At 39.9% G+C, this 243,793-nt stretch overlaps 7 protein-coding genes and 1 long non-coding RNA gene across 12 annotated transcripts; 5 read left to right on the top strand and 3 right to left on the bottom strand.

The window, feature by feature from the left end:
• Nucleotides 1-206: 206 nt before the first annotated feature.
• On the top strand, nucleotides 207-18,112 carry LOC124152360. Its single transcript, XM_046525282.2, has 3 exons — nucleotides 207-586; nucleotides 13,039-13,420; nucleotides 15,643-18,112. The coding sequence occupies exons 1-3, from the start codon at nucleotides 428-430 to the stop codon at nucleotides 16,602-16,604; spliced, it is 1,503 nt and encodes a 500-aa protein (XP_046381238.1). The 5' UTR covers nucleotides 207-427; the 3' UTR covers nucleotides 16,605-18,112.
• Nucleotides 18,113-23,903: 5,791 nt separating this feature from the next.
• LOC124152359 (ceramide-1-phosphate transfer protein-like) lies at nucleotides 23,904-26,600 on the top strand. Its single transcript, XM_046525281.2, has 2 exons — nucleotides 23,904-24,060; nucleotides 25,491-26,600. The coding sequence occupies exons 1-2, from the start codon at nucleotides 23,942-23,944 to the stop codon at nucleotides 25,999-26,001; spliced, it is 630 nt and encodes a 209-aa protein (XP_046381237.2). The 5' UTR covers nucleotides 23,904-23,941; the 3' UTR covers nucleotides 26,002-26,600.
• Nucleotides 26,601-35,335: 8,735 nt separating this feature from the next.
• LOC124152356 (neprilysin-1-like) lies at nucleotides 35,336-122,903 on the top strand. Of its 5 annotated transcripts, none has more exons than XM_046525278.2 (22): nucleotides 35,336-35,397; nucleotides 58,425-59,678; nucleotides 81,611-83,075; nucleotides 89,541-89,582; nucleotides 92,815-92,976; nucleotides 95,923-96,006; nucleotides 96,773-96,978; nucleotides 100,626-100,805; nucleotides 102,465-102,551; nucleotides 103,243-103,367; nucleotides 103,529-103,631; nucleotides 106,566-106,685; nucleotides 107,674-107,772; nucleotides 108,384-108,461; nucleotides 109,476-109,579; nucleotides 109,942-110,000; nucleotides 110,601-110,652; nucleotides 111,540-111,607; nucleotides 113,395-113,525; nucleotides 117,167-117,232; nucleotides 117,697-117,792; nucleotides 118,241-122,903. In XM_046525278.2, the coding sequence occupies exons 3-22, from the start codon at nucleotides 82,811-82,813 to the stop codon at nucleotides 118,415-118,417; spliced, it is 2,304 nt and encodes a 767-aa protein (XP_046381234.1). In that variant the 5' UTR covers nucleotides 35,336-35,397; nucleotides 58,425-59,678; nucleotides 81,611-82,810; the 3' UTR covers nucleotides 118,418-122,903. The 5 variants fall into 5 exon arrangements, with proteins under 5 accessions (XP_046381234.1, XP_046381233.1, XP_046381235.1 ...); XM_046525277.2 differs by lacking the exon at nucleotides 35,336-35,397 and adding an exon at nucleotides 51,395-51,810; XM_046525279.2 differs by lacking the exons at nucleotides 35,336-35,397; nucleotides 58,425-59,678 and adding an exon at nucleotides 51,395-51,810.
• Nucleotides 122,904-124,051: 1,148 nt separating this feature from the next.
• On the bottom strand, nucleotides 124,052-130,613 carry LOC124152358. The gene is made up of 3 exons (XR_007220323.1): nucleotides 130,524-130,613; nucleotides 130,200-130,295; nucleotides 124,052-125,146 (listed from the first exon to the last, which is right to left on the bottom strand). It is a non-coding gene; the product is annotated as an uncharacterized LOC124152358 (long non-coding RNA).
• Nucleotides 130,614-131,003: 390 nt separating this feature from the next.
• Nucleotides 131,004-136,080, bottom strand: LOC125378837. Its single transcript, XM_048394802.1, has 4 exons — nucleotides 135,580-136,080; nucleotides 133,224-133,257; nucleotides 131,954-132,154; nucleotides 131,004-131,029 (listed from the first exon to the last, which is right to left on the bottom strand). The coding sequence occupies exons 1-4, from the start codon at nucleotides 135,904-135,906 to the stop codon at nucleotides 131,004-131,006; spliced, it is 588 nt and encodes a 195-aa protein (XP_048250759.1). The 5' UTR covers nucleotides 135,907-136,080.
• A 12,560-nt stretch (nucleotides 136,081-148,640) lies between these two features.
• LOC124152318 (putative defense protein 3) lies at nucleotides 148,641-156,559 on the top strand. Its single transcript, XM_046525215.2, has 4 exons — nucleotides 148,641-148,886; nucleotides 152,687-152,900; nucleotides 154,797-154,873; nucleotides 155,562-156,559. The coding sequence occupies exons 1-4, from the start codon at nucleotides 148,688-148,690 to the stop codon at nucleotides 155,684-155,686; spliced, it is 615 nt and encodes a 204-aa protein (XP_046381171.1). The 5' UTR covers nucleotides 148,641-148,687; the 3' UTR covers nucleotides 155,687-156,559.
• An 11,732-nt stretch (nucleotides 156,560-168,291) lies between these two features.
• Nucleotides 168,292-169,873, bottom strand: LOC124152317 (neuronal acetylcholine receptor subunit alpha-2-like). The gene has a single exon (XM_046525213.2). It carries the CDS (start codon nucleotides 169,770-169,772, stop codon nucleotides 168,567-168,569), a length of 1,206 nt encoding a protein of 401 aa, XP_046381169.1. The 5' UTR covers nucleotides 169,773-169,873; the 3' UTR covers nucleotides 168,292-168,566.
• Nucleotides 169,874-219,117: 49,244 nt separating this feature from the next.
• Nucleotides 219,118-219,531, top strand: LOC124152368 (acetylcholine receptor subunit delta-like). Its single transcript, XM_046525292.2, has one exon. It carries the CDS (start codon nucleotides 219,118-219,120, stop codon nucleotides 219,529-219,531), a length of 414 nt encoding a protein of 137 aa, XP_046381248.2.
• Nucleotides 219,532-243,793: the final 24,262 nt, after the last annotated feature.

Below are 243,793 nucleotides of genomic sequence, written 5' to 3'. Positions count from 1 at the left end.
TCCCATCCGCCTTCTGTTCTTGCCACCCAGGACAGGCAAGATGATAAGCATACCAGATCAACGACTGCCCACTCCCAACCCGCCTCAACACCCGTCCCGTTCTCCCTAATGCACAACGACGATCAGATCCCGTATCAAATTACTGCCTTAGTCACCAAGCCTCAGCGAATATCACGCAGTACAGAGGCCGTCATAACCACTCACGTATGTCACACATATAAGGGAGTCAACTGCATGGCGGACGCTTATCTCCTCTATCAGTTATTGGGCATGACGTCATACGTCATACAATCGACATTGTCCAATATATATGTGCCCAAGAGTTAGTGTAGGGGCCAGTACTGTTGTAGAAGTCTTGTGTAGTCTGTAAGCGTCATACAAGGAAGGAAATCGCCGGGCGGTGACTGTTCGCTTTATCAGCTCTACCATGGTGCTGAAGACTTGCCTTCTGCTGTGCGGCCTACTGGGGAGCGTCACCCCCCATGGATATCTCTCCGTCCCCCTTCAACGTTCAAGTATGTGGCGTGGAGGGTTCGCCGTCCCTGCGAATTACGACGACAATGGTTTGCGGTGTGGCGGTCCCACGGTATGTACGGAGTCGCTCTTAGATTGTATACAGTGAACACCCCGTTAATCCGGAAAGCCTGTATTCCGGGAGATCTTCATTATATACCCACGAGTCGATAATCGAGTTCGCTATGTGGTTTCAACACTGCCGATGCGACGTTACCTTGTAACACCCGATCATCTGGATATATGTGAATCCGGACGATTCCAATGGGCGTCCTCCAGATAAACGAGGTTCCGTTGTTGATTCCTTGCGATAATGTTATCAAAATTGATTTTAAGACTTTGTATATCAATATTATTACATACAAGTACCTATTCATGAACTGCCAATACCTTAGTTTACAGTATGCGATATGCTACTGGTAGACAAGCTTTCATAAAACATAACAATATTTTCTAAGCTTTTACTTATTATACAAACATTTGAAAAAAAAAAAATTCCCACTGTTCTATCATGTGTCGCCGTAACAGAGAATCACTGTTATTTAAATTCAATTCTACATTTACCTCAAGCTTTACAGCATATCAGAAAATGAATATACATTTCAAAATACAATATTGCCCCCCCCCCCCCCCCCCCCATACACACACGGTTTTTGTGTAGGATATACAGTAAACTACGGTTAAAACGAACTCAAAGGGACCACTAATTTTAGTCCGTTGTAACCGTTGTTCGTTATAAACATATATGCACCATATATACAGCAAATGGCTTGGACCAAAAAAACAGTTCGTTATATCCGAAGTTCGTCATAAGCGTGTTCGTTATAAACGTAGTTTACTGTATAGTAATAAACTGGCATATGCTACAAGTTTCAAATGGAGAATACACATACATGTATGTACTTCACTCACATCTGAACTTTCCTCCCACATTAAGCTTACACGCCGTGATATAACTGGAATACTGTCAAAAGCGGCGTTAAACCCAACTCACTCACTCACACTCACATCTGAACTTATTTGCATGATGCAGACACTTCCAAAAGTTATATAACTGTTTTACATTCTGTGACATTTGTTTTAGGACAGTTTGAATCGGAATGTTTCAACAATTTGGCATCATACATTTCTTTCTAATTTCCAAATATAATATTACACGTGCCGCAAATCATACAATATAGGTACGAACCCTCTTGCGGCACGTTTTCCAACAAATTTGATATCATTCACTTCGGTGTGGGTTCAAGATAATGTTGGCATGACACCAAATTGTCCATTCGTGAACAAATATTGGATAGTTTAAACAATAGAATGTAATGACGTAACAGATGTGGTTTTAACATAGTGAGTGAGTTGGGTTTAACGTTGCTTTTAACAAACAGTTATTCCAGTTACATCACGGCGTGTCAGCTTAATGTGGGAGGAAAGCACGAAATGATGCAGGTCTCGAACGTTTACCACTTCGGTGAAACCCACAAGCACGGGTATGGTGCTGACAAACCTAGAAACATAATCGGGGCGAACCGGGATTCGAACCCACAATCATAGGTGTCTGGCGTGCCCAAGGGACGCAACTCTGCACAGCGAATCGCGGCGCCTTAGACGACTGGGCCACCCGTGCCCCCAGTTTGACATAGAGAAAATGGCCTGAGCAGCATGTGGCTAGAAACTGATCATAAATAACGGGCAAACAGGGAATCTATACATTATACAAATAATTAATCATAGCAAGGTCTTTTTTCAATAACAGGGCCCCGAGGACCCAACCCCTGAGGTTGTCTTTGTTTTCGTATAATGACCTCGCCAAGAATAATCGATTTTTTTTGTTTTATCGAAATTTTATTTTATAAAGTGCATATTTTCATTTTTATGAAAGAAATATCGGCGAAACGTGTTTTGTCACTTACAGACGCCATATTGCTTTTAATCAGACGAGTAAAAAAATACAGAGATATAATATTCAACGTTATGAAAAAAGAATGAATGTTAAAAATAAAGGTCATTATTTACATATTTCACTGCCAATGAAAAACTCGCAAACAAAAGACGTCATATGTAAAGAAAGAGCAATGTGTACTAAAGAACGCCAGTGCACAAAAAAGACACTACAAACTGCTACAGGTCAACGTTGACAATAAAGAACGCCAGATGGCGCTGCAAGTTGTGAGCTCCAACTATCAGATCACGTGATTACCTATTCAGACAATCAGCATGAAAGAAACAGTGTAAACTTTAAGGAATGAAATTATATAACAAAGACAACTGTCTAAACTGCGGGTACGAAGATCTCTGCTGATCATTTTCTGTGCGTGTTTTTTTTTATTCTTGAATGCAATGTAAGATTTTCGTCGATAACATCTTGGGTCTCATGACCCGAAAACCACAAACAGTTCACTCAGGCGTACTGTTACATCAGGTTGACGTGCGTACCGAGTTAATCGGTTTAAATCTGTAATCTCGCGAGAGTTGATTGTTGTCCTTGTTGCCCTCACACGGTCACGGTGACCTGGAATATGTGCGCATTAGTGAGAAGCGTATTGATGAATAGGTTACACTCATTATCTTGGAGGAGTGGGGGCGGTCGGGTAGCCTAGTGGTTTAAGCGTTAGCTCGTCACGCCGAAGACCCGGGTTCGATTCCCGACATGGGTACAATGTGTGAAGCCCATTTCTGGTGTCCCCCCGCCGTGATATTGCTGGAATATTGCTAAAAGTGGCGTAAAACCATACTCACTCACTCACTCACTTGGAGGAGTGGTTGCTTTGAGTGACTGAATAGACCGGTGAATGATTGAGTGTGTTTGTGGCCGGGTGAGTGAGGTGAAACGGAGTTCTTCTTTTACTGGATTGAGTGAGTGATAACCACAGGAGACACAAGCAATAAGATGCACACATTCTAATCATATGTGTAAACAACCCGGACTTCCGAGGCATCACTTTACCATCTAGGATCCAGGCTACTCCGTGTGATTGTTGCCGAGTAGATTTTCTAAGAGATAAATTTCTTACACCCCGCCACGAAAAGGTCAGGCTGCACGTGGATTTCTGAGAGGCTGAATAAATCCCTTATACCCCACATCATGGCAAAAAGCCGCACGCTTTTTTCCGAGTCAATGGAAGTTACGTGACATAGCGCCAGCTAACCCCAGCTCATTCGAACAGCTGTTTTCTATCTATTTTTAATTGTCGAAGTACGAATGTTCAGTGTTGTATCAACCCACCCACCCACGCACGCACGCACGCGCACACACACAGTGAGAGTTGTATATATTTGACGAAAGGTGAGAGCATAGAGCGACGGAATCCACATGAACACGAACCACCATATAAACTGCCGGGCAAATAATCGTGTACACCTATGTTTGGTGGTGATTTATAATGAAAGGAAGAAAAACTGTTCATTCGACGGTGATGTATTTCATGCGGGTTTTAAAGTATTTTAGACCTTATGTTTGTAGAATTTCGGTGACTGTTTTCAGCTTTAGAAAGTTTTCATAATGAATTTGTTGGTCAAATCCAATTTTCAAGCGTATACTTTCTTTTGCCAAAAACACATTTAAAGGTCTCGGGGGAATATATATACCAATGTTTGGTGGTGATTTATAATGAAACGAACAAAAACTGTTAATTCAACGGTGATGTATTTAATGCGGGTTTTAAAGCATGTAGACCTTATGTTTGTATGATTTCGGTGACTGTGTACAGCCTTGGAAAGTTTTCATAATGTTTGCAACTTGTCGGTCAAATCCAAAGTTGCGTCCCTTGGGCATGCCAGAAACCTGTGATTGTGGGTTCGAATCCCGGTTCGCCCCAATTATGTTTCTAGGTTTGTCAGCACCATACCCGTGCTTGTGTGTTTCACCGAAGTGGTAAACGTCTGAGACCTGCACTTCTGACAATAGGTTGTAAAAAATATCATCATTACTTAAATCTTTTTGGGCTTATCGTGGGTTATCATGTTGTTTCGTAAACCAACACGAGTGGTTGTGAGATTCCGCTGACGCTAATAGACCGCCTCCGTGGTCAAATGGTAGAGCGTCTGCCCGGAGAGCGGAAGGTCCGGGGTTCGATCCCCGGCCACATCATACCAAAAGATAGTACTAGGACCCCATAAATAAACCCCATTTCACTTCACCTCACCTCACCTGTCGCTATTACTGGTAGCTTAGGTTGTTTTGCTATTTCTGGTGCAGGTAAAAGACATGCGCGAAGGTTCAGATTTTGTAATTTATGTCGGATGTCATTCAAGCCATGTGTCAAACCTTTAATACCACAACTAATTTTACTGAATAAATAGGAAAAGCAGTCCTAATCCATCTATGCATTCCTATTCAAGTTTTTCCTTTTAATAGTCAAAAGAATCACAAGTGAAATTGAGATTTGTGACATGTCAGTAATTACTGAATCGAGAATGTTTGTTGTCATTCTTGTCGGTATTAAAAGTTCTATTTCTGCAAATAAGATTTGTCATGATCTTGAAGTTCGAGTTTCAGCAAACACAGTGACAACCACCTGTTAGGAAGCTGCGATAACCCACTGTATTGTCCAATGGTTGTGTATCTAAACACTTCGAAGAGATGACTTTTTATTATCCGGATTCTCCACCAACTGACGTAGCTTGTGATTGGGAACCGTTTTGCCTAGCTCTGGGCGTGGTGCCGTTTCCTACGACACAATGACCAATATAGTGGGGGAATTAACTTGGAGGAGCTGATTACTCGGCTATCACCTTTAAACAGAGAGAAGGCTGTTGAGTCCCTTTAAGTCTTTATTCGTGGCAGAGTGAAAGTTCGTACATAAAGAGATATTCAAACAATATTACAATACAAGATAGATGCAGTCAATGACTTGTTACTTTAAATATAATTGACAACCATATATGAATAGATAGTGATTGGTTTGAAAGTTTCTTAACAGGATTGTTCTAATAAATTTGATTTCAACATATTTTATTGCGGAAAACCAAATGGATTAGGCACAAGTGACACACTTACGAGGCCTTCTCCTATATACATTTCGTTACATTGTGGTATGTGAATTCTGTGGTGCAGAATAAATGTACAGCGCATAGGAATTACAAGTCATGAGAAAATATAATAACACACACATATTCATATGCATACAGTATTACACACAAACACATGTACCTACATACACTCACACATACATAATTATACATATATACATATGATGAATTTACATTTTTGGTATACAATGGTACATGATATATTTATAAAATAACACAGTAGTTAATAAACTACATGTAATAGACATTTTAACTACAGGTAATAGAAAGTTTAAATTTATGTGAAGGGCGGGAAATCTAGAATGTAACTAAGCGTTGATAATTACAGGGAATGCTATTGTTTTACATCAAAATCAGAGTGTTGAAACAACCATGTATTATATGTGCATGTTCTAATAAATAAGGTACAAAAAGCGAATTGTGAATAATGATGGACTGGGGAGTATTTTATGCTGAGACATTTCAACTGTTAACATTTACATTTACGGCATTCTTGCGTTACTGATGTATTTTACATACAAATATATTGAACATATATAATTTCAATGCCGTAACTGCTTAACCAACTGATAGACGTAGCATGGCCAATATTTGCATGAGACGGTATTTACGTGAGATTACCCGCGGGTATTTACCACAATGTACTCTTTCTCATGCTATTTAATGTACGACTTTATCTATCACTTGGCACATTATTGGCTGCAGTGTTTTTGTGAGATAAAACATACATAAATTGACATGTAAAACATCTTCTTTCTTTCACATCTCTTTCAATCTTTTTTTTCTGGCAGCTCCAAATTTCCAAATGCGCCCAAAATAACCTTTTTGGTCACTATGTTCCCCCGAGGACATCATTTATTTTGCATACCCTTTCATCTTTTGCCAAAAAAAAGAAAGAAAAGATAATTGCATTTTCTACATAATTGAAAGGACAGACAATCTTTAAATAAAACGCACAGGGCTAAATAGGGCATTCGTGTTCCAAGGTCAAGGCACCAGCTGCCAATATAGAGTTGTCGACATGCAGACGCCATCTTCCCGAGTCAAGGGCGTTAAGTGACTATAAAAGTCCAGTTTACACTCAGTTAATCCCCTTGCTTCGGGAAGCAAGGGTAGACGGAGACATCGTGCAGTCGACTGCTGTAGATCACACTGATGAAGTTCTGCATCAGTGCTCATGCACTCATGTGTGTCTGGCAGAGATTACGTTTTCGTAAAAGCTTCTCAGTTCCGCCCCCTTTTATCCAGTGAATTATTTTGTTTTCATGCCTTACCACTCAAAAGTATAGACAAGAACACCAATTATTTCATATTACTATAATATATATGTCGTGCAATGAACACCCGATTCTTCCATATTACTATAGTCAATCTGTCATGCAATGAACATCCGATTCTTTCATATTACTATAGTCAATCCGTCATGCAATGAACACCCGATTCGTTCATATTACTATAGTCAATCCGTCATGCAATGAACACCCGATTCGTTCATATTACTATAGTCAATCCGTCATGCAATGAACCCCCGATTCGTTCATATTACTATAGTCAATCCGTCATGCAATGAACACCCGATTCGTTCATATTACTTTAGTCAATCTGTCGTGCAATGAACACCCGATTCGTTCATATTACTATAGTCAATCTGTCATGCGTAATACCCGATTCTTTCATATTGCTATAGTCAATCTGTCATGCAATGAACACCCGATTCTCTCATTTACTTAAGTCAATCTGTCATGCAATGAACATCCGATTCTTTCATATTGCTATAGTCAATCCGTCATGCAATGAACACCCTATTCTCTCATTTACTTTAGTCAACCTGTCATGCAATGAACATCCGATTCTTTCGTATTACTAAAGTCAATCTGTCGTGCAATGAACACCCTATTTTTTCATATTACCATAGTCAATCCGTCATGCAATGAACACCCGATTCGTTCATATTACTATCGTCAATCTGTCGTGCAATGAACACCCGATTCGTTCATATTACTATAGTCAATCTGTCATGCAATGAACACCCTATTTTTTCATATTACCATAGTCAATCCGTCATGCAATGAACACCCGATTCGTTCATATTACTATCGTCAATCTGTCGTGCAATGAACACCCGATTCGTTCATATTACTATAGTCAATCTGTCATGCAATGAACACCCTATTTTTTCATATTACCATAGTCAATCCGTCATGCAATGAACACCCGATTCGTTCATATTACTATCGTCAATCTGTCATGCAATGAACACCCGATTCAACCATTTTACTATTATCAATCTGTCATGCAATGAACACCCGATTCCTTCATATTACTAAAATCAATCTGTCATGCCATGAACACCCTATTCAACCATTTTACTATAGTTAATCTCACTGACAGAAATAGTTAGTAAAGCTTACTCACTCACTCTCACTCTCTCACTCATATTAAAAGACACAAAGCCTGACGCTCTGCATTAAGGGGCTAAAACAAGGACTGGTAAGCTCGGAGTCAGTATAGTGGGGTATCCTTGTTAAAACTACAAAATGGCATCTAAGTGGGCTAGCACGAGAAAATAGGCATAAGCAGACACACACGCACGCACACGCACGCACACGCACGCACATGCATACACGTTGTTACATAAGTTCAGGCATCACCTCACCTCACCATATCTGTCAAAATACACTTTCAACAAGTTTATTAAAAAAATAAAATACAGCCGCGTTGTGTCTTTTCTGATAAACTCCTCGTTGTGCCATTGAGGCAGACTGAAAGTAGTTCCGGCATAAAGTATATTTGCATTTCACATAATTTCAGATATATACAGTATTTAATCACAAAATATATAACGCGTATAAGCACGATGAACTGCATATGATAAAGATGATGTTGTTTGACACCGTTGATTTAGAAACAGAAAATACAAAATGATTAAGAGATGTGTTTGGGCGGAGATTTAATTTTCTGGTCGAAAGAGGAGAAACTTTCAAATAAGGTAAGGAAGTGCACGAGCATCTTCTGTTATACAACGAAAGGAATTCTGGGTAATGCAGATGGGATTGGGTTTGGGATTAACGGACGTTCTGGTCTTTTTATTTCTGGAAATATTTCTCAATGCAAGTTTATATCTTACACTCTGGTCACTCTCTCGATGACCTCTGTACGTGACTTTTGAGGAGTTTGGGGGATTATCAGGGTGTATGGAAAAAGGCAGCACACTAATCTTCACCCATCGCTGACCCCATTCCGATTGTCTCCCTTGAGCAAACACTCTCCGCCAGGGACCACGACATATATGTCTTTATACCTCACTATATTTGATATAAGCGACTTATAGCACTACTGCCATAGTAGTTCCAATCGTTTGTATTGTCACGTGTTTATCTCGCGGTAAGGGTGTAACTTGAATTGGGTGATGCTTTGAACCGATGCAGGTCAGATTACCGGGCCATTCAGACAACAAATACTTCCATTCTACTCTTAAGTTTTTAAACGTAAATATCACAAGATTTCTTCGTGGTCTGCCCGGGGAACACAAGTTTGGTGATGATCCCTGGCCGCGTCATACCAAAAGACGTGAAAAGATGATACTTGTTGTTATCTACCCGTGAATATTCGGGTTAGGATAGGTTTTCAGCAACTTATTCTTACCGTAAAACGCCACTATGCTTGTCGTAAGAGGCGTCTAACGGGATTGGGTGGTAAAACTCACTAACTTGGTTGATGTATGTCATCGTGTCCAAAATGTGTAGATAGATGCTCATGATATCAATCACAGGATTGTCTGGTCCAGGATGGTTGGTTGGTTGGTTTGTTGTTTAACGTCGCACTCAGCAATATTCCAGCTATATGACGGCGGTCTGTAAATAATCGAGTCTGGACCAGACAATCCAGTGATTGACATCATGAGCATCGATCCACGTAATTGGGATCGATGACATGCATCAACCAAGTCAGCGAGCCTGACCACCCGATCCCGTCAGTCGCCTCTTACGGCAAGTATGGGTTGCTGAAGACCTATTCTACCCCGGAATCTTCACGGGTCGGTCCAGGATGGAATATTTACAGACCGCGGTCATATAGCTGGAATATTGCTGAGTGCGGCGTTAGACAACAAACAGACAAACAAAACTTGTTGTTACCGTGCCTGGTGCTCGGCACTAAGGGCATAAATCAAGGACTGGTCGGCTTAGAGAGGGTATACTGTGTCTGAGTGGACTATCCATGTTTAACAACTGTGGGCTAGCACCATAAAACCGGCATGTTTTTTTACTTGTACAAGCAGACAAAATAGCATGCACGCACGCACGCACGCACGCACGCACTCACAAAGTTCTGCATGCCTTCAAATTCCCAGGAAGAACATTCGAATTTATCATTTCATTACTTTTTCCATATATTGCTGTAAAAGCACAGTTCTAACTTACGATTGCTCATTTTGAACTTCAGGACGGGGATAGCATTATTTCCATATGACTAACCTTCAACAACTGTATTGTTTGACGTTATTTGTGATCACTGGGATTCATGACAGTATTTAACATTTAACAATGGAAGACAGCGTGTGGAGGAAGACGTGCGTAATCGATCATGAACTCTAAATTGCATAACACGTGCCCTTGGAAGCGACAATAAATGGACATTGGTTATATTTGTTCATATATCTGGAATTCCTAGACACTTAAATCATATTCACTGGTTAATCATTGTTTAGGTTTATTCTCAGGCTCCTGGTTGTGCCATGTTGTGCTCTGATTCACTTCCTGTAGCCGCTCAAATGCGCCCCGCCTGAGACAAATTTTCGCGGAAGTTAGCATGACACAAAGACCCCATCTGTATACGGTTTCAACATAAGGCAAATCTCGATTATTGGTTCACGAAGCACGCAGTAGTTCAACATATCCATTGTTGGGAATAGGAAGATTCATCAATCTCACCTTTGTGGCTTGGTCACGTGGATTAAATAAAATGTATTCTCACAAAGAAACGTTTTTTATTACCCTTGTTACACTCCGATGTTTTACTGTTTTGACAAGTGTGGAGGTAAATCATATAATCATTATACTCATTTCCTATTGGTATACAGGATTAGTAGGGGAGAGTCGCAGTTCAAGTGTGGGTCGGGTTCGACTCCCCACGTGGTTACATTGTGTAAAGCCCATTCCTGGTGACATAGGTCATGAGATGATTTGTTTCCCGATTGTCACTCACTCATTTAAGTGTATTAATATCCGAGTTGTATAGAAATTATTATTTTGTTCAGAATACTCGCACATAAGACGCCACGAAGGCGTTAGGTCATGTTTCGCGTATTTTCTATCTTACCACACAGGTGCAGAAGACGTGAATACATGTTTGATAGAATGAGTTAACGTGAAATCAGCATTCTTTCAATGAATGGGATGGGGTGAGGTGAGGTGAGATGAAATATGTTTAAACGTCGCCTTCAAGATTATTGCACTTATATAGCGACGTGTTGTGTGTGCGTGTGGCTGCTTCCACTTGTCCGGTTATGTAGTGCTAGCTCACTGAGACACCATGCCGCAGTTTAACATGAATACCCCACGCAGACACAGTATACTGACTCCGAGCCGACCAGTCCTTGTTTCAGCCTCTTAATGCCGAGAACAGGACAGGGTAACAACAAGTACCATCCTTTTAACGTAGTTTGGAATAAAGCAGCCGACCTTCCGCTCTCCGGGCAGAGGCTTTATCGACAACACCACGGAAGCGTTTTTTAGTGAAGATTGTGACACACGTTCAAAATAAACCCATCCTCGAAGAAGTTCTCGCTTCCCCCACTGTCTGGTTGCTGTTTCTAGTGTATACACGGGTCACTGCCATTTGTCCCATCTGTAAGTGAGCGCGTGAAAGTAAGACATTGTGTGTGTTTAATTTAAATATCATCAACATCATAAGTTATCAGACAAACAAAATGGCTTTTTCGTAGCATCTTCCCCAGGCAAGGGAGTTAACTGACTATAAAAGGCCAGTGTCCTCCCTTGTCGAACGAGGCTGTAATTATGGAGCTATATTTTGGCTATAGTCCAATCAAAATCGCGTAACGGACAGGTGATTAGATCGCAAATGGTAGTTGTCAGGTGGTGATACCAGCAAGCAACATTTGCCATGCTTATAAGAGTGATCATTAACTGAATGCGAAGTTAAATTCTTACAGCAAAGTAAGTAGTTGAAATTGTTGAATCACTGATTTTGAATGACTTGAAACAAACGAGCCAGGGCCGCAATTAGATCCGACTCAATTACCCCATGAAGACCAGACACGAATGAGCAACACTGGTAACATGAAACGACTGGTATCAAATCACCAATTCTTAACTTTCATTACTCGAGTCGGTTTAGAACCATGGCACATCAATTTGGTAAAAAATACACAAATGACTTGATTATTCTTAATGCTAATTCGGAAACAGCAGCTTCTCCCCCAATTACAAGCGTACATGGGTCTGATGATGTCGGACAAAAAGAAAAGCCTCGGGGTATACTCAGCAAATTTGATTCAGATCTCCTAAACACGACTTTATTTGTTTGCCAGTTCAAATTGTATGTCAATCTAGCCCTATACACACAGAAGCTGCCTGAGTATTGTCATGTGATATAAATATCTCAAAAGTGTGAGTTGGTTTCAACATCCCTTTACACAGTATTCCAGTTATATCACGGGGTGTCAGCTTAATGTGGAAGGAAAGCACGAGGTGATGCAGGTCTCAGACGTTTACCACTTTGGTGGAACCCATGAGTACGGGAAAGGTTCTGACAAACCAAGAAACAACCGGAGAGAACCGGGAGTCGCACCCACTATCACAGGTCTTTGAGGCGCAACTCTGCACAACGCCTTGCTACGCTTGGGCGACTGGGCTACCCTTGTCGCATAAAATGCACAGGAGAAGACAGAGGACGTGGATCATGAAGTCAACCGGGTTTGAAGAGGTCGTCAGAGACCCATGCTTACCGTAAAAGGCCACTATGCTTGTCATAAGAGGCGACTAACGGGATCGGGTGGTCAGGCTCGCTGATTTGGTTGATGCATGTCATCGTATCCCAATTGCGTGGATCGATGCTCATGATGTCAATCACTGGATTCTCTGATCCATGGCCTGAGATTCAGAACAAGATGCTTTGAGTTCTTACTGAAAATGAATCAAAAGAAGTGCACATGATGGCAACAACAACAACAACAACAGCAACAACGTGTAGAGTTCATTAAAGGAACGTGAGATGTGACTGACGGGATCGGATGGTCAGACTCGCTGACTTTGATGATGCATGTCATCGTATCCCAATTGCGTGGATCGGTGCTAATGATATCAATCACTGGGTTGTCTGCTCCAGGCTCGATTAATTACAGAACGCCGTCATATAGCTGGAAATTGCTTAGTGCGGCGTTAAACAACAAACAATCAAACAATCATTAAAGGAATGTGTTGTTGTTTTTGTTTTCCATCATACGAACATTTAACAACCTAATTAACCTTTTACTTCCAGAGACAGTTTAACAAGAACAGTGGCAGGTGTGGCATATGCGGAGACCCCTGGGACGCCACCGACAAGGAGAACGAGGCTGGGGGAAAGTACGCCAGTGGCATTATAAGTAAAACCTACAATGAGGGGGATCGGATGGCTGTGGAGGTGGTCATCACCTCCAACCACAAGGGTTACTTTGAGTTCCGACTGTGTCCACACAACAATGTCCACACACCGGCGACCCAGGCCTGTCTGGATCAACACCTGCTACAAGTAGAGGTTAACAGGGTGATGGCAACCAAGTACCAGCTTGGGACGGGTACCGGCACCTTCCGTATGAACGTTCTACTACCTCAGGGCGTCACATGCTCCCAGTGCATCTTTCAGTGGAAGTATCGGACAGGTTGGTCTATTTCACAGACAAATAAATAGTTTAGGAATAGCCGGGCGATCTGTATCAAGTACGTTCATCTCGGACAGGCAGGGTGAGGTAAAACGTCGCATTCGAGATTACCGCACTTATATAGACACGTGCATGTGTGTGTAAGTGTGCGTGTAAGTGTGCGTGCGTGCGTGCGTGCGTGCGTGCGTGCGTGCGTGGATGTCTCTTGCATGCGTGCGTGTGGCTGCTTGTACTTGCCCGTACTAATGCCGGTTTTTTGTTTGCCCGACCACTGAGAAACATGCCGCTGTTTAAATGGATACCCCACTCAGAAACAGGGTACTGACTCCGAGCAGACCAGTCCTTGTTTTATCCCCTTAATGAGGAGCGTCAGGCAGGGTAATAAAAAATATCATCTTGTCAGTATGACGCGGCCAGGGGATCGAACCACAGACTATCCACAAGACCACGGAGACGGTCTCATATAATAATGACAAGAAATGCAAAGAAATGTTAAATCAAAACGTGATTGTCATAGTGTCGTTAGGTATCGAGTATTTTAGGTTTTACATCTTCTTTTAAGAGTGAGTGAGTGAGTGAGTATTGTTTTACGCCACTTTTAGCAATATTCCAGCACTATCACGGCGGGGGACACCAGAAATGGGCTTCACACATTATACCCATGTCGGGAATCGAACCCGGGTCTTCGGCGTGACGAGCGAACGTTTTAACCACTAGGCTACCCGACCGACCCTCTTCTTTTAAGAACGATGGGGAGTACTTCTGTTTTCGGGCGTGGCCACCAGGAGAAACTCACTAAATCGGCGCTGGGCAGCATGTAACCATATAAAAATTGCATCAGTGAATGATTTCAACTCATATTGATGCAGTTTCAGCAGCTCGTATGCGGCGCGCTGACATTGGTCTAATTTTTTTCGATCGCTCAAACAATTTCTTTTTTGTAAATGTTGCCAAATCACACCGGGAAGACTATCATGGACACATGAGCATGTTCAATCATTTTTACAATTATAAATTAAAAAGCTTCGTTACGCTACAGATCGTGAACTGGAAATTGCTGCATGGATCTTCGGGGAATTCTGCGTACACAATACAATGAGCATTATTGAATGGGGTTTTGTGGGGTTTAAATTAAACAAAATTAATGTCGTAAAAAGGTTTCAAGACTGAAAACGCTACAGATCGGGAACTAGAAATTGCTGCACGGATCTTTGGGGAATTCTGCGTACACAATACAATGACGTCATAATTGAATGAGGAAAGCATAATTGAATGAGGTTTTGTAGGGATTATATTAAACAAAATAAATGTCGTAAACAGGCTTCAAGACTGAAAATGCAGACGAACCAATTATCTACATAATTTGCCAAAACAGGACTTTGTATTACTAACAGATGTTCAACTTCAAACTGAGTCGTGATAAACTGCTTGAAGGTTGATGGTTTATCAGCTGCTCTAATTACTGGTATTTGACTTCACCGTCTTCCTCATTCCTGAACAAATAATAGTTGCCTTCTCACTGGGATCCAGTACATGTGACGCAAACATTCCCCTTTCAACATTCCGACCCGTTGCACAGCCTGATCGCAACCCACCCATGTGTATCGACTACTGGGTGATCAGGGAGGATTTATTGCGAGGACTGTGAAAGTCGTGACGTTTGACTTCCTCTCTCTCTCTCAAAGACACAAGTAAATGAGCATATTGTAGATATATCACCAGGACATTTATTGTCATAGGAAACAGATTCTTGAGACCATTGTTCGTGTTCGTCTACCCTTACAAAGTGACATGACCTAAAGGTTGGTATTTATCGCTAAGGAAGTTTCTCTCATATCGAGAATATTCCGCAGCGCAGATAGTGCAGGAAAACAGTCGATATTTAAGGCATATACTGCACTGCGTGATACATTCGTGCACTGGTGTGACGGTATTGGTGTTGGATCCAGTGTAATAAACATACTATGTGGTTGAAAACAAATTAATCTATTTGGGAGAAATACGTCTGTTTCAAAACGGAAAGTCCGCTTTGAAATATGACAGCTTTACCTTCCTAAAACCGAGTTATACTTAGAAATATTGATATGACTGTTTAGTGGTTGATATTAACAGACAAAGCTAAAATATACGTGGTTCTTACTTTCCCTCATGACTGTACTGAGTGCTCTCAAGATAAATGCCATTTCGTGTTTCTATTTAATACTTTTGTTTTTCGTTGCTAGGCAACAACTGGGGGTGTGAAGGTTCAGACTGTGGTTTAGGCAAGGGTCCTCAAGAACACTTCGTCAACTGTGCCGACATTGAAATAACACAAAGCGGGCAACCTCAGACGCAGACTCCGGACCCTTTCCAAACTTCGACCCCCAACCCGACCCCACGTACTACTCCCGTTCCGACGCCAGCTGCCACACTTCAACCATCGACTGCAGCACCAGCAACATTGGCTCCAACAACTTCTCCCAGCAACGTCAACTACGACAACTGCCGAGCAATAGGAGAGTGGACAGGACAGATTGGAATGACAAACTGGTGTAAGACAAACTGCGCCCTCGGGAACTGCCCGGCTTCTCATTGCCTCTGTGGAGCATCAACCTTGGCTCCAACTTCTCTTTGCCTCTGTGATGCATCAACGTTGGCTCCAACTTCCAACTACGACAACTGCCGAGCGATAGGAGCCTGGACAGGACAGATTGGAATGACAAACTGGTGTAAGACAAACTGCGCCCTCGGGAACTGCCCGGCTTCTCGTTGCCTCTGTGGAGCATCAACGTTGGCTCCAACTTCCAACTACGACAACTGCCGAGCAATAGGAGAGTGGACAGGACAGATTGGAATGACAAACTGGTGTAAGACAAACTGCGCCCTCGGGAACTGCCCGGCTTCTCATTGCCTCTGTGGAGCATCAACCTTGGCTCCAACTTCCAACTACGACAACTGCCGAGCGATAGGAGCCTGGACAGGACAGATTGGAATGACAAACTGGTGTAAGACAAACTGCGCCCTCGGGAACTGCCCGGCTTCTCATTGCCTCTGTGGAGCATCAACGTTGGCTCCAACTTCCAACTACGACAACTGCCGAGCAATAGGAGAGTGGACAGGACAGATTGGAATGACAAACTGGTGTAAGACGAACTGCGCTCACAATCCCCCATTTTGTCCATCCAGCCGCTGTGACTGCAGTTAGAGATGCTCTCACACCGAAGCATGCCATTATTATGTATTCAATGCTTAATGCACTTTCCACCATAGTCGCACACAGTACATTCAAGCCGTTATAATCCACGCCTACGACCTCCGCCATTTTGAAAATTCCGACAAAAATCTGACGCGGCTTGTCAAAACTTAAATATTGTGAAAAATTATGTACTCATCCATTGAATTCAGGCGAACGTTTTGCAATCGATAAACATCGTGTTACATTTGCCCAACGATGCATTGACAAGAACCAGGGACATGCTTCAACATTTCTTAATAAACAATTAGTAGGAAAACAATACGCGCCCAGCAGGTCGTTTTACATATTACCCACTGTGGTCGAATGACACACCGACAAGAAATGTGTTTTCACTGTCATCTTGTAGTGTTGTGGTGACGTCGCGTTAACAATGCGTGATGTAATGAACAATGGCTGGCGTAATATTATTTTGTACTCAACAAAGCAGCAAGGGCAAGTCATGGTGCTTGAAAGATTTACCAACATTGAATATCACTTCTGAGAAGTTATTACAACCCTCAATACCTGACGACGGAACTAAAGGGACACATCTTGATACTTTGATAAGAAAATCGATATTTTGTGCTGTGTGTTTTAGATAACATTGAAGCTTGGCACATCATAAAAGAAAGACAAAAAAGGAACATGTTCCCAATACTTTAGAAACAGTGATTTTTGTAGACGTCTCAGATAACTTTTGGCCATTTCTCACACAATGTTCCCTGTTGGCCAAGGCTGAAAATATTATCTTGTCCCCATTAACCAGAGGTTGCAGCATGTCATATTCTGAAATCTGATATACAGTCGGTATGTGGTCCGTCTGATGACATTACATTTTGTCGTGTAGTTTGCCGCTAGACACAACTTGGACTTTTGACCTCCGTGTACCACTGTGACTGCCATGGCAACCGTGTTAAGCTGATCTCTCCAGCTCATGCTTCATCTCTCCACGTGCAATGTGTTCACGGAGACAGGGTGTCGGTATAGAAATTTAAGTTACTTTTGATATATTCTTGTGCGCATTTCCTTAATTAGCACCTTTCAAAGCACTTTTACATTTGTTTGATAAAGAAGGGGTATATTTGTGATCACTTAGTACTGGATGAATGTCATCTTCCCAAGGCAAGTTGTCCAAGGTACAGAAAATCGCCGTGAAGAGTTGCACCCATTAGCCCTGCCAGGATACTGTGATTCTCCACGATTACGATCCTTGGCTTGTCAGAACGGGTTTCAACAACGTGGTAAATGGCTACCAGGCGTTCCAGTCCTTTAATGCAGTAACAATAAATAACAATAAATAAATAACAATCAATAAACAGTGAAGACAGGTTAAATAAAGCCTTCAGGGTCTGAGCTAAACATGGTGCACTGTGACCAAGTTTTCTGTGGGACAAATATGCACCTCGTACGCATTCTAATACACACAAGTGCTTTTTTTTTGTTGCGATGCTTGAATTATTAAATATATTTTTCAACTATCCCGACTTGGTGAACTTTGTTTAATTGCGATGTAGTCCCGATTAAGTTTTACCTCGGAATATTTGTTATTGGATAGATTATGTCCCTTGGTAGTATAATTGCATTTACGACGGCGAGTCAAAGTGACCACAGCTTCGTCACACTACAATGCATCGTTCGGGATTACTCCGGTCCTTCCGGGACAAGCTGAATGCGGGTTGTGAGAAAGCATTCATGACCAACTCGTCCCATTCCGGGACAAGCCGAATGTTGTAGGATTCAGAAACGTGCGAGTGGTGACGAACAGCAAGAAAGGTGCAACCGTCTCCGCTTTAAAGCTCAGAAAAAGATGAAAAATTACAGAGATACGTTGTGTGTTTCACAACCAGATCGACAATAAATAGATAAGTAAAAATTATCTGTATAAATTACCACCAAAGACAATAAATAGATCTTAATTGCGCATGATCTAAAAATGTCCATAAAAACTGCTTTGCGTAAATTCAACTGTTTATCATAACCATGCTAAAATCACGAAACAGTCGCATATAACTTGATCTGACGACACAACAAAACCAGTCAGTGTTTGGTATTTGCAAAACAAGAATTACCGCAATGAAACAAGGAACTAGTCAGTGGTCGATGTTCAACGGGTGAACAAAAAGGATCTATTTTTATTTTTATTTTTATTTCTGGAACCAGTCGATCAACATAAATAGATGAATAAGTTACAGTGAATAATCTGCAAAAACCACATCCATATCAATATGATCAATATGGGAAGTAAATAAATAAATAAATTTGATAATGATGATGATGATTTTAGATTAACAATTCTCTTTCGGTAAAACACATGCCCCGCGTGTTATATACTACTCAAAAGAACACCCGATTCTTCACATTACTATTGTTAATATGTCACGGCATGACAAATTAACTATTGTAATGTGTAACTATTGTAAAGATGACATGATATGGTAGCTTCTAAAATGACGACATGACATGGTAGCTTCTAAAATGACGACATGACATGGTAGCTTCTAAAATGATGACATGACATGGTAGCTTCTAAAAAGATGACATGATATGGTAGCTTCTAAAATGACGACATGGCATGGTAGCTTCTAAAATGACGACATGACATGGTAGCTTCTAAAATGACGACATGACATGGTAGCTTCTAAAAAGACGACATGACATGGTAGGTTCTAAAAAGATGACATGATATGGTAGTTTCTAAAAAGATGACATGATATATTAGCTTGAAAATGACGACATGACATGGTAGGTTCTAAAATGACGACATGACATGGTAGCTTCTAAAAAGATAACATGATAAGGTAGCTTCAAGAATGACGACATGACATGGTAGCTTCTAAAATGACGACATTACATGGTAGCTTCTAAAAAGACGACATGACATGGTAGCTTCTAAAATGACGACATGACATGGTAGCTTTAAAATGACGACATGACATGGTAGCTTCTAAAATGACGACATGACATGGTAGCTTCTAAAATGACGACATGACATGGTAGCTTCTAAAAAGTTGACATGACATGGTAGCTTCTAAAATGACGACATAACATGGTAGGTTCTAAAAACATGACATGGTAGCTTCTAAAATGATGAAATCACATGGTAGGTTCTAAAATGATGACAGATATGGTAGCTTCTAAAATGACGACATGACATCGTAGGTTCTAAAAAGATTACATGATATGGTAGCTTCTAAAAAGATGACATGACATGGTAGCTTCTAAAATGACGACATGAAATGGTAGGTTCTAAAAAGATGATATAACATGGTAGCTTCTAAAAAGATGATATGACATGGTAGCTTCTAAAATGATGACATGACATGGTAGCTTCTAAAATGACGACATAACATGGTAGCTTCTAAAATGACGACATGACATGGCAGCTTCTAAAAAGATGATATGACATGGTAGCTTCTAAAATGATGACATGACATGGTAGCTTCTAAAATGATGATATGACATGGTAGCTTCTAAAATGATGACATGACATGGTAGCTTCTAAAATGGTGACATGGCATGGTAGCTTCTAAAATGACGACATGACATGGTAGCTTCTAAAATGACGACATGACATGGCAGCTTCTAAAATGACGACATGACATGGTAGGCTCTAAACTGATGAAATGACATGGTCGGTTCTAAAATGACGACATGACATGGTACCTTCTAAAATGACGTCATGACATCGTAGGTTCTAAAATGACGTCATGACATCGTAGCTTCTAAAATGACGACATGAAATGGTTGCTTCTAAAATGACGACATGACATGGTAGCTTCTAAAATGACGACATAACATGGTAGCTTCTAAAATGACGACATGACATGGTAGCTTCTAAAATGACAACATGATATGGTAGCTTCTTAAAAAGATGACATGACATGGTAGCTTCTAAAAGGATGACATGACATGGTAGCTTCTAAAATGACGACATGGTAGCTTCTAAAATGATGACATGACATGGTAGCTTCTAAAATGACAACATGATATGATAGCTTCTAAAAAGATGACATGACATGGTAGCTTCTAAAATGATGACATGACATGGTAGCTTCTCAAATGACGACATGACATGGTAGGTTCTAAAAACATGACATGACATGGTAGTTTCTAAATTGATGACATGGCATGGCAGCTTCTAAAATGACGACATGACATGGCAGCTTATAAAATGACGACATGACATGGTAGCTTCTAAAATGATGAAATCACATGGTAGCTTCTAAAATGACGACATGACATGGTAGCTTCTAAAATGACGACATGACATGGTAGGTTCTAAAAACATGACATGACATGGTAGCTTCTAAAATGATGACATGACATGGTAGCTTCTAAAATGACGACATCACATGGTAGGCTCTTAAATGACGACATGGCATGGCAGCTTCTAAAATGACGACATGACATGGTAGGTTCTAAAATGACGACATGACATGGTAGCCTCTTAAAAGATGACATGACATGGTAGCTTCTAAAATGATGAAAACACATGGTAGCTTCTAAAATGATGACATGACATGGTAGCTTCTAAAATGACGACATGGCATGGTAGCTTCTAAAATGACAACATGACATGGTAGCTTCTAAAAAGATGACATGACATTGTAGCTTCTAAAATGATGACATCACATGGCAGCTTCTAAAATGACGACATGACATGGTAGGTTCTAAAATGACGACATGACATGGTAGCCTCTAAAAAGATGACGTGACATGGTAGGTTCTAAAATGATGACATGACATGGTAGCTTCTAAAATGATGACATGACATGGTAGCTTCTAAAATGACGGCATGGCATGGTAGCTTCTAAAATGACAACATGACATGGTAGCTTCTAAAATGACGACATGACATGGTAGCTTCTAAAATGATGACATGACATGGTAGCTTCTAAAAAGATGACATGATATGGTAGCTTCTAAAATGACGACATGGCATGGTAGCTTCTAAAAAGACGACATGACATGGTAGCTTCTAAAATGACGACATGACATGGTAGCTTCTAAAAAGACGACATGACATGGTAGGTTCTAAAAAGATGACATGATATGGTAGTTTCTAAAAAGATGACATGATATATTAGCTTGAAAATGACGACATGACATGGTAGGTTCTAAAATGACGACATGACATGGTAGCTTCTAAAAAGATAACATGATAAGGTAGCTTCAAAAATGACGACATGACATGGTAGCTTCTAAAATGACGACATGAAATGGTAGCCTCTAAAAAGATGACATGACATGGTAGCTTCTAAAATGATGACATGACATGGTAGCTTCTAAAATGATGACATGACATGGTAGCTTCTAAAATGACGACATGGCATGGTAGCTTCTAAAATGACAACATGACATGGTAGCTTCTAAAATGACATGACATGGTAGGTTCTAAAATGATGACATGACATGGTAGCCTCTAAAAAGATGACATGACATGGTAACTTCTAAAATGATGACATCACATGGTAGCTTCTAAAATGACGACATGACATGGTAGCTTCTAAAATGACCACATCACATGGTAGCTTCTAAAATGACGACATGACATGGTAGCTTCTAAAATGACGACATGACATGGTAGGTTTTAAAATGACGACATGACATGGTAGCTTCTAAAATGACGACATGACACAGTAGGTTCTAAAATGACGACATGGCATGGCAGCTTCTAAAAAGATGACATGAAATGGTAGGTTCTAAAAAGATGACATTATATGGTAGCTTATAAAATGACGACAAGACATAGTAGCTTCTAAAATGACGACATGATATGGTAGCTTCTAAAAAGATGACATGAAATGGTAGGTTCTTAAAAGATGACATGACATGGTAGGTTCTAAAATGACAACATGACATGGTAGGTTCTAAAAAGATGACATGACATGGTAGGTTCTAAAATGACGACATGGTATAGTGGGTTCTAAAATGACGACATGACATGGTAGCTTCTAAAATGACGACATGACATGGTAGGTTCTAAAAAGATGACTTGACATGGTAGGTTCTAAAATGACGACATGATATGGAAGGTTCTAAAATGACGACATGAAATGGTAGGTTCTTAAATGACGACGTGACATGGTAGGTTCTAAAAAGATGACATGGTAGCTTCTAAAATGATGACATGGCACGGCAGCTTCTAAAATGACAACATGACATGGTAGCTTCTAAAATGACGACATGGCATGGCAGCTTCTAAAATGACGACATAACATGGTAGCTTCTAAAATGATGACATCACATGGTAGCTTCTAAAATGACATGGCATGGCAGCTTCAAAAATGACGACATGACATGGTAGCTTCTAAAATGATGACATCACATGGTAGCTTCTAAAATGACATGACATGGTAGCTTCTAAAATGACGACATGACATGGCAGGCTCTAAAATGACGACATGACATGGTAGCTTCTAAAATGACATGACATGGTAGCTTCTAAAATGACGACATGATATGGTAGGTTGTAAAAAGATGACATGACATGGTAGCTTCTAAAAAGATGACATGACATGGTAGCTTCTAAAATGACGACATGATATGGTAGGTTCTAAAAAGATGACATGACATGGTAGCTTCTAAAAAGATGACATGACATGGTAGCTTCTAAAATGACGACATGATATGGTAGGTTCTAAAAAGATGACATGACATGGTAGCTTCTAAAAAGATGATGTAACCGGGACTGTGTAGGTATACATGAAGACCAGACACAGGCTACGGGTGTGAGAAAAAAAAGTGACACAGCGCGAAAGAGGAAGTCAGCAAAATTTAGAACAATTATTCCAGGGGAGTCACCATGCAGTCACCTTAAAGAAGTGGCTGAAGCGTCGCCCAAGCTCACAATAGATATGTGTACCCTACCTACACACGAGTCCCAAAGAGGAACAGGTCAGCCGAAATTGCTGTCAGAAGGCGACCTAACATCAGAAGTGGCCGAAGTGCCGCCCACGCTGACCACAGAAACTAGCTTACCTCTGAGTTATTATAGACACGTAAGTACAGACACGTTTTTTGAGGATTTAGGGGAATATCTACAAACACATTGCAACTTGTACACAAATAAATATTTATTATTTCGGTGGTCCATCTATCCATATTTTATTTGTGTACAGCAGAGACCATATAATATATTTTCTCTGTTTTACAGCGACGAATAACTGTGCAAGAGAGATTCGAAGCACCCTTGCATGATGTTTGACGATCGTCACCCTTCAAGTCGAGACTTGCATCAAGTCTAGCTTACTATTCCTTGCAGGGTCGATGCATTGATCATCGCTGTGCGGAGTTTACATCTAAATATGGCCGCTGCGGAAGCATTCAACGTTGAGAAACTTTTGTCACTTTTGAGAACATGCCGAGGAGAGAAGAACGAAATACTAATAGACATGTATGTTGACGCATACGAGGAACTGGGAAAGTAAGAATATTTGTAATTCGACCCCTGTCTGTTTTTGATGGACACACCAGACGGTAGCATATGAAGGTCCGATTTTCGATCACCCTTACCTCTGTGTTGAGGAGGTGATCGAGAAGTTGACGAGTACAGGGTGATATTCGTTTGTTGATTTGGCAACAATGCTTTCTAACGGGCGCAGCTTACCATAACGCTAATTGGCCCAGGGTGCCTACTGTGGCTCTCGCTTCACAGATCTCACATGCCTCTTCAATACTTAGTGTTAGTTGTGTTAGGCTCAGGGTAGGTAGCCCTTTCGTTCCGATCAAGCACCCCTTTGCGATCTTTATGGTTAGGTACTCCTTTCCGATCAAACACCCCATCACGATCCTTAGGGTTGGGCACCACTTCCCGATCAAACACCCCATCACGATCCTTAGGGTTGGGCACCACTTCCCGATCAAACACCCCATCACGATCCTTAGGGTTGGGCACCACTTCCCGATCAAACACCCCATCACGATCCTTAGGGTCAGTTGTGAAGTAGCAAATTGTTTAGCTGTCTCTTTTAACTACTTACTCCAATGTAATTTGAGGAAACTCCATACAATTTTTATCTAGTTTCCAGTTTTGCGAAGAAAATGGCTTCTGCACATAACGATAAACAATCGGGTGCTGATGATTTGGTAAATGAGCACCAATTATTTGTGATAGCACCCGTGGACCAGTGGTAGGGTGTACACTGTAGCTTAATTAGATTAACTTATTACTGCTTAGCTTCAAGCTGGCAACATGAGTTTGATCCTCCAGTAATTGAAATATGAAAAAGTGCGCCCGGTAAAGTGCACTACTCCTGTTGATTAGTGGCCCACAATTGTAGTCATCCACTGCCGTTGCAGTGTGCAATTTTGCCAACCAAGGAAATTAGCTAAACTATGGAATAGAATTATTTGCAACCGAGGTCGAAGCAGGCCTAAAAGCAGTGACAAGACTGCAATTTACTGGGTGCAGCATATGGTGCTAATATTGGCTCTCACCTCACTGATCTTGTGATCATTTCCCATCATTTGGATTAGTACCTCTTTCCTGTATCTTGGGTATAGTTTTGTGGGTTAGCATATAATTTAGCTCTCTTGCCTCTTTTAACGAATTAGTCCAATGTAATCTGAGGAAAATAGACAATTTTTATGAACAGACATTAAACTGTCAACCTGATGTGTTTCAGTTGGGTTTAAAAAATATTTTTAACAGTGCTTTCAGTTATATCTTATCAGCTGAAACTCCTTAATAATATGGTGCATTTGAATGTCATTTCTGTAGTTCTAGACACAACATATACGCTCAACATGTAGGCCCACTGTTAATGTTGATCATTTCTTTCTTAAAATTTAGCATCAGTTGATTTGTCCTGCCGATAGTGGTACTTGTATTCACACATTGTCATAATGTTTCAGACTTCTGGTTCTCTTCGGGAGTGTTTTTGGTTTTGTCAACTCTGATGTAACCAGCAAGGTTGAGATTCTCCGAGCCTATCGGAGCTCAGGACAATCAGAGAACTTTGACTCCATCAAGTCCATGCTGGACTACGAGGTCAAGAACAATCTCACCGCCAGGAAAGACAAGCCATCAGGATCTCGCACCCTACTGCGCTTACATCGAGCCCTGGAATTCATCGTGCAGATCCTGGAAGAGATATGCAAGGGGGATAAAGACACCAAGATGGCCACTGTCTCCTTGCAAGCTTACAATCGAACACTTGCTAAATACCATCCATGGCTCATCCGTAAGGGCGTCCACATCTCCTTCTACACACTGCCGGGGAGGACTCAACTGCTGCAGCGGATGCAGTTGCTGGAGGAGGAAAGAGCTCAGGCCGTCCTGAAAGAGATCATTTCGTTGGCCGATAATTTATACACTGAAACACAGGTGCTGTATGCGGATAGAAACCTGCTTGATCTACCATAACTCCTCCTAGGTATTTGTCCACATCCTACAGTGTATTCCTATCTATGATTCCATCTTCTATGTGATAGGGCATGTGCCAATATTGGGTTATACAACTTCTGCAGCTAACACTTGTAGTCTTATTATTAGTCACTTGTGGTAAGCAGTGTTTGAAATATGCATGAAAGTCAAGGGTTCCATATTGTTAAGTCAAAAGTTCCAGGCTTAATGTTTTTTAGTTCATCCAGTGTATCATATGATGGTGAATGGGTCCCAGGTTGCTATCATAATAGAATGGATAACTGAGGAAGTACACTGAAGGACCTTGGTCTTCTTTGATTTCCAGCACTGTTAAGTCCATGTCTCTCCAGAAGTCCCATGATTTTATTTCTGCAACAAGGTAAATAGAGATTATAACCCTTGTGTGCACCAGTATCACAAATGTCATATGTTTGGAAAAAAAATGTATTATTCGAGCCTTGGCCTCATATACTTCTAACATATGATATTTATGATACAGAAACGGGGTCACAGGTGGCCCAGTCATCTGAGGCACAGCGATTCTCTGTGCAGAGTTGCCTCCCTTGGGCACGCCAGAAACCTATGATTGTGGATTTGAATCCCGGTTCACCCCGATTATGTTTCTAGGTTTGTCAGCACCATACCTGTGCTCGTGAGTTTCACCGAAGTGGTAAACGTCTGAAACCTGCATCACTTCGGGCTTTCCTCCCACATTAAGCTGACACGCCGTGATTTTACAAGAGTTCTGTTAAAGCGGCGTTAAACCCATCTCAGTCACTCACTCACTATGATACAGAACACATGATGATAATAATCTCTTCATCATATGTCGGTCTAAACATAATCAATGTTTAAGACATATTTTTATTCGAAGAAGTAACTTCAGAAACTGCATTTGAAACCAATGTTTGAGAAAACCGTCCCATTTACCATATAGTGCCAAATTAGTTGCAGCCGTTGCTTGTCTACAGAATACCCCTACATAAACTTATTTGAAACGATAGTCAATAATTTATTCAGTATGCTGTCATTGTATTGATGTATGGGGCTTGAAAGTAGTTCCTGCTAGGGGACCTCATTTGCATATTCATAGGATCGTGAATCCAAGTTTATGTGATTGGTTTTTCACATCGATAACACTATCCATTTCATGATAACTATTTTTATTACACCTAACAGCACATCTTTACACACTGCACAACAAATGAGACCACATGTATTTACATTATTATGTTTTGAAAAGTTATTGTTTTATTTTAACACTTTAATCAGAAAATATGATAAACAAAATCTCAGTGGGCTAACAGTGAAAGAACAGAGAGTTTTAGTTTTAGTTGAGTTTTAGCTTTTTATGCGGTCCTGAGAAGAAAACGTATCTACCAAATGTAAACATGGATCTATGTATTTGTTTTTACATGGCTACAGCTGGGATATATTAAAACCAACATCATGTATACAGCGTTTGTTCTGACCCTAATGGTAAAACCTGAGATTTCTGGGGACCAAGATACACCTACAGTAAAACCCAAGGATCCCAGGACCACTTTAATTTTGAATCCTTGTGAAGATCCGGATTAGTATTGGTCTCATCAACCCATGCTTGTCGTAAGCTTGATCTCGGCGTCCAACATTCCCACAGTTGTACAGTCAATCACCACTGTGTTGATTTTGGTAATCGCCAAGTTGATGTCAACACTTTACAGGTTTGTACAGGGAGAGAAATTAACCAAGAAATTCTGCTAGCCTGAATTGTGATATCATACAGCAATAACCTCCAAAATGTAAAAATTTCTCTGAGCCCTTTGGATACCTTTAACTTAAACAAAACTGAACGGGCAAGCAGGCTAGTGCTTATTTCTGTCTCTGTGTTTCTATCATCCTGAATACATTGGGTCAAGATCTTGTGTAGTGAGACTGTGGTCATGTTTGTATAATGTCAGCTAATGAAATGAGGCCATGAAGCAGTCTGGTGTTCACTGCAGTGATATTGCTTGAATATTGCTTAAAGCGACATAAAAACCTACTTACTCACTATAGTAGAGGTTGCATAGTTGTGAAGATATTGCACACAATGTCAAGAGGTGTGAATGGAATGCTCATTGGCCAGAGCCGTCACTGGTTTCCTTCGCGCTGGCCCAGTGGGGATTCCGGGTTAGAATTGGTCCCCAGAAACCTATGAGGGCTGGGACGAGTCCAAATTTACTTCCCGGGTACCCAACCCCCTATGACCCGACCCTACCCGGGTACCCACTGCAAGTCTTAAGAGTAGGGAACAAAATGTCCGATTGGTAATTGTTTTACCGCAGCCCTAGCTAAAACTATTTAGATATATGTTTCAAACAATCAGATCATGTGTTCACTGAAGTTGACTGAAGATTTATCTTTACTTAAACATATACAAGTCAAAAGGAATGAGTGCATCGTCAGAAAGAAATGCGAAACATTAGCAACTTGTAGTGTAACCACTGATCTATAGTACGTTTTTGTCATTATATCACGGGACTAACCACGTGGGTACTCGGGTCCTACTCAGGACCCACCCTACCTGAGTACCCGAGTTACCCGTCCCAGCCCTAAAACCTATGCCAGTCATGGGCATTGAAGGTTTTGAATAGGTCACCAGCAGCCAATGCCAGTCGCGGGGATTCCAGGTCAGAATAAGTCTCCAGCAGCTTATGCGAGTCATGGGGATTCCAGGTCAGAAAAGGTCCCCAGCAACCTATGCTAGACATGAGGATTCCAGGTCAGAAAAGGTCCCCATCAGCCAATGCCAGCCGTGGGGATTCCAGGTCAGAAAAGGTCCCCAGCAACCCATGCTAGACGTGAGGATTCCAGGTTAGAATAGGTCCCCAGATCCCCATGCTAGTCATTGTGATTTCAGTTTAGAATAGGTCCACAGCAGCCAGTAAAAGGCGACCAAACAGATTGTTGACGTGGCTGATGGCATGTCCTCATACATAGTATGATATGTTATACGTACTAACTGCACTGTTAAAGGAGACGTACCGCATTCGACGTAATAAGCGCCCAGGGCGCTCTCAAAATTAGAAATAGGGGGCTCTTATTAGAAATTTATTTTGGTGAAAAAAACATAGTTAAAGGATAAATTTTGTGGTTTATGCTGACAGCCTGAAATGTTTATATACGACATATATTTTTCCAGAACTTAATTGCCCATAATTAAGGGTGCATATAACCCACGAGTGCGTATTATACGCGAATAAATAAGTCTTGTGTATATTGATCAATCGGAAGAGGTGCTAATTGGGATTGTTCACTAGCCAATACATTAGCAAATATCACCGTTGGCGCTTATTAGAGCGGGGCGCTTATTACGTCGAATACGGTATGTGTTCAAGGTGAAGGAGGAACATAGAACATACAAACCTGAAGTATTGACCTTGACTTTTATCAAGTCGGGTTTACAGCTAAATGAATAAGCAAGCATTCCAACTTTTTCTGTCAACATGTTCAACACAATGATGTTTGACTGTACTGACAATTTACACTGAACCCTGATATGTAGGGGTGATCTGTTGAGTGTATTGTGTAAGATATATCTAACTTATTTTGGATTATATATTAACCATATCAATGACAAGAATGATATACATCAAATATGTTATAACATGGTCATATATCATATGATTCAGGACCAGAACTGATATATCAAATGTAACATCAAGTTTATCATGTAGGAGTTATGTATCAAATATATATATATATATATTGCCAGGTATAAGTATTGGTAGAAGAGTTTATACAGTGTAGTTAGTGATTTGTTGGTTCTGGCAAAAGCACATTAGATGTATGTTTTATTGGTTGTAGTTTTAATTGACTGTTTTATGAGTAGATGTAGAAACTGTGAACCATTAGATCATGCCTCATTAGCTTAGGTTACTCACCATGTCAGGGACCAGTTTGAACCAGTTTGAACTAGTGCACAGCCTCTGTTCTGTCTTAATGTCACATGACCCCCAGAAATTGAATTTGTTTTCAAGGACGTCTCTTGAGACCTGGTTTCTGGTTATGTACTAATTATCCCCTGCCTTTACATCCACCTCTGTATGTCATCCCCCTACTGCCCCTTTATAACCTCTCCTTACTACTCAAGCCATCATACCTGCTCCTTTCATCCTTCCCTTTTGTACCCACTTTCATTCCCCCACTTTATATCCTTCTCTTTATATCCTCCCCTTTTCCCCACTCATTCATCCCTTCCTCTTTATATCGACCCCTTTATATCCTCCTCTTTATATCAACCCCTTTATATCCTCCTCTTTGTACCGACCTCTTTATATCTTCCTCATTATCAGTCCCAGGCTAATTCTGTGATAAACTGATCAAACATCTGGAGTAAAATTTACGAAATTCTGCAACTGAGATTACCTACTTCTGCGGTAAATTTCTCCCTAAAATACAAACTCATATGCATAGTGTCACTGATATTGGATGTTATGGTTGGATGTAAACCCACTAGTGATAATAACGTTTATAAGTGAAAATTATTTATTTCAAATTTTGTTTATTTTAGGATTCATATTTTGTATGTTTGAATCCCATGTTAATGTTTGGGCATCATAGAGTGCAAAATTTTATAGAAAAGGTTGAAAATAATGAAAGATAGTGTATTGATTGATTAAAAAGATTTGTCTGCAAGTCTGTGGTCATTTACATTTTCTGCCAATTTTTCTGTGATCGTGGAAACGCAGAATGTGCTGGGACTGCATTGTACCTTCCTCTCTGTCTTGTTTATACCTTGTCTTGTCTTGTCCTGTGTGAACCTGGAGGTGAGGATGGCACATTCCTCCATCACAAGCCAAGGTGGGGAATCAGGGTATTGATCCAAATGGAAAGGGGATACAATACCCTGGATAATAGAGGATGGTGCTGGAGGTGTGTTGTGGTGATGTGTGATCATTGTGATGATAGTAGTGATTTGTGTTCCTATGTATAGTGTTGTGGTGTGTTGCTTCATAGACAAATAGCAGGTGTGATGAAATGTTATGCAGCTTGTGTTTATTCAGACAGTTTCCACACAACAGGTTTTGATCCCACCTACCTCTCCTCTTTCATCACCGTTTATTTGTGATCTAGAACAGAGTCAGGTTTTTGTTATTGTTTTCAAGATTTTTTTCTTGGAACAGGTCTTGGTGGATTGTAGTATGATGTAGGCAATGGTGTTATATGGGTGTGTTTTCATGTCAACAAAAGTTGTATTTCTCAGTTGTTTCAATGTACTGTATTCGCCGTAATAAGTGCCCTGCTCCTGTCAGTGCCTCGTAATCAACTTCTGGACCAATCTGTGAGTAATGTTTATAAGCATCCATTAGCCATCACAAACCATAGTTTCTTGTGTATTTTACAGATTCTTTTTACAGAAAACAACAGTGTAGAAGGGAATACAAAAAAATATTATATAAATTTAACTTTCATTTACAACAAATTTGACTTGTGTGTGGTTTTATTAAACATCCAGGGTGCTTATTACGATGAATATGGTAATAGAAAAGAATTTTGAAACTTAGATATGTACTTGTATCTTTGTAAGTTTATCAGTTGTGTAACACAGATTATTTATTTAGTCCTGCTTTTAACATGTTTTATTAATTTATGACACAGAATTAATGATGTTGTTAATGGTTCTAATCACTGAGTGTTTGTGTTAAAATTTCAATCTCCAAACAAGTACTTTGTCCAAAGTAACAGATGCTATTTTCCCTTGTGGGGATTGTGGGTTTGAATTGGTCCCCAGCGTGATGGACAGTCCTGGGTCAAGGAAACTGGTATTCCTGCGCCAGTCCCCACATACGTCACACCACCCAGACTTCAGCGCTAGTGATCGATTACAACTGATTATTGATATATTTCACTATCAGACATTTGTGGCTGTAATGATTGTGCAAGAAATTATTCAGATATGCATCAATTATCACCGATACAATAAATGTGTGACTGTTCAACATGAACATGTGTCACCATGGTTACAGATTAGGCATCTAAAAGTTACAAAAATAATCATGATTTAGAATATAACTCTTTGTTTGTTTGTTGTTTAACGCTGCACTCACCAATATTCCAGCTATATTACGGCGGTCTGTGAATAATCGAGTCTGAACCAGTGAATCCACTGGTTGACATTACAAGCAACGATCCTGACCATCCTAGCCATAAAGTTGCCTCTTATGACAGGAATAGATGCTGGGGACCAATTCTATCATGGGATCCTCATGGAGCTTCACATATGTATAGAACTTATTCAGTTTCTTTGAGCGTTGATGACATGGATTCTGAACTGAGTCTATAAAGGGATTCCAGGTGGTTATCTCATGCTTTGACACTCTCATTGGCAGCACTTGATTGGCTCTATGTTCTACAATGTCAACTGTCAAACTACCAACAGCTTATTGTTAATTATACATTATAGATTGTTAATTATACATTATAGATTGTTAATTACACATTATAATTTATAGAAAACTCAATAAATGATCACAGATTTGATGCTGAATATATTTGTCAAACTTGTCTGATTAAATTATAACTGCCATAATTTACACATTACAAAGTCTTTTGAATATGAGATGACAATATATCTTTGACTTTAACATTTTTGTAGACTTGATGACTATTTTGTGATTTGCACATGAATATGTTAGCTTATGAAGTGCAAAAAGTGGTGAGAAACGTGAAGATTTTGAAGAGTATATAAACTCATGAATAATAATAATAATAATTTGTAATGGCCTGAATTTTTATTTCATATCAGATCTGTGATTGAAGCTAAGTCTTCATACCATTTTCTGAACATAACAAGCCTTGCACTAGTTTTTTTTAAAGTGATTTCGTAAAAATTATTACACCTAATATATATTGTGTGTAGATGATTGTTTATTGAATTATGCCAAGAAATTATTTCATTTGTCCTAGATAGAGGACAAGTCAGAGGGTATTATCTGGATATACAAGTAGTGCCATGAGCACAACGGAAGCTTTCACATATATTTCACGTGTCAATCCTTTTTGTCTCAAAAATGTACTATCACAAATTCTCCATCTTCCAGTAGAGCTACATATCAAATGTTGCATGAATTGCATGTGCAGCACACGGCCCCACGTCTGCAGTAAGTTGACCCAGATAGTAGTGGTCATCATGTGATAATGCAATGTTTCATTGGTCAAGGGCATATCTCATTTAAATCAGATCTTTTACTCTGATTTGATACCTCTCTGCATGAGAGGTATCAAACTGGAGCAAACCATCCAATTTTCTGATTTGATACCTCTCCATGAAAAGTATAAGAAATGGAGCAAAAGATATGATTTTAATATTTTAAAGATTGAATAATAAGTCTTATCCTCAGATTGGTCCTTCTTACTAGTAACTAATTATGACACTGTGTCTTTAGACAAATTGTTTCCTTGCCATTAAGGGTGTGGCTGCTAGGGCCATCTTGTAAATTGGTGTCAACTTTAGTCAAGCAAGACAACTTGTCATGCCATATTTGTCCTGCTTTATGGGTTTAATGTGTGTTTTATTGTTTTATTCGTGGCCTTGATGACCAGTTTCACTGAACAACTATGTATTGTGCTTGTTTGTTTAATAACAAAGCTGCTATTATATGACACATATTTTTGTTGACAGAATAAATTTTGAAATAAATTAAACTCACTTTGTTATGATTGTGAATTGTTTGTTTGCTTGTTTATTGTATACTGCAGTTTTACAATTTATTGCTCTGGAAATAAGACAATGGACAAGACAATCTGGTGATTGACATCATGAGCATCCATCCACGCAACTGCAATGACATGCATTCAACCAAGTCATCAGGTCAAGTCCCCTCATTCAACAAGCACAGGTTGCTGGAGGCCTATACTCTTACTCGGATTGAGTTGGGTTTAAAACCACTTTGAACAGTATTTGAGTTACATACAGGCGTGTCAACATAATGTGGATGGAAAACCTGCAGTGATGCATGTCTCACACGTTTGCTGACAACCCAAGAAACATAATCAGAGCAAACCTAAAATCATAGTATTGTCATAGCAACTGATTTATGACACCCATTGTCTGAAGAACATTTGATTAAAAAGGCTCATTACCCTGGAGCCATGACATCTATATGCCTTGAAACACTTAATTGCTGTTGTTTATATGATGCTAATCCTAATTGTTAATCCCCATTTTTGTGTACATCGACCGTCTGCCATCCTGCTGATGAATAACTGTTTACATTTATATTTATTACTTACTAAATGTCAGGTGACCTTGGCTATATAAGCCTTGATCAAGAGAGATTAGGAGGAGAAAGAAAGGTCGTACCCTTAGCCTAGCTAGGGTTAGGCTGGGTGCTCCGGGGCACCTAGACAACAACCACTACCACTATGTGCTGACCTGGCACATAGTGTCTTTTGTATGTATATATCTACATGTATAAAGTAAAACTGTATATACCACAAGCCATCATCTCCAAGTTGTCACTTCCTACAGGAACCATACGGCGGCCCCTTGCATATACGAGTATGCAAATTATTTATTAATCAACATCAGACCACATGCGTTGTTAATTTTCTTGTGTGCCCAAGGGAAGCAACTCTACACAGCGAATTGTGGTGCCTAAGACGACTGGGCCATCTGTGCCTCACCCTTTCCGAGAATCCCAATGGGTCAGTGAGTGAGTGAGTGAGTGTACGAGTGAGTGAGTGTGTGAGTGAGCGACCTGTTAACAATCAAATCTGGGCCACTGAGTGAGTGAGGCAATGCGTATTATACTCAAAGTTGAGTGAGTGAGTGGACAACCCATGAATAACAAAATCCGGGCCAGGCAAACCATCGGCTGAATGCACAAGAAACAATCAGCAAGGTGACACACTGACAAGTCTGTTGCCCCCATGGCTGTAGTGCATGGCTCTGGCTTCGAACTCACTGAACATCCTAACTATTCATCAGATTTCCACCTCTTCCCTAATCATGAGGTCATTTCTGATGTGGCGGACATTTTATAACACCAGGACGAAGCTTTCTACTCGGGGGTCATCATAGTATCCAGTGTTTTTATTCAAATGCAACAAGGCAAAGAAGCGTTGGTTTGAACGTAGGTTCAAAGGTCATGATGTCATTTGCTGCTCACGTGTCTGGACGATTCAAGCGGCCGGGTCACGTGTCTTACGGCTCCATCGTCCCCTTCTCTCAGATGAGTCGCTGACATCGCCGAGACACTACATACCGCTGATGTGGTGTTCTCGATTATCCGCGACACACTGGAGATGCAGATTGGATGAATCTCACCAGTCTCAGAAAAGAAAAATGACCTGGCGTGAAAATCACACAGTCGCTGGTGTGAAGGGGTACACGATCTCAGAGTTTGGCGTTGAATCTTTGGTATAATATCGGTAAGTTCGACTAAGGACCCAGGCGTCATTCTAGTTTATTTCACGAGATATGCATCGTCAAATGTGACTAAACTTCATAAACCATGGCAAAACAGTTGCTCTGTATTGAAGTAAAGCAAGAAATTCCGCAATCAAATTTCCGGGTCTTTCTATAGGTAAAGCAGACATTTTTTTCTTATCGTAACCTAAGATTGGTATCCTCACGAGTTTCATGAAACGGGACCCCGTGAGTCTTCAGACACGCCGACAGCAAATGATTGCTGGACATACACATACCAGGTATACAATTGACATGTTTCAACTTTAAAAGTTATGCAATAGATATTTGATAACATACCCCAAAGAAAATAAAATGACAGTTAGCCTCAAGTACGAACAGTAATGGATATCGCCCCTGAGCTAAGTTATTATACGTGAAATGTTATAAGATAAGAAATATAACCAAATTGTACATTTGTTTTCATAGTAACGTTTGCTGGTAAATATTTAATCTGCCACGTTGTCGCAGAGATTGTCAGGCAATTTTGAAAATCTGAAAAGTGATTGAAGCGTTCGTAAAATATTAATTGTTCTACAGTTGACGTGAATGTGCAATATGACGAGTCAGCAGCAACAACAACAATAACGATAATAATAAAAAAAATTGTTTAAAATAATACCATTTTTTGTAAATTTTTACGCCCAGTGAATCTTGGTTTCTCTTAAGATAGTAAAGGTCAAATTTGACTAAAGCAAGTTTGGTGCTTCGATCTATGTACCTCAACATAGTAGTCCCAGGAAACTATTCATGACAACAGGTGTGCATTCTAATTGTTATAACTCATCTCAGTTGTATTGTATATTTACTGTCAGCCATGCCAAACGAGCTGTACAGCAGTTACTGCTCATTCTACCCTGAATTTGGAATTTACTTGATTCTGATTGGTCAATCAGAGGCTATTAAATCATAATAAACCCGAAACAGCTGGTTAGACGGCCGCATCACCGCGGGAGCTAATATTCATTGAATAGCACTTTTTTCAGTCATTGTCAGTAGGCATATTTGAATAATTATATCTACAATTACAGGTTACAAAATGCACAGATGCGGTTACTACAATATTAAAAAAACACGACAGAAATCTACAAAGGGAATGTATTTATGTTTTTGAGACAACAGAGAGCTTGGAATTTTGGCGCTTTTCTATATACAACTATGACATCATATCTTTTGTGTCACAATGAGCGATATGACGTCATAATGGTGACGTGCGATGTAGAGCGAAAGCCTTGCAAAGCTTGCTTTGTTTTCTTTAGGGATGCCCACCTCATGTTAGCTTACCAAGTTGCCGTGCTTCTCTGCTTTCAATGCCTGTCATATGTTCGAGTAAAGTATGACGGTGTATATACAGAGCCATATTTTGTTCAGTGATTCCGTAATTCAGATCGATAACCCACTCAAAACACTGGACTCAACCCATGCCGCTTCCCTCAGAATATTTGCTAACACCAAAGAGTTCGCGTTTTATTTAGTCATGGTAGAATGGAGATAAACATACTGTGTTTTCAATGTAGAGCTAGGTTACCTGGTGATTTAACAGCGCTAAAATGGAACATTTGGAATTAATTTAGTGCGGTTAAATCTACAGGTAACCTAGCTCTACATTGAAAACACAGTATGTTTATCTCCTAATTAACACTCTTGTTTATATGTATGACCCAACTCAGGTCAGGTGACCTTGACAAAACAGGCCTTGGTCCAAAGACAAAAGGGAGGAAGTCTCACTATCAGCTAGGTTAGTTCTCTGTGGCACCACAACTAATACTGTTTCTTGTAACTATCTACCAATATACTGTAAACATTGTATATGATGCAAGCTATAGAGTGGATATCACTTCTGACCGAGAACTGTATACGTTGCACATATATGAAAATGCAAATAATCACAATTTGTGCAAGCGTGTGTAACTGTCCACCTTGTGTAGTGCTTAATAATAGTTCTGTGCCAAATAAAATTAAATGCACATACACAGTATATAAATTTAATTTTTGGACAACCCCAGCTTATTTGTCAAAGGAATCAATTTACCATGAAATAACAGGGAATTATCTATGATTCAATGCAAGCATGCATAACTGTCCCCATCATGCAGTGCTTAATTATAGTTCAGTGCCAAATAAAATGAAATAGACGTATACCGTGTACACAGTATATATATTTAATTTTTGGACAACCCTAGCTTATTTGTCAAAGGAATCAATTTACCATGAAATAACAGGGAATTATCTAGGATTCCAAACTAAGTGCCCTTGTCAGGCAATTTGGATGTATACAGTTTTTATTTTCTTGAGTACAGTGATATTTTAACATTGCATTCAATGCAACAATGCAAAACTAAACATTAAAGTTTCTTCACCATTTTGGTCAGTGAAATACAAGACACTTACACAAAGCCGTAACTTTAGATATAATTATGTAACTTGAATCTAGTAATTTTAGTTCCAATTTTTGGCATTTTTTCTGACATTTGCTGCTGCCTCTGAGCAGGCCTGATGACAGACTAGAAGCAGGGAGTCAGGACCAGGTCGAGTCTTGCAACATTGACTCGCATGTGACATTGGTATTTAAGATCTGAACCACAGTTTCGCAGACAAGGCATTGAAACATTGACACATTTATAAACGTGTAGCCAAAACAAATTATTTGTTTGTTTGATTTTGTGTTTGTATAAGAATGACAAAAATTCATTTAAGTAATTTCTTATTGGTTGTTTCTCCCAGTTGATTGAATGTTATGATTAGTCTGTCTTTAAACCCTGATACAAATATATATCAAATACAGCCCATGCAAGTCTATAATGTTTGGCAAGTCTAGATTACTGCAGTATCTGAAATGAAGAGAGTTTCTGGGCTCCCTTTTATGATATTTTTATTAAGATATCTGAACAGCTGTTTTTTCATGTTCGATATTGTCATAGCGACTGATTTACGACACCCATTGTCTGAAGAGCATTTAATTGCAAAGCCTCATTACCCTGGAGCCATGACATCTATATACCTTGAAACACTTAATTGCTGTTATTAATAAGATGCTAATCCTATTTGTTAATCCCCATTTTTGTGTACATCGACCGTCTGCCTTCCTGAACGAGATGTGCAAGTATGTCACTGATGATTTACTGTTTACATTTATATTTCTTACTTACTTAATGTCAGGTGACCTTGGCTATATAAGCCTTGGTGCAGAGAGATTGAGAAAAAGAAAGGTCTTACCCTTAGCCTAGACAACTAGACACCTAGACAACAACCACTACCACTATGTGCTGACCTGGCACATAGTGTCTTTTGTATGTATATATCTACATGTATAAAGTAAAACTGTATATACCGCAAGCCATCGTTTCAAAGTTGTCACTTTCTACTAAGAAGCATACGTCAGCCTCTTGCATATACGAGTATGCAAATTATTCCTTAATCAACGTCAGACCAAGGCGTTGTTAATATGTTCATTTCAGAGACAAGATGTTACTCCATGTTATGATGGATAACCCTAGAAAAAGCTTTTGGGTTTAATTAATGTTGGTTTTCTGTGCTTTCTTTGGAACTTTGAGGTCTTTTAGTAACGAAATATGTCCATTTGAGTCCTGGCTTGATGACCCAGGGAGCTGGCAAAAGCTTTATTTCAAATAAAAAAAAGCACCATAAACTGGGCTGTAATGTTTTTGAGCCATTGATATTTCCTCACAATTTATCATCCAAGTTGGGTATTGGTATTTTTGGGGGGTATTCAACAGATTCATTCTCGATGGGGTCCAGTCTATTGGATTTCATAAACTGATGAGCAGACATTTTAAAAATAATTCTACTCCTTTGCTGTGTCAGTAACTTCTAATCAGCTTGTTCATGTTCTGCCCCAAGCTAGTCACATGTCACATACCCTAATACCGTATTCCACGTAATTAGCGCCCCGCTCTAATAAGCGCCCATGGCGATATTTGCTAATATATTGGCTAGTGAACAATCCTAATAAGCACCCCTTCCATTTGATCAATGTACACAAGACTTATTTATTCGTGTATAATACGCACTCATGTGTTACATGCACCAGAGCTCCAGATAAGCTTTTGGTGTTGTGGGTTTTTACCCATGCATTTTAAAATCATTGGGTATCAGTAATTCTATGTGCGTATTCAAATTTCTGTTACCCACTAGTTTTTACACATGTGGGTATTTAAGTTAAATATTTAAAAACACTATTCATCTAGTCCCTACAAACTGGTGTCGTGTGGGTTCGAGAGCTTTATAGGACCAAAAATACCACGATACTTCCACAAGAAAGTGTGATGGCAAATGATCATGATGTAACTGTCATCGTGGAGTTTGGCAAGGTTGACGGAATGCCCGTTATAATTTCAAAATAAGTTGCTGATTTGCTAATCGAATACGCAGGGTTACTTCACAATATTTTGATGATACGCACAAGTTTCATTTTTGTAGCGTATCTGTAATGTTCATTGCGTATTTGATACGCTTAGATTATATTTTACTGTGTATTTCTGCATTTCTGATGCGTATTTCACGCAGATACGCGTCTTATCTGGAGCACTGCATGCACCCTTATTTATGGGCAATTGAATATATGAATCGTGTATAAACATTTCAGGCTGTCAGCATAAACCACGAAACTTACGTTCTTTCAACTCTCTTTTTTTCACCAAAATAATATTCCAATAAGAGCCCCCTATTTCCAAATTTGAGAGCGCCCTGGGCACTTATTACGTCGAATACGGTAACTGTGATACATGTCTATGTTATAATGAGCAAGATGTTGCAAACCTGTGTGTTATTCACTGCAGATGAGTCCATGTATATGTGATGCCTGTATTCTGTCAGTAAGAAAAGATCTGTAAAGACAAACGTGTAGGCATGCTGAAAAAGCTTCATTGGGTAATGGCGCGTAGTGTTGTTACAATTCTAAATGATCAAATATTTTCATGTGCATTTGTAGGCAAGCAACAAATTAATTGGATTGTGATTTTGTTTGGATACATTACGCAAATACACATCTTATCTGGAGCTCTGCGACAATGATGTTGTGATTTGATAACAATGAGTAATATTCATTATACCCATTAGGGTAGTGGGGTAGCCTTGTGGTTAAAGCGTTCGCTTGTCATGCCGAAGACCCGGATTTGATTCCCCACATGGGTGTGATGTGTGCCCATTTTTGGTGTCCCGTCGTGATATTGCTGGAATATTGCTAAAAGCGGCGTAAAACCAAACTCACTCACTCACTCACTCATTATTCCTATCAGATTTGTTTGTTGTTTAACGCAACACTCAGCAATATTCCAACTATATGGCGTCGGTCTGTAAATAAATGGGTTGCTGAAGACCTATTCTACCCTGAGAAGCTTAGCTCAACTGCATGAGAAAAGTGAAAAAATGTAACCATCTTCTCATGACTTGAGTTTTATTATTTCAAAACACCAGTTAAAATAATTGTTCACTGGACAGGCTAGATGTCCTGAAAAAATAAAGAGTTGTGGATATAAACTGATTGTGTGGCTCCTTTTCTAGAACAAAATGTGGTTCTTGAAGATCTCCTGCCAAAATATTCTGTCTGAAACAAAACTCTCTGAAGTAAACATATTTTACAGAAAATAACAGTTGTAAAATTATGGTCATAACATATTATAAAAAGGAGCCAAGAGACTTTCTTCATTTTCAGATACTGCAGTTATCTAGACTTACCAAATATTATAGACTTGCTTGGGCTGTATTGTTTCAGTGTGTGTATGACAGACTAGGTAAAACCTCATGACAGGCTATTTGTTTCCAGTCGGACTGGGACAGATAACGCGGGTGCTCGGGTACAGAGTTGGAACGGGGATCCACAGGACTACCTGGATCCGTGGTTTGTCATGTGATATATTGTTTAATGAAACATTTATCACTATAACTCTATGGTTATACTGCAAGTCACTAATGTTCACATTTTTTCTGACCCATGCACGCATTCCTTCTGACTTCTACATGTCTGAATAGAGATAAGGCTTCAGCCAACTTCAGATCATTTTTATCTTGTATCTAAATAGTTTTTGCCAGGGCACTGATAAAACAATTCAACATTTTGTTCCCACCTCTTGACACTTACAGCAGGTGCCCGGGTCGGGTCGGGTACCTGGGTGCTAAACCCAATTCACCACCCCTTAACCCCAAAGCAGCCCCACTCCTGACTCCCCTGAGCATCAAATTTTATGTTCCTTATACAAAACCGAATATCTTTCACTGCTTGACAAGCCCAAGTCAAGAAAGCTGTTTTGAATTCCAAAATGTGATGAAGTTGATGTTTTCTTCGATACTGATTACATTGTGCATATTGATGCACAAAATGACAAAACTGGTTCCCCAAGGGTGAGTCATCAATCAACATGCACTCACTCACTCAAGGCTTGAAATATAATATTGGCGTTCAGGACGAAACTGAAACTGTGGTGATTGATTAACTTGGCTTTTGGCCTTGACGATGGAGGTAATTGTGACTGATTTAGATGAGATTGTGTCCCAAATGAATTCATCAATGATCGTGAGTGCTTGGCAGGATTGCAAGCAGGCTGATACAGGAATGTGTTAGACCGAATCCAGTGTTTTAGTTGAAAGTTGTACTTTTGTTGAAAATGCATGTACTTTTACTGGCATCAGGTGTACTTTTTCTGATACAGTTGCACTTTCACTGACACAAGGTGTACTTTTACTGACACTAGGTGTACTTTGTACTGACACCAGGTGTACTTTCACTGACACAAGGTGTACTTTCACTCACACACGGTGCACTTTTACTGACACAAGGTGTACTTTCACCAACACAAGGTGTACTTTTACTGACACAAGGTGTACTTTTACTAACACAAGGTGTACTTTTACTGACACTGGGTGTACTTTTACTGACACCAGGTGTACTTTTACTGACACAAGGTGTACTTTTACTCACACAAGGTGCACTTTTACTGACACTGGGTGTACTTTTACTGACACCAGGTGTATTTTTACTGACATAAGGTGTACTTTTACTGACACCAGGTGTACTTTTACAAACACAAGGTGTACTTTTACTGACACAAGGTGTACTTTTACTGACACAAGGTGTACTTTTACCGACACAAGGTGTACTCTTACAAACACAAGGTGTACATTTACTGACACAAGGTGTACTTTTACCGACACAATGTGTACTTTCACTGACACAAGGTGTACTTTCCCTGACACAAGGTGTACTTTCAATGACAAGGTGTACTTTCACTGACAAGGTGTACTTTCACTGACACAAGGTTTACTTTCACTGACACAAGGTGTACTTTCACTGACACAAGGTGTACTTTCACTGGCAAGGTGTACTTTCATGGAAACAAGATGTATTTTCACTGACACAAGGTGTATCTTTACTGACACAAGGTGTACTTTCACTGGCAAGGTGTACTTTCATGGAAACAAGATGTACTTTCACTGGCAAGGTGTACTTTCACTGACACCAGGTGTACTTTTACTAACACAAGGGGTACTTTCACTGACACCAGGTGTACTTTTACAAACACAAGGTGTACTTTTACTGACACAAGGTGTACTCTTACAAACACAAGGTGTACTTTTACTGACACAAGGTGTACATTTACTGACACAAGGTGTACTTTTACTGACACAAGGTGTACTTTCACTGGCAAGGTGTACTTTCATGGAAACAAGGTGTACTTTTACTGACACCAGGTGTACTTTTACTGACACAAGGTGTACTTTTACTGACACAAGGTGTACTTTTACTGACACTGGGTGTACTTTTACTGACACTGGGTGTACTTTTACAAACACAAGGTGTACTTTTACTGACACAAGGTGTACTCTTACAAACACAAGGTGTACATTTACTGACACAAGGTGTACTTTTACTGACACAAGGTGTACTTTCACTGGCAAGGTGTACTTTCATGGAAACAAGATGTAATTTTACTGACACCAGGTGTACTTTTACTGACACAAGGTGTACTTTTACTGACACCAGGTGTACTTTTACTGACACAAGGTGTACTTTTACTGACACCAGGTGTACTTTTACTGACACAAGGTGAATTTTTACTGACACAAGATGTACTTTTACTGACACCAGGTGTACTTTTACTGACACCAGGTGTACTTTTACTGACACAAGATGTACTTTTACTGACACCAGGTGTACTTTTACTGACACAAGGTGTACTTTTACTGACACCAGGTGTACTTTCACTGGCAAGGTGTACTTTCATGGAAACAAGATGTAATTTTACTGACACCAGGTGTACTTTTACTGACACAAGGTGTACTTTTACTGACACCAGGTGTACTTTTACTGACACAAGGTGTACTTTTACTGACACCAGGTGTACTTTTACTGACACAAGGTGATTTTTTACTGACACAAGATGTACTTTTACCGACACAAGGTGTACTCTTACAAACACAAGGTGTACATTTACTGACACAAGGTGTACTTTTACCGACACAATGTGTACTTTCACTGACACAAGGTGTACTTTCCCTGACACAAGGTGTACTTTCAATGACAAGGTGTACTTTCACTGACAAGGTGTACTTTCACTGACACAAGGTTTACTTTCACTGACACAAGGTGTACTTTCACTGACACAAGGTGTACTTTCACTGGCAAGGTGTACTTTCATGGAAACAAGATGTATTTTCACTGACACAAGGTGTATCTTTACTGACACAAGGTGTACTTTCACTGGCAAGGTGTACTTTCATGGAAACAAGATGTACTTTCACTGGCAAGGTGTACTTTCACTGACACCAGGTGTACTTTTACTAACACAAGGGGTACTTTCACTGACACCAGGTGTACTTTTACAAACACAAGGTGTACTTTTACTGACACAAGGTGTACTCTTACAAACACAAGGTGTACTTTTACTGACACAAGGTGTACATTTACTGACACAAGGTGTACTTTTACTGACACAAGGTGTACTTTCACTGGCAAGGTGTACTTTCATGGAAACAAGGTGTACTTTTACTGACACCAGGTGTACTTTTACTGACACAAGGTGTACTTTTACTGACACAAGGTGTACTTTTACTGACACTGGGTGTACTTTTACTGACACTGGGTGTACTTTTACAAACACAAGGTGTACTTTTACTGACACAAGGTGTACTCTTACAAACACAAGGTGTACATTTACTGACACAAGGTGTACTTTTACTGACACAAGGTGTACTTTCACTGGCAAGGTGTACTTTCATGGAAACAAGATGTAATTTTACTGACACCAGGTGTACTTTTACTGACACAAGGTGTACTTTTACTGACACCAGGTGTACTTTTACTGACACAAGGTGTACTTTTACTGACACCAGGTGTACTTTTACTGACACAAGGTGAATTTTTACTGACACAAGATGTACTTTTACTGACACCAGGTGTACTTTTACTGACACCAGGTGTACTTTTACTGACACAAGATGTACTTTTACTGACACCAGGTGTACTTTTACTGACACAAGGTGTACTTTTACTGACACCAGGTGTACTTTTACTGACACAAGGTGTACTTTTACTGACACAAGGTGTACTTTTACCGACACGAGGTGTACCTTTCAGGACACAAGATGTATTTATACTATTACTATGTGTATTTATACTGACACAAAGTGTTCTTCTGACATATTGTAGAAATTTAATTTGCTTTTGGTCAGGAGGAAGAGAATCATTTTGCTACAGGACATTTCAAGATGTATTTGAGATGGTACACAATTGGTTTGCGGTTGGTTGGTGAATGGATGGATGGGGGTGGATGAGCAGGGATGGGTGGGCAGGTGAGTTACACAAACATGAGCATACCTTCTTGTGTTGAGTTCACCTTGTCATTATGAGCGTATGTTCTGGGTCTTCAACTGCTCTCAGTCCTTCCATCCCTTACAACTGAAAATCTCTTCATCTCCAAATCTACAGAACCCATCATGAATACAATTTTCACATAGTATTTGTCGACATGACCCCAGTGACAATGAAGTAAAATTTTCAGCACTGTTAAATATCATATATCAAGTGTGAATTGTGAAATATGTTTCTGTCAATTTAAGACGGAAACATGTTCCCTGGCTATGAACTTCTCGCAAATTCGGACTCATCTTGGTAGTTAAATTGTTCAACAGTATCTGACTGAACCTGTCGTGTAATTCAGGCAAGGCATGCAGCAGTTAATTAACAGGACATGTGTTGTGAGTAGTGGGATTCAACATGTATGTTTCCGATTTTTATAATCTTTAATTCGATTTTATCTTTGCACTTCATCCATGGTAAAAATGTAAAATTCTTTTGACCATTACACAGCCATTTTCATTCAAAATGTAATAAAAATTGGTTTTATATGTGAAGTTAATATTGGGGCTCAACATATATCTTCTGTTTTTTGCTATATTTCAAATTGTCATTTTCATTTGACCTCTCAACTTTTACCATACTGCTAAATTCTTTCAAAATGCCTTTCCCAGCACAATTGCCTTAATCATGTACATGTCACTATGACACTTATAGACTGTTAACAGTTGCCTCTGTCGGCAACGGTCATGCTGGTGTATGGACAGTAAATCTTTTCACCTAAGCAATGATCTATCGTTTGTCATGTCCGGAAATATATGTTTCATGATTCAGTGATACATCAGAGAGGACCACGACTGCTTATATTGTATAGTTTACCAATCGGTAGTCATACGAAGCAAGGCGGTGAGATCAGCTGATTGTTCATTCCAGGTCAATCACATTTTGCAATCGGTTCTGAAGGTGAAGCACTTGATGTTGGAATATCACACTTATGAAAATGAAGAAGATTTTTATTGTATGCGTACCCATATCTATGCTGTAGTATATCGCCGATCAGGCTATATCATATGGATGCGATGTTAGCCCAGACCAACAGAATGTCTAGCTGTTTTCTGACATAGAAAATACTGTTGCAATATATGGTTTTCCCCGCTATCTTTCATCGTGACAATTTGTATTTTAGTTGGAAGACTCAACAAATATTGATTTTCTAAACTAATAATCACTACAAAATAAGTGCTAGTTTAAAATATTCAGTTGTAAACGACAGATATTGAATGAAGGTGCAACAGGGTGACGCTTTTGCTTGGCTCCGTCTCTACATGTCACTAGATGTCACCAGACCGGATGCAACTGGGGTTGGACCGTTGCTTCTACCATTTTAAAATGAGAGTTGTTACCCTTTGGAACAAAAAGATCGCCCATTGTTTCTCCTTATGATGACGTCATGTTTTGTTAATTTTGTTAAATATTGGTGTTCATTTTAAAACAGTTGAAATGGAATATTTCAATGCTGACAACATCTTTAGTTCAGTGTTCAGTTGACATTTTAGAGTGTTGATTACTTATCCAGGTGAGCTACAGTGCTGTGACACATTTTTTTATTTACATGAGGTAAAAAATTATATTTTGCTCATAAAGTGATATTGCAAACCCTACTTTTGACTACTTGTCCGCCATTTTGCAGATTATTGGAAATTAAGCATTTATGTGTAATTTCCAGATATTGCTTTTCTTACTTTTACTCACACAAGGTGCACTTTTACTGACACTGGGTGTACTTTTACTGACACCAGGTGTATTTTTACTGACATAAGGTGTACTTTTACAAACACAAGGTGTACTTTTACTGACACAAGGTGTACTTTTACTGACACAAGGTGTACTTTTACCGACACAAGGTGTACTCTTACAAACACAAGGTGTACATTTACTGACACAAGGTGTACTTTTACCGACACAATGTGTACTTTCACTGACACAAGGTGTACTTTCCCTGACACAAGGTGTACTTTCAATGACAAGGTGTACTTTCACTGACAAGGTGTACTTTCACTGACACAAGGTTTACTTTCACTGACACAAGGTGTACTTTCACTGACACAAGGTGTACTTTCACTGGCAAGGTGTACTTTCATGGAAACAAGATGTATTTTCACTGACACAAGGTGTATCTTTACTGACACAAGGTGTACTTTCACTGGCAAGGTGTACTTTCATGGAAACAAGATGTACTTTCACTGGCAAGGTGTACTTTCACTGACACCAGGTGTACTTTTACTAACACAAGGGGTACTTTCACTGACACCAGGTGTACTTTTACAAACACAAGGTGTACTTTTACTGACACAAGGTGTACTCTTACAAACACAAGGTGTACTTTTACTGACACAAGGTGTACATTTACTGACACAAGGTGTACTTTTACTGACACAAGGTGTACTTTCACTGGCAAGGTGTACTTTCATGGAAACAAGGTGTACTTTTACTGACACCAGGTGTACTTTTACTGACACAAGGTGTACTTTTACTGACACAAGGTGTACTTTTACTGACACTGGGTGTACTTTTACAAACACAAGGTGTACTTTTACTGACACAAGGTGTACTCTTACAAACACAAGGTGTACATTTACTGACACAAGGTGTACTTTTACTGACACAAGGTGTACTTTCACTGGCAAGGTGTACTTTCATGGAAACAAGATGTAATTTTACTGACACCAGGTGTACTTTTACTGACACAAGGTGTACTTTTACTGACACCAGGTGTACTTTTACTGACACAAGGTGTACTTTTACTGACACCAGGTGTACTTTTACTGACACAAGGTGAATTTTTACTGACACAAGATGTACTTTTACTGACACCAGGTGTACTTTTACTGACACCAGGTGTACTTTTACTGACACAAGATGTACTTTTACTGACACCAGGTGTACTTTTACTGACACAAGGTGTACTTTTACTGACACCAGGTGTACTTTTACTGACACAAGGTGTACTTTTACTGACACAAGGTGTACTTTTACCGACACGAGGTGTACCTTTCAGGACACAAGATGTATTTATACTATTACTATGTGTATTTATACTGACACAAAGTGTTCTTCTGACATATTGTAGAAATTTAATTTGCTTTTGGTCAGGAGGAAGAGAATCATTTTGCTACAGGACATTTCAAGATGTATTTGAGATGGTACACAATTGGTTTGCGGTTGGTTGGTGAATGGATGGATGGGGGTGGATGAGCAGGGATGGGTGGGCAGGTGAGTTACACAAACATGAGCATACCTTCTTGTGTTGAGTTCACCTTGTCATTATGAGCGTATGTTCTGGGTCTTCAACTGCTCTCAGTCCTTCCATCCCTTACAACTGAAAATCTCTTCATCTCCAAATCTACAGAACCCATCATGAATACAATTTTCACATAGTATTTGTCGACATGACCCCAGTGACAATGAAGTAAAATTTTCAGCACTGTTAAATATCATATATCAAGTGTGAATTGTGAAATATGTTTCTGTCAATTTAAGACGGAAACATGTTCCCTGGCTATGAACTTCTCGCAAATTCGGACTCATCTTGGTAGTTAAATTGTTCAACAGTATCTGACTGAACCTGTCGTGTAATTCAGGCAAGGCATGCAGCAGTTAATTAACAGGACATGTGTTGTGAGTAGTGGGATTCAACATGTATGTTTCCGATTTTTATAATCTTTAATTCGATTTTATCTTTGCACTTCATCCATGGTAAAAATGTAAAATTCTTTTGACCATTACACAGCCATTTTCATTCAAAATGTAATAAAAATTGGTTTTATATGTGAAGTTAATATTGGGGCTCAACATATATCTTCTGTTTTTTGCTATATTTCAAATTGTCATTTTCATTTGACCTCTCAACTTTTACCATACTGCTAAATTCTTTCAAAATGCCTTTCCCAGCACAATTGCCTTAATCATGTACATGTCACTATGACACTTATAGACTGTTAACAGTTGCCTCTGTCGGCAACGGTCATGCTGGTGTATGGACAGTAAATCTTTTCACCTAAGCAATGATCTATCGTTTGTCATGTCCGGAAATATATGTTTCATGATTCAGTGATACATCAGAGAGGACCACGACTGCTTATATTGTATAGTTTACCAATCGGTAGTCATACGAAGCAAGGCGGTGAGATCAGCTGATTGTTCATTCCAGGTCAATCACATTTTGCAATCGGTTCTGAAGGTGAAGCACTTGATGTTGGAATATCACACTTATGAAAATGAAGAAGATTTTTATTGTATGCGTACCCATATCTATGCTGTAGTATATCGCCGATCAGGCTATATCATATGGATGCGATGTTAGCCCAGACCAACAGAATGTCTAGCTGTTTTCTGACATAGAAAATACTGTTGCAATATATGGTTTTCCCCGCTATCTTTCATCGTGACAATTTGTATTTTAGTTGGAAGACTCAACAAATATTGATTTTCTAAACTAATAATCACTACAAAATAAGTGCTAGTTTAAAATATTCAGTTGTAAACGACAGATATTGAATGAAGGTGCAACAGGGTGACGCTTTTGCTTGGCTCCGTCTCTACATGTCACTAGATGTCACCAGACCGGATGCAACTGGGGTTGGACCGTTGCTTCTACCATTTTAAAATGAGAGTTGTTACCCTTTGGAACAAAAAGATCGCCCATTGTTTCTCCTTATGATGACGTCATGTTTTGTTAATTTTGTTAAATATTGGTGTTCATTTTAAAACAGTTGAAATGGAATATTTCAATGCTGACAACATCTTTAGTTCAGTGTTCAGTTGACATTTTAGAGTGTTGATTACTTATCCAGGTGAGCTACAGTGCTGTGACACATTTTTTTATTTACATGAGGTAAAAAATTATATTTTGCTCATAAAGTGATATTGCAAACCCTACTTTTGACTACTTGTCCGCCATTTTGCAGATTATTGGAAATTAAGCATTTATGTGTAATTTCCAGATATTGCTTTTCTTACATGCATGTTTCTATGGTTACTCTTTTTCTTAGAACTCAGGTCTTCAACCAATGTTTGTCTTAAGGCAACGATATGGATCAGGTGGTCAGGCGAAGGGAATTGCGTGATAGTGTGTCATCATAACCCAACAGCATAGGACGATGCTCATAATATCAATCACTGGATTGTCTGGTCAAGACTTGATTATTTACAAACCGCCATCATAAAGCTGGAATATTGCAGAGTGTGGCGTTAAACAGCTAAAACAGAGTCTACACATTGTTCAATGAATAATTCAAAAACATTAAATGGAACTAATATATTTCTAAATGACACCAGAAATGGGTTTCACACAGACACAGATCTGATTACCAAAATGCTCCTCTCTTTACATTACAATGTGTCTGAATATTTATGCATCGGGTGAGCTACAGTGCTGTTTTGTCATTGTCAAGGTTTCATTTATTACTTCAATATAAAAAAAAGTGTGCATCAGAAACATTTGTAGACTCATAGTTGCATGTCAGATTGGTAGGAGCATGACTGGTAAGTTTTGGTTTTAACAACAAATATTTGACACTGAGTGAGTGAACTGGGTTTAAAGCCCTGATGCAATTTGTCCACAGTGTTTTAGTTTAATTGGGATGAAACTCTGCATATTAAACACTTTGGTGAAACCCACGAGCACAAATATGGAGCTGAATGTTAGGCAGGGTGAATCTGGGAGTTGAATCCACAACCATATGACACCAGCATGGCAAAGGAACGCAACTCTGCCCAGTGAATTCAGCATCTGGGATGACAGGGCCATCCATCCCTGCCCCCCCAAGCAAATTAAAGTATTTCAGTACTGTAGAAGCCCATCAGCTGACTGCTTGCTACAAGAATGTGTGCTGTAGAGGTGAACATATCGCCTGAATGTTAATACCACATTCCAGGTGGGCTTCTGTGACGCTAATTTTTACCAATTTTGTGAATAAATTCTGACAAGAATGATACCCTTACAAAAGAACATGGTCATACTTGGAAGTTAAAATGAGTAGATTTCCGATTTCATTTCCTTCTGAAATCACCCAGAACTGAAGCTAAAGGAATTTTTTGGTATCTAAACACCAGTAATTGTCCGGATTTGCCTCCACCACTTTGTCCCAGGGAAGGTTTGTTTTGACTGAAGTCTCTGGCTGTTAAAGTCAGCTGACAAACAGTGTCAGCATCCTGTCAGGGGACGTCTTTCATGTTCTGATCCCTGCCGATGTGGCGGTTTAATCAATGTCTTTGCCCGGCGCCGTATAACTGCCACAGTGTTCTTGCTGGCTAGTCCCCAGTGTCGTGATGACGTCGCAATTAGAAAGGCCCAGTTGAGTCTTTCCAACCTCATTGCAGTCTACGAAATACACCACAAAATGAAATTAAGTTTAAAAGCTCATTCGTGCCTCGGCCAACTAATCACTGTTCAAAGAATATTATTAGATTTGTGATCACAACGGCGCACTGCTGCACGGCTGACAGTCGTGTTGCTCTGTACTGCGTATTGGGCAGCCTACCAGCATGGCAACAGCTCTCTAAGGTAGGCAGTGTTTATAGCCTGGTTGTTACTAGCCATTATGAACATTTATGGCCTGGTGATTAAATGATCAGTGCGTTATAATTGAAATAGGTCATGTGTGAAAACAAGCTGTAGCTTTTTATCAAAGACAGACATGTTGTATAACAAAAGCTACACAAACATGTCAGGCAGTTGAAGTGTAGTCTGGTGCTGAAAGCTAATGCCAACATACATATGTCCTGACATAGTTTCTTGTGTCAGACAAGTCTGCTGTTGATGTAGAGATAGATATATATGTATATATAAAATGTCCATAATTCCTTGGTGTGTATGTTATAAATAGGAAAAACAAAGTAACTACGATATCAAAATACTCTTCTTTGTATGAGAAGTACTGTCTCTCCTTTCAGAAATTCATGAGCGTATGTAGACGCAAGCACATGCACGCACGCACGCACCAAACACATGCAACCATCAGCTCTGTAGGCTATTTATAGTTTGCCATTTTGAAATTTCTTTGAAAAGAGAGATTTTGAAAGTGGTTATGTGTTTGTATTTTCAGGCTGTTGATGGTTAATTGCATGAATAGGCTGATGAAACGGCTTCGTTCCTCCACACACACACACACACACCTTGAAGTTTGAATTTATAGATTCTATCAACGAATTGTGCTCCCAACTTATTAAGTTTGTGTTGGAGGTAAAGGGAAAGAGAAATCAGAAATATTCCAGTTGTATCCGGACGGCCGGTAAATAATTAAATATGGACCAGACAAATCAGTTGTTGATATTATGAGCCTAATCACGTGCGGATGGTTCTCAATCAGTCACCAGGCCTGACAACCCAACTTGATTTGTTAAGTCCCTTCTTTGGAAAAGGAGTAGAATGCACAGAAGTTCTTCTAACCCAGGTCCTAATGACAACAAGCAATAGAGTGATGATCTGTTCTAACCCAGATCTTCATGGGGACAAGCAATAGAGTGATGATCTGTTCTAACCCATATCCCAATGGGGGCAGGCAATAGAGTGATGATCTATTCTAACCCAGGACTAATGAGGACAAGCAATAGAGTGATGATCTATTCTAACCCAGGTCCTAATGACAACAAGCAATAGAGTGATGATCTGTTCTAACCCAGATCTTCATGGGGACAAGCAATAGAGTGATGATCTGTTCTAACCCATATCCCAATGGGGGCAGGCAATAGAGTGATGATCTATTCTAACCCAGGACTAATGAGGACAAGCAATAGAGTGATGATCTGTTCTAACCCAGGTCTTAATGAAGACAAGCAAAAGAGTGATGATCTATTCTAACCCATGTCCCAATGGGGGCAGGCAATAGAGTGATGATCTATTCTAACCCAGGACTAATGAGGACAAGCAATAGAGTGATGATCTGTTCTAACCCAGGTCTTAATGAAGACAAGCAATAGAGTGATGATCTATTCTAACCCATGTCCCAATGGGGGCAGGCAATAGAGTGATGATCTATTCTAACCCAGGACCAATGAGGACAAGCAATAGAGTGATGATCTGTTCTAACCCAGATCTTAATGAAGACAAGCAATAGAGTGATGATCTATTCTAACCCATGTCCCAATGGGGGCAGGCAATAGAGTGATGATCTATTCTAACCCAGATCTTAATGAAGACAAGGAATAGAGTGATGATCTATTCTAACCCATGTCCCGATGGGGGCAGGCAATAGAGTGATGATCTATTCTAACCCAGATCTTAATGAAGACAGGCAATAGAGTGATGATCTATTCTAACCCAGATCTTAATGAAGACAAGGAATAGAGTGATGATCTATTCTAACCCAGATCTTAATGAAGACAGGCAATAGAGTGATGATCTATTCTAACCCATGTCCCAATGGGGGCAGGCAATAGAGTGATGATCTATTCTAACCCAGATCTTAATGAAGACAAGGAATAGAGTGATGATCTATTCTAACCCATGTCCCAATGGGGGCAGGCAATAGAGTGATGATCTATTCTAACCCAGATCTTAATGAAGACAGGCAATAGAGTGATGATCTATTCTAACCCAGATCTTAATGAAGACAAGGAATAGAGTGCTGGTAAACTGTTCTAACCCAGGTCCCAATGGGGGAAGGCAATAGAGTGCTGGTGAATAAAATTGGCACTCAATTAAAGCAATCTGTTCCATGTTTAATGGTATTCCTTCAGATGAATAGTTTCTAATTTGTAAAATTGTCCTTAATTTTATTATTCAGATAAGTCCTGAGAAATACGAGCAGTTTTCTGTTTTCTCTATTATTTCAATGTCTGAAAATTTGCCTTGTACCCTTGTTTCTGAAATTCTTTTACTGGAGTTTTTATTTCTGGAGTAGTGAAATGATGTTGTGCACCATTTGATGGGGGTTATCATTTATATGATGGGGACCTCAGCCCAGATGTCCAGTGTTGGCTGGTAGGTAGATAGTGTGAAAGTTATCAGTTAATGTCTACACCAGTCTCTCTCTCTTCATTATTAACAGTTGTGAGACAGGTGAGGTGAAGTGAAATGGGGTTTAATGTTGAGTTCAAGATTATTGCACTTACAAAGCATGTGATGTGTGTGTGTGTGTGTGTGTGTGTGTGTGTGATGTGTGTATGTGTGTACATGTGTGCATTCGTGCTTATACTAGTCAAGACTAATATTGGTTTTAATGTGCTGACCCACTGAGATACCATGCCACCGTTTAACATGAAGGCCCCACTCAGACACAGTATACTGACTCTGAGGTGACTGGTCCTTGTTTTAGCCCCATAATGCCACGTGCCAGGCAGGGAAACAACAAGTACCATCTCCAGTTATGAGTCAGAAAAGATGTCACTTTGGAATGCTATGATGTCATGATACAGTTTAAAGAATGTGCAAGCTGATGATAGTCAGATTATTATGTGGCTTGTATACAGGAAATCCTTCAGACCTTTCACCGTATATGTCCTTTTCTTGATAAGGTAGACCTGTGAAGATCTGGGATAGAATAGGTCTTCAGCAACCCATGCTTGCCGTAAAAGGCGACTTTGCTTGTCGTAAGAGGCGACTAACGGGATTGGGTGGTCAGGCTCGCTGACTTGGTTGATTCATGTCATCAATCCCAATTGCGTGGATGGATGCTCATGATGTCAATCACTGGATTGTCTGGTCCAGACTCGATCATTTACAGACCGCCGTCATATAGCTGGAATTTTCCTGAGTGCGGTGTTAAACCACAAACTCACTCACTCACTCTTGATAAGGTACATTTTTTTCTCAATTCCTAATTTGAAAAATGGCCTTTAGGCTTGATGAAATGGATACCACGTTAATTAAATACTAAGTTTGATCAATATTTACCAGAACAACTTCAATTCAGTTGATTTTTTTCCACATTATGCTAACCAGGCAAGTGCAGTTTTGATGGAAGCATGTGGTGTCATCTATTGTATCATGACGTCTTTGTATTTCAACGTGATGTCACAACTTCTAGTAAGCTCTGGTGACTAATTGCAGTGAGTGGTCGGGCTTTGAAACTTGGATGATTGCAGCTCATCATATCCCGAAAGCAAGGTTTGATGCTCATGATGTCAATCACTGAATTGTCTGGTCCAGATTACTCACAGACAGCCGTTATGTCGCTGGAATATTGCTAAGCATTGCTATTAAAACAACAAACAAACAAGAAACCATTTGAAAACAACCAAATATGAGTTACTTAACGTGTTGTTTTACTTGAAACTTAGTGTGTACCTGGCACCATGACACATGCTATTAATATTGAGTAGGCTTCAAATGGGGGCTTGCACACCCCAGCAACCCCTCATAGTAGAAGTGTTTTGACATCATGTTGATTAAACTAGGAAGCTAGGTAGACACAATTTTATGGATAACAACTTCTTTAATACTGTAAAAAGCAACGTTTCGGTATAGATCCTTATACCGTTGTCAAGCATTAAAGTATTAAAGAAGTTGTTATCCATAAAATTGTGTCTACCTTGTCATCTGTCAACTTCTAAGTAATGCCTATCAAACAATTTAAACTAGAAAGCTGGCATTGCAACATTGAAATTGTCTCATTTTCACATACTGCACGAATTACAGTCTAGACCTCGACTGAAAATAGGTCCAAGACTATAAGGCACAGTTTCTTTTTAAGGATGTCCATTGGCCTGATTTTGTGTTCCCTACACAACTCAAACTGACGTGTATCGTGAGTCTATCGCGAGACCTTTAACAGCATGCTTAACAACATATTAATGTCGCTCTGGCCAAAATGAAACATTGAAGCTGAGGTGAGTAGACTAAGTGAGTGAGTGAGTATGGTTTTACGCCGCTTTTAGCAATATTCCAGCAATATCACGGCGGGGGACACCAGAAATGGGCTTCACACATTGTACCCATGTCAGGAATCGAACCCGGGTCTTCGGCGTGACGAGCGAACGCTTTAACCACTAGGCTACCCGACCGCCCCGAGTAGACTAAGAGTCAAATAGTCAGACATATTGCAATACAAATATAATTGGAATTAATTCCCATTTTACAAAAGGTCACTCAGTGTGTATGGCAAAAGTTAATGAGAGTAGCACAGTAATGTTCTTTAGAAATGACATCACTGCATTGTAATCTCATGCCATGGCCTCATCGGGGCGGTCGGGTAGCCTTCTGGTTAAAGCGTTTGCTCGTCACGCCGAAGACCTGGGTTCGTATCCCGACATGGGTACAATGTGTGAAGCCCATTTCTGGTGTTCCCAGCCTTGATATTGCTGGAATATTGCTAAAAGCGGCGTAAAACCTAACTCACTCACTCACTCATAACCTCATCAGAGGAATATCACAACATGTTGGAAATTCAGGGAGTAATGTAAATGTATGTTTAATCCATGTGTTAAATATTTAGCCCTCCCACCTACAGAAATTATAATCTTTCCTTGCACGATTATGTTTGAAAAAATTAATTGTATTAACCATACTTTTATGCAAAACTGTTAACATGATGAATAATCTCCATGCCTCTGTAAAGACTGGACTTGGCACAGTCGTCAAACTGCCCGATGCAGCATAATCCACATTAATCTTTTTCAGCTGGAAACTTAGATTTAATCATCTCGATTTTAGAAATACCTATCTTAGAAAAGGTAGTTGTGTAGCTACAAGTTGAAAATATAACTTGGGCCCAAACACTAAAAAGATTTAATGTGAAAAGAAACTAATGGCACTGCAAACAATGTCAGTGAGTTGAGAAATCACCTGAGACTTCTTCGTCAATCAGGGATGGCAGGACAGACCAGTGGGGAGGGTCTTTTCAATAACATCATCACTACTTGATAGATATCATATAGTTGGAGAGCGGTCAGGTAGCCTTGTGGTTAATGCGTTCGCTCGTCATGTCGAAGACCAGGGTTCGAATCCCGACATGGGTACAGTGTGTGAAGCTCATTTCCGGTGTCCCCACCATGATATTGCTGGAATATTGCTAAAAGCGGCGCAAAACCATACTCACTCATGTGGTCAGAAAAGTGAAATGGACTACTTTTAGTTGAGATTACTTACGATTATGTAAAATAATTTTGTTGCGAGTTTATTTCTTGAAAGTGTTGGGTACAATGACAGAGAGTTAACAGTTAAAATATGGTTAATATTTGGTCAATTTATTAATATTTGGTTTTCAGATTTCACAAATGTGGATTAAATTTCAAAAGTATGTCTTCTTGATCTTTCTGACAACTTATTTCAGTAAGGAAAAAACTTCAAAGTAAAGACATATAAGATAACAACCCTTTGATTTGTTTTTTAAAACAAGGTAAATCCAATTGATCTTTCTTGGAAAAAAGCATCCATAAACCATGTCGTTAAAAAAGATACCTTATTATATTTATCCACTATCAATGTTTTTTTTTTATTTGGTATCATGTGGAGGAGGATTATAAGCATCTTGGAGTCACAGTGTTTTTAGTTGACAGAGGTAATGTGATAGGAGGAGTACTGTGGAGTTTCATGATTATGATGGTAATTGGGAAAATTGATGTTGTCCCATAGTGTTCAGTATTTGATTGTCATCAACCCATGTATTTTCAGCATAACTTCTGGATCCAGATCTATTTAGCTGAAGTCATGTATGTTTTATCCCCGCATTTTGAATTATGGCAGAAGCTTTTAAATTTAAACTGTAAACTATGTGTCCTCAATTACCTGTGAGACCTTTTTGATATATCATCAGAACTGCATAGACAGCAGAATGCGGAGAAACATCTTTTAATACAATGTTTTGAAAACAATTCAATATGGATGTTGCCATGCCAAAAAGTATGATGTCAAAAACTTTTCTCAAGAAATTAAAAGTCCAGAAGATATCCGGGCTTTCAATCCCATTAAAAACTAAAAAAACCATATTCGACCAATCAGATTATAGCACTCACACTCCTATTCATCTTACAATCTCCCGAAAATCTCTTGAGATAGCAGAACAGAATATGTGTGAAAAATGTAATTACAAATTTAATTGATAAAAAAGATGCTCTCAGTCAGTGCCATAACCAGATGTGTTTTCATCACCTCTGAAATGGGGAACGGAATCTCTTCATAAGAATTGACAGTTTTGATAAATTATTCAAGAATTCACTTTTAATGTTCATTGATTTCAGCTCTGCTTGTCTCACTGAGTGTGTGAGTTCACTGGGGACAAGACACACTCTGTCACAGAGTTCATGGATATTAACCTCATCATCAGCATCATGGGCCAAAGTGGTTTATCTCTCCACAACGTGACTGCTTCCATTGTGAAACAACATGCCTTCATGCAGGATGGGATGATAACACTGGAGTAAGTGGATTAGATGCTGCAGCAGGAGCTGTAACAGTATGGGACATATACACACCAGATAGTGGTCGCTGCAGGATAAATGATGCCAACATCTTGTTGAGGAATTGCCAGCTCGTTGTGGGAGTTTGTAATTGAATAACTGGATATTGTTATCGGTATTCTTCATTACCATACTGTACAGCATTGATGACCTCGGAGGACATTGTGTCAGTGACCTAGAAGACTGCTGGGTCAGTGACCTCACGGGATGGTGCTGTGGATGTGAAGAATAAAACTCTGACTTGAGGGGTTCTTTGGGTTATTATTGCATCTAGAATGGATTATAGACAGGATTGTGCATGAGCAGTTTCCAGGACAACAGTCATGATTTCAGAATTATATACTTTGTACCTTACTCCCAGCCATCCCAAGAGTACAGTGGTTTCATCCTGACGTGGATACATTGACAGTGACACAACTGAGGCTTTGAAATTTGTTGAAACAAGAGTGAGACCTGAATGGTCCAAGAGTTAAAGATTGTGATGATCCACCAGTACAAGAGTTAAAGATTGTTATGGTCCACCAGTACAAGAGTTAAAGATCATGATGGTCCACCAGTACAAGAGTTAAAGATTGTTATGGTCCACCAGTAACATGAGTTAAAAGTCCTGACAGTCCACCAGGATCCATGGACTCATCAGATTAAATGCTTTATAAAGTCTTGATTGTACATGAACACAAAGTTGTGTCTATCTTCATTGTTCATGAACACCGCATTTTGTAAGCAATACCACACCATTTTACCACCAAGGAGGTACCTGATCTATAGCATTATTCTTTTTGGTAGGAGACATTGAAAAGTGTGAGCCATCAAACCAGTGCATCACTGTCAAAATAAGACACCAGTGTGTCACAGTGAAGCTAGGACACGATCATCCTTTAAGTGTTTTAACTGGCAGAACACAATCATGACAGCAACTGAGCAGTGGAATTACCCCATCACTCAACATTCCATCACATGACGTTCATCACATGAGTTACATGTCACAGCATGATCACAGAATTGTCCTAGCTTTGATGTCCCCCTGTCATATAGGTAAAGTAGCTACTTTTGCAGTTTTGCTTGCAGCCTTGTGTTTGTAGTTATTTCAAGTAGAATTGAGCCAGCTGGGGCCAGCTTTAATGTCCAGCTGTCAAAGTTGCGTCTGTAATTACTTCTAAAACACACACCTCCTGTAGTGATTACTGTTCTAGTTTTTAGGAAATCTCATTATAATTTTTTAGGAAAGATATTTTTTTAAACTTTTCATGATATATATAGGTCGGAATAAAAAACTTTCTGAAAAACAAGTTTTTTATGTGACAACGTTTCAAGATGCCATCGCTATACATGTGCATCGTGCTGCAAGGATCAAGAGAGGATTTCCACATACATGGTTAAATGCCAGCTTGTGATGCCATCCAAGCGCCAAGATCCTTGTTCTCCTGTGAGGAGTACTCCAGTGTGACAGAGTTGTGTGCCCACTCGGCTGTCTGATCACTGCTTTACTCTATGTCATCCAGCCAGGTCTTCTATGCCAGTGAGTAATCTTATGAATAATTGCCTATTGAATCTTTCTGTGATTGTCTTTATTGAATCTGCTTTGTTGACAGAAAAGCTGTGATCTCAGATATTTATTTGAAACAAGGATTATTATTTTGGTGGATATGATTATCTCAATGGTTCCACAATCTGTCATCAGGTATGAGTATTCTATGTGACTCTATGTAAACGCTGGTGTATTGATTTCCATCAGTATTTATGCTCATCCACTGTTGGTTATATACTTAGGATTAGGAACAGAATTCATCCCAGGTGGGAAACATCATGAATATTTATTCATTATTTGCCTACAAAATCATCACATTGGAAATAGTGTATGCAATAATAGTCTTGGTGAGGATTATGCACAAAATTAATCCCAAGTGTTAAATATCATATGCATTTATATATATTCTGGGGCAAAAGTAACTGCTATTCTTGATATTTGTCATATTGTGATGTACTTGAAGAACTCAAAACACACAAAATAATGTTATTATATGAAGATGGTAAGATATGAATTGTATCACACAGCTGATACTGATGAGAGAGAGATGTGATATATGCAGCTGGTATGATACGAACTGTGTGATATAGCTGATACTGATATCAAATGTGAAACATGCAGCTGGTATGATATGAACTGTGTCATGCAGCTGATACTGATATCAAGTGTGATACAGGCAGCTGGTGTGATATGAACTGTGTCATGCAGTTGATAGTGATATCAAGTATGATACATGCAGCTGGTTTGATATGAACTGTGTCATGCAGCTGATATTGATATCAAGTATGATACATGCAGCTGGTATGATATGAACTGTGTCATGCAGCTGATACTGATATCAAGTATGATACATGCAGCTGGTATGATATGAACTGTGTCATGCAGTTGATAGTGATATCAAGTATGATACATGCAGCTGGTATGATATGAACTGTGTCATGCAGCTGATACTGATATCAAGTATGATACATGCAGCTGGTATAATATGAACTGTGTAATGCAGCTGATACTGATATCAAGTATGATATATGCAGCTGGTATAATATGAACTGTGTAATGCAGCTGATACTGATATCAAATGTGATACACGCAGCTGGTATGATATGAACTGTGTCATGCAGCTGATACTGATATCAAGTGTGATACATGCAGCTGGTGTGATATGAACTGTGTCATGCAGTTGATAGTGATATCAAGTATGATATATGCAGCTGGTATGATACGAACTGTCTGATATAGCTGATACTGATATCAAATGTGATACACGCAGCTGGTATGATATGAACTGTGTCATGCAGCTGATACTGATATCAAGTGTGATACATGCAGCTGGTGTGATATGAACTGTGTCATGCAGTTGATAGTGATATCAAGTATGATACATGCAGCTGGTTTGATCTGAACTGAGTCATGCAGCTGATATTGATATCAAGTATGATACATGCAGCTAGTATTATATGAACTGTGTCATACAGCTGGTATGATATGAACTGTGTCATGCAGCTGGTATGATATGAACTATGTCATGCAGCTGGTATGATATGAACTGTGTCAAGCAGCTTGTATGATATGAACTGTGTCATGCAGCTGGTATGATATGAACTGTGTCATGCAGCTTGTATGATATGAACTGTGTCACACAGCTGGTATGATATGAACTGTGTCATGCAGCTGGAATGATATGAACTGTGTCATGCAGCTGGTATGATATGAATTGTGTCATGCAGTTGATACTTATATCAAGTATGATACATGCAGCTTGTATTATATAAACTGTGTCATACAGCTGGTATGATATGAACTGTGTCATGCAGTTGATACTGATATCAAGTATGATACATGCAGCTTGTATTATATAAACTGTGTCATACAGCTGGTATGATATGAACTGTGTCATGCAGTTGATACTGATATCAAGTATGATACATGCAGCTGGTATGATATGAATTGTGTCATGCAGTTGATACTGATATCAAGTATGATACATGCAGCTGGTATGATATGAACTGTGTCATGCAGTTGATACTGATATCAAGTATGATACATGCAGCTGGTATGATACGAACTGTGTCATGCAGCTGGTATGATATGAACTGTGTCATGTAGCTGGTATGATATGAACTGTGTCATGCAGCCGGTGTGATATGAACTGTGTCATGCAGCTGGTATGATATGAACTGTGTCATGCAGCTGGTATGATATGAACTGTGTCATGCAGCTGGTATGATATGAACTGTGTCATGTTGTGAGTACTGATGGTCATCTTGAGGGAACAGTGGTCATGTTAAGGAATCATGAACAGAGTCATGTTGGGTCAAAGGGGAGTCAAGTGGAGGGAAATTGGGTCATGTTGAGGAAACTAGGGCCATGTTGAGGGGAACAGTAATGTCAGGGGAACGGAGTCATGTTGGGGGATTGTGGTCTTGTTAGGGGAATTGAGTCATGTTGGGGGAACTGAGTCATGTTGGGGGATTAGGGTCATGTTGGGGGAAAGGAGTCTTGTTGGGGGAACGGAATCACGTTGGGGGAACAGAGTCATGATGAGGGGAACGGAGTCATGTTGGGGGGAATGGAGTCATGTTTGGGGAACAGAGTCATGTTGGGGGATTGGGGTCACGTTGGGCGGAACGGAGTCATGTTGAGGGAACGGAGTCATGTTGGGGGAACGGAATCACATTGAAGGGAACGGAGTCATGTTGGGGGGAATGGAGTCATGTGGGGGATTGGGGTCATGTTGGGGGGAAAGGAATCACGTTTGGGGAACGGAGTCATGTTGGGGGAACGGAGTCATGTTGGTGGGAACGGAGTCATGTTGGGGGAACGGAGTCATGTTGGGGGAACGGAATCACGTTGGGGGAACGGAGTCATGTTGAGGGGAACGGAGTCATGTTGGGGGTATGGAGTCATGTTGGGGGGAACGGACTCATGTTGGGGGGAACGGAGTCATGTTGGGGGAAATGAACAGGTGCAAGAGGATATTTCCTCGGACATAAGCGTGTTACTTGTTACTGGTGTTTATTGAGATCAATAAGCAGCTACTGGCTAGTGGGCTTTAATTGGTTGGAAGACTGCAGAGTCACAGCGGGGCACTCTGCTCTATTGGACAGCATGCTGACAAAGTGATTGGCAAAAACGCTTCTCTAGCTTATTGCTTCCCAAATCTCAAGTGACCAGAAGCAACTAGATTAACAGCCTCATTATCAGTCCTGCTAACGGGCACGTTTTCATACAGCGTGTAGAAAGCCCAGATACGTTAAGAGATAAAAGCTGTGTTGATGCTTGGGATTGGCCAGTGATTAGTTTGGCACCGTAGGTCAATACCTCTAATTGTTGGTTACTGAATGGTGTAATACGGCCCAATAGCAAGGGCTAAGTAGGGCATCCAGCAGCGATCAGGTCCGAACATCACAACATCATAAGTGTGACACAGCTACATTTGATGACACTGTTTCCCTTTCATCTATGAGCCATTGATTGATTTCACACCAGATCCCCCTTATTCTCAGCAATCAGTGTATTGTGCTGCAGCAGTCTTAGAATGTTGTGATGGGTGTAAAGTTAAAATCACTGTTATTCAGAGCAGGGAGCTGATCCAGTAAGGGACCAACCATTGTTGTTGGAGGTCATGTTGGGGGAACGGAGTCATGTTGGGGGAACGGAGTCATGTTGGGGGGAACGAGGTCATGTTGGGGGAACGGGGTCATGTTGGGGGGAACTAGGTCATGTTGGGGGAACGGGATCATGTTGGGGGGAACGGGGTCATGTTGGGGGAACGGAGTCATGTTTGGGGGAACGGAGTCATGTTTTGGAGGAACAGGGTCATGTTGGGGGAACGGAATCATGTTGGGGGTGTTCACGAATATTTGAGCATATCCTGCCGTACCAGTGGCACCCATCACAAACACATGCGAAGGCAAGTCAGTTAAAATGTGTTTTGAAGTTTTTTAAATTGTTTGACTTCTCTTTTCATACTAAAAAATTGCATATTTTGAGGGAGTTGGGTCTGGAAATGACTATTGTGATAACTATTGATATTGAAAGAAACTATTGCGATAGCTATTGATATTGCAAGCAACTATTGCGATAAATATCAATAATTTTCAGTGTATCATTTGAGGAAGATTTTAGAGTTGAATTCAACCTTGGAACTGAAGTTTCCTTTGAATGTGATAGCAATAACAACAATTAAAAAGTAAAGTTTGAGATAATACTGATTTGTATTTTCTTTACCCTAATAATTTAAGAAAAAGAAACTTACACATTACCATGTGTAAATTACTACCACTCATGATCAAAAGAAAAACAAATTTGAACAGCATCTCATGTATTATATTGAAACTGTAAAACTATGGTAAATACAATCGAAACTATCAATATTCCTAACTGAAATCGATACTATTGACCGGAAACTGATTTAACAATCAATTTATTGACTTTTAGTGCTTACCAATGGCAATATATCGACATTTCAATTTATCGTGACACCCCTATTTAACGATACTTTTAACAGTATTCCAGTTATAGCACGTCATGTCAGCTGGAAAGTCTGAAGTGATGCAGGTCTCAGACGTTTACCACTTTGGTGAAACCCATGAGCACGGTATGGTGCTGACAAATCTAGAAACATAACTGGGGCGAACTGTGATTCGAACTCACGATCAAGGGATTCGGACATGCCCAACTCTGCACAGCGAATTATTGTGTCTTTGACGACTGGGCCACCTGTGTCCCCTGTTGTGCTTTTAGCATACACATGTGTGTGGAATCAAGCGCATGATAAATATACACATGATTATACATGATTATGATTATGAGTGAGTGAGTTGGGTTTTACGCCGCTTTTAACAGTATTCTAGTTACATCATGGCGTGTCAGCTTAATATAGGAGGAAAGCCCAAAGTGATGCAGGTCTCAGACGTTTACCACTTCGGTGAAACCCACGAGCACGGGTATGGTGCTGACAAACCTAGAAACATAATCGGGGTGAACCGGGATTTGAACCCACAATCATAGGTTTCTGGCGTGCCCAAGGGACGCAACTCTGCACAGCAAATCGCGGCACCTGGGCCACCCGTGCACCCTTATGATTATGATGCATGAATGCTTACAAGGTCAGGAGGGAGGAAGGGAGTCTATTGTTTCATTATACTTTTTCTGTGCAGTGATATCTTGGACACCAAGCATGAGTTTGATCACTGTAACGATGGTAACCTATTAAAACCCTTTCAAACTCACAATTGTCTAAAGCATTGCATTTTGTCTGGCGAGAATAAATACCTCTTTAAAAGGTGAATACTTCATTGTATCCTGTACCATGCCTTTTATCTTAATTTTTTTCCATCTTAACTTTTCGATCTACTGACCTAATTTTTCACCATCAAAACCTGAAAACCAAAAATATAAAAAGTCTGTCCTTATTGCTGGAATATTGCTGAAAGTGTAAATCCATTTAATCCTTTTCTATCATAAATGTGTGGTGATATGGAGTTTAATGTCGCATTTACTGTTGCAAGTGTTGTTGTCAAGCATTATTCCACATGATTTATTGGACTTCACCTCAACAATATATCTATTAATTTTCGCAGCATGAATTTAGCTTTTTGTCTCTGGTTGGATTTCTTTCCCCATATTTTTGGGATGAGCCCACCATAAATCTTGAAAAAAATCAATGAAAAATCAATTAACAGTAAGTTTTATTTCTTCGGCTTACATCTGTCCGTCTGCTACGTGTTGTGTTCAGGTCATAATCATTTACGATATCCTCATGAATCTTGGAAAGATTTCTGCCTGTAACCCTTGCTTTTATTTTTACCTTGGTTTGGGCAAGGTAACCCTAACCCTAGCCCTAACCCTCAAAAATGTTTTTTAATGCTTCTAGTCATGGGTTATGATCCTGCCCCACATTGAAACACATAGTGGATGTGGTGTCTTTTAGGCGAGTGATTTGGCTTGAGTGAGTGAGTGAGTATGGTTTTATGCCGCTTTTAGTAATATTCCAGCAATATCACGGCGGGGGACACCAGAAATGGGTTTCACACATTGTACTCATGTCGGGAATCGAACCGGCCCCGGGGTCTTCGGCGTGATGAGCGAACGCTTTAATCACGAGGCTACCCGACCGCCCCGATTTGGCTTGAAATATGACCAGGGTTGCATACTTCACAGGGACCTCAAAATGACCTTTGACATAATTGGGGTGTAGCGCGTGAGCACACACTGTAAATATACTGATGGACATGAACAAGGGAACACTTGGTTTCAAACACAGTGAAATGACACGCTATCGTGGGTTCCCAGCCTGGTCTACCAAATACGCCTTGGAAACAATGCACACCAACACATCGCAACATTTGATTCTGACGTGTTGAATTTGTCTGCGCACTATTTCAAATGTACAGTAAAGCTTATTTGCTCATATTTTTCATTGTTCACTTATTAGTTTCCGTCAGTATATAATCGTTATTATTATTGTTGTTATTTGTGATGTATAAATGCTTACAATAACTTGCACAGCCCAAACGGTAACAGACCAACTGTAGACCAGTGAGGACCATCAAGTGACACAAGTTGAAAATATATAAGCTCACTTACCAAACTGTCCTCATGCTCTGATGCCCATTTCTGTTGTCCCCCGCTGTGATATTGCTAGAATACTGCTAAAAGTGGCGTGAAACCATACACACTCACTCACTCACTCACTCATGCTCTGATACTATATCATATTCCCACAAGACCAATCAAATATGGTACGACTTGGAACTTGGAAAAGATCTATACTTATCTTCATGAAACTTTTCACACACATCGATTACCGAAGCTGGTGGCATCATTGCCATTTCAAATAAGGGAGCAACCATTTGATTTCCAAGGGAGTGAGCGAGTGAGTGAATTTTGCTTGATGCCTCAACAGCAGTTTTGCAGCCATTTTCCAGGGTGAGGGGCGGGATTTTTTCAAAAATATTAATCAAGCCCCCAGTTTTTCTTGAATTTCTTTTACATGTGCTTTGTCATTGCCATTACCGAGCAACTGTTTCATTTTCAGCAGGGAGGAGTAAAATAATAATGAAGCCCCCCTTTTACCTTTTACTGAATACAATGTACATATGCTTCACATTGTTGTACAAAAATAATCTACCATTTTCTTGCAGAAAAGTGTCCAAAGAATACAGTTCGTTCTGTTTATTTATTTGCCAAATAAAAATAAGTGAGCACATGTTAATTTTAGAGGAAAAAAAATAGAGCTCCTGAACATAAAAAAGAACAATCCTCATCTCAAACCCAAATCCTGGACCCTTGAAATGGTTGTCCTTTAAGATGTCTGTAATTATGGCATTGAAATGGAGACAGCCATAAATATTGCAGATAAGGTATTGTTAAGAGTACAAACTCATGTCAATGTTGGTCATGTTCTTACGGACTTGGTAAAACATTGACGCCAAGTTGATTGGACGTAACTATGAGGTGGCTGGTAAAAAGCTGTCATTGTGAGCTTGTATGGCGACCCCCTCTTCTGTAATAAGCAGTCTAAGCTGGCATTGTTGCAGGGATATAAGTCTGTGACATTAACACCCTCAGACTGAAGTGCTTCTTCATGAAGGTTGATTCTGGGTGAGAAATTACTTTGTTTTCTGTCTATGTGTTTTTATTTGGTTTGACATCGTTGTATGGTTGTTTTGTTTTTAGACTTCCTCTGGTCATAGGGGGGCCCGGGTCGCCCAGTCTTCTCAGGCGCAAAAATTTGATGTGCAAAGTTGCGTCCCTTGGCATGCCAGGAACCAATGATTGGGCGTTCGAATCCCAGTTCTGTGTTTCTAGGTTTGTCAGCACCATACCCATGCTCGTGGGTTTCACCGAAGTGGTAAACGTCTGAGACCTGCATCACTTCGGCTTTCCTCCCACATTAAGCTGACATGCCGTGATATAACTGGAATACTGTTAAAAGCTGCGTTAAACCCAACTCACTCACTCACCCCTTTGGTCAGAGTAATCTATAAGCTCTTTTTAAGTGTCATTACACTGCAAATACAATGCCAAATTATGTTTATTTTGAATGCTAATTTGACATTTAACCTCCCCCTCCACACACACACGCACGCACACACGCACGCACGCACACACGCACGCACGCACACACACACCTTGATTTCATCGATGGACTGATTCAGACATTTTGATTGGATCACAATTACATGATTTAAAAATTTAGTCAGTTCTTCTTTATTTAGTAGAAATTGAATGACATTAGTATTTTATTTTAAACATCCATTTTTATGAAATCCATTATATGAGATGAATTTATGATTTATGCTACTTGTCTTAAATTATGACTGTAATGCTTGAACAAATTCTGAGTCAAAGCAAGCATGATTAACTCATTTAGCCGTAATGTTGGTTGTCCACTAAATCAAATATTAACAATTTCCGTAATTACACACAGACTATGTCTCAGTTTCACACCAGGGAAAGGTGACTATGCTTGTCATAAGAGGCGACTAACGGGATCTGGTGGTTAGGCTCGTTGACTTGGTTGATACATGTCATCATATCCCAAAGGTGTAGATCGATGCTCGTGATGGCAGTCACTGGATTGTCTGGTCTAGACTTGATAATTTACTGACTGGAATATAGCTGGAATATTGCTGATTGCAGCATTGAACAACAACAACAAAAATCATACTGGACACTAATTAAAATTTGAAATTGATGTCAGATCCTGGACCTTAACACTCTTTAATATTTCATCATATTTCAGATGTTATCCCACTCATAGTGATTGCTGGGTCTGAAAAACTTGTAATTTTTGTTCAGACATTTTTTGTTAGATCTTTGCAAATCACACAGAAAATGTCTTTATGAAAAGTTGATTGTTTGTAAATTAAAGCAATAAACCTTTTTCTACAATATCAAGAAATCTCTTTAAAAAGCAGAGTCCATTTTATGATTCCGACTAAATCATAAGCAGGTGTTTATGAATTACTATCAAAAAGTGATGTTACCATGTGTTGTGTTCATGCTGTGTTAGTGTTGTGTTCATGCTGTGTTAGTGCTGTGTTCATGCTGTAAGTGTTGTGTTCATGCTGTGTTAGTGTTGTGTTAGTGCTCTGTTCATGCTGTGTTAGTGTTGTGTTCATGCTGTGTTAGTGCTGTGTTCATGCTGTGTTAGTGCTGTGTTCATGCTGTGTTAGTGTTGTGTTAGTGCTGTGTTCATGCTGTGTTAGTGTTGTGTTAGTGCTGTGTTCATGCTGTGTTAGTGTTGTGTTAGTGCTGTGTTCATGCTGTGTTAGTGTTGTGTTCATGCTGTGTTCATGCTGTGTTAGTGCTGTGTTCATGCTGTGTTAGTGTTGTGTTCATGCTGTGTTAGTGTTGTGTTCATGCTGTGTTCATGCTGTGTTAGTGTTGTGTTAGTGCTCTGTTCATGCTGTGTTAGTGTTGTGTTCATGCTGTGTTAGTGCTGTGTTCATGCTGTGTTAGTGTTGTGTTCATGCTGTGTTAGTGCTGTGTTCATGCTGTGTTAGTGCTGTGTTCATGCTGTGTTAGTGTTGTGTTCATGCTGTGTTAGTGCTGTGTTCATGCTGTGTTAGTGCTGTGTTCATGCTGTGTTAGTGCTGTGTTCATGCTCTGTTCATGCTGTGTTAGTGTTGTGTTCATGCTGTTAGTGCTGTGTTCATGCTGTGTTAGTGTTGTGTTCATGCTGTGTTAGTGCTGTGTTCATGCTGTGTTAGTGCTCTGTTCATGCTGTGTTCATGCTGTAAGTGTTGTGTTCATGCTGTGTTAGTGCTCTGTTCATGCTGTGTTCATGCTGTAAGTGTTGTGTTCATGCTGTGTTAGTGCTCTGTTCATGCTGTGTTAGTGCTCTGTTCATGCTGTGTTAGTGTTGTGTTCATGCTGTGTTAGTGCTGTGATGGGTCTGGCGGTTGTTGCATTCAGATTGCAGTGTGCAGTTTCTGGAACCTTGGTGTCATGAGGTGAGGTGAGGTGAAATGGGGTTAAACGTTGTGTTCAAGATTATTTCACTCACACGATGACTTGCATGCAGGTGTGTGTCTGTGACTGCTTGTACTAATTTTGACTACAGCAGATTATTTTTAGAACCAGCCCACTGAAAAACCGTGCCACAGTTTGACATGGATAACCCGCTCAGACACAGTATGCTAACACCAACCTGACCAGACCTTGTTTCATCCCTTTTTATGCCGAGCGTGTTGTTGCTGATGATGAGATCTGTGGAGCCATTAATAATCTTCCAAAATCATGAAGTTGTCGAAACTAAAAGCCCAGATATAAGTGACTCATTTATTAATAAATGAGGAGATTGAGGAGCTTTTAATAGCCTGTAACATTTTGCCAGAATGAATAATTAAAGATTTCTCTGGATTTGAAATATGGCTTTCTCAAATCAATCGATTTCAAGTGACCCTGTGTCATGAAAGCTTTTCTTCATGGGTTTTGATGAAACAAGCATCAGTATTCAGTGATGGCAAGGACAGAAGATTCCCCCTGTTTTAAGGCATCTGCCCAGAGAGCAGATTGTTGGTGGTTCAGACCTCTGGCCAGTCACACCAAAAGATTTGTAGTTACCCTGCCGGGCATCAGGGCAGGGCGGGGCAGGGTGGGTCGGGTCGGGTCGGGGCAGGGTGGGGTGGGGCGTGTCAGGGCAGGGTGGGGGGCTGGGCGGGGCAGGGCATGGCAGGGGGGGGTGTGTATGTTGGGGGGGGGGGGGGGGGGGGGGCATGGTTATTATGCACTGACATCTTTTGTAAAAGAACTGTGGCACCAAAGTGAGAGTTGTATGAAAGCGAAACTGAGATTCAATGAATATACCATAAACTACGGTTATAACAAACACAAAGGCACCACTAATTTGAGTTCGTTATACCCGTCGTTCGTTACAAGCATTTATACAGCATATGTACAGCAAATGGTTGGGACAAAAAACATATGTTCTTGATATCCATTAGTCCGTTATAAGCCTGTTTGTTATAAACATAGTTCACTGAATTGGCACTGTCAAGACAGTAGTGAGTCAGAGAGAAGAGAGATTTCCTCAGTTCAGAGGACTGAGTGAATAGGGCTTAATGCTGCTTTTGACAATATTCCAGTAGTATCACGACCAGTGAGCAACTTAAGCAATGATGGTACTACAATGAAAGTTTGATGAGAACTGTGTGGCTGTTCCGCAGGATTATTTGTTGCAGACCCTGAAGAGAATGACAATGAAAACATAAATGAGGGTCTCAGAACCAAGGAATCTATGCCTCCACACTGTCCTGGGTGTTATATGAGCAAGATGAGAGCAGGAAGATTGAGCGCCTAAGTTCAGATGAATATTTTATGGTTCTCAAGCCACTGTGTGACCAGTTGGGTGAAAGATACTGCCACCATCAGTTGTTGTGTGAGGGCAACATGTGTGGTGTGGACTTACAGGATGTGTACCCAAGGCTTGCCATGGAGGATGGTTTAGCAGAGACGGAGTGAATAGCTTGCAGTGTCCTCTGATCATCGACTAAAATTGGATTGATTTCTTCATTTAAAAGCAATTGTAAGTTCACTAGAGTCAATGAGACAGGGCTGCTTTGGGTGTCGTATTGATTCTGTGGGAAAAGGGAGTGATTTGCTATGTCTGTTGAGTGATGTGGTTGTGTCTGTTGACAGAGGGTTGAGTGAGTGCTGTGTCTGTTGACAGAGGGTTGAGTGATGACTGTGTCTGTTTAGGGAGGGTTGAGTGAGTGCTGTGACTGTTGAGGGAGGGTTGAGTGATGACTGTGTCTGTTGAGGGAGGGTTGAGTGAGTGCTGTGTCTGTTGAGGGAGGGTTGAGTGAGTGCTGTGTCTGTTGAGGGAGGGTTGAGTGATGTGTCTGTGTCTGTTGAGGGAGGGTTGAGTGATGTGGCTGTGTCTGTTGAGGGAGGGTTCAGTGATGTGGCTGTGTCTGTTGACAGAGGGTTGAGTGATGGCTGTGTCTGTTGAGGGAGGGTTGAGTGAGTGCTGTGTCTGTTGAGGGAGGGTTCAGTGATGTGGCTGTGTCTGTTGAGGGAAGGTTCAGCGATGTGTCTGTGTCTGTTGAGGGAGGGTTCAGTGATGTGGCTGTGTCTGTTGAGGGAAGGTTCAGTGATGTGGCTGTGTCTGTTGAGGGAGGGTTCAGTGATGTGGCTGTGTCTGTTGAGGGAGGGTTCAGTGATGTGGCTGTGTCTGTTGAGGGAGGGTTCAGCGATGTTGCTGTGGCTGTTGAGGGAAGGTTCAGTGATGCTCAGCCGTTTCATGATACATGTGGGGTCAGTTGTGCACTTTGTGATAAAAACGTGAATCTTGGCACAGTTGTAGGTGATGACATTCAAAATATTTTCGGATATCAGGCCACTCAAAAAAATCCAATGTTGGCACCAAATCCAAAATGGCCACCACGGAGGAATGTAATGTGAACATTACAACCTAAATATATAAACAAAAAAGAACTTTTTGGAATATATTTTCCCAACACTGCAACTGTAAAGTTAATAATTTTATCACTATAGACTATTCATGTTGATTTAGTTAATCTAAAATGTTTAAAAAAGTGCATTTTTTCCAGCATATCTTTAAGACATACTCCATGAGGGCCAATTAACTATATATTGTCTACCCATATGGTGAATACAATGACAACGACAGAATATTTAAAGAACAGAATTTGCATTTATTAAAAAATGCTGCAAATGGAATCAGGCAAGGACATGAACAGCCTGATATCAGAATCTGACTACACTACCACAAGCGTCTAAGTCATGCCAAGAGCTTCTGAGATGTAGCTGTAAGTCTGAGAGCGGATGCAGAGCAAGGTGTGACTGTGTTGTGCTACGTTTGATGAGTACACCACTTTGCAAATGTGATCACATTTAATTGTCACTAGCCAACCAAAACATTAGCCATGTTCAAACATATTTCAAGAGACACAGATTTGGTTCTTTAAAAGTTCTGTTATTTACCATATGAATATTCAATATTTGCACAGTTAGTTGGCTTTAATGATGTGTCTTAAAGATTTACCTAAAAAGGAAAGAAATGCATATTCTTTTAATTTGTTCACAATTTTGATTACCTAAATCAATACAAATAGTCTGCTTTAGTATAGTTATTTAATTTAAAGATGTAGTGTTTGGTAAATTTATATTCCTAAATGTTCATTTTTCATAATATATTTAGGTTGTGGGTCATTCTCCATGAATCCCAACATACACGTACACCAACTCATTGTTAAATACAGTGTTGTGGCTAGGCAGTAGCAGGAACAATGTACAACTCTATCACTGAATCCCAACATACACGTACACCAACTCATTGTTAAATACAGTGTTGGTGGGTAGGCAGTAGCAGGAACAATGTACAACTCTATCACTGAATCCCAACATACACATACAACAACTCATTGTTAAATACAGTGTTGTGGCTAGGCAGTAGCAGGAACAATGTACAACTCTATCACTGAATCCCAACATACACGTACACCAACTCATTGTTAAATACAGTGTAGGGGGGAGGCAGTAGCAGGAACAATGTACAACTCTTTCACTGAATCCCAACATACACGTACACCAACTCATTGTTAAATACAGTGTTGGTGGGTAGGCAGTAGCAGGAACAATGTACAACTCTATCACTGAATCCCAACATACACATACAACAACTCATTGTTAAATACAGTGTTGGTGGGTAGGCAGTAGCAGGAACAATGTACAACTCTATCACTGAATCCCAACATACACGTACACCAACTCATTGTTAAATACAGTGTTGGTGGGTAGGCAGTAGCAGGAACAATGTACAACTCTATCACTGAATCCCAACATCCACATACAACAAATCATTGTTAAATACAGTGTAGGTGGGTAAGCTGTAGCAGGAACAATGTACAACTCTATCACTGAATCCCAACATACACGTACAACTCATTGTTAAATACAGTGTTGTGGCTAGGCAGTAGCAGGAACAATGTACAACTCTATCACTGAATCCCAACATACACGTACAACAACTCATTGTTAAATACAGTGTAGGTGGGTAAGCTGTAGCAGGAACATTGTACAACTCTATCATTGAATCCCAACATACACGTACAACTCATTGTTAAATACAGTGTTGTGGCTAGGCAGTAGCAGGAACAATGTACAACTCTATCACTGAATCCCAACATACAAGTACACCAACTCATTGTTAAATACAGTGTTGGTGGGTACGCTGTAGCAGGAACAATGTACAACTCTATCATTGAATCCCAACATACACGTACAACAACTCATTGTTAAATACAGTGTAGGTGGGTAAGCTGTAGCAGGAACATTGTACAACTCTATCACTGAATCCCAACATACACGTACAACTCATTGTTAAATACAGTGTTGTGGCTAGGCAGTAGCAGGAACAATGTACAACTCTATCACTGAATCCCACAACATGGTTCAATGAAATATTCACACAAAGTAAAGGTCAGCAGCCTTTTTAGCAATAAGCTGGATGATAGCAGCTGGGTAAAAGAAGCTATTTTCAGTCTTGGGTATTTTTATCATTGGCAGATTACTGTATTTTCATGAGTATAATGCACACTTTCTTTTCCCAAAAGACAGCTGTGTAGAAAGGGTGTGCATTATACACGCCAGCGTTTTGATGTTTTTTCCCCAAATGCAAAGACATTTCAGTGAGCACATAACACCGGAAATACCATGTCAACAAATCTGTTCTGGAGTTCACAATGTAATTATACTGTCTGGTTATAAAAGTGTTCATTGTATATCTGGACTTACGTTTGTAACTTTTTTCATTAATTTTATTCAAAATTTCTTTCAATATTGTTAAAATAAAAATTTGGTGAAATCGTGTGTGAAGTAATCAGTAGATCGCACAACTCACAGTTATATACAGCAACCACAGTCAGATTACCGATATTGACGCCTTGAAACAAACTTAAGTTGGCAGAGAATGGATACATATATCTTAAATGCCATACTTTGTCTTGTTAAAAGTCATATTTGTTTTAGTTTGACGATTCTATGTCAATATATAGCTCTCACGATCACGAGCATGGGAGCCTCAACAGTGACTAGTCAAATTGTTCCATGCAGAAAAAAAATATCCGGCAATAGCAGTCAGCTACAACGAAGTGCTATGCTTATGGTTATTATTATTTTAAATATATATGGTAAAAGCTGCAACTAAAATAACATCATATTGGAATATATTATTCATGATACAATAATAGCATCAGAGGTATTGACATCCTTGAGATGTCCAAGGGTATAATGGAGACAGCTTTTATTGATCAATAGCGAGGACCTTTAACTGTCATAGAAGTACGTTGTAGGGCCATTTACTTAGAAATGGAGTAAGCCTTTAATTGTCACAGAGCTGTTGATGGTCTTTTACTGAGAAATGGACAGGGCCTTTAACTTTTACAGAAATGGGAAGGGCCTTCCAATGAGAATGGAGCAAACTTTTAACTGTTATCAAACTTGGAACTGTCACGGATGTTGGAGGGACTTTCACTGTGAAATGGAGTAGACATTAACTGTCACAGAAATGGTGAGGATCTTTTATTGAGAATGGTGTAGGCCTTTAATGTTGCATAATAAGGAAGGATGCAAAACTGTGACAGAAATGGGAGGGCCTTTTGCTGAGAAATGGGAGGGACTTTTGCTGAGAAATGGGAGGGCCTTATGCTGAGAAATGGGAGGGACTTTTGCTGAGAAATGGGAGGGCCTTATGCTGAGAAATGGGAGGGCCTTATGCTGAGAAATGGGAGGGACTTTTGCTGAGAAATGGGAGGGCCTTATGCTGAGAAATGGGAAGGCCTTTTGCTGAGAAATGGGAAGGCCTTTTGCTGAGAAATGGACAAGGCGTTTACCTGTCTTAGAAATGGAGAGGATCTTTTATTGAGAATGGTGTAGGCCTTTAATGTTGCATAATAAGGAAGGGTGCAAAACAGTGACAGAAATGGGAGGGCCTTTTGCTGAGAAATGGGAGGGCCTTTTACTGAGAATAGACAAGGTTTTTACCTGTCTTAGAAATGGAGAGGATCTTTTATTGAGAATGGTGTAGGCCTTTAATGTTACACAATAAGGAAGGATGCAAAACAGTGACAGAAATGGAGAGGGCCTTTTGCTGAGAAATGGGAGGGCCTTTTACTGAGAATAGACAAGGTTTTTACCTGTCTTTGAAATGGAGAGGGCCTTTTGCTGAGAAATGGACCAGGCTTTTACCTGTCTTAGCAATGGAGAGGGCCTTTCCTTATTGCAGAAATGGGAAGCATCATGAGAACTGTCATTAAATTTGAAGGGCCTTCAATATTCACTTTTAAGGAGAGGGCATTTGATTGTCACAGAAGTAGGTGTTGCTGAGTTGGTTGGTTGTCATTATACGAATTTGATAATTACCCTTTATATTTTCGTTACCATAACTACGTTTGCATAGTTTGTTTGTTTGTTGTTTAACGCCGCACTCAGCAATATTCCAGCTATATGACGGCGGTCTGTAAATAATCGAGTCTGGAACAGACAATCCAGTGATTAATATCATGAGCATTGATCCACGCAATTGGGATTGATGACATGCATCAACCAAGTCAGCAAGTCTGACCATCCGATCCCGTTAGTCGCCTTTTATGACAAGCATAGTCACCTTTTACGGGAAGCATGGGTTGCTGAAGAGCTACTCTACCCCGGAATCTTCACGGGTCAACTTTTGCTGAGAAATGGGAAGGCCTTTAAATGGAGAGTGTTGTAACTGTGACAGAAACATGGTGAGTCTCTTACTGTGACAGACAAGGGAATGTCTTTAACTGTGAAAAAAGGAATGGGCCTTTAACTGTGACAGAAAAGGAGAGGGCCTTTAATGGGAGAATGCCTTTAACAGAAAAGGGCAGGGTACAAAGCGCTGCTGATTGATACTCAAGGCAGAAATGTGGAAAGGATTTGGAATATTTTTGATTGTTTTCATCAAACAGATGTTTCAGCACAAATCACCCACAGACAATGTGCCGTGAAAGCAAACAGAGTGATCTGAGGCGTCTTCATCTACTTAGGAGGGATAAATCTGGAGCTACTATGCCTGTGACTCATCCCGCGGGTCTACTAGCTTTAGATAACTCATTTTGTGTCGTCATCTTCTGTCCTATCATGAGCAGATTCTCCAACTAGGCTCAATGGTTAATCCGCGATGAAAGTTAGATAAGATCCCCTCTTGGATGTAACGAAGGCAAGCCTGTGGTTCTATAGCCTCCACAAGTTGGCTCAGAAATGCAAAAACAGGATATTCTCTTGGAAGGAGATACAATTTGATTAAGGTAAAGAATTTAGGGCATGTATGTAGGGCCCCAGGGACCCCTAGTTATTCATTTATTATCCAATTTAGTTGAGCTGTTCGCAGTAATATCACAGATATGGGAGAATTATATTTGTTTTTATCTATGCGCAAATGGAAATCGTATTTCAATAAGTATTTTTTATTTTATGGAAAGTGCTTTGATTGGAGCGGAATTTTCAAGATTATTAAATTTTATACCAGTTGGTTCTCTAAAGGCTTAGCTCTGGGTGAGAGATGCTCTCTGGTTAAGGAAGACGATTTGTCAGTCGAGATCGAGATGCTGTTGAATTCTGTAAGTATTGTGGAAGCAGTGTTGTATTAGTAATGTAGCACTTTAAATTCATTGATTATTTAAGCTGATTGTGATCTTTATGGTGGCTGGGTTGTGAAGCAGGTTTGGTTTTGTGGATGTGCTCTGATCTGGAAATATTTTGCAAACAAGCAAACCAGCTGTGAACAGTAGCAGTATGCCCATTGATTGTGATGATGATCATGATGATGATGATGATGAAGACGATAATATTTCTACCATACTGTGTATTTATTATGATACCTGAGTTTGATGACGAGCACCTCCGAACAGCGAGGCTGTAATTTAATCACCAAGTCTCTCCTTGATTGTTTCATCACGATCCAGAAATCTAACAAATTGTCTGAGTTGGTTGTTTCATTCGCTGTTTTAACGCTATACCGACCAATGATGCAGGTAACATTCATGTGTTGTCATGCATGTGTGAAACAGCCTGTTACCTGAGGTAATTACCTGTGTATGCTCATGCATTCTCACAGGTGCAAATATCACCTGAGTTTGGGGGGGGGGGCTCAAAATATTGCTGTTTATTCGACTTTATTGAGATATGTGTTGACGGGTTAATTATTTAATATATGTACAGCATTATTTTTGCTTGGAATAGTTCAAAGCTATGAAACGGGATGAGTATTGGAAGGTTGCGATTTTTTAATTAGAAGTATTTGTTGTTCAACAGATGATTTCTTTAGATAGCATCTGATGCCCCTGATGACGTATGTGAATCTGTACTGATCTGATAACTGGTTGAACAAGGCTGATATCTAGCAAAGACTGCGTTGATCCTCCCTTTGACATGTGTACCATATTCGACGTAATAAGCGCCCCGCTCTAATAAGCGCCCAGGGGGATATTTGTTAATATATTGGCAAGTGAACAGTAATAAGCACCTTTTCCGATTGATCAATGTACACAAGATGTATTTATTCGTGTATAATATGCACTCGTGTGTTATATTGGCAATTAAATTCTCGAAAATAAGTCTAACGTGTACAATACGCACAGATTCATCTTTTATATCATTTCAGGCTGTCAGCATAAACAACAAAATTTACATCTTTCAACTCTGTTTTTTTTTCTCACCAAATTTATATTCTAATAAGAGCCCCCAATTTCTAATTTTGAGAGCGCCCTGGGCACTTATTACGTCAAATACGGTAAGTTGGAATGTCATGTTATGTCTTGCCAGGAACCCTTTATTGTTAGCTAAGATAGGCTCAATTGGTTTCAGCTCACAATGTCTGACTGGCATAAGAGAATATGTTGTGATGCCAACACATATGTCTTGTACTTTACTGGTTTCTTATTCAAGCAAAGTTTCTCCTTGAGTTGAACTTTTGTTTCAGATGGTCTGAAGTCGACATTGCAAGATGTCAGATATTCCTGCATGGTCACCTTCAGACTACTCATGGTTGGTGCCTCAGTATCTGGTTCCTGACATTATATTACAATGGGACTGGGGTTGTTCAGATTGGGCAGTAGCTGATGTTCCAACAAGTCTATGAACACATCACCTTTCATTTCCTTTTGAGAATCACCAGTTTTCTTTTTCGCCTCGAAAACTCGCTCACATCCATCAATATGCCCTGAATCACTGGTTCTGGCGTGCAAAACAATGACACAATCACCTTTACCTGATGGGACAATGGGTGCTTTTTGTCCATCTGACAGTAGCCACATGTAGTCAGTGGAATGATTCTTATACACCCAGGTTTCATCAAGCTAAATGACCTGGAAGCCCTGACTGCGATAGTTGTGAAGGGTGTAGAGATAATGTGATGTCATAGACAGGATAGAAGAGTTTCCCCTGAAAACTGCTCGGTCATCGCAATGCGGCAGCGTATCCCATCTTGTGGAGGGCATATTATTATTGTAGTCTCGTAAACTTTAGTTGGAGGTACCTTCTACTCATAAAGGTCATAAAGCTATGAACTTGCTGATTTTGTTCAATTTTTTATCCTGTAAAATAGTTGATAGGACTCCCTGTGACTGAAATACTTAACATCGGGGTTAAATGGGCCCCCCCCCACCCCGGGGGGTGACCATTATAATGGTCACTAATCCGTGAGCCTCCCAGACAGATCGGAGGTATCACATGTGTGCTTTAGCATTTTCTCAGCCAGCAGTGACCCAGATCTCAATCCCAGCAGTGACACAGTGAACTATATCTGTGAGACATCCCAGAAAATGCAGCAATAGATACCCATATATATCTTGTCTCGTATTCCCAAAGGACCCATATTCTGCCAGCAGCCAGCTTGTCTGACCCTGAATGTGATGAAAGACTGTTGATATGGGAATAATTACCTCTATAATATTACTTCAGGAAGAATAAATAACCTTTGAAGTACAATGATTTGTGATTCTGTAGAATATGAGTACCTTGTTTATGTCCGTGTTGGAAAATGAGTCCTTGCAGGCTCTCAGCTCGTAGTGTTCCCTTGGTGTACTGACCACCTTCAATCTGGATGTGTATAACTGACCAGTGTTCAAACTGCCATCACATATCTAACACATTGTATACCTAGCTCTCAATGTGTACTCACCAGTGTTAACACAATGTAGAACCAGTTCTCTTTGTGTTCTGATCAATGTTATTACGATGTTGAACAAGTTCTCTTTATGTTTTGATCAGTGTTAACACAATGTAGAACCAGTTCTCTTTATGTTCTGATCAGTGTTAATACAATGTAGAACTAGTTCTCATTATGTTTTGATTAGTGTTAACACAATGTATAACCAGTTCTCTTTTACTCTTTATGTTTTGATCAGTGTTAACACAATGTAGAACCAGTTCTCTTTTACTCTTTATGTTTTGATCAGTGTTAACACAATGTAGAACCAGTTCTATTTGTGTTCTGATTAGTGTTAACACAATGTAGAACCAGTTCTCTTTGTGTTCTGATCAATGTTATTATGATGTTGAACAAGTTCTCTTTATGTTTTGATCAGTGTTAACACAATGTAGAACCAGTTCTCTTTTACTCCTTATGTTTTGATCCGTGTTAACACAATGTAGAACCAGTTCTCTATGTGTTCTGATCAGTGTTAACATAATGTAGAACCAGTTCTCTTTGTGTTCTGATAACTGTTAACACAATGTAGAACCAGTTCTCTTTGTGTTCTGATCAGTGTTAACACAATGTAGAACCAGTTCTCTTTGTGTTCTGATCAGTGTTATTACAATGAAGAACAAGTTCTCTTTATGTTTTGATCAGTGTTAACACAATGTAGAACTAGCTGCCAGTGTGTACTGATCAGTGTTAACACAATGTAGAACTAGCTGCCAGTGTGTACTGACTAGTGTTTTCTCTCCATCACATATCTAACACAATGTAGAACTAGCTCCCAGTGTGTACTGATCAGTGTTAACACAATGTAGAACTAGCTGCCAGTGTGTACTGACTAGTGTTTTCTCTCCATCACATATCTAACACAATGTAGAACCAGCTTCCAGTGTGTACTGATCAGTGTTTTCCCTCCATCACATGTCTAACACAATGTAGAACTAGCTCCCAGTGTGTACTGACTATCTAACACAATGCTGTGTTGTGTGCAGGCCCTGCCCCACGCCTAGTTGCTTGTTATGAGCAGAGACAAAGGTAAGACTTAATTGATTGCAGCCCAGTCTGCGGTGCGTTGTCGACGTTGCTGTCAACGATGTTGCAGGACAGCAGGAGTGATAGATGTGGGGTCGTTGAAGTGTAGGTTCATTTGCATGCAGAATTAAGTACAATATTAACAAGCCTTGCTATAGCCTTATTTACTGTAGTTATGCCCTAAAGCTAGACATTATTTTTCTTCAGATATGGAGCTGGAGCTGTCTGATGCCACAAATTGATAACGGTTGGCTCACCCAAATGCCATTCATTCAAGATTTAATATGGAAGGATCGGAGAACATCAGGGCTTGTTATACCATATTCTCAGCAGGAACTGAAATGATATTTCATGGTGGGAATTGACGACCAGTGAGGGTTTGGTTTGGGATTGTTTGATGGGAAAATGCCAAACACATTCAAGGCTTGACAGAGGCACACTCTTTGTTAAAGAGTATTGAATGATTACATGTGTGAAGAGGCAGAGGCTTTGTAAAGGTGGCTGACAGAGAAGATCCCTACTCCACTGCACTGACTGAAGTGATTGTATACAGTAGGGTGTATTACATTGGATTACTGCTCTGCCGGAGAAGATCCCTACTCCATTGCACTGACTGAAGTGATTGTGTATTACAGTAGGGTGTATTACATTGGATGACGGCTCTGGCAACGCTCTTCAGAAATAGAACATTGATATCAACAACTGTGCATTTGGATTAATGAGGAATCAAGTTGACTGTCAGTTGCCTTCGATACTAGTTATACACATGTTCTAGAAGGTAAGAAATTGGATATTTCTGAGAAGAGAGAAGACAATTGTAATATTAGTGTGCTTTGGATATCTTGTGTTGTGTAACAAGCAGTTCAAGGATACCGTGTTTATGTTTCTTGGGCTTCCTTTCATTGAAATTCATTGTGTTACCAGGGAATAAGAGTCACCTTGAACAAGCTTGTTTTACAATGACTTTTGGACCTGGATAACCTTGCCAAGACGTTTTGTGCCAGTGTCGTATAGGTCCTGGTTGAAACTCTATTTCATGCTGCAACTTGTAACAATTGAACAAGACATGCATTTTTTTGTGAAACTTTGAAACAAGTGATATTTTTTTTTACCCAGAAACCTACGAGTCTAAAGTTTCCTTTCTGAGACCTTCGAAATCAAATCTGTGATTACTGGTAATCAGATGTTTCTTCGTGGACAGGACCCTTCTGTTCCCTCTTCCAACAAGCTGGAGCCATCAGTAGAACACCACAGCAGTGAGATGAGATATTTTGATAATGGCTTCCTTGTTCAAGAGTGATTTGGTTTGGGGAAAGTGATACTACACACCTCCACGTATACAATACAGGTCCATAGATGACCTTGATGACCGTGACGAAGGTGTGACTTTCTAGGAGGCCTTCAACCATGCCATCAGGGTGTAACCTCAGACCCCAGGACAAGTGCAATGGTGGCACAGGATGTGTCATGACCTCGAATCACACGGAAGGCATGGTAGGGAAAGATGTGGAGAAGGGGGACGACCCGACTTTGCTCGGGTTCCTTCCACGAATGTCTGTACAGGAAGTTCCGGCATCGTGGTGGACGAGCAGAGAGAAGTATCTCATGGCTGTGTGTACACTGCTCTTCCTGGCATGCATCGCTTTTATTGCTGTAGCATTTACAAGGTCTGGTAAGGAGGTGTATTTTTGCTAGTTTCCATATTTGGTTTGAAGATTAGAGTGAGTGAGGTGGGTTTAACACCACTTTTGACAGTAAGCCAGTTATATCACAGGGTGTCAGTTTAATATTGGAGGAAAGCCTAAAGTATTGCAGGTCTTTGACATTTACCACTTTAGCATAATCTATGAGCTTAGGTATGGTGCTGACAAACCTAGAAACATAAATCAGGGTGAACCAGGATTCGAACTCACAATCATAAGTTTCTGAATGCCCAAGGGACGCAACGCTGCACAGCGAAGTGTGGGGCCTTGGTCAGCTGGGCCACCTGGGCCCACCTTGAAGGAAAGTCCATTGTGTTCATGCAGATAAACTGGGTTTAAGTGTCCACAGTGTGATGAGTGTTGGTTGGGTGATGGCAAGGGTAGATGGTTTATACATCAGGTTATATATCAGCTAGATAAATGACATAACAGTTAGGTTACATTACAGCAATAAATGTTACACAGGTTATGTATCAGATAGACAGGTTATGCACCAGGTAGATTGGCTACATAACAGTTAGATAGGTTTCATAACAGCAATATATGTTACATATCAGCTGGATAGGTAACATAACAGCTAGATAGCAAAATATTAAGCTACATAGGGTATATGAATCTTGTTAGCTAGATAGGTTACATATCAGCTTGATACATATTCAACAAATAGATAGGTTACGTAACAGCTAGATAGCTTAATATATATTGTTACATCGGTCATATGAATCTTGTTAGCTAGATAGGTTACATAACAGCTAGATAGCCATACATTATGCTACATAGGTTATATGAATCTTGTTAGCTAGATAGGTTAAATAACAGCTAGATAGCTATATATATAAAGCTACCTCGGTCATATGAATCTTGTTAGCTAGATAGGTTACATAACAGCTAGATAGCCATACATTATGCTACATAGGTCATATGAATCTTGTTAGCTACATAGGTTGCATAACAGCTAGATAGCTATATATATATAAAGCTACCTCGGTCATATGAATCTTGTTAGCTAGATAGGTTACATAACAGCTAGATAGCCATACATTATGCTACATAGCAGGGGTCCGGAAAATTTAAAATCCCAATCGGACATTTGCATTTAGGCCACGCCCCCTTCAAATAGCGTATTTTTAGTACGACTTTTCACACACATTACAAGTTTACGTATTCATAATATGATGAATTATGAATTGTTTCAATGTTTAATTCACCGGACGATTAATAACAAATAATATCATTTTAGATTTACATGGAAAACATACGTTTGTTTCTTTTATAATAACGATCTGTTAACGTAGTGAACGGTCTAATTAATATTCATGAGTTATATTCATGAGTCTGCTCAAGTGTACGCGTTGTAACATTTGGATCGAGACTATTATTCCATATTTGGTTATCACGTGACCTCACGGGAAATTTTTTTTTTAACTAAAGATTTTTTTAAAAACAAGACAGATAATTTAATCACAAATACAAAAATATCGTTGATAGCAATAGTTATTTGAATACTTTTTTCATCTGTACTTATTTATTGACCATAAAAAAATTGGATATCGATCGTCCGAGAAAGCAAAATGGAGGTCAATCAAGATTCAATATATGACTAGCTACTGAAAACAATAAAATCTGCAAATCCTCATTGTATGTCAACCAAGTGAAAGTCGTTAGCCACGACTTACAAAATGATCGTCCAGACTTTGAGGGTTTGGCAGATCCGCTCGACTGATCTGCATCGGTCGACTGGCTGTCGTCACGCTTTCGCTTCTTGTTTGAGGTTACGTATCGTAGCATTGTGAGGATAATGAGGTACATCGATGATGCAAGGTATTAATGTACAGTTGTAAACACCTTTCACTCAAATTAACAAGATGTTCTCAGTAATTAATCCTCGATTAATCAGTGTCAACTCAGTTTATTGCCTATTACAGTGATTGACCGATTGGACTATCATGTAGGTACGATGTATTTACAGCAATCAAAACAAACAAAGCTTGTCAGTGTAGTTAATCTTCATTGTGTTGCAACTGCAGACAGAAACTGCTCAGTCCTAACTGTTGATCATGTCCGGTCAAAATTTAAGAATGTCCGGACAATACTTTTTAAAATGTCCGGTAAGCAATATTTTAAAACGGACATTTGAGATTCCCAATCGGACATGTCCGGCGCATATGCGGTTTCCGGACCCCTGCTACATAGGTTATATGAATCTAGCTAGATAGGTTACATAACAGCTAGATAGCCATACATTATGCTACATAGGTCATATGAAAATTGTTAGCTAGATAGGTTACATAACAGCTAGATAGCCATACATTATGCTACATAGGTTATATGAATCTTGTTAGCTAGATAGGTTACATAACAGCTAGATAGCCATACATTATGCTACATAGGTTATATGAATCTTGTTAGCTAGATAGGTTACATAACAGCTAGATAGCCATACATTATGCTACATAGGTTATATGAATCTTGTTAGCTAGATAGGCTACATAACAGCTAGATAGCTATATATATAAAGCTACATAGGTTATATGAAGCTTGATAGCTAGATGGGTTACATAACAGCTAGATAGCCATACATTATGCTACATAGGTCATATGAATCTTGTTAGCTAGATAGGTGACATAACAGCTAGATAGCTATATATATAAAGCTACCTCGGTCATATGAATCTTGTTAGCTAGATAGGTTACATAACAGCTAGATAGCCATACATTATGCTACATAGGTTATATGAATCTTGTTAGCTAGATAGGTTACATAACAGCTAGATAGCCATACATTATGCTACATAGGTTATATGAATCTTGTTAGCTAGATAGGCTACATAACAGCTAGATAGCTATATATATAAAGCTACATAGGTTATATGAATCTTGTTAGCTAGATAGGTTACATAACAGCTAGATAGCCATACATTATGCTACATAGGTTATATGAATCTTGTTAGCTAGATAGGTTACATAACAGCTAGATAGCCATACATTATGCTACATAGGTTATATGAATCTTGTTAGCTAGATAGGCTACATAACAGCTAGATAGCTATATATATAAAGCTACATAGGTTATATGAAGCTTGATAGCTAGATGGGTTACATAACAGCTAGATAGCCATACATTATGCTACATAGGTCATATGAATCTTGTTAGCTAGATAGGTGACATAACAGCTAGATAGCTATATATATTAAGCTACATCGAACATATGAATCTTGTTAGCTGGATAGGTTACATAACAGGTATATAACAGATAGATAGGTTACATAACAAATAGATAGGTTATATAAATCATATCAGCTAGATAGGTTTAACAACTAGATAGGTCACATATTAGCTTGTTGTAAGAGGTGACTAACGGATCAGATGTTCAGACTCGCTGACTTGGTTGATGCATGTCATCACTCCCAACTCTGTGGATCATGCACATTCATGATATCAATCACTGGACTGTCTGGTCCAGACTCAATTATTTACAGACTGCCATCGTATTGCTGGAATATTGCTGAGTGTGGCGTTAAACAACAAACAACCAAATCAGCTAGACAGGTGATGTAAATTTTATCAGCAAGACAGCTGACATATAACCTAACAGACAGATAGGTTATAAAAAATGTTCAGCTCGAAAGGTTATATAACAGATAGGTTATAACAAAAAATTCAGCTCGATAGGTTATATAACAGATAGTTATAACAAAAAATTCAGTTCGATAGGTTATATAACAGATAGGTTATAACAAAAAATTCAGCTCAATAGGTTACATAACAGATAGATAGGTTATATATAAGCTAAACTGGTTATATAACAGCAAAGTAGGTTTGTGTCAGGTGACACAGTGACTGAGGAACACAGAGCCTGTGTGGCTGCACTGTTTGCCATGGAACAAATAAGAACTACAAAGAATGTTTCAGTTTCTGTCAATTGCAAACCCCTTTCTCTGCAGAGAGCATCTCAACATGTGAGTTTGGAGAGCGAGTTTACACAACACTTCATTAGTCTCCAGTACCTTCCGCTCCACTGCGGGTGGTTCTGTTACAACCACATGCTGGCTTGATTCCTCTCAACAAGACAATGATGCCGTGATTGATTTGACGAACAGTCGCCAGGAGTTATATTTCATCTAATGGTGGTGGGGACTGTGTTGGATGAGAGCATGGTAACTGCGATGGCTAATCAAATAGATGGATATCCTGCTGGTGGATGTCTTCAGATAATAGAAAGTTGTGACAGTATGACAGTAGACAGATGCTTACATTTCCTGAATTTAAAAATGATGGCTACTGATATATTTTTCTATTTTTTGCAAATGTGTCTTTTTAAAAACTTTTTGTCCAAATTTCTCTTTTGTAAAAATCTGAAACATGTGAAAGTTAGTATTTGTGTTACACAGACATGACTGACAGGATTTATTTTCAATAAAAGTTTATGTGAAATGCATTCCTGGGTATGTTTTCCAAAGGGTTTGGGTGAGTAACGTATGTTATCATACTGGCAAAACTTACATGATATATCTTAACATAAATCCCAATTTTTATGGTCAGTCAGTGAGGTAGCCAAGTGGTTAAAGGATTCACTTCTAACTTTGAAGGAGCCTTGAAGATCCTGATAGAAAAAAAGGTCATGAGTAACACATGCTTGCCGAAAGAGGTGATGGATGGCATGGGTGCATCTATGAATTGATGGATGGGTGAATGGATGTATTGATCTTTGTATTGATGGATGGAGTGATGGATGAGGTGATGAATAGATTGATGAATTGACGGATGGGAGAATGGTTTGATGATGTATTGATGAGGTGATGGATGGATGGATCAATGAATTGATGGGTGCATGGATTGCTAAAGTCATCAGTAATGCAGATATATCACGACAGCATGCAGTTTAGTTTTGCCTGGACCAGACAAACCAGTGGTTGATAGCACGACCATAGATAGGTTCACTCATGGTACAGTGACACACACAGTCATATTGGCCACTTAGTCCCTGTTTCGTGGGCCTTGTAAAAAATCACTATTTCAAAAGTAAGAGTATATTGGGAATTATTCATTTGTGGATATGTGAAAACACAGTGTACAATCATGCCTGATTCACAAATACCTACTTTTGTATAGATCTCTTTCTGATTCTCAACTGTACCACGTCATCTTTATGACAGGTAGATGTAGACTATGTCACAATTCCCTCATGATTAATGACATCTGGGGTTGCGCAGTGAACACAAACCAATTCCAGCAGACATCCTCAGTACCTTGGACAAAGCTGCTTAATGCTGGAGAAAGCCCAAAATTATGCAGGTCCAAGACAATAATTACGGCAGGGATTTATCAAGACATGCTCTGAGGCCAATATTCAACCCCTAGTCTGAAGCAAATATTAAGAACAAATGGAATTAAAAGTCTCCCAATTTATGTTAATATACAACCAATAACTACTTTTATGGCTTTGTAGAGATAACCTGTATTTCACTGGTAACAGGACGAACAAAAAGGAAGGGGTTGTAATGTTTAGTTATATATTATTGCATTGAATGCTATCTCAAAATACAATGTTATGATAGGCCTACCTCTGAATTTAAGAAAATAAGAACTTTAAAAATCCCAGTTTTGAACAATTAATAGCTATTTTCTCCCAAATTGCCTGCTGGGGGTACTTAGTTTAGAATCCTGGAGAAATCCCTGGTGCCACTGACTACGGGCCATTATCATGGCACAACTGTGATTCTGGCCCATGACCAGCACATCTCTCAACTGTGAGTTGAGGCACTCACATCCAGAATCCCAGAGAACTAAGAATCCAATTTGCATCTTATGTTCAATATATCTGAAATCCAGAGTGAGTGAGTTCGGTTGAACGCTGCTTTTACCAGTATTCCAGTTATATCGCGGCGTGTCAGCTTAATGTGGGAGAAAAGCCCAAAGTGATGCAGGTCTCAGACGTTTACCACTTTGGTGAAACCCACGAGCACGGGTATGGTGCTGACAAACCTAGAAACATAATTGGGGAGAACCGAGATTCGAACCCACAATCATAGGTTTCCGGTGTGACCAAGGGACGCAACTCTTAAACAACTGGGCCACCTGTGCCCCCCTGTAATCCAGAGGAGAAGGATCTAGCCAAAGCTAAACCTCAGGGAATCTTGGTTTTGCCTTGTCTGTTTTGTCCCTGGGCAAGAACTGGCCTGGTAAAGGTTTAGCCTGCTACATGGGGCCTGCTGTACCACATGTACCAGTGTGTACAGGACAGAGTTAGCCTATTTCTGAGAAGACTAAGATTTGATTCTTTTCTGGGTACAAGTTGTGAAGCTCAGGTAATGGTGCTCCGACACAATGTTGCTTGCATATATTGTGAAAAGCAGCTTAATAACTGACTCCAACACTCATTTGAATGTCAAGCTATGAATTGTTGATAGTGCCATGTATGTTTGTGTTTCAGAAGAATCCAAACACTGTTTAACAGCTGACTGCATTAAAACAGGTAATATGAGACTTCACATTTATTATCTTCAGCCATGAATTATGTGGCAGAATTACTTATAATCATAAATGTACTATGGGACATGATTCAATTTAATTAAAATCTGATTTTTACAATATCGCTCTTCAAAACCTGAGCTGATCAGTGTTGAGGCTTTTGAATTCTCGGCACTAACATATCTGATTTCTGTGTCTCGTTTATAAATTCAAATGTTTGGTTCCGAATGTAGATGATTACAGCCAACAGTTATATTGTTGTCAATATTTTGTACTCCCTGCAACTTCTGAGAACCAAAATACCCCCTTAAAGAAGTACCAAATTTGTGTTCAACATGTTTTTTCTTTGGCATAAAACAAAATTTCTGAATTGAGGTAGTAAAGGTATGAAGCCGGATCATTATAGAAAGCTCTCTCTCTTCTTAAAGTACTTGCACATGAAGCATTCGCTTGTCACGCCGAAGACTCGGGTACAATTCCCCACATGGGTACAGTGTGTGAAGCTCATTTCCGTTGTCTTCTGCTTTGATATTGCTGTAATATTGCTAAAAGCAACATATAATAATATTCACTAACACACTCACTTACACCTAACAACATCCACTGACATCTTGCCTAGTGGAATATGCAAACAAATCATGAACAGTGTGTAACGCAGGTGCACGTCTTGTTACCAGTAAAAAAATATCTTGCTTCCCTATCAAAAGTTGAGTAGTATTGTATAGTTCACTTTTGAGCAGGACAGCAGAATTTCTGCTACCCCAGATCTGTGTGTGAAATCGTTGCAAAACATTGCTGGCCAACAGGGTGAGCTAGCCGTAAAAGTTACTCGCCAGTTTTAAATAACACTAGTTTAAAGATACAGCAGTTTATGTTTCGTCCTCTGCAATGTTTGGTAGTCAAAATATTAGCTTAAAAACACGAAACAATGTTACAGTAACAGCTTTCACTCAAACAAGGTGAAGGGGGATAACTCTGATCACGCCACCTCAATTCGTTATTATTTTTATTATATTTTTTGGATATTTTTTTTATTTTTGGTGATCAGACTTTTTAAAAATTTAATCAACAAAGAGGATAGCAAAATATATCACTGTTAAAATTTCAGTAGCTGGTTGGGCCAGGGTATTTCAGAATCTTTAGTCTGAACAAAATTTTGCTTGCCATGAGCCTGTGAGGCATCAGGTTTACCTTAGAGGAAATGTGGATACATGTTGAAACTTTTACAATCTCACTACAATTGGGTCTTGTACTCTGAAACTAAGAATAGAGGGCACCACCTTAGAACACAGTGAACTGTGAGTGATCTTTGACCATCCAATCTAACTAAATGATGTATTGTTATTGGGTCAATCAGAAGTCAGCTTCTATAATGATTCAGCTTTATGACTTTACCACCTGCGTTCAGAAATTCTGGTCTCAACTAAAGAAAACAACATAAATATTCCATCGATAGTTCATCCTTTTGGTGAGGAAGCAACAAGATGTATGGATAAAACTCACAATAACATTACAGTGTGTCTTCATGACGTTGCATCTGGAACTCCCAGAATACAGTAAACTACGGTTAGAACAAACTGAAAGGACCACGTATTTTAGCTGTAGTTTGTTATAAGCATATACATACAGCTATCATACCACAAATGTCCGGTACCAAAAATACAGGTCATAATATCCATCAGTTTGTTTTAAGCATGTTGGACTGGAATGTAGTTCACTGTGTATTCTATTTTGAGATACAGAAATCATTAATGCTTGTTCCGAGAATTTAAATCCAGGTTGCTGGTTGACTCATTAGGTACATTGAAAACACAGCCTGTTTATCTCCCAAGTTGATAGTAATTAGATAGAATTAATTTGGGTAAACTACAAATTTCTTGCACTCATGAAAGCTATAGTGACTGGTTGGTTTCAGTTTTCACGTTGAGTGCGATTGCTTTTTGAGTTGGAAATTCAAGTACAAGAATATGTCATTAACACATCTCAACTTGCAGACTTCCAGGAACAGAACAGTAAAGGTCATGTGTGAAAATAATGGATGATTGGATGAAAATCTAAAATCAATTACTTTTTCATCACAAGCCACCAATCAATCATAAAAGTTAATCAGTTTTAAAGGTGCAAGATCAAATTTCTGAATCTTTGAAAGTGAAAATGTTTTTAATTTGACTTGAGAATATATTTGAAAATATGATATTTATTACCCAGGAAAATGATATGGGATGGCTATAAAATTGAAATCCCAGTGCGGTTACCCTGGTAATTGTTGGCTAAAAATATTTATCAATAACGTCAATCAAGACTCCATCTTTACAGATTATGATGGTGTCAAAAGCATCAATAATAGGGCAAAATTTGCAAGAAAGATTGTATCCATGGAGATAGCCAAACTAGGATGATGCGCTGCCTGCCTGGCGAACAAACCGTGATGACCGGGTTCAGTTCCTTGATTTGTGCCCATTATCTTGTTCTTTGTTTCTGGTGTCACTTGACATGACTCAAGCCCTTGTAACTTACAGCTGTAATTCTTCTCCCAGATAAATATATGAAAAGAAAAGTAGGAATTAGAAGAGAAGTGAAATATGGAAAAATTATATCCATTTCTGGTTTGGTGGTACCATGATCGATATGACTGTTCCCCCTTGGGGAACTTCAAACAAAGATATACAGAAAACCAAGAAATGACCCAAACTTGCTAACTGTGTAAGGCTAGAATACAAATGAAATGTTTTTCTGGCATTGGTACTACACTTTTAGTCAGGCTAACCTGTCATATGTCTTGCAACTAAAAACATATATCCCAGCTTTCCAGTGTTATATGAAACAGATTCTTTTAACCATGAAAGGAACAGAAATGATTTGTGTCCACATTTTCATTCTTTGTGTTCGGCGCTGTTTGTCATAATTAAAATGAAAAAACTATTTCCATAATTGTAAGAATTCTCTGCTATGATTCTTTTACTACTTCTATGATTCTGACTACTTCATGAGCATCACTATCAGTGATGACACCAGGTGTTCCCGCAAAGGTGAGTATATCCTACCCCACCGGTGGCACCCATCACAGACACATGCAAAGGCAAGTCAATTGTTCACCTGAAAAAAAAACAGGTACAAGTCAAATTAGATAATTACATCGAACATCATTTTTGCGTATGTATGTAAAAGTGTTTCCTCTACTCTTTTGTTATTTAAGTGTGCTATTGATGTCACTGTGGTATTTTTTCATGTGCTAGCGTCCCAGCTGATGGACATGATGGATGTGACGGTCAACCCGTGTGAGGACTTCTACCAGTTCGCCTGTGGTCAGTGGGACAAGACCTATGTTATCCCCGAGGAGAAGTCCAGCTTCAACACCTTTGAGAAACTGCATGATGAACTACAGATCATTTTAAAAGGTGAGCAATGCATGTTTGTGTCAATGCAAATTCCTCAGGATCTGTAAACGTCTTTATATGTGAATGTGAAGTCATAATGTCTGGATCAGAAACATAAAAACATTTGGAAAGTTTACATGCTTTGCAAATCCTGCAGTCGACTGAAATCTGCATGTTAAAATCCATGTTGTTTATGAACTGGATGTATAGTTTGTTACACGATTTTGATTGGACTATGCATAGACTCATTAGTCCAGCCAAAATGTAACTACGGAATTCCAGCCTAGTTCGGCAAGGGTGGAAACTGGACATAGTCAATTATTACGAGCCCATGCAGAGAGGTATCAAAGATAAAGAAGATGATACCACATTGAAGAGAAACCCTGGTCAGCTTTGCCCATAATTGAGATTAATATTTGACAGGGGATATCCAAATTGGCAGGTGAAAATTATAAGAAATAAAGCCATTAATATATTTGTAGCCTCAATATACTTAGTGCAGCAACATAAAACAATTAGTTTGAATAAAAACTTCTTTCTCAGTGTTTACATTCAGAGGTTTCAAATCACAATAACAATCTAGATTAAAACAGATACCTTCATGTATTCATCTCTGTGAAAGAAAATATTCGAAGGAAAGTACCAATCCATCTCAGTCATAGTCAGTAGGCACAAATGATAATTTTAACATGTAGGTTTTTGAAAGCAGGGATCTTCACTGAAATCACGGAATGTTTATCTCCCAATTTACTCACACATTATTTTTGCAATAACTTGTCTGTCTGTGAATCGGGGGCATGGGTGGCCCAGTCATCTAAGGCACCGTGATTCACTTTGCAGAGTTGCGTCCCTTTGGCACGCCAGAAACCTGATTGTGGGTTCAAATCCCAATTCACACCGATTATGTTTCTAGGTTTGTCAGCACCATACCCGTGCTTGTGGGTTTCACCAAAGTGGTAAACGTCTGAGACCTACATCACATTGGGCTTTCCCCCCACATTAAGCTGACATGCTGCGATATAACTGGAATACTGTTAAAAGCGGCATTAAAACCAACTCACTCACTCACACTGTCTATGAGTCAGACATTTACTTCTGCAACAAGGACAAAGTACTTCCTGGGGTTATTTAGGTCATTGTTAAACAATGGCATCATTTACATTTTAAAAAATGAAAAATTTGATTTAATTTTGATATTTTTTGTAGCTTTTTGTGTTGTGGGAATTTGTGTTTTCTCAGTGGAGCCCAGTGTTCAGTTTCATGTGCATCTTTGACTTCATAATACAATTAGTGATGCATTACAATCAATCAACGGAAAACAAAGAGGTGTATTTTTTACAAAACCGTAGATTTGCTGGTAAAAAGAAATATAAAACAAAAAATATTCTGTCTCTATCATCAGTTATGTAAAAGAAAAAGTCACGTCAAAAGGTAATTCTTCACTTTTTCTTCACTTGATATTTTGCCAAAACTTGAAAAAAGATTCAGAAATGCCTCCATATGTTATTACTGTTGCATGAACTATTACTCTTATATAAGGAAAACTTAGGTTAATTTGCCCCTAACAGTAGATCAAGATATTTTATGTTTTTTAACGTGATGGAAAATGTGCAATGTTGTTTTTTCTGCAAGTATTGAAAGTGTGTATGCATTAACAATACACTGAAAGTAATCACCTCACAAGAAGGCCTTTTCTTTTGAACACTTATAGGTTATAGTTCATTTTGATAATTAAAATAAATATAGGATTTCATAAATATTTCTTTTTAAGTCATTTCTTGTCCATCATTTATAAAAAGGAAAACTAAAGGTTTCAGATTTTACTTGACTAAAAATCAAATTAGTTGATGTCATGGTGCATTGTCTATCCGTCATAAACGTTCACATGTTCCACATCTCCTCTGAAACTACAAGTTGTATGGAACTGAAACTTTGGGTAAATGATCCCAGCTATGTTGTCTGTATAATGCTCACGGAATTCTGATCCGATTTTAAACACAGCTGCCATTATTTCTTCTATATTCACGTGAGCTATAATCTCATTACAATCAGATCTGAGTTCTCGCTGCCAATAAACAAAGATCTGAGGACATCCCATTACGGGTCACGTCAGAACGACCTTTTCGCGAACTTTGACCGACCACTGAAATGACCAACAAGAAGTCGACATCAGCCAATTAGAAAGCACCTTTCTCGAGCTTTACGGCACTCGTTTCAACCTGGCGACTTCCATTTCAGATTACGCTTGAAAAATATGTTGACACAGTTCTCGATTAAAATTTTGAAAACTGAACAAATGAACATTCCGGAATGTCTAATATATGGTTGCGATTGTATGGCAATGCTTCCCACATACAGTTCAACGCCTCCTTCGTTCAAATGTTTATCCCACTAAAGCGAGAGATAGACAATAATTTTGACGAAGCAATTGTACAGGTCGTAACTGTCTGCGTTGACATTTTCGATGTTGCATGATTCGAAAACACATTCCGACTGTCACTTTTATGATTTGGTAAGCGACGCTCTGATTGGTTGGATGAAAGGTCGTTCTGACGTGACCCGTAATGGGATGTCCTCAGATCTTTGTTTAGCGGCAGCGAGAACGAAGATCTTATTTTAATGAGATTGCGTGAGCGACAAAGCCTTGTAGTTATATTTTTTGTTTTGTCTCATGCATTTTTTGTGAAGCACATATATAAATTAGATAATGAAATTGTCCTGTCCTATAAAAAAAGAAACTTTACCCATTCCCTGAGGTCTAAAACAGTGAAAGATATAATTCATAAATTTGTTTTTTAGACTGATCTCTGAGTACATGTATAACGTTGTTTGAAAAAATACATTTAAAATAAATGAAAATGTACGTATTTCTTATTTGGCTTTCAGAAATATCATTAAATCAGAAGGATAATATTTGCCTGTTCACATAAAAAAGAATAACTCTTAAATAATGTTATTATACTACAGGTCTCCTGGAGGAATACCCCACCCCCCATGACTGCGAGGCCACTCTCAAGGCCAAGGTCTTGTACCGATCCTGCATCAATGTCTGTAAGTATATGTTTTGTGGCATAAATAATCTGTGCTTAATGAAGACATGATGCTGACGTCTTATCGTTCTACTGAATTCATCTTTTTTGTGGGGGCAGTCGGGTAGCCTGGTGGTTAAAGCGTTCGCTCATCACGCCAAAGACCTGGGTTCGATTCCTGACATGGGTACAATGTGTGAAGCCCATTTCTGGTGTCCCCCGCCGTGATATTGCTGGAATATTGCTAAAAGCAGCGCTAAAAGCAGCGTAAAACCATACTCACTCACTCACTTTTTGTGACTTTTGTTGTGTTTGTTTGTTGTTTAATGACACACACAGCAATGTTCCAGATGACGGTGGTTTGTAAATTATCACGTCTGGACCAGACAATCCAGTGATGGACAGCATAAGAATCGATCTACGCAATTTGGATATGATGACATGCAAAGAACCAGTCAGCCAGCTTGACCATCCGATGCTGTTAGTCGCCTCTTACGACAAGCATAGTTGCCTTTTACGGCAAGAATTGGTTGCTGAAGACCTATTCTAACCCTGATCTTCACGGGTGACGTTTGTGTGAAAAGTTTTGAAAGAATAATGCAAAATGTAGGAGTCGGTGACTTGGTTCATTGCGTGTCATCGTACCCCAACGGTGTGGAACAGTTGCTCATGATATCAATCACTGGATTGTCTGGCCCATACTTGATTGTTTACATACAGCTGGAACATTGCGAGTGCAACATGAAACACACACACATTGGTTGCCGTACTGTGTAACATCGTTGCAGCCCAAGTGGAGCGAGTCGGAGATACCCCGCTCCGGGAGGTGCTGGAGAGCCTGGGAGGATGGCCACTCATTGACGCCAGCTGGGATCCATCCACCTTTGACCTTGAAGTGTTGCTGGGGAAACTGCGAGGGAAGTACAACGCTCCAGTTCTTATGGACATCTTGGTCAGCGCTGATGACAAAAACTCTTCCGTCAACATCCTACAGGTAGAAACAGGGCACCTATTAGCTCTTTCAACATCGAGTCCCCAGACACTGCAGCCTGTAGCCGTGTCAAAATATTATATAATTTTATGAACCTAACTGTCACATCATTCATGATTAAATCTATCATTTTTCACAATGTTTGAAAATATGTATTTCATTTCAACTTATCATATTTTATCGATTGATTAAAAATATTTTAAAACTATTTCCCACAATGTTATTGAAAACAAAGATTTCTAGGACACATGCTTCAGGACAACGGGTCCACATCACACATATCAAAGAGCAACATAAGGATGTTTCAAGCAAATCTTTAAATAAATTATATTTATAAAAGCAACAAAAATTTATCTAAAAGTTGTCAAACTTACCATCTTTTCATGCCATTACATTTTATGTAAGTCAAATGACATCCAGCTTTCGCCACCAGCATTATTAGGCTCGGACAGGCCAAAATATATGCAGGAGCATTCTGTATTAAAGGTCATAACCTAGCATAATACTTCCACGGAGTTCCATATTTTTAATATTGGTTGTGATTTCTTACTTAAACATTCAGAATAACACAATTTAACCAAAAGCTTTTGCCTAAATATGACATTTATCATGCACATGGACGGTATCTATGGCTGTAATTGATTGGCTGCCTAAGGCCAGGTGCTTGCATTTGATCAATCACGATCCTTGTAGCAGATTACAGCAAGATAGTGTCATTAGAAACTAATTTCTATCCAAATAAGATAGCATGTTACAGCTACGAAAATACTCCAGGGGTGATTACTGTCATATATTTCTAACACTGGACTGATAAAGCTGAAACTGAGAGTAATCCATCTTCCCAAAATGACACCAAATCTGCTGAAGAGGTTTTGATCAAACTTTTCAAATGGCCAACCATGGTTGCTTATTTTGCAGTCAGTTGCATGCTGACAGATATTAAAGGACTCAATTTTGGGAAAGGGATAATCCAAAATGTCAATCTTTTTAAATATACATTTAAACATGGGCTGTATGTAAACCAAACATAACAAAGCAGCACTGTGCTGAAGCTCACCTGGTACCTGCTGTACGGACCTTTGTTGCAATACGTCCATGCTAATTTTGCCTGAATATGCATATGCGCTAAACTTATCAGAAATGTACTTCTCCACCTTTGATAGGGATATTTTTGTCTCTCCATGATACTCAAAACGGATACTCATGTCAAGTGTATGTTTAAATAGAATGGCATATCTGATTATTAGGGCTGGGACGAGTCCAAATTTACTACCCGGGTACCATTCCCCCCTATTACCTAGCTGGGTACCCACTGTAGGCCTCAAGAGATAGGTACAAAATGTCCAATTGGGAATTTTTTTACCATAGCCCTGGCAAAACGTATTTGGATTCACGTATATAACAATCTGGTCATGCATACACTGATGTTGACTTTAGTTATATCTTTATTCAGCCATATAAAGTCAGAAGGAATGGGTGCATAATTTTTGTCATTAAACAATATATCATGTGACTAACCACAGGTCCGGGTAGTCCTGTGTGTACCTGGGTCCTACTCAGTACCCACCCGACCTGGGTAAAATGCATATACAAAATATTAGTAGTTTCAGTCATAGCTTTTTAGATAGATGCTAGTCTAAGGTAACGAGAACACATCTCCTAGACATACTATTCAATAAGACAAAAGTTATGTCTACATAGTTGAATAGATTTAAAGCTTTCAGATAAATACTAGCCCAAGGTATCAAGATCCCAACTCCCAGACATAATATCCAATAAGACAAAAGATATGTCTACATAGTCTTACAGATTGCCTTCAACTTATTTAAGTAAATCTGTCATCACCTATATTAGAAGAACATTCAGCAATTACTTCAATTTAGAGTCATTAAGGATTAGCCCCCATACAAGCTCGTCTATAGTGATACCATAATCTCTTTACAAGCATCCAGTAAATATGTCAACAAGATGAGTGCCAGTCCAACAGGATAAACAGGATTAAGTATTCCCCTCTGTCTCGCCATTCATTAACCACAGGGCACACCCCATCGTGTGTCAACCAATCATATTCCTTTTTTATTGTTCTAAGTTTTATTAAATACATACAGAAGCAAAATGTTAAGCAGAAGGGGTTTGACGCTCATACCAAGCAGACCTCTCTCTCACAGCCCAGAGGGTTGTACCGACTCTCTGTGGCACCCTCAGCTATATTTTAAAATATTGTAGATTGTTCATTGTTAATTGTTCTTGTAAATAAAACTGTGATTAGTCTCCTGTGACTCCGGCTCTTTGCTGGCTAATTCCCCCAAGAAAACCAGCACGCCATTTGGAAGGCTTTGTTCATCTGAACAGAACCATAATAAAATGATAAATAAGACACTACAGACATCCTGATGCTGTTTTGATTATAAAGGTCAGATGAGATATAAATACCTGTGTCTCCATGGCCATGAGACTTTATTCAACATGGCCTCTGTTCCCTCAGCTGTGAAATGATCTGTGATAGGATGAGATTGTGACGTCAATGGAAACCTTCCTGCAGCTTGTGATGTATGATCCCCAGGGAGCTGAGAATCCAATTGAATGCACAATGTCCCGTGAACGAGAGTAATGAGGTGTATCTACTCCCTCTGTGATGTTGCATCTTAGGCTATAAAGTGTATTATCATCACATGAAGGACTGCTTTGTGATGTGTAATTACATATTTTATCCAATCATGGAAGTTGAGGACTTGTATATATCCATCAAGAGAGATAGATCTGATCAGAGACTCTTTTTTCTATACCAGTACATAATCGTTCGTCACCACTCGCCCCTTTCCGTAACCTGCAAGAAGACTCATCCCCCTATCGATGAATGTTATGTGCGAAAATACGACAAACCAAACAGAATGCGCATATGACTTCAAGTACTTCGGTCAAAGAATCCCCCAGGAATAATTTTTGACTTAACATATGTCTTACATCTAAAAATATACCCAACATACAGTTTAATGTGTTCAAACATGCATTACGATACCGTAAGTCCCGATGTGTTTTAAGTAGCATCTGAAAAATATATATATATATGGGGAAATATATACGTGTTCATTACGCAACGAGTTGACAATTCTTTTAGTTATGCCCATTTGATGGAACCCACTCAACCACCCATAATCCTCCACCCACCCATCCACTCTCTCAACCACTCTCTCAACCACTCACTCAACCACTCACTCACCCAACCACTCACTCAACCACTCACTCAACCACGCACTCAATCACTCTCTCAACCACTCACTCAACCACTCACTCACTCAACCACTCACTCAATCACTCTCTCAACCACTCTCTCAACCACTCACTCAACCACCCATAATCCTCCACCCACCCATCCACTCTCTCAACCGCTCTCTCAACCACTCACTCACTCACTCAACCACTCACTCACTCAACCACTCACTCAACCACTCACTCAACCACGCACTCAATCACTCTCTCAACCACTCACTCAACCACTCACTCACTCAACCACTCACTCAATCACTCTCTCAACCACTCTCTCAACCACTCACTCAGCCACTCGCTCAACCACTCGCTCAACCACTCAACCACTCAACCACTCACTCACTCACTCACTCACTCACTCACTCACTCACTCACTCTTACAGATAGATCAGCCAAAGTTGGGGATGCCCAGTCGGGAGTACTACCTGCAGGCGGAGGACAAGGTGTATTTCCACGCATACTACAAGTACATGCTGGACGTGGCGCACCTGCTTGGGGCAGACATGCATAAGGCGCAGGACGAGCTGCACGAAGTCCTCGAGTTCGAGATCAAGCTGGCAAATGTGAGTTCCTGTGTTCATTATAATACTAAGAGAATAACCTATTCCAGAACCTTTTAATTTTCTTCCATTCTTGTCTTGTCACTTCAGTTACATTTTACTCCTGACCCATGGGCTGTGGTATAAGGAGCTTCCTAATCTGAAACAATCAGACTTTCTTTTGGCTTTGGTCAAGTGTCTTAAGTTGCACATTTTGTCACATCATCAGTGTTTGTTTGTTTGTTGTTTAACGTCACACTCATCAATATTCCAGCTTTATAATGGTGGTCTGTAAATAATTGAGTCTGTGCCAGACAGTCCAGTCATTAAAATCCATGCAATTAGGATACTATGACATGCCTCTAACGACAAGCATAGTCGCATGTTATGACAAGCATAGGTTGCGGAAGACCTCTTCTAACCCTGATCTTTACAAGGAACAAGCATAGGTTGCTGAAGACCAATTCTAACCCGGATCTTCATGGGCATATGATCAGTGTTTCAGTTTGCCAGGGGTCCGAGTCATTGACCATGTAAAAAGTAATTACTCACTTCTGATCTGAACCATCATTGTCACAATCTGAATGTCTGCTAATTCCCATGAGGACACTCAGTAAAACCCATGTTTTGGTAGAAAAATGCAGGAGAAATATGTTGATAGTATACAACATGATGAACATTGATAGACGATGAATTTTATTTAGCTGGAGTAGAAGTGGTTGATTTGAATTGGGATGTAACTCGGATTAACCAGGATCCTATTCAGCCCACTGGAAATGTCAAGTTGTATTTTGACAGAAAACTTTGGTTGGGTTGTTTGTTGTTTAATGCTGCACTCAGCAATATTCCAGCTATATGACAGCGGTCTGTAAATAATCGAGTCTGGACCAGACAATCCAGTGATTAATATCATGAGCATCGATCCACGCAATTGGTATAGATAACATGCATCAACCAAGTCAGCGAGCCTGACCACCCGATCCTGTTAGTCGTCTCTTACGACAAGCATAGTCACCTTTTACAGCAAGCATAGGTTGCTGAAGATCCATTCTTACACGGATCTTCACGTGTGACAGAAAACTTTGAAATATTGGTATGAAGGTTATCAGATGTGTCCAAATAATGGCTGATAGCTAGCCCTTTAACTTTGTTAGGCTTACAAGTTGTGGACTTCTGACATGAACAGTTAAAAAAGGTTTGACTGTAATTAGTGATTTTTTAAACTTCAAGAGAAAATCTAACATTGAGCAAGTTCTTCACAAAGGTGAATTTTTTACCATTCCAGTCTTAGATAACTTTTTCGAGAAAAACAACTTGGGTCAAGGACTTGGTCATGTTCAAATATTGAAAAAATGCTTCCTGAATAACCTTTAAAATAACATTAAAGCCTTGCCTAAACATTAGGAGTTGTCATTATACATCAAAACTGATTCCATATGACATGAAAGGAAAAATACTGGTAAATAACTGAAAATGAGTGACCCAGGTGTTCATGAAAAGGGTAATTATGTCCTGCCCTACCAGTTGCATCCAAAACATGCAACTTCTGAAATGAACAAAGTATAATTCTCATTCATATGAACTGATAATATGAACTAAACATCTTACTGATTCCTTAAGTCATGCAGATCCTGTGGGGTCAAGGTTACTCATCCTACCTTGACCATTTCCTCATGTTTGCAGGTGACAAAACCCCAGTCTGAGCGCCACGATACAGGCGCCATCTATGACAAGATGACCATTAAGGAGCTACAGCAAGTGACGCCAACCGTAAGTTCTTCACAGATGATGTTTCTAACTCCCATCCTTTTCTTTTCCTACCAACTTAACTTTTTGGGAAAACCAAAATAAATATTTGAAAATGGAATTTTATATATATTTTTATGGTTCGACCTACTGAACTTTTGGGCCAAAACAAGCCATAAAACAAAAGAAAAAAGGTTTGACCTAACAATGTGATGAAAGTTACTGCCAATCTCTGTGAAGCATGTTCACAGCTTTGGAACATATATTTTATGAGTGATTCGCACAAGTTTGCACTCATCTTCACCTTAAATTAGGCAAGCACAACATTTGAAATTCTGGAATTGCCTGCAAAATCATTTTTCAAAAATAATTTGTTCAAGTAAATATTGAAAAAAACTTGGCCTTCAGGTATAACAAAATGTGTTTGACTGTTCGGTCTGAAAATAAATTGTGGGTCAATTTTTTCAACTTAACTTTTCAGAGAAAATAAATTATATGTCTTAAAGAAGAGACCGATATAATATTCTTCCTCTTACTGAATATTAATGGTCAGTCCATTTACATTTCCACTGAGTTGACAACTAAAGTCATACTCTCATAATCTCTGTTCCCACTCGTATGTAAAAAACAAACACTGCATATTTACATTATACAATGATGTCTACTTGTCAAATGTTTATTCATATGTGCTGATACTTGTGTTTGTATGCTGCAGTTTGACTGGGTGCGATACTTCAACCTGTTCATGCCGTACCCAATCACAGAGCAGGAGCCGGTGGTCGTGTTTGCTGCGGAGTACCTTCACGACATGTTTAACACTGTCATGGAAACAGACAGACAGTAAGTCCATGCTCTCCCAGTTGCAATGAATCATGTCATATTTCTTTACTCTGTGATGCTTTTTGACATATATCCCTCACAACAAAAGGCAGATTGTGTACCAAATTAAAACAAACTAAGCAAAAGTTTTGAAAATGAGTTTTGTTGATTTCACCTCTCAGGACAGTCGTCAACTACATCATGTGGAGGGTCATTCTAAACTTTGCTGCTGAGTTGACAGAATCCTATCAACATGTGGGGCGCCAGTACAGACGAGTCCTACAGGTAGGCAGTGTTAAGATCAGCCCCACAGGTAGGCAGTGTTTAGATCAGCCTTACAGGTAGGCAGTGTTTAGATCAGCCCCACAGGTAGGCAGTGTTTGGATCAGCCCCACAGGTAGGCAGTGTTTGGATGACTCAGACAGGTAGGCAGTGTTTAGATCAGCCACACAGGTAGGCAGTGTTTAGATCAGCCCCACAGGTAGGCAGTGTTTAGATCAGCCCCACAGATAGGCAGTGTTTAGATCAGCCCCACAGATAGGCAGTGTTTAGATCAGCCCCACAGGTAGGCAGTGTTTGGAAGACTCCAACAGGTAGGCAGTGTTTGGATCAGCCACATAGGTAGACAGTGTTTGGATCAGCCCCACAGGTAGTCAGTGTTTAGATCAGTCCTACAGGTAGGCAGTGTTTGGATGAGCCCCACAGGTAGTCAGTGTTTGGATCAGCCCCACAGGTAGTCAGTGTTTAGATCAGTCCTACAGGTAGGCAGTGTTTGGATCAGCCACATAGGTAGACAGTGTTTAGATCAGTCCCACAGGTAGACAGTGTTTAGATCAGTCCCACAGGTAGTCAGTGTTTAGATCAGTCCCACAGGTAGACAGTGTTTGGATCAGCCCCACAGGTAGTCAGTGTTTAGATCAGTCCTACAGGTAGGCAGTGTTTGGATCAGCCACATAGGTAGACAGTGTTTAGATCAGTCCCACAGGTAGGCAGTGTTTAGATCAGCCCCACAGGTAGGCAGTGTTTAGATCAGCCCCACAGATAGGCAGTGTCTAGATCAGCCCCACAGGTAGGCAGTGTTTTATAAAACCCTACAGTTAGGCAGTGTTTAGATAAGCCCCACAGGTAGGCAGTGTTTAGATCAGCCCCACAGGTAGGCAGTGTTTGGAAGACTCCAACAGGTAGTCAGTGTTTAGATCAGTCCTACAGGTAGGCAGTGTTTAGATCAGCCCCACAGGAAGGCAGTGTTTGGATGACTACAACAGGTAGGCAGTGTTTAGATCAGTCCTACAGGTAGGCAGTGTTTAGATCAGCACCACAGGTAGGCAGTGTTTGGATGACTCCAACAGGTAGACAGTGTTTAGATCAGCCCCACAGGAAGGCAGTGTTTAGATCAGCCCCACAGGTAGGCAGTGTTTGGATGACTCCAACAGGTAGACAGTGTTTAGATCAGCCCCACACATAGGTAGTATGTGGATGACTCCCAACAGGTAGTCAGTGTTTAGATCAGCCCCACAGGAAGGCAGTGTTTAGATCAGCCCCACAGGTAGGCAGTGTTTATATCAGCCCCACAGGTAGGCAGTGTTTGGATGACTCCAACAGGTAGACAGTGTTTAGATCAGCCCCACAGGTAGGCAGTGTTTATATCAGCCCCACAGGTAGGCAGTGTTTAGATCAGCCCCACAGATAGGCAGTGTTTAGATCAGCCCCACAGGTGGGCAGTGTTTAGATCAGCCCCACAGATAGGCAGTGTTTAGATCAGCCCCACAGATGGGCAGTGTTTAGATCAGCCCCACAGATAGGCAGTGTTTAGATCAGCCCCACAGATAGGCAGTGTTTAGATCAGCCCCACAGATAGGCAGTGTTTAGATCAGCCCCACAGGTGGGCAGTGTTTAGATCAGCCCCACAGATAGGCAGTGTTTAGATCAGCCCCACAGATAGGCAGTGTTTAGATCAGCCCCACAGATGGGCAGTGTTTAGATCAGCCCCACAGGTGGACAGTGTTTAGATCAGCCCCACAGATAGGCAGTGTTTAGATCAGCCCCACAGGTGGGCAGTGTTGAGATCAGCCCCACAGATAGGCAGTGTTTAGATCAGCCCCACAGATAGGCAGTGTTTAGATCAGCCCCACAGATAGGCAGTGTTTAGATCAGCCCCACAGGTGGGTAGTGTTTAGATCAGCCCCACAGATAGGCAGTGTTTAGATCAGCCCCACAGGTGGGCAGTGTTTAGATCAGCCCCACAGGTAGGCAGTGTTTGGATGACTCCAACAGGTAGGCAGTGTTTAGATCAGCCCCACAGATAGGCAGTGTTTAGATCAGCCCCACAGGTGGGCAGTGTTTAGATCAGCCCCACAGGTAGGCAGTGTTTGGATGACTCCAACAGGTAGGCAGTGTTTATTTCAGCCCCACAGGTAGGCAGTGTTTAGATCAGCCCCACAGGTAGGCAGTGTTTAGATCAGCCCCACAGGTAGGCAGTGTTTGGATGACTCCAACAGGTAGGCAGTGTTTAGATCAGCCCCACAGATAGGCAGTGTTTAGATCAGCCCCACAGGTGGGCAGTGTTTAGATCAGCCCCACAGGTGGGCAGTGTTTAGATCAGCCCCACAGGTAGGCAGTGTTTGGATGACTCCAACAGGTAGGCAGTGTTTAGATCAGCCCCACAGATAGGCAGTGTTTAGATCAGCCCCACAGGTAGGCAGTGTTTAGATCAGCCCCACAGGTGGGCAGTGTTTAGATCAGCCCCACAGGTAGGCAGTGTTTGGATGACTCCAACAGGTAGGCAGTGTTTAGATCAGCCCCACAGGTAGGCAGTGTTTATATCAGCCCCACAGGTAGGCAGTGTTTAGATCAGCCCCACAGATAGGCAGTGTTTAGATCAGCCCCACAGGTAGGCAGTGTTTGGATGACTCCAACAGGTAGGCAGTGTTTAGATCAGCCCCACAGGTAGGCAGTGTTTGGATGACTCCAACAGGTAGGCAGTGTTTAGATCAGTCCTACAGGTGGACAGCATTCAGAATCAAAAGTATGAGCACAAAGGGTAATTTATTAGAGGGGAGTGGGGCCTGGTGAGATTAAGGCAGGATTTCAAATAATTTTCTTTTCAATAAAATGAACATATTTAGGGACTGGTAATGAATTATAGGGAGGGGGGTCATGAAAAAGTGATTGAAAAGCAATAATTGCTTTGATGAAAGCTGTTTTTACCCCACAACACAGGGCGTGAAACGTGACAAGATACGCTGGCAGAAGTGCGTGGAGTACGTCAACAAGCGGATGGGCATGGCCGTGGGCAGCATGTTCATCAGAGACAACTTCAAGAAGGAGAGCAAGGACACGGTATGATGGACGAAATGTTGCTGGACTGAGCATGTCAGTTTTAATGCCACTTTGTAATATTTCAGCTATATCATGGCATGTCAGGTTAATGTTGAAGGAAAACCGACAGTGGTACAGTGAGTGAGTGAAAACGGTTTTACGCCGCTTTTAGCAATATTCCAGCAATATCACGGCAGGGGACACCAGAAATGGGCTTCACACATTGTACCCATGTCGGGAATCGAACCCGGGTCTTCGGCGTGAGACACTGGTACAGGTCGATAAACTCTGTTCTGACAATGAAATTAATAATCATTACCAGATTGAATCTGGTCTCAAACTTACAATCAGCAGATCCTTGCATGGCTAAGGGACGTGACTCTTCTTAGTAAGTTACAGTTAGAGCACCTTAGACCATTGAGTTACCTATAGCTGTTCCTCCTCGGTGATCACCTACACAAGCTACCAGTTTTGATTCCAAACATAGAATGATAATTATCATAGTAGCTTCTGAGAGTTTCTTCTGCTTCGGTCCTAGGTTACATAAGGTGTCACCTTAGGCAAGACACTTTGTACACAATATGCCTCTGTTCACCCAGCAGTGAATGGGTACCCTGTCGGATGAGATGGCAACACATGTGCCTCACATGGCAACTTGATTTGTATACTCCCCAGGAGGCTGAGAATGAAACTTAATCAAATAATTTTGCGGCATCAGCATTCAGTTGGAGAATGGACTCTGGCACATTATATATTGACCCTAATTTTCTGACATATTACATAATTTTATTTTTTGTGTATTTGCATCGTTCTTTATTTCAGTAATGACAAAAAATTCAAAGAAGGTCAATGTCAGTTTTATTTCTTCATTTATATTTTACTCAACACCATTTCTTTTTAGATCTCATGTATTTTATGATTTATAGTTTTATTTTATTATCGAACATGGGACCTAAATCAATGAGTTGAAATTTTGAAAGCTGACTGGATCCCAAATGTATTTGTGCAGGCTTTGGAGATGATCCACGATATCCGAGAAGCCTTCAACGAACTCCTGGAAGAGAACCATTGGATGGATGAAATCACAAAGTCATTTGCCAAGGAGAAGGTACTGGGTTATGTACACTCCCCAGGGAGTTGAAAATGCAGTTTGAATGCACAATTCATTATCATTATCATCATCTATTATTATTATTGTTATTATTGTTATTATTATTATTATTATTATTATTATTATTATTATTATTATTACCTGCCACGAAGTGGAAGGGGGATATAGAAATGGGTGCTGTCTGTCAGTCTGTCACGTTTCGTTTCCAGAGCAGAACTAAAAAAACATGAGAGAAATCTCAACTAAACTTGGCACATACATAGGTCTAGTGGTGAACTGGTGCCTTTTGATAGTTTGGGAGTTTTAAAAAATTATTTTTGAGTTTCCATGGCAGTATAGCCCCTTTCTGGAGCAGATCTTGAAAATTTCTTCACCAAACTTGGCCCATAGATAGGTTTATTATTAGTTTTAAAAATTTATTTTTCGAGTTTCTATTGTAATGACTTTGACTTTGACTGACAATGGCAGTTGTGCTCGTTTCTGGAGGCCTAATGCCTTGCAAACAACTGGACATGTCATATTGGCGGGGCATATGAGTATATCATGCTTGTTGTTGTTGTTGTTGTTATTGTTGTTGTTGTTATAAATGGTGAATATTTTATCTGCAGGCCAATGCTATGAATGAACGAATCGGCTACCCAGATTTCATCAAGGACAGCAAGAAACTGGATGAAAAATATAGCCTGGTTAGTGTCCAGTAGGGAAGTCAATAATAAGGCTGGAATTTTGTTTACAGCATGCAATGGTGGCTAAGGTAACCCAAGACGGTGTTCAGTCTTGGATCCCTTAGTTTTGTGTGTTTTGAATCTAAGGTTATTGCGGATTCTGAGGATGTGACCTTTCACCACCACACCCCTGGCGTGGCTGATTTCAATGGTAGACATTTGCATCTCTGAAGCTGTACAATGTACAGAACATGTGTGTTGGGATTTTAGTCAGTGGTTGCAATGTCAAAACCTTTTCGAAAGTGAATGCGAATCTTGGGAAATAATCTGACTTGTTTTATTTTTCCTGGTTAAGGAAAGTTCGGTGTCTCCTAATTATGAGTGTCTGTCTCTACCCCTCTTCTTATCAATTTGTGTCCAGACATTGGACCGCTTTCTTCCAGTCTGCAACAAGCATGTACGTAAACTGGAGATGTAAATAAACTATTGCACGTCTGTCTCATTTCTCCTGATTGGCTACTTCAGTTTTTGGCAAAGGACTCCAGTCCATTATATCCCAACCCGTGCTTGAGGTGAGGTGATACCATGCCACAGTTTAACATGGATATCCTACTCAGACATTCTATACTGACTCCTAGCCTACCAGTCTTTATTTTATACACTTTATGCCGAGTGCCGGGCAGGGTAAAAACAAGTACCATCTTTTAACGTCTTACATATGACTAACCGGGGATCGAACCACCAACCTTTCACTCTCTGGGCAGATGCTCATAAATGTAAACATCATCGCAGTTTTAGACTCTCACTGATTCACCTTACTGAACCATCGTCAGTCATCACTCAAAGAGTGAATGAAAGAGAAAAGGAGTACATATAGTTACCTAAGCTCTCTAACACCTGTAGCAGTTATTTAGGTTGTGAATATATGGGGGTAGAAATACTTAATTACTACAAATCTAAACGATTAAAGGATATATATATTATTTCTAAATTAAGACGATATTTACTTATGTGAGTTCCGATTGTTGTGTTCAGCTGCAGTTTGACGCACAGCAGTACTTCAGGAACATCCTACGAGTGGAGGAATACAGCGCCATCAACATGATGAGGAAACTGCGTGAACCGGTCCGGAAGGACACGTAAGTCCCACTGATGTCGTATTGAAAGAAGCACCCCATAAATGCCCAGGAACAATGAGGCAGTTGATTTCTTGTCTCGAGGTGGTTTTATACTACTCAAAAGAAGTTAAGGTCACTCTGATTCTTTTATGTTACTATAGTTAATCTGTCATGCCAAATGATGTGTAACACGACACTTTGGGAAACCCCTACGTAAGCCTATTCAGAACGTTGGTAAGCAGTTTATTGAGAAAGAAGGCATAACATCAATGTATGGAGCTTGAAAGTAGTTCCTGGAGCTGGGTGACATCATTTGCATATTTATCGGATTTATCACACCGATAACACCAGCTATTAAATGATAAAACCTGTTCTAATTTCAGTTGGGAGCAGGACCCTGCCGTTGTGAATGCTTTCTACAATCCCAACAGGAATGATATCGGTATGTTGTGAATGCTTATTGGTATGTTGTGAATGCTTATCGGTATGTCGTGAATGCTTTCTACAATCCCAACAGGAATGATATCAATATGTTGTGATTGCTTATCAGTATGTTGTGAATGCTTTATACAATCCCTACAGGAATGACATTGGTATGTTGTGAATGCTTATCAGTATGTTGTGAATGCTTTATACAATCCCTACAGGAATGATATCAGTATGTTGTGAATGCTTATCGGTATGTTGTGAATGCTTTCTACAATCCCTACAGGAATGATATCAGTATGTTGTGAATGCTTATCGGTATGTCGTAAATGCTTTCTACAATCTCTACAGGAGTGATATGGGTATGTTGTGAATGCTTTCTACAATCCCTAGGGAATGATATTGGTATGAGGGATGGAGGTAGGGAGTGAGAGAGAGATTCAGAAAACTACTGATAACCTTTATGTTTTTTAGGAAATGTAACATTTGATACCTCTGACCAAGGCTGTCAATTCCAAATGAAAGTTCATCTCCTAAATGAGCACAAGAAGTTGTGTTACTGTTGTTCTTCTATTAAACAAATGGATATCTCTGACATGTCATGTTGATGTTGCAGTGTTTCCAGCCGGCATCCTCCAGCCGCTCTTCTACAGCAGACATTTTCCCAAGTAAGGAACTGTCACTTTGCTTTAAGTTTGTTGTACGTCTCTTCATAACAAGTCTTACAGAATTTCAGCTTTCTCTCTTTCTCGTTTTTGAGATCCTTACAAGCTTTTCTTACAAAAACCCGAACACTTTTTCACATTTTTAGAATATTTATATACCGGGTACATGTATATCCTTTTTCGGCAAACATGTAATTATAATTTTGTCAACAAACACAAGTCTTTTTATTGTGAGTGTGTGTGTGAGAGAGAGAGAGAGAGAGACAGACACACACACACTTCCTCACACACACACACACACACACACACACACTCCCTCACACACACACACAAACACACACACACACACACACACACACACACACACACACACAGCCAACCAAATGACCCGCCACCTATCCACCCCAACCCCATTATATCATAAAGATCATCACTAAGTGCAACTGAAAGGCTTCCAGACCTAAGGTATCACATGATCTCAACATGGCATGATTGGATTGATTTGTGTGCAATGTACATTGGTTTATGAACCTGACTATGAACTTTTAAAATGTTATATAAAATCATCACTGAGGAGATGATGTAGTGGGAATGCTGAAGCACAGGTTCAAACAGTCAAAGTGCAAAATCTAATCTGGAATAGGCTGAAATATTTCCAACATGCAAATGAAAAATAATCAATATTCAAATAAAGACTTGTCATTCACAAACACCTAGCTTTCATAATTGGACTAAATAATTTAATAGTGTTTACAGTTTTTTAATTTCTTCGTCGGTCATGTTATCAATTTTTTCAGTGGTGTAAATATTGTTTGAAGCAGCATTCACTTGAGGGATCATTCATTATCTGAAATCGTCTGACTTGTATACTAATGGTTTTTATGTTGCAGGTCACTCAACTATGGAGGTATTGGTGTGGTGATTGGACATGAAATAACACATGGATTTGATGACAAAGGTATTTGATGTTATTTCAGCATTCAAGTCAAGAGTGATTGTTTTCTGTATTGATGACGACGAGAAGGAGACTACTCCCAATCTGGTGCCGTTTTTGTGTCAAGATTTAAATATTGAAATTAGTTCCATGTGTGAAACTTTGACACTGTCACTGTGTAATTAGACGAAGCATGAATGAGTACATTGCCATACATAACAGATATGCACAGACAGACAAACAAACATAACAGACATGCACAGACAGACAAACAGACATGCAGACAGACAAACATAACAGACATGCACAGACAGACAAACAAACATAACAGACAGACAAACAGACATGCACAGACAGACAAACAAACATAACAGACATTCACAGACAAACAGACATGCACAGACAGACATGAACAGACAGACAAACAAACATAACAGACATGCACAGACAGACAAAGAAACATAACAGATATGCACAAACAGACATGCACAGACAGACAAACATAACAGACATGCACAGACAGACAAAGAAACATAACAGATATGCACAAACAGACATGCACAGACAGACAGACAAAGAAACATAACAGACATGCACAAACAGACAAACAAGATGGAGACTGAGGGACATGAATCAAATTGCTGGGTGCCCCATTGATGGAGCATTGTGTACGAAGCAATGTTTTGAATGTTCCTGGGCTGGGACAAGCTGACCTTTACTTCCTGGTCACCCAACGCCCTATTACCTGTCCCTATCGGAGCTCCGGCACAAACTATTTTCATACACATGTAAAATGATCTGGTCATGCATATAAAGAAGCCAGAAGTAATGCATGCAGAGTCAGAAAGAAATGTGAACATTAGCAACTTGTAGTGTAACCATGCAGTTGAAACAATGTCACTGTCATTAAACAATGTACGATGTGACAAGCCTCGGGTCTGGGCAGTCCTGTGAGTCGTACACAAGTAACCAGTCCCAGCCCTAGATACACGATTTGAAACACAATGAATACACAGTGGCCGTACTATCGTCATGCAGTGAAACTTCGTTAATCTGGATGGTGTTGATGCAAGCAAAATTGTGTTGATTACCGGTAACACGTTTTTGGATTTACGTAGTTATGTCCAAATATAGATTGATGCTTCTCCCAGGAATTATCCTGGAGGCGAAATTTCACTGTAATTTTAACTCTGCTGAAGTGGTTTTCTGGAAGTGCTGATTCTGTTTCAAAACAAGACAAACAAACTTTTCTCAAGAGGAAACAAGTAATCCTTGATTTAACTTATTAAAATTATAGGGAACTGGTATTTAACGCCACATTAATGGAAATCTTACACTAAAAGTGACATCAGTTCATGATAGATTAGTGACATATTTAACTCATTTTAAAGCTGCAATTAACTAAGTTTACACATGAAAAATTGGATTCGACCCAAAATTACAAATGACATTAAAACATTACTAGGCTGAGAAACGGTTGCCCAAACACTGCAAACCTTAGGTACATAACACAGCTAGGATTGATACCCGTATCAAATACATCACCAACAAGTTACCATTTCTTACTCGTTTCATTTCTTAGCCACCATCAAACAAGGGTTCACTTTCATTTGCCAGTCAGTTTATTTACTGGGAGTTGGGATAAATAAGGTTGAATATTGCAACGTTAGACAACATTCATCCACTCGAGACAGATTGTAATGCTTTTTCAGTATCAGATGTAATTGTTTGTATCTGTGGGTATTGGTGTTCTGGTTTGATTGGGTATTTTCAAAGAAACACAATACCATGTGACATGTTATCTCCTCTAGGACGTCAGTACGACAAAGATGGGAATCTAAAGCAATGGTGGGATGAGGACACCATCCAAGCATTCCGAAACCAGGCCCAGTGCATGATCAACCAGTATTCTGGCTACAAGCTGGAGCAGATAGGGATGTATGTGAGTATATTCACCAGCCCAGTGCATGATCAACCAGTATTCTGGCTACAAGCTGGAGCAGATAGGGATGTATGTGAGTATATTCACCAGCCCTATGCATGATCAACCAGTATTCTGGCTACAAGCTGGAGCAGATAGGGATGTATGTGAGTATATTCACCAGCCCAGTGCATGATCAACCAGTATTCTGGCTACAAGCTGGAGCAGATAGGGATGTATGTGAGTATATTCACCAGCCCAGTGCATGATCAACCAGTATTCTGGCTACAAGCTGGAGCAGATAGGGATGTATGTGAGTATATTCACCAGCCCAGTGCATGATCAACCAGTATTCTGGCTACAAGCTGGAGCAGATAGGGATGTATGTGAGTATATACACCAGCTCAGTGCATGATCAACAAGTATTCTGGCTACAAGCTGGAGCAGATAGGGATGTATGTGAGTATATACACCAGCTCAGTGCATGATCAACAAGTATTCTGGCTACAAGCTGGAGCAGATAGGGATGTATGTGAGTATATACACCAGCTCAGTGCATGATCAACCAGTATTCTGGCTACAAGCTGGAGCAGATAGGGATGTATGTGAGTATATTCACCAGCCCAGTGCATGATCAACCAGTATTCTGGCTACAAGCTGGAGCAGGTAGTAATGTATGTGAGTATATTCACCAGCCCTATGCATGATCAACCAGTATTCGGGCTACAAGCTGAAGCAGGTAGGGATGTATGTGAGTATATACACCAGCCCAGTGCATGATCAACCAGTATTCTGGCTACAAGCTGGAGCAGATAGTAATGTATGTGAGTATATACACCAGCCGAGTGCATGATCAACAAGTATTCCAGCTACAAGCTGGAGCAGATAGTAATGTATGTGAGTATATACACCAGCTCAGTGCATGATCAACCAGTATTCTGGCTACAAGCTGGAGCAGATAGGGATGTATGTGAGTATATACACCAGCTCAGTGCATGATCAACCAGTATTCTGGCTACAAGCTGGAGCAGATAGGGATGTATGTGAGTATATTCACCAGCCCAGTGCATGATCAACCAGTATTCTGGCTACAAGCTGGAGCAGGTAGTAATGTATGTGAGTATATTCACCAGCCCTATGCATGATCAACCAGTATTCGGGCTACAAGCTGAAGCAGATAGGGATGTATGTGAGTATATACACCAGCCCAGTGCATGATCAACCAGTATTCTGGCTACAAGCTGGAGCAGATAGGGATGTATGTGAGTATATACACCAGCCCAGTGCATGATCAACAAGTATCCCGGGTACAAGTTGGAGCAGATAGTAATGTATGTGAGTATATTCACCAGTCCAGTGCATGATCAACCAGTATTCTGGCTACAAGCTGGAGCAGATAGGGATGTTTGCGAGTATATACACCAGCCCAGTGCATGATCAACCAGTATTCCGGGTACAAGTTGGAGCAGATAGGGATGTATGTGAGTATATACACCAGCCCAGTGGTGTGTTCAACAAGTATTCCAGCTACAAGCTGGAGCAGATAGTAATGTATGTGGGTATATACACCAGCCCAGTGCATGATCAACCAGTACTTTCGGCTACAAGCTGGAGCAGATAGGGATGTATGCGAGTATTTACAATGATAACTGGAATGCAAAGAAACAAACATGATCTGAAACATCATTCATCTTGTTTGTACTTTTGTCTGACTGGAAAGAAGTCGGCCAAAGTATGCCTACATTTGTCAAATGCACCTATCTATCATTCTATCTAATTGATGAAGTAGTTGAGATTTATGTCATTTAGGTCAAACTGCAACAAAGACCACCAGATCGTTCCCTAAACAACATGCTGTATGATGTGATGACGTATGATACGACATGATGTGAGATGATTAACTTAATACATGTTGACCACAATTTTTGTGCATTGGGAATCTACTGCTAAACAAAAAAGAAAAACTGGTGTGAACACCAAGTTTTGGGACAGAAGGCATTCCATGCGCAAAGGAAGAACCCATTTCCATTGAACAGGGGACGGCAATGGAGTGTGACGTCATACATGTTCAAGCTCTACATGTGTTCATCCAAGCATGTCAACAACACGTGAACTGTAGCTGTTCACATTCGTGAAGTGATTGTAGAAGATAACTGTCTTGGACTGCTAAGATATTAATCATAGATTTGTAGCTTTAATGTTTGGACTCTGATACAGTTGGTCATCAGCCAGCGAACACACAACCAACTTGCCCACAAATAAACTTTCCACCCCTCCTTTGCATGGATTATCCAGAGCCATGGGTTCGATTTCCAGGATTTGATATTTCTTAAGCTTGGTCAGCAGGAAAGCACAGGTCATGTATGGAGTGGATTAGATATGTTCTGTGTGATTCTATACCTAACCAGACTTCGGCTGCTTGACTCTGTACCTGACTGGACTAATGTCCCCCTTTCACTACGACCACGAATTACCCAGAATCACCCTGAATCGGAAACTTTCAAAATTCGTGGTGATTCTGCCAATAATGCAAACTTTCGTGGCTAATCGGGTTGAAAAATATGAAGAATGCCAGGAATTGGTTAAGACACATGTACGAATTACAAGATTCCTGCACGAATTGTAAGAATCACCTACGACTAAGTTACGAATATGCCGAATGTTGTTCTTACTTAATTCTTACATGATTCTTAGTTGACTCAGGACATTCATGGTTGTTTTGGGAAGTTTTTGGTTTGAGGACAAGAAATTTTTGGAGCCAAGAATCGCTAAGAATAGCCAAGAATGCAAAAGAATAGCCAAGAATGCAAAAGAATAATGGTTGATAAACACATTTTGCAAGCCCACTATCTTATATCTCGGGGCCTTCAGAATTTTGTTACAGACAGGACATCTTTTGCAGTCACAACTTTAAAACACAGGAGTAGCGGAACAGTTTACATTTTTTCACAACACAATCTATTTTCAGGACATCAAGCATGTCCAGCCAACAATTTGTCTTTTGTGAAACATGAGGACAAACTGGTTTTGTTCAGTAACTGTATGCAATACATAGCAGCATTTATTACTCCCGTAGTCTAGTCTATAAGGTGTTTGTAAACCAGTGAGTAGACTTTAATTACAAGAACCCATTCTGCTGGAAATGTGGTATCAGAAGACTTCCAATTTGCATCTGTTCATGTGCTGTCCCAGTTGTGTCACAAGCTCACAACAACGATAGTGCCTTAGGGAGATGAAGCATTTTTGTGTATTATTGATTACAATAAAGATCATGTACACGTGCATTCAATCAGTGAAAAAGTGAAAGTTGAAAAGGCTATTTTGGGTACTTATGCACAGTATTGTTGGGGCTTTGAAATTTTTCAGGTATCTTTTTACACAAGCAGCTTAAAATAAAGTGGTTTATGGTGTGCTGTTTTGTGTATTTTATTCACAGTATGTCACAAAGGGAACAAAGCTGTGATTGTTTGACGCGTAAGATGTCCCAACCCCTCAAGAACCAAAGGGACACTTTCTGCAAGTATATGGGTACCAAGTAGGAAGGTACATTATCAGGATGGTTTCCATGGGTACTGTCTGCAGTATCTGGTACGACCAACCACAGGGAAGATGAGGGAACATTAGAAGAAAATTCAAATATGGTAATTCTATTTCTATTCCAGCTTGATGGTAAGAACACCCAGGGAGAGAACATCGCAGATAACGGAGGACTGAAACAGGCATACAGAGTGAGTTGCTACTCTTTTCTATACATATGTTCTATTCCTAATATATGATAACTATAACGCAGAAACACACCAGGCTCTTTATGATTTAACGCCTTTCTTGACTGCCTTCATGGTCTTGTATAGCATCCACCTGGAGAGCGAAAGGTCCAGGGTTCAATCCCCAGCCGCATCATACCAAAAGATGTTGAAAGATAGAACTTGTTACCCTGCCTGACACTCAGGGTCTAAAACAAGGACTAGTCGGCTCGGAGTCGGTATACTGTGTCTGAGTATACAAGTGCAATAATCTTGGACGCAATGTTTAACCCCATTTCACCTCACCTAATGTCTTTCTAAAAGTATGATGGATGTTACAGACGTATTTGCCCTCGCTAAAGTGACTTTAGAAACCATTAATGAATACAAAGTTAGAGTGAGGCACCCCACACATCATATAGTACCAAATGATTTGTATTTCCCTGCAGGCCTACAGGAAGTGGGTGCAGGAACATGGAGAGGAGCAGCTTCTACCAGGCATCGGACTGAGTCACAACCAGCTCTTCTTCCTCAATTATGCCCAGGTAGGTGACTCAAGTGTCTTCAAGTAGATTTCAGAGCAATATGCTGCGATTTTAAGATGTGATAGATGTAATCATTACATTCTAGAGGGCTTCAGAAGTCATCAGGAACCACAGAGGTACATTCAAATGTCACACAGACGCAGTTTGCAAAAAGCTTTTCAATAAAGGTTTCACCATCAAAGACCTGTTTTAGTTATTCCAGTAGTTTGGTAGACATTCAGAGGTATAATGACTCAGTATGATCTGTGGCCTGTCAACATTACGTGTGATAATACTGCATACTGATTTTCTTTCTCTTTCTTGGGCCCTTAAGATCTGTTTGTTTAGGACGTTCCATTCGCTGTTTTCATGACAATGTAAACAATCTCATTTTCTGGTTTCTTTAATTGAGTGCTTATTGATCAGTTCAAAGTTGTGTATGTGTTGTGCCCTCATGTTGTCTTTCCAGATCTGGTGTGGGAAGATGCGAGATGAAGAAGCTCTTCACAAGATACGCACAGCAGTCCACAGTCCCGGACCTCTCCGGATCCTGGGGCCGCTCTCCAACTCACTTGACTTTGCCGAAGCATACAATTGTCCCATTGGAAGTCGCATGAATCCGACAAAAAAGTGCTCTGTGTGGTGATTCCAGTGTGAGATTCATCCATGATGATGACCTTCATTCAAGGTCACACCGAACTCGAGCCAAGCAAAGATTAAAGTTCAAGAGAATCAGCTGTGTTTTCTCTGTGACTCATTGGTTGTGACAGCAGCAGATGTATCTCTACTCTGGAACTCAAGATTCCTGAACAACTCAGTACACTTTCATGCTGAACTGAAACTTCATTCAATATGTATTCAAACTGCAATATACTGGAGCCAAATCTTGATGACATTTTTTTTACATGGGTAATATTTTGATCTATGTTAAATTTGGTGTGGTGGTGAAATGGGTAAATATGGACGTGATGCTTGCCTGTCTGTCCGTCCATACAGGGAGATGTTGGAAACCTGGACATTGTCAATACCATATATGGAAGTGAACACATTTAATGGAGCAAACATATATGGAGGTGAACGCTTGTTAGGGAATTGACATATATGGCTCTTAATGTCTGTGTAAAAGACGTGTGGTGGTGAGAAATGAATAATGTGGCGTGGGTGGAGTACAGTAATTCAATGGAGAAGGGACGAGTGGAAAAGCCAAACTTAAAATGGGAGGAGAGCCAAAGCCATATGTGGAACGGAGAAGATGGAAAAGCCGTATACTGAAAGATGAGGAGTGGAAAAGCTAAATATTGAATGAGAGGAGTGGAACAGCCATATATATTGAAAGAGGAGGATTGGAACAGCCATATATGTTAAAAGGGGAGGAGTGGAAAAGCCATATATATTGAAAGGGGAGGAGTGGAAAAGCCATATATATTGAATGGGAGGTGCGGAAAGGCCACATATATTGAATGGGGGGAGTGGAAAGGCCATATATATTGGATGGGAGGAGTGGAAAGGCCATATATATTGAATGGGAGGAGTGGAAAGGCCATATATATTGGATGGGAGGAGTGGAAAGGCCATATATATTGAATGGGAGGAGTGGAAAGGCCACATATATTGAATGGGGGGAGTGGAAAGGCCATATATATTGAATGGGAGGAGTGGAAAGGCCATATATATTGAATGGGAGGAGTGGAAAAGTCATATATGGAGGGGGAAAGTTGGACAATGAAAGTTTTTTCCTGAAGGAAATTGTTCAGATGAAAAGATTCTTTGGTTCCAATAGGAGTTGATGATTCCACAAGAAATATGGTGTTATCCTCAAAGACTTAAAATGCTTATGTATTGCTAGAAACATCATTTGAAGTTTAAATTTAATAAACAGAAATAAAATAGAAAATATGAAAGCTATTCATGAAACAATGTGATCATGTTAGCCTTGACCCCAGATGATAATAACAGAAATATTCTGAATTTTTGTGTTTCATCCCATTGAGGTAGCTATTGAAATTCCTATCTTCCTAATCTGCAGATTTTTGTGTCGCTTGATTAATATTTTTGTCAGTTGGAGTAAAATATTTATGCGTTATTAGTTTTGTTGGTCCATTTTGGTAGGAAGATTAGGGGAAAAGGAACATCAATGATAGTATGTATATTACTTCAAGCTGTTGCGTTCAATTAGGATATATACTACTCAAAAGAAGTAAAGGATCACCTGATTCTTTCATATTACAATAGTTAATCTCTCATGCCATGACAGATTAACTTTACCAATATGAAAGAATCGGGTGATCCTTAACTTCTTTTGAGTAGTATATATGATGTGGCACTGTGACAGCAGGTAGCATCTGAAATAGGTTTTTGAAACCAACAGACTGCAGCATTTGCTGGTGGTTGGTTAGACAATGATGAAGATGTGTGTGTGCAATATATCATGACTTCTTTCATGTACATGTTCTTGTTCACTGTCCGTGGACTGTATACTGTATATTACATGTATCAATTATCATTACATATTCAGGGACCAGTCATTAACTATAGCAGGGGATGTTTTGCCATGGTGCATGACATACAGTTATCTCATTTGAAAATGATTTGGCTACCCTCCCAAATGGTGCATTTGTTCTTCACAACCATCCACTATCCATAGCCCTGACCACCTCACAGATCTAACCCAGCCCCATTCTTGGTAAAGACAGAGTCATCTCATCATAAATGACTGGTCCCTGCTGTGACAGACTCTTGCCCTAATTTGATATGTTTGTATAAGACAGGACTATATATGTGTTGTGTTTTGTGGTGCCAGTGTGTATCATGTGTTCCACAACCAGTTGTTGAAACTGTGACTATTTAGTTAAAGCTGTATCGTTCTTATTCCTAAGTTAATGGATATGCTGATACTCAAATTGGGAAAGTAATCAACCAAACTTCAAGTGGAGTCTATTAAAATATACTATTCAAGAGCTGATCCCAATTCTTTCATATTACTGTAGTTAATCAGTCATGGCATTAACTTCAGTAATATGACAAAAAAGCAGGCGTATTTTTCAACTTCTTTTAGTTGTATATGTCAAGTATCATTAAGCGTGGGGCAAACAGAAAACCCATATTAAGCACAGTGATTCACTGAGAGTCAGTTTGACAGTATTTTAGATAATGGGGAAAAACTAATGATCCGAAGCTATAACCAGTGGTCCTGGCATGTCTTAAGTCCCGCAACACCTACAGCGTTTCAGTTTTATCATCTCAAAAGATATATCGAGTTATTGTGATTATTTTATGATCGTATCATACATTAACTGGGTTGTAGGGGTTGTGATTTCATCAGTCCATCTATTTTAATCAATCCATCGTAAATCACTAAGCATCGTTGTTCTTAGTGGAAAGGTCTGTTGACAATGGCATCTTTATTTGTACCGTACCTTTTCACCAGAGGATACAATCAAGCCAGGTAATTAAGTAACTGACGAGGATTCGACAACATCCCTCTTTCCCCTCCACATCACCGAGCTAATGACACATAGCAAGTGTCTTTAACGTTTAATACTGGAACGGCAAAGAAACGATTTTCTTGTCTAAAAATGAACTTTATGATCCGACTGTCAGAGAAACTACACTTACTTTTTATAGATTTTCTTCCGAAGTTATGTTTGCAATGTGGATTGGATTACTAGACAGCCTTGGCCTGCCCTTCTATATCTTTTTGTCAACCTGAGCCATCTGAGGCTTGACATTCCTATCAATACTGGAAGTTGAATTCACATCGTATTACGACTGGAGGAATTCTGGTAAGGTATTCATATTAACGAAATGACAATTCGACATTTGTGTGGGCAACTTCTTGTATGTTTAAACATACTGGAGTAGATATTGTCTTACATGAAGTACACGTATTATATCTATCTATCATACGCAGACAGCTTTGTTATTTTTAACTTCAGAAAATACTTACGACATCGTGTTGAATCGGCAATAGCAAGTAATGAACAAACGAAAATAATGGTAAAGTTGTCTTTGCTAGCTGCAACCACAAAGCATACTTCACAGTCAGAAAATAATTTAACACCTGCAGGTAGACATGAAACCAGAATAAACATCCTGGCTCCAAGTTGGGAAAGTATGACTTCTTGGCCTTGGATACACACATGCTAACATATTTCAATAATAGGTCAAATAATAAATCGTCAATAATTCACTCTGTCACTTGCCATTTCAAAAAGTGATAAAGCATTAAAAACACCACAACTACTAGACAAAATATGAAAGAGAAAACTGGTATGTCTTTATTAGCAGTCAAACAAATAAATCAAGATGACAACAAGGTACGCACAAAAATAACATGACAGCATGATAAACGAACATAGTTAACGAACTCAGGTAAAAACTGGGAATTCACCGAAAAGAATTAATACCGTGGTTCAAAAATCTTCAAAACTAACATCATGACACATTGCTAAATGTTAATAGATACATTATACCATATCTTCAAACACAAGTTCAGAGAGGACACACGCCTGTTCGTTACCATGGTACGGCTATATGGTGGTACAATGTTTGTTGTTAGGAGTGCATGAATAAGAAATTTAATCACTTTACAGAAAGACAAAACATGATAAAACTATAGACGCTGTGTGACAAGTGACGTAATTGTATTGCATCTTATCTTATCCACATGTGTAAGAATACGATAATCTAAGATTAATATTTGAAGGTATCGCCAACATGACTGTTTACATTGTTAGATCGTGATGCAGATATCGACAGGTTGTTATCTATACATCTGGAAAAAAGATCAGCACCATCCATTTTCCATGTATCTGTTGGAAATATCTACATAAATCATTGACGACGCTTTCATTAATATTTAGTATCCCATCGATACTTGCTGAAAAGCTGATACAAGGACGTTGTATTTCAGTATAAACATATCACTTTGTACACAAAAACCAAATGTGTTTCACCAGAAAATGAATACAGAACGCACCTTTTTAAAAAAATGATAGATTGAAATTCACAGTTGTGTTTGCTGTACCTTTGTCCAGGTGTATATGTTGGCGGTTGTTCCTGTTAGACCACACATTCCTGTTTCCGTTCCCTTGTTTCTGTAAGTTAACTTTAATAAAGTATATTCATGTTCAGGGTCTGTCATCATTCGTTCTCCATGAACTCTGGAATATTGCTAGGTGTTGACGTTAAACAACAAACAAACAAATCCGGAGCTCCGACACTGAAGAGGTAATAGATTCTGGCTGTTATAGCATCATTGGTGTATCCCAAGAGCTGCGACACCGAAGAGGTAATAGATTCTGGCTGTTATAGCATCATTGGTGTATCCCAAGAGCTCCGACACTGAAGAGGTAATAGATTCTGGCTGTTATAGCATCATTGGTGTATCCCAAGAGCTCCGACACTGAAGAGGTAATAGATTCTGGCTGTTATAGCATCATTGGTGTATCCCAAGAGCTCCGACACTGAAGAGGTAATAGATTCTGGCTGTTATAGCATCATTGGTGTATCCCAAGAGCTGCGACACCGAAGATGTGATTGATTCTTGCTGTCTGGCTCCCGGGACCTCCGACATGGAAGAGGTACTCGATTCTGGCCGTCATTTTCAGCATCATTTGTGTACCCCCGGGAGCTGAGACAGTGAAGAGGTACTCGATTCTGACTTTCATATACGGCATCATTGGGGAACTCCAAGGAGCTCCGACACTGAAGAGGTACTTGGTCATCAGCCATCATAGCTAGTTGCTCGGGGGAATGCCGTGTTAGAATTGGTCATCACCAACTACGCCTGTAAGAAACGCGATGCGTATGTGTCATCGTATCCCGACGGCGGAGGGTTTGCTCATAGTATCAATCACTAGATTGTTTGATCCAATTTTTAAGATTTACAGGATACCGCCATATAGCTGGAAATTTGCTGAGTGAGTCGTTAAACAACAAACATACAAAGGACATATAGCTAGTTGGATTTGACATAATCCAAACAACACTAGAACCTTTTGATAGTAACTGTGTAACGCCACATCACGCGGCATATAGTTTGTATTCCACGAGGGACGTTTTTTAAATCATTCTTGATATTTTAATATTAAACTTTCATTTGAAAACGAAACCCAACAGAAACAATTTGAGCAGTTATATAAGGTTAGAGACTGCCGTCATATGTTGTGCCGTGTGATTGTTGCGTGCACTTAACTCTTTCTAATATAGATTCCTGACAGTGCTGGTGGTGTTCCGAATGGACTGAGTCGTATTGACGAATAGAGAATTCCAAATAGTATTAATATCAAATATTTTACTCCCAACAGATACATCTCTGAGTGAGGATCCGACGATCACTCCAGAATTTCTCATCAACTTCGAGGCTTCTAACTTCTGGGAAGAAGTTTACGAAGCTTTCAGATCAGCTTATCTGATTTGTACATCTCGAAAAAGAACATAGATTGTACCGTTATGTTGTTTGGGATATTTATACATCCTTTCGTTTCTGAGCGCCATGCCATCGAAGGTATATTTGTTTTCTCTGTGGGTTTACCTTTGTAACAATAGAAATTTACCAACACAGACGGTAAAGACATCTGATTGTCATCAATAACCACCCTTTATTTAAATCAGGCGGTCAGAGTTCACCGAGGGTTTTAAATGACATGAATTTTGGAAGGTGCGTGAGTGAATTAATTTTAACACATTTGAACAATATTCCAGTTATATCACGGCGTGCCAGCTGAATGTGGGAGGAAAGCCCGAAGTGATGCAAGTCTCAGACATTTACCACTTTGGTGAAACCCACGAGCACGGGTTTTGTGCTGACAAACCTAGAAACATAATCAGGGCGAACCGGCATTCGAACCCACGATCATAGGTTTCTGGCGTGCCCATGGGACGTAACTCTGCACAGCGAATTGCGGCACCTTAGACGACTACGCAGTGCCCCCGACTTTTTGAAGGGTTAAGTCTTCACACAGATTGGAGATTGGAAAATTACAAAAAGGTTTTCGTACTGACAAAGTCAAAACACATTATGTCTTTTCAATATCATGTGCTATTGAGTAGGTTTCAAATGTTGCAGCAATCGCAAACCCAATGAAACTTTGAAATCTGAAAACACCCAATGCCCTCTACTAAATAACCATTTAACATGCAGACAATGTCACAATTCCACACAAGCTAAAACATTTAGACAGAGACGAGAAATGGACTTTAGCAGAGAATCCTCTCCGTTCCCGTTGTTCCTTCTCCAGATGCTTCTGATGTAATTCTAAGGTACTCTATGGGAGTTAAGACAGTCGTAGCGCTCAGATATCTTTGTGGAACTGGGGCCAGGACACAGGCGTTGGTCTCTTGTCACGTCACCACAAAGTGTACACGTATTGGTCTGCAAAAGAAGTCGTACATAATGACATAAGTATGCAAATTAGATAACCGGATACGGCACTTTTTTCACTGGTGTTTAGATACAAATAACGAAACAAGATGGGTTCCCTTGATCATGTTGATGCTGGAAACGTTATAGATAGAATGGGGGGATACCGTGTTGACAGTTTGCCGAATTGCCAATAACGGTTATGAGATGGGTACAGATTGATGGTAACGAAGTTGAAGTTGCCTGTCACAGATAGAGTGTGTAGTCAAGTGCTTACTTGTAGACACACATGAATAACGGAAGATTTGGAACAACATCAGGTGATTTTACTTTCATTCAACTCATAAGGATGCAATGGTTAAGACAATGCCTCAGCAGGATCAATTCACGATAATAAAGACACAGAAAGCCCAAGTGGCAAATAGTTAAAACAAAAGTATATCTGAGACTGAAAACCTTAGTGAACCTTTGTCACAAACATCTCATCACTGATACGACAGAAAACGCAGCAATGTGTTTTGTCCACAACATATCTCCTGGTGTGAGTTTATAAAACTGACGCTAGTCTGCTGCCCGTGTGTTTGAAACACAAATTCGCCGTAAGACACGCAGAGACTCCACGTTCAATGACGATTAATGTCTCACTAAAAAAACTGAACGTTCGCCATGCACTGAATGCTTTCAGCACACCGAATACAAGAGAGCTTCTCACAGGTACCATCAAAAGCGTGCAACCAAAGGCCCTGTGACGGGAGAAGACAGTTCAGACAACACAAGTGATTGGACATAGTTAACTCCGTGGCGGACTTGAAGCGTTTCTGGAATGTTGTAAGGCACGTGTCAGGTTGACCAGGCCCACCCAACCATATCGCTCTGGATGTTTGGGCTGACGTCAGCTGATGACTCTTTTGAAGATTTGATAGACCCTGATTTAATAAACACAAGTGACACTCAAGTTTTATCAGGTGGCATTTTAGACTAACCAATAACCAGAGATAAAAGACATAATCAACGCTCTCAAAAACAAGAAATGGTTGGTGTAAATAATATTTCTGGTGAACACTTGAAGCAGCCACCTGACATTATTTCTCATTATCGAGAGAGGCTATTTAATGGAATGTTGGAAAAATGTGTTTTCCGGAGAAATGGTCATTTGGGATTATCATTCCACAACACAAGAAAGATGACTAATCTAACGCCGCCATTCGTCTTTTGGGTATTCTTAGTAAGGTGTTTTCTTCTATCTCATGTCCCCGCCGTGATATTGTTGGAATATTGCTAACAGCGGGGTAAAAGCAAAGTAAACTCATTCACTCATGTAAGAGGCTGTTGTCTTTGGCAAGTCCTTGTGGTAAAATCTCTGAGTGTCAGTATTCCGGAAGGGAAATTCAACAATAGGCAACTGCTTCTTAAAAAATACATTGTCCAACGTTTTCTAGCTGTCGCGTAAAGAGGGAACGTTTTGTATGTTGTTTGTATAGATTTTTCCGAGGCATTCGAATTTAATTTGGTTTTACAAACATTGAATTAATTTAAAAATGGGTAAAATGTTACAGTCAACTCACAAATCTGGATTTATGTTTTAACAAAAGGCTAAACTACTGTAAAACGACTGACAATAAATCATTCGCGATCGACTCAGCCCTCCGTAACAGCTATATCCCTCTTGAAAGCAACCATAACCCCAACATCAACTGGCCATGATCGTCACATGATTACATCACGATCTCATAGAATCTTTATACATACACCACATAGAATGTAAAGAATCCAATAGGGCTGGGACGAGTCAAAATTTACGACCCGGGTACCCAACCCCCTATTACCCGACCCTACCCGGGTAACGAACCCCCTATTACCCGACCCTCTTACCCGGGTTCCAAACTCCCCATTACCCGACCCTACCCGGGTACCCAACCCCCCTATTACCCGACCCTAGCTACCCGGGTACCCAACCCCCTATTTCCCGACCCTACCCGGGTACCCAACCCCCTATTACCGGACCCTACCCGGGTACCTACCACCCTGTTACCCGACCCTACCCGGGTACCCAACCCCATATTACCCGACCCCACCCGGGTACCCGCTGTAGGTCTCAAGAGTTGGGAACACAATGTCTAATTGGGAATAGTTTAACTGCAGCGCTGGCTTAAACTGTTTTGATACATGTATGAAACCCGAAACCATATAATAGATATATGGTCGCTTATGAAACAATCAGATCATGCGTTCACTGAAGTTGACTGAAGCTTTATCTTTACTCAAACATATACAAGTCAAAAGGAATGTGTGAATTAGGGCTGTGACGAGTTCAAATGTACTACCCGGGTACCCACCCCGTATTACCCGACCCTACCCGGGTACCCACCCCCCTATTACCCGACCCTACCCGGTGACCCGCTGTAGGTCTCAAGAGGTAGGTACAAACTGTCCGATTGGGAAAAGTTTGACCGAAGCTCTGGTAAAATGTGTTTAGATACATGTATGAAACGATCTTGTGTATAGACTGAAGTTGACTGAAGTTGACTGAAGTTTCATTTAATTTAAAAGTCAGAAAGAATGGGCGTAGTAGTTAGGAAGGACTGCGAACATAAGTGACTTGTAGTTTAAACAAAGTGTTTTAGATACTTTTTGTCATTAAAGAATACATCACGTGACTAACCACGGGTCCGGGTTGTCCTGAGGGTACCCGGGTCCTACTCAGTACCCACCCGACCCGAGTACCCGAGTTACCCGTCCAAGCCCTGTGTGCATCATCATGAAGAAATGGGAACATTAGCGACTTGTAGTGTAACCACTGAGCTCTAGTGAGTTTTTGTCATTCAACAATATATCTCGTGACTAACCACGGGTCCGGGTAGTACTGTGGGTACCCGGGTCCAACTCAAATATTTGATATTGACAAACCTCCAGCGCCAAAAGAAACCGGAAATAATAGCGTGTAGAATGCGAAGGGACATCACTCCGTAATTAAATAACGTGTAGGCCACTAGAAAATATGGCCAAATAATATCAATTTACATTTACAAATAAATCTTATATCTTGCTGACAAATATACTAGCACTAGCATATATAACACCTACTATACTGACATGTATTACACCCGCCCCTAAAACATGTATAACACCTTGCTTGCCGTAAGAGGCGACTAACGGCATCGGGTGGTCAGGCTCGCTGACTCGGTTGATGCATGTCATCGTATCCCAATTGCGTGGATCGATGTCCATGATGTCAATCACTGGATATTCTGGCCCAGACTCGATTATTTACAGACTGACGTCATATAGCTGGAATATTGCTGGGTGCGGCGTTAACCAACCAACTAACCAACAAACAAAAAACACCTACCATACTGGCATATATAACACCTACCATACTGGCATATATAACACCTACCATACTGACATATATAACACTTACCATACTGGCATATATAACACCTACCATACTGGTATATATAACACCTACCATACTGACATGTATAACACCTAACATACTGACATGTATAACACCTACCATACTGACATGTATAACACCTAACATACTGGCATATATAACACTTACCACACTGGCATATATAACACCTACCATACTGACATGTATAACACCTACCATACTGACATGTATAACACCTAACATACTGGCATATATAACACTTACCACACTGGCATATATAACACCTACCATACTGGTATATATAACACCTACCATACTGACATGTATAACACCTAACATACTGGCATATATAACACTTACCACACTGGCATTTGTGACAACTACCATACTACCTACCATACTGACATATATGACACCTACCATACTGGCATATACAACACCTAACTTACTGACATGTATAACAGCTACCATACTGGCATATATAACACTTACCACACTGGCATTTGTGATAACTACCATACTACCTACCATACTGACATGTTTTACACCTACCATACTGACATGTACAACACCTAATTTACTGACATGTATAACAGCTACAATACTGGCATGTTTAACACCTTCAATACTGACATGTATAACATCTACCATACTGACTGGTATAACACCTACAATACTGGCATATATGACACCTACCATACTGACATATATAACACCTACCATACTGGCATATAAAACACCTACCATACTGGCATATATAACACCTACCATACTGGCATATATGACACCTACCATACTGGCATATATAACACTTACCATACTGACATATATAACACTTACCATACTGGCATATATAACACCTACCATACTGGCATATATAACACCTACCATACTGGCATATATAACACCTACCATACTGGCATATATAACACCTACCATACTGGCATATATGACACCTACCATACTGACATGTATAACACCTAACATACTGACATATACGACACCTACCATACTGGCATATATAACACCTACCATACTGGCATATACAACACCTACCATACTGGCATATATGACACCTACCATACTGGCATATATAACACCTACCATACTGGCATATATGACACCTACCATACTGGCATATATAACACTTACCATACTGACATATATAACACTTACCATACTGGCATATATAACACCTACCATACTGGCATATATAACACCTACCATACTGGCATATATAACACCTACCATACTGGCATATATAACACCTACCATACTGGCATATATGACACCTACCATACTGACATATATAACACTTACCATACTGGCATATATGACACCTACCATACTGACATGTATAACACCTACCATACTGGCATATATGACACCTACCATACTGGCATAAATGACACCTACCATACTGACATATATAACACTTACCATACTGGCATATATAACACTTACCAAACTGACATTTGTGACAACTACCATACTACCTACCTGGCTGACATGTATAATACCGACCATACTGACATGTATAACACCTACCACACTGGCATATATGACACCTACCACACTGGCATATACAACACCTAACTTACTGACATGTATAACAGCTACCATACTGGCATACACAACACCTACGATACTGGCAAATATAACACCTACCATACTGGCAAATATAGCTCCAGTCCATTTCGCAGGAGACGTCGTTGATCCCATACTGCGCGTTCCTCGTTTCCAAGCCTCCGCAGTTCTCGATCCCTGGGGGAGTGCATGAAATCACAAAGGTTTAGAAAGTTCATTGTCCGAGTCAGCTTCCGTAAAACTCGATACCCAAGGTATCTTCCGCTTTAACTGCATCTGACAATGAGTAAGTGAGTTGGGTTTAACTTTGAACAGGTCGTAATATATGATAGGTGTACGTGACAGGTAGGAGTGATTGTTTCAGCGAAATGCACGATGTGCGATGTCTACATAATATATATTTACCGCCCCCGTTTAGTGGTTCGCCGGATAGAAAGAACTTGCTGGTATCCACCACACCTCCGTTCATCCAGTGCAGCACACCATCATTTCGTCGCGTGAATCCTGCAACATTTAGTTATCTCCCGTGATTCAAGGCCGTCCTAACATAGGAGTTTGCTTAAACCTTCTAAGTTCAGGTGAGGTGACATGCATACCCTACTCAGACATAGTATTAGTATACCGACCTAGAGTCCCCCTATCCCCTTAATGTCAAGCGCAAGGCAAGGTAACAACAAGTACCATCTTTTATAACGTCTTTTGGCATGACGCAGCCGGGGATTGAACCACCGACCTTCCGCTCTACGGGCAGACGCTCTACCACAAGACCATGGAGTCGGTGTGAGAACACGAAGCATCCACAATATGTATGAACATGAAGCATTCGTAATATGTGAGAACACAAAACACTTATGATAGGAAAAAGTATGAAGTATTTACAACATGTTAGAACACGAAGCACTCGTAATATGCTAGAACACGAAGCACTTGTAATATGATAGATTATGAGGTACATATACAATGATAAATCATGAAGCACACATACTGTTAGAACATGAGTGAGTTAGTGAGTGAGTTGGGTTTAACGTGGCTTTTGACATTATTCCATTTATATCAAGGCGTGCCAGCTTAATGTGGGAGGAAAGCCCGAAGTGATGCAGGTCTCAGACGTTACCACTTCGGTAAAATCCACGATCATGGGTATGATGCTGACAAACCTAGAAACATAATCGGGGCGAACCGGGATTTGAACCCACAATCACAGGTTTCTGGCGTGCCCAAGGGACGCAACTCTGCACAGCGAATCGCGGCGCCTTAGACGACTTGGACACCCGTGCCCCCTGTTAGAACATGAAGCAAACATAATGTTATAATATAAAACGCACATTATGTAAGAATATAAAACACACACATTAAATGATAGAACATGAAGCATCCACAATATGTCAGAACATGAAGCATACACAACATGTCAGAACATGAAGCATACACAACATGTCAGAACATGAAGCATACACAATATGTCAGAACATGAAGCATACACAACATGTCAGAACATGAAGCATAAATAACTAACATACTGTGCAAGAAGGGGATATTTTGTTTTGAGGTGAAACAAAAAAAACCACTACACCAGTGTCTCGCAATAAAAATAATTGATTTATGTGGCAGGACCATATTCGAAGAATTCAAGTTCCCAAACACAACATTGTGACAGTCATGAAGCACGTGACCTCGGACAGCACGTGCAATGGGTGGTATGCCAGATTTACCATTGTCTCTCAGACTCGGTTGTTAGGTTATTGCTTTTATTAATCAACCATAGGCACCATGTATCTTCGTCTGTAGCTCTTATACAACAAGCAGACATTTTATAACAGGATAATTTAAGTTACCTATGTAGAATCTGGCCTCGTTGCCGTAAGGTTCCACGAGAGGGAGGATGTGGTCGTACACTTCCTGGTTGTAGATGTGAAGAAGGTCGCCGTACTTCTGCTGGCATTTTGACCAGCTGGTATCAAATGACCCTGGTTTGGAGGGTGTGACCTCAATACACCTGTCGAGGAATTCACTGGTCCCTGGAGCGCACTTCTTGACTGTGAAAACAACGAGGACACTACGTTGGTGACAAGCACTGTGTCAGCTCAGTGCATAGTTGTTATTTTTATTTAATTGCATGGTAACTCGATGGTGATATCATAGCTGTGTTTTGGACCTTATAGTATGCAGTGTTTCCACGGCAGTTTTCAACCTTGTAACGTTTTGATATCGTTTGTAATTTTTGGGTGTAATCCAATTTTCAAGTGTATACTTTTTTGGCCCGGGTGTTTACATCAGTGAATTCGTGCACTAATGATTGTGTGAATGTTGTTTAATATATCTAAATGATCGAGTCTCTACCAGGCAAACGGGTAACTGACAAAGTACGATTATTGCAATCAGAACATCACAGTTGCTGGAACACTTCCTGGGTTAATATACGCTATATATATTCCCCCATCGCCCGTGAATACATACAGACGTTATACGGCGTCGTTGTGACATGTGTGTATTTTCAATCAGCTGATGAATTAGGCCGTGTATCATTCACAGACGTCCAATGGGTCCAACTCCGTGCATGAAACTCTGTGCGAGCCCTACCATTGCCTGACATTGAAGCCATGTGTGGAGCCGATACCATAAGGCCTTGGCACATGTGACACACGATGTCGCGCGAGAAACGTTGCCGTATGTGCAATGTATACTGAGCGTTCATTGGTCGAGTACTCACCTGCCTCCCATTCACTTAAAACAGGCAGCCGTTGATACGTTGGTTAAAAATACAGACTACAAATGGAGGGACGTGGTGTATTCGATGCTGATCTACCAATCCACTATAAAAGGCCATTTCAACAAACACGAGACACTTGGAACCTTATTTGATCCGGAATCCCCGCATGGTGTCATAAAGAAAATGCAACCTTAGTGTAACTCGATCAATTTCAGCACGACAATGAAAGCCATAACTGCCAAAATGTACTCGTTCTAAATAGTTTCTTTGCAGTGCATAATTCAAATGAAAATTGTTCAAACGCAAACTGTTTCAATTTCAAAAAGGACTCAATGATATAAAGAAACTGTTAAAAGAAAGATATTTTTAATGCTAAAGGCTATATTATTACTTACCATAGCAATGAGCCCCATTGTATTGTGCGATTCTCTGGAGTTGATGAAATGCAAAAATGAAATGACATCTTAGTGAAAATCATATACATATTTAGAATATTTGTGTCACTGGAAACACGAGTGTATATCAATTTACGTCCATGGCATCTTCGATTTTCCTGGGTATAGTTTCGTCGTTTCGGAAGTGACGTCACCACCTCTAGCGCTCATATCTTGAACTAAGCATAGAATGTCTCTCGCTCATTTGAGGACTTTGATTGGAGGGGCCATTAGAATGAGGCTCGAAATTAAAGCAATGGTAGCAAATAGGTCTGCGGGTTTTTTACACATAATTGATATATAATACAGAGGTTAATGGACGCCCATGGCTACCTTGTGATACATCGTTCAAATGTTTGCAAAACCTGAAATGTTCACGTGTCTCGTTATTCAAAACATTAGTGATTACCTGTATACATTTCGTAATTGAGTGAGCAAATGTGACTTCCAAAAATGGAAATTGTCGTTTCTAACATTAGATCCCTAAAATCACAGCAGTTATTATGGTCTTATTACTACTATCGTAATATTGTTTCCTTGAAGATTTAAAGTGTATATATTGTAACCGAGTTTGAGATATAACTTAAAAGTAATATGATTTAGATTCACATTTTTGATGAATGTACAGGTGCTTTCAATCCTGATTAAAAATATACAGCAATTCGAAAGGTTAATATATTATGAGGTCTAACTTTATGTTTTACCGAAACAGGCATTTAATTTTCCGTCAGCAATAAATGTATATGCCGTTGTTATGAGTATGCACATATGAAGGTCTATTCGTTGTAATATTTCATAGGTTCCATCATGGTTTCGACAGTATGTTTTACATAGAAAAACGTAATATATTACTTGAAAGAAGTTTAAGATGATCCGATGACGCACGGCATGACAGATTAACTACAGAAATGTTAAAGAATCGGGTGTTCTTAAACTTCTTTTAAGTAGCATATATGAAAAGGCTACAATACGGATATGGCGATCATCAGAATTATTCTAGAAAATGTTTCCACTGCGGAGAGTATTCTAAATGTTCATTTATTGCACAGTTCTGTTCATACAAAATGTTGTCTTTGGAAGTATAAACTTTTAAGTTATATATCTGATTTAGTCAATATACTTATGTCGTGAAAGAACAAAAACATCTAGCTCCTGAAATCCACACGCTCGTTATTTAGATATATACAAACTTGACAGATATGTTAAACATACCAACAGGTCGTTTTGCATCATTTTCAGCTGTTCCAAATGCTAGTATGGTAAACATTGGTGTTTGGGAAAATGTAAGGAAATAAAGGTCTAAAGTTTTGGTAGAATCTTGGCAACAAGGATTAAAGTCATTAGAAAAATCATTTATTAAGAAAAATGACGTTGAAAATTTCTCCACGAACTATTGTGGCGGCCATTTTGGATATCAAAATGGACGCCATTTCTCTTCCGCTATCGGTCAAATTTCAAAATTTAACTGTCAAAGATATTGTGACACTAAGGCATAATAGATGTCAAATGGAAGCTCTTTGTAAAACATTTCTATTGATGCACTATAGTCATGAAAATCGCAGTTATCGGTCAAAAACTGTTTTTAATATATAGGACTGTCTGTTCTGAATTTCACATATCATGACAATTACATCAAACCTGGAACATTTTACTGCTTATGACGAATTAATATCATAACAAATTTATGTTGGTTGAACTGCACATACCATTTTCCAAAGATATACATATGTAAAGTTACATCTGACTCGGGAGATTAGTAGCCTAGTTAGTACCGCAAGACACAGTTAATGTCACTGTCCAAAGCGTCTGTGCGGTCATTGTATGGAAGTATTCTGAGAACATCACTTACTCTTCATTACTAACTAATTCAGTCTCTGTATTTGTAAACATTTCATAGTCTTCTTCCCAAAACTGTGAAAAAGCCTTCAAACCAAAGCCATTCATTCCCTGTCAGCTCCGATTCTCCCAATGCTGTTAAACTATCTCTCTACACGTACCACAATGTCGGCACCCAGAGACAGTTAATATGATTAATCAGAAGATTTGTTCCCCAGTTTGTACTGCAAGATACTGTTAATGTCACTGTTCCGTGTCGCTGTGATCACTGTTTCGAAATATTCTGAGAAAGTCGTTGGCAAACGTTAATTTGCAGTGGCAGATAGATTTGACTGAGGCGGTGTGTTTTCTGGTTAGGCGGGTGGGGATGAGAATAAGAAAATTTATTTATTCTGAACTAACGAGAAATTTAATAATAATGGTTTCTTTTTCCTGATAGTGTTTTTTTCACAAAAAGTTGGTGCATTGGTGCGAGACTTACATCCGGAGAAGAAATCCTCTTGTGATAGTAGTTCCATCCGGCGCTAGATGACATATCCCATGGTACCAACCTTTCGTCCATTGAGTTCAACTGGCACTTTCTCAGCTGTCTGTTGTAGTTGACAGACCTGCAGACAGTCGAGTCCATGTCCAGACATTCACGGACACACTGAAGCAAACTAATTCCCCCCTTTGTCTCTATCATTTGGTTGGTGAGACGTTTCCCAAGAAACGAGTCAAAATCCCATGAAAAATTGCAGGTTGCCCCCTCTGGTAGGCTTACAGCCCCATCGAGAAGACCCAGCATCGTCACCACCACAAGCAGCATCTCGCAACACGTACTTTAGATACGATATACTGATAAGAAAGTCCAAAGCTTGCCTCCCATACACTCTCCTTTGGCATCAAAGCGATCTATTTTAATGATATACTAAAGACAGATCTGAAGAAGAATATATGTCTCTTGATTTTCTTTCCGAATGTACGCCCAATGTTATTCAAGTAGTCATTCAGAGTGGTGCTCAGACGAATATCGGGATTGGTATAAGCATGAAAATATCAAACATCCCGCTTGGTGGCAGAATCGAAGGAAAACTCTACTGATCGATGGCATAGCATAGTATACCGCAGTACATCGCAAAGGTTAGGAATATAATTTGTTTAATCGGTCCCAATTATTGGTATTGATGTAATCAATAATGGCCTACTAATCCTTGAACCAAACCAGGAGCGCTTACCCTGCATAGCTAATATTCAGACACACCTTGAGATACAGTCCTTATTCGCCGTAACAAGGATTTAAGAAGCTTTTTTCGTAAAACAGTTATTGATGAGTATAAATTATCTGTTAACAGGCTGATGGCGCTTTTATTGATGATGATGACAACACAAATGTTTTGTATGGATATCAATGTGGAAGCAATGGACAGATCATTACAAGGCTCCAGGGCATCATACAGGCATAAATATTAAAATAAATTATCATGTGATCATGGGGCAAAACGTATGGGTTCTATTCTCCACAAAGATATAATAAGTGAAGGCTATTTCCGGTGTCTCCGCCCCCGTCCCGTGTCCGGGTTATTGGAAAGAGAGGCGTGAAACAATGCTCACTCACTAACCCATATGTTCGATGACATTCATGAACATGAAAGTTCATTTTTTGTCCAACCGGCGCGCTACCTGATTGTTGTACAGTAGTGCGTGATGTGGCTACGTGATTCAGGAACACCGGGTTGGTATAACGTCAATGCACTGATGTTTATTGTAAATATTATATCCGTATTGAAAAATATAATTTTGCAAGAAGAATAAAAATATAGGAAGTATCATTCTGCCTCCAGTCTCGGAGAAATTAAAAACGTGTGTTGCAAAACATATAATTGCTCGGATCGTTCTTTCAGAGAGAAAAAAAGACCATTTGGCACCATCAATGTGATAATAGTTTGTATGTGAAGTTTAAAAAGGTTGCTCCAATATTCTGTTTGTGCTGAGACTCCACCATGATATTGACGCCGCCATGGATATGCTTTATTTTGTTACATCACTCTTTCGCTTTTAATCAACGTGAGTGGACATGGTATTTGGAATGTATGCTTGCTATAACCGTCTCATTTCGTTAATTGTTTCAAAATTGCGTTATGTATTTACATAATACCTGTGCAGGTTGTGTAAACATTTATTCGTTGGAGCTGATTGAACTCAAGCAGTAATTAGGACTTACAATATTGTGCAATATTGTGATGAAAATCATTCTCGACCTTCTGCTTAACGTCTCATTGTATTTTACGTTGTAACAACTAACGATCAAATGTGATATCGCTCTCTGGCTAATGATTTAATTGCGTTGTACCAGCTTGCAGATCTGCCATGCCAGGGGATATAAAATGTTCGATGACACGTTATCGCTCCATGCCATCAGGTACGATGACACATCGTCGCTCCACGCTGTCAGGGTGTGATGACACGCTATCGCTTCACGCCGTCAGTGTACGATGATACGCTATCGCTCCACGTCGTGAGGGTACGACGACATGCTATCGCTCCACGCCGTCAGTGTACGATGATACGCTATCGCTCCACGTCGTGAGGGTACGACGACATGCTATCGATCAACGCCGTCAGGATGTGATGACACGCTATCGCTCCACACCGTCAGTGTGCGATGATACGCTATCGCTCCACGCCGTCAGGGTGTGATGACACGCTATCGCTCCACGCCGTCAGGATGTGATGACATGCTATCGCTCCACGCCGTCAGGGTGTGATGACACACTATCGCTCCACGCCGTCAGGGTACGATGACACGCTATCGCTCCACGCCGTCAGGGTGTGATGACACGCTATCGCTCCACGCCGTCGGGATGTGATGACACGCTATCGCTCCACGCCGTCAGAGTACGACGGCAGGCTATCACTCCACGCCGTCTGGGTGTGATGACATGCTATCGCTCCACGCCGTCAGGGTGTGATGACAGGCTTTCGCTCCACGCCGTCAGGATGTGATGACATGCTATCGCTCCACGTCGTCAGAGTGTTATGACATGCTATCGCTCCACGCCGTCAGGGTGTGATGACACGCTATCGCTCCACGCCGTCAGGGTGTGATGACATGCTATCGCTCCACGCCGTCAGGATGTGATGACACACTATCGCTCCACGCCGTCAGGGTGTGATGACACACTATCGCTCCACGCCGTCAGGGTGTGATGACATGCTATCGCTCCACGCCGTCAGGGTACGATAACACACTATCGCTCCACGCCGTCAGGGTACGATAACACACTATCGCTCCACGCCGTCAGGGTGTGATGACATGCTATCGCTCCACGCCGTCAGGGTATGATGACACATTATCACTCCACGCCGTCAGGGTACGACAGCAGGCTATCGCTCCACGCCGTCAGGGTGTGATGACATGCTATCGCTCCACGCCGTCAGGGTGTGATGACACGCTATCGCTCCACGCCGTCAGGATGTGATGACAGGCTTTCGCTCCACGCCGTCAGGGTGTGATGACACGCTATCACTCCACGCCGTCAGGGTACGATGACACGCTATCACTCCACGCCGTCAGGGTACGATGACACGCTATCACTCCACGCCGTCCCGGCGTGATGACACACTATTACTCCGAGTCGCCAGGGTACGGTGACACAGTAGCACTTCACGTCGTCAGGAAACGATGGAACACTATCGATCCACGCCGTCAGGATACGATGACACACTAGCACTCAACGTCGTCAGGATGCGATGAGCCAGGTATATGACAGTTTGACATGACGCACGGACGCGGATACGACATTTTGGAAGGGAGTGGTGGTTGCACCTAACGTACAATATACTAGATGAATCCAAATTAATATTTTATGTTAAACAAAAATATCGCAAAATAATTTAGATATGTCCTTCATTTTAATATAAAGGGTTCACACCGAGACACACGCACACACACGCACACGCACACACACGCACACACAGACAACACACACCACACAGACACACACACAGAAGAGACACAGACACACACAGACACACACACACACACTCGCGCGCGCGCGCGCGTATACTTTATAATCACCCAGCTTGGACAACGAAAGTGTCGCTATCAGGAGGTAATACAACGCGACCCAGTCCTTGGTTGAAACTGATATGTCACGTCGCGACGTCTCACTCCGCCAGACACTGACGTACCCTGGGGGAGCGACTCCGTGTTGTAGACATGTCACTCCCCACTCCCCCTGACAACTGATGGCGTCACGTAATCCCAACTGGGACGGTAGTCTCACGCTATTCATCTTCCACTCTCGTCTCTGACGAAGATTTACACACTTCCTTTTGTTTCGACGTGGTCAACTGTGTCATGCAAAATGGCTTTCCTTGAAACACGAGGTCGTTATTGTTTTATAAGAAATTCGTTAATGTTTTTCAAATAATTGCGACAAAACCCTTACAAGAATGGAATAGAGTCGACTGTATGATCCCGACTATATCAGAAGCATGTATCCATGAATCACTATCAGGTAGTGATGATACCAGGTGTTTATAAATGAGTAATTTTATCCGGGACATTGAGAAACACACACTCACATATCGCAGTTTCATTTAGTATTTTACACCAGTAGGGGTGACTACAGTGCGTGAGAAAGAAATAGTGTATGATGGGTTTTACCATAAACCGTAGTTGTTCCAAAAACCATGAAGTGATTGTTCTTTTCTTGTGTTTTTGATGTGTGTGAAAATAAAGGTCGTCACAACGAAACGATGTTGGTGAAATGCAAGTTGAGTGAGTAAGTTAGCGAGTGAATGTGGTTGTACGCGGCTTTAGCAATATTTCAGCAACATCTCGGCGGTGGACACCGGTGGCTTCACACATTGTACATATGTGGGGAATTGAACATGAGTGACGTGCAAATGCTTTAAGCACCAAGCTACCCCTTAGATCGAGTCTCGTCTAATGTTTTGCTGTGTGTGAAGTTGTAGGTTACAAATGATTCGGTTTTAACGCCACTATTAACAGTATTTCATTTCAGCAAAGCTTGTTAGCTTTGAGCTATGTGTGTTTGTTTGTGTGTATGTTCTTTTTATTGTCTGTGTGATTGATATTGTTAGCAACGATCCAAGCCAATGGTGTATGATGACGCGACATCGACATTGTCAGCGAGCCTGACCACCCGATCCATTTAGTCGTCTCTTACGACCAGCATAGGTTGGTGGGGACCAATTCTAACCAATGTAAATTTAGAACCGACGACCAGGAAGCTGTTTGTTTGTTTATCGTTTAACGCCCCAGCCAATAATATGTCAGTCAAATGACGGCGGTATGTAAATAATTAAGTAAGTTAAAATCAAGAGATTGACATCATGAGCACCTATTAAGGCAATTAGGATACGATGACATACGATCTAACAGTCACTGAGCCCGACTAACCGATCCATTTAGTCGCCCATATTCTTACCCGGAATTTCCCCGGGATACCTGGCTCCTGTGCAAAGTAGGTTTACGATAGTACGAACCTGAACTACCCAAGACACGGTAGTTGTGACCTCGCTGCCAACGGTATGACACACCAGCGGCTTGACTGACCTTGGGTTGACGTAATCTGGCGTCTATACTCGCGTTCGATTTCAAAACCACTGGCGACTGTGGTGAGCCATGTTTACCATGGAAGAACCAAAGTTAACTTTGACTGACCAGAGTCAGCACATGTTAACTAATTTACATCTTATATAATTACTTCGGTTGGCCCAAGTTATCCATACCTAGTGAACCCCTGGAGTATAGTATTTTGATTAGCAGCCTCCAAATTAAATGACCTCATCGTTACTACTAAATAGGTTGTTTTTATCGATTCAATCAGGAATTTAAGCATTTTAATGAATGTAATTAACAAAGTATTCATTTTATATATGTATATGTGTTAATTGTTGAGATAAATACTTAAGAATCAATTATGCAACTATTGATAATGATTTGATTGATGTCCTGCGCGTTATATTGAACTATGAAAAGATACAATGGCAGCTTTGTGAAGCAATATGAACACTTGTTAACCTCCCATATATTTGGTAGTTGTTTTTCTTCTTCTCCCGGCAACCATTTTGTATTAAATTTATAGGTTGCAGTTAATGCGTTTTATTTCGCTTATTGCCTTAAGCTGTCCTTTATTAACACGGTTCTAGCTGAATCTAGTCAACCTTGGCTACCAGAAATGAAGTTACACCAGTTATTTTGATAATCGAACGCAAATTTCTTCCTTGGCCGCAACTGCGGATCTTCATTAGACTACAGACTAGACCATCCGATCACGGACGTATTAACTGCACTTGACGTTCTCCCATTAACTTCAGCTATTAAATCAGTGAAGCTGGGGGTATTTAATGTGCTACCAAACATGTGATTTCACTATTTCATATAGTATTTTATACAATTACATGTATATTTTATTGAATTATTTACATGTTATATCCTTTTTATAAGAGCGAGAGAGGTAGCTGGTAACATATATGCCCCGTCACCCCCCAAAAATCTTGTTCTCTGTTCTATCTAACCCCCTGATTTAATAATAAACATGGCTTATACACCTGGAAATCATTAAGTAAAAACTCTTCCTTTCACAAATCCCGAACTTTGGAAGTGTTTTGGAAAATATCTACATTATGAACTTGATCTAATGTTGACAAATGCCTAAAAAAACACCAATACCTGCTGCCAAGTTGGCACAAGGACACTCTTTGTTTCTCAAGGCCAAAAAAGCCGGGTCATAAGTTTAAACAAAGGTCGAGAAACCTCGTTTTCTATAATCCAATACGAGAATGCCACTTTGTAAACATAACCATATGTGCCTCGTCAGAAAACTAATACAGGATACGATTTTAAATGATTATTTTGTTTGGAAATATATAGTAAGGGGCACTTAACATTTTGCTTGTAAGATATAGATATATATTGATTAATTAAATAGATTGCATTGACCTTTGAAGGTAGATAATCGATCGTATCTGGGATAAAAAGGGTACCCCGGTGTATTTGTTCATATCATATTTGTTAGCTCTCGATTGAAGTTGTTATTGCTACTATTGATTCAGTTCTCAATGAAGCGGAACCCCACGTGCTTGTTCCCACTGATGACACCCCAAGTTGTTCAAGAGGTTACAATCCGATTTTCAATATGGCCGACACTGACAAAAAGCTATTTTTGACCCTTGCTCAAAATGTAATACATATTGGTGTATGTTTAGTACATTGTACGTAGTGGAAATCAGCCTATACATTTCGTTTATTGCAAGAAGCTTTTGACCATGTTTTGACCAAGTTCTTACATTATCTCAAAACGTATAAAGGTTGTCTAAAGTTCCCCACCTTTGTATTTACTGTTTAGACTTCAATATCTATGCAGAAAATATTCCAATACCAATGCTGCAGTTACATTTGTTTAGTGTACATAAAAGGTTCTATATACATTTATTTACTTCTTAAATAGTCGTATTTTGGACAAACTAAACAAACTAATCGGATTGCTCACAAATCCTAAATTCTCCAGCTATGTTTCTATGTCTGCATTGGGACAAGTCTATGAGAGCTGCATCTAAATTGTCTTTTAAGATTGATATCAAACAAATAGTATTCTGGGGGAAATATGTGTCTTAAAATGCTTGTATTAATTGCATCTTTCTGAAATTAAAACGTGGAATTACTATTATATGTAAAAGGGATATCCTTACGTCTTTGGCGTATAGATAATAAAAACGAATATGGATTACTACGTTCATATTGTTTGTGCCAAAACATATCCATAGCCGCATTCATTAAATAAGGATTTATCCCTTTTTACCAGCATTGTTGCATTACTGGTGTCACAATTAACCGAGAATCTGCTTGTGAAAGTAACCACCAAATATTTATTAGAAGTGGCAATTTGTGACGGTTGTGAGTTAAACAAGCATTTTCTCCACTTGATAATTTGTTTAAGTTCTTGAAAAGTAAGTAAACACTTTCGTTTGTTCAGTGTTTAGTTGGAGTTTGCAAATAGAACAGTGCAGCTCCAGCATATCTATCAAATTCTGCAATCCTTTAAAGTACCAGAGAACCTAACTATATCATCAACAAAAAGTAACAAATATATCTTAGCAATATCTGGAAGCACCTGTATACCATACGTAAAATGTGCAGCAAGTTCACTGATGAAAAAACAAAATAGGAAAGTACTAAAAACACAGCCTTGGCGTACAGCAATGTTACATGTAATAACATCAGAATTCATTCCTCGGTTTCCAACACATGCCTGACATTTTGATGAATATTACAAAGTAATTTACACATTTTGTTGCTCACATCATTTAAAGGAAACAATGACCACATTATAGTCCTGTTTACAGAATCAAACGCCTTTTTTAAAATCGACAAATATATATATATTAAACATTTTTCACTTTTTCTCTGCATGTATTTGTGAATAATCGCATTAAGTATAAAAAATATTATCCGTGGTTGAGTACCCTTGTCTAAAACCTGCTTGTTTTTCCGAAATTCTATCGAAATTTTCTATCTGACCAGTAAGCCTTTTATTTATATTAATAAAAAGATTTTGTATGTAGACGGGATAATCTTTCAGCTGCAGCTGCCAAACCAGATATAAACCAGGGATTCAGTAGGTGGGCAACTGAGGCCAACCGAAGTATGAAGTTATATAAATATTATGTAAATGAGTAACATGACATTGTGATTACATTGGTCAACCAAGGCAAACAGGGGGTTTATATACCTTGGTCAACACATGCTCACCAGAGTCGTCCAAAGTTTAAAAGATCAATCGCAAGTACTGATGTACTGATGGATGGAGGTGACGAGTCTTCTTGCAGATAACGGAAAGTGGCGAGGGGTGACGAATCCCTGCCCCCGTATACACGGCTCTTACAACACGTGGTTCTCGGTATATATATAGTTTTGCGATGATTTCGGTTGTATGTTCTGTTTAAATGTACTAATTAAATGCCTTAACAGGCAAATACATGTGGATCACGTATCAATCAATACTATTTACACGTTTCCCGTACCTGATAATTGATCCGGTGCTATTTTAATTTAATGTTCAAATTACACCTCAAATAGCAACAAAGTATCACGGATCTGGGAAAATAAATATTCATATTAATTATGACCATTAGGTACTTCAAATATAGGCATAAGAACGAATCGAAACATAGCCAAATAATGGTAACTGTCATATTCAGGAAACCTGGGTAGATTGTTACAATCTGGATCGAACATTTGCTATTCGTGTGTGTGTGTGCGCGTGTGTGCGTGCGTGTGTGCGTGCGTGCGTGCGTGCGTGCGTGCGTGTGTGCGTGCGTGCATGCGTGCGTGCGTGTCGGTATGGTCAGTCCCTTAATTGCTCGTTAACCTCTGACTTTCTTCTGGGTACAGGCAAATATATGTACCGACCAACATCCTCCCCCAATGCTTCCGGTGCGTTATTACCGCTGTGCAGAGTTTTATCACTTAGGCTTATCATAAAAACTAGTTCGAATCCCAGATTCGCTCAAATAATCCGAAATGATGTTGTATAAATTGATAGTTATACAACTACAAATATGATCTAACAGAGCATGTGATACAACTGCAAATATGATCTAACAGAGCATGTGATACAACTGCAAATATGATCTAACAGAGCATGTGATACAACTGCAAAAATGATCTAACAGAGTATGTGATACAACTACAAACATGATCTAACAGAGCATGTGATACAACTATAAACATGATCTAACAGAGCATGTGATACAACTACAAACATGATCTAACAGAGCATGTGATACAACTACAAACATGATCTAACAGAGTATGTGATACAACTACAAACATGATCTAACAGAGCATGTGATACAACTACAAACATGATCTAACAGAGCATGTGATACAACTACAAACATGATCTAACAGAGCATGTGATACGACTACAAATATGATCTAACAGAGCATGTGATACAACTACAAATATGATCAAATAGAGCATGTGATACAACTACAAACATGATCTTACAGAGCATGTGATACGACTACAAATATGATCTAACAGGGCATGTGATACGACTACAAACATGACCTAATAGAGCATGTGATACAACTACAAATATGATCTAATAGAGCATGTGATACAACTATAAATATGATACGACAAGACAGTTTATATCTATAATAATAGAGCAACAAACAGGCATGTACATTTGAAGGAAGAGTAAGAATGTTGCTTCTGTTGCTTCTGTGATTATGATTTTACGCCACGTTTAGCGATTTTCCAGTAATATCACAGCGGGGACACAACAAATGGTCTTCACACATTGTAACCATGTGGGGAATCGAAACCGGGTCTTCGGCGTGACGAGCGACGCTTTAACCAGCAGGCTACCCCACGTCCCTCAAGTGCGATGAGATAATATTATTTGGTGGTATAAAGTCATAAAAATGTGATAACTCCTAGCAACCCCTATCCTGTATATCCAAAGAAAAACCAGCAAATCAATTACAGAATACCGTTCGTGGCGTTGGAAAACAAACAAACATTTACTTTTTTATGCATAGTGTGTGAGTTGCTGCCGGTAGATCAGGACACGCTTACTTATTTTCAGTGATCCATTCATATTATTTTCGATACTATTTTGCCTTTTGCGCTCTGTTTCTAACGTTAGCCGTGAATGATTTTTCTCTACCGTTGACGTCTGATCATTGCAATGATCTCAATACCGATTGTTGGAAACAAAGCCTCCATCGTCGGACGGAGCAACGGTTATTTCTACTGAAGAAGTAATTGATCTATCCTTTCATGTCCGAGTGCTGTTGAAGTAGGGAGTCAATATCATATATATAGTACACCTCGTGGACATCAGTGTGTCTCTTCCCGTGGCTCTATTCTCTTCACAGCCGCGTTCATTACTGCGCATGCGTTTCGCATTTGGCTTGGCTATCTTCTTCTCTGCATGATACCTTAGACCCAAGGTCATTCACTCTATCACTTTGAGCCAGTCATCTTTTGTCAGTTTAATTTGTTAATTATTGTGAGCCAACTGTCACATTTTGTACTGACGGTTGAACTCAAGGCGAACCTTGACCGAATACATAACAAGTGTTCGGTGACGAATTTCGTGAAACAGACAACATAAATTATGTTCTCAGCTACAGCCTACTGTCGTTGTTAAGATCGATTTGGAAATAAAACAAGGATGAACTTTGTATGGTGTTCGATGTCGACAGGTTAGCGGAGAGTTTGATTGACTGTTCAGATGATACCGACTTGCATACTGAAGTTCACCAGAAGTAAAGTTTGAACCGTGAGTGTCCTTGAGGTGTTAAGATTGGGAACGATGAACATTATTTTATCCGGAACAATTAAAACGTTTTTGTTCGGATAATGGACTCTGCTTTTTGACAGGTATCACCGGTGTTGCAGGATACGCTTACCTTTTCGCGAACGTCGGGTGTCGTCACTATTTGATAGTGATTCATAAACACATGCTTTTGCTTATCAACTCTCAGTTTAACACTTAGATTTTAACACTGAAATGTTGAGTATAGGCTGATAGAGTTGAGAAGGAGATGGGAATGGTATATCGTGAATATGTTATTAAATAAATGGTCTGTGTTCCGTAAGAAACTAAGTCCTCATTATGTCAACATATTTGAGATATCCTTATCATCAGTGTTTGGAGAAAGATAACATATGTATCAAATTCCACAATTCATTTCAACCTCAGACGTGAAACTCAAAGTACAGTTTTGTAGAAATTTTGATAACACTTACCGATAATAAGTAGAGTGAGGGAGTGTGTTTGTTCGCCGTTTTTAGCAATATTCCAGCAATATCACGGCGGGGGACACCAGAAATGGGCCTCACACATTGTACCCATGTCGGGAATCGAACCACTTGGCTACCGGACCGCCCCGATAATAAGTAGAACCAGTGCATCATACATACACATGGAATTGCTGTTGAGGGGAAACCTTTCTGGGAAGAAAGATAATATATCATCCATATTCCGCGGTTAACTTAGACATTAAATGACGCCTTGAATGACTTGATGATTCGTAGAAATACATATGTATAGACAACAGTGTTCAACTAGCTAGTCGGGCCTGCTTTACGGAAATGTTACCAGCCAAATTAAAAGTCACCGGCATGCGGCAAGCGGGCAGACAGCGGGATACCGCAGTTGTTTTTCCTTTCAGTCGATATCCACCATGTTTGACCTGTAACAAAACGTTTATCGGGCAAATTGGGGAGTCGAAAAGGTCCCATTAGCCTATGGTTGTCGTAAGGGTTGATTGGTTGGTCATGGCGAGGGAATGGAACATTGCAAGTCATCGCACCCCGAAGGCGAAGGGCGTTGCTCATGATATTAACCACGGGGTTTGTCTGGCCCACTCTCGATTATTAACAGGCAAGCAATAAAGCTGAAATATTGATTGCGACGTTAAAAAACAATTCTATCATTGGTTTTTTCAAATATTAGATTATGATTGGTCAATCAGTGGTTTCAAATCACAATAGAGCCGTATCACCGTACACATGTCATACATTTTGTAATGGATTGGTCCTTGAGGAAAGACATTGGATTGGCCCTCTATAGACATCCGACAAATATTTGTGAATGAAATAATCCTATTGTATGGACAATGAATGTTTAAAATGAAAAATAGACGAGAGGTGAAGCAATTCATCCTTCCCTTGTCCTTTTTCTGAAACAACAACAAAATCATCCGAATTATTGACAATGATTACAAAATACCGATTTCTCAAGACTATTCAATAATAGAACGATGTATTTACTCTTGTTTATATCAAAGGAGGTGTGTTGTTTTATGACGCAAACACTGATTGAAAAATAGCTATTAATTCAATAATGTGTTCGTTCTTTTCCTTCTTTTTATCAGACGCCTTATTTCAGAGAGAGGAATAATGCATATGAATGAATTATAGCTTCAGTCGTTAGAATTATTGTTAAATATACAGACGATCAAAGTTTTCATGTTTCAGACTTAAAAATATTTGGACTATTAAACTGCCAACTGGAAGAGAAATAAATCTTACGTCCATGTCACAGTTTCTACACGGGATAATGTCTTGTCTATGTTTAACACAATCGGCTGGAGGGCAAAACGGTTATAGCCGGGAGAGTTGACCTGTCATGTGACAAAGTATCCCCTATGACGTCATCGTTGCACTCGTCACCTCGCGGCTCGTGACATGAATCATCACTCCATCCATCGCTTTGACAAAAGGCACCTGTTGAAATGTCAATAGCTGGTATTGTAGTCTTGTTTAATGACATCGGGAGAGTACATTTCGTGAATAGGGAGGCTGGGTTTTGAAATTCACATTTGATGTCAATTTGACACATACCCTTTACCAATAACAATCTACATACCAGAAATAAAATGAAACATTAATTTCTTCACATAACACAATTATTAAAGGTTACATTAAGCAACAGTGTTTTTTCATGTTGTAAAATTTACCCCTTTAAACAGAATGGGTTCTTCCTCAATCTTTGGCTCTAAAAAGGAGCAGACGACAATCCGAGCAGACGACAGGCGACAGTCAAAGAAGAATATGGTGGCCTCCCTGACCCTCGCGTTTTGTCTCTCAGCTGTGACGTGTGTTTTCGCCTTCCCAAATGGTGCACCGGCAGAATTGTGCGGAAGTCCACTCGGACGCCCCATGCACAACGAGACGCTACCACAGAGTACATGTAGCCCGTTTCAAATAGTTGTGAACGCAACGGAATACGGACCAGAGCAGCCAATCAACAGTAAGTCACTGTATCTTTGCCTTCCAAAAGTTTGTTTCTTTGTTTGTTGTTTAACGCCGTACTCAGCAATATTCCAGCTATATGACGGCGGTCTGTAAATAATCGAGTCTGGACCAGACAAACCAGTGACTGACATCATGAGCATCGATCCACGCAATTGGGATCGATGACATGCATCATCCCATCAAATATGGTCTGTACAACCAAGTATGTATCAGGAAAAAGCTTCAAGAGTTCCATGGGACAACGCGCGATAACCGCGAACACAATAAACATAAATACATATTTAGTGCTCGCACCACTTTTTCACACGATAAATTAAATTGTCATGAAAAGCTCTCTCACTAGTTTTGGTGCCAATAAAGGGTACGTAACCATAAAAGCTGAAACGAAATTTACATTCCTCAGTAAACAATCTTGTTCCCATTCATCAGTAAACAATGTCATTCACATTCCTCAGTAAACAGTGATATTCCCATTTATCAGTAAACAGCATAATCCACATTCCTCAGTGAATAATGTAATACACATTATCCAGGAACAATGTTATTCACATTATCCAGTAAACAATGTTATTCACATTATCCAGTAAACAATGTTTTTCACATTATCCAGTAAACAATGTTATTCCCATTTATTACCAAACAGCGTTATTCCCATCCAACAGTAAACAGTGCGTTATCCACATTATTCAGTAAACAGTTATTCACATTACCCAGTAAATAGTATCACCCACATAACACAGTAAACAGCGTTTAGCTCCGTGGGGATTCCGGGTTAGGAAAGGTCCCCAGCACCCCAGTGAGAGGGTACGTCATGGATCGGGTGGTAAGGACAGCGTGTCATCGTACCCCGACGGTGTGGGTCGTTGCCCGCAGTTTTAACCTCTGGATCGTCTGGTCATATAACAGATATTGCCGATGCAGATACAGACATGACACAGTGTGTCGGTTATTGGAGTCTCAGCAAGCGCGTTACAGGACGCAATATTCATGGTAATAAGTGTCATGTAACCTTGGTAACATGCAGTGTTGTGAACTATGTTTAAAAATACGTAACACCCGGCGGCGGGTGCATAAAGTACAACCGTGACAGTTGGAGATTACTTTGTCTTGTGTCAACGGAAGATCTGACAGTATTCGTGTCCTCCGTTCTTTTATTCTAACATTCTTTACATGTTTGTTCTTGATTTTATAGATATACAAATGTCATAAACCACAATATACGTTCGATTAATACACATTATATGATCGTGTAAATCTGGACAGTTTTTAAATGTTTCTGAATGTAAACGTCACACATGTTTGTGCTAGTCCGGACAAATTTCGATTTTATGGTGCTAGCCCACTGAGATTCCATGCCGCAGTTTAACATGAATACCCCACCCAGACACAGTATACGGACTCCGACCAAGCGAGTTCTTGTTTTTGCCCCTTAATGCCGAGCGCCTTGCAGAGTAGCAATGAGTACAATGTACATGTATTTACGTCTTTTGGTATGACGTGGGATCTTACCACTGACCTTTTGCTCTCTGAGCAGACGCGCTTTATCCACTACACCACGATGGCGTTCGTCAGGCAGCATAAACAATGGGTTTGTTATTACATTTTATAAGTAATTCATTCTTTATTAAACATTGCAAAAAAATAACCCTTCCCGACAAGGAGTTAAACAACCAGCTTATGGTCTGGTTAAAACAGGTAACTGAATTATAAATTCGGATAAAACATATAATACCACTCTGAAAACACCAGATTCAATTGAACATAATTAAATGATGTGATAGATGTTTAAAAGCAGGTAAAAACCTATTAATGACTCAATCTCAAAATAATTCATTTTCGCAACCATCTACCTTCTACATTGACAAATATATTCAATTATAAAGAAGAGCGCCAATGACTGTCATGATGTTATTAATGGTTCGTGCCACGTAAACTCATCCTGCGTTTAGAGATTGATGGCTTCATGTGTTTTGACAACTCGTATTTATAAAGGTAGAACGTGAGAGTTTGTTTGCTCTGCATAAAATACCGTTATAAACCTGTCCACGTCATACTCAGATTTACATGTAGTTTATTTTCGGATGATGTTGTATTTGAGCCATCTTCCCGAGGCAAGGGGGTTAACTGACTTCAAAAGACCAGTTCCCACCCTTTCCGAACTAGGCTGGAGTTCCTGGGCACGATTGAAGCCCCACCAGTGGCTGTTACGAGCTGTGTCCCTTCTAAGCCTCTCCTTTAGTCCAATCAGATTCCACCTCTCGTATCACTTGCATTTGTTTCGAACAAAATGTTATACGTGCGTTTAGTTTTAAAAAAATTCGCTTTGTAGTTTTTGGATTAATTTTTGTACTTTTGGAGTATTTTCGTAAAATGTCATTATGTATTCGGGTTTTTTCTGTGTATTGCCGTATAGATAGGTCCGAACAAATTAATAGCTCGTTCGTATGACACTCTGACTCCCGCAAAGTTAATGTTCAATGCATGGAGTGGTTTATTTCTCAACTGTACATGTAACAACCTTTCTGTCCAATCTTTTGGTTTATGTCAAATAAGCAGTTTTGACGTAACCCTTTTGGTCAAAGACAAATCACATGAGCGCGGACACAAGGACAGATAACTCTTGTATTAAAACATTCGGACAAAAATTTGTTTAAACTGAACAAACACCGATTGAGGTATTACTGGGGTTCACATTGTATCAAAGCTACCCCCAGGGGGATAAAACGTAGATGCTCTTTGTCTATATTCGTGTGTTCTCTCAGCTCAGACAGACGACTATCAACCCGTGATCAATACAAAAATACCTGCTCACTCCCGCTTGTGCACCATCCCATTTCAATAACAATGTTTTCCTGTCACAGAAACGGTAAACACACAGCCAAGCTCATGCATATTACACAATAATATTTTCCTGACATATTGTGACCAAAGTTAGTCTCGATTGACCTCTTTCTTTTAAAAGAACGTTCATGTTTCTGTAATAGCCCAGCTTATTATTTATTAACGGTTTTTTTATCATATGTACATGTTCGGTTCAAATATAGATATATCTTTATAAAAGACTGCAGATCGATTTGTGGTGATTGATTTTTTATATTACATCAATGCCTGGTGACAGCAGCGTATTTAATGAAAAACAACTAAAGGTTTTACCTTGACCAAAATAACCAGATATCCATGACCCCCATTTACTTGTTCAAGGACCCCTTCAGGAAAATTAATGAAATGGTGTTTAATGAACAGTACTGTAATATTTAATAAATATTTAATAATTACTTTAATTAATTGAACTTTATATTTCTTATCAAGAATTTGGTTTAATGAATAATATTGTGCGTCCCGAGGGACACACAGTATATATTTTTTCTGCATCCATCATTAACATTTGTGCGTGCTGGGCGCATATTTATGGACGCATATTTCACGCTGACACGCCGTGATATAACTGAAATACTTTTTAAAGCGGCGTTAAACCCAACTCACTCACGAACTCACGAACTCACGAGGAGGTTAGACAAAATATTGATGCCATATCCGAGGTGCAAAAGAAGCTTTGTTACCAGGCTTTCATCATCTGTTGTTTTGGTTTGAAAAATGACAGTTATGACCCCAGATGTGTTTGATTGCTTTTTGTTACTTCATCCGAAATGCCATGAAATTCTCTTTTGCTCTGTTGTACCATAAATTATTGAACGTATGAAAATACATTTTAAATAAAATGTGCACATTTTATCGTTTTCCTTTAAGGAACAATCCAAGTCGGTGAAAATTTTCAGTGGTTTACCTCTGTTTCAGTCACCATCCACGGCAACGGCCTCCCCTTCCGAGGCTTCCTGGTCACAGCCGACACGACGACGGGGATGTTTGACGGTACCTGCCTCAACACCTCAGCCGACGCCAAGGCCGTCCCCAACTGCGGCATGACTCACTCCAGCAGTGTCGACAAGACGTCGGTGACACTGTTGTGGTACCCTCCTACCATCGTGCACGTCGGAAGCATCCAGTTCAAGTAAGTACAACTACATCTGCAAGTCCTCAGTCACCGGGGAAGGTGGGGCAGCCCAGTGGTCATATTAAAGCGTTGGCTGAACACGTCGAAGACCTAGGTTCCATTTCCCACGTGGTATCTCCCATCGTGGTTTGGATTCAACATAGCTTAAAGCGTAGTTAAACTACATGTATACCCAATCACTTAAAGGATTCGTTTCATATTTACAGAGATGTGTATCATACACCATTTAATTGAGGGTTCCGACGATCTTCATATTGAATTCCTACTTCAATATTCAGTGAGAGAACGGGGAAGGGCTGGGTCGGAGAGACTAAATCAACAGTGATAATTAATATAGGTGTCATTAATCTTGTTAGATGTCCACCGCATTGCCTCTATCGTGACCATCAAATACGTCAAGTGACAGCAGCGTCTAGCCGAACAGCGTGGTTTACTTAAAACGTGACACAAGAAAACGTTTTTTATAGAAAATAGATGAAAGAATTCAGATACGTTCATTGGAAAGCCTCATTTGTTGCATTTAAGCACGCGATAAAATATGTCTTAAGAAGCGTTTGTGAAGTGCACAAGGGTGTTCTGTCATCGTTATATCAACTGTCTATATTGTCACGTTGGCAAGGACAGCTACATCAGCAAGTTTCATGATGAATTCCTTCGTTCCTCACTTCATATACCTGTCTGCGGTTGATCGTGATGGTACGAAGGCGTTATCCTCTGAAACAGATTTAATTAATTCTTAAAATAACCAAGACTGTTGACTTCTAGCCGTCAACAAATCCTTGTCATTACTGTATTTGTGTAGTGAGAATCTTATGACAGAATATTTCCATATTGCATTTGAGATCTAGTTTTCCCACTAGGGAAACAAGGTAGAATAGTATTTGGTTATCAACTTGAACTAATTTAACTGGAGGGTAGGACGGCCCTTGTGCAAATTCGGCGAGGATGGCTCGTAAGAGAATCACGTTATGTTTAGGGGGGTCCTGGCAACTATTTACAGTATTTAACTTTCAAAATATAACAATAAAAGCGAAAAAACTCTTTCAATATTTCAAAGAAATATCTGACAAAAGCATGGTCGACTGTACGATTCTGACTATATCTTGAGTATGTGTGAATGACCATCAACTTTTGATGACACCAAGGGTATTTAGCTCTCCTTTTCAAATATTCGGGTGCCAATTTCATCATGCTTGCTGACAAAATTTATATTGTTACGAGTGAAAATGTCAACCATTTCAGGTCACGAGATAAACATGCTATTTGATAATAATTAAAAAAAAATAATATTATGTATGTTTTTACTTATCTTACTCCGAAAAGCAATCATATCTTTCCTGCAGACTGGAAGTAGTTCTGGTATGGAATAACGTGTTATTTCAATCGAGTTAAATATCGATTTTAAACAGATAAATACAACATTTCATCATTAAATCCATAAAACATGCTGTTACCTTTAGCCGGGATACTTTGATAAGCGGCGTCCATTTTAGTGGGAAGTTATAATAACAAACTGGGAGGTAAATGTTTACGAAGACCTCCGGACAAATATGATTGTGAATTATATCTCTTGAAACAATAAACGTTGAGAATTTCAGACCATACGCGTAAATTTGGTAATTCGCTTATATTTATTCTTGTCAGCTTCAGAGTGAAAGCCCCAAGTCATAGAATTTTACAATTTTCTTAAAATCCACGAACAAAGGGTCCGGTGCTTACAAACTTTGAAATGTAATCAGGGCGAATGGGATTCGAACCCACGATCACAGATTTCTGTCACGCCTAAGGGCCGCAACTCTACACAGCAATTTGTGGCGCCATAGACGACTGGACCACTCTTTGCCCCTGCATTTAAGAAGTTGTTCTAACGGGACTATATGTTCGATGTTTCAGGCTGGTGGTCGTCAAGGAGTATTCGACATATTGGTCTGATGTACGTTCATCCGTGCTGACACCAAGTAAAACAGGATGTAAGTATTGTACACAAATATCTGCTGTGTTGACATTCCATGTGTTCGTGGAATATCTCTGTGTTTAAACAGTAGATTATTTGAAATGAAATGAAATGAAAACCTGGATTGATCAACGTGCACACAAAAGATAATTACATAATAAATGGTAAAGGTAAAGACTTAACATATACACAACGTAATCCAACGTAAGGCCCACTTGCACAAGATTACCTTAACGGTACTATTGTAAATTCCTACACTTGTACAAAGGTTTACATTCGTCTGGCGACCGCCGTGACCTCGCAAAGACACGCTTATCTGAATATTCTTGTGTGTAAAACCACTTTGAGCAGTATTTAAGTCACCGCACTCCGTATCAGTTTAACATGGGAGGCCAGCTAGAATAGATGCAGGTCTTTGGCGTTTACCACTGTGAACCCCACGAACATGGGTATGATGTTCACAAACCAAGGATGATAATATGGGCGAACCTGGGATTCGAACCCATGGTCATAGGGACATGGCTCGCATTTGGGACGCAACCTTGCCCAGCATGTTCCAGAATCTCTGGTGACGAGCTCTGAATGGGTAGCAGCGTAGGGTGGATTGGTGGCTACAGGGCCATTGGGTTGGATTCTCATAATATACATAATCATTACGTCATAATTATTTTCTATTTTCCTTACATCCATCTTTATTTTTTCAGATTACTCATTAACAGACATGTGGGAGCTTGGGTGGTTCAATCCCGGGTCCTCTCTTGGCGGTCACAATAATCACGCAGGATCAGGGCGAGTTCACATGCCTTCAGCAGGCAGACAGTTCGCTTGAGGCACACCAAAAACAAGAGAAACAAGCAATATTCCTCTAAACCTCGACCGTCAGCCCGACCTCACCCGACCGCGCCCTTTGTGTTGTACGATACATGTCTTTAATGAATTTGGAGAATCGTTTAACGTGTGTCTGTGATTTTATGTCATCCACACATGCAAGTCACTTGACACGCCACAATCAGAGTTTTTGTTTAGTCAAAGACTAACAGGTTACAATTTAATACAAAATATGTATGTTTTGACATGGACTTCAATTCAGACCATGGTTATTTCTAAATTTGTGCCTTGGGAGAGAGAGATGGAGAGCTGATACATGTCATCATCGACTTACGTGTTCACAGTCTTGCTGTAAGTCCAAGGCTATTAGCAGTCATCACAAACCACGTTTGGTAAAGACAACCCCCGGTCACAAGAAATTAGACCAGGGCCCACTTGCACAAGATAACCTTAAGGCTACTATTGTAAATCCTATACTTTTACACAGGTTTACATTAGTCTTAGCGCGAAGAACAGTTTGTGCATGTGAGTCCAGAGATTCAGATGAAACCGCTCGGACATCTACCAGACAATCTCTTTGCTTGAAGCTCGTTTAGGACGTCTCGCCCGATGCTGTCACAGGAACTCACTTTATATTTCTGACTGAATCTTGATGTTTCCGGCGCTTTACAACTTCTGTTTGCGATATGTGAATAAACTGTCTTTTGTATGAGTTCCTATTATGGACATGGATGTCAATTTCTTGTGCTGGCATGTACATTTACATACCCGCTCTAGATTTCCGAAATTGGTACAATGTGAAGGACTTTCTTTATGTAGCCGCCGTGATGTTGATGGAATACCTTTTGGAGTATTAATGATGAAACCTGTTTAAGTTTTGTTTGTTTCTTTGTTTGTTGTTTAACTTCACACTCAGCACTATTCCAGCTATATGACGGCGGTCTGTAAAAAATCGGGTCTGGACCAGACATTTCAGTGATATCATGATATCATGATATCATGAGCATCGATATACGCATTTGGGATACGATGACATGTATCAACCAAGTCAGCGAGCCTGACCACCTGATCACGTTAGTCGCCTCTTACGACAAGCATAGTCTCCTGTTACGGCAAGCATGGGTTGCTGAAGACGGGTGGAAAGACTCTCTCACGACCTCACTGAGGTGAAGATGCCATCTTTCTGTGCGTGCGTGCGTGCGTGCGTGCGTGCGTGCGTGTGATTGTGTCTAACATCGCCCTCCGCGATATTCCAGCTATTCGACGGTGGCCTGGATCAGACAATCCTGTGTCGTTGGGGTACGTTTACACGCCATCCACCAAGTCACTGAGCCTGACCACCCGACCTCTTACGTCCGGCATCGTATCCAGCATGCGTGGATCGATGCTAATAATATCAACCATTGATTCTCTGGTCCAGAATCGATTATTTACAGGCCGCCGTCATGTACCTTGAAAATCGCTGAGTGCGGCGTTAAACAACAAACAAACAATCCATTACGTTGGGATAGCAACAGATCACACATAGTAAGCATTTGGCTGATTATGAGTGAGTGAGTTAGGTTTAACGCCGCTTTGAACAGTATTTCGGTTATATCACGGGGTGTCAGCTTAATGTGGGAGGAAAACCCGGAGTGATGCAGGTCTCAGACGTTTACCACTTTGGTGAAACCCACGAGCAAGGGTATGGTGCTGACAAACCTAGAAACAATTGGGGAGACCCGGGATTCGAACCACAAACCATAGCGTTCTGGCGTGCCAAAGGGACGCAACTCTGGACAATGAATTTCGACGCGTTAGACGACTGGGCCACTGGGGTGATGAGATACATGTGTCACGGGTTGGAAGTTCAGCATTTAACGAGATGACTTACCTTGTACGTCACAGAAACACAACTGACGTCATAATGACGTCATGATATCCGCACAGGCTTGCCAGCTTACTTGTATGGGTTTTCACAAGACTGCGACTTACCAGTCAGATAATTTAGATTCTGTCACCAGTGATTGACAATGCCTTCGTCACTCATAATGTCCGCTCTGATATTTTAAGGAAGGGTGAAGTAGAACGAAACCAGTCGCGTTTTTAAAAGAATTCTTCGTGATGCGAACGATACCCGAGTGAGTGATTATTGTTTAACGCCGCAGATCGTCACTGTAGACGCTGGTCTGTCTCTACCAGATTCGACTACCCTCTAAGGCTGCCTTAAACTAGCTGTGATATGGTTATTTTGTGTTCATACCTACACAATTCGATACCGTTTTGAAAACCACAAAATATGATTATGGTTCATACGGCGAGAAAAAGCAAATTGAATTACTGCTATTTAATATAACTCTGTTAAGATTCTATGAATTTCATGAGGTAATCCGGTTCGCCCCAATTATGTTTCTAGGTTTGTCAGCACCATACCCGTGCTCGTGGGTTTCACCGAAGTGGTAAACGTCTGAGACCTGCATCACTTCGGACTTTCCTCCCACATTAAGATGACACGCCGCGATATAACTGGAATACTGTTAAAAGCGGCGTTAAACCAAACTCACTCACCCATGAGGTAATCTATACCACGTGACGAAACAATGCTACCATAATAGAACATTGACCCGAAAAGGCTTGGCCAAATCACATGACGCGAAGGTTGTCTCATTGCATGCAACCATTGACAGTCACATGCTCAGTATTGACCAGAAAACAGCATTATAAAAAGAAGCCTGTAAAAAATGTGAAGTTAAGTACTTTATAAATGAATTAAAAGAAAAAAATATTACTATGAGCGAGGTGATTATGTGAAATCGAGGACCCGAGATCATCCCCCATCCCCTACCAACCCCACCCCATCCCCTACCAAACCACTCCCAACTCCAACCCCATCCCCTGCCAAATCCCCCACACCCCCTCCACACCCCCACTCCAACCCACCCTGGATGCCTATTTGCATTCAATATACTGATGAGATGTATGGACGTCAAATGTCTGTTATCAATTTAAGAGCCCTATCCATCACATTTCCTAGTTTAAATATAACTACCGCATCATGGTCCAGTATCTTACATTGTAGTTGTAATGTAAACTGAGAACATAATTATCCATTTCCACGTTAATCATTATTCGGAGCTTCGCAAATTCGCTTTTGTCAATGCTCCCCGTTATGCAATACGTTTCCTGTCAATACAATAAGGAACATAGTGGAGGAGTTTTTGTTTAAACCAACGACACATCGCGATTGTCCATGGTCCCATGGCAACGAAACGTTGAAACGTTTTATCAAGGGTCCGTCAATATTAAACATCGATACCGCGTGACAGCATCGAAAAATTATTGTTCACCATCCACTGACACCATTCCGAATGTAAAGAGGCAAGTGGGAATCAATTGAGGACACATTCAGACGATAAGGGGTCACGGAGTAGCCCAGTCTTCTAAGGCGCCACAAACCGCCGTGCAGCTGACCCATGGGCACATCTGATGATTGTGGGTTCGAATCCCGATTCGCTCCATCACCATACTCGTGGTAAACATCTGATACCTGCATCATTTCGGGTAATACTGTTCCAAACTTACTTCCTCACTCAGATGCTAAGCTACTCTCTAAACAACTGAAGCCAGGGCCCACTTGCACAAAGCGATCTTAGCGGCACGACTCTCGTACGCATATGTTAAAGTATGGGAGTTACTTTCGCGTTAATGAGTGAGTGAGTGAGTGAGTGAGTGAGTGAGAATGCCTTTACGCCGCTTTTAGCAATATGCCAGCAATATCAAAGTAGGGGACACCGGAAAAGGGCTTCCACATTGTACCTATGAGTGGAATCGAACTCGGATCTTCGGTATGACGAGCGAACGCTTTAACCTCAAGGCTACCCCACCGCCCCCTCGGTGTTAATAACTCACGATGAGACGGTAAAGCTATGTTTCATTCTTTCGTAATACTACTGGAATATGTTGTTTTACCCCGCAGTAACATTCTAGTCCTGAAACTGTAGCCTGTGAACAATCCAGCTGGGGTTGATACAATGAGCACCATCCCACACTGTCGGGATACGATGACATGCAATGATCCAAATTCTCCAACCAGTGACCCTGCCCAGCAGACAGGCAATAGAATACTGGGGACAAATTCTAATACGAGTTATTGGTATAGTAAATATGCCAACAATAGCTACAGATAGTCGTTTCTCTCCCCATTTTCTGGCTCGAACAGCGTGTTGTGTTTATGCGAGATGTTTTGAGCTTCATCTTCGCAATATCCAAGAAAAGCAGGGCAGGGTGAACCACGAACGCGCTTGACATATTTTACTCAAAGGGAAATCGACTCATGGTCCTTGGCAAGACAAGCGAAAAATTTACCCACTCACCAATCTCCTGTCTGTTCTTGACTCCATACAACAACGCCAAAGTCTTTTGCCATATTTTGCAAACAGTCCCGCGTAAATGTCTGCGTAACAAGGCGGCTTTGAAAGCACTGCGCAGAACTACACCACACTAACACTTAGTCCGAGAAATATAGTTATCGTATTTAAAAATATATTTCTACAAAATACAAAATAAAATTATACAAATGGAGCCCAGGACAATGCTTTATTTCAGGCCTAGAGTTGAGGCGATCTAGACTTGCCAAATCATTCCGGACTTGAGTTGGATTTATTCATTTATTTTCTTGGGTATGGGAGACCGACATGTGGTTGGCGATCACGTTATTAGGCAGTCATTTCGGATGTACACATGGCAATGTACGTATCCAGTGAACATTGGCTGACTGCGTGTCAACGATCTTCGATTTTGTGGGACGTTGCTCATTCTTTCAGTCATTGGTTTGCCTGGTCCAGACTCGACTATGTACTTACCGGCCGTGATATAGTGGTACTGTTGTTGAGTGCGTATACATCATTCAATGGTTCACTTTGAAACTGACGTACAGACTCGATCATGAAATAAACGTTGGCCGCACTCGGGTGCCCCGTTTTACAAACCGAGTTTTGCACTGTGATTGGCCTTAGGCTGTGTCAAAGTATTGGAGTTACGATCCTCATGGTCTATGCTCGCTTTGGGGATTTTGATATGTTGGTAAGGTGAAATGGGGTTTAACGTCGCGTCCAAGATTATCCACTTAAAATGCAACGCGCATGCACGTGTGTGTGTTGCTGCTTGTACTATTCCGGACTGATGTCGATTAAACAGTGCAAACCCACAAAGATACGATGCCGCAGTTTAACATGAATACCCCACCCAGACACAGTGTACTGATTCCGAGCCGACCAGTATTTTAGCCCCTTGATATCGATCGCCAGACAGGGTACAACAAGTGCCATCTTTTAACATCTTTTGGTATGACGCGGCCGGGGCTCGAACCCCGGACCTTCCGCTCACTGGTCAGACGCTCTACCAAAAGATCACAGAGGCGGTCATCAAAAGAGAATTAATTCATCGATACCACTGATATTTTACCTTTGAATATTCTAATCTAGTGTTCACTGCTGGGATAATTCCTGAGATATGGCTAACAGGCATAATAAAACCTATTTACAAAAATAAGGGTAATCCTTAAGATGCAAATAACTGTAGATCAATAACAATGTTAAGTTGCTTCGGGAAATTATTCACCAAAATTCTGAATACACGCCTAACAAAGTCTTGATAAAAATGGTATTTTATCAGCAGCTAAGGTTTTCGAAAAAAGTTTACGAGGGAAGATGACAGTTTTGTATTAAATATACCAATGCATATTTCACAATTGTCGGAAAAAATGTGATTTATTGATTTTACCAAGGTTTTCGACACTGTTCCGAGGGTGGGACTTTCGTCCAAAATGCAGAAAAAAGGTACTGTAAGTAAATTTTTAAAAAATGTGTCTAGTAATAAAATCACTGGTACAAAAAAATAATATGTCGTCAGATTACTTCCCTAAATATTTACAATATTTGTAAATGACATTGAACCCTACCTAATATCTATGGGCTGCCGTGGGGTTAACATTGATATTAAATTTGCTGATAACTCTTGTATTTAATGTTTTATTCATTTTTTCATTTCTCTTTATGTTCTTTTTGAGGAAACGCCCCAGGTTATTATACAAAGTGGCGTACTAGACATATGGAGCTATTACCTTTTAAAACAATGTATAATTCATTAGTAGTTGCATAAGGGTAACATAGGTTCAGTGAGAGCAACGATAATGTCCACGCGTGTGGTGCCAAAGCGACTATCAGCGTGCTCCGCTCAGGCGCAAGGTTATTATACAAAGTGGCGTGCTTTACAGATGTAGCTATTACCCTTCTCAGCGTTTCCCCACGGAGTGTTCCCAGTGGCTGTGGTATTACTTTTAATTCATCATTCAGCACGAGACAGATTAGTCGATTGTGTAAAGCGTTCGACAGGCGCGGACACAGTCTTTTGGGAAAAAAACGACGGGGAGGTTCCACTTTTTACATACAACATGCTACATAGTGAGTCGGGTTTAACGCCGCTTTTAACAGTATTCCAGTTACATTCATATTCGTGTCATCATAATGTGGGAGGAAAGACGTTTACCACTTTGGTGAAACTCCAGAGCACGGGTATGGTGTTGACAAACCTAGAAACATAATCGGGCGAACCGGGATTCGAACCAACAAAAATAGGTTTCTGGCCTGACCAAGGGACGCAACTCTGCACAGCGAATTGCGGCGCCTTAGACGACTGGCCCCCCCCCGTGCCCCCCTACATGCTACATGAATACACATAATTTGCGATTCAGCTTGAGTTTGGTGGCCGTGTCAATTTTTTTCAAATATATACCCAAATGATTTAGATATATATTTTTTTCAGGAAATTACCAGGATCCGCAACATCTTATGCCGTGTTTCGATCCGCGTATGTTCGACACCCTCATAGTTTAACGCGTTAATCCCATTCATGGCGACGATACCGTTACTGTTCTAGAATATTGCTGGACCGCCTGTGTGGTCAAATGGATAGAGCGTCTGCCCAGGAGAGAGGAAGGTCGGTGGTTCGATCCCCTGTCTGCGTCACACCAAAATACGTTGAAAGATGGTGCTTGTTGTTATCCTTTCCTACGCTCGGCATTAAGGGGATAAAATAATGACCGGTCTGCTTGGGGGCAGAAAACTGTGTGGAGTGGAGTATTCTTGGTAAAACTGTGGAATTTTATCTCATTTGGCTCGTACTATAACAAAGTCCGGACTGGTACACACGCACGCACGCACGTGCATGAGGGAATATGAGGGAAAAGGCGATGTGAAACCCATTTCACCTCACCTCACTTCATTTCCGATAACGCGGATGAGATTCGCACTGTACTTTGCAACATCCTGTGTCAATATCAGCCCGGGTTTGCAGTGATAGTCCTATTGACCTACACTACCAACTGTAAACGTGATCCCACTGAAACCATTGTTCATTATCGTACAAGCAGTAATCAATGTTAGAGCTTGTTACAGAGTGGCGCTTTGGAGTATGGTTCGTGTCCATGGTGTGGTGAATTGGACCGTGGTGAGTGCAAGGAAGGGAATTCCTTCATCGTGATCAATGGTGGACTGTAATGGGATGAGGTGGCGATACATTGTCCCAGGAGTGTTTTCTATGTCTCCCAAATCATACAATAAAAGACCATTACCAACACCAACAACAGCCTTCGTCACCGTGAACACACACATCAACATGATTTGGTTGGATTGTTGTTTAACGCCGCACTCAGCAATATTCCAGCTATATGACGCCGGTCTGTAAATAATCGAGTCTGGACCAGACTACCCAGTGATTAATATCATGAGCATCGATCCACGCAATTGGGATCGATGACATGCATCAACCAAGTCAGCGAGCCTGACCACCCGATCCCGTTAGTCGCCTTTTACGACAAGCATAGTCACCTTTTACGGCAAGCATGGGTTGCTGAAGACCTATTCTACCCCGGAATCTTCACGGGTCATATCAACATGAACACACACACCAATGCGAACACCTTTACCCATGTAACAAGTGCAGAGATTTTAATACTTACATACAAAGAAAACGTTTAAGAAATATATTGTAGTTAAGTGGTAGCTAATGTGGAAGTGGAAGATTAGATGTAAGTGCTGGCGTAGGTGTAGATATGGTTGTAGGTGTGGTTGCTGTTGTAGATGAAGATGTAGGTGGTGAGATGTCTATGGTGTAGGTGTAGGGAAGTATTTCAGACATATTGTGACACATCAGCTAACAGTTCACATCGACTTTGACAACCCAGGGACTTAACCCTGTAAATAAAGAAGTGGCAAGACAATACTGGAACATGAATATAACCCTCGCCCACATATGTCTTTGAGATTGAAGTACTTACAGTGATACCGGCACCTCGTCACTTCAATCAATATGATATGGAGATGTGTATAGGGCGCAATTCGATGTAGTGCCTTCCTACATTTCGTTATGCTAAAGGCATTAGCCACATAAAGGGGAGCGGTCAAAGGGGGTTCAACAATTCCAGCCGCAGTTTCACTCAATCAATACTTTATTCAGTAGGAAGGCCACAGGACCATAAACAAGTAACAGTTTACAAGTATAGTAGAGGCAATATACATAGTTTTAAACATTGTTTGGGGGCACGGGTGGCCCAGTCGTCTAAGGCGCCGCGATTCGCTGTGCAGAGTTGCGTCCCTTTGGCACGCCAATAACCTATGATTGTGGGTTCGAATCCCGGTCCGCCCCGATTATGTTTCTAGGTTTGTCAGCACCATACACGTGCTCGTGGGTTTCACCGAAGTGGTAAACGTCTGAGACCTGCATGACTTCGGGCTTTCCTTCCACATTAAGCTGACACGCCGTGATACAACTAGAATAATCATGTTAAAAGCAGCGTTAAACCCAACTCACTCACTCACTCAAACATTGTTTAACAAATACTCTCTTCTTTCATACGCATGATAAATAAACAGGCATAGTGATTTTATTTGTTGTGTATCGTTTGTGGCAATGACCTTTATATATGTATGCATATTTACATTAGTTATACATGTCTTTGGTCGATATGTTCTTCTAATAGCATCAAAAGTAGCACATACAAGTAGAAAATGATATTCGTCCCGTACACCTCGATCCCATATCGAGTTTTTGCCACCTACCTTCATCATTTCCCAACCGTAATAGTCCTCCTCTAAACTAAAATATTTCGAAGCTTTAAATCGCTAATTGCATGATGATACTTTTCTGGTTATATCTTGAATTGTTATTAATAGTAGATATCCAAGTTTGATTAAACATATTAATAGCACAATCCTTCAACACAATTATAAAACACTTTTTTTTATCTCCAACTGTTTGTGACAGCCACAAAAAACCAAAATATTAGTAGATATCTAATATTTGAAGCCCAATTTTTATACCCTACATTATCTAAATAAATGTACATGTTGTGCGCTTTTGGGGGGAGGCGTTCCTCGCGCATTCATAATGTTTTATACCAGTATCCAATGCAAGCAGTTTAGCATGGATACCTCAACAGACATATTCTGAGCCGGCTAATCCTTGTGTTATTCCCTTATGTCGAGAGCAGGCAGGGTAACAACAGGTATAATCTCTGAGCATCTTTTCAGGTATGACCAGGTCAGGTGATCGAACCACCGACCTTTCTTTCTCTGGGCAGATGCTCTATCCAATAAACCACGGGGGCGGTTAAGTACATGACGAAACATATAGGTAGTGTAAATAAATTAGATGTTTAACAGTGGAATAGCTGGAGCACTTATTCACACACAAATTTCTTGGGGAGTACTTTTCTCTTAAGTCAAAAACTTGATGACTGCTCGGTGGACGTTCTTGTCCATTTCTGTGTCCATTTGGACCCCTGTCACGTTCAACTGGCTGTCACTAATATACAAACGGCCTCAATAGACCAAATATTCTTGGAATGAACTACACAAACAATGTACTACATTGCCTAGTTCACATTGTTATGGCCTATAGTTGAAAATTAGTCAGGCTGAGAACTTTTTGACTATCCCTCGTTTGCTTTCCAATACTCACAGGTTACGGTATTAAGAAATATCCCAATGTATTTTGATATTACGTCGAGACTTCAAGGGTATGTGGATACTACGTTCCTCAATTACCAGTGAATACTGCCTAACCCGTTGTTACCATGGGCAAAATTGTTCTTGTCTTAAGAGACGACCCTGCTTGTCGTTAGTGGCGACTAACGGGACCGGGTGGTCAGGCTCGCTGACATGGTTGATGGTTGACATCGTATCCAAAATGCGTAAATCGATGCTCATGATGTCAAATCACTTGATTGTCTTGTCCAGACTCGATTATTTACAAACCACCTTCACATAGCTGGAATACTGAAGTATTTGACAACAAACAATGTTTAACAAACAAATATAGCGAATAAAGTGAATCCTCTAGGCTTACATGACATTCAGACGTTCTGTTAATCAAGGAACCGCTTGGTTCGAGCCATTGGGAACAACCAGGTGCTCAGACCAACGAGCGCAAAGGTGCAACACGCGCCATGGAAGACACAATTTATAGATAACAACTACTTTATTTTTCTGTAATGGCGAAAAATGTTTGCAAAATATTATCTCAACTTTGCAATAAAGTGGACCAATAACCCTGTCTTCCTTCAACAATGACCTGTATCACAAAATGATTGGATCCATTTTAGTGAAGATTATTTGTAGGGTTGACACGTGATACGAGTTCCTTTAGTTTTTTCCCTGAGGAGAACTGGTACTATGATCGTCGTCTTATGGATCTTGTAGTAACCAGATCGTTCAGTGAGTGAGTGAGTATGGTTTTACGCCGCTTTTAGCAATATTCCAGCAATATCACGGCGGGGGACACCAGAAATGGGCTTCACACATTGTACCCATGTCGGGAATCGAACCCGGGTCTTCGGCGTGACGAGCGAACGCTTTAACCACTAGGCTACCCGACCGCCCCTGGATCGTTCAGTGACATGGTTGATTGGTTGACTCGACTATTCACATTCTACAAGGCTATTGCTGACTGCCGCTATATACAACATGTTCTCACTCACACACTCACTCACTCACTCATTGTCATTTAGAAATATACAGAAGAGATTCAAAACGTCAACATCTCTAATATCTGAGTGTGGAAACAGATTAATGATATCATTGGGTCTCTGAAAATCAGTTATGACACCAGGTGTTCCCGAAAAGGGTAAGCATCTGCCGGTTGCGCCTGCCACTCATTCAATTGTCATTTGAAATGTAACACCCTGAACCATGTATTATTTGATAATCCTTGAAAAGATGATATTTCTAAATATTTCAAAAGTATACATAAGTCACATACAGGTCTGGCACACCTAACCTGACTCATAAAATTTGTAAATGTCTTTGGCTTTCTTCACGTGCTGTAACTGCAATAATGCTTAAAGCCTTATGGTCGCTACTAAGTTAAATTCACCTTGAGTGTCCCATCGTGAGTCGTGCCAAGATCCAGTGGTCATTGATTCGAATCCAAGAATGGCCGCGATAATTATTTAGGCTTTGTTACAGAAAACGGACTTAACATATGGACAAATTTAAGCTTTGTAATGTGATTACTGGTGTTGATATCAAGCACCAGCCAGTCAGTCCCGTCTCTATTGATACCATAGACAATGTACTGTCGCCAGGGAATTGGCTCTTGATCGGAAGGAAGGACAACATGAGCATCGCAGTTCTCGAACATTTAATAAACAACGTAAAACACTAAAACAGAAAATACATGGCGAGAGTTCCTGGCTCATACATATATAATCGCCACTTCCGTCCTCGCGGTCTTCGTGATACCAAGCTTCCTGCAGACATACATGAAGTTGCTCATTTTATACAGTTACATGAAGATGACACAGTAATGAGAGGTCCTATTAGCTGAAGTAAAAGTGACAATAAATTCAATTCCATAACAATTACATATCCAATGTACGAATCCGACTGTATCATGAGTATGTGTTTGAAGAAGACGGACAAGAAATGGACATATTTTCGCTTTTTAACGTGAGAATTGGTGTTGATACCAAGCACGAGCCAATCCGCGCCGTATGTATTGATACTGTGGTCAATGTGCTGTCGCAAGGAAATTGGCTCTTGCTGGAACGAAGGACAACATCATCGTTAAAAATACCAAAACAGAAAGTACATGGTGAGAAATTGTGGCTCAGGCATACATGGGTCGGGCGGGGCTCCAGTCAAAGCTCCTAAAATCGCTACATCCTTGGTCGAAGGTCGTCCGCACAAAACAGACGGAATACCAAACAGTTCATTTTATACAGTTCCATAAAGTACGAATCCAACTGTATCATGAGCAAGTGTTTAGGAAATACTATCAAATAGTGATGATACCAGGTGTTCGCGAAAACGTGAGCGACTTTTGCCCGATGGCACTAAGTCAACACGAGTACGAATACCAATACACAATGTAACAAAATAAACGACGAATTGGCGTTGTTTATCGTACATTATCCTGCAGTGTTGTATTGTCCAATAAACAAGGCCCACTCGTCGGCAATGTCGGACAAGTCCATTTGATGAACGGGAAGTACAAGTGTGTGTGTGTGTGTGTGTGGGGGGGGGGTTTCTTTGACTTTCCCGCATATTCATATAATTTGCATGTCGATTATCTGTACCCTTTCTAACAATACCGATTGCCATATCCCTCCCCTCCGGACATTGCGTTTATCAAGTTGCGACCACATGTTCCAATCTCCAGAAATGACGCATGCTAGAACACTGTTTTACCGTGAAATAATCCACGCTTTTTTGTTCACAGTTCTTTCCGATTTATCACGTAGCTATTATTTATAAGTAATTTAATCATAGGAATAATCTAAGCCAAAAGGTGCGAGCGCCACTGAGGCAGTATTTGTTCAAGATTTGTTGCAGTGCATCGGATGACTAGGTTACCAACATAGCACAGAAGAATCCACTTGAAGATGCAAGGACTATCAGTAGGAAGACCACAAAGAAAAGATGGTCAATACTTTGTACAACACACGGCCATCGCTTTTCATACAGTGGGTCAGCATCTTTGTCCTGATGTGACATTTGGAGGTCTTGTGATGCTGATTTTGGCAGTGGTACGTGGGCCTGATTTGGCAGGGTGAATGCTGAAGAAAAGTATCTACTGAGACGTTGACGAACTGCCGAATTGGGTGAAGCTGAGTGAAGGTGGAGAACAAAGACTGACGCCACAACAGTCAGAGCCTTGAGGACAAACATGCAGTTGAGGTAGACGCTGAAGAGAGCCACGTGGTCGGACACAGACGGTAAGAGGGAGTTGATGGAGGTCAGGTACACGGCGTAGGCCAACAATACAGATACACACAGGGACATCTTCTCCCCTGACTCCGGGGGCACGTGAAACACCATCAGATTGAGACCAGACAGGATAGACATTGGTACCACGACTGCTAAAATGTAATATTCTCGACGGCGAACAAGGATCAACTCAAAGATGAGAACTTGATATTTACCTTCATAGATATAGTCATCTTGAACTGATGACTTCCTTATTTCCCACTCACCGTTTTCTTCGTATGCCCGAAATGTGATGGGTGGGTCATTAAAAGTGTAGTTCACTTCTGAGCTGAATGAGACCCACTGCGCCAAACGAAAAGAACAATGCTGTTGGTCGAACGGGAAACGGGTGACGTCGACCTTACAGGAAGTGACGTGTCTTTTTGTTGCGTACCACTCAACAGTCCCATTACTCCAAACATGAGGCGGAAATGAATCCTCGCTAAGATGACCAAATTTGTCAATGGCATTAAGCAACATCAGATCCGGCAACCACAACATATCAGCAGGCACCATCACCCGGGAGATATTCTGAAATTCGGTTTCATTCCAAGTCAACCCTTTCAAGTTCCACACAAAGTAAAACCAGGCAGTGCTCGTCAGCGCCTGTTTGGTTTCATCCAAGTTGTCCAGATGAAGAATATTGATGTTCACTGACACATTAAGAACGGCTCCCTCGTAGACAGGTGACTGCAAGGGGTGACGGCTCTTACAGTAGTCAAATACAATGTCAATGGGAGTCTTCGAGGTAAAATGTCCTGGAACTATGTGAATAAAGAGGATCATCCACACAGCTGTCTCCATTATTTTAGCCTTCCCCGAACACAACACAGTGAGGAACTGCCTTAGAGTATGACTGACGTTTGGAAAGCTGTGATATGAGCGCAACTCATCAATGATACATATTCAACAAGACACGCATTTGCTCGAACGGGATACAATTCACCCACACACATTTGAGACAATCTAGGTGTTAACATGATTTGGATGTTCGATCAATAACAGGCGTTTAATGAGTGTCGTGTGTAAAACACTTTACTCGCTATGTGGTGTGTTAATAATCAAAATTGAATAGATGTTCAATTATATTGATGCTAAAACTGGTGAAAGTTAAAGTATATGTAACGATTATATTGACCTTAGGCAAATAGCAATATCCTGTAAGCCTTACCAGGGAAATATTCCTCACGTAGTACCTTCGTTACATCACCGGAGTTGCCATTGGTATCATGAGAAGCTCCTAGATTATAAGAATAAAGTGGGGTTTGTTCATTTTACATTGGTGCCACTGGGATCTTGTTTCTTTACCTGAAATCTTGTATTCAAATTTGAGTACAGCCATGTGACTACGTTAGACAACCACTGCCGTGATTTAAAAGGCCATATGTATTATAGCTTTGTAGAAGAATCGGGATATGGATGAGCATTCTTCTTGTGATCTCATGTATAACACGTGTGGTTTAAGCCGAAATCTTCCAAATATTGGAATATAACGGTTCACTCCAAGTACGAATATTCCAATTCTGACTACTCAAAAAACAAGGGGGTAAAATGAGCCTGACTGAAGAATAATGGACTACTCCAGTCGTCATCTGCCTTTACCTACATGAACAATGTCTAATTAGAAATTTCTCATAAATCACAGAAAATACCTTACCGAGAAACCTGATATTTATTATAACAGTAAAAAAAGTCAGTGGAAAATGCAACGAAAGCAATGTTTGATTTATTATACTCCATCTCCGTATCTAAACTCACCTTGAAACAGGTGTGATACGAAGTAATAAGCAGTCACTGAGTCATGAAGTGTGTGGTATGAAACAGTCGTAATAATGGGAAGTACTAGTAAAGGCAATACACCGATAACATAAAACCTTGCAAGCTGTCTTACCCATTCGTTAATAATGGGGCAATGGAGTAGATGCAGCTCTGAAAAAACCTCATCGTACGTTTAAAGTGTCATGGAAATATTACGTGTTTTATGATGTGTCTGGGTTACAAGAAATAATTACTTTTTTTCGGCGTCACAAAGTGCTCCATCGGTGACACCCGTCACATGGCATGCAAACATAGATATCAAACGTTTCTGAAGAAGAAACACGACTGTCTGATTTGGCGGGTTCCATTTACAAATGAATACAAGTTGGTCTTTACAAACCAGCGGTTAAGTCCATGCCATATTGCTATGATGCCAAACACTCAAGACACTCCTGTCAGGTTACACGGTAATTCTTGTGTAACACAATCGGAGGCATACTTGACGGCCCTGAAAATGAAATAAGTAAAAAACACATACCAGTAAACATGTATCTTATAAACACTTCCGGCTCAGACATACTGAGTTGCGCGGAGCGCCAGGTGAAGCACCAGGTGTTTCCTATTTTTGCCACATCAGTCCTCGCGGTCTTCGCACAGAAGCAGACGGAATACCAAGCTTCCTGCAGATATACATGAAGTTGTTTATTTTCTACATTGAATACAATAATGAGAGGTCCTATTAAAATAAAAGCGTCAATAAACCATTTCGATAATAGTAAGAAATATCTGCCAAATGCAGAATCCAATGTACGAATCCCACTGTATCATGGGCATGTGTTTATGAATAACAACCAAATATTGATGATACCAAGTGTTCGCGAGAAGGTGAGCGCATTCTGTCCCACGTCACATCAACACACACTCAAGTCGGAATCGTTCTCTTCTTTTTGGCAGCGATTTCTTATGAATATGGAAAGTGTTTTGTCGCTTCTATTTATTGAGTAACTTGACAGCTCAAAATACCATGATTGTTTATTGCAATCTTTAACCCGACGGACAAATTCATTCAAGAACCATTCAGTCTCACCAACGTCTTGAGTTTCTCAAACACTACCAATACAAAAGAACATAATGTATTCTCGATATTTGGTGCGTGTGTGAACACTAAAATCAGATACCGAGTTGAATATATCTGTAGAGACAACAAAGTTGTCAACAATACTGGCACATATTTTGGAAAAAAACAGGTAAATGAGTCACTGGCAAAACGTCCATTCAGTTAATGAATTCCGAAAGTACAGCAGAGATAATAAGTTGTTCACCAAACTCGCTAACCTAAGTGTCGCTCGACTTTCCCTGATAAGTAAACTGTCACTGGCATAGTTCATATCACGGGAGCCGGGAATACAATCACTGTATTCATCGGAATTAAATTCGCCAGCCAAATTAATTTGACCATTAGGGAAGTCTCCAAGTATTTCTGAGAGGCCATGTTCTTAATAATTAATACGAGTGTCCGTCGAACAACCTTTTCTAGATTTCCATAAAGGCAAGTAAATCATATGTAATGTAAAGTTACAGTAGTCACACACAATATCATTGGGATTATCAATACAGTGGTCTCCATATTGTCCGCATTCCACGAATACAACACTGCAAAAATGCGATTTGCTAACTGGGATGAACTGTCATTTGGAGTTTGACTAACGTTTAGACTGTAATGCTATGACAGCTTAATTATACAAATTCAACATGACACGCATTTGCTCCAGCGGGATACAATTCACGCATACATTTTCGAGACAATGTAAGTGTAAACATGATTTTGATGTGCGATCAATAATAGGCGTTTTATCAGTGTATTGTGAAAGCACTAGGTGTCAATACGGTGTGGTAACAATTGAAATTCAATAGCTACTCAATTACACTCATCGGTGCATAAACTGTTGAAAGTTACACTATGAGCAATCAATAATCTATTTCAGTATTAATGCCTCAGGTCCATGTACAATTAATACAATTGTGATTGATGGCATCATGAATTTAATTTAACTAATGTTTTAGAACGCTTACATCGGAGGACTGCAACGTTGCAATCAAACTATCACTTGGGTCGAGCTATGGACATTTGAAAATGGGAAATGTTTTTAACGTATATTAACATATGCGGAGCATATCAATTAAAAAAAATGAATTTCATTTTCAATTACATGGAAGTTGCATAATGGACAAAACTGAAGCATCTAATCGATACCCGTTCTCCTCCCTATATTATGCATAATTTCCACTTCACCAATCCTTAATAAAGTAAGCATATGTATATTTTCTTTTATAATATACTTAAGAAGGACTCTACTATAAACGAAATCTTAAATACTGTGTTCAACTCTAGTTTCCAGTAACTCGACACCTAAGAATACCATGTTTGTGTATGAGAATCTTCAACCCTACTCTTACACCTTATTTGTTACATAATGTTTGCAATTCATGTATTTTCCTCTGCAGTGCGAAAATAGTATCTGAAAACATGCACAAATCGGCAGCATATAAAAAGCAAAAAAAGTTCCATTAAATCCTGCTGAACAAAGATTCCTCTACCTCCAAACTGTTGAATATCATTCTCCAACTGATTAAATAAATAGTGATTAGATCCATTAGTTTAGAAAATATTTTCCCATGAATTCCGTTCGAGTGAAGAACAAACCAGAGCAGATCCCTATTAACCTAATGGAACGCCTTCTGGAAATCTACTAACAGGCAGTAAAACTTTCCCTTTGATTTCGACAAATATTTTCTGAACGAGTGATTGCAGTATAAACATATTGTCCATTGTAGGATAGCCCTTATAGAAACCTGCCTGACATTCTGGAAGCTGATCATATATCTGTTTCAACCTGTTATTTACAATCTGCTTGAAAACCTTGCCACAAATAATGATGATAGTGATTTAAATCACGAAGCTCTAATCGAGAGTAAATACAATGCTGTGTGACTCATCCGGAACTGAAAATATTGTTAACACGCGTAAGAGGACATGGTATTAAAACATTACTGCCATAGCTTAGCATCTCTGCCACAATACCATCACGGCCTGGAGCTTTAAACACTTTAGGTCATCGATAGCTTATACGAGTACAATCTCATCAGACGTTGCATCAAGGTTGAATAAACTATTGATATCATCATTACAACACACGTTACAATTACCAACATCAAAGTAGTCAACAATACTGGCACATTTATTGGCAAAACAATTAAATAGGTCACTGGCAAAACGTCCAATCAGTAAATGAATCCCTCGATAATTCATATCATGTTGGCCGGGAACGAACTTTATTCACGCATTAAATAATCAGTAATAAACCAGTGTTGGCATTATCACCAAATAAAACAGTTTGAACATGAGAGAAATGGCTTATAATACATAGTGGATAAAATAGGTACACATGTGATGTACTTCTACATGTACCAAAGATAATAAAACGTGACACACTTCAACCGTCACCGCTCATGGTATTTGTCCTGCACAAGAAAGAGCAGGAATAAATACTCATGTATAATATGCACATAATATGTAAATACTTAAAGCGACGAGAAAAATAGATAGTATTACCAAGCGCACAGACAACTTACTATGCAAACTAAATACAATGAAATAAATTTCAAAATGCATAGTTTGTGCACTTCCATAACTGTAGATATGCCTTAGCATGTACACAAGATAATATTCAAATACACTATTGAACTTTACTTGCTTAATTTAAAGTTCAACCTCTAAAACACATTCATTCAAAACATCAACATAAATACAAATATATGATGTAATGTAAATATGACAATTTATGCTTAGATGCTTATTCATAATGCTTAATCTTTGATTGCTATTTAATCCTATTTAGAACTAAAAATATCTTATAAACTAATCTTTAGTGGTGATCCCCAAATGCAGTGCACAGTGAATATTAATAGTAGCAATATGGAGTTAGTCAGAGCAGGTAGTTTGAATTTGGCCAATCACAGAATAGCTTGGGATGTGATTGGTCACTAGAGAGCTGGACATAGAATGTAAGATAGCTTGGGATGTTTTCTGATCTAGACATAGATAAAAACTACTTGTTGGACAACAAAACAAACAACATGCCAACAAACCTCTGTTGAATTATATTCAACAGAAACAAAAGCTGAAATAGAAAATACTTACAAAAGCTAAAATACAAATATATACACCTGCTACAGTTCATGTATACAAAATGCTTCACACCCTTCAGCTTAATCCATAATCGTTTTTTGAAACGTTTACGTTTCTGACGTACATATACTTGGTGATACCGTACTTTGAGTGCATTCCATTCTCAACCTGTTGTACTCATGCACAATTTGCTATCTTGTTGAGAAATGAAAAATGGTGGTATGGTATAATATGGTATTTGGGTTTTAGACCTTTAAAGTCCATTTGCGCCCAATATCTTTTAACAAGAGCAAAGTGAGTCATGGAAATGAGATCATCAACAAGTTTGCTTCATGACCTAGTTTATCTATTAAAACAGCAAGTAATCACTATTTCAATTCTGTAAAAGTAGATCAGACAAAAAAGGATGGCATTTAAAATGGCTACAAATACACAATTTCTGTATATATTACACTTCTACAATCAAATTTTCCCAGTGCAGTCACGAAGTCTTACGTCATTGAATTGATCTATAAACTATGTGGGGGTTCAAAAGTGTAGATAGAGAAAACGAGCTGTCTTCTCAAGTACTGCACTCAAGTTTAACCTGATATTTTTGTGCTCTCATCATAGTAAATACATACGGGGGATACCTCTCATTCATCGGACTGCGGTAAGCATTTGACTCAGCGTCCAAGACGAGGTCGAATAATTATGACTTCCTCACGTTTCGTCCTTAGGGAATGCCCTATTGGTTTTCAAAGAAGGACAAATCGTATCCATATGTCCGCCAGTTGTCCCAGAATCCCCCAACTGTTGCCAGCTTGCGGTCAAAGCTTTTGCTAAAATGAAGTCGAAGTCTTTTGTTTGGGGTCCGAATTCTCATATCGTTTGGATATTGCAAGCCAAATTTCGATCATTTTCATTAACCTACCTTACAAGCGAAATATAGACCCAATACATCACATATTGCAACAGAAACGATTTCAACTATACTGAACAAGAAAAGTTCCTGTGACATTAAATAAGATTTAATGCAAAGTTATGTTTTTTACCAAATCTGAAACAGTTTCGGTTTGCAACAGATAAAAGACTCCTGTAAGTGTTCAAATGGTTTAATTTGCCATACTGAAATCAGAAAACGCGTGATTTCATTTTTAAAAAAACAGGAACATGCCCAAAATGTCAATTTACAAATCAATAGCGTGTGTGTCCGCCTCTGGTTGCGATGCAAGCAACACATCTTCGTCTCATGGAATGGACCAGGCGTCGTACAAAGTCCTGTGGGATATCTGTCCATATCTGCTGGAGCATATTTCGACGTTCCTGGGGTGTCTGTGAAACACGTGGTTGACGTCGAAGGCGCCGATGTATCTCATCCCATATGTGCTCGATTGGTGAGAGATCAGGAGAGCGAGCCGGCCAGCGGATGATATTCACGTTGTTTTTGTTGAATCCTGAACAAGTCGAGCAATAAAAGGCCGGGCGTTGTCATGTTGAAAGGTAATGCCTGGGCCAATGACGATGGAAAAACGGTAGAACAACGCGGTAGCGCTGTCCACTGAGATTTCCCTCTACCACTATCAAACGGGTCCTCTTTTTTGCTGTAATCCCACCCCATACCAGAACGCTGCCGCCCCCGAACCGATCTTCTTCCATGACACAATGATTGACGTAACGTTCACCTCGACGTCGGTACACTCGAATCCGTCCATCGCTGTGGCTGAGGTGAAAACGAGACTCGTCAGTGAATAGAACTTGTCCTCACTGCATGGCCGTCCAGCGTAGACGCTGTCTGCACCACTGTAGACGTGCATGACGGTGGTTTCCTGTCAAAATGGGACGTCTGGTGGGTCTTCTGGCGACAATCTCTGCACATCTGAGGAAACGACGGTTTGTGAATATATTCGTCGAAGGCCAGGGATGCTTCTTGCAGTCACTGTTGCTGGCTGGAATCGATTTCGTAGGTGTGTTGTTCGAATCCAGTTGTCTTGTCCATTGTTGGTTACGCGTGGCCTGCCACTCCGAGGATGGTCTCTGACTGCATTCGTCTGTTACCAACGTTGCCATAAATACCAAATGGTGTTTTTGTGGACGTTAAATAATTGTCTTGCAACATCACGTTAACTCGATCCTGCTTCAAGCATACCAGTGGCTCGCAGACGCTCATTTTCGGACAGGCGTGGCATTTCGTAATGTTGAATAATTGCGTAATTTTGATGTTTTTCTGAGTAGTTGTTGTCAGCACGATGCTAAACAATGCATATGGAATCCCGTTAACGCACATGTTTTTATACCTATTCTTGGGTAGTGAAATGCATGGGGCTTGTATAAAAGTCAACTTTTGCAGGTAATGCATGTTTTTCTGTAGCAGTTGCGTTTTTGTGACTTGATTCCATACATGTACTACAATATTGAAAACCAAACTTTACTTACTTACACTACAAACTTGCACTAAAATATTAATGTCACATGAACTTTTGTTGTTGAGTATATTTAACTTCATTGACACTCAGATAAAAATGACCTAAAAGTGGGAACGATGGAACACTGTTAAATTGAACCCCAAAGGTCAGGGGGGTCATAGTCCCGCGAAGCACTTTTCTTCAGTTTTGTGGTTTAATTTTTTACGCTGCATATCAAATAAAAGCTCTGTTCATAGGCATTTAAGAAAAATATAACCGCAGACCTTGAACAATAGCAAAAATCCGAAATCCAAAATGCCCCTTCAGTATGTGCCATGGCCCAATCCTTTGGGGCATCAGTAATCATGTGTGTGAAGTTGGCATACTGTTCAGTTATAAAGCCCTGAGTTACTGCGTTTATGACATTTGGACTCACTCTCGCTTGTGGTCTAATTCAGATCATCACAAAACCCTGGTGTCATAAGCAGACAAGGGGCAGAATCTGGAGGTGCAGAGATTGCACTGTATGACTCCATGCTTAACCGCCAGTTTCTGAATGCTCAAATCAAAAGGGACCTTGCAATGTGACCAATCGCAAATCACAGGCGTGTGTTACAGAAAACAACATCAGAAACGTACAGTTGGTCATTTTATATTTGATGAACAAATTATTGTATGTGACGTATATGAAATGACTTTTTCTGTTACAATTTGCTTAATAAACTCAATTCAACGATACCGCTTTAAACAACAATGTATACCTTTTGCACAGCCACATGACGCTACCCCATTCAAAGAGATGAAAGATTGATTTGTTTTTGTTTTGTTTTTGTTGTTGTTGTTGCTGTTGTTTTGTTTGTGTGTTGTTTTTTTTGTTGTTGTTTTTGTTTTGTTTTGTTTTTGTTTGTTTTTTTTGGGGGGGGGGCAGCAAGCGCTTTGAGTTCACATGTATAAACAACAGATACAATGCATACGTCCTGGGCTTTTCCCTCGCTTGAGGTTTTACTGTTTCATCCAAAGTCACATATCACCCTGATTCAATTACTGATTTATCGACCCTCAGGCTTTTCCCTCGCTCGAGGTTTTACCTTTTAAACCATATGCTTAAAACTAATTGACTGTAATGCACGTTTTCCGAGGTAAGTATGTCAGAAGGACAAGGTCTCCTTGTTCAAATTCCAAACAACGTCCAACATATCACTGGTTCCTATGACAACTACGACCGTCAACCAACAGCAAATAGGTGTGTTGACTAAAACAATCGGCAGATATTAGAGATTGATTATTTGCTGGCGTTGATGTTTTGAACTCATTAAAAGGTGCTTCCGGGGGTTTAATCATGCACATATTTTGAAACTGCACCCTGCAGATTAAAGTGCTGTGATTCTCGTTAGAAGTATTATGCGATCAGTAAGCTGGTTAGCGCTGCTGTGTCATACTGCGTTTTGTCAGAATGGAAAGAGTTCTGCTGTGGTTACTTATGTTTCCTACAGTTATGTGCAATGTTACGTTCCTTTCTCCAGCGGATTTAGTGTTAGAATACTGCTCTAACCACAATCCCCTGTATCATCCGATGCCTTTTTCCAAGCCCGTTCTGGAAGTGTCTGTCAACTTTAATCTGCTACATATTGAAAATCTGGACGAGTCGAAACAAATGTTGACCACCACGGGATGGTTCTTCTTCACGTGGACCTTAGAAGGATTGTCATGGGATGAAACTAATTTTCCGAATATTTCAAGGGTTCCTGTTTTAGCTAAAGACATTTGGTTGCCAGATTTGGTGTTGTTCAATGCAAATGACAACTACGGCCGTCTTGGGGCCGAACACCTACCAAGCACTATCAGCAGCAATGGAACTGTGGAGTGGTATGCCATAGATCGCCGTTCAACTTCCTGTACTATAGACGTCACAAACTTTCCATTTGACTATCAACGCTGTTCCTTCCAGCTGGTACAATGGATTACAGACACTTCGGAGATTAACTATATTTTTGGCAATGTACCGATATCCTTCATCTCACACAAAGAAAATGGTGAGTGGGAGGTTTTAGGTTCGTTTATAAAAGAATATTATATGAATGAGGGGATGTATCAGGTCCTGGAGTTGGGACTTATCCTAGCTCGACGTCGAGCTTACTACATACTTACTGCCGTTTTGCCTGCTTGCATCCTATCTGGTCTCAATCTAATGGTGTTTTTCGTACCCCCCGGGTCAGGGGAGAAGATGAGCCTGTGTGTTTCTGTATTGTTGGCCTATGCCGTGTACCTGACCTCCATCAACTCCTTCTTACCGCCTGTGTCCGACCACGTGTCTCTCTTCAGCGTCTACCTTCATTGCATGTTTGTCCTCAAGGCTCTGACTGTTTTGGCGTCAGTCTTTGTCCTGCATCTTCACTCAGCACTGCCCAAGTCGACAATAAGGAAACAGCTGACAAAGCATCTTTCTCCCAAACCAAAGAAATACATACCTGGTGCTTTTTCAGCTGATAGTCCTCAGGAAACAAATAATCTCAATGATGTTTCTGAGAAACAAAATAAGAATATCGATGACGTCTCACGCGTGCTGCATCACGAACAGTGGACTGAAATTGTGAAAAAGGTGGACCTTATATGCTTTCGTATTTTCTTGATATTGTTCATTTTGTCGACAGGTGGCTTTTTCTGCACAATTGCATTCAGACAAGAGTAATTTACAAAATGCGATTATTTCTGTCATACAATAATAAGACGTGATGGTTCTACTTGAAAATGAATGGCCATGTTGGACATTTACAGTTGCGTTTTTAAAGACGAGATATTCAATGTATTGTTAGCATTGTTCAGCTTCTGTATTTTTTATATTTTATATACTGATCATGATATCTGATCAGCCGTCAATTTTGAAATTACTCGATTCTGATTGGTCAATAAAAGGTTATCAAATAACAATAAACCCTATCTGATTGAAACGAATGTAATATTTACAGAAGAGTACTTATTTCTCAGTAATTATCGATAGGTAGTTTTAAAAAATAACTTGTACATAACTTGTTGCAAATACAAAGTTGCGGTTATTACAACTTTCAAAGGATGTGTGCTGAAAAACATTGCGCAGAAAACATGATAGAAAGGAGAATGTATTTTCGTTTGGCGCTTTTCTGTATACGATTATGAGCGATATGACGTCATAATAGTGACGTGCGCTGTAAGAATATGTTGTCTGCTTTGAGGGTGCCTACTTTAGGTAATCTAACAAAGTTGCTGTGCTACATGCTTTCAATACCTGCCCTTTGTTCGGATGAGGTATTACAGTGCAGAAAATACTGCTTGAGCTTCTTCAAGGCAATATTTTGTTTGAAGGCTGATGTCGGTGATTCCGTAATTCAGATCGACAATCACCTCAGAACACTGGACTCATCATTCAATATATTTGCTGACAATGGTTTAATTAGTCATGGTAGAATGGAAATAAACTAACTGCGTTTTCAATGTAGAGTTAGGTTACCTTGTGGGTTTAACCGTTCTCAATTTAACACTTAAAACCTCACGTTGCCTGTTGTGTTCCAAATTCAATTTTGCGCAGTTAAATCTACATGTAACCTCGCTCTCCACTGAAAAAAACAGAAGGCTACAACTGTCAAATATGTAGAACTACCCATTGTCAGTCTGATATTTGTAATTATCCGTGACCAATAGACTTTCAGGTAGGGCGTGTTTACGCAGCAAATAAATGCATTATGGTTTCAATACTAAGGCATTAATGTGTTGTTTGTGTGATGTGTTGCGCTCATTGTTTCCTTAATCCACTTATGTTTAAGGGGTTGTGTGATGAAATAAAGCTTTTAAGTAAATCAATATATATTGTGACAAGTTAACCTATAGTTTGAATCGAACGACAAGCTGTGTATTTGCGGGAATGAGTGATAGGCGACAGAAAGCATGGGATGGTGTTATTAAACGTTTATATTCAAACCAAGAATCAGTATTCTTTACAATGTCAATATAGGTTTCTTTCATGTAACGCAATTGAGCAAAACCGTTTTTAGTAACAATGTATACAGGTTTGGACCTGTAACGCAGCCATGTTCCAGATATACAAACGAATCAAAAGAAACAATACATTTTTTTAAAATATAAAGCATTCATGTAAAGTATTCACAAAGAGTCAGAGACTAATTGCAGTTGCAATATGCAAGTACACAAACTTTCAGTATGTAATGACAAATTATTCACAATTTGACTGAGCATCTTTCATGACACTGTCTTTGCTTTTCATGTATTTCATTTCACGATTGCATAATGGGAACAGTATCTCAACAACCTCTGATTTTCATTTTATGAAGAAAAGTCAGTGGACCGTGACAAGAAAATGAAGTCGCAACATGATAGACTGGAAAATGGGATAGAGCCAACTGGATAGTATGGTGGCCGAGAGGGGACATCGCTTTCTCGCTTTCTCGCTCTATCGCTTTATCGCTTTATCGCTCTATAATTTCTCGCTTTCTCGCTCTATCGCTTTCACGCGGTACAGCAATACTCCCTCTTGCCTATATACGTAAAACAACATTAATGAATTGTCCTCAGTGTGTGTGTGTGTGTGTGTGGGGGGGGGGGGGGGGGGGGGGGGGGGACAGTGAATGTTGAAATTTTCTCACTATCTACTTAAATATAATTTAACAGTACAGACATATGTGCTTTTATAACAATCCACGTATTTCTGCGTAAAAAAGAATTGGCTAGCTATTGGATTCCCCGCCCCCAGGCCAAGTTATCGAAACAAATAGCAAATAACACCGCTCAATAGCGCTGAGTAGTACATACTTCCTAAAAGGCAATAGTGTTTTCCTAAAAACAACGCTTATATCAATGCTTATTCTGTTTGTGGAGTAGATGTCATCAAAGTGGAAGTCCTCACCCAAGCAATGGTAATACTACCGGATGTTCATTATGTAATTTCTAGTTTTCGGATGACATATTGTTCTCAGTAACCGTCATGTGGAAATAGATAGTTGATTGGTTTTATATTCAAGTTGGTATTTCCGCTATTCAAAGTGTTCAGTGAGGCCGTCTTATCAACATTCATTTCTGAGACATAAATGCAAAGTATAATTGCCGTATTCGACGTAATAAGCGCCCCGCTCTAATAAACGCCCACGGCGTTATTTGCTAATATAATGGCTAGTGAACAATCCCAGCACCCCTTCCGATTGATTAATGTACACAAGACTTATTTATTCGCGTATAATAAGCACTCGTTATATGCACACTTAATTAAGGGCAATTAAATTCGGGAAACATATATCTGTCGTACATAAACATTTCAGGCTGTCAGCATAAACCACAAAATTCATCTTTCAACTCAATTTTGAGAGTGCCCTGGGCGCTTATTACGTCGAATGCGGTAATTAAGTCTACGCTTATTTGTTTGCATTTATTATTAAGTCTAACGTTAATTTCAAGATTTACAGTACATGCTATTCAAAAGAAGTAAAAGAACACCCGATTCTTTCATATGACTATGGTTAGTCATTAGGTGAGGTGAGGTGAAATGGGGTTTAACGTCGCGTCCAAGATTATTGCACTTATGTAGCGACTGTTAGTCATTAGAGGAAGCGATAAAGCGATAGAGCGAGATAGTGATAGAGCGATAAAGCGATAGAGCGAGAAAGCGATAGAGCGAGAATGCGATAAAGCGAGAAAGCGAGAGAGCGAGATAGCGATAGAGCGATAGAGCAAGAAAGCGAGGAAGCGAGAAAGCTATATTTCCCATAATGCCGTACATTAAAACGGTTTTTGCTGACATTTAGTGATCCATTCCTGTAATTCTCACCGCTATTTTGCCTCTTATGATTAGATTTTTTAAACATCTTGTAGTAGATAAATATGTTACAAAATACACACGTATTTTTTTCACGTTTAGCTTGTATATTTTCTTGTAGTGTAATAAATAAACAAGATTCACAGAATACAGATAGTCACTGTTCATATTTTCATTTTGTTCATAGTTTCCTCCCCTCATTCCAGCACCAATCTTAAAACTGATAAAAAGGAGATCATATATTGACAAATAATTGTCAGTTTTATTAGCCAGTTTGTATTGTTTACAACGTCCAAAGAATTATTTTTTTCGGTCATTAGATTTGGATTTGAAGCCGAATATGTGCTCGTCCGATTTCGGGATCACAATTATGTTCATTAAGTTGCATGCACATTATGCAAACAAAATATGTACATGTACACAGTTATGTTTCCCTTACAAAATACAGATGATTTAGATATATGTCTCTACCTTAAGTCACATATACGACTTTCGAGAGTGTCATTAACCCGTAACCCCATTCCATGGACAACAGAAATGAAATGCGTCGTAAATATTTTTTATAGACAACTCGTTTCTTATATGACTTTCGATCAAACTGTCTTCGGGAATTAAATTTAATGCTAAAGTGCTTGTAAAATATAGTTTAACTTTCCCGCCAGGAGAAACTAGATATCCAATTATAGTATAGGCTCAGGCAGGAATATACATATTTATGTAGCAATTCTCTATCCATTTAAACTGTATGGTTAACAATTGTGCGTTCTGATGTGAGTTTTGTAGTTATCTACTACCTTTTTACACAGACAATGAGTCGGACAAACTCACAAACACACACACACACACACACACACACACACACACACACACACACACACACACACACACACACACAAACACACACACACACATACATAATTTTGACAAAACTATACTTAAGATATACATAGCATATTATATTGATAGCTGATTTAATATATGTTATAGATAATCATAGTAATGCATTTCATATTGTTATCAACCTTAACTATGTGGCCTAGTGGTTAAAGTGTTCGATCGATAACCCGAAGACCCAGTTCGATTCCCCACATGGGTACAATGTGTGAAGCCCATTTCTGGTGTTCCCCGTGATATTACTGGATTATTTTAAAAGCGACGTGAAACCATTCCCACTCACTCACTCACAGCGGTGTTTATCAATTTACTATATGCAAGTACATATATTTGTAGATTTGCACAAGACAAGAAACACAATTCAAGTTACACATATATCAAATGTCAAAAAGAACATTAACGGACATTGCATTGGATGACCAGCGTTGCCAAGATAAGACAAATGATTTTGTGAAGCTGTGGAAATCCTTTGAAAATGATCTTATTCTCTTACCACTTTGGTGAAATATGACTTCAAAGAAGTTGTGTTGATGTTCAGTCATAGCACATGGTAGCACAAAACGTTCAGTCGAGAACTTTCACTTATGAACATGATTCTAATGTGGCATGTGACAGGTATGGAAGTGGGTTCCATGTGCCTCTCAGTTGCCTTGAGCCTTGTCCTATGTGAATGGACAACTGAAAATCAGCTATGACACCAGTTATAATGCATGTTTTATTGTGATATAAATATGCTTGCCGAAATAGGTACACTAAGAGTATGAGCGCTTAAAGAAACTGTTTTGTTTCAAAAGTCAACCCGGTAACAAAATTATATCCTGACCGATATGGTAAAGGTAATGCGCCATTTTTGATATATACTCAACAACAAAAGTTCCTGTGACACCAATATTTTAGTGTATTTTTGAAACAAGTAAAGTTTGGTTTTTAATAGTGTAGTACATGTATGGAATCAGAAAAGCATGCATTCCATGCATAAGTTGACTTTTATACAAGCCCCATGCATGTCACTATCCTTGAATGGGCATAAAAACGTGTGCGTTAACGGGATTCCATATTCATTGTTTAGCATCGTGCTGACAACAACCACACAGAAAAACAACAAAATTACGCAATTATTCAACATTGCGAAATGCCACGCCTGTCCGAAAATGAGCGTCTCCAAGCCGTTGGTATGCTTGAAGCAGGATCGAGTCAACGTGATGTTGCAAGACAATTTAACGTCCACAGAAACACCATTTGGTGTTTATGGCAACGTTGGCAACAGACGAATGCAGTCAGAGAACATCCTCGGAGTGACAGGCCACGCGTAACCAATAATCGACAAGACAACTGGATTCGAACAACACACCTACAAAATCAATTCCAGCCAGCAACAGTGACAGCAAGAAGCATCCCTGGCCTTCGACGAATATCTTCACAAACCGTTCGTCGTCTCCTCAGATGTGCAGAGATTGTCGCCAGATGACCTGCCAGACGTCCTATTTTGACAGGAAACCACCGTCAAGCACGTCTATAGAGGTGCAGACAGCGTCCTTGCAATGTGACCAATCGCAAATCACAGGCGTGTGTTATGGAAAACAACATCAGAAACGTACAGTTGGTCATTTTATATTTGATGAACAAATTATTGTATGTGACGTATATGTAATGATTTTTTCTGTTACAATTTGCTTAATAAACTCAATTCAACGATACCACTTTAAACAACAATGTATACCTTTTGCACAGCCACATGACGCTACCCCATTCAAAGAGATGAAAGATTGATTTGTTTTTGTTTTTGTTGTTGGAGTGGGTTTTTTGTTCTTGTTTTTTTGGGTGTTTTTGTTTGTTGTTTTTTTTGTTTGTTGTTGTTGTTTTGTTTTTGTTTTTTGGGGGGGGGGGGGGGGGGGGGGGGGGCAGCAAGCGCTTTGAGTTCACATGTATAAACAACAGATACAATGCATATGTCCTGGGCTTTTCATCCAAAGTCACATATCACCCTGATTCAATTACTGATTTATCGACCCTCAGGCTTTTCCCTCGCGCGAGGTTTTACCTTTTAAACCAAATGCTTAAAACTAATTTACTGTAATGTACGTTTTCCGAGGTAAGTATGTCAGAAGGACAAGGTCTCCTTGTTCAAATTCCAAACAACGTCCAACATATCACTGGTTCCTATGACAACTACGACCGTCAACCAACAGGAAATAGGTTTAACTGTTGTGTGTTGACTAAAACAATCGGCAGATATAAGAGATTGATTATTTGCTGGCGTTGATGTTTTGAACTCATTAAAAGGTGCTTCCGGGGGTTTAATCATGCATATATTTTGAAACTGCACCCTGCAGATTAAAGTGCTGTGATTCTCGTTAGAAGCATTATGCGATCAGTAAGCTGGTTAGCGCTGCTGTGTCATACTGCGTTTTGTCAGAATGGAAAGAGTTCTGCTGTGGTTACTTATGTTTCCTACAGTTATGTGCAATGTTACGTTCCTTTCTCCAGCGGATTTAGTGTTAGAATACTGCTCTAACCACAATCCCCTGTATCATCCGATGCCTTTTTCCAAGCCCGTTCTGGAAGTGCCTGTCAACTTTAATCTGCTACATATTGAAAATCTGGACGAGTCGAAACAAATGTTGACCACCACGGGATGGTTCTTCTTCACGTGGACCTTAGAAGGATTGTCATGGGATGAAACTAATTTTCCGAATATTTCAAGGGTTCCTGTTTTAGCTAAAGACATTTGGTTGCCAGATTTGGTGTTGTTGCAATGCAAATGACAACTACGGCCGTCTTGGGGCCGAACACCTACCAAGCACTATCAGCAGCAATGGAACTGTGGAGTGGTATGCCATAGATCGCCGTTCAACTTCCTGTACTATAGACGTCACAAACTTTCCATTTGACTATCAACGCTGTTCCTTCCAGCTGGTACAATGGATTACAGACACTTCGGAGGTTAACTATATTTTTTGCAATGTACCCATATCCTACATCTTACACAAAGAAAATGGTGAGTGGGAGGTTTTAGGTTCGTTTATAAAAGAATATTATATGTATGAGGGGATGTATCAGGTCCTGGAGTTGGGACTTATCCTAGCTCGATGTCGAGCTTACTACATACTTACCGCCGTTTTGCCTGCTTGCATCCTATCTGGTCTCAATCTAATGGTGTTTTTCGTACCCCCCGGGTCAGGGGAGAAGATGACCCTGTGTGTTTCTGTATTGTTGGCCTATGCCGTGTACCTGACCTCCATCAACTCCTTCTTACCGTCTGTGTCCGACCACGTGTCTCTCTTCAGCGTCTACCTTCATTGCATGTTTGTCCTCAAGGCTCTGACTGTTGTGGCGTCAGTCTTTGTCCTGCATCTTCACTCAGCACTGCCCAAGTCGACAATAAGGAAACAGCTGACAAAGCATCTTTCTCCCAAACCAAAGAAATACATACCTGGTGCTTTTTCAGCTGATAGTCCTCAGGAAACAAATAATCTCAATGATGTTTCTGTGAAACAAAATAAGAATATCGATGACGTCTCACGCGTGCTGCATCACGAACAGTGGACTGAAATTGTGAAAAAAGTGGACCTTATATGCTTTCGTATTTTCTTGATATTGTTCATTTTGTCGACAGGTGGCTTTTTCTTCACAATTGCATTCAGACAAGAGTAATTTACAAAATGCGATTACTTCTGTCATACAATTATAAGACGTGCTGGTTCTACTTGAAAACGAATGGCCATGTTGGACATTTACAGTTGCGTTTTTAAAGACGAGATATTCAATGTATTGTTAGCATTGTTCAGCTTCTGTATTTTTTATATTTTATATACTGATCATGATATCTGATCAGCCGTCAATTTTGAAATTACTCGATTCTGATTGGTCAATAAAAGGTTATCAAATAACAATAAACCCTATCTGATTGAAACGAATGTAATATTTACAGAAGAGTACTTATTTCTCAGTAATTATCGATAGGTAGTTTTAAAAAATAACATGTACATAACTTGTTGCAAATACAAAGTTGCGGTTATTACAACTTTCAAAGGATGTGTGCTGAAAAACATTGCGCAGAAAACATGATAGAAAGGAGAATGTATTTTCGTTTGGCGCTTTTCTGTATACGATTATGAGCGATATGACGTCATAATAGTGACGTGCGCTGTATGGATATGTTGTCTGCTTTGAGGGTGCCTACTTTAGGTAATCTAACAAAGTTGCTGTGCTACATGCTTTCAATACCTGCCCTTTGTTCGGATGAGGTATTACAGTGCAGAAAATACTGCTTGAGCTTCTTCAAGGCAATATTTTGTTTGAAGGCTGATGTCGGTGATTCCGTAATTCAGATCGACAATCACCTCAGAACACTGGACTCATCATTCAATATATTTGCTGACAATGGTTTAATTAGTCATTGTAGAATGGAGATAAACTAACTGCGTTTTCAATGTAGAGTTAGGTTACCTTGTGGGTTTAACCGTTCTCAATTTAACACTTAAAACCTCACGTTGCCTGTTGTGTTCCAAATTCAATTTTGCGCAGTTAAATCTACATGTAACCTCGCTCTCCACTGAAAAAAACAGAAGGGTACAACTGTCAAATATGTAGAACTACCCATTGTCAGTCTGATATTTGTAATTATCCGTGACCAATAGACTTTCAGGTAGGGCGTGTTTACGCAGCAAATAAATGCATTATGGTTTTAATACTAAGGCATTAATGTGTTGTTTGTGTGATGTGTTGCGCTCATTGTTTCCTTAATTCACTTATGTTTAAGGGGTTGTGTGATGAAATAAAGCTTTTAAGTAAATCAATATATATAGTGACAAGTTAACCTATAGTTTGAATCGAACGACAAGCTGTGTATTTGCGGGAATGAGTGATAGGCGACAGAAAGCATGGGATGGTGTTATTAAACGTTTATATTCAAACCAAGAATCAGTATTCTTTACAATGTCAATATAGGTTTCTTTCATGTAACGCAATTCAGCAAAACGGTTTTTAGTAACAATGTATACAGGTTTGGACCTGTAACGCAGCCATGTTCCAGATATACAAACGAATCAAAAGAAACAATCCATTTTTAAAAATTATAAAGCATTCATATAAAGTATTCACAAAGAGTCAGAGACTAATTGCAGTTGCAATATGCAAGTACACAAACTTTCAGTATGTAATGACAAATTATTCACAATTTGACTGAGCATCTTTCATGACACTGTCTTTGCTTTTCATGTATTTCATTTCACGATTGCATAATTGGAAACAGTATCTCAACAACCTCTGATTTTCATTTTATGAAGAAAAGTCAGTGGACTGTGACAAGAAAATGAAGTCGCAACATGATAGACTGCAAAATGGGATAGAGCCAACAGGATAGCGATAGCATATTTGTATTGGTGGAATATTTTATCTGGTATTTGTCAAATTGCTTTGAAAAATAGAAACCAGAGTAAATTATGCCTGTGACATCTTCCTGTAGCTCCTGTAGCTTCCCTTCCTGTAGAGCAGCTACATATTCTATTTAAATGACAGCGATTTGCCAATCTTTTCAACAAAATACAGGACCCAGGATCGTTGCAACAGAAAATGACTTTTCAGCACTTCAGATCAAGTCTATTAAAAGTGTAGTGAGCAAAAAAAGCAGAATATAATGTATCAAGATCTCGGGTATTTTGGGATAATTGAAGTGACTGAAATGAGGAGAGATATCCTTATTTAAAATAATTGATAATGCATGAATTGTTTGTATTGGATGACCAGCGTTGCCAAGAAAAGACAAATGATTTTGTGAAGCTGTGGAAATCCTTTGAAAATGATCTCATTCTCTTACCACTTTGGTGAAATATGACTTCAAAGAAGTTGTATTGATGTTCAGTCATAGCACATGGTAGCACAAAACGTTCAGTCGAGAACTTTCACTTATGAACATGATTCTAATGTGGCATGTGACAGGTATGGAAATGGGTACCACGTGCCTCTCAGATGCCTTGAGCCTTGTCCTATGTGAATGGACAACTGAAAATCAGCTATGACACCAGTTATAATGCATGTTTTATTGTGATATAAATATGCTTGCCGAAATAGGTACACTAAGAGTATGAGCGCTGAAAGAAACTGTTTTGTTTCAAAAGTCAATCCGGTAACAAAATTATATCCTGACCGATATGGTAAAGGTAATGCGCCATTTTTGATATATACTCAACAACAAAAGTTCCTATGACACCAATATTTTAGTGTATTTTTGAAACAAGTAAAGTTTGGTTTTCAATATTGTAGTACATGTATGGAATCATGTCACAAAACGCAACTGCTACAGAAAAGCATGCATTCCATGCATAAGTTGATTTTTATGCAAGCCCCGTGCATTTCACTATCCATGAATGGGCATAAAAACGTGTGCGTTAACGGGATTCCATATGCATTGTTTAGCATCGTGCCGACAACAACCACTCAGAAAAACAACAAAATTACGCAATTATTCAACATTACGAAATGCCACGCCTGTCCGAAAATGAGCGTCTCCAAGCCGTTGGTATGCTTGAAGCAGGATCGAGTCAACGTGATGTTGCAAGACAATTTAACGTCCACAGAAACACCATTTGGTGTTTATGGCAACGTTGGCAACAGGCGAATGCAGTCAGAGACCATCCTCGGAGTGGTAGGCCACGCGTAACCAATAATCGACAAGACAACTGGATTCGAACAACACACCTACAAAATCAATTCCAGCCAGCAACAGTGACAGCAAGAAGCATCCCTGGCCTTCGACGAATATCTTCACAAACCGTTCGTCGTCTCCTCAGATGTGCAGAGATTGTCGCCAGAAGACCTGCCAGACGTCCTATTTTGACAGGAAACCACCGTCAAGCACGTCTAAAGAGGTGCAGACAGCGTCTACGCTGGACGGCCATGCAGTTGGGACCAGTTCTGTTCACTGACGAGTCTCGTTTTCACCTCAGCCACAGCGATGGACGGATTCGAGTGTGTGTGTGTGTGCGTGCGTGCGTGCGTGTGTGTGTGAGTCCGCTACTTTGTACACTGTTGTACCAATAGCACTTTTGCCCTGACAACACGACCTGAGCATTTCTCCCGTTGTGTTAAAGTTAACATATCGACAATATAACTATAATGAGATGGGTTTCATTTTCTAACTTAGCTGTCAACGTCTCTAAATTCTAAATTGACAATATGTCCAACATATCACTACTTCCAATGACAACCACAACCGCCAACCTTCAGCATCATGGATTAAAATCTTGTTAGCTGTGTTTAGATGCTTGACAAACAGAACTGTTAACTCAACAATACTTCCCAACAGCGATATTTTCTTGCAGTTTTGTCTTGTAAAGTTTACCCAGTCGATCCATTGAACCTATAGTTGTGACGATGGCATCCAGCATAGTGTATTTTGTATTTTACAAATATCTGCCGATATACGAGATTGATTATTTGCTAGCGTTGATGTTTTCAACTCATTAAATGGGGCTCCCGGTGTTTATTGAAACTACACCCTGCAGATTACCGTGCTATTATTCTCGTTAAAAGCATTATGCGATCAGTCTGCTTGTTAGCGCTGCAGTGTCATACTGCGTTATCTCGAAAATGGAAAGAGTTCAGCTGTGGCTCCTTTTGTTTCCTACAGTTATGTGCAATGTAACCTTCCTTTCTCCTGGTGATTTAGTGTCAGAATACGGCTCTAACCACAATCCCCTGTATCATCCGGTGCCAGTTTCAAAGTCCGTTCTGGAAGTGTCTGTCAACTTTAATCTGCTACATATTGAAAATCTGGACGAGTCGAAACAAATGTTGACCACCACGGGGTGGTTCTTCTTCACGTGGACCCTTGAAGGTTTGTCATGGGATGAAGCTAATTTTCAGAATATCTCAAAGGTCCCTGTCTCACCTAAAGACTTTTGGCTACCAGATTTGGTATTACAGAACGCTAACAACAACTATGGGCGTCTTGGGGGCGAACATCTTCCAGGCATTATTAGGAGCAATGGAACCATGGAGTGGTACGCCATAGATCGTCGTTCAACGTCATGTGCTATAGATGTCACCAGCTTCCCATTTGACAATCAACGCTGTTCCTTCCAGCTGCTACAGTGGATTACAACCACTTCGGAGGTTAACTATACATTTGGCAATGTACCCATATCCTATATCTCATATAAAGACAATGGTGAGTGGGAGGTTTTAGGTTCGTTTATAGAAGAATATTATCTGCCTGATGGGATGTATCAGGTCCTGGAGTTGGGACTCATCCTAGCTCGACGTCGAGCTTACTACATACTTACCGCCGTTCTGCCTGCTTGCATCCTATCTGGTCTCAATCTAATGGTGTTTCATGTGCCCCCGGGGTCGGGGGAGAAGATGACCCTGTGTGTGTCTGTATTGTTGGCCTATGCCGTGTACCTGACCTCCATCAACTCCTTCTTACCGTCTGTGTCCGACCACGTGGCTCTCTTCAGCATCTACCTCCACTGCATGTTTGTCCTCAAGGCTCTGACTGTTATGGCAACAGTCTTTGTCCTACATCTTCACTCAGCACTGCCCAAATCTACAATAAGGAAACAGCTTACAAAACATCTTTCTCCCAAACCAAAGAAATACACACCTGATGCCAGTTTAACAGATAATCTTCAGCAAGGAAATAGACGCAGCGATGTCACTGTGAAATCTAGCAACAATGTTGACGACGTCACACACGTCCTGCATGACGAACAGTGGGATGAACTTGTGAACAAAGTGGACCATATATTCTTTTGTATTTTCTTATTGTTGTTCATTTTGTCGACAGTTGGCGTATTTTGCGCAATTGCATCCAGGCAAGAGTAACTAAGAATATATTACTCTTTTAGTCATGCAGTAACAAGGCGTGCAGGACAAAAAAAATCACGTTTTCAAAGACGAAGTATCAATTGTATTGTTAGCATTTTTCAGGCTCTGTTTTTCTTAGTTTGATTATTGGTTATAAAATTTGATCAGCTGTCTCACAATTGTCTCGTGTTTTTTAAATCAACTTTGCCCTTTAATACATATTCTACCTTGAATTTGAAAAGTACTCGAATCTGATTGGTCAACCAGAGGTTATCGAATCACAATGACCCCACTGATTGAAACAGTCGAGTTGATGCCCGCATCACAGCGGAATGAAAATTTATAGACAACTACTTCTGTTTCAGTCACGGTCGGTAGCCATTTTCAAATAATATATACACAATTTCATTTACAAAATTTGATGTTACAGTTACTACAAAATTCAAAGGATCTGTGGCAATTCATTTTGTGTAGAACATACGATAGAACCATACAAAGAGAATGTATTTCAACTTTTGTTGGCAAAAGAGAGCTTGAAATTTGGAGCTTCTGTCTACGACTCTGACGTCATATGTTTGCCTTACGATGAGTGATAAGACGCCATAATAGTGACGTGCGCTGTAGGCTCGCTTAGTTCCTTTTCGGGGTGCCTACTTCATGTTAGCTAACACGCTGCTCTACTAAACTGACGTCTAAAAGAAACTTTACCAACTGAAAATATAAATTTCAGACAAAGTATAATTTTTTTTTCGATGAAGTCTATCTAAAACACATAACCTAAATACAACAATAGTGTATGCAGAAAATGTTAAACGTCTGTTACATGTTTGCGAGATAACACGCGAAAAAGTGAAAAACATGTGCACCACGGACAACTGCAAATGCACGTGCGGGTAAGGGTATAAAACGATTGCAACGGCAAGTCAGACATCCACAGTGATAAAAAAACACAAAAGAAATGCCACGACTCACAGTCCAACAACGTCAACGAGCCTTGGCCACCCACGCCCATATTGCACGAACCTTCGGCTGCTCCCGTTTTGCCGTTACCAACTTGATGCAACGTTACAGACAGACAGGGCGGACCGCTGACAGGCCAAGAACAGGCAGACCCAGGGTGACCACGCCCCATGATGACCGGTACTTGCGTACCTCGCACCTCCGAATTTGCTTTCTGACAGTGACGTCATCGGCGACAAATGCCTTAGGTCACAGGGTTAGTCGACAGACAGTGGTCAGGAGACTCAGGGCTCATGGAATCAGGGCTTTTAGACCATACAGAGGACAGCTATTGACAGCGCAACATCGTCGTCTGCGATTTAGATGGGCCCGGACTGTACGACGTTGGCAACGACGTGATTGGCGGAGGGTTGTCTTTACTGACGAAAGTCGATTCTGTATGTTTAGGGCTGATTGAAGACAACGTGTTTACCGCCGAAGGGCTGAACGAACGGCGGCGTGTTGCGTGCAGGAGGTCGTACCATATGGTAGAGGGAGTGTCATGGTGTGGGGAGGGATCTGTGGGCAGGAGAGGACACCGCTGGTCATCGTTGACGGAAACTTGACAGCTCAGCGTTACATGGATAAGATTCTTCGTCCAGTTGTCCTACCATTTCTCCAACAGCAGCCACGTGGTGTCAATTATCAGCATGACAACGCTAGAGCTCATACAGCCAGAATTGTCACTAACTTCCTCGCAGCTAACAACGTCAACGTCCTGCCGTGGCCTGCACGCTCACCCGACATGTCCCCCATAGAACACCTCTTGGACTTGATGGATCGTCGTGTTCGACAACGACCACACTCTCCAGCCAACCGACAAGAACTGATCTTGGCCCTCCAAGAAGAATGGCATCAAATCCCACGTGACCTCATCAGACGACTGACTTTTTCTGTGCGTCGAAGAGTTTTTGCGTGTATTGAGGCATTTGGTGGTCACACACGCTACTAATGACTTGTTATTGAACGTGAGCGATTGTTTATGTACTCTGCCTATTGTCCATGATTCTGAAAGCTCGAGCTTTGTACTACATCCAACTTTGGGGGGCTCTGACGTCATTCACGGTCGCGGTATGATTGTCATTTTCAGTGTTGATAAAATTGATATATTGATCTTCTCAATACACTTTACCTCATGTATGTATGTTTTGTTGTTTTTGAGCAAGAGTGATTTCAAACTCTGGTAAAGTTTCTTTTGGACGTCAGTTTACATGATTTCAATGTCTGCCCAATGTTCGAGTGAGGTATTACGATGTAAAAAAGTGCTTGAGCATGTACAATGCAATATTTTGTTTGAAGGGCGTTGTCATTTCGACAACCAACTCAGAACAATGGACTCAGCCAATGTCGCTTTTCTCATTATATTTGCAAACAACGTTTTATATAGTCGTGGTAGAAGGGAGATAAACCCACTGTGTTGTCATTGTACAGCTACGTTGCCTGTTGATTCAACCACGCTAAATGTAACCCATAAAGCCTCACGTTGCCCTTTGGGTTCCAAATTTAATGTTGCGTGGTTAAATCAACAGGTAACGTAGCTCTACTTTGACAACACAGTAGGTTTAAGGTCATTAATTGTTTGTATGATGTGTTTCCCTCATCTTTCCTTTATGTGCTAATGTATAAAGGGTTGTGTGCATGAAATAAAACCTTCAAGTAAATCAATATTAAGTTTTGACGAGTTTACCTATAGAATGAATCAGATGATAAACTTGTGTGTTTGAGGGAATGAGAAATAGGAAAGAACGTATGGAGTGGTATAATTATACGATTGTATTCAAACTAAGAATCAATAGCACTCTCAATGTCAATATAGCTTGTAATACACACAGATTCTTCATGCATCTATTCACGTTCAGATTTTAAAGATTTTATGTTACAATTAGGCAAATAAACTCGATTGAACAATAGCGTTTTCAGTAATATGATCAGAATTGTAGGTTACAAAATGCGAAGATGCAGTTTCTACAAAGTCAAAGGATTTTGGACAATACATTTTGTGCAGAAAATACGATAAAAATATACAAAGAAAATTAATTTCAAGTTTTGTGGACAAAAGAGAGCATGATATTTGGAGCTTTCTGTCTACGAATGTGACGTCATGTCTTACAATGAACCATATGACATCATAATGTTAGCTAAAACGTTGTTGTGCTTCATGCTTTCAATGCCTGCGCTGTGTTAGAGTGAGGTATGACAGTGTGTCAACCCTGCTTGAACATGTACAAAGCCAGTGCCGCTTTACTCAATATATTTGCTTATGTCGTTTTATTTAGTCATGGTAGAAGGGAGATAAACCAACTGTGTTTTGAATAAAGAGCTAGGTTTCCAGTAGGTTGAACCAGTCGGTTTATTTCCAAAGTACATCTGTCTAACTACGAATTGTCATTTTGATACGTGTCATTAACCTTGGTTTTCCATTACCAACAGACAGGTAAGTCGTTAATAGAAAGTACGACGTGTTTCACTCATCTTTCCTGAACACTTTAACGGTTATGGTGTTGTGTGCATGAAGTACAGATTTTTAGTTAATCAGTATATATATTGCGACGACTACCTACAGACTGAATCGACTAACAATCGTTTATATTTGAGGGAATGAGAGAGTTTCGACAGAAAGCGCCAGGTGGCATGATTAAACGATTGTATTCAAACTAAGAATCAGTATTACTTACAATGTCAATATAGCTTGTAAGAAATACATGCACATGTACAGTCTTGTAAAGATGGGTTACTGACCATGCCTTCAAAGGAACTAGAATTAAAGGAAGAAATATACTCAACAACAAAAGTTCCTGTGACACCAATATTTTAGTGTATTTTTCAAACACGTAAAGTTTGGTTTTTAATATTGTAGTACATGTATGGAATCAAGTCAAAAAAACGCAGCTGCTACAAAAAAACATGCATTCCATTCAAAAGTTGACTTTTATGCAAGCCCCATGCATTTCACTACCCAAGAATGGGTATAATAACATGTGCGTTAACGGGATTCCATATGCATTGTTAAGCATCGTGCTGACAACCACTCAGAAAAACAACAAAATTATGCAATTATTCAACATTACGAAATGCCACGCGTGTCCGAAAATGAGCGTCTGCGAGCCATTGGTATGCTTGAAGCAGGATCGAGTCAATGTGATGTTGCAAGACAATTTAACGTCCACAGAAACACCTTTTGGTGTTTATGGCAACGTTGGCAACAGACGAATGCAGTCAGAGACCATCCTCGGAGTGGCAGGCCACGCGTAACCAATAATCGACAAGACAACTGGATTCGAACAACACACCTACGAAATCGATTCCAGCCAGCAACAGTGACAGCAAGAAGCATCCCTGGCCTTCGACGAATATCTTCACAAACCGTCGTTTCCTCAGATGTGCAGGGATTGTCGCCAGAAGACCCGCCAGAAGTCCCATTTTGATAGGAAACCACCGTCATGCACGTCTACAGAGGTGCAGACAGCGTCTACGCTGGACGGCCATGCAGTGGGGACAAGTTCTATTCACTGACGAGTCTCGTTTTGACCTCAGCCACATCGATGGACGGATTCGAGTGTACCGACGTCGAGGTGAACGTTACGTCAATCATTGTGTCATGGAAGAAGATCGGTTCGGGGGCGGCAGCGTTCTGGTATGGGGTGGGATAACAGCAAGACAGAGGACCCGTTTGATAGCGGTAGAGGGAAATCTCAATGGACAGCACTACCGCGACGAGATCATCGGCCCTGTTGTTCTACCGTTTTTGCGTCGTCATTGCCCAGGCATTACATTTCAACATGACAACGCCCGGCCGTATATTGCTCGATTTGTTCAGGATTCTTCAACAAAACAACGTGAATGTCATCCCCTGGCCGGCTCGCTCCCCTGATCTCTCACCAATCGAGCACATGTGGGATGAGATGCATCGGCGCCTTCGACGTCAACCACGTGTTCCACAGACTCACACAGGACTTTGTGCGACGCCTGGTCCATTCCATGAGACGAAGATGTGTTGCTTGCATCGCAACCAGAGGTGGACACACACGCTATTGATTTGTAAATTGATATTTTGGCATGTTCATTTTTTTTTATGAAATCACGCATTTTCTGAAATCAGTATGGCAAATTAACCATTTGAACACTTACAGGAGTCTTTTATCTGTTGCAAACCGAAATTGTTTCAGATTTGGTAAAAAACATAACTCTGCATTAAATCTTATTCAATGACACAGGAACTTTTGTTGTTCAGTTTATTTATGTGTCAAATTTCTTTGGAAGGCAGTAATCAGGGTGAGTTATGCATCTCCAGTACGAACATCACTTGCATCTACTTTTTTTTAAGTTATCTGTGTGAGAACTTGAAATATCGCGCAAGTGTGACTTTAACTTTGTCGGATACAGCGTGTCCTAAACAAAATGTACCAAAATTAAGTAATGGTAAAAGAGCAGTCACTGATTCTGCACAGAAAATTAAAAGCAAGAAAACATTCAAGATATTATAAATGATTATATCATTATATTATTATTATTTTAACAAAAAGGCCATCACTGACCCACGAGCACGGGTATGGTACTGACTAACCTAGAAACATAATCGAGGAGAATCGGGATTCGAACTTACGATCATAGGTTTCTGGCGTGCCAAAGGGAGACAACTCTGCACAGCGCCTAATACGACTGGGAGTGAAGGCGTTTTAAAAAGATTCAGATATTCGAAAGTCATGCTGATAGTTACTTTGCACTTGCATTTAGACGAACTGTCATCATGTCTGTAAGATATCTCTTAATAATTTTATAGTTACACTGTCTGCTTTTCCGAATCTTTCAGCTAGTTCATCTCATATCTGGTTACTCTATATGTTCAGCGACTTGGTTGGTTACATTCCATGATGAAGCTGCTTTTGATATCACTCGCTGGTTCGTCTGGTCCAAATTCGATCGTTTACAGGTCAAAAGATAAACATTCACTCGCGTCTTAAATTTTAAATTCGAAACATATACAAGCATCGAAAAGTCAACGTCTCAAATGTCCGCCGATACAGATCAGATTGAGTCTCCACAGGACAGACATTGGTACCATCATTGTCAAAATGTAATAAGCTCGACGACGAGCAAGGATCAACTCATAAATGAGAATTTGATATTTACCTTCATAGCTATAATGTTCTCGAACTGAACACGGCCCTATTTCCCACTCACCGTGTTCGTCATATGACCGAAATGGGATGGGTGGGTCATTAAAGGTGTAGTTCACTTCAGAACTGAATGATATCCACTATGACAAACGACAAGTCGAACGGGAAACGGGTGACGTCGATCTTACAGGAAGTGACGTGGCTTTTTGTTGCGAACCAATCACTCCAAACAGTGACCGGAAATGAATGCTCGCTAAGATGACAAAAATTTGTCAATGGCATTAAACTACATTTGATCGGAAAGTGTAAATAACTGTATTATCGACTCGCTTGGTTTCTACACAAAACAAAACAAAATATGATATGCTGACGACACTGTGTTAATAGGAGAAATTCCAGATGAACTAAAAATGTTTGACTCTATTTGAAGAATACTGTGAACTCAAAGTAAATGTATATAAGACAAATGTTGTAATATTTTGTAAACGATCGTCAAGTAAGGCATACAATGTTATGTTAAATAATAATATTCTCCAGATTGTGAAAAAATATGTGTATTTTGGTATATTGTTTACAAACACAAGAAGATTTTATAAAGTCCAGTATATATTGACAAGTCAGGCAACGAGGGCTATGTATGCAGAACAATTAGACTGTTAGCAAAACCTATGGATTGTCAGCTGAAACGTGTTCAGCCCATATTGCTATTTGGTTTAGAGGTACTTTGAGAAAAAATACTTTTAGAACGTGTACATTTAAAATTTTATAAATATGTACTTAATCTAAAACAGTTAATGCCAGGTTGTATTGTCATGGTTGAAACTTAAGGTTGAAACAGTTCTGATTGATCAGTCTATTCAACATTGGAGAAATTCCAATTTCATCAAAAGGCCATTACAATAATATATATACAGAGATACCTTCCCTCGATCCATACTACCTATTATTACCGTCTAACATACGTACATGTATATGTCTACCGCTCTTTAGAACTTCTAATCACAGGTTACTTGTTGAAACTGGGGGATGACACGATGTTGAAAAAGGTATGCGCATGGACCATTAGACGAAAAGTGTGGACCATTCTCTGAATCGATATTGTGATAAATTAGAAGAAATCGTCGTCGTCTTCTTCTTCTTCTCGTCCTTGTTCTTCTCCTTCAGAACAAAAACCTGTGTGACAGACAAGCCACCTTCTGAAGATAACTTGCCATGAGAGTCATACAAGCCTCGGCCAAATTCATCAGCATTGCTCGGTTATTCTTTAAGTTAAAAACTTGCAACGAATCATTGCTACTTCTTTATAATATTGTGGGATTCACTATTTTGAGAGCTATGTAGACAACGTGGTTTGATAAAGTCATGTTACTAATGTAGAGAATGAACCATATTTTTAACATCTGTGTTATCATTATCCAAGATTGTGACAAACATTTGATACCTGAGAAACGACAGACGAAAGCCGAGTTAAATGATTGCTCAAGACAAATATCTTCCCTGTCACGACTTGGAACACGAGTCGCCACCAGGGTCGCGTCATTGTAAAGGATTATTTTCTCATTGAACATTCTGGAACATTTTCATCCTGTGACAAAGAGTTTCCTTTGTAGCTCGGTTGCGTTTCATTATAGAATATCGCCTTAAATCCAGTGCTTCTGAAATGGAAGGTGATGTTAGAAGGATGGACGAAATGTCACTGTGAGGATAAAGTTAACTAAAATTCACACCTTAATATGTTTTTTTTCGGGCATTAGCTTGCTTTTGGTGACATCCACATATGCGGTCGGCTGTTGTAAATTTGACATTTATTGGGAAAAAAACTAATAAAAGAATAGAAACGAAACAATACTAATTCTCGGCTAATTTCATCAAATGAAGCCGCCTCGGTGGTCTTGTGGTAGAGCGTCCGCCCGGAGAGCGGAGGGTCCGGGGTTCGATCCCCGGCCGCGTCATACCAAAAGACGTTGATAGATGGTACTTGTTGTTACCCTGTCTGGCGCTCGGCATTAAGGGGTTAAAGCAAGGACTGGTCGGCTCGGAGTCAGTATACTGTGTCTGAGTGGGGTATTCATGTTATCTCAGTGTCTCAGTGAGCTAGCACTATAAATCGGCATCAGTCTAGACTAGTACAAGCAGCAACAAACACACACACACACACGTGCATGCACGTCGCTATATAAGTGCAATAATCTTGGACGCGACGTTAAACCCAATTTCACCTCACCTCACCTCATCAAATGATTTTTCCATGGAAATAAACAAACACTTTTTTATACAACTTGTGTGAGTGGCGGGTGCTACCATAAGGGCGGGGCATGCTTACCCTTTTCGCCAATACCTGTTGCCATCACTGACAACTTCAAGTATGCTTTTCTGTTACAATACTTTTATTCTAAAGCTATTCAACACTTCAAAGTCAAAGTAATTTATAAATTAAAGCGACCCTTCCTATATTCAAAAGAAATCTCTGCTGAAAAGTTCCTTTGTATCAAACGCATGTGTTCATGAGTCACTATCAATAAAATAGTGATGATGCCAGCAGTTCCCGAAAAATGTGAGCGTATCCTGCCCAACAATGTCACAAACACATGCAGAGGCATCAAGTGTACACCTGAACAAACACGGGAACATTTGGTACATGTCAATATGCATCAGACACCATTTTGTTCACCGATAAGTCAAACTTCAAACTGTATTCCACACATCTACCATATTGGATCTGAAGCTTCTTGGTCAAACTCTAACTGATAATACCAGGTGTTCGCGACAAGGTGAGCGTATCCTGTCCCATCGGTAGCTCATACAGAGGCAGCAAGTGGTCACCTCAACAAACACGGGAACATTTGGCAAATGTCAAAATAGGGGATTGTATCGGGCATCCTTTTGAGAGAAATTTAGAAATGTCCTCCGCATGTCTACAATAAGCGATACACCCGAAGCTTATCGTTAAGTACATGTTTCTAGGTTAATTGACAAAAACACATTTAGAATTTGATTTAATGATAAATACAATAATGTGACCGTTTATAGCTAGTGCCGATGAATAAACAGCAACTCGGACTTTTAGACGTCATGCTTAACTTTTGTTGTGAATAAGACAAACATAATACTTTTTATTACATACTTCAGTGTGAAGTTGGGAAAGTGATATTTTCATTGCAGTGAACATAACTATTGTCATACAAGAGCTACCTTCACGCAAATTGTCCCCTTTTATCGTAAGTGTCTGACTTCCTTTTTACGTAAGTTCCATATTGACAAGGCAAAATAATGACAGATGGGGATTTACCGACTTCATATCGCTTCTTGCCGTGTGTTTTTCTCATGAAAATGTTTCCTTATAAACTGTACATTTCTTATTTAACTCGTCAATCGAGACTGTTCGTTTCGCAGAGCGTCGTTTTTGTTACTTGACTAGCGTGTATTCCTTCGGTTCTAACATTGGGCTCGTAGCTTTCAAGAATAAGTTGATTTTGTATACACTTATATCCTAATGTATGACAAAGAATTTCAGTGACCTCAAATATAATTTAATACTATTGTTTATATTTTTCAGATTTTGCGAACTCGGGGCTACATTTTGAGAATTTACGTTTACGTTTTGTAATGAAAAAAATAAATTTTCAGGTAGACAAATACACAAAAAGTATATTAAAAATAGGATATTCCATTTGATTCTTGAAATATCATGTTTCTCTCATCTCGTGGCTACGCCACTCGTGAAAATATCTCCCTTCCCACGTCATTCGATGAGAGAAACATGATATTTAACTTGACACATGAACTATCCTCTAATTATTGTAAGATACTCAATGATACTACTAAAGTGGGGGTTAAAGTGAAAATATAGAAAGTATTTCAGAAAATGACTTGTCATTTGGAAGATAACCTAAAGTGATGCAGTTCCTTTATTTCGTATCACACGGATATGGTGCTGATAAACCAAGACGTCACTTCAGTATCACACTGATATACAAAGATATCTCTTCGGTATCACACTGACATGGTGCTGATAAACAAAGACATCACTTCAGTATCACACTGATATGGCGCTGATAAACAAAGACATCACTTCAGTATCACACTGATATGGTGCTGATAAACAAAGACATCACTTTAGTATCACACGGATATAGTGCTGATAAACCAAGAATTCACTTAAGTATCACAAGAATATAGTGATAAGAAAGCAAGGCATCACTTAAGTATCACGCAGATATAGTTCTGCTAAACCAAGATATAACTTTAGTATCACACGGATATAGTGCTGATAACCGAGGCATCACTCAACATCACAAAGATATACTGCTAAGAGAGCAAGACATCACTTTAGTATTACTTGGGTATAGTGCTCATGAGCCTGGAGCCATTACCAGGAAGAACTAGGATTCGGACTCTCGGGAACGCATTGTCATGCCATGGGTCACTAGGTAATCTATGCAATGGAATAAATAAATAAGGCTTATCGTTGCTCGTAATATCAATAACTAATTTATCTGGTCCAAACTCGCTTGTTTTCAGGCTACCGTTAAATTGCACGAATTCTGCTGAGTGCGGTGTTATACAAGACACAGACAACATGTAGGAGATATGATAGCTTGTGACACATAATGATAAATTTATTTCATGACAATAAGATCCACAATTTATACGTTTACCCTTTCCATGATTTAATCATATAAGATCCCCAGATCACAGACCCATATAACAATATTGAGGAAACGATTGATGGAACAAACTCAAGCTGTGAGAATATCTGCTTATTTATAAAAACAAGTCCTACATATGCGACATAGATTCACCATAAAAGCCTTGCTCACAATAGAGCTAATTCATATTCATCTAACTTTGAGTTGCAGAAATGGACAGAAAACAATATAACAATACACATTTTGCATGTATTATTACTGCATGATTGAGGTGATCTAACTTAAGTTTGACTAAATGCCATGAAAAAGAAAAATCCACCTGTCGACAAAATGAACAACATAAAGAAAACACAAAAGAATATACGGTCCACCTTTTGCACAATTTCCGCCCACTGTTCGTCATGCTGCACGTGTGTGGAGTCATGGGCACTGGCGTTCGTCGCTCTATTTCCTTGCTGAAGATTATCAGCTAAAGAGGCATCAGGTGTGTATTTCTTTGGACTGGGAGAAAGATGTTTTTTCAGCTGTTTTCTTATTGTAGACTTGGGCAGTGCTGAGTGAAGATGTAGAACAAAGACTGTTGCCACAACAGTCAGAGCCTTGAAGACAAACATGCAGTGAAGGTAGACGCTGAAGAGAGACACGTGGTCGGACACAGAGGGTAAGAAGGAGTTGATGGAGGTCAGGTACACAGCGTAGGCCAACAATACAGACACACACAGGGTCATCTTCTCTCCTGACCCCGGGGGCACGTGAAACACCATCAGATTGAGACCAGATAGTGCGCAAGCAGGCAACATAGCAGTTAGTATGTAGTAAGCTGGACGTCGAACTAGGATAAGTCCCAATTCCAGGTTCTGATACATACCCTCATACGTATAATATTCTTCTAGAAACGAGCCCCAAACCTCCCACTCACCATTTTCTTTATATGAGATATAGGATAAGGGTACATTGTGAAATGTGTAATTAACCTCCGAAGTGTCTGTAATCCATTGTCCCAGATGGAAGGAACAGCGTTGATGGTCAAATGGGAAACTGGTAACATCTATAGTACAGGACGTTGAACGGCGATCTATAGCGTACCATTCTACAGTTCCGTGGCTGCTGATAGTGCATGGTAGGTGTTCGCCCCCAAGACGGCCGTAGTTGTCATTTGCATTGAACAACACTATATCTGGCAACCAAATGTCTTTAGGTAAAACAGGAACCCTTGAAATATTCGGAAAATTAGTTTCATCCCATGACAATCCTTCTAAGGTCCACATGAAGAAGAACCATCCCGTGGTGGTCAACATTTGTTTTGACTCGTCAAGATTTTCAATATGTAGCAGATTAAAGTTGACAGACACTTCCAGAATGGACTTGGAAATAGGCACTGGGTGATACAAGGGGTTGTGGTTAGAGCAATATTTTGACACTAAATCCCCTGGAGAAAGGAACGTGACATTACACATCACTGTTGAACACTTCAGCAACCACAGCATTACTCTCTCCATTCTCCCGAAACGCAACATGAAACAGCAGAATGCACATGTGCACTAATTACGTAATGCTTCTTATGAGACAATATTAGCATAGTGATGTAAAACAATGCACTTGTGTTAAATGTCACCATTTGACGCGCATCCTGTCATCGATGACATGCTGATGTCTCAAATGTATAACCTAAATGCATCGAATCAATTAAGCTAAAAGGAAACACATATTGCTTGAACCACATCAAGTTGACGACAAATATTGGAGGCCCAGCGTAAACCGTTCATAATTACATGATGATCCTTGTGTTTATGTACAAATCGATAACCGGAATACAATTCTGCAAGTTGGTGTGATGGTTTTATTGGGAAAAAACAATACCCAGAACAAAACGAGCAATACTTTCATCGAATACGCCCCACAATTGAAGAAATGCAGTTAATCAAGGAAAAGGGACCACTTGATGAGCGTCCATGTCAAGGAGGATGACAACATTTTCAAATTGCAGCCAGTCAAGATGGAACATTAGCAAATGGATACTAATTTCTGATTGGAAATGCAAGCACACATTAGGTACCTAATATAATCTAATTTGGTAATGCTACTAAATGGCGTTATTTCCCACTGCACTTTCAACACGTTTCCTCTCAACCAGGTTCCGAGATAATGACATGGGTGGAAATGTTTTTCATTTCTGATACTACATGTGAACATTTGACGTCCATTCACTCATAACAAACATTCTATATCTAATCACTTTCTTCGACCTAGCTCACTAGTCGTTTGATCATGGATAGTTGACACACGTCACACATTCGTTTAACCCTCGCTTTATTACCCATCATTTCTTAATCTGTTTCAGCTCCCGTTCATAAAAATGCACTGATCACGACCGCTGTCTCTAAAAACCAAAATTGCCGACGTTAACAATTTTAAGCTGTGAGTTTCGAATGACGTCAATAATACCGTCTAGATGAAGTAAACAATTCACTCTAGTGCGTGAAGTAATATTCGCACAAGTCCACATTCGATTGTTATTAACTCTGTTATTTCTAACGCAATGGGTAATAAATGCCTTCATGTTCACAGCGAAAGAACCGGTTCAGATAGCTAGACACTTTGGAGAAAAAGTCTGTAATATCAATCCAATTTCAGGTGATTGTTATGGCAAGGTTTGTGAGAGGCCAGTCGTCTTGATGTCAATCAACAACAGATTTGCCGCACCAAACAAGGCTATAGTCTGCAGTCAAACGACACAGTACGGACACCCAAGCTTACGTGGATCAAAAGAAGCGACAGGGTGGGGTGGAATTGGATGGTTTGGTTTGTTGTTTAACGCCGCACTCAGCAATATTCCAGCTATATGACGACGGTCTGTAAATAATCGAGTCTGGACCAGACAATCCAGTGATTGACAACATGAGCATCGATCCACGCAATTGGGACCGATGACATGCATCAACCAAGTCACCGAGCCTGTTCACTCGATCCCGTTAGTCGCCTTTTACGACAAGCATAGTCGCCTTTTACGGCCAGCATGGGTTGCTGAAGACCTATTCTACCCCGGATCTTCACAGGCAGGAATTGGATGGGATGCAGGGTGTGTGAAGAACGGAAAAATAGACAGAAGGCAATATTAAATTTCTTTACAGTTTGGTATTTTGATATGAAAATATTCTTTGGAAAGCCTTTTGTGTGAGTTCCTTATCCGCAAAAGTCAGACAGATTTGTGTCCTAAAAGACAGGATTGTAGCTGACTGACAAAACCGAATATTATATTTGTTTCAATGTTTTAAATTAAACAATCGTTGGAAAGCCTACTATGTCCATCTTCAGTCCAGATTATATACAATGCACCAAAATAACGAAACAGAAAAAGAGGCGTTTTGAGTTGTATGCTTATAAATTATATTTTGATTTTTAGAAAAGGTCACAGTTACTTTTCCCGCTGATATTCTTCTGTTGTCTTGTGACATAAAACGTGCCTAAATCACAATTCAATAACAACCAAATAGCTGATTCCCTTCCACTGGTTTGCCCACCTAAACTGAGACCGTCTCGTCTCTTTCATATTTAGATCTATGCATAAATAGTCAGAGTGACAAAAAAACTCCCCATAAGACAGTATGCATGACAGGGGCATGACTTTCCAATAGTCAACTTTCCCTTTATGTCGAGAACATATTCTAGCAGCACCGGCCTTCGTTGTCTACACAGGTTCCCGTGTCTTTTTGATGAACTGTTGACTCGCCTTTTCATGTGTTTGTGACGGGTACCAGGATATGCTCACCTTTTCGCGAACACCTGGTACCGTCACTATTTGACGGTGATTCATAAACACATCCTCATGTGTCGACTCTGCTTTTAGTAGAGATTTATTTTGAATATGGAAATGGTTTTGTCGCTATTATTTACAACACTTGAATGGAATTTGATTGGCTGTTGTACAATGGACCTTCTGCTGCTACTTTTGACCGTTGTATTCACTCATAAATTTTCCCACAAATGTACGCCCGATAAATGGATTCATTGCGACAACTGGTCTTCAGCAACCCAAGACGCGACTGAGGGGATCGCGTGGTCAGACTGGATGACTTGGTTGATGTTTGGCATCGTATCCCAACTGTGTAGATCGATGCCTGTGATATCAACCACTGGATCGTCTGGCCCAGACTCAATAATTTACAGACCGACGTCAAGGAGCGGGAATATTGCTGAATGCGACGTTAATCAACAAACGAACATACGACTGGTCCTTTAAAATGCTGCTTTATACGGAGACCACACTATAATCATGGGCTCGAATCCCTTTTTGCCATGATCATGTTTCTGCTCGTGTTCTGCATCGCTTCAGACATTCCTCATAAAGTAAGCTAACTCGACGTGATGTAACTGTTCAAAGCGGCGTTAAACCTAAGCTTATGCAATAAACCAGAAGTTGTTGTCCAAAAAGGTGTACGTTTTTCTATTTACTCACCAACTTCTAGAATGCCAATCAACAGTTAATATTTGCCGATTTAACAACAGCCAAATCCTATCATACCATACAACACAGACTTCATTCTCCGATTCCAACAAATAACATATTAAACCATAGCTTGTCGGTGAAACTAAATCTGCCTGTATTTATACATGTATCTGTATTTTAACTGAGGCATTAAACACCAAACAAACAATTCATTAGAGCATTTGAGGGACACTCACTTTACAAACGAAATGGCAGAGGAAAGATGAAGTAGACTGTGCCAGTCTAGATGTTTGTCATTGCAAAGGGTTATCGTCTCAATAAACTTGTGGGAACATTTTCATCCTATAAAACGATGTTCCATTATCGTTCAATACATGGCATCACAGAATATAATTGTTAAACAAATGGCACAATAAAGGATGATGTTGTTGATAAGATACATGAAAGAAATGTCATTTTTACGAAACATTTTATGAAACCCGAATGAAAGAAAGTACAGATAGTATTATTTTTTGTGTGTTTTCATCAAGCCATATGTGATACGTGAGTGAGCCTGGTTTACGTGAACGTGATAAATTCAAGGATAGACCTACACAAAACCAACTGTCGGAAATGTTATAAAATGCAACAATATAAATGGTGTGTTGCTGTGGGTCTAGTAATGTTGTGTCTAACTCCTAATACACGATGTCATGAGAAAAGACTCATCACGTTTCCATTTAAAATTGCGGTCTATAAATAATTGAATCTGGACCAGACAATGTGGTGATTGACACCATGAGCATCAAACTATGCAATTGGGATACGATGACATGCATCAGCGGAAGGACTTTCTGTTAAAATTGGTTAAATAAACACAATACAACCATACCGTTTAAATAGAAATATACGCGGCGGTTTTAACCTTTAACACAGCCAAATAACACTCCCCCATTTTAAGAAAAGGAAGTGGGATAAATGACAAACAAAAGATACAATACATCGGCCCTGGGGCGTTTTCCTCGCTCGAGGTTTACATTTTCAAACATAATCTTTCAATGATTAAATTTAATGCGTATTTAGTTTTTAAGGCATATGCGTACCCAAATTGGTAAACTGAGAATATGAACGCTTGGTGAAACCATTTTGTTTTAAAGGTCAATCCGGGAACAAAAAAATAAATTATGTTTGTGTCAGAAGGAAACATATCGAAGATTGTTTTCTGCTATTTCTTTTGTACGTGTGGTGTCCTCTATTTTGTACATAGTTATTCAAAGAGTGTCGTTGCCCTGCTAACATACTCACCCTGGCCTTGCGTACATTCGATAAAAAGTTCAACATATCACTGGTTCCTATGAGTGAGTGAGTGAGTATGGTTTTACGCCGCTTTTAGCAATATTCCAGCAATATCACGGCGGGGGACACCAGAAATGGGCTTCACACATTGTACCCATGTCGGGAATCGAACCCGGGTCTTCGGCGTGACGAGCGAACGCTTTAACCACTAGGCTACCCGACCGCCCCTCTGGTTCCTATGACAACAACGTGGTTCCTATGACAACAATGAGCACAAACCTGCAGCATAATGGATGCCGGTCTTTTCAACTGTTCTTCACTTTCAAAATGTTATCATTCTACTTGACATGGACATCCAACTCATGTTTCCTTTTCCTTGATTAGCTGCATTTCTTCTATTGTTTAATTAAATTCAGGCACGAATTGTCCTGGGTATTGTTTTTCTCCGGTAAAACAATCATACCAACTTCCAGAATCACTCCTTGTATTCCTGTTATCTGTTTGCTCAACAAACACAGGGGTCATCATATAATTGTGATCAGTTAACGTTGTGTTTCCAGTATTTGTGATCAACTTGTTGTAAAGTAATATTTGTTTCCTGTTATCTTTGATTCGATGCATTCAGGTCACACACTTGAGACATTAACTTGTCATCGATGAAAGTATGTGCGCAAGTGGTGACATTCAACACAATTGTATAGCCACTGAGCTATTTGTCTCGTAAGAGGTCAGTCTGCTGGTAAACGCTGCCTTGTCATATTGCGTTGTGACAGAATGGAAAGAGTTCGGCTGTGGTTACTTCTGTTTCCTACAGTTATGTGCAATCTTACCTTCCTTTCTCCAAGGGATTTAGTGTCAGAATATTGCTTTAACCACAATCCCATGTATCATCCGATGCCAGTTTCAAAGTCCATTCTGGAAGTGTCTGTCAGCTTTAATCTGCTGCATATTGAAAATCTGGACGAGTCGAAACAAATATTGACCACCACGGGGTGGTTCTTCTTTGCGTGGACCCTTGAAGGATTGTCATGGGATAAAGCTAATTTTCAGAATATACCAAGGGTTCCTGTTTCAGCTAAAGACATTTGGTTGCCAGATTTAGTGTTGTATAATGCTGACAACAACTATGACCGTCTTGGGGGCGAACATCTACCAGGCACTGTCAGCAGCAATGGAATTGTGGAGTGGTACGCCATGGATCGCCGTTCAACGTCCTGTACTATAGATGTCACTAGCTTCCCATTTGACCATCAACGCTGTTCCTTCCAGATGGGACAATGGATTACAGACACTTCGGAGATTAACTATACATTTCACGACGTACCCATATCCTTTATCTCACATCGAGAAAATGGTGAGTGGAAGGTTTTAGGTTCGTTTGTGAAAAAATATTACTCGCATGAAGGTATGTATCAGGTCCTGGAGTTGGGACTTATCCTAGCTCGATGTCGAGCTTACTATATACTTACCGCCGTTTTGCCTGTTTGCGTCCTATCTGGTCTCAATCTGATGGTGTTTCACGTGCCCCCGGGGTCAGGAGAGAAGATTACCCTGTGTGTGTCTGTATTGTTGGCCTACGCCGTGTACCTGACCTCCATCAACTCCTTCTTACCGTCTGTGTCCGACCACGTGTCTCTCTTCAGCGTCTACCTTCACTGCATGTTTGTCCTCAAGGCTCTGACTGTTGTGGCAACAGTCTTTGTTCTACATCTTCACTCAGCACTGCCCAAGTCGACAATAAGGAAACAGCTGACAAAACATCTTTCTCCCAGGTCCAAGAAATACACACCTGGTGACCGTCAAGGTGATAATCATCAGTTACGAAATCGCTGCGATGTCTCTGTGAAACTCAGCAACAATGATGATGACATCACACCTGTCCTGCATGATGTAAAGTGGGCTAAAATTGTGAAAAGAATGGACTTTATATTCTTTCGTATTTTCTTAATGTTGTTCATTTTGTCGACATGTGGCTTCTTCTGCGCAATTGTATTCAGACAAGAGTAATTTAGAATATACAACTATTTCAAGTCTTTGAATGGCATTTAGACGTGATACACATGAGAAAGATCATTTTTGGAGGTCAACGTCTTTATTTGAGGAAAACATTCATTCACCTGATGAAGTTGTGAGCATATACTCCGAAACGATGTGTTCCTCATAATAATGAAGAAGACGTCCATCAACTATCTCTCTTATGATTATTTCAGGCATACAGTAATAAGGCATGCTCGTTCTACTTAAAAATTGATGGTCATGTTGGACATTTTACAGTCGAGTTTTCAAAGTCGAAATGTTTAAATGTATTGTAAGCATTGTTAAGCGTTGTTGTTATTTTGTTTGAGAACTGATTACAATATCTGTTAAGAAGTCTTACTAATAAGACATATTTCAATCGTCAAATCAACTTTCCCCTTTAATGCATATTCTACCCTAAATTTGGAAATTACTCGATTCTGATTGGGTAATGAAAGGTTGTCTGTTATTGTCGGTTGGCATTCTTAAATAATGACATACAAAATTGCGGTAACTATTCAGTGGATCTGTGGCATTACATTTCGTGCAGAAAACATGATAGAAATTTATGAAGAGAATGTATCTCTAGTTTTGGGGACAAAAGAGGGCTTGAAATTCGGAGCTTTTCTCTTGACGAATGTGACGTCATATTTTTTCTCTTACAAACAGCTATAAACGTCATAATGGTGCGGCGTAAGCTTGCTTTAGTGGCGTCAACGTTGCTGTGTTATATGCTTTCAATGTTCGTGTGAGGTATTTCTGTGTAAAAAGTACTGGGGCATGTACAATCCCATATTTTGTTTGAACGCTATTGTCGGTGATTCCATAAGATTGTCAACCAACATTGGACGCAAGACATGCATGTTCAATCAATATATACTCAGCAAGTTCCTGTGACACGATATAAAACAAGAGTGGACAGTGGACCAGTAAAATAAGTTGACACATTTAATGACACATGTCTAGCACAGATATGTCGTTATGACAGGACAAAGAAGTAAGAACAGAACGTCAATAGCGTGTTTGTCCCCATCTCTCTTGGATGCATGCAATGCACCTCCTTCGCATTGAAAGGATCAAACGTCTAACACAGTGTTGTGGGATGGCATTCCATATTACAACCAGCCTGTATTTCAGTTCCTGTACTGTAGTCGGATCACGTGTTAAACTTCGGAGACGGCGGTCCATTTCATCCCAAATGTGTTCAATTGGAGAAAGATCTGGAGAGCGAACAGGCCATGGGATCACATTCACTTTGTTCTGTCCAATTGCTTGTTGAACAATCCAAGCTACATGGGCTCGGGCGTTTTCATGCTGAAAAATCATGCGAGGACCATGTTGATTCAAAAACGTCACAACGATAGGCTGGATGACCTCGTCACTCTAACGCTGTCCGTTCAAATTGCCATTGATCACTTGCAAACGAGTTCTCTGTCTCTCGGTGATTCTTCCCCACACCATAACACTGTCTCCTCCGAAACGGTCTTCCTCCACAACACAGTTGAGGGCGTAACGTTCACCGCAACGTCGCTATACTCGCATTCGGACATAGCCGTGAGTCTCGTCGGTGAACAGAACCTGTCTCCACTGAATTGCCGTCCAACGCACTCACTGTCTACACCGCTACAGATGCAATCGGCGGTGATTATTAGTCAGAATTGGGCGTCTGGCTCGTCTCCTCGCAACAATCCCGTAACGTCTAACACGGCGACGTACAGTGTTTACCGATATTCGAAAGACCAGGGATGGTTCTCGCAGTGATTGAAGCAGGCTGGAACCTATTTCGCAATTGGGTGGTTCGAATCTATCGATCTTGATAGACGCTCGTAGCGAGGGACCTGTCGCTCCTTGGTCGGTCTCTGACAGTGTTTGTTAGCTGCCATTGCTGCCATAACGTCCAAATGGTGTTTCTGTGCACTTTCAATCGCCTAGCATCTTCACGCTGCGACGTTCCTGACTGGGGCATACCAATGGCTCTCTTGTGGTCATTTTCAGATAGGCGTGTTTTTCAATGTTGCAGTTGTTAAGTGAGTGAGTGAGTTTGGTTTTACGCCGCTTTTAGCAATATTCCAGCAATATCACGGCGGGGGACACCAGAAATGGGCTTCACACATTGTACCCATGTCGGGATTCGAACCCGGGTCTTCGGCGTGACGAGCGAACGTTTTAACCACTAGGCTACCCGACCGCCCCTGCAGTTGTTAAGACAAGCAGAAACAATGCATACCGAATCCCTACAACACGCGTACTTTTAGACCCTGGTTTACATCATCAGTTGCATGATTTCTGCATGAAAGGCACTTTTGGCAATAAGATCATGTTTTTTTCTGCAGAGGTTGCGTTTGTGCTACATATTTTCATATTTTCGTATCCGAATTGAACACCAGAAGGATTTTCGATTGAAAAGGGGTGTCACAGGAACTTTTGTTGTTGTGTATATTGGCTAACATCGGTTTAATTGGTCAAGTCAGACTGGAGATAAACCTAATGTGTACAGGTAGGTGACCTGTAGATTTTACAACGCTAAATGTAACACTTAAAACCGCACGTTGCACGTACGGTACATATTAAAACTTTGCGCAGTTAAACCTACAGGTAACCTACCTCTACATTGAAAACACTGTAGGTTGTTCTGCCATGTACATCTGTCAAATATGTTGAACTACTCATTGACAGTTTGATATTTGTTATTAACCATGATACTCCATTACCAATAGACATTCAGGTTTGGCGTGTACATGAAGCAAACATATGCGTTATGTTTTTCATACGTTTAGTCGTTAATTGTCTGTGTGATATGTTTCAGTAATCTTTCCTTAATGTGCTAATGTATAAGGGGTTGTGTGCATGAAATAAAGCTTTTCAGGAAATTAGTGTATATTCTGAAGAGTCTACCTATATATTGAATCGGACGACAAACTGTATTTGAGGGAAAGCTAGGGATGGTATTATCAACGATTGTATAAAACTAAGAATCAATATCACTTACAATGTCAAAGAAGCTTGTAATACACATGATTTGCTTATGCACATGTTCATAAGAATTAATAACGGTACATTATGCACATACACATGTTGAGTTTTGAAGAGATTGGTTCCTGACAATGCCAACAAGGAACTAGAGTACACAGAGGCAAGTCACGAATGTGAAAAGAAAAGCACTCTCAAATAGCCAAATTCAAATGGGTGACCTTCCCCCACATGACCAAGTAAGTTTCAGATCATTCTGATTCTATCCTTCTATATGGCCATATTGCGCTTGACGAACAACTAAATATTTTTGTTAGGACTTACAAAAGATTTTATGTCAAATTTCATGCCATGACATACTACAAAATGTTATAGAGCAGTATCATTGCAGTGATGGAATATTTATCTGGTGCTTGTCTAATTTTTTTGAAAGTAGCAAGCAGGGAGAATTATGTCTGTGACATCTTCCTGTAACAACACACCTTCAGCACCAAGATTAATCGCGTCAATTTTTTTCTGAAAGTCGGGTGCTGTTGAGAACTTATAACATCATAACTTTGTCAAATGCAGCCTGACATTCACTATCCGAAGTCAAATTCAAACAAACTGAACTGCTGAGGTCATGTCGAAAGTTGAAGTGAGCAGAACAAATCCAATGTAATGTTTCAAGTTCACGGTACATGATCATTGCATTGACTGAAGAAAGGAGACATATCCTTATTTAAAATACATGTGTATACATATAACCACAGTGACTCAAACGAGGTCCTGTAAGAATAACTTCATCACGTCTTTAGCATATGTGAATTTGGAAGTGAGATAAATGCACATATTCTTTGCATATGACAAGCAGCTTTACCTTTCTTACAGAGTTCTTACCAAAATATGAACAAGGTTTTTGTAATGTTGATATGGAAATTCTTTGGGCATCGTTTGAACTCTGACAATGGAATTAAAACAACATTCGGGTACAAGAGCTGAGAAACGTGTTTAAAGTAAGGATCGTATCGTAGGGATAAATATGTTAGAAATATGAATTAATTGTTGTACATTGATTTAACTGTGCTTTATATAATAGTGTAGACAACCTGTAAATGAAGATAAATATAGTATAGTGTAAAACAGAAGGGAACGTACAATCAATAACTTGGTGCATGTGCATGTGCATGTGCATGTGCATGTGTGGAATAGACATAATATATATATGTTATCGTTATTCCAACGGTACGATTATCGTATGCAAAGTGTTACTTCTTGATCCAGTAACCCGTAATTATGGCGAATGTTCATCTGCCATTCAATCCTAAAATATCATTTATTAATTTTCAGATTTTTCTAGAAGTAAGTGAGTGAGTTTAGTTTAACTCCGTCATGTACAGTATTTCGGTTACTTCACAGCATGTCAACTTGATTTGGAAGGAAATGCCGAAGTAAATTACGGGTCTCAGACGGTTACCACTTGGATGAAACGCACGAGCACGAGTGAACAAGTGAGTTGGGTTTAACGACGCTTTGATCAGTATTCCAGTAATATCACGGCGTGTCGGTTTGAGAATCTCCGGCGTTTTCCACTTTGGTGAAACCCACGAGCACGAGTTTGTTACTGACAAACCTGGAAACAAAACCATGTCGAAACGGGATTCGAACCTACAATCGTAGATTTGTGGCACACCTAAAGGACGCACAGCGAATCGCGGCCCCTTAGACAACTGGGCCACCCGTGCCCTTATCATGACTTCAGATAAGTTTTATGTACAGTTTTAGCATATGTTGAGAACGTTGAGTCAAGAGAATTCCTTTATCAGCATGATGTTCATGTGGCATGTAACATTTATGAAAGTAGGTGTCACATGCGTCTAAGATGTCTTGAACCCAGCTGAGTCCAGCTGTGGCCCTGGTGATACCTTCAACCTTTGAGGCACTAACATTCAAAAACGTCTAGTGAGTATTGGTTCGTTTTTACCGCGTTCTCCAGTAAGACCACGTGTAGACTTACAGGTGGGCTTCATTCGTTGTTCCCATGTGGCAAATCGAGCATGGGCCTTCGGGGCAACGTTTCAACGTTTTAACCACATGTATAGCCAACCACAAAGACTTCTGGTGAAAGCAGTATGAAATCGGCAACAGATCTTGAAGGTTAGGTTGTTAAACGTATACACGTTTAGAAACACTTATTTCGGCGTTGTATCGAGCGATAGGTATCACACTTATCGAGTGGTAAACGTCAAAACGCACGGCAACACGGCGTTGTTAACTTCATGCATTCAGCGTGGCGCTTAGAACCTCTAGTAAACAAGTGCCGATCTCCCTGATGCTATCCACTTCACAGGACGTGTATGAAGCTGGGGATCAAAGATGTGTCACATCTACATTTTTAGAGCCTTGGCGCATGTTATTTGAATTGACACGACAATGCACATTAAAAACATGAACTACTTACACTCAGAATATGAATACTTGGTTAAACAGTTTGGTTTCAAAAGTCAGCCTGGGAAGAAATACATACCCTGACAGATGTGATAAAGAAAATGCACCGTTTGGATTTCATTTTTCACTATCACATGGCTGCAAAAGTGCAAACTCGTTTCTATATCTGTTTATTCTTACTCACTATTCCTGGTCAGTATCGTTCAGTAGTTGTTGTTTTTTGGTGTTACAGAAGAGAAATATAGTTGATTATATCATATGTCAGGGTTTGTTGAGAGTTAGCAGAAATGTATCTGCATCCTGTAACAACATGATTATGGATAGTATTCCGAATTATTCCGTGGTTGCCTCCCCTGTTGTGCATAGTCCAGTATTAATTTGCGTGACGTTAGTGGAAGAGTCCAGTTATCACAGATGTAACATTGGTACTTAAACCGAAGTTAATTGTATCACATTTTTAACATTGCATTAACCTATTCTTGCAGCCGTGTATAGTTTAAGAATCAGAATATTAATTTGGTCAATGAAAGGAAAGACTTGAATTGAGTTTGTGTCAGAAAAAGAACCAGCGAAAAAAATCATTACTGAATTTCCGTCTGATCGAGTCTCTGATTCCCCTTATATAAATTTGAGCTCAAATAACTCTAGAGTCATCTGAGCCTGTGGAGTCATTTGAGCCTTCCACACTGACAGTTAAGGAACAGCTATTTCAGCACGGTATTCAGTAACCGATCATTCAACGTCCGTGCAGGCCATCTTTCGTGAATATACTTGGACAATACGGACTTATTTCCTGGCAGATCCTTGCTTCTCAACGTCAAAAGTTATCATATCAATATATCGATGCTGAGAAAGGGATAAATACGATACGTCAATACCTTGAATCTTTGTACACAAGACGTCACTTGCCAGGGAACGAAGAGGGTATCGTTGTGCCTTTTAAATGTGTATTTTGATGTAAAAAGAAAGCCAAATCAACTACTTTCTTTCAATATCAGTAAACATATTAGCACACAACACATTCATGAGTTGAATTTACATTTAGGATCACAATTCTGTGGAGAGCTTGACACCAGTACCCTCTAAACTTGTTAGGTTTACGTCGTGTGCGCGCGCGTGTGTGTGTGTGTGCGTGTGTGTCCGCTATTTCGAACAGAGTTGAACAAATTGTACTGTCGCCCTGTGTGAGCATGTCTCCCGCTGTGTTAACGTGAACATATCGACAGTAGTACTATTGTTGTACAGGTTTCACTTTCCCACTCAGCTTCCAACGCCTCCTTGTTTAAATTCGATAAAACGTCCGACCTATCACTGGTTCCTATGGCAACCACGACTGCCACCCTGCAGCATCATGGATGCCAGTATGTTTAGTTGCTTGACTAACAGAACTGTAAAGTCGACAACGTTGGCCAACGGTGATATTTCTTCCTGTTTTGGCTGGTAATGTTTACAAAGTCGATCTATTCAGGCTGTAATTTTGACGATGGCATCCAACATAAGGTATTTTGCATTATGTACAGAGTTGTGTGGTGAATAAATACAAGATCGGTAGATATAAGAGATTGAGTATTCACTGCTGTTGATATTTTCAACTCATTAAACGGAGCTTCCGCTGTTTAGTCAGTGTACATTTTTTTCACTTTATACTGTAGATTAAAGTACTATAATCCCTCTTTACAGGCATTACGTGCTGGTTAAGGCTGCCGTGTCATGTTGCTTGTGTTTAAATTGAAAGAGTAGTGCTGTGGTTACTTATGTTACCTATAGTTATGTGCAATGTTACATTCCTTTCTCTAGGGAATGTAGTGTCAGAATATTGCTCTAACCACAAACTCCTGGAAGTGTCTGTCAACTTTAATCTGCTACATATTGAAAATCTGGACGAGTCGAAACAAATGTTGACCACCACGGGGTGGTCCTTCTTCACGTGGACCTTTGAAGGATTGTCATGGGATGAAACATTTTAGAATATCTCAAGGGTTCCTGTTTTAGATAAAGATGTAAGGTTGCCAGATTTAGTGATGTTTAATGCTAACAACAACTATGACCGTTTTGGGGTGAACATGTACCAGGCACTATCAGCCCATAGATCTCCGTTCAACATCCTGTAATATAGATGCCACTAGCTTCCCATTTAATTATCCTTCCAGCTGGCACAATGGCGTACAGACACTTCAGAGGTTAACGACACATTTCAAAATGTACCCATATCCTTATCTCACACAAAGAAAATGGTGAGTGGAACATTTTAGGTGCGTTTGTGAAAAAAATATTGCTTATCCTAGCTCGACGTCGGGCTTACTCAACACATACCGCCCCTTTGTCTGTTTGCCGTGTACCTGTCCTCCATCAACTCCTTCTTACCGTCTGTGTCCGACCATGTGGCTCTCTTCAGCATCTACCTCCACTGCATGAAGGGATGTATCAGGTCCTGGAGTTGGGACTTATCCTAGCTCGATGTCGAGCTTACTATATACTTACTGCCGTTTTGCCTGTTTGCGTCCTATCTGGTCTCAATCTGATGGTGTTTCACGTGCCCCCGGGGTCGGGGGAGAAGATGACCCTGTGTGTGTCTGTGTTGTTGGCCTATGCTGTGTACCTGACCTCCATCAACTCCTTCTTACCGTCTGTGTCCGACCACGTGTCTCTCTTCAGCGTCTACCTCCACTGCATGTTTGTCCTCAAGGCTCTGACTGTTATGGCGACAGTCATTGTCCTATATCTCCACTCAACACTGCCCAAGTCTACAATAAGAAAACAACTGACAAAACATTTTTCTCCCATGCCAAAGAAATACTTACCTGATGCCAGTTTAGCTGATAATCTTGAGTAAGAAAATAGTCACAGAGATGTCTCTGTGAAACCTACCAACAATGCAGATGACATGACACAAGTCCTTGATGACGAACTGTGGACTGACATTGTGAAAAGAGTGTATTCTTTTGTATTTTCTTAATGTTGTTCACTGTGGACAGGTGGCGTTTTCTGCGCAATTGCTTCCTAAGAAGAGTAATTTAGAATTTATGATTATTTTAGTCAAGGCGTGCTGGTTCTACTTTTATACGAATGGTAATGCTGGACATTTTACAGTCGCGTTTTCAAAGACGAAAAATTCAAATGTATTGTTTTTAAGTTTAAATACTAACTATAATATCTCATCAGCCGTCTTACAAATGAGGCATATTTCAGTCTACAAATCAACTTTCCCCTTTAATACATATTCTACCCTGAATTTGTAAATTACTGGATTTTGATTGGTGAATCAGAGGTTATCAAATAACAATACATCGCCTTGGATTGAAACAGCCGATTTGACAGCCGCATCACCGCAGAGGTGCTATTAAAAGAAGAGTCATTGTCGGTAATCAATTTTTAATTATTAAATGTACAGTTATATGTTACAAGATGCAGAGTTGCAGTTACTACAATATTCAAAGGATGTGTTGCAATATATTTTGTGCAGAAAACATAATAAAATGTACAAAGAGAATGAATTTCAAGTTTTTGGAACAAAGGAAAGATTAAAATTTAGCGCTTTTTTGTATACGACTGTGACGTCATATCTTTTGCCTTGCTATGAGCGATATGATGTCATAAAAGTGACGTGTATGCTTGTTTAGTTTCCTTTAATGGTGCCTTCTTCACGTTAGCTAACAAAGTTGCTGTGCTACATGCGTTTAATGCCTGTCTCGTGTTCGAGAGAAGTATTATGTAAAGTAAAAAAGTGCTTGAGCATATATAATACCATGTTTTGTTTGAAGGCTGTTGTCAGTGATTCCATAAATCAGATCGACAACAAACTCAGAACAACACATCACACATGGACTCAACACATGCCGCTTCATTCAATTTATGTAACACAGTTTTATTTGGTGATGTTAGAATGGAGATACACCTCCTGTGTTCCCAATGTAGAGCCAGGCTACCTGAAGATTTAAATACATTACATTAAACACATAAATCCTCACCTTGCATGTACGGTTGCATATTCATTTTTACGTGGTTAAACCTACAGGTACTCTAGATTTACACTGAAAACACAGTAGGTTTATCTCCTGAGAACACATGTCAGGGACCGCCTCCACGGTCTAGTGGTAGAGCGTCCGCCCGTGATACCAAAAGACGTTAAAAGATGGTACTTGTTGTTACCCTGTCTGGCATTCAGCATTAAGGGGCTAAAACAAGGACTCGTCGGCACGGAGTCAGTATACTGTGTCTGAGTGGGTATTTATGTTAAACTACTCCTTGTCAATTTGATACTTGTTATTAATCTTGGTATTCAATAAAGAATAGACATTCAGATAGGGTGTGTGTATGAAGCAAACAAATGCATTCTTTCTTAATACTACGTCTTTAAATATTTGTGTGATGTGTTTCGTTTATCATTCCTCTATGCAGTTATGTATAAGGGGCTGTGTGCATGAAATAAAGCTTTTAAGACAATAAATGTATGTTATGACGAGTTAATCTATGGGTTCCATTGAACGATGAACTGGTGTATTTAAGGGAATGATTAAAATGCGACAGAAAGCATAGAGTGGTATAATTAAACGATTGTATTCAAACTAAGAATCAATATCTCTGACAATGTCAATATAGCCTGTAATACACACAATTGGCTGATGCACAAGAATAAATGGCGGAACAAAATGCACATGTACAAGTTTGATGTGTTACTGACCATAAGTTCAGGGACGTTAGTCATGAATGTGAAACGAAACAAACTCTCAATGAACCCACCGCTAATGAAGTTACACAGCATTCTGATACTATCACTCTAGCAACAAGACACACATGTCCATATTACATTTGTTCTACAACTAATTATTTTTGTTTGACTTCACACAAAATGTCACTCACCTGATGAAGGAGTAAGTATAAACTCCGAAACGTTGTGTTCCCCAAATAAAGCAGTTGGCATCTATAAATTATCTCTCTTATGTGTATCACTTCTAAATGTCATTCACCTGATAAAGGAATAATTATATATTCCAAAACGTTGCTTCGAAATGCCATTCAATATGAATGTTCACAAACCTTCAGTAAGTTTAGAAACATGGCAAACATCATCTTTGACATTGTCATTTCCTTTGTTTCATGTATCTAATATCACGATTTTGTTCTTGAAACACAAGCTCCATCTCAACATTGGATTGTGGTCGGATAAGAAAATGGAGTTATCAGGATGAAGTATCCCTGTAGCATCTTCATGTAACAACGAATCTCCAGTACCATGATCGTTAGCATCTATTCTTTTATGAAAGTCAGGTGCTTTGAGAACTTGAAATATAATACAACGTGTAGCTTTAACTTTGTCACAATCTTTGAGCAAATTCAGTAGTAAAAAACGCAGGAGAGCAACCACTTGTTCTTCACCGGCTATTAAAAACAGAAAAGAATCCAAGATGTTTTAAACGACATCATAAGAGTATTTGCCAGTCTTTAAAAAAAGTCAAACACTGGAGTTGAGTATACCCGCTCATGAGATAATCGATCCACCCTTTCTCAGTGTAAACATCTGCTTCATAGATTTGGAACTTCTGTTCTCAGTTATTTCATCAACATTGATGTGAACAGTGACAACAAAAACATCTACATTTCCAAGTCAGCAACGTCGGATGTTCCTTATCAGTATTTTTACCTAGTTTACTAATGGTCCACTATCAATCACCGCCAGCTGTTCAGTCGGTATCTGAAATATTTCGTTTTGTTTAACATGATACAATTTTGTTGGGTCTATGAACGAGAAAGTTGTCGCCAATTTTTTTATTAATTTGGTTTCGTCGCTTTGATCTTTGAGTTCCTATGCATGTAAACGACAGAAGGTATGAATGGCGCTCTTATCAATACTGACATGAATAATATGTGAACATATGTTTATAAGTAAAACAGTGTCATGTTACATTACACAGTTACACAACTCAGAACATGATAACACCATGTTCTTTGAATTTCGTTTCCTTCCATGCACACTCTGCAGTTCAAACAACTGTACGTTTGCAAAAGACTTAAGCAGTTATTGTAGCTTACCTCATTTTGATGCCTTTATTTTATATCAGACGTTGGTCAAGTTTTGGCCAAAAAAAGAATTTTTCGAAACTTCCTCTGATAATTATTTTTTGACATTACTCACAGTTTGCTTTGGATCACCACTTTAAAAGGTAATATGCCAAATTGTGTGCATATATTGGATAAGCCAAAGACAATATTGCGTGAAGGCATGTTTAATGAACAAAGGTCCGTTGTCATATGCCACAAAATGCCAACAAACAACATGTGACCAGTAAACAGATCACACGTTAAAATGAGAGGATATGACCATAACTGAAACGTCAAAAAGTCACGAAATCATTGTTTCCAAAATACAGCTCTCAGGTGGGCGTATGTTATCCACGTTATGCGATCACAGCCTGACACCGTTGTCTCATGCTCCCAAAAGTGTCTGGATGGTTGCTAACGCAAGATTGTTTCCCTCTTCAGTAAGAGTATTGCCCGAGTTCCTTTGGATTTGTCGGAAGAACAGGTGTCATGGGAGGGCGATCTGCAGCTCGTTCCACATGAGTTTGATAGGGTTGAGGTCTGGTGACCGGGCTGGCTACTCCTTGCGGACAATGGTCTCCTGCTCAAAGTAGGCATCAACGACCCTGACACGATGAAGTCGTGCCTTTTCGTCCATGAGGATCAAGTCCGGTCAGAATGTACCAGCATACGGTCAACACATCCAGAATGTCACCTGTAGCACACATCTGTCATAGTGCTCCGCTGTAGGACATGGAAATCGGTTCTTCCATCTCTACTTATTCCATCGCATGATTGAACCCCTCCATAGTAGTCATGTTCGGCTACGCTGGAATTCTGAAATCTTTCCCCTTGTCTACGCCACACTCGGGCACGGCAATCTTCGAAATCTAGACAGAATCTCGATTCATCAGTTGAATTGGTCCGTCCAATTGACGTGATCTTCAGCCTAATCCAAACGTGCCTGCCACTGATTTCGGGTCAATGGGAATCGAATACATGCCCTCCGTGACCGGCAACCAGCCTGAGGAAGACGAGTATGCACTGGGATGAAACGTTAACTAACCTGGCGTTCCGCGGGTCATTTCAGAGTGTGGAGGCAGTCACGAAGTGATGACGTCTTTCTGCAATCAGGAGAGACCTGACTCCCAGTGAGTGGTTCAACGCTGTCTCCCACCTGCATGTCGCTGAGAAGCTGATCCAAACGTCTGGTATCGATTCGATGCCCTGCTGATCACACTTTGACACCAAAGACTTCATCCGACATTTGCAACGTGACGTGTTGACCCAGTTTCAAGCATGCCTATGCATCTGCCTAATTCTTCGCTCGTCAAACGACGTCTTTCACGCTGAAGGGCATAAGTGTAGTCAATTATTACAATCCTTGAAGCAGTTTTTGTACTCTCTGATAATGAATAGCAACGATTCTGTCGCGATACATCAAAACAGATTTTGAAACACCTCGTGCACCTGCTGCCCACGACGATTCACCAGATCAAGCTCCTGCCCGTCCGGCAAGGGACAGACCGAATAGGAATAAGGTCATGGCCATGGTAGAGACAGTACCAGAGATTTTGTGACTCGTCATTGTGTCATAGAAACAGACACTTGTAATAAATTTGAGGATTTGTCTGTGAATTTTATATTTTGGAACATTTCGGTTTTTCAGAAAAGTTCAGAACCTGACTTCTTGAACTACATAAAGTCCAGAAATAATATTACCACCAATGATTGGTACAAACACTTTAGAGATCTCTTTTCATCCCCCTTCATTGAAGACCGGCTTGACGCAGAGCCGGACAGATCCGCTTGAAAAAATACAAACCTGAATGTTGCCGAGGATATTCTTGATTATACAATAACGAGAGATGAGATATTAGATGGCATATATTATCTTAAGTGAAAGAAGGCAGGTTGTATAGATGATACTATAACTGAATTCTTTACACATTTACTACTTCCATACTCAGAATTAATCTTTTATTTGATATTAGAAAATGGGCATTTTCCAAATTCATGGTCGTTTGGTATTATCGTCCCAATGCTAATGATAGGGGGCACAGGTGGCCCAGTCGTCTAAGGCGCCGCGATTCGCTGTGCAGAGTTGCGTCCCTTGGGCACGCCAGAAACCTATGATTGTGGGTTCGAATCCCGGTTCTCCCCGATTATGTTTCTAGGTTTGTCAGCACCATACCTGTGCTCGTGGGTTTCACCGAAGTGGTAAACGTCTGAGACCTGCATCACTTGGGGCTTTCCTCCCACATTAAGCTGACACGCCGTGATATAACTAGAATACTGTTAAAAGCGTCGTTAAACCCAACTCACTCACTCACACCCAATGCTAATAAACAAGGTGATATAAATAATGTAAATAATTACAGAGTTACTAACATTGTAAGCATATTCAGTAAGATATTTACATCTATCATTAACAAGAGATTAGTGTTCTGCGGATAAAATAAGTGAAGCCAAAGCCAGATTTAGAGAAGGTTAGAGGACTATTAATAATATGTTTATACTACAAACAATCGTACAAATGTATCTAAGTACCAAAGGTGGAAAATTCTATGTTCAATTTGTTGACTTTGGAAAGGCATATGGTCACTTCTGTATGTTCATGGTCTTAGTTGTGAAAAGTTCAAACTTCTATGTAAAGTTTATGAAAATGTAAAAGTGTGTGTAAAAAATAACCCGAAATTGCTGGAAATGTTTGATAGTGAACCTGGAGTTAGACAAGGCAGTATGCTAAGTCCTTTTTTGTTCTCTTTTTTTATTAATGAATAAGAAACACAAATTCAAGATAACTGTACAAATAGAATTCAATTGCATCCTGACATAATACAATTGCTATTACTAATATTTGCGGACGAAATTATATTATTCTCAAGTATTGTTGGCGGTTTACAAAGGCAATACTGTGATTAATGAAAATTAACTGTAAACTAAGATAAAAGGAAGGTCATTGTTTTAATGGTCGGAAATTTCCTCAAAAGGATAAATGGTTCTACAAAGGGGAACGCCTAGAAACCACCTTTTCCAAAAGTATTTCAGTGTATATTTTACAAATTATCTTACTTGGTGAATGCATGCTAAGCAAGCATCGATGCAAGCTAAAGTACTAATTTGTATGTTAAAACACATTTATATTCTTGAAAATGTTACTTACAAATCGTTCTCCAAGATATTTGATTAAAGATAAGTCCAATACTAGTGAGTGAGTATGGTTTTACGACGCCGCTTTAGCAATATTTCAGCAATATTAATATAACGTTGGGGAACACCTGGTTTTATTACTATTTGATAGTGATTTATAAACACCAGCTTATGTTATAGTTGGAATCGAACAATTGACTGCATTTTGCAGAGACTTTTGTGTGTTTTAAGCAGAGAGTCGCTTTTATTTACGTATCTTTAGAATTGTTTCAAGGCATTCAAGCAAGCCTCCGCTATAAGTGAGGATTCTAGTCTTACACGAGGATCACTATATTTCACTGTGTAACCTGACAAGAGTGTCCATCCTGATTGTTTGACCAGATGGCATGGAATCTCGTTTGTCAAGACGAACTGTATTAATTTATAAAACACAACGTCAGACAGTCATGTATCTTCTGTAGAAAACAACTGAAAAGTTCAGTTCCTATTTTCACACTCTTCATATAATGTATGCCATTGCATGCGGGGAGACAAACGTAGGATGAATATCGGAAAGAGCAGGCAGTCTACCTATAAAACTATTAAGAGAAAACAGACATGATTACAGTTCGTGAAAATGCCAGGCGTTACTTAAGGTAACTACAAATGGCATTCGAATGACATAGGTCGTTTCCAGGGAGCAAGGATATATCGGTATTGAGACATCCAGTGATGGAGTTGGGTCTTATTACAAATCTGCAAAGGAAACAAGAGTAGATTCAGACGGAATCTTTATGAATTAAAAATAACACGCCAACATGTGGCACTGAAATAAGTCATCATTTCTTGCAATGTAAAAGTATACGACTGAGCAATGTAAGGCAGACATACTAAAAGCGAACGATAATGTCTTTTTTCAAAACTGCATCTTTTAATTGTGCGATCTGGTGAGACAGCTTATGTAGTCACAAGAAAACAATATCTTCTGTATCATGTGGTGGCGTGTTATATTGTTGTTTTCCCCTTACGACTGCTTCCCATAATGACGACTGTTTCAAAACTCATACTTAATGATTCAGTGATTGCTTATTACTTCCTATCACACCTGTTTTGGATACGGAGTTGCAGCAGTCAAAATAGGAAAAGACAACACAGATTCCTTGTAGTATTCATTTGATTTATGCATTTATTTGACCAGTAGATTTATATGGGTGGGGATAAATGATGATTTCCATATTTGTTGCAATGTTATGACAGAATATGATAACATATTGTGGTTCTCTTTCAAACTGACCATAGAATTTGGCGGAACCATATCTCAAATTAGGGGCAATTATTGAATATTTTTTCACACTTACTCATAACCGTTTTGAAGCTTTGAAGACAACGTTCTTGTGACAAATCATGTACCTAATGCGTAGAAGGCTTAACATCTCTTGTCATCTATTTTGGTATCGTTTTCTACGACCTGTGATAATCATCTGAGAAGAGACAGACGACAGCTGAGGAAGATGATTACCAACGACAGGCGTCTCGGAATGACTTGAACACGTTTTTGACACCAGAGGGACTATAAGTTAAATGACGTACGTCTCAATAATTTATTTTCTAGAACATCTCTCGTAAACAATCATCTTTCATACTACAACTATTCAACAATTACATTGAAGTCATCAGGCACACATGGGTTGAACCTCCAAGTTAACAAGAGTGAGTGAGTGTGTGAGTGATTATGGTTTTTACGCCGCTTTTAGGAATATTCCAGCAATATCACGTCGGGGGCTCCAGAAATGAACTTCACACATTTTAGCCATGTGGGGAATCGAACCCTGGTCTTCGGCGTGACGAACCAACGCTGTGACCATTTAGTACCCCACCAGACGCAAGTTAACAAGAACGAAGATACTTACAAGAAAAATATAGATTCACATATACGTGATAATGCCATTCAAATTACAATTTCATAATCTTTGATAACATGGAACAGTCATGGATCAAGTATTTAAGACAGTAATTATGTCGTCATTTTTGTCTGTGTCAGCATTGTCAATAACCTTGTTATTATAGGCAAAACACTGCCCATCCACGTAGTGAAAATATCAAGTACAGTAACAACAGACATATGTTAAATACCTTGCTTGGTTACGTTTAAAAGAACAAGGCACTTCACCTAACAACACAGGGAGTCTTTCCAATCTTAATCTATTGATTATCTCTGATTATTTGTAAGAAAAAGGGTCCAGCGAAGTGGATAGAAACATGGCGATCGGAGTGTTGAAGATCGGATCACTTGAAGATCGCCGCGTTGAATGCTTGAACCAAAATGGTTGACGAATGAGATCATTTCTGAAGGATTTCCATAACGACTTCTTGGCAAGGTAGTTTGGAGAAACATAACGCTCTGCAAACGACGTGTCCAAGGGGAAATCCTCACTTCAAAAGACATGATGAACTACTCTCACAAGAGTGTTTGACCACTTAATGCAAATACAAGAATTTGAAATAAGGATGTATCTCCACCTTTCATTCATTGCAACTATCAAGTACCAAGACCGTGACAAATATATAATGTGTTTGTTCTGCTCACTGCAACTTTTACTGACTAGTTTTAGAGAGAGAAAATTCATTCTCGGTAACAACGATCATGGGTCCTGTGTGGGTCTACACAGATACCGTCGCTCTCCTGTTAGCTCTGTACCATTTTACAGTCTATCGTGGTGCTGCCATATTTTCTTGTCAGATCACAATCCACTGACTTTTATCCATAAAAAAGAAAATCAGAGGTTGTTGAGATGGGGGTGGTGTTTGCGAGAATGCAGTTATGAGATATAATACGTGACAGACAGAGACTATATCTCGACAGATACTCAATCCAGTTGTGAATGATGTGTTACTTTTTAAAACTTACTGAAGGTTTGTGAACCAGCATATTGCAACTGAAATTCGTCACTTCCTATCTGTGAATAAATAAATGCTTTTTTATTTTACAATACATTGTATGTTTTGTTTCATTTGAGTGTGTGAACATTGGCTGTGTTAAAGCTTCAAGCCACTGCACACGTTATTACTGAAAAAGGTTTTGTTGAATTGCGTGTATTTGCTCCATTGTTACACCAAATCTTTCGAAAGTTACACTCATATAATTGGTTGTTCGTCTGACATAATATGATCATATGTATGTTTTTGTTAGAATGATAGTATCAGAATGCTCTGGAACTCACATGATCATGTGGCGGAAGGTCAAACACTGGAATGGTTCGTCGAAGTCATGGTCAGAAGCCCATCTTTACAACACTGTACACTGTACTGTCTTGTGAACTTGTACATCAGCCAGTTGTGTGTATTACAAGCTATATTGACATTGGAAGTGATTTTGATTCTTAGTTTGAATACACTCGTTTAATTATACCACCCCGTGCTTTCTGTCGCATCTCAGGCGATGTTGGCCTCGATATATCACGATGTTAAGCTCGTGATTAGCTCGTGATATACTCCTACTTAGCTCCTTATGTGCTCGTGATAATCATCGTGAGAGACCGTGGTTAGTTCACGATGTCGGAGATATTTTGGACATGTTCAAAATATCTACTGTACACGTGTCACATCGTATCCTGCTCATGTTATAATCGTGTTATGCTCGGTATTGTTCGTAGTAACGACCTCGTGCACTATTTTTATGACCCGTTGTTTGCACGGTAGACATCATGTGACTAAGAATTATAGGAGCACAATACGTGTTAATTTCCTGGGAAGAGCGACCGCCGCCCTTGTCACGGGGATGATACGATGTTGACGCGAGCTTACTACCATAATTACGTCTTGAACACGAGCTTATCGCGAGTGGGCGATATGGTCACCTTGGGACGCGCGGGTGACGCAATATCATTACTGGTCGCGTGCCTCGCCAACAATACGCTAACAGCCAGTTTCAGAAAGAACAGTCGATTCCAGAGTTTAACAGAAGTTTGTAACAAGTTTCAGGCTTTCGGTGTTTAACATCAGCACTTTGATCACGTAATGCTTCCAACGAGAATCTAAGCACTTTAATCTACAGTATGAAGTTATGTGAAAATACTGTCCAATGTGTCGGATGCCAGCGTTACAACATATTTTGCACCGATCGAGAAAACATTCCTAGATAAATTGTGGGATAGCCGTGTTGACTATTTTGAATTGGAGGAATCAGATAATTACAGGTTGACAGTTGTGTTTGTCAAGTTGTTAAAACGACTGGCATCCACGATGTTGCAGTTTTACAGTCGTTGTTGTCATAGGAATCAGTGATAAGTTGGACTTTTTATCGAATGTAAACAAGGCCCTGTTGAAACTTAAGAAACGAAACCCATCTCATGATATTTATACTGTCGGTATGTTCACTATTGTACAACGGGAGTCAAGCACAGATTGTGTTGGCAAACTGAAACAGAAAATCCTTTTAAATTATTCACAAAACATTATAAGTTGTTCATCAAAAATAAAATGTGTTGTTGATTATGCCACACTTGGCTGTCTTAAGAGACGACTACCGGGATGGCATTATCAGGCTCGTTGATGCATGTCATCGTATCCCTTTTGAGTACATCGATGCTCATGGTGTCAGCCACCACATTGTGTGGTCCAGATTCGATTATTTACAGACCGCAATTTTAAATGAGTCTATTCTCATGGCTTTGAGCATTAGGAGCTAGACACACCATTTCTAGCAAAACTAGACCTTCAGCAACATACTATTTACGTCTATTTACTTTATCGTTGCTGCATTTTATAGCATTTCCTTCAGTCAGTTTATTGTATGTCATACTTTCATTGAATTCATTGGGTGAGTAAGTTTACGTAAAGCTGACCCAATCACTGATCAGATATGGCTGGACGAAAACACAAATGAAATAATACTGGCTGTATATCACATATACATGGTTTTATAAAATGTATTCTAAAAATGAATTTCTTTCATGTGTCTGTTCAACATCATCCGTTCATGTTGCATTTGGTTAAAAATGATATTCTGTTATGCCATGCATTGAGCTATAACGGAACCTCGTTTTTATATCAATACAATGACAAAACAGCTGCCGTGGTTAAAGTCTTCCTAATCTTGCCTCTGTCTATTCAAGTGTCCCTGTCGCACTCAGCAATATGCCAGCTACATGGCGGTGCTCTGTAAATATTTGAGTATGGACCAGACAATCCAGCACATGTCATCACGAGCATCAATGGCTGCATCAACCAAGTCAGCGAGTATGACCACGCGATCGCGTCAGTTGCCTTTTGACAACAAGCATGGGTTGCTGAAGACAAATTCAAACCCGGATATTCACAAGGTTGTCGCAATGACTAAAGTGTTGTTTTATTTGGATAAAACTGTTTTTAACAGTGTGAAAGAGTTACCTCCCTTGCACCGAAAGTATCCAAGCTCCTTCCCTGTGCGTGACACCACTCTCAGTAACATCGCTGCCACCAGTGTGGGCGCGGCCTTTACAAGAATCTGTCTCGCAATTTGTCCACTAACCCCAAATGTAGTAAATTTTATGTAGTCCATACTCTTGTTTATGTCTTTGGGAATGCCGTCACAGCTTTTGTTAAAAGGTTTACGACTGACCACATTTCCCAGATGAATTTACCTATTTGTTTGTTTGATCGGATTGGTTCGAGATTGCAGACTCACGAAAAATGAACCAACTTCTCCCTTATATTCTTTCTATACCAATTACATGATAGCTGAAATGAAACAGAAATTCAAATTAACAAAGAGAGAAAATAATTAAGCTGTTGTAAGAGACTTAGGCGTCACAGCAGTCATCACTTGTTTGTAAACATAATGGTCAGTCGGCTGCGAGTTCAACTCCAAGCATGGTTCAGGCCGCCTATCACTTTGACTGGTGGCAGCGACAGTATAGAGAGCGAGCTAAGCGGTTGGGCTATCGCTGTAAGGAGCTTGGAAAGTATCTCATGTTCGTGTGCAGCCAAGCTAGTAGAGTTACTGCCCCTTACTACCAAGTGGCGTCCTTCACACTTTAAAAACGCAAGCAACAAGACCGCATCTTGTGCTCGCTAGCACATTTTTGTTGTTCCTATGTTTATTCCACATACTATGTGGTGTGAAGATCTAAGACAAAATGGAAAGATGCAGGGGTCAAGATGCCGATCATCCAGGTGCTCTAAAGACCCCAAGCAATCAGAAAGTGAGTTCATCACCAAGTGCCAGGCAATCGGACTTGCTCATGGCGGGAATTCCAACGCAAAGGGCACAAGGTGATATGGGTTATCTTCCAGGCGATAGTGCTGAAGCTCTGCAAGGTTAATGGGAGATTTTAGAAGCGAAATTAAGGCGTTTGCAACTGGAAACTAAGCATAACAAGTTACAAGCCAAAATCAGTGCACGTCAAGTCAGGTTGGCACGGTCATGAGATGTCACCGTGAATCAAGATGGTGGACGTCAAGCGTCTTATCGTCTGCTCGGGTCTCGACTCAAAGTACGACTGGCAAAAAGCGTAACATTCTTGATTATTTGTGGATTGATTCGTTGAATAGTGATACCAAATGTGTGGAATAGGTAGACGGCGTTTCTTTAGATTTCAGAAGATCTTGCAACAGCAAAGTTACACAGGAAATGTGGACAAATGCTAGGATATGTATTCTCCGACAATTAATCTCACCAGAAGAGTTCGGAAAAGACAAGACATTAGATTATCTCAAATATGAATAAGGTGTCTGTCGGAGTACGTTTGTGGAAGTGTCTTGTTGTATGACAAGTAGTACAGAGCAAAAAGTGTGCAGGAAACTTTTCGATGGGGCACCCCGGTACACGACATCCGTGACATCCAATTAATACCTTAAGCTAGCTCGGCAACTGCAAAGATGCTTCGTCAGATGGGCAGTGCTACTCCATCTATCAGTCCTAAAAAACGATCCTACTCTAGCTAGTGTTCGAAGGGCCTTTCACTGGGTATGGTGTTGAGATCTGTAGGAGACTCAACTACGGTACTTGCTACAGGGAGGACATGTGCCGACTTTTCCATGTAGAATGTGTGGAAAACGGGGACATGGTATGAGCCAACATAATCAGAACATGGGCATCCCACCAGCAGTTGCCTGACGACCTAATCGCTCTTGAGCAAAAAACGCTGTGCCTAACCAAGCTCAGAGTAACTCAACTTTGAGGCATGAACAGTTATATGGTTGAATGTGATTGTACTTACATGGATCCTTAGCATGCTGTACCTCAAAGTAAGCCAGGGAGTTTCTGACCAAGGTAGACCTTACGAATGCCTAGAGGACGGTATCTGTTCATTTCATTCTCATTATGGCTTGACAGGATTGCAGTGGTGTTTAGACGTCGATGAAAACATCTTATATCTATTTGATAGAAAGTTACCTTTTGGGGCTAGTAAAAGTCCTAAGAATTTCCAGACATTGAGTGCAGCTGTGTGTAGAATCATGAAGTCCAAATATGGCTGTATTTTCATAACTTTCACGATTTCTTGATAATTTCTGATAATGCAGGTGTGTGTGGAAAAGCTTTAGCATAACTAATTAAAGTTCTTAGACAGCTTGGATTCAACATAAGCTGGAACAAGGTGGATGGACCGTGTCAGGAAATAGATTTCCTTGGAATACTTATAATTACTAAGATGTGCAACTTAGCCTTACAGGAAAGTACATTTAAGGACTTGCAACAGTTAGTGTAAGACTACTCCATCGGGAAGTGGTCAAGCAAACGTCAACTCAAAAAGTCTAATTGGAAAGCTGAGTTGGGCAAGCATGGTTGTTGAGGGTGGAAGGACATTTTTTAGAAGAGTCATTGAGCTGATAAAATGCACTCAAAGGAATTAGTGACAAAGTCGTCGTGGATGCCAACTTTGAGCTTGATATCAAGTGGTGGAAAAACAGTGTGTTAATTTTCAATGGCTCTGTGAAGTTTCTAGACCAGCGGCCTGTATTCAGTGTGCAGACAGATGCTTGTTCACAGTGCGCAGGCGCATGCTACATTGGAGCTTTTGTCTATGCTAACTGGCCTTGTGATATGCCATAGATAGCTAGCACACATATCAACATCAAAAAAACTGTGTCACTAGTGATTGCAGCATCAAGGTGGGTGAAAATTTGAGGACTAGACAAATTGTGATCAGGACAGATAATATGATTGCCAGGGCTATAATTGATAAAGGATCAACAAGAATTCCTCTTGTTCTGGTGTCTATAAGCAACTTTCTTTGGCTCATGGCTACTTATAACTTTTCCCTAAAAGCAGTATATTTTCCAGGTTACACGAGAAGGGTCGGCTGACTCAACCGTGTGAATTGTTGCCCTGCCTCCAGGTGAAGGATTTTGCAATGGAAGGATCTGATAATTTCTCCATGAAAACGATTTTCTAGAAACTTAAGCATTGCACTCAATTCCAAAAATAAGATAATTGATACCAATCACATTTAGAAATTTATTATCACATATAATCACCAATACATAGTGCTGATACCCAAGACATCACTTTTGTATCACTAGGATATAGTGCTGGTAAACCAAGACATCACTTCAGTATCTCACGGGTAAAGTGCTGAAAGGCAAAAGATATGACGTCACAGTCGTGTTCAGAAAAGCTCCAAACCTCAAACTCACAATTTGAAATAACATTTTCTTTGTATATTTCAATCATGTTTTCTGGACAAAATGTATTGCCACTGATCCTTTGAAAATTGTAGTAACCACAACTTTTGTTACCTATAATTATAACATCGAAAACGACTGTGTAAGATGTGCTCTTATAAATAATACCTTCCGCGTTGATGTGGACGTCTTATCGGCTGTTTTGATAACCTCTGACTGACCAACCAGGATCTAGTACTTTCCAAATTCAGGATAGCATCAAAGGGCAAAGTTGTTTTGAAGGCTAGAATATGTCTAAAGACGATATTATCATCGAATATTATAATCAGTATATTCAAACTAAGAAAGACAGAAGATGAACAATGCTAACAATACTTTTGAATATTTCGTCTTTGAAATGGCGACTGTGAAATGTCCAACATGACCACCCATGTTATTAACAAATATCAAAAGGACAGATGTACTCAGAAGAAAAAAACACCGTGGTTTCAATGTATAGTTGTGTTAGGTGAAGGGCGTTGGTTGAGTCTAATGTTCTAGCTGTTGATGATCTGAATTTCGGAATAGCCGCGACAGCCTTCAAAATATGGCATTGTACATGTTCAAGCACTCTTTTTACACGGAAATATCTAATTCGAACATAGGACAGACACTGAAAGCACGTGGCACAGCAACTTTGTTAACTAACATGAAGCAGGTATCCCTAAAATAAACAAGCGGAGAATTTGTATGAAAGGGAAAAGTTGATTTGAAGTATGAAATATGTCTCATGTGTGAGACGGCTGATCAAATGTTATAACCAATAATCAAAACTAAGAAATACAGAAGAGCCTGAACAATGCTAACTATGCCAATATTTGGTCTTTAAAGACGCGACTGTAAAATATCCATCCATTTAAGGTAGAACCAGCACACCTTATAACAATATGACTGAAATAGTTATTTTAAATGACTATTGTATGGATGCAATTTTGCTGAAAATGCCAACTGTCAACAAAATGAACAACATTAAGAAAATACAAAAGAATATAAGGTCCACTTTTTTCACAAGTTCAGCCCACAGTTCGTCATGTTGGACGTGTGTGACGTCGTCAACATTGGTGCTAGATTTCACATCGCTGCGTCTATTTCCTTGCTGAAGATTATCAGCTAAACTGGCATCAGGTGTGTATTTCTTTGGACTAGGAGAAAGATGTTTTGACAGTTGTTTTCTTATTGTAGACTTGGGCAGTGCTGAGTGAAGATGTAGAACAAAGACTGTTGCCACAACAGTCAGAGCCTTGAGGACAAACATGCAGTGAAGGTAGACGCTGAAGAGAGACACCTGGTCGGACACAGACGGTAAGAAGGAGTTGATGGAGGTCAGGTACACGGTATAGGCCAACAACACAGACACACACAGGGTCATCTTCTCTCCTGACCCCGGGGGCACGTGAAACACCATCAGATTGAGACCAGATAGGACGCAAACAGGCAACATAGCAGTTAGTATGTAGTAAGCTGGACGTCGAGCTAGGATAAGTCCCAATTCCAGGACCTGATACATTCCTTCATGTGAGTAATATTTTTTCACAAACGAACCTAAAACTTCCCACTCGCCATTTTCTTTATATGACATATAGGATATGGGTACATTGTGAAATGTATAGTTAACCTCCGAAGTGTCTGTAATCCATTGTGCCAGCTGGAAGGAACAGCGTTGATGGTCAAATGGGAAGCTAGTGACATCTATAGTACATGAAGTTGAACGGCGATCCATGGCGTACCACTCCACAGTTCCATTGCTGCTAATAGTACCTGGTAGATGTTCGCCCCCAAGATGGCCATAGTTGTTGTTAGCATTATATATCACTAAATCTGGCAACCATATACCTTTAGCTAAAACAGGAACCCTTGAGATATTCTGAAATGTAGCTTTATCCCATGACAATCCTTCTAAGGTCCACGTGAAGAAGAACCATCCCGTGGTGGTCAACATTTGTTTCGACTCGTCTAGAGTTTCAATATGTAGCAGATTAAAGTTGACATACACTTCCAGAACGGGCTTGGAAATAGGCACCGGGTGATACAGGGGATTGTTGTTAGAGCAGTATTCTGACACTAAATCCCCTGGAGAAAGAAAGGTAATATTGCACATAACTGTAGGAAACATATGTAACCACAGCAGAACTCTTTCCATCCTGCGAAAACGCGGTATGACACGGCAGCGCTAGCAGCAGACTGATCACTTAATGCTTCTTACGAGAATCACAGCACTTTCATCTACTCTGTAGTTTCAATAAATGTACACTGACTAAACAGTGAAAGTTCACTGAGTTGAAAACATCAACGCCAGAGAATATATCTACGGATATTGGCTTTGTTCACCACACAGCTCTGTACAAACTACAAATTACACTATCTTTGATGCCATCGTTCCAGTTATAGGCTGAATGGATCGACTGAGTAAACATTACGACAAAGAGAAAACAACAAAAGACAACTAAAAATATTTGCATCCATCTTGCTTGAGGATGGCGGTGGTGATATGTTGGAAGTTTTATCGAATTTAAACAAGGAGACGTTGACAGCTAAGCTATTATGAAATCCATCCCTAATTAAACCAATGGGAATGCAGCCTAGTTCCCTGGGTTTGCTGCGCTGGCGCTACACATAATCAATTATATCTTCCAAATTATTAGATCTATTTATGAGCAATTTCATAAATTAATAAGAAACCAATTACAACATCAATGGCTTTTCCAGAGGCCAAATATCAAAATCAATGACAGACCCAATCATAAACACTATCGTTACGAATTAAAAGTGTGTTCCTTTTCTAGTAATTGTGCTGGGCGTTCAATATTTCCGCTAAACCAACCATATAAAAAGGGGAGAAAACGGCGCATAAATCGGCGACATTTGTGCGTCATCAAATTTGCTGCTGAAATAAAATTTTAACGATATTTCATTAATATGGTCGTTTAATTCCATGTTTTATGAAATCGATTTCGTGACAATAGCGATTTGACACGAAATATTAACACACAAATTGCTGTTGAAAATGGGGAGTGTGTTATTGTTTACATGTCGCCTATGTGGCGACGACTTTCGTGTCTCGAAAAACAGCTTAAATAATGTTTTCCTTCACTAAAAGTAACAATGGCCGTTTATCTCGAGACGTATACATTGCAACAGTATTTTGGAAGAGGCTACGAAAATTTTCTAACAACCCGTTCTAGCGTTTTCCTCTAGAAACTAAATGTCGTATCCACCATGTTTGTTTGCCTTGTGGCGGCCGCCATTGTGCAGTCATTGCCTGGGTCGGTATAGCGCCAGCGCAGCATACCCAGGGAACCAGGTTAGAGGAAATGAATAAGGGAACACTTAGTTTTAGACACAGTAAAATGACATGCTATGATGGATTCCCAGGCTTGTCTACCAAATACGCGTTGGAAACAATGCACACATCTAAACATTTGATTCTGATATTTGTTGAATTTCTATGCGCGAAATCCAGATGTATTGACAGTGAAGTGTATTTATCTTGTGCGCGACCTTAAACCTCACAGGTTTAGAGGGTACTGGTGTCAATTTCTTGTCTGAAATGTGATTAAAAACACAAAATTTAAATACAATTGTAAATGTGAATCCTACTTATAAATGTGTGTGTTGTTTGCAAATCTGTTTACTGATATGGAAAGAAAATAGTTCATTAAACTTACTTTTTACCAAAATACACATTAAACAGGCATAAAGCTACCCTCTTCTTTCCTTGACAAGTGGTGCCTTGTGTACAAAGAAATAAGATATGGAAGTGTTGTCCATATAATAACTTTTTAGATATCAATATTATTGTTTATTTTGAGAAGCAAGAGTCAGCCAGGATGAGGTCCCAGTATATTCGCAAGAGATGGGCTAAATAGACGTTGATTGCTCGATTACTGTCAGGTCAGGTCGTTGTCTGGCCAAGACTCAATTACTGTATACCATCCTAAAATAGCTGTTATTTAAATTCCGGTGTCCATCACGCTAGTCCTATGGTGCTGTATCACGCAATTTGTCTCCTGATTACATCGATTTGCAATAATGATGCGACGTGTCTTTCGACCTGCAGGAGATACAAACCCATCTGTACATATATCATATAGATAATCAGGGTTTAATCATTTCTCAATACCACGAAAGATGTATCGCAAAGGCTAAAATAAGACTCGATCAGGTGGATTTTTTATTATGCATGTTTTCTTCGCTGGTACTTCTTCTGACACAGACTTACTTTGTTTTGCTCTTCCTTTCGGACAAAAATCCAGTGACCCTAAAATTAACTACCAGAATAACCTATTTAAGCCAATGTGATACTATTAACTTCGGTTTAAGTACTTTTTTTCTCTTTTTAAACGTATGTTATCTTATTGACAAGAAATCAGCTCACTTACATAAGTGTCTGCTATCCTGCGGGGTTTTGTTTTATGGTTCAGTAGCTGTTATTTGGTTACTATATATGCATTTATTATATACTTCAGTGTGAAAGACTGAGTTTTCTGAAGTTGAGAAAAGTGATATTTTCATTGCAGTGAACATAACACTTGATATTTCACTGCAGTGAACATAACACCTGATATTTCACTGCAGTGAACATAACACGTTGACGGAACTATGTTGGCCTACACGAGACAGCTCGTACACAAACTGTTGATTTACGTCAGTTCAACGTTGACAAGTCATATAATGACAGATGGTCATTTATGTAGTTAATACCGATTCTTACCGTTTGTTATTTTGTTCAAAATGATTTGTATTAAACTGTGAATTTCTCTTCTGATTTGTCAGTCGATACTTTACGTTTCGCAAAGCGCCATTTTGTTACTTGAATTGCGTGTATTCTTTCGCTTCGAACAACCGTCTCATTGATTTGAAATTTATTTTTTGATGAAGTTGATTTTGTATATAATCATATCCAAATTTATACTAAAGAATTTTGGTGACATCAAATATTTTTGGTTACTTTTGTTTATATTTTTTAAGATTTAGCAAAGACGGAACTACACTTTTAGTCGTACTTATGTGTGTTATGTAGGGAGAATTTACGCTTGAAGGTTTTACATTTGTAATGAAATAATCTAATCTTCCTGCAGACAACTACACCAAAAGTATATAATAAATAGGATATTTCATGTGTCGAGTGAAATATCATGTTTCTCTCATCTCGTGACGGGGGGAAAGGAGATATTTTCACTCGTGGTAATACCACCTCTGTTGGCAAGACATCAACGAATTCTTCGAGGTATGCATCTGATGTATTGACCAATGTCAGCTTGACTTATGTTGTTCCACTTATCAATTAGAGCAGCACCGAGTTCTTTGAGAGTTATGGGTGGAATTTGACGTTGACGTAGACGTCTACCAATGAAGTCCCACACGTGTTCACTGAGGGGAAAGTCACGACTGAGTGCTGGCCATGGCATGCCATGTACCGTCATTCATTCTTGTGAACTTGTGCATTAGCAAATCTTGTGTATTACAAGCTATGTTGGTGTTGTGAGTGATATTGCTTCTTACTACCCGTTCCCTCTGTCTCATCTCGTTCATTCCCTTAAATACAAAGTTTATCGTTCGTTTCAAACAAAAGGCTAACTCGATATATATTGATTTTCTTAAAACCCTTTTACATAAGCGAATTAAGGAAAGATGGGTAAAACATGTCACTCAAACAATTGAGCAATAATGTTATTAAGGAAAGAATGCATTTGTTCGCTCCAACACACTCGCTACCTGAATGTCTGATTGTAATGAACTACCACGTTTAATAATAAATATCAAAATGACAATAATTAGTTTAACATATTTGACAGTTGAACTTAGAACATAACCTATTGTGTCTTCAGTGCAGCGAGCTATGTAGAGTCATATGTTCTGAGTTGGTTGTCGATCTGATTTGGAATCACTGACATCTGCCTTCAAACAAAATATGGGGCGGTCGGTTAGCCTAGTGGTTAAAGCGTTCGCTCGTAACACCGAAGACCCGGGTTCGATTCCCGACATGGGTACAATGTGTGAAGTCCATTGCTGTTTTTCCCCCGCCGTGATATTGCTGGAATATTGCTAAAAGCGGCGTAAAACCAAACTCACTCACTCACTCACTCACTCAAACAAAATCTCACATCTCTAGTATGATATGATATCGCTCATTTTTATGCAAAAGTTGTATACAGAAAATCGTCAAAATCTCAGGCCCTTCTGAAATACTCTCTTTGTGTATTTCTGTCGTGTTTTGCACAAAGTTTATTGTCACACGTCCGTTTATTATTGTTGTGACCGCAACTTTGGATTTTGTAAGCTACAATTGTGCATATCATTATTAAAAAATGCCTACCGTCAATGACTAAAAAAGTACCAATCTCCTATAAATGTAACCTACGTTTCAGTCAGAGGGGGTTCATTGTGATTTCATAACCTCGTATTGGCAAAACGGCAGAAAGTATGAAGTAAGACCGGGAGTCGAGCTGGGATAAGTCCCAATTCCAGGACTTGATACATATCTTCATGCGAGTATTCTTCTTTCACAAACGAACCAAAAAAAACCCCACTCTTTATATGAGATATAGGACATGGGCACATTGTGAAATGTATAGTTAACCTCCGAAGTGTCTGTAATCCATTGTGCCAGCTGGAAGGAACAGCGTTGATGGTCAAATGGGAAGCTGGTGACATCTACAGTACAGGACGTTGAACGGCAATCTATGTCAAACCACTCCACAGTTCCATTGCTGCTGACAGTGCCTGGTAGTTGTTCGCCCCCAAGATGGCCATAGTTGTTGTTAACATTTTACTAAATCACTAAATCTGGTAACATATATCTTAAGCTTAAACAGGAACCCATAGGTATTCTGAAAATTAGCTTCATCAAATGACAATCCTTCAAGGGTCCACGCGAAGAACCATCCCGTGGTGGTCTACATTTGTTTGGACTCGTCCAGATTTTCAATATGTAGCAGATTAAAGTTGACAGACATGAACTTGGAAATAGACATCGGATGATACAGGGGATTGTGGTTAGACCAGTATTCTGACACTAAATCCCCTGGAGAAAGAAAGGTAACATTGCAAATAACTGTAGGAAACAAAAGTTACCACAGCAGAACTGTTTCCATTCTGTCGCAACGCAGTATGACACGGCAGCGTTAAGCAGCAGACTGATCACTAAATGTTTGGGGATTCACAATATATACCGCACCCTATGTCGGATGTCATCGTTACACTTTTAGCCTGAATGGATCAATTGCGTAAACATTTCCAGATAAAACAGAGGTAAATATCACTGTGGGTTAGTCGTGTCAGTATTATTGGAGGAGGTTTAGCATAATTTCAGATTGACAGTCGTGTTTGTCAAGCAGTTCAATTCTTTGCATCCATGTCGCTGCAGGTTTGAGGTCTTGTTGTCAAAGGAACATAGTTATGTAAAACTATACAGTTGTGTTCAATGTCACCACTGGACGCGCATCCTGTAACCGATGACATGTTAATGCCTCAGTGTATAACCTGAATGGATGAAATCAATTAAGATAACAGGAAACGAATATTACCTGAAAACGCACAAAGTTCAGGACAAATATTGGAGGCCCAGCGTAAACTGTTTATAATTACGTGATGGCCCTTGTTTTGTTGCGCAACTCTTGCACACATCGATAACAGGAGTACAACGCGCGATTCTGGAAGTTGGTGCCATGGTTATCGGGAAAAAAACCTTTATTTTCATGTAATGCAGCTGATGAAACCTATCCCAGTTTCCTAGTTTAACGCAACGGGAGACATGTTCAGGTTGTGCTAGCAGGGCAACAATACTACTGGTACAACTTTGTACAAAGAAGAGGACACACACACACACACACACACACACACACACACACACACACACACACACACACACACACACACACACACACACACACACACACACACACACACACAAAATCAATACACACCATACACACACACTCAAAATCAATACACACCATACACACACAAAATCAATACACACACACACACACACACACACACACACACACACACACAAAATCAATACACACCATACACACACAAAATCAATACACACACGCGCGCGCGCACACACACACACACAATCAATACACACCATACACACTAGAAATAAAAAGCATCAGCCACAAACAGAATGTGTCTGATCTCCCCTTCAGAGAAAAATGTAGTGACCGAAAAAGTAATCTGCCAGTGTGGCATGTTATCATTATTCCACGTCCACGGTCGTTTTCTGGTCAAGACTAGGTTACCGTTCTGAAATAGCTGTTCATTAACTGTCGGTGTCCAACACTCCTGTTACTTGACTGTATCACGGCGCTGTGTCTCACGATTGTATCCATTTGCCATAATGAGAAGTGACATTCTACCCCCAGAGATACAATCTCATCTGTAAACTACTCAACAAGATCATCAGTGTTTGGTGATAAGTGAATAACAGTAAAGAAGATACAACTCGATCAGACCGAAATTCAATCATGAATATTTTCTCCGTTCTCGAGGAATTTCTAAAACAACTGGGAATAAATCCATTCCAGCTTTTACTGGATTCCAACGCTTCCCAAGACAAAAGAGAAAAACGAGGGTAGATAAGTAAGTTGTACTTCCAAACAAATCAGTCCTTTTTTAGTCTATTCATTTGACAGATTGACTAAAACATCACGATAGACTAATTGTCTATCATTGACTCATCATTCCAGAAATGCTATGGAAAACAATCAGAGGAATCATTGAATATGACATGTCAACATGATGCGCCCATACTATGACCTTTACAATACTCACTGGCATTCACTTTAATGGATCGGGTGATCATGCATTTGTTCGGGGAGATACCAAAGAAAGTCCAGTAGCTTCGTGTATTCTCAACAGATTTACAAGGTTCTAATATATGTTTCATCAATGTCACAATGTCACATTTCTACATTTTCTTCAGTGTCGTTTCCCTTTCCACATCCAGTATATGAAAATTATTAAAAGTAGTCTGATAATGATTGAACCATTCATCTTTGCTAGCACAGACTTCTTATCGTTCGTGTTTGTTTGTTATCATTTCTATTTTGCCTTCTACTGTTAATACTTCAAGATTTCCTGCAAGGCGTTGACTCACGGGCTGGTGGGTTCGCCTAGCGGAAACAGCATTCATGTCACTCCGAAAGTACGGGGTTCTCTTCCCCACGTGGTTACACTATGTGAAGATCATTTCTGGTGACCCCAGGCGGGGGAGATTGCTGAAAGTGGCGTAAAAACACACATTCATTCACTTTTATCTCCAACTGCCTCTTTACACAATGCCTGACCACATT

The sequence above is a fragment of the Haliotis rufescens genome, unplaced genomic scaffold (genome assembly GCF_023055435.1).
Source record: "Haliotis rufescens isolate VD_foot unplaced genomic scaffold, xgHalRufe1.0.p SCAF_13, whole genome shotgun sequence".
NCBI classification, from domain to species: Eukaryota; Metazoa; Mollusca; class Gastropoda; order Lepetellida; family Haliotidae; genus Haliotis; species Haliotis rufescens.
The sequence above is the reverse complement of the archived record's forward strand: the minus strand, read 5'-3'. Positions and strand labels throughout refer to the sequence as shown.

Bases quoted from the DNA above. Each gene is read 5' to 3' on its own strand.
- LOC124152359 (XM_046525281.2), top strand. From the start codon at position 23,942: ATGGCCGCTGCGGAAGCATTCAACGTTGAGAAACTTTTGTCACTTTTG. The intron at 24,061-25,490 runs GTAAGAATATTT...ATAATGTTTCAG, and splicing joins GCATACGAGGAACTGGGAAA to ACTTCTGGTTCTCTTCGGGA.
- LOC124152368 (XM_046525292.2), top strand. From the start codon at position 219,118: ATGTATCAGGTCCTGGAGTTGGGACTTATCCTAGCTCGATGTCGAGCT.
- LOC124152360 (XM_046525282.2), top strand. From the start codon at position 428: ATGGTGCTGAAGACTTGCCTTCTGCTGTGCGGCCTACTGGGGAGCGTC. The intron at 587-13,038 runs GTATGTACGGAG...TTTTACTTCCAG, and splicing joins TGCGGTGTGGCGGTCCCACG to AGACAGTTTAACAAGAACAG. The intron at 13,421-15,642 runs GTTGGTCTATTT...TTTCGTTGCTAG, and splicing joins TCAGTGGAAGTATCGGACAG to GCAACAACTGGGGGTGTGAA.
- LOC125378837 (XM_048394802.1), bottom strand. From the start codon at position 135,906: ATGCTGCTTGTGGTGGTGACGATGCTGGGTCTTCTCGATGGGGCTGTA. The intron at 133,258-135,579 runs GTAAGTCTCGCA...CATCAACTCCAG, and splicing joins AGAGGATTTCTTCTCCGGAT to AGAATCGCACAATACAATGG. The intron at 131,030-131,953 runs GTAACTTAAATT...TTCGTGTTCTAG, and splicing joins CGAGGCCAGATTCTACATAG to CATATTACGAGTGCTTCGTG.
- LOC124152356 (XM_046525278.2), top strand. From the start codon at position 82,811: ATGCCATCAGGGTGTAACCTCAGACCCCAGGACAAGTGCAATGGTGGC. The intron at 102,552-103,242 runs GTAAGTTCTTCA...TGTATGCTGCAG, and splicing joins TACAGCAAGTGACGCCAACC to TTTGACTGGGTGCGATACTT. The intron at 107,773-108,383 runs GTACTGGGTTAT...TTTTATCTGCAG, and splicing joins AGTCATTTGCCAAGGAGAAG to GCCAATGCTATGAATGAACG.
- LOC124152317 (XM_046525213.2), bottom strand. From the start codon at position 169,772: ATGGAGACAGCTGTGTGGATGATCCTCTTTATTCACATAGTTCCAGGA.
- LOC124152318 (XM_046525215.2), top strand. From the start codon at position 148,688: ATGGTGGCCTCCCTGACCCTCGCGTTTTGTCTCTCAGCTGTGACGTGT. The intron at 148,887-152,686 runs GTAAGTCACTGT...CCTCTGTTTCAG, and splicing joins ACCAGAGCAGCCAATCAACA to TCACCATCCACGGCAACGGC. The intron at 152,901-154,796 runs GTAAGTACAACT...TCGATGTTTCAG, and splicing joins GTCGGAAGCATCCAGTTCAA to GCTGGTGGTCGTCAAGGAGT.